The 288,358-nt window shown below is 42.6% G+C and overlaps 1 protein-coding gene and 2 pseudogenes across 4 annotated transcripts; 1 reads left to right on the top strand and 2 right to left on the bottom strand.

Moving 5' to 3' along the window:
- Nucleotides 1–49,881: 49,881 nt before the first annotated feature.
- PIP4K2A (phosphatidylinositol-5-phosphate 4-kinase type 2 alpha) lies at nucleotides 49,882–223,015 on the top strand. 4 transcript variants are annotated; one of them, XM_028114126.2, is made up of 11 exons: nucleotides 49,882–50,266; nucleotides 71,051–71,110; nucleotides 156,360–156,457; nucleotides 157,776–157,872; nucleotides 173,061–173,213; nucleotides 185,489–185,635; nucleotides 191,907–191,945; nucleotides 206,567–206,680; nucleotides 215,763–216,006; nucleotides 218,085–218,188; nucleotides 220,735–223,015. In XM_028114126.2, exons 1-11 carry the CDS (start codon nucleotides 50,123–50,125, stop codon nucleotides 220,813–220,815), a joined length of 1,281 nt encoding a protein of 426 aa, XP_027969927.1. In that variant the 5' UTR covers nucleotides 49,882–50,122; the 3' UTR covers nucleotides 220,816–223,015. The 4 variants fall into 4 exon arrangements, with proteins under 4 accessions (XP_027969927.1, XP_027969928.1, XP_027969929.1 ...); XM_028114128.2 differs by lacking the exons at nucleotides 49,882–50,266; nucleotides 71,051–71,110 and adding exons at nucleotides 71,506–71,699; nucleotides 73,003–73,064; XM_028114127.2 differs by lacking the exon at nucleotides 71,051–71,110 and having other exon boundaries at nucleotides 49,883–50,266.
- Nucleotides 112,532–112,600, bottom strand: LOC148163663 (U6 spliceosomal RNA; annotated as a pseudogene).
- A 37,674-nt stretch (nucleotides 223,016–260,689) lies between the features above and the next one.
- Nucleotides 260,690–262,466, bottom strand: LOC148163664 (uncharacterized; annotated as a pseudogene).
- Nucleotides 262,467–288,358: the final 25,892 nt, after the last annotated feature.

Below are 288,358 nucleotides of genomic sequence, written 5' to 3' on the forward strand. Positions count from 1 at the left end.
GAGATACACTTTCTTCTAACAGATCAAAATATACCCTAAATCACTAGTGTATGGCTTTGTTCTAGTCTCCTGCCTGATCACATTCTCTCCCTTTCTTTTTCTTTCCTTTATTTTTTAAATCTTCTTTCTTTTTTCAAACAACTTCTTATCTTATCAATTCCTTTTATAAAATCTTTTATAATTTTCATCTTTAGAGTCATATTCCATCCCTTCATTGTATCAACCCTTATTTTTGTACATATATAAGTTTTTCTTTCTTTAAAATTTTGGGAGGCACTTTCTTCTAACACACCAAAATACACCCAAACTCTAGTGTGTGGCACTGATCTATGCGCCAGCCTGCTCATATTTGATCATATTCTAGTTTTTTGTTTTGTTCTGTTTTTGTTTGTTTTTATCTTTTTCTTCTTTTTTTTTCTTTTTCTTTTTTCTTTCTTTCCCTTTCTTTTCCCCCAGTCTCAGGGCTTTTCTGATTTGTTTAGAGTATATTTTCTGGGGACGTTGTTACCCTGTTAGCATTTTGTTCTCTCATTCATCTATTCTCCTCTGGATAAAATGAAAAGATGGAAAAAGTCACCTCAACAAAAAGAACAAGGGGTAGTACCACTGCCAGGGTCCTAGTCAATATGGACATTAGTACGATGTTGGACGTAGAATTCAGAATCATGATTTTAAAGATACTAGCTGGGCTTGAAAAAAGAATGGAAGTTATTAGAGAAACCCTTTCTGGAGAAATAAAAGAACTAAAATCTAACCAAGTCGAAATCAAAAAGGCTATTAATGAGGTGCAGTCAAAAATGGGAGCACTAACTGCTAGGATAAATGAGGCAGAAGAGAGAATCAGTGATATAGAAGACCAAATGATGGAAAATAAAGAAGCTGAGAAAAAGAGAGAGAAACAACTACTAGATCACGAGGGAAGAATTCGAGGGATAAGCGATACGATAAGACGAAACAACATTAGAATAATTGGGATCCCAGAAGAAGAAGAAAGAGAGAGAGGGGCAGAAGGTATATTGGAGCAAATTATAGCAGAGAACTTCCCTAATTTGGGGAAGGAAACAGGCATCAAAATCCAGGAGGCGCAGAGAACCCCTCTGAAAATCAATAAAAATAGGTCAACACCACAACATCTAAGAGTGAAACTTATGAGTCTCAGAGACAAAGAGAAAATCCTGAAAGCAGCTCAGGGCAAGAGATATGTAACCTACAATGGTAGAAATATTAGATTGGCAACAGACCTATCCACAGAGACCTGGAAGGCCAGAAAAGACTGGCATGAGATCTTCAGAGCACTAAATGAGAAAAATATGCAGCCAAGAATACTATATCCAGCTAGGCTGTCATTGAAAATAGAAGGAGAGATAAAAAGCTTCCAGGCAAACAAAAACTAAAGGAATTTGCAAACACAAAACCAGCCTTACAAGAAATACTGAAAGAGGTCCTCTAAGCAAAGAGAGAGCCTAAAAGCAACATAGACCAGAAAGGAACACAGACAATATACAGTCACAGTCACCTTACAGGCAATACAATGGCACTAAATTCATATCTTTCAATAGTTACCCTGAATGTAAATGGGCTCAATGCCCCAATCAAAAGACACAGGCTATCAGGTTGGATTAAAAAACAAGACCCATCAATATGCTGTCTGCAAGAGACTCATTTTAGACCCAAAGACACCCCCAGATTCAAAGTGAGGGGGTGGAAAACCATTTACCATACTAATGGACACCAAAAGAAAGCTGGGGTGGCAATCCTTCTATCAGACAAATTAGATTTTAAACCAAAGACTGTAATAAGAGATGAGGAAGGACACTGTATCCTACTTAAAGGGTCTATCCAACAAGAAGATCTAACAATTGTAAATATCTATGCCCCTAATATGGGAGCAGCCCATTATATAAGGCAATTAATAACAAAAGCAAAAAAAAAACATTGACAACAATACAATAATAGTGGAGAACTTTAACACCCCCCTCGCTGAAATGGACAGATCATCAAAGCAAAAGATCAACAAAGAAATAAAGACTTTAATGATGCACTGGACCAAATGGACTTCACAGACATATTCAGAACACTCCATCCCACAGCAACAGAATACACATTCTTCTCTAGTGCCCATGGAACATTCTCCAGAATAGATCACATCCTAGGTCACAAATCAGGTCTCAACCGGTACCAAAAGATTGGGATTATTCTCTGCATATTTTCAGAATGCAATGCTTTGAAACTAAAACTCAATCACAAGAGGAAAGTCGGAAAGAACTCAAATACATGGAGGCTAAAGAGCATCCTACTAAAGAATGAATGGGTCAACCAGGAAATCAAAGAAGAATTAAAAAAAATTCATGGAAACCAATGAAAATGAAAACACAACTGTTCAAAATCTTTGGGATACAGCAAAGGCAGTCCTAAGAGGACAGTATATAGCAATACAAGCCTTTCCCAAGAAACAAGAAAGGTCTCAAATACACAACCTAACCCTATATCTAAAGGAGCTAGAAAAAGAACAGCAAATAAAGCCTAAACCCAGCAGGAGAAGAGAAATAAGAAAGATCAGAGCAGAAATCAATGAACTAGAAACCAAAAGAACAGTAGAACAGATCAACGAAACTAGGAGCTGGTTCTTTGAAAGAATTAACAAGATTGATAAACCCCTGGCCAGACCTATCAAAAAGAAAAGAGAAAGGACCCAAATCAACAAAATCATGAATGAAAGAGGGGAGATCACAACCAACGCCAAAGAAAAACAAACAATTATAAGAACATATAATAAGCAACTATATGCCAGCAAATTAGATAACGTGGAAGAAATGGATGCATCCCTAGAGATGTATCAACTACCAAAACTGAACCAAGAAGAAATAGAAAACCTGAACAGACCTATAACCACTAAGGAAATTGAAGCAGTCAACAAAAATCTCCCAACAAACAAAAGCCCAGGGACAGAGGGCTTCCCAGGGGATTTCTGCCAAACATTTAAAGAAGAATTAATACCTATTCTTCTGAAACTGTTCCAAACAATAGAAATGGAAGGAAAACTTCCAAACTCGTTTTATGAGACCACCATTACCTTGGTCCCCAAACCAGACAAAGACCCCATCAAAAAGGAGAATTACAGGCCAATATCCTTGATGAACATGGATGCAAAAATTCTCACCAAAATACTAGCCAATAGGATCCAACAGTACATTAAAAGGATTATTCACCACAACCAAGTGGGATTTATCCCCGGGCTGCAAGGCTGGTCCAACATCCGCAAATCAATCAACGTGATACAATACATTAACAAAAGAAAGAACAAGAATCATAGGATCCTCTCAATAGATGCAGAAAAAGCATTTGACCAAGTACAGCATCCTTTCTTGATCAAAACTCTTCAGAGTATAGGGATAGAGGGTACATACCTCAATATCATAAAAGCCATCTATGAAAAACCTACAGCAAATATCATTCTCAATGGGGAAAAACTGAGAGCTCTTCCCCTAAGGTCAGGAACGTAGCAGGGATGTCCACTATCACCACTGCTATTCAACATAGTATTAGAAGTCCTAGCCATAGCAATCAGACAACAAAAAGAAATAAAAGGCATCCATATCGGCAAAGAAGAAGTCAAACTCTCACTGTTTGCAGATGATATGATACTTTACGTGGAAAACCCAAAAGACTCCACCCCAAAACTGCTAGAACTCATACAGGAATTCAGTAAAGTGGCAGGATATAAAATCAATGCACAGAAATCAGTGGCATTCCTATACACCAACAACAAGACAGAAGAGAGACAAATCAAGGAGTCGATCCCATTTACAATTGCACCCAAAACCATAAGATACCTAGGAATAAATCTAACCAAAGAGGCAAAGGATCTGTACTCAGAAAACTATAAAATACTCATGAAAGAGATTGAAGAAGACACAAAGAAATGGAAAAACGTTCCATGCTCATGGATTGGAAGAACAAACATTGTGAAGATGTCAATGCTACCTAGAGCGATCTACACATTCAATGCAATCCCCATCAAAATATCATCCACTTTTTTCAAAGAAATAGAACAAATAATCCTAAAATTTGTATGGAACCAGAAAAGACCCTGAATAGCCAGAGGAATGTTGACAAAGAAAAGCAAAGCTGGTGGCATCACAATTCGGGACTTCCAGCTCTCTCACAAAGCTGTCATCATCAAGACAGTATGGTACTGGCACAAAAACAGACACATCGATCAATGGAACAGAATAGAGAGCCCAGAAATGGACCCTCAACTCTATGGTCAACTCATCTTTGACAAAGCAGGAAAGAATGTCCAATGGAAAAAAGACAGTCTGTTCAACAAATGGTGTTGGGAAAATTGGACAGCCACATGCAGAAGAATGAAACTCGACCATTTCCTTACATCACACACAAAAATAGACTCCAAATGGTTGAAAGACCTAAATGTGAGACAGGAGTCCATCAAAATCCTAAAGGAGAACACAGGCAGCAACCTCTTCGACCTCAGCCGCAGCAACTTCTTCCTAGAAACATCGCCAAAGGCAAGGGAAGCAAGGGCAAAAATGAACTACTGGGACTTCATCAAGATAAAAAGCTTTTGCACAGCAAAAGAAACAGTCCACAAAATCAAAAGACAACCGACAGAATGGGAGAAGATATTTTCAAATGACATATCAGATAAAGGGCTAGTATCCAAAATTTATAAAGAACTTATCAAACTCAACACCCAAAGAACAAATAATCCAATCAAGAAATGGGCAGAAGACATGCACAGACATTATTCCAAAGAAGACATCCAAATGGCCTACAGACACATGAAAAAGTGCTCAGCATCAGGGAAATCCAAATCAAAACCTCAATGAAATACTGCCTCACACCAGTCAGAATGGCTAAAATTAACAAGTCAGGAAATGACAGATGTTGGCGGGGATGTGGAGAAAGGGGAACCCTCCTACACTGTTGGTGGCAATGCAAGCTGGTGCAACCACTCTGGAAAACAGTATGGAGGTTCCTCAAACAGTTGAAAATAGAGCTACCATACAATCCAGCCATTGCACTACTGGGTATTTACCCCAAAGGTACAAATGTAGGGATCCAAAGGGGTATGTGCACCCCGATGTTTATAGCAACAGTGTCCACAATAGCCAAACTGTGGAAAGAGCCAAGATGTCCATCGACAGATGAATGGATAAAGAAGCTGTGGTATATATACACAATGGAATATTATGCAGCCATCAAATGGAATGAGATCTTGCCATTTGCAACGACATGGATGGAACTGGAGGGTGTTATGCTGAGCGAAATAAGTCAATCAGAGAAAGACATGTATCATATGACCTCACTGATATGAGGAATTCTTAATCTCAGGAAACAAACTGAGGGTTGATTGATTGGGGGGGTGGGAGGGATGGGGTGGCTGGGTGATAGACATTGGGGAGGGTATGTGCTATGGTGAGTGCTATGAATTGTGCAAGACTGTTGAATCACAGATCTGTACCTCTGAAACAAATAATGCAATCTATATTAAGAAAAAAAAAGAAAAGAAGAAGAAGATAGCAGGAGGGGAAGTATGAAGGGGGGAATCAGAGGGGGAGATGAACCATGAGAGATGATGGACTCTGAAAAACAAACTGAGGGTTCTAGAGGGGAGGGGGGTGGGGGGATGGGTTAGCCTGGTGATGGGTATTAAAGAGGGCACGTTCTGCATGGAGCACTGGGTGTTATGCACAAAGAATCATGGAACACTACATCAAAAACTAATGATGTGATGTATGGTGATTAACATAACAATAAAAAATTAAAAAATAAAAAGAATAAACTTTGGGGTGCTGCCTAGTTCATTTGGAAGAGCATCCCACTCTTGATGTCAGAATTGTGAGTTTGAGCCCCACTTTGCTTGTAGAGGCTACTTAAAAATAAATAAATAATCTTTAAAAATAGACAACAGATAAAAACAAACTTCTCTAGTGCAAATGTAGGATTCGATTTACAATAATAAAATTAGCTTTTCAGGAACATAATTTATGTGAAGTAAGATATAGTTTGAACAAGAAAGGATGGTCATTTGGCACAATGGTTATTGAAATGTTGCTCAGAAATTACATTTTTTTTAGAAATTCTGAGTCCCTTCAAAGTTGCTGTATTAAATTTTATAATAACTGTATTTCATTAATTAATGTTTATGCAACTGAAGTATTGCTTGTTATCTCACACTGGCAAAATCCCTCAGCCTATATCACAATTAAGTTGCTTAAATTTCTTCTTAATATAATACAATTTTTTGGAATCCTTTTGAAATTATAAGCGATGCTGAAAATTCCGTAACTTTTCTATAGCCTAAAAAATTAGGTCTCTCTATTACTATAAATAATTATTAATATTTTCATAGGTATATTCACTTTTTCATTGGTATGTTAAGGCTCATAATGAAATAATGAAAAATTATGTCAAAATTAAAGAAAAAAATTTTTGAAGTGTTTGATGAATCAAAGCTTCAGGGGATACTTTAAGAAGAACACTGATCTAGAAAGCATATTCTTTCCTAGCTTATTTCTCAGATCATCCTATTATTGATTATTGAGTGCAAATGTAGTGCCATAGAAGGTACTCATTTTTGAAACTTTTACAAAAGAGCAAATGTGTTTACTACGCTTTGCCACATGGGTATTTTTTTAAATTTTCAATTAAGAACTAACATTCATCATTTTTACTAGCACACTCATGTGCCCAGAGCCTTTTAAAGGGCATTGGAACAATTTCATAATTTAAATCTTGTCAAAAATAACCTATCAAGCAGATGACAAAATGAACCCTTGCTTTGAAGCTTGGGGAAAAAAAAATTGCCTTTCACTGTGAAAAATCATCTGTCTTTAGGGTCTGTTTCATGTTTCTTCAAACGTTTCTTGTCAATCTTTCCCCAGAGCAAAATCTGAGATGAAGTTGTGTAATTTATTGTCATGCTTTAACCACATTATATTTATTCTTCCCTTTGATATCTTTTTTTGTCTGAGGTCCTTGGAAACATGGTGATCACAATGAATTGACTCTTCCCGTGGATACTGGGAAGGGGCAGGAGTAGCAGAAAAGTGAGGCGACTGGAATGCAAAGGAGGAGATCAAAAATGGTGAAAGAGGAGGTAAAGTTTTGCTAGTTTGACAGCAGAAAGGATTTGCCTTCTGGGCCTAAAAATAGAAGGTCCACCCATAGGTAAATATTACAAATATCAACGGGGGTAAGGTCCTTGCATCTGGTGTAACTTGACAAAATCAAACCAAGTCCAACGGTCTGGTTCATAGCAGAGAAGGAAGGAGAAAGCGTGCTTACTGGGTGTCTCTTAGGCATCATGAACTACAGTGGGTAGGTTCCTTACAGGTTTATGTTATGTCGTTCTCGTGACAACCCCATGAAATAGATGCCCCTTTCCTAATATACAGGTCAGAGACTGAGACTCAAAGAAATTATGAAATCGATCTTGAGTGACCTTTGCGACACACCTGAACTCCAGGCTGTTAATCCTAAAGCTCATGATTCTCCCACAACAGAAATCATCTTGCTATAGCATCCAAGTCCTGTGCTATGGCTTGCCTTTTACTCAAATCAAATCAATCAACGGCACATAAAGGAAATGGATGTAAGAAAATCCTGTGAATTGAAGTCTTTTAAGCCACAAATTAAAGAAAATCAATGAGGAAATGCATCCAAATGGGACAGAGACAAAATCAGTAAATTTAGTGAGACGATTTAAATGACCCATTTGTTATCTGAATTCATGGTTCCTTATCTTTGTATCAGGGGACCTTGGAGATTCTGGTGATAGCTATGAAGCTGCCTATGCACACAACATTTCAGAGGGCTTAAGTTTATTGGGGTTGATAAACCCTACTCTATATTATTCAGAGTATAAAATGTATTTAAATATGAAAATGTTTACGTATACAAATGGAAGACTTTTCAGATACCTTTATGGACTCGGCAACATAAACTGCCTGAAGCTTGACCACTGTTGATTGTATAACTTTGGACCCATCAATGTCAAGGACCATATATCCATCCATTTTAAGGAAACCACATTAGAAGGGGCCGTATAAGAAGACTGTTGCTGGCGTGTAAAGACAGTAACTGTCATATGCCTCAAAGTTCAGGGGGCATATACCCTAGGGTGAATGCAAATTCAGCTGTTAATTTCATTTTCACCTGTTAGATGAAATGACATCCTAATCAATTCATGTAAATCGGTGCATGACAGGGCCGGCCTGGCCCAGGGGTCCAGAGCCTGATAGCTTCTAGGCATCAAATGCACTACTTGATCTCCTCCTAAAGGAGAGGGAAGTTGTAAGAGGAATAGGAGCTTTCCTGCCCACCACCACCTCTCTTCCCTGAAAAGTAAGAAGCAGCCAGGAGACACACAGGATAAAAGTGGGGTGGCAGACTGAAGCAGCGAGACAGTCCCCACAAGAGGAAACAGAAAGGGATGGTGGTGAACAAGGCAGAACCTGTTAACCAGCTCAATGAGCATTGCACACATTTTTAGGGTAGTAAAATTTTGCAAAAAAAAAAAATTGGTTTAAAAACACAACACTTTAGGAAAGTGAAACTGGAGAGTTAAATTGGTTTACTTTTGCCCGTTGTTGTTACTTGGCTTTCCATATTTTCACACAAGGTGTCTGTTCTTGAACATCACCACCAGCCGGGTGGTTTCTGTTCCTGGCTCTGACACAAATTTGCTCCAAAAACTCAAACCCTTCTCTCTGGGATGCGGCTTGCCTAAGAAGGGACCTAACAGGGCTCTTCCAGTCTTTCTAAAGTTCTAAGAGTCTGTAATGCACTGCAGATACATATGGAAAATTTTCCCGCGGTACAACAAAAACAGGAAATAGGAAACTTCTGCACCAATTAAGATGGGGGTTATTCTCCGCCCCTCCCTGCCTGAAGCAAGGGGATAACTAGAAGTTTATCTCCCAGGGGCAGAAGAATTGGATGTTTGAATGGATAATGTTTTCCCTTCGAAACTAAAAATTAAAGCCTTGAGACGTGGCCAGATACAGACAGATTCTGACAGTAGGCAGTTTATTCCTGGCACCATTCTCTCTTTCTGCCTTTCTGTCCCAACCTTGGAACCTCGGGGTTATACCCCTTCTCCAGTCCCCCTCACCTCCCACGGAAGCTTGGGGACCACTGCAGGCTCAGCCTCCCCACCCTCAGAATTCTTCCAGAACCCCAGCAAACTTGGCATCCTTTATTTCTTTTAGGTGTTTTAAGAAAAGCAACGGTTTTGAGCGCATTTACACTAAGATATGAATGACTAAGACTCCTTTAACATCCCAGAGGCATTTGCATTTTTTAACAACATCCTGCTGGAAGAGAGAGCGGCAGGGAGCAACCTTTTTAACTGGTAGGATATTGGAGAAAGTAAAATGAGATTGAAGAAGAAGAAGAAGAAGAAGAAGAAGAAGAAGAAGAAGAAGAAGAAGAAGAAGAAGAAGAAGAAGAAGAAGAAGAGAGCTTTAGTGTGAGAGGTACCTGAGCCCAGGGACACACCAAATCTGCTCAAGTATGATTCCTGTACTTGTTTCCAGCACGGTCCTTTTCAGAACCTGGAGAAGCTCTAACTATTCCTTCTCGACCCCTCCCCGCCAGTATGATAGCTTTTTCGGGAGTAGCTGAGGCTCCAGCAAGGGATGAGGGATAAACATTTGTAATTGTCTGTTATTTATAAACCAGGAAATGTTTATATTCATACAAGTTCTAAAATTCCACTTCTACAATTGTGACTGATAATTCCTTTCTCGAGAAAAATATCAAGTTAATGCTTCAAAAACAAATCAAGAAAAGACAAGCACCCCTCTTGAACCATTTTGCTCTGCCGTTGTATTGCTCTTTTGAAAAAGTCAAAGGTGAGTGGGGAGGAAATACAAACATTAAAAGAGATTCCTAATATCTGATTAGTTAAGAACTGGCACACAATTTGGGAAATCACCTTTAGTTCAATGTTGCTATGTCCCTTGGAGGGTTTTTTAAAAAGTGATTTGGAAGTAATGAAAATAGGATCTTCAATTTTCTAAAAACTGCTCAACACTGAAAAAAAATATATATCCACATGCACATATATAACACACACATACATATTGCATGTAGGAAGTATATGTGTGAATTCATATATGTGCATATATATACATAAATGTGTGGAAATACATAGGTAGTTGGATTTTATTCTAAATCTATACACTTTGACAAAGTGTATTCAAATTACCAGTCTTACATTAATTGATAAGATCAGTCTGTAATCCTTTACATTAGAATACTAATTTTTAAAAAAGAGAGAGAGAAAAAAAACAAGAAACAGACTCTTAACTGTAGAGAACAAACTGATTGTGCCAAAGGGGAAGTAGGTGGGGGATGGATGAAATAGGTGATGGAAATTAAGGAGGGCACTTACTGCGATGAGCACTGAGTAATGTATAGAATTGTTGAATTACTATATTGTACACCTGAAACTACTATAACACTGTATGTTAACTATACTGGAATTAAAATTTAAAAAACTGAAAAAGAATATGTTGTTTAATAAAAAAAATATTTTTTAAGATTTTTTTTTTTTTTATTTTTTAAGTAATTGCTACACCGAACATGGGGCTCGAACTCACAACCCTGAGATCAAGAGTCGTAGGCTCTGCCGACTGAACCAGCCAAAACCAGCAAATATTGTTAACACTACTGAAACTGAAAGTTACAGCTTTCATCCTGTACCACAGAGTTCTTTGACACCAAAACTTTTGAACCATGATATAAATGTCAAGAGAAATAAGACATGCATTTGCTACTTCTCACGACCGGATTTGAGATCGGATTCAATCTGCGGTTGAACAAAGTTTATAAGCTGTGGGAGCAATAACCAGAAAAACAAACACATATATGGTGTTTCCAAATATTGGGAATTGTTCTAATCTGAACTAGTAAAGGATCTTTCTCTATTAGCTCAGCAAAGGTCAAGTTGCTAAACAAGAAACTGTTTAGGTGGTAGACCTCATCAAAAACTTGAGAGAAGACAATATAGTTTTTTCCTGCCCTCCGCCTCCCCCTCCTACCCCTCCTTCTTCTTCTTTGTAGAACCTCCACCTCAATGATGGAAGCTACATTAAGGAGATTTAGGAAATTATTAATAGTAAAGTGAACATGTGTTAAAGGGGAAAGGAAAATCAGAAAGGACTCAAGGCTTCCCTTTGTCTATGAAAAGCTGTTTATCTCCAGTGCTGTGACCTTCCTCTTGGCTTTGGGCCACATCACCACTTTGTGAACATAGTTTTCTCTTCAACAGAACCACGTGCTCCGAAACTCACACCATCAGCACCAGGAAGGTAAGTATTTTCTCTGCACAATCCAAACCCAGATTAAGTCAAGGAAGGTGGAATTAGGTCATAGAATGAGGCCAGAGTCAGATACAGCCGTATTCCAATCCCACTTTTGCCATTCATTAGCTCTGTGACCAAGGGCACTTTTCTGAAGCTCAGTTTTCTCATCTGTATAAGGAGGATCATAGAGCCTGTCTCCTAGTTTGTTGGTGTGTTAGTGTATGTGACGCACCTAGCATAGAGCGACAGGCGTGGCGGTGGGACTTCTTAAGAAAGGCCACCATAGGATGACACAAGAGCTCTAATCTACCCCCCTCTACTCTTTATAATCTGTGGGGATTTCATGGCTTTTGTGCATAAGACTTCTGGGTAAAGTGTCATAGGATGGAATAATCAAGGTGCCCTTCATAGGCTCTTCAGACAAGTAGTGTCCTGAATGGGAATGGAGCAATGTAACATTAGGTTTGAACGTTTACCTAGTAAGTTAACATTTTTGAACGTTAGGAAAACGGTGTGGTGAAAAGACTATGGCATATGCTCCCTCTTGATTGTCTCTTATCACTAGACCTGGGCTTAAGCCCAGTTCCACCAGTGATTAGTTGGGTGACCATGAACAAGTTCCTTTACATTTTGAAATTTCAGTTTTCTCATATGTAAAAAATATCTTATTCAAATTTCAGGGCTGTTAGAAGCATTTAATTAAGATAGGGGATATGAAAGAGCTACGTAAACTATATAGCTCTAGACAAAGACAATTATGTTTGTCCCAAAAATTAAATAGTCATTCAGCAATGATATTCAAACCTTGCTATAAAACTACTCCCTAATCACAGAATTTAATGTAAGTCAGAGCTTCCTCAGAGCTCGTCAAAGATAATTTATGTAAAAAAAAAAAAAAAACACTCATTGACCTCATTTTGAGAGGATGTGGAATATGGATAAGGATCATCCTAGAGGAAGGCTCCCAGCTCTTTTACTTACCACGCTGTGTGATGGAAGCCTTTTTCACATTGTACTTTAAAAATAATTAATGCAAAACCAATAATAAATTCACTGGATCTGACTATTAAGATGGTTGCCTTTTTTAAATGCTTTCTTCTTATTTCAAAGAACACGTTTGTATGCATGAATGTATACATACATACACATACATATGTGCATATATATGTGTATATATGTGTTTATGGGAGAAACTTTAGCAAATACAAATAAGTGATGTATATAATGTATGTGATGTATATAAATGTATATAATGCATATAATGTATTTAATGTATATAAATATATAGGGAGAAAGATAGAAATATAGATCTCAGATATAGATAGAAATAGTTATGTACATATATATATACATACTATGTGTGTATATATATATATCTATATGTTTATGGAAGAAACTTTAGAAAACATAAATAGGTAAAAATGAAATAAAAATCACCTGTAACTGGGGCGCCTGGGTGGCTCATTCGGTTAAGCGTGTGCCTTTGGCTCAGGTCATGAACCCAGGGTCCTGGGATCGAGTCCCACATCGGGCTCCCTGCTGAGCAGGGAGTCTGCTTCTCCCTCTTCCTCTGCCTGCAGCTCCCCTTGCTTGTGCTCACTCTCTCGCTCTCTCTATCTCTCTGTCAAATAAATAAAATCTTCAAAAAAAAAAATCACCTGTAAATGGTAATCAAGTTACCATTTACACAGCTTTTTAATATATATAAATACACAGAGAAAAAGGTAGAAAAAACAAATAATCAGCTGCAGAGTTTATAAAAATGTTATCTGAACTGTGTTCCATAATATTACTTTTTTGTTCAACAATACATCCCAAATATTTTCGTGCCCTTGCAGTAACACTTGAATGGCTCTGTAATATTCCAGTGAGGATACTTCCCACATTTTTCATCCTCGCCTTTACTGTGAGACATTAGTTGGTCTACGTGTCTTTCTGTTTTGAACAGCGATGTCATGAACTTTCTTGCAGCTACATTTTCTTTCCATATTCCCGAGTGTCTCCCTAGAATAAATTGGTAGAAAAAGAATTACTTATTCAAAGGGTATGTGAAATAATATGACTTCTGATAAGTATTGTTAAGTTCTCCTTCACAGGTGATATGCCAAACTGATGCTTACATTAGTAGTTTTAGTATTTTATGACAGAGCTTAGTTCCTCCTATTATCTTTTTTTAGTGGGGGGTGGGGCAGAAGGGAAGGGATAGAGAGAATTTTAAGCAGGAGAGAGAGACTCTTAAGCAGGAGAGAGAGACTCTTAAGCAGGCTCCAGGCCCATTGCAAAGCCCAACTCAGGGCTCAATCTCATGACCCTGAGACCATGCACGCCCTGAATAGAAACTAAGAGTCCAACGTTTAACCAACTGAACCTCCCAGAAGCCCCTATCTTTTCTTTTTTTTTAATTTAAGTAGACTTCATTCCCAACGTGGAGCTTGAACTAACAACTCTAAGATCAAGAGTCACATGCTCTACCAATTCAGTCAGCCAGGCACCCCTACCCCATAAATTTTTAAAAATTATCTTTTCATGATCAGTGGGGAGGTGTTCATTTTCCTTGGACTTTTATGAAGTCTTATTCTGTTTAATTTAACTTTCTGGCTAGTACTGTACTAGTTAAGTTATTTTAGCGTCATCATAAAATTGCATATAGGAACATAGCAAATTTTCCTTGGGAATTTGTCTTGGCTTTGCTAGAATGCTTATATTACCAAAATAATGATTGCCTTTAGAAATATTTTCACAGAATGTGTAGATTTTTGTTATGTCATGCTGAAAGAGAAGATCTTTCTTCTAATTAGAAATAGGTTGTTTAAAAAAAAAAAAAAAGGCCCAAAATGGCATCACTTAGGTTTAGGCCTCAAGTCAGTAAACCAAGACTTAGTAACGAAACTAAATGCAGTTTCAACCCTCCAGGAATGTATTCATAACCGTTCAGTCAGGAATTTTCTGGTCCATACCAATAAGGTAATCTGTCACATGGGCCCTCTCCATCTCCCAAAGGAAGGTGAGGTAATCCACCTATTGAGGCCCTTTTGTCCCCAAATGAAGGTGACCTCACCGGAAATAATCCTTTTTTCAGTTTATGACTTCCCAGTCCCGCCTTTAAAAATTTTCCCTTTCTGTAGTCCTTTGGAGCTCTCCTCTCCCCGCCGGATGGGATGCTGCCTGATTCACGAATCAATTAATAAAGCCAATTAGGTCTTTAAAATTTACTCTGTTGAATTTTTGTTATTTAACAGTATACAATTGCTCCCTCCTCTGTCCTCTTGCTATATGCGGTGTACCCCCCTTTGGGTGGGGCACCGAGGTCTTGGTTTTACAGCAGTTTCCTGACACCTGTGTTTCTCCAAGTAGGACCCTCTTGGGGGAAGAGGTTTTATTTTGTTTCTTCTCATGATTTCCCCACCACCTGGCATTTTTCCCTTTGTAGGCAATCAAAACATTGTTTAAAGCTTATTGAATAAGTTCATAACTAATTAAAATACATTGCTTTAAATATCCAATTGCTGAGGCGCCTGGGTGGCTCAGTCTGTTAAGCATCTGCTTTCAGCTCAGGCCATGATCTCAGGGTCCGGGGATTGAGCCCTGTGTCAGGCTTTCTGCTCAGCGGGGAGTCTGCTTCTCTCTCTCTCTCTCTCTCTCTCTCAAATACGTAAATAAAATCTTTTAAAATTAAACAAATAAATAAATATTCAATTACTCTCTAACATTTTATTGTGAACTCTGCTTCTACGTCCCTCCTTTCAAAGAAAAGATGTAGGGACCCCTGGGTGGCTCAATCAGTAAGCATCCGACTCTTTATCTCAGCTCAGGTTCTGATCTCAGGGTGGTGAGTTCAAACCCCATGTTGGGCTTCATGCTGGGTGTGGAGTCTACTTAAAAATAAATAAATAACACAAACAAACACACACAAATAAAATAAATAATAGATGTAAACACACACAGAAACACACACGCTCCACAGGATTACACACACGGCACTGGGAGCTTCAGTGAGTGCAGCTTGAGTCACTCCAACTTCCCAAGTGGAGAAAAAGCAGCAGACGGAAGAAAGAACTTTCAAAAGTATATGGGAAATCAGTTATATGTGAAAAATGAGGCAGGCTTCTATATTTTCTGTGATCATTTACATCACCCATATTCATCAAGAGAAAAAAAAAAGCAAGGAAAAACCGTGATGGCTTCGTTGGACCTCAAGCGCTGACGACATTTCGGTTGCATGGGCTCTGTCCTGCTGGTGTTCAGCCAGCCCAAGACACTTGTTGATTCACATTGGCACATGCAGACCTGGCACTAACAGGCTCACAGATTTCCAATCTTCTTCAGGTATGCTCATGGTTTCTTTATTGGTAACTGATTTTTGAAAATGATTTTAAAACAAATCATTCTACCCGTTTTCCACAAAAAGATTCTAAACATGTTTTCTCTATCCCACCCCGCCGTCCATCAGGTGGAATTCCAAATAGTAGTAGTATAGAATAATCTAGCATTTCATTTTCTTCAATAGCTAAGCATCATATATCTACTATCAATACACATGAGAGGGGGCACCTGGCTGGCTCAGTCGGTGGTGCACGCGACTCTTGATCTCAGGGCTGTGAGTTCAAGCCCCACATTGGGAGGAGAGCTTACTTAAAAAACAAAGTTTTTAAAAGCTAAAGCTAGATTTTTATGTCTGAAATACAACATTATAAATAAAGCCAGCTATAAATAGTATTTTCCAAGTGCCAGGAACTGTTCTAAGTGCTTTTCTTATTTTAGCTTCAAGATGAATGCAAAGAATGAATCCTAACATGCATGTACAATTATCATCTCCCTTTTACAGTTGAGGAAACTGAGGCACAGAGCGGTTAAATGACCTGCCCAATGGCATAGAGCTGGGTTCCAACCTAGACAGCCTGGGCACAGCATCCACGCACTTAACCGTTACACTCTTTACCAATTCTGGCTTTAATATACAGAAATATTCAGAGATCACGATAGTAGTGAACTTCACTGCAAACTATTGCGATGTAGGCCTGAAGATGGTGATGAAACATGCCTGATAAATTTGTAAAGTACAGTACCTGAAACTCGGAAATTTTGTGCGTGTTTGTTTGTTTGTTTGTTTGTTTAAAGTGATCTCTACACCCAACGTGGGCCTCGAACTCCCAACCCCGAGATCAAGAGTCACATGATCTCCCGACTGAGCCAGCCAGGCGCCTCTGAAATGTTTTATATTTTCAAACAGTGTTTTACTGTGAATAAAAGTCATAGACTGCAGATTTGAAAATCATCAAGAAAGTTAAATATATATATGTACAAATATATATAAAGAGAGAAATGCATGCATTTTGAAATAAAATCTTTGGAATACCAAAGACAGAAATGTTGTAGGGCGTTGTCAGTGCACTCAGCGTTCTTGAGCTTATGCAAAGAAATGTGATGAGCTGGTGAATGGTAGAATGTCAGAACAACTGTGCTATGTGTAATACACATGCAGGAAATAGACCAGGCCACATTCAGTAAAGCTCAGCCCTCTTAGGTGCATCTCAGTGTGGTTGCCTTACAGGGCTTTAACTCATCGACAGCAACTCACACTTGATCTGAATTACAACAGATGGCCAGCCTAATGACGGCAATGCCAACAGGAGGGAACATTTTAAGAATTAAGTGTGAGGAAGAAGAGCCAAGAATTTCAAATGAGCTTTGTCAAGCACAGACTTTGGATCCAATGATGACGAGGATTTGTGAGAATATTTTAAAACTTAAAAATACTTTCAGTATTACTAATTCTGTTTACAACAAGATTGGTCCATCTGCAAAGAAATTACCAAGTTTTTAGGATCATTATATGTGGAACATAGATATAAAATGTCATATACTTTAGCAAAAACGTATTGGACACCACACCATTATGTTTTATTGGCTGTGATTGAGAAGTTTCTGGAGATTATTAAGACACAAGGAGTTGTGTTATGCAGTTCTTCACACAGGTATGCTGTGAATCCAGTGGTTTGCTGATAATTGCCTTCCAGATTTGGTTTATCCTTTGTTTCCAAATTTTTATTATGTGCTAATATTACAGAAATTCTCTTAAAGAACTTCAAAATGAAACCAAAGATATTTTTCTTCGTCTTCTAAACCTTAAGCAGTAATTTGGTGTTTATTATCTGAAAGAAATGATGAGTATTTTTAAACCATTTGGAATAGAAGAGATGAATAATGCCAGAATAATCTTGAAAAGTTGCAAAGTAAAAAAAAAAAAAGTCCTTCCTTTCAAAGGAAAAGTCCAAGAAAGTAGATAAAGTCTATCTGTATAAAATATTTTTTCCTCTTCAGGAGAAGAAAGGAATAAATTAATAGTCATAACTAAGAACTTAAGTACTATAGCATGGAATTTAAATGCTTTAGGAGAGCAATTATAACAATGTGAAATAAATGCTAGTTTCACTATTTAAATGTAATGAACCATCAAGTACAGCAATAACCAAATATGTATAACAGTTTTATAAGCATGAGACAAATGTGATCCTAGAAACTCAATTTGAATGTAGCCACCAAAAGCTCAATTTCAGCTACCATTATAACAACCTAAGCAACCCTGGCTGTTTATTGAAATGATCTTTCTAGGGAAGCCTGGGTGGCTCAATCGGTTAAGCATCAAACTCATGGTTTCAGCTCAGGTCATGATCTCATATTCTCTCCCTCTGCCCCTCCCCCCCCCACTCGCACTCTTTCTCTCTCAAATAAGTAAATACATCTTGAAAAAATAATAATATGATCTTTCCAGCAATGCTTTTGTCTGGCTCAAAGCTATTACTTACTGCTTTTTGATTTGACCCACCACTAAAGCAAGTACTGGTTGTTTTACTAGTTTTTCTTCCTAAAAACCTATTTTAAAGGACCCCAGTACAGTCCGGAAAAGGAAAGCAGTTCTATAAGGGCTGGAAGTAGATTGGGCAAGGATGGGGAAGTCAGTGGCAAGACATGAGGTTGGAAAAGTCCAATGCTGTAGGCCAGAAAGCTTTTGAAAGCTGTCCCCAGGAATTTGCGCTTCATCCTGAGAGTACTTTAAGATAGTGATACGGTCATACTGGCATTTTAGAAAAAGCAGTAACAGCTATAGCGGGGGAAAATAAAATGTACTGGGTGGAAATTAAACTAGAGGCAAAGAGGCCAGTGAAGACACAAGAAATAAACCAACAAAAAAAAAAAAAAAAAGGAAAGAAAAGAAAAGAAATAGACCAACAAAGGGAACGAGAGGGAACAAGATCTATTCAAGAGAAGTGCAATTGTGAGAATCTGTTATGCACTGCATTGGAGATATAAACTGAAGAAGAAATAATTCCTGGGTTTTTAAGTGTATTACTGTAAGGAAAAGCACAAAAGCGAGACTTTTAGTGTATCTCAGAATTCCACTTAGACAAATGGCATTCAGTCCAGTGGTTTCAAAAAACAGCAACCATTTTAATTGTTTCTTGGGGGTTAAATAATACATAAAGGAGACAGTTGCCCACCATTGGTCAGAAAGAAGAGATGATGTGTGAGCCTCACACTCAGAAATAATTTCTGGAGACAGAAGTCCCATGAGCTCAGTGACCATTTCTGAAAGCATTAGGAATTTTGAAACAGTAACCTAAACCCTGGTGAGATTGTCTCTTGAAGATAGGTCTTTCAAGCCTTTGGAGGCCATATACATAAATGACTCAAAACTATCTTTCCAGCTCTTACTTGAGCTCCAGCCCCATGTACCCAACTGCCTACTTGGATATCTTCTCAGGAATCTCAAAGGCATTTCAAATCAACATGTCTAAATCCAAACTTATGATCATTCTCTCCAAATTTGATCTTTCATTGTTCTCTAGCTCAATGATTGGCATCACCCACCAAGAACCTAGCAGTCACCCTTAGAAACCCCACGTTTGCTATAGCCTATCAGTCACTGACACCTGTCATCTTCCTCCTAACTATCTCTTGAATCCATCCAATTGTCTCCCAGGTTCCAAGGGATGCTCTGCACAAATCCTGGACACTCATTCTTGTAAACCACAGAGTAAGTAGTGGAGTCTCCTGGACGGAGCTCGGCAAGGTTGTGGCCCTGTCACCATCACCATCCTGTTCTACACTGTTTGGTCTCTTTCCTGACTACTGCAACACTCCCTTGTTTCTATTCTGTCCCCCCACCCCGAAACTGTTCTTCAAACTTCACCCAAATTCCAAAACCCAATTCTAGTTGTGCATCCTTCCTGCGTAAAACCTGTGTATGCAATCCCATTGCTCTTAGAAGCAAGACTCAAGTCTTTAACATGGTCTCCCAGTTTCTGCATGGCTCTGCCCCTCCACACTCAGACCCAACTCACAAGGTGCCCCCCCCCCCCAGCTGGTTACGATCCACCCACACGGGTCTCCTTGCAGTCCTGGGAAACTGCCATGCTCTGTCCTCACACAGAGTTTGTACACACTGTCCTCTCTATCTATAAAATTCTTTCCCTACTTCATCCCTACTCATCTGTATCAGTGAGCTGTGACAGCTAATAAATATGTCAAAACTCAGTCTTTTAAAACAACAAACACCAATTATGGCTCGGAGAGCTGAGTCAGTAGGATGGTTCAGCTGCTCTGGGCCAGGCTTGGCTGATCTCAGCTGGCTTGTTCATGGCTCTGTGCTTGCTTAACAGGTCAGCTGGGGCCTGGCTGGTCTTGGATGGCCTCACTCACAGGTCTGGCAGTTAGCTGGTTGTTAGTTATGGGGTCAGGGAGGACTGGGCCATGTGTCTTTTATCATGCAGCAGCTTCGCCCAGCTTATTCGTACAGCCCTGTCGGGGTTTTCAGAGTGTGAATGGTCATGCACAAAGCCTCTTAAGGCCTAAGTTCAGAAGTCACCCCTCATTATTTCTTCCACATTGTATTGGCCAAGGTAAGTCACAGTCAGCCCAGATGAAAAGAGTCATGAATAGATTCTCCTGAGGGGAGGAGTTGCCAAGTCGCCTTAAAGGGATAGAAATAATTTGGACAATGTTATAATCAATCTACCACATTATCTTTTAGATATTGGCTCCAGATAAGCTTCCTCCCAGGAAGCCTTTCACGGGCTCCCCGCCTGGATTCAATCACACTATTATGACCGCATTAGGAGCCACTGGCCACAGTCGGGATTTCCCATGTATTTGTGTGACTGTTTGCTTACCCTCTATTCCGCCCCCTCCACCCATCCCTTATTCCCAGACCCAGGGGTCAATAAAAAGCCAGAATCCATCTGTGCACACCATGGTATTCCCAGCACCCAGCACAGAGTAGGGACTCAAAAAATATTTGTTTAATGAATTATTTCACTTTCCATTATGTTATTTGTAGAATATACTTTCTGTCTCCTAATAAAATGCTTTCAAAAAAGCAACCTTTTGCTTATTTGGGGGAGGCAGCCAGAGGATACTGAGTCCTGTCCACAGCAAAACACCCAAGTGACAGAGCATTATCGGTTCTTTGGGATGTTATGGCAAAGAAAGAAAGAACTGCAGGGGAAGCTGGGGGCTGGAAAATAGATTTACACTTGACATATAAAGACTCACATTGGGGGTGCCTGGCTGGCTCAAGAACATGCAACTCTTAACCTCAGGGTCATGAGTTCAGGCCCCATGTTGGGTATAGAGATTACTTTCTAAAAAATTAATTAATTAAAAAAAGAAGACTCGCATGGTGTCTTCTTGTTACCTGAGCAACACACACACAAGAAAAACAAAAGGTTATTGGGGAAAAATAATGGGTTCCATTGTAGACTTGTTGAGTTCAAGGTGCCCAAAGAACATCCGTGAATCTAACTCTTGGGACAGAGCTCAGGATTAGAGAAGGAAATTGGGAGTTAACAATATAGATGTGGTAGTGACTTGTGCCATAGAAGTAGGTGAGAGTGGGCAGTTCATGAAGGGAAGGCTGAGGACGGAATCCAAAGGACAATAATTATTTAATAGGCAGGAGGAGCAAGCAAGGTGAGGAGTGCTCAGAGACATGAAAGCAGAAGTAAGAAGCAGCCAGTCTCTGAAGTTAAAGGAGGAAAGAGCTTCAAGAAGGAGGAAGTGGCCAAATAGCAACGAACACAGCTGAGAGGTCAAGAAGTTAAGGCAGAAGAAAGACTCATCTCAAAAAGACCTGTGCAGTTAATGTCACAAGTGCTTCTTTTCCTCAAAAGATTGTTTCCACTGATGTATATATTCGAAAAGTCTTAAACTGAAGATTGTGTAAGTTGCAAGAAGACAACTTACAAGCACTGCAATCCGCCTGTTGTCCATTTTGTGAATGCACTTCTACTTTGAACACAAGCCCTGTTCAAATTCCTGTCACTGTCCCCCTGTGCTGTTTGGCCTCTCATCAATATGCACATGTGAAATTCGTTATTTTGATAATTTTCATTGCCACTCATCGCAGCAGAAAATACTAAGATAGCTTAAGTATGATTTATTCTCAGATTCCACTTAACTTCAATTAAATATCATTGTGTCAAAATACCCCTAAGAACAATTTTTTTAATAAAAAAAGCAAGACTATTTGGGGCACCCAGGTGGCTCAATCAGTTGGACATCTGACTCTTGATTTTGGCTCAGGTCAGGATCTCAGGGTTGTGAGATCAAGCCCCACGTCAGGCTCCACGCTCAGTGCAGAATCTGCTTGAGATTCCCCCTCTCCCTCTCTGCCCCTTCCCCCACTCTCATGCTCTCTTTCTCTCCAAAATAACTAAATCTTTAAAAATCAATAAATTAATTAATTAATTAATTAATTAAATTTTTAAAAGCAAGACTAATAACGCAAATAAGGCACATTAGAGCTCTACCTCCAAGTGAAAAGTGTACCGCCAAACCCGGTACAAATCCATCTGTTTGTTAAATAAATGTTCACTACTGAGCTATTAACTGAAATATGTATAGAATTTTCTCTGAGTTCTATCTTCTCAGAGAATTACAGTACAATCAAATTATAAAAATGATGAAAACAGATGGAATATTAAATAAGAATTACTAAATGTACCAGGTGTTAATGATGCTCATGTCTTCCTCCAGTTTTCTAATGTTGAGCTAATCATAAGTGTAATTGTTCAGCAATTTTATTTTAGAGAAAGAGAGAGAGAGTATAGGGGAGGGCGAGAGAGAGGGAGAATCTTAAGCAGGCTCCACGCCCAGCACAAAGCCTGATGCAGTGGCTCCATCTCATAATCCTGAGATCATGACCTGAGCGAAAATCAAGAGTCAGATGCTGAACCAACTGAGCCACCCAGGCACCTCTGTTCAGCAATATTTAAAGGCTTTTTAAAATTGTTTTATTAAAAGGCTTTCAGATCCATTATTTCATTTTATTATATTTTAAATATAGAATTGAAATATAACTACACAGTGTATGTAGTAAAAGAAAAATAGCCTACTATCTATAACCAGGCAACTACATTAAGGTAATTTTTTCAAAAATTTACAATGATTGAGACTCTAGCTAAAGACTGGTATTTCTATTCTTATATATACTTGGGTTTGATTTTTGTTTTTACTATAGCTGTGTTCCTGAAAAGAGAATCCATAATTTTATTGCTGAAATGAAGCAGGGATTTCGTTTTCCAGACCATCTATTCTATAAATGAAGAAACTGAGCCTTCGAGAGATTAAGTGATTTGCCTAAAATTGCAAAGGATTAGAGGCAAAACTGAGATTAGCTCCCAAGTCTTCTACCCCCTGCTTTTCCCACCATACCACATAAATATTTACAGTAACATATAAATGAATAAATAAACTGAATGTTGTTTTAATCTAATAGGATAACATTATCCAAGAATACCTTTTTAAATAAAGAACCTTTTATAATGTTAATATTTGTATGTCATTTTGAGGTTGTTGTGTTGTTTATTTGTTTTAACAAGGCACATCAGTAAAAGATTACATTGTTATTTGTATGTCAAAGGAGTTCATTAGAAAACATTTCAATATTTACACTCAACCAGATTCTGATAACATAACACGATTTCATTTCACAATGAAAACATTCATGAGGACATGGTGTTTCATTATGGTAAATAGTACTCACATGAATGTCATGTTAGTCTTTTAAGGAATGGATAGATTGTGAAAATAGCCACAAATTTTTTCCCTTCCTGTATCCACATTCTTGCAAAATGACTTTGCGGAATCTCTCATTGGGAGGTGGAGTCTATTTCTCCACTCCTTGAGTCTGGGCTTGGCCTTGTGACTTGCTTTGGCTATTGCAACCTTAGCAAACCTGACTTAAGGAGAGACTTGAAAAGCACTTATACATTAGGGTCTGTTCTCTGGCAGCTCATGGGGACTCTTCCACCACCATGTGGAAAGACCTGGATATTTTACTGGATAATGAGGCCGAGTGATGTTGTCCCAGCAAGAGATGAGCCATCCCAGCTGAGCCTCAAAGAATAACTAGCTACTAGTGTACCTAGAAGTTGACCACAGATCCACGAAGGAGCCCAGTTCAAGACCAGCAGAACTACATGAGCTGAGCTCAATCCAAAATGTTTATCCATAGATTTGTGGGCTAAAGAAGTTATTGCTTTTTGAAGCCACTAAGTTCTGGGTTGGTTTGTTACACAGCAAAAGCTAACTGATACAGGGAGAGAGAACAAAAAAATCAGAGATATATGAATGTTTGCTAAACAAGACTAAATGTGAAAGAAAAGAATATATTTTTTCTTATCTGAAATAAGGAACTAAAGCACCCGAAGGAGTCTCACAATTTTCTCAAAGGTCATATTTTTAATATAAGTATTTTAGACAAAAAAAATCTAAATAGCTTGCATACTAGCTGTGTTCTAATTACTACCCTATAACTGTTCCAGATCACCCAAAAGACAATAGTTCTAACAGATTATTAAAAGCTGATTTGGAGGGGTGCCTGGGTGGCTCAGATGGTTAAGCATCTGCCTTCGGCTCAGGTCATGATCCCAGGGTCCTGGGATCGAGTCCCACATCGGGCTCCCTGCTAGGCGGGGAGTCTGCTTCTCCCTCTGCCTCTCTCTCTCTCTCTCTCTCTAACTCTCATGAATAAAATTTTTAAAAAAAAGCTGATTTGGATTTTGGTATACTAATTGTTATCATAACTAAACATTTTAGACCATGTAGGCTACAGCCAGTTGGGTTGTGAAGAAGTCAAAGGGGATGTTTCCTTAGGTGTGGGAGGATATGTTACTACATTGGGTATGACTAAACTTTACTTTTCATTGCCTTAAAATTATAATAGAATATGGAGTTTTTCCTTACTGTTACTTTGAGTTTTCTAAAATCTCTGTGTATTCCACTTATCTTTTTCTTTTAAGATTTTATTTATTTATTTGACAGAGAGGGACACAGCGAGAGAGGGAACACAAGCAGGCGGAGTGGGAGAGGGAGAAGCAGGCTTCCCGCTGAGCAGGGAGCCTGATGCGGGGCTCGATCCTAGGACCCCGGGATCGTGACCTGAGCCGAAGGCAGACCCATTTATCTCTTTATGGGGCTTTGTTCAGGCAAAACTGAGTCTTCCTCCTGTGGTTCTCCTTTACTCTCACACACTACTATTATACTCACAACACCTCTGACCATGTGTGGTCGCACCAAGCAAGTCCATGACACCAGCTGGTTGTTTTACAATTTAACCCAATTCCACATAGATAGTGTCAGATCCCATAGAGCTAGGGCTCAGTTCCATGAGACTGGCCCCATTTTATTTTCCATTCACAAGTGGTAGGTCCCCAGGTTACCCACAACTTCTGTCTGACTTGACTACAGATTGGAGGTTCCCATGGCCTTCTCGTCATTGGATTTGATTATTTGCTAGAACAGCTCACAGAACTCAAGGAAATGCCCTCCTACATTTACCAGTTTATTAAAGGATATGGTGAAGGATACAGAGCTACATAGGGCAAGGTCTGGGAGAGTCCCAAGCATAGGAGCTTCTGTCCCTGAGGAGTTGGGTTGCATCACCCTCCTGGCACAGAGATGTGTTCACCAACCTAGAAGTTCTCTGAGCCCCATACTATTGGGGTTTTTAGAAGGCTTCATCATGTAGCCCTGATCAATTATTAACTCCATTTCCAGCCCTTCTTCCCTCTGTAGAGAATGGGGGGTGGGGCTGGAAATTCCAAGCTTGTGATCATGGTTTGGCTCTCTGGTGACCAGCCCCCATCCAGGAGCCCACCAAGAGTCACCTCATTAGAACAAAAGACACTGCTATCCCCCAGGAAATACCAAGGGATTTAGGAATACTATGAAGACCAGGAACCAGGGTTAAAGACCAAATATTAGAAAAAAAGGTATTCTTAGTCCTCTTATCCTTTTGGAAATTATAAGAATTTTAGGTCCCCTGTTCCAGGAACCAGGGTCAAAGAATAAGCATTGGAACAAAAGATTCCCCTGGAACCCCTATTTATAAGGATCTCAGGAGCCCTGTGTTAGGAACTAAGGGCAGAGACCAATATATATATACATTTCTTGTAATTTCAAAGACTTATTTTTGAGGAACCCATGAAAGTCAGTGATTTTCAGTTGTTTTAAACAATGTAAACATTATCAAGGTAATGCAAAATGTGCATTTGCAAGAATTTAATTGTAGGATATCTATCTGTACCAAATCACACCTTCCATTTGGAATGATTTTCCATATTGAACTCTCATCCTGTATTTACCACCGAGGGCCATACATCTGTTATGTCACAAAAGCAATAGTGCAAAATTCCTGGCTATCTGTGCAATTTAGTTGAATAATTGTCTCTTTTTTTTTAAGTTTTTTTTTTTTTAGTAGTATCTACACCAAACGTGGGGTTCAAACTCACAACCCTGAGATCGAGTCACATGCTCCATCAACTGAGCTAGCCAGGCACCCCAACAATTGTCTAATTCTTTTATTTTTTTTAAGACTTTATTTATTTATTTGACAGAAAGAGAGATAGCAAGAGCAGGAACAAAAGCAGGGGGAGTGGGAGAGGGAGAAGCAGGCGTCCCGCTGAGCAGGGAGCCCAATGCAGGGCTCAATCCCAGGACCCTGGGATCATGACCTGAGCTGAAGGCAGACGCTTAACAACTGAGCCACCCAGGCACTCCAGCAATTGTCTAATTCTTATCCAAAATCATCACTTAACTAAACAAGCAGTTTTCATGGTATTGTACCCTCTGAGTCAAGAAAAATAGCCACATTTATAATAAAACGTTTAAGGGTGGCACTTTCGCACATTTTTCTAAAATAGTCAACTTAGCAACAAAATTTATGGAGATAGACCAACAGCACTGGGTAAACATAAGCTTTGAGCCTGGATTAAATTTTTTCAAAGTGTCCTATATTGACAAACAAGATGCACTATAGTGGTCCCTATAGATGAGAATGCAGACCTTTCAAGGTGAGTAGGCATAATGCCATACATGGGAGTATTCCAGAGGCACATCAAGTTCAGAGGCAATGAACACAAAGACCAAATGGATGGGAGCCCTGAGTTGACCATGAGGTTGATTAATTGAGGCATGGCATTAGGGACAGTCCTTACAATGAAGCTCCTCCCTTGTCTTCTTCTTTTTTGCTTTGCAATGGGCAACGTTGCCTTAAACTCAGGTTCGAGCAGAGAATGTGTGTGTTGGGCTTGAGAGAAAAGTAGCACCCCAAGGTAAATGGTAACACTCACAGGAAACAGGGAAACACCACACCTACATGGCAAGCTGCTGGTACACTTCACACAGAAGCATTTTGTCCCTTCCCACAGTCCCCGGATACAAGCAGAACTAGCATCTCTGGGGAACATGAATGATCACTTACAAAGGGAGGGAGCTGGGGAATCAATACTCCAGCCTCACTGCCTTCCTTTCCTCTGATCTCCTGCTAAGGCTCCCCACTTGCCAAACTCCATCATAAGTCAGAGGGCAAGGAAGCCCCCAGCTGAGGTCCATACAGATCAGCCTCACAGGGAAGAGTACGGTGGATAAGGCTAAGAGAGGATGTGGATGGGGGGCCCCTGGCTGCCTCAGTCGGTAGCACATGCGACTCTTGATCTTGGGGTTGTGAGTTCGATCCCCATGTTGGGCATAAAGCTTACTTTAAAAAAAATAAAGAAAGAAAAGATATGGATAGAGTAAATGGATCGAATGTATAGGTTACAATTTTAATTATGACATTTCAAGAGTAGAGATAATTTCCAAACCGCTAGAACCAAAAAAAACAAACAAAGCACATACTTGATCAGTCTGACATTAGGGTAGATTGCCTGCAGGGATGGTGAAATAATCCCTCACACCCTGTCCACCTGACCCATTGTAATGTATCATTGTAATGATACTTTGCCATTTCCCCCATCAAGTGGTGGCATTTCCTTCTCCACCCTCCAAATCCAGGCTGGCCTCATGACTTGCTTTGACCAGCACAGTGATGAAGAAGGGATGTCATGGGTCTTCTGAGCTCAGGATGCACGATGCTTTGCTGCTTCCACTATCTCACCCTCTTGGTAAAGAGCTATGACTGAAGAGGCTCACGCGACCCTCCTTGAGAACTGGAGACCATGTGTGGAGAGAGGTCCAGCTGAGAGTCAGCACCAACAGCCACACATGTGACTGAGGTCTCAGTTGAGGCACCGAATAATCACACCTGCATCAGATGTCCCAGGCAGAAGCAGTAGAAGAACCCCCCAGCTGAACCCAGCCCAAAGTGCTGACCCACTGAAATAGGAAGCAGACAAAAAGGTAGTTGTTTTGAGTTTGGGAGTGGTTCCTTACGTAGCAGTGTATACCTAAGTACATTTGAACGGCAAGCAGAGAGCAAATCCAGCAATTCTATTAGCAAGAGTTACAAAAATGACATGGTTTAAAAATGAAGGGACATCAACGTTATTCAAATTAAAAAAAAAAGGAAAGGAAGGAAGGGACAAAAAACAGTGTGCTAACCGAAAAGTAATTAAAATTAGAAAAAGTAAAAAGTATTTAAAAAATAAAGGAAGATATTTCATATTGATAAATATGATTTTTACCAGAAATATGCAAAAGTCATTAACCTTTAGCCACCTAATGTTGTAACTTCAAAACATGTAAGAACTGCTTTAATATAAAAGAAAATTTGACAAAACACCTTAGAAGTAAATAGATTAAAAATAAGTAAAAATGTAGAGAATTAAACTTACATAATCAATAAATTTAATTGAAGAGTTATATTTTAAGAAAATCTGTACCCGGGTCACTGGCTGGCTCAGTCAGTGGAGCATGCGACTCTTGATCTTGGGGTTGTGAGTTTGAGCCCCATGGTGGGTATAGAGATTACTTAAAAATAAAATTAAGGGAAAAAAAGAAAGAAAAAATCTATACCAAATATTAGGAAAAATGCATTAAATAGTCGTATTTATCCTCTTGTGTACGTTATATTTCCAAATAAAAAGTACAATTCAACAGCATGTACCTGCCAATGAGACTGTTTAATGGCTAACTTGCCTTAATGTTTGTTTAGATCTTTTTGTTTTTGAGAAATAAAATGTGAGAGATACAGCAACGCTTTCTTATCCCATTTACCTCTGCCCTTCCCTGAAGGTAACAACTATCCTTACTAAAATGTGAATTTCCCACCTTATTTTTTTTTAAGATTTTATCTTTTTTTTGAGAGAGAGAGAGAGCGCGCATGTGCTCAGGAGAGGGAGAAGGAGAAGCGGACTCCCTGCTGAGCAGGGAGCCCATTGGGCTCAGGGCTCCATCCCAGGACCCTGAGATCATGACCCGAGCTGAAGGCAGATACTTAACCCCAACTGAGCCACCCAGGTGCCCTGCCACCTTGTTTTTTATACTTTCATTACATATAGATGTTTCCATAAATAATATATGGGATTGTTTTATGTATTTTTAATATATACATTGTAAGGGAGGAAAAAAACCTTTCCTCTTCCCTCCTAGGTTCTGTGGCTGGGCGTCTGAAAATTAAACTGACAAAAGACAGATTAACAAGAGAAAAACAGAGTTTATTAACATGCTTGGTAGAAACTCAGTGATGAGTAACTCAAACTGAGTTAGAACTGGGGGCTTATACAGCATTTTAACAAAGAACTATACATTTGTAGAGAAGTGACAAGACAGAGGAATAGGGATTTAGGCTCTTAGGGGTGGTAAGCTGTGGGAAGGTAAACATATGAGGAAAATACTGGAAGATAAGGGCTGTTGCATAAGATTTGTCATGCAGAATCCTTTCTCTGGCTGAGTCTGGAGTCTCCTCTGGGAATGAGTCCCAGTGAGTAAGAGTTGTTCTCTATGCAGAACTGGTGATTATATTTAACAATACTCTATTGTGTATTTGAAAGTTGCTATGAGTGAATTTTTAAAAAGTTCTCATCATAAGAAAAAAAGGTTTGCAACTATGTGGTAACTAAACTTGTGGTAATCATTTTGCAGTATATATATCTCAACTCATTATCTTGAATACCCTAAACTAACACAATGTTATATGTCAATTATATTCCAATAAAACTGAAAAAAAAAAAGTTAAATAAAAGAAACCACCACCACCAGCAACAACAGCAATTTTCCTTCTTTGGTACCGGAGAGAACGACACCTTTACAAATGGAAATGTGATGTCCTGCTTTCAGCCAGATACGGGGAGGGCAGAAAGCTTTGTTCTATGTCTGCTGTTCTTAATTTATATAAATGTGTCTCTTCCTGTGATATTTTTTGAATTCAAAATAAAGTAGCCAAGGGGCGCCTGGGTGGCTCAGTGGGTTAAGCATCTGCCTTCGGCTCAGGTCATGATCCCACAGCCCCAAGTTGGGCTCTCTGCTCAGTGGGGAGTCTGCTTCTCCCTCTCCCTCTGCCTGCCACTCCACCTGCTTGTGTTCTCTCTCTCTCTCTGTCAAATAAATAAATAAAATCTTTAAAAATAAATAAAGTAGCCAAGCTATATCCATTTATTTTTTTCTAGCTTTACTGAGATATGTTTGACATACAATGTAAATATTTAAATGTATAACACCAAGTTCATTCATTTTAGCTGCTAGGAAGTCTTAAGTTCAGTATCCATTCTCTTACTCATGAATATTTAGGTTGTTCCTAATTTTTTGCCATTGCAATCATTCTGTGGAGTGCACATTTGTATACACTTTTGTAGATATATGTAGAAGCATTTCCCAGAGAAGATTGCTGAGTCACAAGGAATATACATCTTCAGTGTCACCAGTTATTGCCAAATTGTGCTAAGTTGCACCAATTTACACTCCACTGGCAGGGCTAAGATTTGATTACCTCACATCACAGCCTATACTTTGTATAGTTAAATTTTTAAAAATCTGTGCCAATCTGATGGAAGAGATACGGTGTAGTTTAGTTCAGAACACATTCCTAGATTGATAGTTACTTTCCCTCCATAATCCATTGTCACATGACATCTCATATTGCAAATGAGAGATATGCTATCAGTTTAACTGTCATTCTTTATCATTTTTTAAAGTAATCTCCATACCTAATGTGGGGCTCGAACTCATGACCCTAAGATCAAGAGTCTCATGCTCTAACGACTGAGCCAGTCAGGAGCCCCTAACTGTCATTCTTTTTAGGTGACTTCTTTATCTAGCTTTTATATTTTTCCTTGTCTTTGACATTATACAGTTTACAATAATGGTGATTAGCTGCTGATATTTTAATTCATTCTGCTCTAGACTAGGTATCCTCTTAAATTAGAGCCTTTATAAGCTTCTAAAAAATTCTCAATTATTATCCTTTAAAATATTGTCTCCTGACTTCTGTTTCCAACAATTTGGTAAATATGGTATAACCATCCAGGTACAGAACAATTTTTAAATGATAGAAATGAGAAATCATATATTTCAAACTATTTTTTGAGGAAGGAGGGGCAGAGGGAGAGAGAGAATCTTAAGAGGGCTCCACATCCCGTGGGTAGCGTGACGTGGGACTCCATCTCATGACCCTGAGATTGTGACCTGAGCCGAAACCAAAAGCTGACACTTAACCCACTGAGCTACCCAGGCACCCCACGAAATAATATATTTCAAAAAGATGTTTCTCTGTAGTCGAGAAAGTGAGAGAAAACAATGACAGGCCACAAAATGCTAGACAGCATGATTTCACATTCACTCAAACTAGCGTTTAACCTGAGAGCATCTGCAGGTCCCTGATGGCCCAGGATCTGAAAGCCAACAGAATAAAGGGTCAAACTAGGGGTTGCCCACAAAAACCAGGACCTTCCCTTAAAGATGACATCATAAGTGGGTGAACTAGAAAAGATATACCTTGAAAAAGAACACTTGCCTCTTTTGGCCTTGGCTCTGGGTAGAGCAACAAGAGAGGTTTGATCAAATCAGTGTGTTGTACACCTGAAACTAACATAACATTGGGTGCCAACTATTCTTCAATAAAATCAAACGAATAAATAAATAAATAATTTTTAAAAGAGAGGGTGGAAAAGTCTCCTGAGCATTTGTAGCCCAGCAGGCACTCACCCAGCTCCGGGAGCCCAATTCACACTATTTGTATGGCAAAAAACCCAAGCTAGAATCCTCTCCAGAAGAACGTACCATAAGTGCAGGTCTTAAAGAATGACAAAGTATAAAGTTCCAAACACACAGCTGTGTTAACACCTTGAGTTGAGCCTGATGAAACCCATTCCAGACTTCTGACCTCCAGAACTGTAAAAGAACAAATTCTGTTTTAAGCCATTCATTTGCTGCCTCTTCCAAATTCCCATGCCAAGTTCTCTTGGAGGGACCTCTCACTTGATCTAAGAAGAGAGAGACAGGCCCCTGGCATTCTGCAGTGTTCTATCAAATTTATTGTAATTTGTTACAGCACAAGAGGAAATAAAGTCTGGCTAAAATGCTTACGTTTTCCCATGGTGGTAGCAGATCTGCCCAAAGTCGACTGGCTGACCCCTCACCTAGATGAACGGCAAACTTCTTTGCCCCTTTGCCAGGCAAGTGTGCAGACTTCTTTCTATTATTGTTTTCATGGACAGGGCAGACTTTTGAGGTCAGGCTTTACCCACATAGCTCAGTTCCAGCTTTCAAACCTGTACAAACCCAAGGTCATGATGCCTAGGCTTTAAAAAAAAAAACCTTAGCAGACTACCCCTCAGGCCTTTTTCCTGTCAGCTGTGGGAAACATGGCAAACATGACATCATTCTCACTTAAATCATTTCATTCTTTATTTCTGGCCTCTGGAGATTTCTTTTTCATTTCAGCTGAGCTATTGACTAAAAATATTTTTTGTTGCATTTTGTCCTTCATTTCCAAGTAGCTGTAAGGTTCAAAAGGACATTTACAATAAAATTACAAACTATTTAAGAAAGTAAAAGGGGCGCCTGGCTGGCTCAGTCAGTTGAGCATGCGACTCTTGATCTCAGGGTCATGAGTTGAATCCTCATGTTGGCCGTGGAGACTACTTTATTTTTTTTTAAGATTTTATTTATTTGAGAAAGAGACAGTGCATGAGCAAGGGGGAGGAGCAGAGGGAGAAGGAGGCTCCCCGCTGAGCAGAGAGCCCGACGTGGGGCTTGATCCCAGGACCCTGAGATCATGACCTGAGATGAAGGGAGACGCTTAACCAACTGAGCCTCCCAGACTCCATGTGGAGTCTACTTTAAAAAAAAAAAAAATTGTAAAACAAAACAAAAAAAAAAAGAAAAGAGCAAGAATGAGAAAACATTAAAACTCTGAGACATGAGCAGACTGATAACCAGAGAAAAGTGAATTGACTTATTTAAAGGCATATATTAGAAAAGAAGTAAGATTATAAATAAATAAAACATTGAACCATTCAATTCAAGAATACAGAAAAAGAATAAAATAATCCACAGAAAGGAATTAAGAAATTTAAAAGCTGAAAATGTATTTAAAAAAAAAACCCAGAACAAGTGATATAATCCATAAAACCAGCAAAACTTTTTTTGGAAGGAAGAGTAAAGAGTTAGAATTTTGTCAAAGAGGATCAGGAAAAAAAACAAAACACATCTTGAAATTATATATAACTACAGGTATAAAAGTTATTAATTTCATGAGGATACCATGCAGAAATTTATATTAATAAGATATAAAACCTAAGTGGTTAATTTTCTAGAAACATGTATATTATCAAAATTGAGTCAAGGAGATAGAAAACTGAACAGGTAGGTAACTACCCCCCCCAAAAAAAAACCCTGAAATAGCTGCTGTGCCAAGAGAGGTTTATGAGTGGTTTCTGCTATACCTTTAGAGATCATGTGAATATTTTATTTAAATATGATAGAAAAACATGTAAACTTCTGAAAAAAATCCCAATTTGTTACCAAAACCATGTAACATTTATTTATTTATTTATTTATTTATTTATTTATTTATTTATTTAGAGAGATGGGGGAGGGGAGCAGAGGGAGAGGAAGAAGCCGACTTGGTGCTGAGCAGGGAGCCCAATACGGGGCTCCATCCCAGGACCCTGAGATCATGACTTGAGCCAAAAATCAAGAGTTGGGCACTTAACTGACTGAGCCACCCAGGCGCCCCAGTAAGCATTGTTTTTTAATTCTATATTTGATAGTTCTAATATCAGGAGCCCCTACAGCCACTTAAATGACTAGTAGATGGGCTCGAGTGTAATTGAGGCCTCTCTGCTTCCAGTTCCCCTTTACTTCTGGGTAGGGTCAAGTTGAGTGCCAAACAGAAGATAAGAGGATGTACCAGGGTGACTAGCATTGAGAGCCTGCTACTCTAAATTGTGACCCCTAACCACAAAAGCCTAAAAAGAACTACTCCGTCTTTCAGTCACCTGTCTGGGAATTTGTAAGTGTCCCTCGGGGAAAGCACCCTACTTCCATGGATCTCCATCTTGTTCTCCATCTTAAATTAGAAATACTTTACAACTTTGAGCTCTCTGATTCCCTCAAACAGATGCTTGTAGGAACACGCCCATCTCCCCACCCCACTCCACCCAGTTCTACTTTGCTCTGTGAGAAGCTTGCTCAGTAGTTACCTAGTATGTCACCTGGGGGAGGGTTGGGGTGGGAGACTTTAACACAGAGCATTTTAAGGACATAGTTTGGTGGTTCAAAGTAGCAGAAAATGCAACGAAGGCCAATCAAGGGTTTTATGAACAGAACATAGTCCACAGGAATTTGAACTGATTAGTGAAAAATATTTGGTTTTTAGTGATGGAATATAAAAAGCAAACATTAACAAACAAAAAACACTAAATTTTTTTTTAAGTTGATCCCACAGGCTGCCAAGGACTTAACGATTTGCACCTGGTCTGTGAGGCACTAATATAAACACCATTTCTTCCCGGCAGAGTAATATGCCCTGGTTAGAAATGTGAGCACCTTACTTATAGCATGAAGCTCTCAAGATGCAGACATAATCTGCAATCATTCATTGACCTTTAATGTGACTTGCTCCCTGAGCTCATGAATGACACAAGGTTGACTTTTATAGAAAAGTAGAATCTAGTTGATGATACCTGCTTACAGTTGTAGATAAATACAACTTTTAAGGACACAAACCTTATTTTTTTTTATTAAAACAGATGACCCTGGGGGGAAAAAAAGATCGTCATTATAAACCAATCTCACTTATGAACCTAGACACAATAAAATGGTAGTAACCAAACCAGCAGATTGTTACATGTATAATATCATTGGAAGAAAACAAATTCCATTGACACAGGGGAGGGAAAAAAGTATTTAGAAGCAAACCTAACTACTGATATTTTTAAATGACCTGAGAAGACAGACACTTAACTCTACAGACTGAGCCACCCAGGCACACCCTGAAATTAAAATTTAAACAACAACAAAAAAAACTTAAAAAGAAGTAAACCTAACAAGAAATGTATGAGGCCGGGGCGCCTGGGTGGCTCAGTCAGTTAATTGTCTGCCTTTGGCTCAGGTCATGATCTCGGGGTCCTGGGATCGAGCCCCACATACCGCTCCCTGATCAGTCGGGAATCTGCTTCTCCCTCTGTCCTTCCCCATGCTCATTCTCAGTCTCTCTCTCTCTCTCTCTCTCAAATAAATAAACAGAATCTTAAAAGAAAATGTATAAGCCCTATGTAAAGGAAATTATAAAATTTTACTGAAGGTAATAAAAAGAAAACTTTAAAAAATAGAAATATATGTTCTTAGATGAGAAGTCTCAATGTTGTAAAGTTGTAACATTTCAATTTAGTCTGTAAATTTGGTGCATTCAACAAGACAAGTTCATCAGAAAGACAAAATGCTTGGGGTGCCTGGCTGGCTCAGCCTGTAGAGCATGTGACTCTTAATCTCAGTGTTGTGAGTTCAAGCCCTATGTTGGGCGTGGAGCCTACTTAAAAAAAATGCTTAAGTATAGCCAAGAAATTGTGAAAAAATTCCATCATATTGAAAGATTGACCATCCTGATACCAAAATAGAAAAATACAGTGTTTTAAAAATAAAATATTAAGAGAAAACTAGAAAAAAGATAACTGGAGTTGCAGAGTCAAGACATATTCCCATTTAAGTAAAAACTTAAATTCTAGTATGCATGTCTTTTTACATCAGTTGGTAGAGAATAGTCTATTAAATACATGGTGCTGGGGAGCCTGGGTGTCTTAGTTGGTCCAGTGTCAGACTCTTGGTTTCGGCTCAGGTCACAATCTCACAGTCCTGAGATCGAGCCCCCACGTGGGCTCCATGCTCAGCCTGAGGATGCTTCAGATTCTTTCTCCTTCTCCCTCCCCCTCTGTTCCTCCCTACTTGGGTGCTCTCTCTTTCTCTAATAAATAAATAAAATCTTTGACTACATGGTGCTAGGACATTACTTCTTACCATGAACAAAACATAAACTCCAGAGGAATTTAAGAGCTATAGACATTTTTTTAAAAGCATAGAAGTATTCAAAAAATATAAAATATTTTTATACATTTAGAGAAGGGAAATGACAAATTTGACGATTTAAAAATATAAAGAGGGACACCTGGGTGGCTCAGTCAGTTAAGTGTCTGCCTTCGGCTCAGGTCATGATCCCAGGGTCCTGGGATGGAGCCCCGCGTGGGGCTCCTTGCTCAGCAGGGAGCCTGCTTCTTCCTCTCCCTCTGCTGCTCCCCTTCCTTGTGCTTGTGCTCTCTCTCTCTCTAACAAATAAACTCTTAAAAAAATGTAATATATTTTTAAAATAAATGACCCCTCAACAATGTTGAAGCAGCAATAGACTGAAATAAAATATTTGCAATATGTATAATATATAAAGGATTATACCCAGAATAAAGCACCACTACAAATCACTAAAGAACCAGCAAGACTATGTATGAACAGGCAATTCACAAATTAATAAATATACTTAGTGTAATGCATACTATGCTATGCTCCAGTCCTGATGGATTTATTCCGCCAGCTGCTGGGGAGTTGCTGGCTGCCTGCCCTCAGCTGTCAGCCCTCTCTGGGAATGCTCCTTGCTGGAAGAGTCACCTCACCCAAAGGTTATGTATCTTCCTAGGGCAGCCCTCATCCAATGACTGGGGGAAGCAGGGGTTATAAAGGCTTGGCTACCATGCTCTAACTCAGGACAACTCCCAAGGGCCCTCCTAGCTTCAGAGATAACCAGGAAGTCAGCGGAGACCTTAGCCAAGCATCCCAACTTTCCCTCTGCCTAATCCCACTTCCTTCCTTTCCCCCGTGGGTGTTAATCAAAAGAGCACTCCTTAATAAACACAGGCACCCACATCTCCATCTCAGCATCTGCTTCCCAGGACCTGACCTACAGCAGTCAGTAAACATGAAAAGATGCCTTGCCTGAGTTCTAATTAGGAAATACGAACTAAAAACAAAAAAACAAAAACAAACCTTAAATGTCCTGTTTTGCTCATTAGATTGGCAACATTTTCAAGGACTGATAGTATCCAGTGTTGGTGAGGGTGTGGGAAAAAGAGCATTTCATGAACTGTCAGAAGATAAACTGGTAAATCATTTTTGGAAAGCAATTTGCCATAATCTGTCCATTCCACCTGTAGGTACCAGTCTTAGAGAAATGCTAGTACATATGTAGAAACAGATTTTATATATATATATACATATATATATATATTTATATGTATATAGCAGTTCATTGAAACTTTTTTAAAAAAGGGGGAGGGGCAGAGGAAGAGGGAGAGAGAGAATCTCAAGCAGACTCCCCACTGAACGCAGAGTCCAACATGGGACTCAATCTCAGGATCCTGAGATCATGACCTGAGCCGAAATCAAGAGTCAGATGCTTAACCAACTGAGCCACCCAGGCGCCCCTGAAACTTTTTTTTTAAGATTTTATTTTTTTAAGTAATCTCTACACCTAATTCGAGGCTCAAACTCACAACCCTGAGATCAAGAGCTGCATGCTCCACCAACTGAGGCAGCCAGGCGCCCCTTGAAACATTTTTAATAACGAAAAACTGCAAACAGCAGTACATGTGCTGTTTTGTAATCTGCTCAGCATTCCTTCTTTTGGGAAACCACCTCTTTCCATGTCTTAGTGCCAGTGGTGCTGTCATTCAAAAGAGCTCTATGAAGTTCATTTATGTCAGCCTGACTGGGTTAAGGGATGCCCAGATAGCTGGTAATACAGTATTTCTGAGAGTGACTGTATGGGTGTTTCTGGAAGAGATTAGCATTTGAATCAGTAGACTAAGTAAAGAAAGCCCCCCTCACCAATGTGGGTGGGCATTATCCAATCCTCTGAGGTCCTGAGTAGAACAAAAAGGCAGAGGAAGAGCAGATCAGCTCTCTGCTTGAGCTCGGACAACCATGCTTGGACATCAGTGTTTCTGGTTCTCAGGTCTCTGGCCTGTACTGGGACTTAACACCAGTGGCCCCCTGGTTCTCAAAACTTTTGAGTTTAGACTAGAACAACAGCCTTCCTGGGCCAGTCATGAGGCTTCTCAGCCTCTATACTCTCGTGAGCCAATCCCTCATAATCAACTTCTTTCTCTCTATCTCTATCTCTATATGTATCTCCTATTGGTTCTGTTTCCCTGGAGAACCCTGATTAATACAAGCTCCTTCCTCTATCTGGGCACAATGGTGAGCACAGGGCTGAGGCCTGGCCAACCACGGCATTTGGCCAAGCACTTGGACCCAGTGATAGATCTAGAAGCGGGTACTGAGTCCAACAGGGCCAATCTGAGACTTGCTCTAGAACTGATAGATGGACACTGGTACAAAGAAGCTATCTTGGCAGGGTAGCTGTTAAACTACGGGCTGTCAGGGGCCATCTTCTCTGGCACATGTCAGGATGTCAGGATGAAACCAACACACACACACACACACACACACACACACACACACACACACACACAGGCTCATCGAGAGATGGAAACATTGATGTCTGAAACAATCATTCCATTTCTAGTTCCAGCTATGCCTGAATCTTCCATTTCAGTAAACCAGTAATTTCCCTAACTTTGCTAAAACTAATTTAAAACAAGTTTGTAAATCTTGTGACCAAAAGAGTATTTATATAACTTGTTGAGCAGTAGGGAACATGTTAAGCAAGTGACAGTGCTGGGTAGAGCATGAGACTCTTAATCTCGGGGCTGTGAATTCACACATGGCATTGAGCATAGAGCGTACTAAAATAATAATAATAAAAAAATAGGTGACAGTACCTGCATACCAAGAGTTGGCAAACTTGGGGCTCCTGGGTGGCTCAGTCAGTTAAGTGTCTGACTTCCACCTGGGTCATGATCTCAGGGTCCTGAGATCGAGCCCCCTGTGTCCAGCCCTGTGACCAGCTCCGCTCTCAGTGGGAGTCTGCTTGTCCCTCTCCCTCTCCTTCTGCCCCCTCCCCCAGCCCCCACCTCCCCAGCCCCTGCTCGTGCTCTCTCTGTCTCTCTCTCAAATAAATAAAATCTTGAAAAAGAAGAAACAAGAGTTGGCAAACTTTTGGGCGCCTGGGTGGCTCAGTTGGTTAAGCGACTGCCTTCGGCTCAGGTCATGATCCTGGCGTGCCTGGATCAAGTCCCGCATCGGGCTCCCTGCTCGGCGGGGAGTCTGCTTCTCCCTCTGAGCCTCCTCCTTCTCATGCTCTCTCTCTCATTCTCTCTCTCTCTCAAATAAATAAATAAAAATCTTAAAAAAAAAAAAAGAGTTGGCAAACTTTTTTTCAGCCAGGTAGTAATTATTTCATTTTAGGCTTTGCAGGTCATATGGTCTGCATCACAGCTATTCAACTCTGAATACAACCCCGTTGTGGCCTGAAGCAGCTAGAGATGACACATAAACAAGGGGTATGCCTGTGTTGCCATAAAACTTTATTTACAGAAATAGGTAGCGGCCAGAATTGGCCCTCAGGAAAGAGTTGGCCAACCCCTGCCTCACCATGGAACCACCAAGTAGTTAGAAAGTTCTTCTGTCCTTCTGTAGATACTCATGTAGTAGGATAATATTTTGGAACATAACCCCATGGCTTTTCATTCTCAGTAATTTCTTTTAACTTTCTGTGTGAGAGCCTTAGTACCTGCAGGCATTCTGCAAACTCTTCCTTCAGGTAACTGCCTGGCTTGCTCCCTTCCTCCTCAGGTTGGAGCTTTCCCCCAAGCATGCTCTTTATGCTTTATGCTTCTCCTTGGTTATTTCCCCGTTTAACATACTCTGTATTTCCCTACTCTGCAAGCTCCATGAGGACAGGTATGTTAATTGGTGTTATTCTCTATTCCAGTGCTTCATATAGGCTCTGGCACATAGTAGATGCTCAGTAAATATTTGTTAAATGAAGAATAATAATGGTAATATCTATCTAGTACTTACTACGTGCCGGGCACTGTAAAAAGCGCTTTGTGTTTATTTAATTTATATTAAAGTATTTCATATAGGGGCGCCTGGGTGGCTCAGTCGGTTGAGCGTCTGCCTTCAGCTCAGGTCATGTTTCTGGGGTCCTGGCATCGAGTCCCACATCAGGCTCCCTGCTCAGCGGGGAGCCTGCTTCTCCCTCTCCTCCCCACTCATGCTGTCACTATTTCTGTCTGTCTCTCTCTCTCTCAAATAAATAAATAAACTCTTTAAAAAAAAAGAAAAAAATACAGTATTTCATATAAATACATTTACATTTACTTTATATTAATTATATATTATTATACAATATATTAACATGTGGTTTAACTTATATTAATCCTCACAACAACCATTCTACTATGTCTATCTGATATGTATCTGGGCAGTGACAATGCACATGCCTAATTGCCGCAGAGAAAGGCCAAAAAGCAACACCTGTAAAGTTAAAATCCTTGGCTTTTCCTTCCAAAATAGTTCATCAAAACCCACAGCGAAGGTAATAGTGTTGACAGCCAAGGCATTTGCTTGCAAGAGCTGAACTTTTAAAAATTAAAAAAAAAATGTAGGTAGGTTTTTGTGTAGCTAAAAGGCTTTGAGTATAAAGTTTATCCTTAAATAATAGTTTGTGATGAACACATGCTTTTTAGAAGGAGATGGGAAAAAACACTCTTGGCTTTGGGGTGCCTAGCAGCCTAGTTGGTGGAGCATGCAGCTCTTGATCTCAGAGTCGTAAGTTCGAGGCCCATGTTGGGTGTAGAAATTACTTAAAAGAAAATCTTTAAACAGGGTAAGAAAGCAGCAGAATGGACCCCTGGTGTGGACCTGGAGGTGTTCCTGATCGGAAAGATCTAGGCCTGGATTATCCGGTGTGTGCCAGGAGGCTAGAAGCTGCATCTCCAAGAACCAGGGCAGGACCAGGACATGGAGTAGCGCTGACTGACTGAGGTTCCATGTGGAAGGGCCAGGGCAGCCCAAAGCCCCTGGGATCCTCTTAGTGAGGCAGAGGCAGCTGGGCGGGGAGGGGAAGGACAGACCTGAAGGGAACTGGAATCTGGCTGAGAAGTTTCCAGAGCATGAGGCCGGAGTACAAGAGACCACAGTGTGATGAGGTCATCTGGGTAAAACCCAGGAGATGCGGCTACCCACCATCTTCAATGGTCTTCACCCCTAAGCCATAACACAGAAGCCACCTGCCCCCATCCTACTTACTCCTAAGAAGAGGGAAAATCTGCCTTCACTGAGTGTGCGATTAAGTTCTCTGGTAGTCACCTAAGAACTGAGCTAAGAGCGAAATGAAGTGCAAGATGGATTAAAAAAAATGACAGTTTTGTATGCATGAGATTGGTGATAATGAGACCAGTCCCTGTTGCTCCAATGTGGAAAGATCTCCAAGGCATAGTGTTAAGTGGAAAGGAAGCAAGCCATAAAACACAATGTAAAGTACATTCCCATTTATGCAAATGGGAGTAGAGGGGATGTGGGAGGGCGGGACTTTCCCTTTTTTGTCCATGGCCTTCTTCTGGTTTGAACTTTTGGTATTTAGCTACTTTTTGTACAAATACAATAGTGAAATTTAAAAATGCTGTCACAATGCTGCATAAACCTTTTTTTAAACTCAAGCACCATCATTTCAGGACCACCTTCTTTCCTGTCCCTCCTCCACCCCCACAGGCAATGGAGTGGTCTTGCAGTTACCCAGACACTCTTGCCACGGCATATATACCACGTAGTATTGAAAATGATTGGCTCATGGGTTTAGGGTCTCCACTAAACTATGGGTTCCTCAAGGGCAAGGAATGTGTCTTATTCATCTTTGTGCCCAGAATCTTCTAGGATTTCCACACATACGTGATGAATGAGTGAGGGAAAAAAATGATAATAAAGCTATTTCTGACTTCAGATTAGTCCCTGAGTTCTATTTCATCACATTTTAAAATATCATTATTATGACCTACTTAAAATTTGAGGATGAAACCTAAAACCGAAAAAGCCCAAATTAATAAAAGCAAAGCAGAGTTCCTTATTGAAAGTGAGTTTTCCAACAACTCTCTAGAACCATGCCATATTTAAGGTGAAAGCACCAACACAGGGCATGAGTATTATGAATGATCAACAGTCTCCTATCTTTAAAATTCAGGCCTAGAATTTTATGTAACAATGACATCATCTATAGCTTCCTTTCAGTATAACATTTGGATGTTAGCAGGCACTAAAAATACATAAGGGAAATTCAAAGGAGCTCCTCTGAGTCTAAGCAACCCATGAAGTCCAACTCCCCTCCTTTCAAGATTTTAAGAGACCTGACAAAGTGACTAAGACAGATCTCGATAAGGTGACAAATAGACACCAAATTATTATAACTGAAAGTAACCAGAACTTGACATACTAAGCACCCAAACTCAAAACTGAAAAAACTCAGACATAGGATTCCGGGGTCTCTGTACAGGTGACAGAGAAAGGTCAGTGGATTTGCAGACTTTGAGATCTCTCTCTGGGGTCAAAATGGGGTGTGGAAACGGGGCTCCGCAGGTTTGGGAGGAGGGGTGTGAAGCACACAGCCTTAGATAGGGCGTCTCCTGACTGATCGCTCTGGGTCTGCTTCGGCGGGAGGTGGAAACAGCTCATTTCAGGAACCGAGAGCAGTGAGGGGGGAGGGGAAAGAACCTGCATAGGAAAGGGAATCTCACCAGGACCCCTTGTTCCTCTTTCCAACTTCAGTTCTTCCCCCTGGGTGGATGGACTGGACCTGCACGGGGTTAACCAACTCGGGCACTCGGTGCTACGAGCATAGGAAGGCTTTTGTTTGGTATCTTCCATTTGGCTCTCAAGGGCGGCAGAGACCACGGGAAGCGTCCCATCTCTGACTATGGGATACGGCAGCACGAAGACTGCCGTGATCTTTTTCCTTATGCTGATCTCAAGCTCTATTCCTTTGGATGTATTTCAGATATACACGTTGATTATTTCTCTAGGTTTTTCTTGGTGTAGCGTCAATATGGAACATAGTGTGTTTTAGAATACCACCATTAAAGCAGACTTCGGGTGAGATTGCTCTTTAGGTGCTTTCTCATCAAGAGCAACAGGGGCTTAAGCCAGAGTGCCCCATGATCGCAGGAATGTTAAAAACACAGATGCCGGAGGGACTGAGATGTTCCGCTAGTCACTCCTTTAGGCAGCAAGGCCAAGTTTGTGCTTTCTCTACTCCCATCCACCTTCAGACACTACTGCCCCTCGCAGATGAATTTGTCCATTTTTTTTCTTTATCTTTATTGTCAGGACTTTAGTCCACGCCACCATCATTTCTTACCTGGTTTCCTGTATAGTTTTCTTATTTGTCTCCCTATTTTGGTATTCATGTGTCTTCAGTCTGTTCTCATAGATGCCACTGAGATCTTTTTACAAACAAATTATTAGCTTCCCAAGGGCTCCTACTGCGCTTAGAATAAAATTCAGATTCTTGCCAGGGTCTCAATGACCTGACCCCTGCCTTCCTTGTCAACACAGGCTTCCTCTGGCTTCTAGAACAGAAGTGCTCACACAGATGGCCCCTCTTTCCAAGCCACTTTTCACCCCATTCTTTACATGGCTTACTGCTTCTCATCTTGCAGGCTTATATATCTTTTCCTTGGAGAGATTTTCTCTGACACTCTTGTCTATTTTCTATTCCTGCACCAACCAGGTTTATTAGCTTCAGAACCCTCGTCACAATCTGTAATTACAGGATTATGTAATTTACTTCTACTCTGTATCCTCTCAGACCATAAACTCTCTGAGGGAAGAAATCGTATGTGGTACCTAGCACATCATCTGACACACAGTAGGTGCAATCAATAAAGAGTAGTTGCATAAATGCATTTTTCTGAAGTGTTAATGGAAAAATAAATAACTGAGGAAAATCCCAACCTCCTCAAAGATAGTCAATCTTAACTCATGCCACAGCCATAAGGGATTGGGGCAAATTCACAGACACCTTGCAGGGCTTTCTGTCTCCCCATTTAGGGTCCTCAGCAGCCTCCACACAGCTGGGGTCCCCTTGCTTCCTGCTTCTTGACATTGTGGACTTTTTTTCTTAATCAGGAAAAGGGCTCAGGCTAAAATCTGATCCTCCAGTCTTTTCAGTCAGCCTTGGCTTCTGAAGGTCACACAGATTTGTATCGACATTGTTGGATTAACAAAGAATAGACCCTCCTTCTTCTCAGAGCATTTGAAAAGCTCTCTTAAGTGCTGGGCATTCTTGTTTTTAGTAGGAGTCCACCCCTTCATTGTATCAAACATACTAAGAGGAATGCATAACTCACATTTGATACAATACTCTTGCTGTAAAATATTTTGGAAAAGATTTTTATAATTTTACTCTTAGAATTTTTGACTATGACTCACATTTAATTTTTGATCGGCTATTTATTATCTTTTTAAGTCAATCATTATGTATACTTTAAAATAAAAGCTAATTCACAAATTACTTGTAAATGTAGTGGCATTTTGACTAAACCAAATAAACTTGACTGTACTATGTTATGTTTTGCAGGCAGTTAATAAAATGTTTATCATTAATATTAGTTTTATAGTTTCCTGATTCAGTTTTTTTTTTAAGGTTTTATTTTTAAGTAATCTCTGCACCCAACATGGGGCTCGAACTCATAACCCCAAGATCAAGCATTGCATGCTCTACCGACTGAGCCAGCCAGGTGCCCCTGGATTCAGTTTTTTTTTTTTAATCTGATCTCAAACTTTTTCTAAAAAAAGAAAAGAAAAGAAAAAGCCGTATGCCCTAAGCATTGGGAAGATGATGCCTAATTGATGAAAAAACATTACTTCTATTTTCCTCATAGTTGCAGCCTTCCTTTTTCTTAGGGATTCTGTGGGCTTCTCCTCCCCCTACGTATACAAACTTAGTTCAACACTGCCGAAATTACACTATAACTATAATAAATAGCAAGGAATAACTTAAAAGGCTGTTCTCTTATAGGAATGGGCCGGTATGTTAAATGCTATTACCGTGTTGTTTATTTAACCAGGGAAGATGGTTGCATTTAAAAAAAATTACTTAAACATAACACAAATGAATTTTAGAACATTTAGAAAACACAGAAATATATTTTTAAAATCATCCATCATCCAAACTGCACCCCTGATATATATCACTTGACAGTATGGTGTATTTTCTTTTTTGGTCGTTTACATGTATACACACACACATACACACATTTTATGATATTAAAACCATACTTATATACAATTTTGTATCTCATTTTTTCCCACTTATATTAGCATCCGATTACGTTATATCATTATATTCTCTGAAAATGCCACTTCTATCGGTTGCATTATAGTCTGCTATTTGTATCTACTGTAATTCGCTTAATTGCTCTCGCAATGTTGGAAATTTCTATTTCTACTGTAAAGGTGTGCATACTAAATATACAATGCCATCTGAGATTGACTCCTGTCCTCCACAGAGGTTCCACAGGGGCTGCTAAAATTCTCACCCTCTGGCTTGGGGAGTGGAGGAGAAAATGAGGCAGGCTGGGGACATGGTCACCCTCTATGTTGGCTCCTTTATGTCCAGTCTTCTACCCATCCAATCTCCCTAAGTCAGGCCAACAGAAGAGTTGCCAACTAAGTGGTAGATTCCTGGAATTACTCCACTGTCCTGGAAGTCCCAGCCAGTTACTGAAGCCAGAAGGATCACTATCAATATTTCAGCTGGGTGGACAACCCTACCAGCTCCCACCAAAACACAGCCAGCCCAGGAGGGGTTTGGACAGCACAGCTAGACCCTCAGAACTCCCAGATGGCAAGCTGGCCTGCCTCCTGTCAACCTTCCCACGAAAGAAAAAATAATTCTTATGTCGCATTTGAAGTCTTGGATCCCATTTATTACATTTTGTTTGGGTTCAACTGTATGTACTTTAATAACGGTCTTCCAAAATAATACCATTTTGAATGGGAAGGCTCTGGCTGACACTACATTAGATGAAATGGAATGGTCCCACATCTTGCCTTGATTTCCTTATGGAGCAATGAAAGGCATAAAAGCTTCCAAACAGCGTTACTGAATGACTCAATGAAGAATTCTAATTGGAATTATTCAACTGAGGAAGGTCTTTTTTTTTTTTAATGAAAAGGGTAATAAAATATAAAAAGCAAAGCATCCACTTATTTCAATCTTCATTTTTGGTGTTGTATACCTTAATTAACATCACGCTTTCACCATACTTTTCGAGGCTAGTAAATAGAATTGGTTACGTTAAGAGACAGAAAAACAAGGACAACAGTAACAACAAGCAGAAACAAGTGAGAATCTGCCTTTCCATCTTCCCGACATTTCCTTCCTTCTTTGCAGTAAATTTGGCTGCTAGACCATTTCTTGCAGCTGTGATGGCCTTGGCACTTGGATGAATAGCCCAAGAGGCCAAATGCAAACAAATGGGAGCAGCATCCCCCTTGACCAACACAACCATATGCATCCTGAAATCAAATTTCCTTGCTCTTCTTTCTCTAGCCATGCCTCTGGCCAAGACCATTGTGACATGCTGGTGCTTGGGGTGCTGCAACTCTGCCCCGACAGACACAAGCTGCCTGAATGAGGTGCTGAACCAAGGTCATATGCATTGTTTCATTATTGCACAAACTCCAAGGAAAATAGTGATCAAATTGCTAAGTTGCAAAATCTACATAGTATCTAACCCTCAACCTTATTTTTAAAATTAAAAAGTTATTTATTTATTTTAGAGACAGAGATAGTGTGTGCAAGTGGGGGAAGGGGCAGAGGGAGAGAGTCCTTCAGGCAGATTCCTTGCTGAACACGGAGCCCACGCTGGGGCTCAAACTCACTATCTATGACATCATGACTGGAGCCAAAACCAAGTCTGACACTTAACCAACTGAGCCACCTAGGCGTCCCTAACCCTCAACTTTAAATATTATGCCTCACCTAACCTAATCTCCCAATAAACTATTTTGAATGGAACCTGGCACAAACATATCCTGGGCATGGAAACTTTATGTGTAATTTTATCGTGGGAGATGAAAATTTCCTTTCCATTTGTTCACCAAAACTTTGCTGTAGGTGCTACCAGAAAGGGAGTATGTTAGGTTCATCAGGAGAATACAGAGTGAATACCACATGGACCCTGCCTTCAAGAGTTTATTGTTTACCAACGAATCAGGAAATCTCTTAAGTATAGATCTCAGTTGTCTGATGTATATAATTTGAGAACTGGATTAGGTATTTCCTGTGGTCATTTCTGTGACTCCAGAATTTCCACATCACACACACCCTCTGCAAAGTACAAAGTTAATGCAAAAGGTCATTGGCAAAATCATTTAATGATCTATTCACGAATGGCTTTTAATATAGTGCCATTCAAAGCAAGTTAAATCACCCAAAATTCTATCCCTTAACAATACTGTATCATATACTTGAAAGTTACTAAGAGAGTAGATCTTACATGTTCTCATCACACACGTGAGCACACACACTCAGCAAATTACGTGTGATGGAGATGTTAACCTTATTGTATTAATCATCTCACCACATATACATATCAAATCATCAGGCTGTACACCTTAAACTTACCCAATGTGATATGTCAATTGTAACTCAATGAAGCTGGAAAAAAAAATCTGTCCTTTAAAGGATACAACTCTCCTCATTACTATCTGAAAATAGCACATGGATGTTCATATCCGTGCCTATGCTCCTGATCGCCCCTAACAGGGATGACGCCTTTCGCGCCCATCCATAACATCCTGACTCCTACATCTGACAGTTCCCACAGGTGTCCATCTCCCCTTCCTGTAGGTTCCTTCAGCATGTTGTCATCACTAAATCCAGTGTTTTTAGCATTTACGGTACACCCACTGTCTTGCATTAATGATATACAATTAAGTACAATGAAACTCTTATGGAACAAATCAAGTGTTACGGAAGCACTGAGGTGAAGATTGATTTTGACCAGGAGGACCATGAAAGCACCAGAGAAGAGATAATATTTGAGCACAACTGTTTTCAAGGTCAGGACCTGGTAAAGGGGGTTTATGTGGAGTAATGATGAAAGGCAGTAATCAATGATGAGTCTAAGCTTTCAAGCCTGGATCAATGAAAATTTGTTAAACAAATGAACTTCTAGCTGGGGTAACTGAGTGATAGGAACGCCATTTCCAATAGAATATAAAAATGAAACAACATGTGGGTTGGGGGGAGAAGTTGAACTTGGTTTTAGACACCTTTTTTGTGTGTGTGTGTGCACACATAAGCAGGGGGAAAAGGCAGAGGGAGAGGGAGAAGAAGGCTCCCCACTCAGTGGGGAGCCCACTGCGGGGCTGGATCCCAGGACCTGAGCCAAAGGCAGGCACTCAACCAACTGAGCCACCCAGGTGCCCCCATTTTAGACACTTTTTTCTTAAAGATGCATTGTAAACACTTTCTGAAGGCACTTGTGGACAACTGATGTAGAGATATTCACCTGGGCACTTACTTCTCCGAGGTCAGTGGACAATATATGGGTTATCTGCAAGTACTCTACATTTTATCTAGTATGTATATAATGCTGTATGGTTTACCAAGGGCTTTTCATAGCCATTGTCTGCTGTTGATTTTGATTCTAATAAACATCCTCTAAAGTAGGTAGGGCAGAACCATAACTACCAGGCCCAGAGTAGTCCCTAAAGTGACATGTGTCTGATTATCTTTTGTTAACACAAAGAACGAGAAACAAGAGGGAAAGAACAAGAGGACTTTGGTGCTACCCGTGTTTAAAGAACAAAGAAAAAAAGAGGAGCAAATGAACGTGACCCACATGACCTGTCACTCCCCACCCCCATGAGACTTGAGTTAAGGGATAAGGGTCTGCCATCCTTTGTCTCCTTGACAGAACCAAGCAGATCACCAAGCACAGAGTGGGTATCCACCATGTTTGAGTGGAGTAATAATGACAATAGATAACATGTTTGCCCAGTGGGCTGAGTCAGGGGCAGGTATGGGGACAGCACTGTTTTTAGACACACTTGTAACGACAGCTTCCTGAGGTGCGTCAGTTCTTCCCAGCATTAAGGTGTACATGGATGAAGGCACTGAACAGATTTCCGTGGAAGGTGAGTGGAATGAGTAAAAGAAATGTAAGCAACGTTGCAGAGGATTTGACGTAGAAGGTGCAGGTTGGGGCCTCATTCTCTAGGCGAAACCAAGGGCTGTGAATGAGGAATCCAGGGTCCTGCCGGGTGGCGGGGGTAGGAAAGACAGCGGGTGTGGTAGGTGGGAGTCTCCCTTCTGCACCACTCAGAGAGTGCAGCAAGTCTGAAGTCCAGTGTATGAAAGGCCCGATAGTTAAAGGCACAACAGGATTATAACTTCATTTCAGTGCCACTCTGGGAGGTGGCCAACGATGTGCCCGGGTCCCCTCCCCGGTGCTAGGGAAGCCCTGGTCTCCATGCAGCATTTCAAGTCTCGCAAGCTCTTCTGACTCCTGGCAACGGTAAGTGGCAGTTCCGTGAGCCTCATTCCTTCGCCCGACCGCCGCCTCTGGGGGCTCCTTTTCTCGGATCTCCCCACTCTTCTGTCCTGCCCCCTCCCTTTCTCCTGGGGGAGCAGAAGGGGTTGCCCTGCGGGAGTCCTCCCACTCCCCGCGGCCTCTTCAGCTGGCCGGGAGCGGCCGCCTTGTGTTGGCCCGCACACTGGGGGCGGCCGGACCACCGCGGAACGGGAGCCGGAGCCCAAACGCGAGGCTGCCGCTTAACGGTCCCGCGGCCGCGCCCCGCCTGGCGGCGCCGCAACTGCTACCCGCCCGCCCTCTGCGTCATGACGCCGGCGCCCAACGCGGAAGCCGCTCGCGGCGCGCCTGGTCCAGCCGCGGGCTGAGCGCGGAGCCTCGGCGGGCGCGGGATCCGGGCCGGGGCGCGAGCCGAGCGCAGCCTCCCTCCTCTGCCGGGCCGAGCGGGCAAAGCGGGCGGAGCGGGCACGGCGCGCCGGGGCCGCCGCCGGGGGGATGCGGCTGCCTCCCCGGGCCGGCTTGTAGAGAGGGCGGGTCCCCGGCCTCGGGAGCGCGGCGGTGGAGGGGACAGAGGCGGCGGCCATGGCGACCCCCGGCAACCTGGGGTCCTCCGTCTTGGCGAGCAAGACCAAGACCAAGAAGAAGCACTTCGTAGCGCAGAAGGTGAAGCTCTTTCGGGCCAGCGATCCGCTGCTCAGCGTCCTGATGTGGGGGGTAAACCACTCGGTAAGGGCTCGGGCTGCGGCGCGCAGTCCCTTTCCTCCTCCTCCTCCTCTTCCTCCTCGCTCCCCTCCTCCTTCTGCTGCAGCTGCTGCGGGGCGGGGAGCCCGAGCGGGGACCCGGCCCTTCGGCTGCTCGCTCTCCGGGGTTGTCCGCCCGCGGCGGCGCCTCGGTGTCCCCATCCCCGCGGCGCGCGCCCGCCTCTCCGGGTCCCCCGGGCGCCCCTTGGACCCCCTTTGGACGTAGGGCCGGATGCAGGACGAGGGGTCCCATCTGCACTTGAGCCCTGCGGCGGGGACCAGTGTCGTCCCCCGTCCCTCCATTCGTCCGTCGGCCGGCCGGTCCTCGCAGGCGGGCAACTGGGAAGTTTGTGCGGGGCACGGCTCCGCCTGGGCTGTCATCCCAGGCGGGGGGGACTGCTGGGGTCTGAGCCTTGGAGATGCTCCCTTATGGCAGCGAGGGGGCGGGGGCGGTCGGGTCCTCCGCTGGCTGGCAGGTGTACCCGTGCGAGGCTCGGAGCGTCTGGAGCCTCCCCGCGGGGGAAGAGGGGTGAGAATACTGGAGATCTTGGTCAGCGGCTTTAGTGCTTCGGTCCATTTTTTTTCCTTTAAAGGCGATATTATTGGACACAAGGAATCTTTTTGGCAAAGAAAAAGCTCGTGTAAATATGGCACTGGTGTTTAGCATCTTCCTCTGCTCCTCTCCCGCATCGCCCTGCCGCTGTGCTGGCTGAAGAGCTGCTTGGCGGGGAGTCTTCCTCCCCACACCTCCTCCCCCACCTTGGGGAGCCAGGCCGAAGTCACCGACTGCGGAAAGGCGGCCTGGGGATGACAGCAGGAGGGGGTCTCGGCGGGCGCGGACAGAAAGCCGTCTCGAGTTGGCCGCACCCGTTTTGGGGGTTTGTTTAAAAGGCTGGAGGAGAACGCTCCGAAAGGTTAGCTTAACAACACAGCCAGAGGTGGTGGAAGATGAGCCGCTGCGAGCTATGCGGACTGCGGTTTGAGGGTCTGAAATAGCCTCCTGCTGATCTTCCTGCGAGAAACTCCTGCAGTTTTGATCTCCTTAGGATCAGGAAACATGATAGGAGCTGTTGGCTGAGCCATGAAAGTTTAAATGAGCCTGTGAATTTTGACCATGATCTTACCCACTGCAGTCAGTTAGCATATGAGGGAAAGTGTAAGCTTGCTTTCCCTACTTTTGATTTCTGTGGATGCCTGTGTGCCCTTTTCAGCATAAGAGAAATGACAGAAAACCATTCTCAATTTAAGGAAGTTGTTTAAAATGGCTCAAAAGCATCATATTTGTATTTTCCTTTCCCAGGCTGAGCTGGGGGAAAAGTGAAGCAGCATATCAGGATTGATTGTGTTTGCATGAAGTTTAAGAGAGTTAAGAAAATGAGTTGTGTTTAAAAAAATGAATGCCTGATCCATTGAAGTTCATTTTAACGTCCTGATAACTTCTTTAGCAATTAGGAACGTGAGCTTTTACAACCGCATATGTTAATGCACCAAAAGTCTCCAAAGTTTCATTGTAGTAAGTAAAATGGAATTTTTCCTGTATTATAAATCTACAATTTAGAGTTACGTCTAATCCTATTAAGCTTTTTAAATTATTTATGTTAGTTGCTTTTTAAAAAATATTAATATTGTTCTGTATTTATTGGTGCTTTTATCTCCTTTGGAGTTCTGGTGTTTTGGTCAGGTGAGTTTGTGTATGAGGGTTTAATGTAGTAAAGTATTAGTGCCAACAGTATGCTGCTGAAAAAGAATGTGCTTTCTGGGCATTAGTCTGAATTCCAGTTTACTTTACAAAATCTTGTAATTATGCATATTTTATTGTAACCACTTATGTTGTTACCTTATATTTAGGAATTGCTACATTTGTTTTAGCATTTCTTGCTAATTGGAACTTTCAAAACTACTTAAGGCTTATAAAAATGTTGTATGATTTGTAGATGGTACATTTTATGTTATTTTCTTTTGCTTTCAAGAAAAGTTAGCAATTCTAAGTATAGTCATGCGGAGGAGTCAAGTTATCATAGTATGTAATGTAACCATGTTATTCTTTCAACAAGTATGTAGTAGGCACACAGACAGTACCGGTCACTGTGCAAAAGATCACTAAAAATGCCCATATTTTCGTCCAAATATCTTTATTTTGAGGGCTTAATTGACATAAGAATGGTCTATTTCACAGTGTTCTTTCTCAAAATGTCTGTTTTCTTTATTTGTGGGAAAAAAGTGTATATAACTATGAAATCTAAGCACCAAGATGCTATGTATTTCTGGTTGATTTCATTTAAGTTAACAAAGTCTAATACTAGATAAACATTTTTATATGAACTTGACTAAATATGACCAAAGTCTACAGTATAATGTGAGAATAAACTACATCAGCATTATTAAGAAGGAGCAAGCTTACTGTTTTATGTGATAGGGACATTTGAGAAAGCGTAGCCGAGGAGGAGCACATTATTTAAATCAGTTTGTCTCCTATGTTTTTAATGTGACCAGAATCAATGGGAAAAGATTTATCACGAATGTAGCAATTTCATGCTTTTGTAATTCATTTGAATTTGTCTTACAGATACTTAGCAATAACTATACATTTGTAGTACTAAAGGGTAACTTCATATTTATTTTATCATGGAGGCATTTTATATGGGGATTGGGAACCTACATACTCTGGTAAAATGCTCATTGTACACGTGTTCTAATTTTTTCTCTAATTCTGCTGACCTTGGGCATGATAACTAATGAGTTTTTGCATCGATGTTTGCATCTATGAAAGTAAGGTGACTGGACTGGATGATTTCCAAGTATTTTTCTAACTTCAAGACTCAACTATTTTTACAGTCTCCTGGGTTCATAGCATTATGTTAGGATCTGTAGACTAACAGTAGTTAATAGTATAGAACAAAAGTGGCATTACTATTGTAACTTTGAAAATGCGCAACAGTCAGGGAATTTTCAAGGCTGTGACTAGAGGGAAGAAATCTGTGGTGATTGTAAGAGAGGTGTGAACTGAGAGTTTGTTGGATTGATTGGAATTGGATTGTAGTGCGGTCTGTGAAGTCAAAGTCTATTTGATTGAAATGTAAAAACTTGCAATTAAGGTGGAAATTTCCAAGTCCATTGTGGTGGTAATTCTAAATGACAAGAATAAGCCTGACTTTGTGTGGTGAATTTGATATGTTACTGCTTTCTAACTTAAAATACCCATCAGTGAATGGATCCCTGCCAATTTTTATTTTAAGTATTTTAAGCAGGGAATATAATTGAATACATAAAGGAAAAAAAGACGACTTAAGGAGGTAATTTTGTCTTGTTGCATTTGTAATTAAACTAAAAATGATCAGGCAGTTAGCTCCCTAAAATTATATTTTAATAGTGTGTGGAACATGTGGAGAAGCCAAGACTTGTTTTAAAGAGATATCCTAAAAGATTTTAATGGAGAGTGAAATGTGAGCTTTTTGAAAATTAGTATTTAAAGACCTAATTAAATATCTAAAGGAGTTCCTCTGTATAGAAAAAATTTAAAGGACATAAAACTTGTTGAAAACAAATACAGTATTTAGAAGGAGTCAGTATTAATGTTAAAGTCCTTTTGTGGCAAGCTATAGAAATGTGAATGAGCTGAGCCAAAAACTTTACATGTTAGGAGGGTTTTGGAGGTCTGTCCCAGTGCAAGGGACCGATTAGTAACCAAACCAAGAGAACAGGAATAGGGTTGGGTTCAGCAATAATTGGAACCAGGTGCTTGGGTGCTGTTGGGACTTTTCTGTCCGTTTTGGCTTTTTTCGTGCTCATAGCTGACTGGTTTCCTCCACAGGGCAGGGAACTAATGGTTCCTGAGTTTCACATTTTGTAACTTCTGCCCGCCCCCCCCCCCCCCCCCCCCCCGCCAGCTTCCCCAAAGGGAGTTTCTGTCGCCGGTTCAGTTATAAAAATCCCATGGAGGGATTCTGACTGGGCTGGCATCCCCCTGGGCTAAGCAGTTAGGAAAAGGTGGAAGCTGCTCTTGTCTTTTGGAACAGTTCCCCTAAAAATGGAGTGGGCCTGAACAGACCGAATCAGGCAGGTATCTGTCCTCGTGGTAGAGCTGGGGTGTTTATCTTGGTGTCTGGGTGCCATGTTTGTGTGTTTGGGCAAATATGCCGTTTTCTGGGGAGAGCATCCGTAACTTTTGTTATATTCTCCACAAGGCCTGGGACTTGAAGTAGGTAAATACTATATCAGAGAAATAGTGATGTCTTTTAGGTTTGTGGGTTTATATTTATTTGGGCATTGAAAAAAATGAAAGAAGGAAACTAGGTTTAAAAATGAAATGAGTGACTATGAAATATTGACTGAATAGGTTATAATGAGGCAATTAAATTAAAATAGTAATTAGCTAGACATTAGATGAAACTTATGGAATGGAGCCCAAATAACCATTCATTCAAGAACCAGTCTCGCACTGTTTTTGTTTTTGTTTTTAAGTAGGCTCCAACGCGGGCTTGAGCTCATGACCCTGAGATCAAGACCTGAGCTGAAATCAAGAGTTGGATGTTTAACCGACTCTTAGACACCCAGGCTCCTCAGTCTCACATTTTTTTTATTTCTTCCCTTTAGAGCAAAGAAGAATGCCAGGCAGACACACAACGTCTATTATTGAGGAAACAGTTTTATGCCCCTTCAAACTTGGGATTAGATCCTAAGAAAAGAATACATTTTTTTCTCCATTTTGCAAATACCTTAGACTGAACTTGATTGTTGAGAATGATGCCCGTGGCGAGGCACTGATTTCTCTTTCTAAACCAGGATCGTCTGCTCTGCCTTTAGAAAGATTTTCAGCAAGAATTGTAATAAACAAAATCTACCTTAAGTTGAGTAGAAAATGCACTCAAGCAGAGTAATTAATTCAGCCAACATACCCTTTGAAATACAAATTTTGGAATTTAAGGGAATTAGTGCAATTTGGCAAAAAGGTTTGTGGTCAGACAGATTAGGTTCAAATCCTGCCTCCATCAATTATGGACTCGTTGAACAGATGATTTATTCACTTGAGCCTCAATTTACTCATTCTTAAAATAGAGACGATGATGATTCTGTCATAGGATTATTCTGAGGGTTAAGTATGATAATGTATTTAAAGTCTAGAACTGTAATTAGCACATAATAGGGAGTTAGTAATTGATACCAAAAAATGTTCAAATTCAGATGCAGTTAGGCTGTTAGCATATTCATAAGCACCAGAGAAGTGCTTCTCAAAATTTAATGTGTGTATGAATCACTTGGGAACACTTTAAAAAATGCAGATTCTGACTTAGCAGGTCTGGGGGGGTTGGTGCCCAAGACTGCATTTATTGTGCTCGTAGGTGGTGTCACCGCTGGGCCTTGGGATACATGTTGAGTAGCAAGGCTATAGTGCTAAAAATAAAGAGAAATATTTAGGATTTGTCCCCTGACTGCATGTGATGAATCTCCTTGGGAGAATGGCAACTCCATGGTAGAGTTAGGAGAAAGAATTGTGTATTGACAAAGGTTAAAAAAATTTTTCTGGCTGGCTCAGTTGGTAGAGCACGCGACTCTTAATCTCAGGGTCATGAGTTCAAGCCCCACATTGGGCGTGGCGCTTACTTAAATACATTAAGTGTTGAACTACAGGTGATGGTGAATGGATATTCTAGGGACAGTGCCTCGGGGGAGGGGGGTGTTGGAAGGTGGAATTACAGCTCAGGAGCAAGGTTAGGACTGAGATGGAGAATGGGTTGGCAGTGGAAGCCAAGGGGGTAAGTAAAGTAGGTCTCTGAGGGGAACAATTGGCTTTGAGGGAAGGATGGAAGAAGAAGAAACAGGAAGCAAGACAGAACTCCGCAAGAAGGCCAGCAGATTAATGCTTCAGAGATCATGACGTTCAGGGATGTACTGTTGGAGACAGTGGCTGATTAGTATGTGTGCATGCACACATGTGTGTGCAAGCTTAAAGATTTAACGAACAAATGAATGGAAGTAGAGGCAACATCTCTTTTGAGAAGGTTAGAAGAAGAAGGAAGGTGGAACATGCCATTTTATTTAGGGATACCAAGGTATTTTCCTCACTGCCATCACTTTCCATTCTCACCTCTACCCACCTAACCAGATTTGTTACCTTTCTTGAAATGTTAAAAATACCTACTAGCTTATTTCCCTGTATCTACTTTTATCCACATTTCCTTTTTGTGCCATATACCCCAATGGCGGTCCAGTGAAGGCTGTGGTCCCCTTCTTAGAATAATGCTTTTGAATGAACAAATGAAAATACATAAAGCTGCATCCTACCAAGTTCATGGATCCCCTAAATTCTGTCCATGGACCACTTGGGAGGTGTGGAACCTAATTGAGAACTCTTGAAAGAATAAGGTGGGAGTGATGTGAGGTGAGAAATGGGGGAGAGCATGCAATAGCCAGGACGAATAATACGTAGTAGGGATGTGCATAGATGAATGTAATACTGTTGAGCACACAGTGCTAGTCGGTGGTGGGATTCAAACCTGTACCCTCAACCATTGAATTCGGCTGCCTGGGCCGGCCTCGGAGTTACTCATTTCTGTTCTTTCCTTAGTCTATTCTTCCCTTTCCTTTCCTTAGTCTTAAAAGCTATACTTTGAGAAAGTATAAGCTATTAGTATGGAGTATTAGCTATTTATATGTGTTTAAAGCAGTTTTTCCTTTATAGAAAGAAAATTGTTGCATATATTCAAAGCATGTAGGAAGAGAGCACATATATGTAATTTATTAATGAAGAGTGTTGTAGGGAGTTTGAAGACAGTAACCTACCTAAAGATAAGCCTTTACATTCAAAGTAAGTCTTCATAGTTTTTCACCTCTCGGCCATGGTTAAGAGCTTGGACTCTGGTGCCACACTGTTTGGTTGGCTGTGTGACTCTGACAGTCATTTGAGCTCTCTCTCAGTTCCTTCTTTATAAAAAAAAATAATAATAGCACTAGTACAGAGGTTTGCTATGTGGATTAAATGAGTTGGTACCTGTAAGATACCTAAAGAGTTGATGGCACGTGGTAAGTTCTTAGTCAATGTTAGCAGTCATTAGTACGTTTTAAAAAAATGTTTTAAATGAGAAAACATGAACAATTATTAGAGTGCATGTTCAATTAATTGTTACATTAACATTGTTCATAGATATAAAGTCACCGCTGCAGTTGCATCCTTGTGCATCTTGGAGTTGTGACTTAATCCTTTTAGAATTATCTTTGTGCCCTTGATTTAATTTCTATATCTGTTTCGTTATAATGTCCTTTCTTGTATCTTTAATGCTTCCACTACAGATCAGGTTGTTTGAGGTGTCAAAAATTTGACTCAGATACATTTGTTGTACATTATGTTAGCTATTGATTATTGATTGCTTTTCTTTCTTTCTTTCTTTCTTTCTTTCTTTCTTTCTTTCTTTCTTTCTTTCTTTCAGAGGCACTGTGCAAGACTCTTGGGATGCAAAATGAATATGTTGTGGACCCTGCCCTCAAATTGCTCGTAACTGCAGGGGAGACAGACATAGACGCAGACATTACGTATAAATAATGGTGTCAGGAATGCTGGGGTGGAGGGTATGACACAGAGTGGTCAGTGTATAAACCTGAAGGATGAAAGAGATGAAGGGTTGGAATATCTGCGAGAAGGATGAAAGAGATGAAGGGCATGAGGATATCTGGGGGGAGGGCATTTTAGGTAGAAGGACTAGCTGGTGCAAAGGCCCTGAGCTGGTGGTGGCTCGGCATGTTTAGGAAACTGCGGGGAAGACTATGTGGCTGGAGCAGTGTGGGAAAGGGGAAAGTGATAGGAGATGGGGGCAGGGACTGTATCATGATTACTTGTGCCCAGAACTCTTGGAGAAGAGTTCAAGAGGAGCTGACATTGAGAGGGCCTTGAAGATGGGGTAGAATCTCCCTTCTGGAGAAGGCAGGGAAAAGTATATGTGGCCAAGGGAACAAACTGCTGAAAGAAAGCAGATGGAGTGGAGCCATGGTGAGTGGTCTGGTATTATGACTGTGGCCTAGGGCCTTGCCACTCATCGAGAGCGTAATCTACAGAATGGTGGTCTTAGCCACCAGCCAGGCGCCTGTGAGAAATGCAGAATCGTGGGCCTCTCTCTGCAGACCTTCCAGGACGGAATGTGCACTGTAGTAAGACAGGTGGTTTGTGAGCTCATGCCAGTTTGAGAAGCACTGGCTAGGGTAAATCCTTGGTTTCAAACCCTGGGGTTCCTTGGAGGTGCCTGGGGCTGGTAAAGGGGGGCTGAGCTGGTGGGGGGAATTGAGCCCCAACCTCAGCTTCATCCAGAACAGCTTGTTTTTGTCCTCCTCGTCATCTTTTTAAACTTTTTTGATTGAGGGCACTGAATACATACTGTGTAAATACAAGGGCAAATATGTACAGGGGGCAAAGTTTCTGCAGCCAAGAAGATTGAAAACCACAGAGGCAGATGATGAGACATGTTTAGGAGATGGTAGAAGAGGTGGTTGGAGGTCAGATTTTAAAAGGCCCAGTAGCTGATGTTTGCCAGTGAAAAACTTAACAACAGTTCTGGTGAGGGCCACTTTAAAATTTACCATGAATCATATTATATGCTCTTTAAAACCATTTCTTACCTTTTCTTTCTCCTTAAACCTCCCTCTAGTGTTTTGTCCCTTTGCCCTCTTCCAGCTGGTAACCTTTAATGCTTTAGAAAACACTGGACCAACAGAGGCCACTAACTTCCATTCTTCCCACCACACAGGCTGCTAAATTTTGGATAGCTGAATCCATGAGCCCACAGACGTGCTGGAGGGCCGCACTTTCCAGTTTGGAAGCCACTAGTCACATGTGGCTATTGACACTTCCTTGAATTAAAATTAAATCGTAAGGTTCAGTTTCTCATATCGAGTGCCCAAAAGCCACACGTGGGTAGTAGCTCCTGAGCTGCGCAGCACGGGTGTAGACGTTGCCATCCCTGCAGCACTGTCTACTGGACAGCGCTCCCTGCGCCGGGACCTCCCCACTTAAAAACAAAATAAACAGCCGGAATAACCAAAGTCTTGTTTGACGTTACATCCTCACTTCAGTGTCCACTCTGCTTCTCCGTTCATTTTTATGGCAGAAGCCTTGTCTACTGCACCTGCCTCCTGCTGTCCGTCTGCAGCTGCTGGCTCCCTCCCCTGCCACTCTCCCCGAACCAACTGCAGCCTAGCTTTTATCCTGCCCGCTCCGGGCACACAGCACGAGTGAGCACACAGCACGAGCAACGCTCATGTTTTTGAATCCAGGGGTCCCCTTTTTCATGTCTTCTCTTGTTTTCCTTCTGCCTCACCTGCTACTCCTTCATAGGGACCTTACGAGGTTCCTCCTCCTTTATCCAGTCTCTAAAAGTTAGAATGCCCCAGGACTCTTTCCAGGGTCTTCTTCCATAACTAGGTGTATTTTACCTACACGATCTTTCATTTCATGCTGATGACTGAGAAATTTTTATCTTCAGCTCTGAGTTCCCTGCTGGGCTCCATATTCAGTTTCCGAGATCTCTTCCCTCACAAACCAAACAGGCATCTCAGACGTGACCCAAACAGGGCTCTCCATCTCCTCCTGCCCCACTACCCCACCTGCTGTCAGGCCCTAAGCCAGTTTCTTCCCCTGTCTGTAAATGGACTGCCATCTTCCCGACTGCTCAAGCCAAAAACCTTGGCGCCAGCCTTGCTTCCTCTCTCATTATCACTACTACCTTTTCTGAGTCCTGCATATTTCTGCATATTTCTCTCTTTCCAATATAAATTCCCCTTCTCCAGAACACTATCGTAGTCTGCAGGTCTGCCTGTATTCATCCTTGCCCTGGTTCCATCCAAATTCTCTGCAGTGGTAGCAGAATGATCTTCCTGTCACTTCACGTCTTCAGTGAAAACCTTCCAGAGGCTTCCTTTTGCATTGTGAACAAACCCCATGTTCTTCTCTGTGGCTTGCAAGGTCTTCCTGGCCTGGCCCCTGCTTCCTTCTTTGCCTTCATCCTTTCCCACTGTTTTCATGACTTCTTCATTCCAGCCACACTGGGCTTTCTCTGTTCCTTAAACAAGCCAAGCTCGGGACCGCTACAGAGCTTCTCCATTTACTTTCCTCTTTGGAACGTTCTTCCTTCAGGTCTTTGGATGGCTGTCATTTTAGTCTCTCAGCTAAAGGGTTGTCTTCTCAGATGGTCTCTCTGACTGCCTCTTAAGTCATCCTTCACTCATGTTACTCTTGTTTCCTCTGTGACACTTCACACCATTGGAAACTGAGTTGTCTACACATTTATTATTTATTTCCCCGACTAGGATGTTAAATTCAACAGCAGCTTAGACTGTCTTATTTATAGCTGTGTCCCCACACCTAGAGCAGTGCTGATATGTAATAGGTGCCCAATAAATATTATCGAAGGACTGGCTGAAGCTGGAGTCTGTAAACTGTGGGCCATTAGTGCTCAGCTGGTGTACTGTGAGCCTTTCCACATTAAATTTTCATCCACGTACGTGTAAAATTCATTTTTGCTATGAGTGAGCACGGAATTTAGAGCATTTTGCTGAGCGGGTTGGGCAGTACATTAAAGAGTGGGGAACTTGCTGCATGTCAGTGTTAAGAGGTGTGGGGTAACCACAAGCTAATGCCAGAGAAAGGGCTTTGTTCACAGCAGCATGCAAGAACTTTGCCTTGGGCACAGCGCAGAGGAGGTTCAGCAAGTAAACCCCTTCTTAGGTAGACTGTCACAGTGTTGAAGGGCCACCGAGTGAATTGTGTGAAGACTATGAATGCATTTCTAAACTGTCTGAGACATTATTGAAGAAGAGTGCACTGCAGTGTTATTTCTGGTTTATTCCCTGTACTTTGGTCTTTTAATGACTTCAGGTATGCCTTGAAGAATTCTAGTGGTCAGAAGTTTGCCATAAATTAAATTAAAGAATCTATAACTGACGTAAAAATGGTGCTAATGCCAACATCCTGAATCTCTGTGGGTATTGTTCCACTGTGTTATATTTCTGCCGGTTGGTAGTCATGGTGCCTCCTTCCCATATTTGCTTGGTTATTGTTGGCTATGTGCTGCTTCTTTCCCTTGGACAATTACTTGGGGGAGGATTCTCTGAGTCTTAGGGTGAAAGTGTGTCCCTCTAGAGAGGATTGTTTGTCTTTGCCATCTGGCAAAGGGGTGGCTAGGGTTGATCCAGACCAAGGCCATTTTGAACTAAACTCATAGCCTGGAATTTTTTGAATCTCATAATACATACATAAATTTGGACTCATACATAAATTTGGATTGCAGTGCCCTGGCGGGGGGATGGAATGGGTTTATTTTTAGCTTGTACTTACTCTGAGGGTGTGACTCTTTTGGATTCTAGGCTCACGGAGAAAGGGTTTCCTATTAGACCCCCCACCTTGGGTCAGCTCTAGGCTCTGACTTCTGTTGGTCTCAACCCTTGAGACCATCAGAGCCCTGAGGGCCAAAGTGGCTTCTCAGACTAAGCTTACTACTCCCACATCCAGCTCTCACTTCGCCTTTGGCATGCTAACTATTGCCTCCTCAGTGCTTTGATGGCTTTAAGAAGATGTTTACAAACTATTTTATTCAGGATGTTTAGTTGTTTCCAGCGGCAGAGTTGGGCAGAGTTGGTCTTCGTAACCCAGTTGTACTCTGTTAGTGTAAATGGAGATCAGCATCAGTTTCCCAAGAGATGGGATAGCAGGTGGTAAGCGAGGGAGTGACAGGGCGGAGCCTGTGGTGGTCCTGGGGCTGGATCACTCAGTCAGGGAGTTGGTGCCATCAGAGGAAAGACTTTCCCGGAGACATGGCCGTCCTTGGGGATTGGCAGTAAAGACAAAGGGTGTGCCCAAGGGATGTTCTGGAAGTAAAATCAGCTGAATTTTGTGGCCACTCAAGGGATTGGGTAGTGGAGGACAGCTCCGGGTTTTCTGGCTTGGTTGCCTAAATAGTTCTCTTACCCTTCCTGCTCCGTTACGTTATTATCTTTTGGTCTATTAGCCAAAAGAGTCTGTATCAGCTGCACTTGTGTAACTAATAAATGGAAATGATAGTTCCAATTTGAAGTTTTCTTTTTTCTTTTTTGAAGATTTTATTTATTTATTTGACAGAGAGAGACACAGCGAGAGAGGGAACACAAGCAGGGGGAGTGGGAGAGGGAGAAGCAGGCTTCCCTGCGGAGCAGGGAGCCCGATGCGGGGCTCGATCCCAGGACCTTGGGATCATGACCTGAGCCGAAGGCAGACGCTTAACGACTGAGCCACCCAGGCGCCCCCCAGTTTTGAAGTTTTCAGAAATGTTTCGATTTATAGGCCAATCCAGCATTTGATCGATAACTCAGCATTTGATGTCCTGAATGTGACTAGAATCTTGGGATGTGGCTTAATGGTCCAGCTTTAACTAGTACTTTATTTTGTAAAAAAATGTCATTTTCATATCTAATAAAGTTCTACTACCAAGCCTGTCATTGGTGTGAATATTTTGATATTTTCTCTAATAAGGCCTTAGAGAAAGATGTATGAAAAAGACAGTTTTTGCTTATAGGGAGTTCATAGTCTTACAGGGAAGATAGGCATGTAATTATGTAAACAAGGTGGTAAATTGGTGAATGAACAGAAGTGCCTCATTCAAGGTTTATTTGGTGGTAAATGACAGTCATGAAAGTCTGATCAGCTGAAGGAAAAACAGGGAGGGTTGTTGGGTCACCCCTGGAGCAGAAAGGCAGAACCCTCACCTGAGCCTCACATAGCCTAGGACCCAGAGTGGTTCTTTCCTCACTGTCTTTCTGATCTTTGCATCACTTTTCACGAACCTTTTCTCTGGGCATGTTGGCTTTTCTTGGCTGCTTTGTGCAAGTAGACCCCACACAGCTTCTCAGCTTATTTGCCCCCAGATCCAGGACCATGATGGTGGCAGTTAGCCATTCTGCATCCTCATTTCAGATTTCTTAAGAGTGATAGAAAGGAGGAGAGACAAAAAGAGAGTTGGGGGCCATCAGATCCAGCCAGCTGTGGCCACAGGAGCAGGGCCTCCGGCCGTGTGGGCTTGGTTGCCCATGGCACTTGAGCGGAGGGTCAGTGACAGGTGTCAAGCCTTGGAATCCTCTTGAGTAGCACCCCTCCTCCCAACTTTTATAAGCACAGACATCACACACAATAAAGGAGTGATAAACTGCCCCAGGGGGAGTTCATGTTATTTGGGTTGGATCTTGAAGAATGAATTGTAATTAATCTGGTGAAGAGACTGGAGGAAACAGGTTCTAGGCAGGGTTGAGTAGCATATGCAAAAGCAGAAAGGGCCTGTGTCAGTTTTAGGGAACTGCTGAACCTTTCTTTTTCAGGTGCTATTATACTTCGCATCTTCTGTTTTTCTGGTTTTATTGGTTTCCCATTCTTTTGCACATAATTCTATTGACATTATTTCTGTTCGGATTAATTTCTTTAGGCTTGGTTATTGAGGATTAGAATCGTATTTGCAAGTAGCTCAGCACCTTGAAGTCTAGAGCTTAGTGTTATTTGTAGTTGTAATAAACATGCTTTGTTTATGTTTCCTCAGCCTGCACTTTGAGGAAGGTAATCTGTGTACAACCCGCCAATGACCTCTGGGGCGTGGCGTACCACACAGCCTGCCCGGAAGCACCCGGGTGCCTGGGGCACGTGTGGGCTGAAATCACATCGTGGCCTGCACGTTGTGGCCGGGGGCTGCACTAGCCAGAGACATGCACCCTTTCTGTGATTTGCCTGCACGGAGGAAGCTTATTTTGTGATGGGCACAGAGGGGCCCCCGGTGCTAGCAGCTGCCCTGTTTTGCCCTGCTTTTCTTGGGTCATGCATCCAAAATTTCTTACGTCAAATTCCTACATGTTGGCATCCTTGAGGAAGCGTTCAGGTGGTGTTTAGGCTCGACAAAAGAGAAGAAAATGGGATTTATTAAGTTCCCTTACAGATTTGAATCTGCTTTGGAAGATGCATAATCACGCTGTCTTTTCTGCGACATGGCGTGTTTCTATAATGTGAAGTAGTTGACACAAGATGAATAAATAGGGAATGATGGCATATGACGTGGACATTGGTACATACACAGTTTTCCTTGAGCATTGCTGCAGTCTGGGAACAGCAGCTACATTCAGAGTCCGCTAACAAACAGCCAGAGGTAGCTATCCAGGTAGGATGCAGCAGGACTGGGCACCTTGCTCATTTCATCCTTGGTCTTCCTCGGGACTCAGGGGGCCAGGTGCCTCAGTCTTAGAAGTCATGATTTTGCGGTTCTCTCCAATCTGTGTGCATTTTTTCCTGATCTTTATAACTTGGAAGCCTAGTCGTTCCTTATAGTCTTTCCCTCGGGTGATCTTCACAATTGTATTTTTAAAGATAAAGTCCATTCTGTATTTATTTGGAATGAAACAATTTTGAAGACTCATATGTCTATTTTTAGCATTTTATTTATTTTTTTAAAAAGATTTTATTTATTTGAGAGAGAACAAGTGAGAGAGAGCACGAGTGGGAAAGGTCAGAAGGGGAGGGAGAAACAGACTCCTGGCTGAGCGGGAGCCTGACATGGGGCTCGATCCCAGGGCCCTGGGATCATGACCTGAGCCGAAGGCAGACGCTTAACCAACTGAGCCACCCAGGCGCCCCAGCATTTTATTTTTTAAGCGTTTTGGTGACAGAGTTCTGTAGGTTTTGAGTGGTCTGCCTACAATGTGTTTTTGGTGTGTATACAGAACTTAGTTTTTCAGGAATACCTATCACATTATAAATAGAAACATTTGTATTGACCATAGCTGCATGCCCAGGCTGGAATCCCTCTGTTCCCAAACACACGCACTGTCATTGTCATTGTGTTGTTCTGCTTCCGGGGATAACCAGGCATAAATGTGATGGAAGCCTTGCTGACTGAGTCATCTATAGTCTTCAGAAGTTTGAAGACACCTCTAAATCAGCAGAAACTTAATTTCTTTATGGTCCCCTTAGATTTCCTTAGTGATCCTCCTGCCTGGCCAGGCTGCTGTGTCCCACTCTCTCCCACTCCTAGGCATCTCGTGTGTTTGTATGTCTTTCATGAGTCGGCCCCGATTCCTTGAGCTTCCGTGGTCCAAGACTGCCTGTCTCAGTGTGCTACTGATCGACTTTACCTTTTTGAAAATTTGCTCTAGCTCTCTTCTGTGCCCACAAACCTGAGAAGAAACTTTCTTTTCAATGGACCCCTCCCTCATAGAACCAAGACCTCAGGCTTTTACTATAACATGAGGACTTGGAAAAGTTTCCTCATAGAAACAAACGGCCAACTTACAAATGAATGTTTGGAACACAACCCATTCATAAATTAGATTTTGTCTGCACACAGATGAAAAGTTCAAATGCTTTGGCATAGAAAGAACTGTTCAGAAACAATTATGATAAAACCATAAAGCACTTACTTTTTTTGGCACATGGAGCCAAAGTAGGAGGACAGGAACAAATTTAAGTGAAAAAAAAAATAGGTTAAGAGAAACTAGTGTATCCTTTTGTCTCCCTCACTTTTCTCTTGCAGTTTGCCATCAGATATTTACATATTTAAAACATGCCAATGAAGATTTGTCCAGTAACAGCCAATAGTGAACATTTTTCTTTTGTGTTGTATGAAACTTATTTCTTATGTTTATTTAGGTGAACTACAGACATTCATGATGTCAGTGGAATTTAAGTTCTAATAAGTACAGAGGGGGATCTATCTTTCTCCCCCTATACTTATTTTATATAATAATATATATATGGCATGTACTCTCTATGGAAAACTTCAAAAATAGAGATAAATATAGTAAAGAGTTACTCTAATCATTCTATTCAGAGGCAGTCAGTGTCAATATTTTGATGTGTATTTTTCAATCTTTATTTATTTATTAAAGATTTTATTTATTTATATATGTATTTACTTATTTATTTATTCATTTGACAGAGAGAGACACAGCGAGAGCAGGAACACAAGCAGGGGGAGTGGGAGAGGGAGAAGCAGGCTTCCCGCTGAGCAGGGAGCCCGATGCGGGGCTTAATCCTAGGACCCTGGGATCATGACCTGAGCGGAAGGCAGAGGCTTAACGACTGAGCCACGCAGGCACCCCTTCAATCTTTATTTAAAATCTCATTGAGATTATACTGTCTATATATTTCCTCATATCATTATGTATTCCTCGCAATGATAATTTTTATTTATTTATTTATTTAAAGATTTTATTTATTTTTTATTTGAGAGAATGAGAGAGAGAGAGAGCGCACATGAGAGTGGGGAGGGTCAGAGGGAGAAGCAGACTCCCCGCCGAGCAGGGAGCCCGACGCGGGACTCAGTGCAGGGACTCCAGGATCATGACCTGAGCCGAAGGCAGTCGCTTAACCAACTGAGCCACCCAGGCGCCTTCGCAATGATAATTTTTAATGACTGCCTAATAATCTAATGAAGTTTTAATAGTCTATACATTGGTTCCATTTTTTTTTTTTTTGCTACCATAAATAACGCTGTAGTCAACATCTCCTCATATAAAACGTTTTCCTGTTTTGGTTGGTTTCCTTAGAACAGATTCCCCTTTTGAGGAATTACTTGGTCAGAGGGTATGAATATGTTAAGGCTCTTGGTACATGTTGCCAAATTGCTTTCAAAAAGGGCCGCACTAGTTTGTAATCCCAGCAGTGTGGGTGAGAGCTTCTTTATCACATCTCCTATTTGAGTATTCCTAAATTGTACAGCGAGGATGGGAATAAAAAGATATGCTTTTTTAATATATTTTTTAAAGGATGCTTTTACTCCATTTAAAGCTCTGTTTATAGGCATTTTCGGCAGTTGAACATATGTGCAGTGTGGGGGCGTCCATACTGGGGAAGGGAGGAGCGGCCGTCACGCGTGCTGTCTGTCCTCTATGGAGAGCTCTTTTCACTGAGTCATTCATCACAATCTTGTTCTTCATTCAGGTTTAGAATCCTCAGGTTCTCTGAAACAGAAGCCTTGGTAATTCCCTTTTTTAAAAACGAAAGTCACAAGACCAACTATATGCTTTCCTAGAAGTCCAGGGAAATTGGGGGTCGAGATAATAGTAGGACAGGAGGTGGTCAGTTGGAAGCCGGTGACTTTTCAGTCAGAGTACTTGGATCCCAGAAGCTGTTTTGTGTTCGACTCAACTCAACTGGCCATACTCTACATAGCTTTTATTATTCCCAACCGGATAGCATTTATGGGCAGGTAAAAGTCTTCCAATAGAATACTAGGAATCTGTAGTTGGTTACAACAGGAGACTTGATCAGTGGATGATTCACATAATACTGTTCCGAGGATGTAGTGCAACACACCCACTGGAGTCCATAATTAGCATATATGTGTTTGTTTTATAAAGGCTGAGTGTTCTCACCCCTTGGTAGTCCTGTCCATGGCTTGGAGCTCCACTCTGCGTGCTGTCCCCTCTGCTCAACATTATCTGATGTAAATATGTCAGTCACCGGTGCTGACTTTACAAACATCTTGCAGCCTGGCAAGGCCAGGTAGGGGAGGTTGAAGCTTCTCCAGGTAACTATGAGTGCCCAGCTCCTTTCTTAGATAACTCATATTCCAAAAGGAGAAAGCAATGTAATTTTTCCTTTGAACAGAAGTGAACAAGTATATTGTGTATTTTCAAGAATAAAATTTGTGGGGCACCCGGCTGGCTCAGTTGGAAGAGCATGCCACTCTTGATTTCAGGATTCTGAGTTTGAGCCCCACATTGGGGGTAGAGATAACTTAAAAAAAAAAAAAAGAATAAAATTACCTATTTTAACGTTTAACTCTTTTCCATAATCTAAAAAGTAACATTTTTTTTTTGCTGAAGAGAAAGAATTCTTGAGAACATTGAAGAAAATAGAAGGGACAAATGCAGAGCTCTCTTAGAAAGAAAGGAAAGGTCATGCTTATAAACCATAGTCATCCAGATAAACTGTTATTTCCACTTTATGTGGATGTATTTTATTGTGACAGTGGTAACTACAGTTGCCAATTTCCAGGAGGCCTAAATTACTGACTATTTCAGATGGATGCAGGCTTTAAAATTAGCCCCTGGATAATACATTTCTTTTAAAATTGAACCTTAATTGATTTTTATTTTTTAAAGCTTGAATTAAGTAGAAAATTAAAGGCCTTTTATAAAAAAGATGGTAATATATATTTAAACTTGGATGATTACTTAATAGAGAATTATTCCTATCCTATTATTATTTTAAAATATTAACTGACATGAAAAGCAGAAAATATTGCATCTTGTTAAAGAAGTCTCCTTAATTCTTGTTTAAAAGTCACAGACCATTCTGAATAGGCTTTGGGAGGGGTGTTGAGTGAGAACATAGCCAGTATGACTTTTCAGTATTAATAAACTAAATGCACTTTTTCATTAATTTCAAAATAAGAACTTTTTAGAGTTATGAATATAAATCTTTTATGCTTTCTTTCTTTAAGAAAGTACTTATGTGAGAAATTTCTGCAAGAGTTCAAAAAAGCTTCGGTGCAGAGTAGTATTGGGAATGGAATTAGTTGTTTTCCACTTAACCAGAGTGGCCAAATACTATTTCAGAACAAATGTATTCCCATTTCTGAACCTCCAACACAAGAAACCATTTAAGAATTCATTTCAATTTGGTTATTTTAAGAAGAAAAGACTTCTGATGGCATGTGGAATAGTCCTGGTTGAGCTAGAAACATTTACTTATAACTATTGGGTACACCAACTGAGGAGAGACCCTCTTATCCTGTTTCCTTAAAAAGCAAAACCAAAACATGGATGTTTTCTTATAATAAACAAATGGGAAGTAATAGAAGTATCTAGTAGTGTGATGTTTGGGTTAAATGAAATATGATGTATCTGTATATTGAAATACATTGTAGCTATTAAACAGGTTTATGGAGGTCAGTGTAACTGCTGTGGGCAACTGATGGGTTGAATGAGGACATAGCCAGTATTTTAAAATATGACATGTCTTAATGTAATTAAAGGGGAGGAGGAGGGGAGGGAATGATAGGTGATTTTTTACATTCTACTTACATCTTTTTATAGTTTGATTTTTAAAAAATATTGAGCATACAGTACTTTTACAATTAGGATAACAAGACATGTTTTCAGGTGTGGTGGGTGGGAAAAAAATCTCTTACATATTGAATTTGGATAGGCGGAAAATACTTGTACATTCTTGTGAAGTAGATATATTTGCTTGATATAATGGATTTGGTTTCTTTGGGTAGCTGTCCCAGGAAGTGCTTTGATTATAAAGCATTATCGATTGTATTGGGAGAAACTATTAAGTGTCAAATGATTCTGAAAGTTGTTACTTTTTGTGAGCTTGAGAAAAACAGAGATAAACTGGAGTGATTACCACTAATTTTCCTACAGGTATCTGAGTTTTTATTGTGCATCCCATTAGTGAAAAAATTTGAGCCTATTTCCTCAATATGTAAATCCTTAACACATTTCATGTTGTACTACTACATTATTTTGTTTGTTTTAGAATACAAAGACTTTTTTTTTTTTAAAGACAGAGAGTGCTGTGGGAAGGGGCAGAGGCGGGGAGAGAGAGAGAGAGAGAGAGAGAGAGAGAGAGAGAATCTTAAGCAGGCCCCACTCCTAGCGCAGAGCCCTACGCAGGGCTCCATCCCATGACCCTGAGATCAGGACCTGAGCCAAAATCAAGAGTTGGACACTTAACTGACTGAGCCACCCAGGCGCCCCTAGAATACAAAGAAGTTTTAAAGCTGCATTAAAGATAAAGTAAATATTAACAGCTAAAATCTTGCTCTTGTTAAGAACGTTATTAATATATCATATGTGTGTTTTTAAATGAAGGCTGTGTGGATGATTTGTGTCATTGTTTTTAAAAATCTTTGTGAACACTTGATGATTTGCAAGTCTGGTTCTACATTCAACTGATTTTGTTATTTGGTTTGAAAACTTACAATAGCTTAAAAAAAAAAAGTTACCTCACAAAGATATATTGATCCAAATGGATGAAGTGCATTTTTGGCTAAGTTTATTGACTAGTGAATCTCGTTTTCAAACGAATACAGAACTTTTGGTTAAAATTTGTCTGGTAAATTTCCTTTTTTCCCTGATATCATTAAGTTCTCAAAAAATGTATTTCAGTTTATATTAGTAGGATGGTGGAGGGTTGAAGTAAACTTTTTACATTTGTCGAGAATTTTAAAATAGATTATAAAACTATTTCTAAGTTCTCTGTAAATACAAAAGCACCCCTCTTCTTAAATTTCCGTCTCCATAGTATGAGTTTCTTTCCAAAAAGCAGTTATTTTTTGAACATTTTAGAACCTCATCTTTATCTTGAAGGAACTAAGTAAAGTTCATTTAAAAAAAAACCTGCCAGGTAGCGCATTACTGGCAGCTACTTGTGATCGTGGAATAGGTCAGTAAATTTAGAACAGATTATATTTACATAAAAGAAAAATATGTTAATCATCCTTAAGACAAATTCTTTTTATGTATTTCGCCATGAGATAACTAGAACACCTCTGTATCGGTGCAAAATATTTTTGTGGTCACTCCCTCCTCATCACTTACAGATTTTGTTTTTTATACCACATTGATGGCATCCTACCATAAATAAACGGAATGGATGACAAGGGACCATCTGACATGTGAATCCAGACGAGAATCCAGACGAGGGTGCTGATGTTGATATAGCTGCATTCGTTTCCTTCAAAGATAAAAATAACTATAAATAGACATTCTGAGAGTTTCTTCCTAAACCCAGCAGATTGTCTTGCTCACTCTTCCTCTCTCCCCTTAGGAGATTCTACAAGCAGTATGCATGCGATGGAGTGACTCCAGATTTGCACCTTTTCATCAGGTTCTCTTCATTTTTTAGATTCCATCTCAAAAAATCATAAAATCTGGGTAGAACCAGATGCTACTTTTGATCCCCACCCTCTCACCCCCACTTCCTTCATGTTATTCATGAGAAAACAGACATAGAGAAAGAGATCGTCTTCAGTTAGGACTGGAATCACATTTCCCTACCCAGCACCAGGCTCCTCTGTTCAATTCACTTTATCTCTGGATAGCGTGTGGATGACCCACAGCTACCCAGACAAACTAGTGGAGATCTGTTGATAACTGACTTCCTAAAGACAAATCTCCTTCTCAAATCTCTGTTCTGTTCTTTTGCTTCCCAAGCATATGGCCTTGGAATCATCTTCCTTTTTCTTTTTCCTTCCTTTTTATCATAGACACGTGCTTCATCTAGATGTTACTGAAATGTGAAGAATACTCATAAGTAGAGCCTCATTTCCTGAGAGGTAGCCTTCTAAGTGAATCAAGATGCAATGCAGAATCTCTCTCTTTTTAGTGATGAAGATGAAATCCTCATAACCCATCTACTCTCCAGAAGTCTTTGAGACTTAACCAGGAAAGCATACATAAATAAAACAACACACAAGGTAAAAAATCAAATTGTAAAGAAGAAGTTGGAAATATATATTTACCATAACATTGTACACAGTCCTGGTTAAGGATGTTGACATTTGAACTTGAATTTTTTAGTAGCCGTGACAAAGCTGTGTCAGAACTATCCTTGTCTCGTGGGAGGACAAACACTGGTTTCATTTTCACTCCCTGGTTCTGAGGGAAATTTGCTGTAGAGGGCAATAAACAACAAAATGAATGGCCCCAACGGAGTAAGAGAAGATTAAAGTGATTGGATATGCATAACTATTACTGAATTCCATGAAAGCCACGGGCAAAAATGCGACCCAGGGTTGGGGACTCAGAATGACATAGCCCAGGTGTATGGCCTTCTCCTAATCTGGCGTTTTCTGAGATAAAACTTGAATAAATGATTACTTCAAGAATCAATTTTTCCAGTCTGGCTTGGTGATGAATTGAGGTGATTATTGATTGCCTAAAGGATGTGTTTTTTGCATTGTTGACTGAACAAAGATTCATATGCTGTAGAATTAGTACCTTGGTATGTAGGTAGTGCACACCATGTTTTATTAGGTAAAAGGAGAATCTGACTTCATAAAAAATGGCCACCTCTGTCAAGGGGAAGGTCATAGGCAGGACCCGGGTGTTTCTCGGAAGCATTCTATTGTAATACTCAGTTGAAGACCCCCGATTCTGAGCTATAGAGCAGGGAAGATAGTGTTTAGGGTAAGAGATAACAAGCAGTTACCCTCATGATAGGAGAATCTAAAATCAGCTTCCATAATATGTTTATTTAGAAGCATATTCTACCCTGCACTTTTCCTCAAAGAATCTGATATAGATTTTTTTTTTTAACATTTTTTTAATTTATTTATTTGAGAGACAGAGAGAATGAGAGAGAAAGCACATGAGATGGGGGGAGGGTCAGAGGGAGAAGCAGACTCCCTGCTGAGCAGGGAGCCCGATGCGGGACTCGATCCCGGGACTCCAGGATCATGACCTGAGCCGAAGGCAGTCGCTTAACCAACTGAGCCACCCAGGCGCCCAGAATCTGATATAGATTTTGGACTATTTTCTATTGTCCAACACACTGACAGGGTTCTGATACATGGTCCAGATTGGCAGTGACAAGGAATGTCGTCTTGACTCTAGTCCAAAGATGCTTTCTGCAACCTTCCTGTTCGCTAATTATTAGAAATGTCATTAAGAAAGCTCATATTTGAGAAGTTGCGCTGCCCTGAAGTGTGTTCTTGAGAGTCATTTACTGAAGCCCCATCGGTCCAACATTTGCTGAAAGCAGGTTTCCCTTTCTATCAGGAGCTCCCAATGAAAACATTGGAAATGTGACGGATGAGCCACCTCAGCGTTTGTGGAATCAGGTAGGGCATCCATAAGTAATGACCGATTTTAAGTATTACAGTATTTCTCTTTTACCTAAGTGATATTTAAAGCCTTAGGTTTTATGAGGAAAAAGAAAGGAGTAAAATTTTAAACATTCAGTAACAAGAGGTTTTATAAAAACTGGGGGGAAAACCGCCCCCACTCTTCTTGTACGAGGATCCCTATATAACAAAACACACGATGCCGGAACAGAAATCAGTAATTCTGAGAGGAGGAGAAGGAATGAGGGAATAAGAATAAATCTGGGACTTTTCGTATGTAGAAGAGAAGAAAAAAGCGGTGGTATCTGGAAAGGCACTCCAGGTTTATTACCTGTGAGGTGCGAGGAGACGGTTCGGGTATTCGGGAGGTAAGGCGACAAGGACAAAGGCAGACAAGTGTGGTCCAGCCGGGCTGCAGGGAAGGCAGCTGGGGAAGAGCTCGGCGCTCAGGTTAGCGTCGGACCCAGGCTGTTTCCAATTCTAACCCTTCCTTTGCCTTGGACAAGTTACTCCTCCTTCCAAGCTCGGTTTTGTCATCTATAACATGGGGTTGATGTTTCTTGCCATGTTGTTATGAGGACAGAACGAGGTAAGGTACACAAAAGCATCTGGCAGTCACAGTATTTGTGGTGCCTTCAGCAAATGTTAGGTTTTCTCTTTTTTCTGTGGTCGTGCTCTCTGAAGAAAAGTTCTCTTGAAAGAGGAAATCCTTCAGTCTTGTATCACTCTCTTGCACAAAGGGAGAAATGAAGAGCTTCCAAAATTTTGTTTTAAAATATTTCAATTCGTGGATGCCTGGGTGGCTCATTCGGTTGAGCATCTGCCTTCGGCTCAGGTCATGATCTCAGGGTCCTGGGATGGAGTCCCGCATCGGGCTCCCTGCTCAGCGGGGAGCCTGCTTCTCCCTCTGCCTGCCGCTCCCCCTGCTTGTGCTCTCTCTCTGACACATAAAATAAATAAAATCTTAAAAGAAAATATTTCAATTCATGGAAAGCACATTATGATAGTGAATAATCTTGGGATGCCTGGCTGACTCAATTGGAAGAGCACATGACTCTTGATCTCAGGGTTGTGAGTTCAAGCCCTACATTGGGTATAAAAATTACTTAAATAAATAAAAATTAAAAAAAAAAGGGGGGGAGGTGCCTGGGTGGCTCAGTTGGTTAAGCAACTGCCTTTGGCTCAGGTCATGATCCTGGGGTCCTGGGATCGAGCCCCGCATCAGGCTCCCTGCTCTGTGGGAAGCCTGCTTCTCCCTCTCCCACTCTCCCTGCTTGTGTTTCCTCTCTCACTGTGTCTCCCTTTGTCAAATAAATAAATAAAATCTTAAAAAAAAAAAGGTAGTAAATAATCTTAAAGATTTCCAATTTGGAGAACCCTAGTGATTTAAATGTGACCTGATACCGTATTGAAGACTTGGGGGAGGTGGTCCAGCATGCATTCAGACTTAGGAGCCACTGACTGGGCCCTGCAACTTACTAGCTCTGTGACCTGGACAAATTAATTAACCTCCCTGTGCCTCAATTACCCCTTTTGTACAATGTGGATATCACCAGTACCTACCTCATAGGGTTGCCCCCCACCCCAGTCGAGTAGTTTTGAAGATTAAATGAATTAATGTACATAATGTACATAAATTAATGTACATAAATGAATTAATATACCCTAGAACAGTGCCTTTCACTGTTGCTTCTGTTTATTATTATCATTATGATTCTTTTGCTGCTGTTGATTAAACACTAAGAAGGTCAAGATTAATGCAAATTTCAAGAGATATTTAACTGCAGAAAATATTTTCTTGGGATAAGCGATTATAAGACTTTTTTTCCCTTTCTTCAGGGCTCAAGTATTTGAATATAGTAGTAAGCCAATTCTGGCCTTATGCAGTGATGTACTTAGAGCGATCTGTCTTTTTTGATGTGAAAGTGTTGCTAAAGAAAGGCTGGAGGCAGGTAGCGGAGAGGCAGCAGGGTGTCGTGGCAACATGGTTGGTTTTCAGTGGTTGTGCTGCATTCGGTGGCTCTCCTGTGGTTCCACTTTCTCTGAGTGCATTGTTGCACATGGTACACGGCAGTGCACCTTGATGCATTGTTGACATTTCTAAATCGAAGCTGTACATTCCTTTATTGTTGTTTACAGAGAAATGCACGTCTCATCTAAGGAATTAGGACACTGCCAAGCAGTTTGTCAACATTTTTAGATGTAGGAGCTTTTGTTCACTGAGTGCTCAGGAGTCGGCTCAGTATGTGTTACGTGAGCCTGTGAAGGGGACTTGCTGTGGGCCCAGCGGCCTGGCGAAAGAGGAGGCGGTGGAAAGGGAAGGAAGCCCAGAGAGCTCCAAGGCTGGGCCCCAGCCCCGGCGCCCCGGCCGCCCCTGAAAACCCGGCAAGCCGGGTTTTGTGAAACTTCCTGGAAGAACCATGTGCCAAAAAGAGAATAGAAGGATAGATTGGTGTCTTTAGAGTTACAGACGGACAAATGAATCTAAGTGATTCTTTTTATGGTCTATATGATATGACTATATGATTCTTCATTATAGTCGATTATTTTGAGATACGCGATCAGCCCAGAACTTTTGCTCTTGGTTCTGGGTATGCATATATGTAAGGAAGTTAATGGGAATAGGAAAGCTTCAGCTTTTGTGAGGAAAACGTTTCCTGCTTGTAGAGCCCCGCAGTTTCCCCATTGTGTGCTGTCAGTGCTGCTGAAGAAGAACGTTAAGTGATTTCTGTAAGGTGGTTCTTCACTTTGTGCCTGAGACTGTGTACAGGTTTATCAGATACAGTCCTTCATCTTAAGTCTGTATAGAATCCTGTTCTCTATTGATACCCTATTTTAATGATTTTGTGTGATCAATTTCAAATTTTTCTATTCATACTGCTTTTTTCATGGATTCAGGAACTTTTCTTGTTTTTAATGTTTCTAATGATTTTCATTTTGGTGGCCCCTTTATTCAGTGCTAATAAAATGTGAACTATATTCATTTTCAAATTGAAAATATTGAAATGTTACTAACCTACTTTGTTACCACACTCTCATTTATTCGTAGATTATAACAGAAAGAAGAGCTTCCTTTCTTCAATGACTAATTGGCTCCTTAATGTAGAATAACTGACAGGGAGAAAATAGTTTTTTTGACACCTACTGATACCACTTTTCAGGTCTCTGAAAGGAACCCAGGGGTTCAGAGTCCTCTCCCTCGATTCATTGGTGAGGTTTAAGTCAGCTGTAGTATGTGTAAGCGACTGGGAGATGAGATTTCCTTCAGGAGATAAGAACAACTGTCTAGGAGTTCCAGTTGTTTAAGGATGGTCAGCTGTCTTTGGGAATAATGCGTTTCCTGTTTCTGAAATTATCTGAGTATGTGCTGGGTCAGCATGTTTCAAAGTCTTTTTTCCACAGTGGTAGACAAGATGGATAAACATTCACAATCAGAGCGCACTCCCATGGGCAGAGGTGGGTTTGGGCAGCATTCTTGACATGCCGGCTATAAGCCCACCCCTCCTCCTCCCACTCAATGAAAGGGACACTGTGGTGGCGAATTTATTTACGCTCACATATAAAAAGTACGTTCTTAGGAAAAAATCTTTAATTACTATCGGTATCGAACGACCAAGAACACAGTTGATAACTGAGGAATTCTCAGTTACCAGTGTGTGTGACTGAAGTTGACAACTACTGGCCCCAAGGCCTGCTTTGGCCGGGGGCGCCGTCCCCAGGTGGGTGACAGGGTTAGGCAGCCCCTGACTTGTTTAGTCCTGATGCTTTGATTCTGTGCAGTGATCAAAACTTCTTGAGGAGAATTTTCTTTTTTTTCTTTTTCTTTTCTCTCCTTCTTTCCTTCCTTCCTCCTCCTCTCTTTCTCTCTCTCTGTCTCTTTTTCTTTCTTTTTCTTTTTTATGGATCCTGGGCACAAGAGGAGAATTTCGTTTTTAAAATCTTTTTTTTTTTTTTAATTTATTTGTCAGAGAGAGAGAGAGAGCACAAGTAGGCAGAGTGGCAGGCAGAGGGAGAGAGAGAAGCAGGCTCCCCACAGAGCAGGGAGCCCGATGTGGGGCTCGACCCCAGGACCTTGGGATTATGACCTGAGCCGAAGGCAGCCGCTTAACCGACTGAGCCACCCAGACATCCTGAGAATTTCGTTTTTAATGATCCACTTTTCTTCTGAAATTTATTACTATGGTTCAGAGACATAGAGACTTCGATTCTTATGTGCTAGCCCCTTCTGCCTATTTAGCAGTAAGTGCTTGACCTTATACTAAATATCAAAAACACTGGGTTAAAAGAAAAAAGAAAATCAGTTGAAGAGAATGCACGTGTACCTTGTTAATAAACTGCTCTTAAAAATGATACGCATAGGATCTCTTATGCTTGCAATTATACGTTATAATTTCATTCCCTACTTTTAAACAATCAAATTAAAGCAGAACCTTCTTAAGAATCAAAATCCTTTTGCAAATGTAAACCTTAGAGAATTCTTAAAAATACATACACGGCCTCTCTGCCCTCGTTGACATTAAATGACAAGATTGTCACCAGTAATGAGATTTTTCTCTTTGCATCTGTCCCGCAAGCATGAGAATAATCCTTACGAAACCACTGCTTTACTAGGGCTGGACACTTGCCGGAATAGCTGACAATATAAGAAGCAAAGCAGCTGTGCGTGGTGAGCTGAAGTGGGACAGCTGCAAGCAAGATGGGCATAAGAAGTGCTATAAGGGCACACCAGAGCACAACTTGAAATGATTTGGCAGGACAGTGAAATGCTAGGAAGCAGCCATAATAGACTGGGCATTTTCCCAGAAGTTTTCAAAGAACCCAGCAGTACTTCACAAATGGTCACTTTGCCATATGCGTGAGACGTCGTGACAGTTTCTAGCAGGTGACTCTGCTTACAAGGATGATGCCCGAGGAGGCTCTGGTGGGCTAGAGACCAAGGATCCTTTTGATAACAGGGAGCTGGAGCTGAGACTGTCTATTGGGAGGGAACTTCAGGTTTTCTGATAAACCTAAATCATGTTTCATTAATATAATGTGGTGTTTTTGAGGTAGTCTGAGGACAAGGAGAGCCAGTGGGTATAATTTTTTACTATGACTGTGACATGTAGCCAAAGAGTGTAATGACACAAACAAGTACAGTTCAAAGAATAATGGTGAAATGTGCTGGATGTAAGCTTTTGGGGAGGGCCCAGAGAGCGAGAAGCTTTAAATGGTTTTGACAGTTTCCTTTGGCAAAAGAAGTAGAAGGACTGGCTACAAGAAAAACAAGGAGTGGAGCGAAGGATATTTGTTGTCCGTGGACTGTTAATACCACAGATTTGGGGGCTGGTTTTTAATTTATAATGACCCAGTCAGTAATATCTTTGAGATTGGCTAAGTTTACATTTTGATAGCAAACCAATGGGGAAAATAAACTGAAAGACGGTTCGCCACAGACCTGAAACTGCAGGAGTCCGGGAGTTGGCATACTCAGATCTATACGGAAAAATATAAGGTAATGCATTTGGAACATTGGAAAAACATTAGAAACATTTAGGAAAACAACAACAAAAAGAGTCTATGTTACATGTAAAAAATATTGGGCTCCAAACTTTTTGCTTTGTTTTGAAGATTTATTTATTTATTTGAGAGAGAAAGCAGGAGGGAGGGGCAGAGGGAGAGGGAGTCCGAGGAGACTCCCAGCCAAGTGCAGAGCCCGGGGCTGGACTCGGGGCTCCGTCTCATGACCCTGAGGTCACCACCTGAGCTGCCATCAGCAGTTGGTTGCTTCACCAGCTGAGCCACCCAGGCGCCCCAGGGCTCCAAACTTCTTGTTAGTATTTCAGAATAGGATCCTTCAGACAATTTCTAATGGGTATTGTGCTGACGCCAGTTGTAGCTAACGACAGCAAGGAAATGCTGGGCAGCTTAGGACAGGTATGAAGAAAGTATTTCAAGATCTTACACTTTTGAAAACTTTTTTTTTTTAAGATTTTATTTATTTACTTGACAGAGAGAGAGAGAGAGCGAGAGCACAAGTAGGCAGAGCCGCAGGCAGAGGGCGAGAGAAAGCAGGCTCCCCGCCGAGCAGGGGCCTGCTATGGGGCTCAATCCCAGGACCCTGGGGTCATGACCCCAGCCGAAGGCAGACGCTTAACTGACTGAGCCAGCCAGGCGCCCCAGCAATTTTTAATTTTTCAAAAAAAATTTATTAGAGTGGGCGTGCACGCACATGCGCAAGTGTGTGTGGGGAGGGGCAGAGGGAAAGACTCCTCAAGCCGACTCCCCACTGAGTGTGGAGCCCACTTGGGCCTCAATCTCACGACCCTGACCTGAGCTGAAACCAAGTCAGTTGCTTAACCGACTGAGCCACCCAAGCACCCCTAAATTTTTTTAACTTTGATAATGAAGTATAGGTACATGCAATGTCATGTTACTTTCAGGTGCATAACATAGTGATTTGACAATCCTGTACATTACACTGTGCTCACCACAGTAAGTAGAGTTACCATTGGTCACCATACGACATTATTACAGTATTATTGACTGTATCGTCTATGCTGTACTTTTCATCCTCATGACTTATTTATTTTATAACTAGGAGATTGGACCTCTTAATCCCCTTCACCTATTTTGCCCAACTGCATATCCTCCCTCCCCTCTGGCAACCATCAGATTGTTCTCTGTATTGGAGTCTTTTTCTGGTTTTTGTTTGTTCATATGTTTTGTTTTTTTAGATTCCACATATGAGTGAAATCATATAGTATTTGTCTTTCTCTGTCTGACTTACTTCATTTAGCATAATGCCCTCAAGGTCCATGCATGTTGTCACAAAATGGCAAGACTTCATTCTTTGTTTACGGTTGGCTAATATACCACATGTTCTTTATCGATTCACCTGTCTATGGACATTTAGGTTACTTCCATATCTTGGTTATCGTAAATTATGCTGCAACAAACATAGAGGTGCGTGTATCTTTTTGAATTTGTGTTTTCATTTTCTTCGGGTAAATACCCAGAACTGAAATTGCTACATCGTATGGTATTACTATTCGTAATTTTTGAGGCATGTCCATACTGTTTTCCACAGTGGCTACACCAATTTACATTTCCACCAACAGTACACAAGGGTTCGCTTTTCTCCACATCTTTGCCAACACTTGTTATTTCTTGCATTTTTAAAAATTTTTTTTAAAGATTTTATTTATTTATTTGAGAGAGAGAATGAGAGACAGAGAGAGAGAGAGCACATGAGAGGGGGGAGGGTCAGAGGGGGAAGCAGACTCCCCGCTGAGCAGGGAGCCCGATGCGGGACTCGATCCCGGGACTCCAGGATCATGACCTGAGCTGAAGGCAGTCGCTTAACCAACTGAGCCACCCAGGCTTGCATTTTTGATGATAACCATTCTGACTGGTTTGAGATGGTATTTCACTGTGGTTTTGATTTGCATTTCCCTGATGGTTAGTGATGTTGAGCATCTTTTTATGTGTCTGTCTATTGGCCATTGTCCTCTTTGGAAAAATGTCTATTCGGGTCCTCTGCCCATTTTTTAATCAGATCTTTTTTTGGTGTTGATTTATATGTGTTATTTGTATATTTTGGATATTAACCCCTTATTGGATATATCATTTACAGATTTCTTCTCCCATTCCATAGATTGCCTGTTCATTTCCTACACTGTGCAAAAGCCTTTTATTTTGGCATAATCCCGATAAGTTTGTTTTTGCTTTTGTTGACCTTGTCTGAGGAGACAGATCCAAAAAATATTGTTAAGACTAATGTGTAAGAGAGTACTGCCTGTGTTTTCTTTTAGAAGCTTTATGGTTTCAGGTCTTACATTTAGGTCTTTAATCCATTTTGAGTTTATTTTTGTATATGGTATAAGATAGTGGTCCAGTTTCATTCTTTTGCATGTAACTGTCCAGTTTTCCCATAAAAAAGAGTCATTTCCTTATTCTATATTCTTGCCTCGTTTGTTGTAGATTAATTAACCATATAAGCATGGGTTTATTTTTGGGTTCTCAATCCTGTTCTGTTGATCTATGTATCTTTTTTTGTGCCAGTACCAAACTGTTTTGATTACTGTAGCTTACTGTAGTATAGTTTGAAATTTGGGGTTATGAATCCTCCAGCTTTGTTCTTCTTCCTCAAGACTGTTTTGGCTATTGGGGGTCTTTTGTGGTTCCATACAAATTTTAGGATTGTTTGTTCCAGTTCTATGAGAAAAATGCTTTTGGTATTTTGAGAGGGGTTTCATTGACTCTATAGATTGCTTTGGATAGTATGGACATTATAACAGTATTAATTCTTCCCATCTGTGAGCATGGTACATCTTTCCATTTATTTGTGTCATCTTCAATTTCTTTCGTCAGTGTCTTATGGTTTTCAGGGTATGAGTCTTTCACTTCCTTGGTTAAATTTATTTTTAGGTATTTTATTCTTTTTGACAGAATTGTAAATGGGATTGTTTTCTTGATTTCTCTTTCTGCTAGTTCATTATTAGTGTATAGAAATGCAACAAATGTCTCTATGTTAGTTTTGTATCCTGCATCTTACTGAATTGGCTTATTATTTCTTTCTTTTTTTAATTTTAGAGAGAGAGCATGCAGGGCAGAGGGAAGGGGAGTGGGACAAGAGAGAGAATCTCAAGCAGATTCCATGCTAAGTGTGGAGCTGGATGCAGGGCTCGATCTCATGACCCCAAGGTCATCACCTGAGCTGAATGAAGCCAAGAGTCAGATGCTTTACCAGCTGAACCACCCAAGTGACCCTGAATTCATGTATTATTTCTAATAGTTTTTTGGTGGAGTCTGTAGGTTTTATATATGGTATTATGTCATCCACAAAAAATGACTGTCTTACTTCTTCCTTACCATTTTGGATGTCTTTTATTTCTTTTTCTTGTCTTGAGTGCTGTGGCGAGGACTTCCAGTATTGTGTTAAATAAAGTGGTGAGAGTAGACACTACATCCTTGTCTTGTTCTTGATCTTAGGGGAAAAGTTTTCAGCTTTTTACCATTGGGTATAATGTTAGCTCTGGGTTTGTCATATATGGCCTTTATTATGTTGAGATGTGATTCCTCTATCCTCTATACCCACTTTTTTGAGAGTTTTTATCATGAGTGGATGTTGGATTTTGTCATTTTTTTCTGCATCTATTGAGGTGATCATATGATTTTTATCATTCATTTTGTAAATATGGCATATCACACTGAACTGTGACTATTAATCCATCTTTGCATCCTTGGAATAAATTTTACTTGACCATGGTGAATATCTTTTTAATATAGTGTTGAATTTGGTTTGCTCATATTTTGTTGATGATTTTTACATCTATGTTCATTAAGGATATTGGCCTGTAATTTTCCTTTTTGTAGTGTCTTGCTGGTTTTTGTACCAGGGTGATGCTGATCTCAGAATGAATTTGGAAGCATTCCTTTCTCTTTAATTTTTGGGAATAGTTTGAGAAGGATAGGTATTAACTCTTTAAATGTTTGGTAGAATTCACCAGTGAAGCCATCTGGTCTTTGACTTTTGCTTGTTTGTTGGGAATTCAGATTTTCTCTTCCTGTTTCAGTTTTGGAAGATTGTATGTTTCTAGGAATTTATCCATTTCTTCTAGGTTGTCCAATTTGTTGGTGTGTAATTTTTTGTGGTAGTCTCGTAATCCTTTGTATTTCTGTGGTGTCAGTTGTAACTTCTCTCTTATTTCTGATTTTACGTGAGTTCTCTCTATTTCTTAATCTGGTGAAGTTTATCAGTTTAGTTTATCTTTTCAAAGAATCAGCTCTTAATTTCACTGATCTTTTTTTTTTTTTTTTTAGTCTCTTTGATTTATTTCTTCTCTGATCTTTATTATTTCCTTCCTTCCACTAATTTTGGGGTTTGTTCTTCTTTCTCTGCTTCCTTTGGGTATAAGTTTGGTTGTTGATTTGAGATTAATCTTGTTTCTTGACATAGGCCTGTGTTGCTAGAAACCTTCGTTTAGAGCTGCTTTTGCTGTGTCCCAAAGATTTTGAACTGCTGTGTTTCCACTTTGATTTGTCTCCAGGTATTGTTTGACTTCCGTTTTGATTTCTTGGTTGCCTCACTGGTTGTGTAGTAGTATATCGTTTAGCCTTCTATTATTTTTTCTAGTTTTTCTTCTTGTAATTAATTTCTAGTTTCATACTGTTGTGGTCAGAAAAGACGCTCGATATGATTTCAATCTTCAGTTTATTGAGACTTGTTTTGTGGCCCTAACATGTGATATGTTCTGGAGAATGTCCCGTGGGTACTGGAAAAGAACGTGTATTCTGCTGTTTGGGGATGGAATGTTGTGTATATATCTGTTAAGTCCATCTGGTCTATTGTGAAGATCTCATCCTATGAATCACGTGTTTGTGTGCGTGCGTGCACGTGTGTTCATTTGCTCTTTGGTAGGAGGGCCATAAGAGAGCTGGGAAGGGTAAGAGAGGAATAATTAGATACCGAACCATGAGGAGAAATTAAAATCAAACGAGGCTCTTCAGTCTTGAAAGATGAAGGCTGTGATTAAAAAAACAAGACAAAACATAGGCTAACTGTTTAGACTTCTTTTTTTAATAATTTTATCTTATTAATTTTTAAGTAAGTCCTACACCCAACGCAGGGCTTGAACTCATGACCACGAGATCAAGAGTCGCATGTTCTACTGACTGAGCCAGCCAGTCACCCCTATTTAGACTTCTTTATCAGACCCCGCAGAACTGAGCAAAAGATGCCTATTAATGCTTGAGAGGAACGTTTAGGATAAAAGAAAGTAAATTCAGTTTAATGTTTACAAAGCAGTTGCACCTTTGTTATTCACTTGACCCTAACACAGCTCTTGAGAGGAGAGAGGGTTTGTGTTGATATTCACAGTTTGACCGATGAGAAAACAGCTGTGAGTGCGAAAGTGACTTGGTTAGGCTGACACTCTAAGGGATGGGGTCAGGAGCAAACCCACTTCTGACTGAGGTCCTGGGTTCTTGTGCCTGCTGGGTATTTAGAAAACTCAGGAGCATCAGTAGGTTCTTGTGCATTGAGTCTGTCTCTGTGGTGACTTACCGTGTAATGGCAAAGTATAGGTAATGAAGTAAGAATGAAAATGTGAGTACTGTTAAGATCTTAAAGGAAAGCCTTGACTCTGTGGTATTAGCATAACTTTGAAGAGTTGAGATCATAAGGAGTAATCTGTCATCTCATAGCTCCCTTTGTTAGAGGCTGAGGGTGGAATCGTATGTTTGTTGACTTGACCAGATATAAAGTTTCCTCATTTTCATTTGTACTGTGCTATAATGTAAATAAGCTTTTACCTTTGTGTGTGTGTGTGTGTGTGTGTGTGTGTGTGAGAGAGAGAGAGAGAGAGAGAGAGAGAGAGAGATGGCCTCTATTAGGCAGAAAGCAGAAGGATCCAAAAGATCAGCCTTGTGTGAAAAAAGGACTGCAGGTAACGTGGTAGGTGATTGCACATTGTTCATTTCCTGGGTCAATGCCAGAATTTTCAGACACAGATGATGCATATTTAAAGATTATCGGACCATCTGTGTCTTTTCAGATACCTGGTGAGAATCCCACGTGTTCCAACAAGCGGCAGTGTGGTAGACTAACCCTAGCTAACTCTCGGATTATGGTTCTCTGCCCTGCATAGAGACTCTAGGAGCCATACTCAAGTCTGAAGGAATTCACAAATTAGGCAGGTTTAATGTGAGAACAGATACTCTGAGTATTTTAGAGGCCCTATGGTAATATCTATGTTTATCAGCTTGTTCCTGCCCCACCCACCACCACTGACGCTGTTGTTTGTTCCTTTTGTATGTGTTTAGCTAAACTGACAAGTCTCTACTTGTCAGCACTTTTTTTTTTTTTAGATTTGTGGACATTGTTGATATGATAACCAATAATTTGTTCTATCAGTTAAATAAAATACTACATTAGGAATAAAATGATCAGAACAGGGTCATTCCCTAATTTTTAGGTTGCTGGCATTTTCTAGTAAGTGGAGGCCAAATGTGCATACTTGGGGTTTGAAGGCTATTGTTACCTTCTGGCAAAGGAAGTGAACAGGCCTTTGAGTTATCAGTAACAAAAGAAGTTAAAAGAAGCTAATAGTTGAAGTTATAAGAAAAGTTTAATGAAAGATGAAATGGGCTCCTAAGTAGAGCAAGTGTGAGGGCAGTGAAAATTTAGTAGCTAAAGGTTGAGTATTTTATTTATTTATTTATTTTTTTTGGTAAGTAAGCTCTAGGCCCAGCGTGGGGCTTGAACTCACAACTCTGAGATCAAGAGTTACATGCTCCACCGACTAAGCCAGCCAGGTGTCTCAAGGTTGAGTATTTTACACAGGAAATATATGTGGATGTTTGTATAAGGTACTCAGAGTATTTACTCTTTTGGCATTTTTATTGTATCTTTAGCACAGGGATTAACAAACTATGGCCTATGGGCTCAGTCTGGCCCACTGCCTGTTTTTATACGGCCCTTGAGCTAAGAATGGCTTCTGCATACATGCGTAGGGATGGTTAAAAAATGTTTTAAAAGGAGAATATTTCATGACTTGTGAAAATTACATAAAATTCAACTTTCAGTGTCCAGAAATGTTTTATTGGAACACAGCCATCTTCATTTGTTTGCATATTGCCTATAGGTCCTTTTGTGCTACTACCAAGAAGAATTGACTAGTTGTGACAGAGACCATATGACCCACAAAGCCTAGAAGTTTTACTATATAGCCCTGCTATGGTGGAATATTAATATCTGAAATTAGCGTTCTTCCCCTTTCTTCTGTGCTTTTTTTTGAAAATAGTAATGTTTTAGCAAACAGAATGTTCTTTTTATTAAATGAAAGGGCCAACATTTTTTCAGGAGAGTGAATCTCTTTATTTTATAAGACCGCAGAAAACAGGGCCCATATAGCCGCAGCCTTTTACCAAATACCAAGTGTTCCTATTAAGTATCCATCTCAATAGCCAAGGCTCACTCTTTTGGATAGTGTTTTCCTCTGGGCATGCCTACAGATGGTCTGCAGATAGGTTCACCAACAGTTCTTCCCATTCTTTTTTTTTTTTTTTTTAAAGATTTTTACCTATTTATTTGACAGAGAGAGTGAGAGAACAAAAGCAGGGGGAGCAGCAGCAGGAGAGGGAGAAGCAGGCTCCGATCCCAGGACTCCGTGATCATGACCCGAGCTGAAGGCAGAGGCTTAACCATCTGAGCCGCCCAGGCGCCCCTCCTCCCATTCTTTTATGCCTGAGATTTTCCTCCTCCCCTGGGATCTGGGCTGGCCCTCACTTTGACCAACAGAATATGGTGATTGTGATGCCCTGTGACTTCCAGATACAGGCCTTTAGAAGCCTTGCAGCTTCTGTTTTGCCCTCTTGACAGCCAGCTACCAAGTAAAAGAGGCTTGAGCTGGACTAGGAGAAGCGACGTGGTGGAGAAGGGAGGACCCACTCCAGCTGATAGAGAGAGCCCAGAAGTAGCAGTGGGTCATCTTGTATGGCTGAGAGTGTCCGGGAACACTTCCTGCCTGAGCGCGATTCAAATTCTTGACCCTTGTAATTGTGAGCCGGTAAAATGGGGGTGGTTTGAAGCCACTGAGTTTTGGAGTACTCTGTTACACAGTATTATCTAACTGAAACAGTTTGGGGTTATATGTGACTTTTTACTATGAAAAATGAAAAGAAAAACATTCTCTAATATAAGATATTAATAAACTGGCTGTTACATGCTTGAGTTCCTGGTGCATGTGGTTCCTCTGAAAAATTAAATAGTTATTTTTATGATTAAAGGAATAATACATGCTTGGGGTGCCTGGCTGGCTCAGTCAGTAGCACATGCGACTCTTGATCTCAGGATTGTGAGTTCAAGCCCCGCATTGGGTGTAGAGCTTACTTAAAAAAAAAAAAAAAGTTATATATGGTTATTGGAGAAAATTTAGAAAAAGAGAATTCTAAAGCACAGAATTTAAATTACTCATAATTCTGCCATCTAGACTAGAGGATCATCGTTAGTTCCAGCCTTTTCTTTATAAGCATAGTCTTATTTTGTAAAATTTATAAAAATGTATAGTTTTGTACTCCGCTTTATTTTTGTAATATTATACCATCATTAAATATATTTCAAAAACGTTATTTTTAATGACCACAGCAGCTTATTTAAGTGGACTACAAAAAAATTCACATAATCCAAATTCAAATACATGGTCTTCATTTTCTACTTTTAGGTTTGCTAGTTAGGGAATTTTTTTAAAAGCAAACTTTTTAAAAACAGCTTTATTGAGCTGTAATTCACATGCCATACAAATGTACGATGTAAAAGTACATCTTTTAAAGTATACAATTCGGTGTTTTTTTAGTATTTTCACAGGCTTCTATAACCATTATCACAATCTAATTTTAGAACATTTCATCCCCTCTAAAAGAAGCCAGACCTCTGCTCCCTTCCAACCCCTACTCCCAGCCCAAGGCAGCCACAAATCTACTTCCCGTCTCTGTAGATTTATATGTGGCCTTTTGTGACTGGCTTCTTTCACTTAGCATAATGTTTTCAAGGTTCATCTGTGTTGTAGCATATGGCAGTACCTTGTTCCTTTTTATTGTCAAATAATATTCTTTTTTGTAGATAGACCACACTGTCTTTGTCCATTCATCAACGGGTAGATACTTGGGTTGTTTCCACTTTTTGGTTATTATGAATAATGCTCTGTGTGGACCTATGTTTTCATTTTTCTTGGGTATATACCTAGGAGGGAAATTCTTGGGTCATATGGTAACTCTGTGTCTAACCTTCCAGGGCATTGCCAGACATTTTCCCAAAGCAGTTGTATCGCTTTGTCTTATCACCACAATGTATGAGGTTTCTGATTTCACTCCGTTCTTGCTAATGTCTTGTTGATATACAGTTATCCTAGTCGGATGCAGTGGTGTCTCATTGTGGTTTTTGATTCTCCTTTCTCTCATGGCTACTGATATTGAGCATCTCTTCATGTGCTTATCGGCCACATCTTTTTTGAAGAAATATCCATTCACATATATTTTGCCCATTTTTAATTAGGTTGTTGCTCTTTATTATTGAGTTATAAGAATTCTCCCAGATACAGGACCGTTATGAGAGATGTAATTTGCCAATCTCCTCTCCCATTTTGTGCAGTTTCTTTCCCTTCTTGATAGCATTGTTTGCAGCATTAACATTTTCAGTTTTGATGTAGTCTGCCAGTTTATCTTTGTTGTTGTTGTTGCTTCTTCTTTGGAGTCATATGTAAGAAACAATTGCCTACACCAAGGTCACAAAGCTTTTAGAGAACTTTTAAATGTTATTTTACTCTACAGCTAGTACTGCTAGGTTTTTTGTTTGTTTTATAGAGCAGACCCTTCTGGGACAATACGTATAGAACATGTTCTTTTTAATAGCTGCATAATATTCTGTGGTATAAATATACCTTAATGTATTCAGCCATTATCTATTGATGGGCATAAGGTCTTATTTCGAGTTTTTTGGGATTTGCCACAAACAAGAATGCAAAAGTCCTTGTACATTTCTTATTTTGTTCTGGTGCCTTTGTTCCTGCAGGATACATTATCTAAGATGGAATGGAAAGCTTCCTTCAGAGTCTAAGCGGCTAAGATGTGTTCTGTATTGGAACATGAATACTCTAGTCAGCCAATTGGGAAAAAAGATTATGAATCTATTATAATAGAGAGCTTGTTGTCACAGCAAATTCATTTCAGAGAGCAGGGTTGCCCTCATGATTATTTGCTCTTTTAAAAGCTTGTTTTCTTGGGGGCACCTGGGTGGCTCAGTCGTTAAGCGCCTGCCTTCGGCTCAGGTCATGTTCCCGGGGTCCTGGGATCGAGCCCCGCATTGGGCTCCCTGCTCCGCAGGAAGCCTGCTTCTCCCTCTCCCACTCCCCCTGCTTGTGTTCCCTCTCTCGTTGTGTCTCTGTCAAATAAATAAATAAAATCTTTAAAAAAAAATAAAAGCTTGTTTTCTTTACTTTGTTGAAGGTGGGCGAAGACTGTTTTCCATAGAGCAACAGAGTGACAAATACAGAAAGGTTTGGACATAGCCACTAAAAAAAGCATGCCAGGGCGCCCTGCCTTCCATTTGGATTTATTGTTTGTGGGTTTTTGCCACATACTGCCGAAACGGAATTTAGGGACCACATAAAGACAGCCCCCCCCCCCAGGGTATGTTGGTGTGTAAACTGATGGGATTCCTCTGGGGAGCCTGTGCTGGCTCTTTGCTGAGGTCCCATAACCGATATTTAATTTCTTGTGGATTGTTGAAAAGGGGATTGGCAGGGCTAAAACTCATGCATCTGATATTTTTCAGACAGTTGTGACAGAATAAGGACATTTAAAATGTAAAAGTCCAGCAATTAAAGTGAATATCATTTTTGTATGCTTTATTCCTATTGGTCCAAAAGGAATGAGAAACATATTATAGGAGCTTTAACTGATGTGCCAGCCCCTAATGTAATTAAATGGTCAGTTTTTCACTTAGAAGAACCAGAGTGGCAGGGAGTGGTTTAGTATTTTTAGATTCTTTCTCTTTAGAGCCCCAGTGGCCTGTCATATTGACTCTTCATTGGAACACATTTGGCCTCTTCGAATTGTTGCCGTCATTTCGACTTTGGTTGGGAACTACTTTAGTGTCTTGGTGGCCAATGAAGACGCTAAGTTATATCTAAGTTTTATTTAAAAAAATTATCTGGTGGTTTTAGGCTCTGTTATTGCTTGGTAGGAGTTTAAGTGAAGAACATGTAGGAAACTGACAGCTAGAGGTGCTTTTGAGGGCTTTTGTTTTTCTTTTAACTTGTTATTAATGGAAACTTTAAAATATTTCAAAAGTAGAGAGAAGAGTGTACTGAACCCCCATAAACCTGTGACTCATCTTCCAACATTTATCATCTCAGAGCCAATTCTGTCTCCTTGTTCTGCATGGCCCATATGGCAGCCAGCAGCCACCTGTGGATACTCCTAATTGAGGTGTGAAATGCTCCCTCCCCACCTGTTTTGGGAAGTTCTGCTCTACCTATGCGGAGCTCTTCAAAGAATTCTTCCCTGACCCTCTCATGTAAACAAACCTTCCCCCCAATCCTTTTCTCTGTAAGCTCCTTGTTTGTTTCCTTTATAACACTTTTACAACTTGTAGTTATTGAATTATTTGACCTGCCTGGTAAGTTTCGGTCTGACTCTCCCTCCCTAACCTCCAGGAGGAGCAAGGCCCTGGGTAGAATCGGTGACTCGTCAGTGAGCACACACCATGGCAGGAATGCTCAATCCAGGCCGACCCAACCCTTCTTTCACAAAACATCTTGATGTGACACTCAGAGTATAGAAATTATCTATACATAGAATTTTTAAAAATGAATATAATGCTCTAACATCAAAGAGAATATAAGGAATTTGTAATAAAATAACCTGTTTTTGTTTTCTCCCCCCATTTCTAGTATTAGCAGTGTGGTTTGTATCAAACTAAGCCTCCGCCAGATACAGCCTTAAACTCTGGTTAATGTCTTTATAACACACACAGACAGCAATAACAGTTCTGCACTGCTTGGTCCCTCGGTTACTTTCAGGTCTCTGCTAAAGAATTACCAGAGAGGCCTGTCCCTTACACACAGCAGCCAGTCCCTCACCCAGCACTTCCCATCTCTCTTAACTCAGCCTTTCCCCCCATAGCACTGAGTACCACCTGACATTTTCTGTGTGTGGGTTTTTTTTTTAAATTTTTTATTGTTATGTTAATCACCATACATTGCATCATGTGTGTGGGGTTTTTTGTTTGTTTGTTTTACCTGTTTCCACCCAGTGAGAAGCTCCATGAGGGCAAGGGATTTTTCTCTTGAGTTCACCACTGTATCCTCAGTACCTAGAACAGAGTCTGCAATGTAGTAGGTGTTCAGGAAATTTTTAGTGAAAAAAATGAATCCTTCTTGCTCTCTCTTGCACAATGATTCTTCAGCAAGAAGGGCCTATGAATAGCTGGACTGTGAGCAACCGTCCAAAAGTCTCCCTTATCAGCCCATCATTGAGACCAGACATTCCCTCTAGTTAGTCTCTTACCCTTGTTCTGCCATATTGGGCAGTTGCTTGTAGAGAGACATTGTGTACAAGATGAGGGGACTCACCACCTGTATCTTTCTCATGTCACATTCAGATTTTTAGGGTACCCCTAGTGATCTGCGGCAGCTAGCTGAGAGGTGATCAGGTTGAAGGTTGAACTATAAATTTTGACTCAGGAGGGATGAGGACTTGACATCTTTTGGGTGGTCCCATTACCTGTTGATAGCAAGGCATCAGTAATGGAAAGTTCTGTTGGTGCCAGTTCCTAAAAGAAGGGATGCAGTCTTTATTTGCAATTTAATGCAACCTGATAGAGGTTTATCAAGTAGAAGAAACTTATGTGACATGAAAGCGCATGTTATCTGGGCCATAATCGGTGAGCCTATGCTGTCAATGGAATAGTATGTTTGAAAAGTCCTCTACAGTGAACATTAAGAAGAGACCCAAAGAGGAGAGTCAAGATGAAGAGGAGCGGAATCGCCAGCTGCCATTATAGAGCATTGAGATGGAGTGGTGGCTGTGAGGTGGTGGTAGTTTGTTCATTTTCCTGTGACTGGTACCCGGGAGATACTAACCAGCATCCCAAAGTATTGAAGTCATAAATCATCTACAGCAAATTCCATTATTTTACCAAAGTGGAAATCCGCTTCCTTTTTTTCCGAGTCGGGAAATGTCGAAGAAATAGCACTCAAGGATGATGACCAAGGTTTAATGAGGTGTGAGCACTTCCTGGTCTTGTTTCTCTCCCCCGAACACTCTGTAGAGTAGGCATGACAGCCCATTTGTGGAACTGTAGTTCCCATGTCATAAGAAATGTGCTACAGAGATCATTTAAGGGAACCATCCTGCTTGTTCAGGAGATTCTTTTCCTTATAATGCCTTGTTTATTGGCCTTCCTTATTTACTGTTTTTTTCTCAACAGTGTTCTAAGAGTTACAGCAGAGGTGTCAGGTAATGCTTCTTTGTAATAATGGTGGCTATGATAGAAGAATTCCGCTTGCTTGCTACTTTCTCCACTGTTGCATTAATACAAATGTTTTCCAGTACTCAATCAGTGTACCAATCAACATTATATGAATAATAAGCAATGTAAGTGGTAAGAATGAAGGAACAGAAAGATGTCCCGTACCCATGATGAGCGCCCTGAGCTATGTTCCCTTAAGGCCTTTAAGTTCTCTTTGATTAATGGTTACCCTGGCTACCTTCTAACTGCCCAGGGAAAGTATAGTTGGAAATTTCATAATAAAACAACCCTGGCTAGTAGCCCGGTAGCCCAAATAAATGTTTTTAATGCTATAAGGAATCTATAATTATAAAATTCCATTTCCAGAAAATATTTCCATCTATTTTCAGCTGAGGCTCAGAGTAAAGAACTGCACCTAGCTTGGGGACTGGCCCCAAGTGCACGCACAATAAATATTTATTGAGTGCCTAACTGGGCGGTGGAAGGAACAAACTTTGAGCAGTGAAAGCAAATAGTCTCTCCTTTTTTGCCCCTAAGTCTCTTCCTGCCTTCTTCTTGTGACGTGATTCTGAGAGGTGTCTGATACAGTGCTTTGGGAGGGAGGGTTCACCAAAAGAAAGTGATCTAAAATGAAAGGGATTGTTTGAAAATAGTGTTGAAACAGATGTCAAGGCTAGTTAATGTTTTGTAAATACCTGCCACATGCAAGTTAGCGGCCAGGGTCTGCTAGTTGCTCCAAGTCTAAGAAACTAAAGAAAGTGAAAGTCTGTGTCCCTGTGGTTAAGTGTTTGGCTGTCAGCATGCACGAGCTGGATGTGACACCATATTAGATACAGGAAACAACAGAAAAAAAGCAAACGTTCTGTGTATAACCAAGAGGGTGGAGTAAAGAAACCTTGCTTGCACAGCACATTCCTGCAGAAAATAAGTCGGTCTTTCAGTTGGTGAAATGACTTTTCATTTGGCTGTAATATTCCTCTGGGAGGGCTTTGTGAATTCAATAAAACAAAGCTAAAGAAAAACCTCTTCTGTTTGAGGGAATATATAATTAACCCATAGAAATTAGTGCCATCTAGTATATTACTGAGGAAAAAGGATTAAATACCGGTATGAATAAAAATAGTGTCTGTTATTGTTCTCTCTGGGATAAAATTACAAGGACTGTCAATCATCCTGCTTAAGGGTCTAGTTTGTTATTGGCTGGGTTGGGAACAGTGCTTTCTATCTCCCTATTACATAATGGTCCACAGTTAGATGAATAGTGGGATTTTTTTCACCCCTTTTCTCAGAAGGGTCGGCTGTGAGGTGCTACAGTAACAGAAAAGGCAGTTATGGTTGTTTGGGAATTGTGTTTGATATAGTTAAAATGCTGGTTAGAATAATTTTTATACCTTTTAAAATTCCTTTCTGGATATTGCATATCATTTTGTCACAATACTAGATGCGTGGAGCCGAGCTAGGACACGTGGTTCTGGTCCAAGGTCTACCTTTGACTGCTGTGGTTGTTTTAATTAATTGAAAAACATTGATTGCATTTTCCTGCATTAAGTTCCGAACAAACAAAAAGGAATAAAACCTATTTCCTGCCTTTAAAGGAATCGGTGTAGTTGGAGGATCATCCATGTAAGCATAATGGTAATGTGTATGGACTATTTTGTGGCTTCAGGGAAAGAACCCAAGCCATCCTTGGTGGGGCACGGTGGGGAGTAGCCACCCTGGGGGCTCAGGGGCTCTTTGGGCCTTCAGGCCAGAGGTATAAGTCATAATACCATAAGTCATAGTGCTCAGGTGTGTTCAGAGGAGTCACCGGTCCATGAGGAGGCTCTGAACAGGGAGGCAGGAAATGACCCTGCAAGAATGAGCTCCCTGGATCTCCATGTCTGCCCCTGAAAACAAGGCTGTGCTGACACAAGACTCCTGAAGAACTCGCTCATTTTCTCGAAAACTTTCACATTGCTGCTATAGTGGACGAAAAACTGAACTTTCATTTTCCTTCACCCATCTTGGGTTCATTGGCTGGCGCCCTACAAAATTAGACTGACAAAAGACAGATTAACAGGCGAAGAACAAACACAAGCTGATTAACATGCAGTTACAGTTAAGCTTACAGTCACATTCACCAGACACATGGGAGTACCTAGTGATGAGTAACCAAGGAAAGGTTAGAATTTGGGGGTCTATATGGCTAATTTAGTAGAGGAAGGGGAGGGGGAGAGGGTACTTTTAGAAAAGTACATGACATTTTGGAAAGATCTTTGGGCCCTTAGGAGAATCAATGGGAGATGTGATAGTTTGTGCCAAAGTCTGTCTGAGTGTGGTACCCACTTCTCTCCAAGAGGAGAAGGTGGGTTGGCGTTGCTCGCAGGGACAGGTTTATGGCAGTTGAGTTCTTTTGGGAGGCTTTGCTTTTAGGCAGATGTGGGATTTCAGGAACTCAGATGCCTTCAGCTCAGAAGAATGCTTACACCAAAGTGGTATATTTGGAGGGTGGGACATCCTGATCTCTTTGCTGCTTCTTGGTCAATAACATACTAACCTGCCAGCCCACCTTTGTAGGGTGTTGAGGTCTGAGTATTTAGTGTCTGGAGTTTGACAGCATTTTGAGGCGGATGTTCTAATTCAAGGTTGGTATGACTCATGATTGAGTTATCAGACTCTTCCTTCTGTTTCTCTTTATCAGTTGGGCTTTATCTCTGTGTCTGCCTTGTGCAGGCCTCTCTCTGCCCCTTCTTAATCTGTCCTTCTGAAATTTATCTCTGCATCCATCGCCTCTGGACAAGTGTTCATTTCCGTTTTCTCTGGCCCTTCCCCAGTTCCCACACACTTGGCCAGATTTGTCCGTGACCATCTCAGGTGCACCTGTGACAGGCATGCCTGGTATTTTCAAACATTTGTGTTAGTGTAAAATATACATATATAAGAAGCTGATGTGAACACGGTCTTAAGGTTAAACCACTGTGGATAAAGAATCTCTTCATTTTTCTAATTCCCTGGAAGCAGTGGGGAGGTGTAAACAGATTTACTGTGCGGATAGATTCACTATATTGGGTTCTGTGGTTTCAGCCCGATCCCTCCCTTCAGAGCTCTTGGGACAGCCAGCAGGACCTTTGTCTCCCAGTGCTCTTGTTGATGAATTATTCATGGTGTACTGAAATTCAAGGTGTTAGCTGGATAGGTTCCTTTTTTCTTTTTGAATAATTACTACATACTGTTGATTGATCTTTATCCTTAAGAGAAAAAGCATGACAAAGAGTCTTTTTGGAGGAAGAACCTTTGCTTTTAGTTTATGCAAAATATAGCTGCCTATTTTTTATAGTAAATTTTGACTTTCAGTGAAACCTTGGTTGCCGAAAGAAATTATTTTGTAGATTAACATGTTATTAGTTATTTTTGATAATTTATTCTTCCCAGTGGGTGCTTGTCCAAACATTTTTACGTTTCTTAGAGGTAATGGGCCCGCCTACTTCATGAAAAAACAACAGCTCCTTTACATTTAGCTAGAAACATATTCTTGGAGGGAAGTCTAGGCTGCCAATTTGCGTGCGCCTGTAGATGTGTAGTAGATTCTAAGAAAATCTGAAAATTAAGGCAATTAAAAGTGAGAACTGGCTCTTCTTGGTAACCTTTTTTCAAGCCTCAACTTAAATGACATTTCCTCAAGGAGCCCTGTGCTGGCGCCTTGGTTCCAGGTGCATCCATTTGCCCCCGACCCCCGCACCCTGGGTAACTATGTACATCGCCGTGAACATTCACCCAGCGTCCAAGCTCCGTCTGGCTGGACCTCGGTGGTCTTGTTTACTGCTGTGTCTCAAGCAGCGTCAGCGCTCAGGCTGCTGCCTTCCAGCCACGTGCCCTGATGGTGTGGTGGTGAAATTAAGGAAGATGGCTTAGGTAAAAAGCCTTAGAACAGTGGCTGACCATAGTTAAGTCATCAACCAATAGCAGCTCTTAGCAAAAGTTAATCAATGGGTTGTCTCCATCCGGAGGAAACCAGTAGTTAAGGTTCATTGGATCTTACACCCCCCCCCGCCCCTTCTTTCTTTGCATTTTTTATTTACTCATATTTCTTTCTGTAAATTGTTTATTGCCAAGGACATTAAATAAATAGTATTGAATTTGCTATTTTGACAGTACTTTAGACGAATATATCTCTTTTTAAAGACCTTTTTTTCTTTTAAGTAATCTCTATACTCAGTGTGGGGCTACACCCAACATGGGGCTCCAACTCACAGCCTCGAGATCAAGAGTTGCATGTGCTACTGGCTGAGTCAGCCGGGTGCCCCCAGATGAATATATTTTTATTGTGTGTGTGTGTGTGTGTGTGTGTGTATATACACACACACACACACACACATACATGTATTCTATACACATACATATGTATATATAAAATGTTGTCCCCAACTCTTCTCTAAGAAATTACTAGAAATCCTGGTAGTCATCACTGGGTCTGGTGGATACTCACTAAAGGGAAAGGCAGTCCTGAAACAGTCGCTGCTGGACGGCCTGTATGGTGACCCCGGTCTGATGCTTCCCTCTCTGCTTTCTCTTCCCTGGAGTCCATTGATTTCAGGAACTTTGTGCTCGCTGCAGCTATCACTATACTTACAATCAAGTAGCAGTTAGTTTCCAGTGTCACACTTACATTAGAAGCAAAACAAATCAACTGCTTTGCCTTTTTTTTTCTTTTTTTTTAAATTAGCGGTTAGAATTCTGATACCATCCCTGGTGAGAATTTTTGTTCTCTTTCCACCAGAAGCCTTGCTCTGAACTCGAGCGGAGATAATTCTGTAGCCAGACTTGTCCTTCCTCCTTCCCAGTCTTTCTTTCCTAGCTTTGTTTCCGTTTCAGATGGGTGGGGTTTTATTAATTGATATATACATATCTTTCCTTCCCTCTTTTTTGATCTTCAACCTCTCCTGTTTTCCTCTTTATGCTTTCTCTTTGTATATCAAAAAGATCTCCCCTGGTTGTGGTTGAAAAACATATAGTTAACATTTGTGACACTTAACTGTCAAAGAATTTCGAACTATAAGTTTTGAAGTAAAATGAGGCTTAGATACAGTGTCCTTAGGCTCCAGAGCTCTTGCAAGCTCCATAGAAATGTTAAATGGTCTTTCTCTTTAGTTACTCGCGCTTTCCCTAAACAAATGTAAACTGATAGCTTTCTATGTAGTAACAGTGTATTATTACCTAGCAGCAAAAGAATGGGTATTGAACCCAGGAGTGTTTTATTAAAAAGAAACGTTAAATAGATAATAGAGTTAACAGACGCCGACATGAAGATACATTCCCAAAGTTTGCTATTACATTTCATGTGTTTGTTTTAAAAAAAAATAGCCCAAACTATGTTTTGCGTCAAGCACCAGGCTTCAAGAGAAGTAAAGATTTCTTATATAGTTTCTGTTAGTGTTTTGTTTTTGTCTAATGTCTAGTATTGATGATAGAATAGGTATTGCAAAAGTGATTATTCTCTGCATTGAGACATATGTAACAGCATTTCATTTACATATGGGTCATATAGAATTTTGTGGACTAGTTTAGAAAACCAACTTCTGTTTATAACATTGAATATTGGGGAAAATGTATTCTGAGTTGGAAGCTGCCTCATTTGTACACCAACAAAGGACTTTAACTTGGAACCATATTGAAATGTGATCAGAAGCATCTAGCTCATTTAGCATAATGAAAGGAGAAAAGCATTTTGCCAGTTAGCTAGGAAAGGCCCTAGTTTTGCTTTGAAATCAACCTGTTGTCTTTTAGTTAGTGACAGTCGGTGAATTAAAATTTTAAAAGATGGAGAATCTTAAAATTTTAATGCAGGTGTTTTTAAAATCCAATTAAAAAATATTACTCATAAGTCCAGTGGAAACTTTAGGATTTTCCATGGCTAAGACTCATATCAATCATGAAAGCATGACCTACTACTAAAATATTTTGGGGTTTTTAAAACTGGTATTCAAAGTTGTTGTGTTTTTTTTTCCTAATTCTCTTTTTACAGGTATTAGTCAGTGGGGGAAGCAGTCTGAAAGACACATTTTTTGGTTAGGAAGTACAAGTAAAAGATTCACTTTCCAAGAGAATTTCAATTTTATAACCTCCCACATTAATGTTTCAATGTGTGAAAATGTGTGTCCATGGAATGTAATACAAGAAAGATTTCATTTGTTAAGTGTTAATTGTTTTTATGACCAATAGTTTTATAAATGATCCTTTGTTTGTTGAAGAATGATTAAAACCACATAGATGTGACTTTCCCACTTTAAATTTTTGTATGAAAGCCAATACATTTAAAGCCAAGGAGTTTATAGTGGTATCTTAAGGTATTTGCTACCATAATTGTAATTTGGTATTCTATGAAATAATCATGCAGTATTTCAAGACTAGTATGCTGTATGTGAATACACACATCAAAATTTGCTACTTTTTTCCTATATGAGAAATTAATTTAAGGCTATTATTTAATGGAATGTAGTTGAACACAAGTTACTTTAATTTTCTTGCTACCCGATCAAAATCTTGCTCTTTTAAGCATTATATAAAACCATTAGTAACTCTTAATACAGTAAAAGAAGGTGTTTTACATGATGTGGAAAATATTATTCTTAATCTGCGGAAAGATATCTGTTCTGGTCAATACATTATTATTTTTACAAAGTTACAGCCTATGGGTTAGAAACCTGAGGGCTTTTTTTTTTTCATTTTATTTGCTATAATTATTAATATAGTCAATGTGTTTTGCTTAAAAGTAAGTTTTACTAAAGCAAGTAGTGAGTGGCTTCACCTGCCCTTTTTACTCACGGCCCATAGAATGGCAGCAACTAATGATTTACTTTCTTGCAGAGGTGTGAATGTTGGTTATTCTGATGCTATGCTGGCTTATTACTCTTATCAGTGTAGGACTATTGGGACTATTAAACCTTTTTACAAATGTAATGGAGAAATGTGTTTTGGGGAAGCAGAAGGGTAGGGTTTATCGAATGCAAGTGACTGCTTGAAAAGCTCTGTTTCCGATGGGGTGCCCGGAAACAGTCCAGGCAGTGCTTAAGTAGGAAGCACCGCAGGTGGGGTTTGTGCAGGCTGAAGCAAGCCTTTGTTGATAAGGCAGCAGCAAGATGTTGCAGAATGGCCATGCTCGCCTTTGGCTTTGGGGTTGTCTTCTGAGTAGAACTTTAGAGCTGCTCCTTGGTTCTCCCTAAGTATTTGATTATATCTTTTGCGGTTGATAAATTTTCAAAACAGACTTCCTAAATTAATGCCTTGCTGATGCATGAAAAGCTGTTCTTTGGTAAATTGGGGAAGGAGGCCTTGAAAGGTCCAGGTTTTCTCTTGTGACTTTTGTACATATTGCGCGCCACCCCCCCCACCCCGTTTAGATGGCCAACATAAAAACTGTGGTTGATAATCAGGAAATAATGCAATATACTTTAAAGTCATGGTCTCAACGTTTTGCAGGTGTTTATTTTGAAATTCATGGTGGAAAAGATTTGTATAATATATTTTTCTGTGTTTTCTCATGTAGTATTAATAATTAGATAAAAGTGAAACAAAGGGTAATAAAAGCACGAATCATATCACTGGAATTTTAGGAGAATAATTGAAATGTGTTCAGTGAGTAATTTTCTCCTCAAGATATAGGGGATAAGTCACCCTTTATTGGGTCAAGTTTATTAGAAACCTATCTCAAACACTGTAGAGAGTCTTATATGTTTATAGTCTTTCTGGAGAGCCATCTGGAAATATCTATCGAAGGTAAAAATATATACAGCCTTTAATGCCACAGTCCCACTCCTGATAATCTATCTCATAGAAATAGAAGCACTGGTTAGGAAGGTTATATATACACAAGTGCATTTCTTGCATCCTATTGAATAGTGTCAAAACATTGGAAACCAAATGAATGACCTTCAGTAGTGGCATGGCCAAATAAATTGTGGCACATTCATACTCTGGGATATTAAGTAGCTATTAATACAATAGCTTTGGCTATTACATTGGCTGAGCGGTTTGGGAGTGGCAGAAGTTTAAGGGAATAAAAGTGCAGCGATGAGACGGATATAAGGGCCAGTGTTTATGTAAAAGTATATACATGTATGTATATGTGTCTCCATATGAGTGCCTTGAAATTACACATAAAATATGTATATAAAAATGTTCAAAATATTAAAGGTGGTTATCTTAGTTATTGGTATTATAGTGAAGATTTTTATACTTTTCCTGATTTTTCTCTATTTGAGGTTTTTTTCCCCCCCAAGAACCCCATGTCTATATAATATTAATAAAAATAAAACTTCAGGAAATGGGGAACAGAAGAAAAGTGATTGCTAATATTTGATTTCATGCTTTTAGCATTCTTTTGTAAGCCCCAGACCTTTCGTGCACACATGCTACCTACACACAAATACATATCTTAGTTTACAAATGAAAATCTTGTGGCTCTGGGATAGTAATTTGTATTAATATCATAAAGGTGTTTCTTTTATGTTACATCTTTGACACATTTATTAGTATTAAGTAAAAAGCAAAACATTTCAGAATTGTGGAATTTTTGTTTAAAAACATGTGGACAAACTGAAAGCAAAGGGGAAGATTGACAGATGCAAGCACATGAAAATGAGAACTCTTTATCATCAGTGCTTGCCATGACCAAAATCAAAAGAAAAAGTGGGGGAAAATTGGCAAACACAAAGGCATACTATTTTGTACATACGTGTATGATCAAGAGGAAAACAATAAAACAAAAAAAAAAAACCAGTAGGAGATGATTTTAAAAAATGAACAGGAAACACCACAGATAAAGAAATGTAAACAGCTACAAACATGAAAATGTTCAACTACAGTAGTAATTAGTGTAAATTAAAACAGCAGTTATACATTGCTGATAAGAATGTAATAAGGTCTCTGTGGACAACAAATATGCATACCTCTCACCCAGTAACTCCACTCCTAGGAATTTATCATGACTTCGCTAGAAACATCTTCAAAGAAATGTATATACAGTGGTTTTTATCATGCAGCTTTGTTTATAGTGGCCAGAAATAAGAGGAAAATTAAAAATGCATAACAGTAAGAGGATAGTTAAATTATGGTATGGCTATACAGTTGAGTCATGTTAACAATAATCATTTTGTACCTGTATTTATATGGGAAAAGGGTTAAGAATCAATTTGCAAAATAGTATACATATGTTTGCCATTCTTGCAAAAAATATATTTATAGAGCATTGCATGGGAAAAAGTCTGGAGGAATATATATCAAAACATAGTAATATCTCTGGATGATGGAGTGAGTGATTTTTATTTTCTTCTCTTTGCATTTTTTTTTGTTAGCATTCTGATAAAAACCTCAAACCTTTAATGAAATATGGCGCCTACATACCAACACATTTCTCAGTTTACAAATCTAATATGCAATATGTTCACTTTCTACAATGAACATGTATTATTTTATAATTAGAAAAAAAATGACTTTGCTCATTTGGTATGTTAAAAAAAAAGCGAAACAGAAAACCACATGGAAAATACACACAAAGCATTTCTTCAAAGTGAAAAGGGAAGAGGAACTTCAAAGTAGTGAACATTTATTAAGCACCATTTGTGCCAGCTCTTTGCATGTTTTTTCAGTTAAGTATTCCTTTATTTACTAATTTAGCAAATCGATATTAAACACCTACTATTGTGTTCCAGTCACAAGAAACAGACCTTTTTTGAAAAGGATATAGCTTTAGAAAGGTTTGAGATGACACAGGTTAATTAGAAAGCCAAGGATTTAAATCCAGTGAGAATTGCCAGGATCCTCTCAAGGTACCACTGACACGAAGCTCCAAGAGTTGATCTGCCAGTGGTCACCACATTGTTGGTAGGATGAGGAGAATATACATCCTAATTCCAGGCTGATCCCAGAATTTGGGGGGTTACTGACTGCTTCCCCTTTCTCCTTATTCTGGGCCAACATATTCTGGATGTTGCAGGATTGCACATGGGCTGCACGGCCTGTCCCAGACCCACCTAGATGTACGCCTCTGCTCTAAGCCCAGCCTTACAGATTCCTATTTTGGTCAGGTGGTCAGATTTAATGGGGACAATTTGTATTTAGATGTTCTCACCATTGGCTTTTAGCCATTTCTCCACCTCCCTGTGTCCAGATACACTCTGTTAATGTAATTTCTCCATTTCCTGGCCAGGGCCTGTGCATTTCTAAGCCATTTGAGCGGTCATCAGGCTAAAGGATCCTTTTACATGACTTCACATCTTGTCAAATGAGCTTTTAATCTAACTCAGGAGTGTACTTCCCGCAGATGAACCGCGATGTGCCCTGCATATGAAAGGACAAAGCTGAACACCGAACACAAGAGTCCTTAATTATGTGCAGAATGTTTTCAGTCACATCTCCTGGCATGCTCACCAGTATCAAATCGAGGTTGCCTTCTGGAAACCTCACAGCATAACATTTCAGAAATCCTCTTCAGCGTTCAGCAGAATCTCACTGAAATGGTCGACCCAAACCAGAGGGAAAAACTCTTCTGATCTTACAAAAGGCTGTTGGTTCTTTGAATTATACTTAGGAAAGGGGAGAAGGAAAGGATTTTGGAGTGTGGAAAGACAGAAGAGAGAACTGCTGGACAAATGCAGTCTGATAAGAAAATGCAGATACCTGGATTAAACAATTGTAATCTGTCTTTAAAAATGAAAATGCAGTGGAATAGCAGAGAGGCGAGTATAGGAAAGAAGGAGCGTGCAAAACCCAACATTGAGGGTGGAGACTAGATAGAGAGCTTGTCCTCTCTGCTTCCTGCAGTGTGAGTGGCGGGTCCTTACTTGAGTTGTCCTCTTGTTGTCCTTGCACCCAGCTTTCCAGAGTTGGAATCACAGTAAACTGTCAAAGAGGCCGTTTCTACTGGTGAAGGAGTTTTTATTCTCACAAGCTGGGAGAGCCATTTTGGCCCCTGAATGTCACCGGGTTCTTTCCACATCCCATTCTCTTTACTAATTTCCACCGGTGTTTGCCTATGTTTTTCCTCCTGTGGGTGGTTTTCTCATTTCCAGCCTCTTCTGTCTGGTCCTCGGCCCTAGGATCTGTGTCCGGTATCTGTAACCCCCTGCTCTGAAACACTGAAAATAATATATTCACTTTATTTTTTGTTTTTTAAAAAAGATTTATTTATTTTAGACAGAGCTTGTGTGCATGTGGGGGAAGGGGCAGAGGCTGAGAGAGAGAGAATCCTCATGCAGACTCCCTGCAGAGGACAGAGCTGGATGTGGAGCTGGATCCCAGGATCCTGAGGCCATGACCTGATAGAAATCAAGAGTCGATGGCTTAACCGACTGAGCCACCCAGGCGCCACTGGAAATAATATGTTCACTTATTGATTGATTCACTCAGCATTTATTGGGTACCTACTATGTTTACCAGGTGTCAGGGAAGGGCAAGAACATCAGGCAAGGTTCTTGCCCTGGAAGAGCTTATGGTTTAATTTAAAGGCACACATGCACCTAAACCACACAGTTGGAACAAGGTGGGAAGGTGCTGTAGAACGTGAGTGGCAGTGGGCTGACCGCTTGCAAACCTGAAGGGAGCAGCTGGGAGAGGGAAAGACCCAGAGGCTTGAGGGCTTTCTGTGAGCCTTGAGCTTCTGTCCGATGGTGACGTCATTATCCTGATGGTGGGATTTCCCGTGTCTGGCAGGGAATCCCTTTGCTGTCCAGGCACACTGCTTTGCTCTCGCATTTGTAGGAAATGCTACCCCTGTAGTCTGCTCCCTCTTTCCTTTGGAACTCAGTTTAAAATGGCCCCCTTCTTGAAGCCTTCTTGACTGGCCCCACCTTGGGGACAGGGCCTTGTGGCCTGATTTCAGGACGCGTGATGTTTCCTGTCTTTGTTCTCATTAAAAGCATTCATACATTTCAGTATAGCTTAATAGACACAGGTCTGAACTAAAACTAAGATGAGGGGCACCAGACTGGCTCAATCATTAGAGCATGCAACTCCTGATCTTAGGTCGGGGGTTCAAGCCCCATGTTGGGCATGGAGCCTACTGTATTTTTATTTTATTTTTTAAAGATTTATTTTTTTGAGGGGGGAGAGAGGGAGTGCATGAGAGGGGTGACGGACAGAGGGAGAAGAGAGAGGGGAAGCCGACTTCCCGCTGAGCACAGCGCAGGAAGCAGCTGGATCTCGTGAGACCCTGAGGTCACTACCTGAGCCAAAACCAACTGAGCCACCCAGGTGCTCCTTAAAAAACAAAACGAAACAAAACAAAACAAAACAAAACAGCAAAACAGGTGAATTGGAGGATAAATATGTATCTTTCATAGGAAAGCTCCATCTGATTAATTTCAGTTGCTTGCAGATAAATAATTTTGTAATGTTGTGGTTTGCAACTGTAAGGATAAAAAAAAACGGTCTAAGTTAAAACACTCAAGTCTTTAATGGTGTAGACTGGGGTGGTGTTCAGGTTCCAGGACATATTTTTCTCTTTATTTATATTTTTTACAATTTTTTGCCCCCCCTTTACATTTTTTCCTTTAAAAACATCTTGCAAAATTCTTGGGTTATAGAGGCTCTCTAGTGTATTTAAGTATTGGTTGTTGTCAGGAGATGGCAGATGTACAGATTATTAAAGTGAAATGTAAAGAATTGCCTCATTTGAAATTGAGATTAAGAATCTTAGAAATTATTAGCAAGATGAATCAATTTCTAGTTCTCCTTATCTTTTAGGAACAGGTCCTTTGTGTAAAATGAGATAGGCATGAACTTGGTATGTGTTTAATGGGATCCTGTGAGTCATAAAGTACATAGATCACCTGGATTCTTTTCTCTTGTCTGCCTTCCTACTTGCCTTTTAAAAGAAAGAGAATTCAGTGTTCAGATAAAAATGTGTTAAACTCTGATCATGTGCCCAGCATTGTAGCAAGCAGTAAGTGCTGGGGATATAGGGATAAGTTAGGATGGCGTTCATGCCTCAAGGAACTCATGTCCAGCGAAGCAGAAAGTCATGGAAACAATCATCAAAGCTTGTGTGGTGCGTGAAGGACACAATGTCTGTACTTTGCATCTGGGAGGGACAGAGTTCTGCTGTGGGTGGGGGTGTGTGGGCGGGTAGGGAAAGCTTCCTAAGACTTGTGACATTAAGCCACACTAAAGATAACCAAACTCTACCACAGTCTTATCACCCCGAAGACGGCCTCTAAAAGAGATCCCCAATAGAGCCATCCTTTATGGCTATTAAACGAAGGTCTCTTGTCCAGCTGGTCCTCATGGTAATTGAATCATTTCTAACAGGTATTATGAGTATATTGAACACTGTATGCTTAGGAATAGAAAAAGACAATCCCTGAAGCCCGATTAAAGCTGTATTTTTCAAATCAGCTTCAGCCGTTAGAACCAGAAGGCGCCAGGACCCACACAATCTAACCAGCTCCTGAGCTGAAGCCACAGGACGGTAGTTTGGCCAGCAGGCCGACTGCAGATCTCCTGGCTTCCAGTTGGTGCACAATCCACAGTGCTGAGCGGCCCCAGGCAACTTGTAGGGGCCTGGAAATCTGCTAAGAGGCATTATGGAGCTCTTCCCAGGAGGACAGGAAAAGCTATGGATTTTGTTGTGGGATAAACTATAATCTGGTGGGGGTGATTCAACTTTTCTGAACTCAGTTTTCTCTTCTTTAAAATGGGTATAAAAAATTCATATCAAATGGACTTGTTCTGCAGACTTTATGAGATAATATATGTAAAATGCCTGGGATATTACAGGGTTTAGGGTAGCAGCTTAGAGTTAATTAAAAAGAAGGACATCCTCATTCTCATTCCTGTGGGATCTTTTGCCATATATCAACTGTATAATCCCAGTGGGTTGATGAGATAGAGGAGATTTGGTAAAAATCTAGTCAAAGAAGCTTCTTGTTTAAGTTTTGTTGTTGTTTTTAAACAGGTATGGAATTTCTTCTACTTGTGGTTCTTGAATTTGTGTTATTTTCCACTGTGTCACTATAGTTTGACCTTTCAGTAGTTTAAACCAATTATCCTTCCTACTTTTCTTTTTATCGTATTTGTGTCACTTTAACATGTATTTTTTTTAAAGTTCTCAGATTCCTATATATATATATATATATATATATATATATGTATGTATATGAAACATTAATGTACCGTGGTCCATTTCTCCACCAGTGCATTTGGTTCAAGCGTTAAAGTTAGTATTATGTTGCAAAGTGTTGCAATTCTTTCGAGGAATAAATCTCATCTGTTGCAGTTTATGTCACATTCAACACTCTTGAGTTTTTTTGTTTTGTTTTGTTTTGTTTTTTGTTTTTTAATAACTTACATTTTCTAATTGGCAATATTTCTCTAAAATGATTTATATTGTGGCATGACATTTTGCTTCCCCCTAAAGTAGAGCAAACCCTTGAAAGTCTAATTTTGAAAAGATCAACAAAAGAAGTGTATGGAAAACCATTTCCCTCTGTGGTGAGGAAAGCATTTTTGCATTTTATTCATTGCCGATTCCTTAGAAAAGAATTACACTTTTCTTTTCCTGATTTCTGACACCACATATTTCTGTATGTGGTCCGTAGTGGTGACCTCACTAGGGTTGTAGCCCCAAAAAACTAGGTAGGTCTCATTAGTAAGTCCATACTGGATTTGAAATTTCACATGATTGCACCCATTTTAAAAGTCACATTACTAACAATATTCCCACTTATTCTCTCTCATCCCATGCCTGGGCTTTAAGCTTTTCAGATGGACAGGCCAGTTATGCTAACCTGCCTTTCAAAGAGTCACATGTGATAGAGAACACATTCCCCAAATTCAGGCTGTGTCATCAGGTCTTTTTGTTTTCTTTGGTGGGCACATTCTTTTAGATGACACTTATGTGAAGAACAAGAGCAAGGATGATTCCGTTCTAGAGACCTGCTGTGCAACATTGTACCCGTATTAACAATACCATGTTGTACATTTAAAAATGTGTTGTGGGTAGCTATCATGTTAAGTAGTTCATACCACAATTTTAAAAAGAAAAAGAACAAAGACCCTTTTAACATTTACCACTGTGGAATCTAAATTCGTTTTAGGTTTGCTTTTTGGAGTTTGTTTTTATTTTTTGCTTTTTGGGGGGGACCAAAATAGTCTTTCATTCAACCACACAAGTCCTTTCCTTTGTTTTGGAGTGTGGAGATTAAAGCCATCCTCTTGGAGATCCTTCAGGTGAAGAGAAAAATCTGAAATTGCTCTTGGAGGAGTTGCTACAAACCCACACAAGGAAAAAATAAAACTTACGTTCCTTGAAAAGGCAAATATTAAGTCTCCTTGAAATTTGGAGGTATTGACAGAAGACTGGCTCTTTGTTCATAAGAATCACTCATTTCCCTAAGTGATTTGGGATTATTCCCAGCAATTCTACTTGGCTGTTGAAGGGATATTCAGAGGGCAGGAAGCACTGCTTTGCCAACAGCCTTGTCTCCACCAATAAATAGGCTGTGATGGGGCTGATGCTTATGAGAGTGTCTTATTCCATTTGTGGACCTAACTTCAAGCAACAAACATGTTTGACGTGTCCATCACAAGCTTAGGTGTTGGGACAGATACAAAGCAAAAGAAACCATGGCCCTGGACCCAAGATGTACGTTAATCATTGAACACTGTTCTTGGTACAATTGGGAACCAGAGGATACTTAATCAGGCTCAGGGAGTTTAAAATCTAATTGGCAAATCATTCAGGGCCCTATTTTTTAGATTGATTTTTCAAGTGACAGAAAATAAACTCGGGCTGGGTTAATCAAGAATGGAACTTACTGACCCATGTATCCAAAAATTCAGACATAGTTTGGGCTAGAGACTCACAGATAAGTTTACCACTACCTGGTTCTTTCTATTTATCTTGGCTCTACCATATGGCAGCAAGATGGCCCCACTGCCCCAGCTCTACTTTCATCATTGAGTCCAGCAGGAAAATGTCTCTTCCCCTAATGGTTTGAATAAAAGTCTTGGACCATATTGGGTCATGCGTTTGTTCCTAAAGCAATGGAAAGTGATTATTTCTTAAGAAAGGCACAGTTGGGGCGCCTGGGTGGCTCAGTTGGTTGGGCGACTGCCTTCGGCTCAGGTCATGATCCTGGAGTCCTGGGATCGAGTCCCGCATCGGGCTCCCCGCTCAGCGGGGAGTCTGCTTCTCCCTCTGGCCCTCTTCCCTCTCGTGCTCTCTGTCTCTCATTCTCTCTCTCTCAAATAAAATCTTAAAAAAAAAAAAAAAAAGAAAGGCACAGTTGACATGTTCCATGTCTGGAGCTGGGCTCAGAATCAGAGAGGGGCTGGTTTCCCAGGTAGGAACACAGGACACTGTTACCAGAAGGAGCTGAATAGAAGCCAAGCAGCAAGAGCAACGGGTGTGTCCATTACAGGAAGACAGGACCAATCCAAGAGAAAAAAAAAATCTCCATTAAATGATTGGTGATTATATAATTATTTCATTGAATGAGCCGTTGGAGTCGAGAGGACCTAAGTGAGGGCTGGAGTGGCTGGGGCATTAAAGCTTCATAGAGCGGATGGTTGTGAACTTGGCCCTTCAGGATGAGTACGATTCTTGGTTTGATTCTCCCAAGATGCTAATGAGGCTGATGGCAGTGATGCTAATGTTGTCCGAATTGATGGTGTCCATTCCTTTGTTAGTCTCTCATGGAAGAAGGATCCAACAACACATAAAAGATGTAGCCCTTAACCTGATACGGGAATCAAAAAATTAAACTTTGTACCTGAACCAATCATGGAGGTAATGAAACACTGAGGAGTGGTTCAAAAACATTAAAAAAAAAAAAGACGAATCACAGTAGAGACACGTTAGAGTATTTTCTAGCCATGTAATCATGTTTGCAGTTCAATAGTTATTGAGCGCCTCCTCGTGAAAATATTTTGAAGAATTCTTAAATGAGAAAAACTAGGCTGCAGTATGGTTTACTGTATGAGCTCAGTCATCTGCAAACTACTTGGAACCTAAAAGCCTAGAAAGAAATACATCAAAATGATAACGTGGTTGCCTCTGTTCTCTAGGCTTACCTTTATTTTCAAAACAAATAAAAAAGACCACACAGCTGTGCACCGGCTCAATCAAGAGACAGCGTTTGAAACATGAGGCATCAGACTTCTGCAGAGGCAGAACACAAGTTACCACAGTTCCGAGAGTCAGAAGAGGCGGACAGTGGGGTCAGCCCTTCCAACGACTACAGCCCAGAAGACACCGCCCATGTCTATAGGCACAGGAATAGTGATAACAGAACTTTGTACCGCCTGCACCCTTCCAGTCTAATTCCAGTGCTAAATTTGTTTCAGGTGTGCAATATAGTGATTCACTTCCAAATATTATTCTGTGCTCATCAAGAGAAGTGTACCCTTAATCCCATTCACCTGTTTCACCCATTCCCTCCTACCCCCCACCTCCCTTCTGGCAACCATCCGTTTGTTCTCTATAGTTAAGAGTCTGTTCTTCGGTTTGTCTCTTTTTCTCCTTTGCTTGTTTGTTTTGCTTCTTAAATTCCACATATGAGTAAAATCATATGGTATTTGTCTTTCTCTGACTGGCTTATTTCACTTTGCATATTACTCTCTAGCTCCATCCATGCCATTGCAAAGGGCAAGATTTCATTCTTTTTCATAACCAAATAATATTCCATTGTGTGTGTGTGTGTGTGTGTATACACACACACACACACACACACACATATATACACACATCATGTCTTCTTTATCCATTCATCTATTGGTAGATACTTAGGTAGCTTCCTTAACTTGGCTATTACAAATAATGCTGCAACAAACAGAGGGTGCACATATCCCTTCAAATTAATGTTTTCATATTCTTTGGGTAAATATCCAGTAGTGCTGCCCATTGGTTTAAAAACTTATCTTTCCTTAAACATCTACGGAACCCTCCCTCCTTGGTGTTAGGCCAAATTGTATTTTTCCATTACTCCAGGACCTCCATCAGCCTGTCCTATGAGCACCCCATCTCCCGCCACCTCCTGTGAGGTACTATTTCCTTGGTCCATGAATTTCTTTCTCCTGCATTTCCTTGGGCAGAGCTCCAGGCCTACACTTGCCATTGTCTTCCTCTTTGCCTTTAACTTGAAATTTCACAGGCAAACCTTTCATAGTTTTCAAAGGACTCTACATGTCTCATTTGATACCTTGTGCTGTACCCGAATGGTATTAAAATCCCTGTTTCAAAGTGTGACAAGAGGCTCGGAGGGTTTAACCTGCCTGGAATTACATAACCAGGTCTCGTGGCTCCAGATCAGGACCCTCCTTATGGTGCCTCTTGCTGCAAACTTTTAGGAGTGTTGACCCTCCCCAGCAGTAGGACCAGACCCTCTGTTGGGAATTACATGGTTGACCATCCTTGCATCTCTTTAAAACTTACCTTTCTTTGAAGACTCTGCGTCTCAGAGACAACTAAACTAGTACTGTTCCATCTAGTTAACGACCTACCCTCCCACCACCTTTAGATTCTGAAATCACTAGCCCATGTCTGGAACGCCTTTCTCAGGTCGGGTTGTTAATGGGATCCTCCGGTTTGTAATTTTTCATCCTTCGGTTTGAATCACTTGTCCACTGTTAAATATCTCTGTGTCTACCCACCCCCCTCCCATACACTGTAAGTTTGGGGAAAGTAAGAACTGTGTTTCCATTTTCTTAGTAGTTGATTTTTCTCCTAGGAGAAGTTCAATAAGTGCTGAGTGACCACCCGACCGACTGACCTTGAGGAAATAAAATAATTCATCCTTCAGGACCGTTTTCATAGCATTTCTGGAAATAATCATGATATTAAATTTTCCTGAAAAATTTACTGAAACATCTGTTTTCCAAAATGAAATTGGAAATCTGAATGGCCTTGGGCATCTGTACCCAGCAGAAAGTCATTTACCATCCGGAATCCCTCACTGGGGTTTCCTTTCTTCTGCCTTATTAAACCCATGCCCTGTAGCAAGCAGACACGTTGCTGCGCTCACCCAGAACCCACCCTTTACAAAATCTGTGGTCACTGCAGAGGGTACAGCTGTTTCGTTTTGGCATTACTACTGACCTACAGATTGTCCGTTATTCAGATTGCAGACCTTTACCAGAGCCTCCACTAACTTCCAGGGTGTCGGATTGATAGAGCAAATAAGGAAGTCTCAGCATGATTCTTCAAGCCCACAGAGGAGGTGTCCACTGTGCTGTGCAGATTTACCCCCAGCAGCTCTTTAACCACCAGGTTCTAAGCAGCTTATGGGCAGGAACTGTCTTCCTCTTCTGTTTGTCTCACGGCCAGTACGCCGTGTGTGTCTGCTCAGTCAAGGCGGTAAGAGACAGATGAAAATGGGTGGATGGAACCTGTTAACCTGCCCAAGCTCTACAGTTCACTTCCCCAGTGAAACTGGCCTGTGCAGAGGAGACAAAAAGAATTGGAAGTTTGAGAGTGAATTTTTTCATCAGCATGGCTCAAGAGTCTCAGGGGATCCCTCAATATGCCAGGGTGGGGAGAACAGGGTAGGAAGTAGCTCTGCTTTGCAGAACATAATCTGCCTGCCTGCATTTCCTTTTCTCCCACCCCCCCCTCCCCCATATCTGAGGCAAGAGGGGAGGCCTTTCCTCCTTTTCCATTCATTCTTCCTTATCTGTTCTTTACAATTGTATTTTCCTTCACAGAGCTGTCCTTGGAGTGGCCCTGAACTTAACTGACTGGTTCCTACCCTCAGGGATGGTCCTTTCTCATAAACATTTCAAAGACCCTCAGTATTGATGTAGAACAAGGAGTAGCATTTTTAATCGAGAATTATTTGTATGTTGTTTGTGGAACAAATACCAATTTCCATTCTCTGTGTTGCATATACTAAGTACAACTGAGTTATAAGACTGAATTTATCACACAGTGGAAGACTTCTTTAGTTTTTAGTTTAATGCATGTTTGATGATCTCAAAAGCAAATGTAACCTTCAACTCAAAATAATATGCTTGATGACTTTCACCATAGATATTTAAGCTGATTTGAATTCTTTCTTACATAAAATATAACCACAGTGTTGATAACTCTGAAGACATTGCTTTGCAAAAGGAATCACCCCACAAAATATCCCAGTTCAGTGGTCTGTAAGACTAAAGTGCATGGTTAAAAATGGTCATGTGTGTAGTTTAGAAACTTGTTTATGAATATTAAGTGGTCACTCAACCCGTATGGAGCACTGTCTGAGTCAGGGTTCAATTACAGAACACAGAAGCTCCTGAAGCTGGTACAGATAATAAGGAATTAAATGTATTAGTGGGTGTTCATAGTGACTCAAAGCGTCTTTCCGGAATGCTGAAGAGGCAGCGTTAGGTTGAGCTGGAGGGTAGGACTGATTTTACCTCTTGGTGGCTACTGGCAAGGAAGTTTGAGAAATGTAATTTTTATTTTATTTTATTTTAATTTATTTTAATTCGTTCATTCATGAATACGGAATGCTTCACGAATTTGCGTGTCATCCTTGTGCGGGGGGCCATGCTAATCTCTGTATGAGAAACGTGATCTTTCGCCTCCAACCTCACCAGTACAGGACCCCACAGAAGGGAGGCGCAGACGGGGAATGGGTGCTCGCCAGGGCACGTGCTTTGTTGTGCCTTTACAGGCCCCCCGGGGTGACTGCTCTCGTGGCCTGTTGGCGGGGGAGCGGCACTAAAGCCATGGCACAGGTAGCCATGCCGTCCATCGTGATGAGCCTGGAAAGGACAGGTACACGATGCGTAGAGGCCAACAACAAGGGGACTTAATCCAAACTGGAGATGGGGGTGGGTGCTAGAAAGGCCTGTCAGGAAAAAGCATTTACGCCGAGGGCAGAGGTGAGTTTGCCGGGGCAGCAGGAAGTGGAGTGGGAAAGAGAACCCCAGGTGGAGGAAGTCTGAGTGAGGCCTGAAGCTCATTGGAACAAGGAGAGAAGGCGGGTGTGAGCGAGCGAGAGGTGAGTTGGGTAGGGTCTGGTCCGGCAGGGCTGTGAAGTAAAGGATTTTTTTTCCTAAAAGCGATCAGAAGCAATCCTTTGAGTATGAGAGTGATTAGTGGGTGAGTGTTTTCACACCATCCCAGCAGCCACAGTTGGGAGAGTGGCTTGGAGGAAGGAAGGAGAGAAAGCCAGGAGACCAGTTAAGAGCCAGTGTGGGAGACAGGGTGGGGGGTTGGGGGAACCCGCATGCCCACGCACATGGTACCAGCGGCCCTGGAGAGAAACCAGAGACCTGCACGCAGATCTAGGATGTAGACTGTCCAGGACCTAGGGAGTGATTGGGTGTGGGGAGTGAGAGAAAGAATAAAATTCCCAGGTTTCAGGCATAATTAACTGGGCAGTGAGTGCTTCTGAGCCATCTACGTGGAGATGTCAAGAAAGCCACAGGGAACAGAGGTTTGGAGCTCAGAGGGAAGGCGTGAGTTGGGCTGTGGAACCCTGTGATGTGGGGGAAGACGTGGCGTGAGAGGGCCCGAGCCCTCCACCATGGACATGTAGATGTGTCTAGAGCAGGAGAAGCCAGGAGAGGGTAGAAAAACAAATTCAAGTAAAATCCGTGTATTTCCCCAAAAGAGGAAACTCACCATCAGGTTCAAAGGGGAATATTTTTATTTTCGAAAATAGACCACTTCTAAAAACTGTAGAGATTGGTTCATGTGTCTAGTTCTGCTAATAGCTAGACCATGCCTGGAAAAGTTTATTTAAAATAAAGAATGAATTTATTACTGTTATATTAACTGACATACCATGACATACCATGAGTGATACCTACATGAGAAACTGGACTTTTGGACCAGAAATCCAGATTATTAACAAAATCTAACTAAAATATGACCTCACATTTATCTAGTGATGGACAGGCCACTCCAAAATATGCCACTTTTGCATCTGATTTTGCATCAAAATTACTTAAGAGACAGCCCCTGCAAGAAGGACACTCTGCCCCTCTGAAAGCAGAAAATGAATTCTCCATGGGAAGGGTATCCTTCCCATACCTGGAGGGTAAAAGGAGAAGGCATCCTTATGGCCAGAGATGGGGAATTCAGGGCTGAGAAGGCTGTATAAACAAATCCTGTTACTTCTTCATTAATTCGTTATCCCAAGACCAAGACCCTTTGCCAAATCTTCACAAATAATTCTCTGTCTAAAAGGTGTAAAAGCTGCCTGCTTTGATCCCTCCTTTGAGTCTCATATTTCTGTGAGCTCCCATATGTACAAAATTACATTTTTTCCCCTCCTGTTAATCTGTCTCATGTCAATTTAATTATTAGGCCAGCCAAAGAACCTAGAGGGGAAGAGGGGAAAGCTTTCCTCCCCTACAGTGGTGCATCGATATTGCACGGTGAGGTGCGCAGGGCACAGGTTCCAATGTCTGTTGTAGTCGGGGGAACTGAGGCTAAAAAAGAGTAGGTGACCCGGCAGCAGAACAGTTCCATCCACGAGCAAATCCCTCCGATGGCTCTTCAGATCATTCGTCACCTGAGAAGTCCCCGAGGGAGTGGGGAATAGGGCAGGCCACTTTGGATGGGGGGAAAGTTTGGGGCCAGTGTGATAGCATGCTAGTTGACAAATGTTTATTAAGCCAAATCCCATGGATGGATCCTGGGGTGAAAAATGAGCCTCTGTCCCCACAGAGTTTATAGACAAATGAGGCTGGGGGATGAAAAGGAACAGATAACAAATAACCAGGCTGCGGGCACCCCTGCTGGGCTGTGGCAGATGCAGGGGACCTTGTATGATCAGGTGGGAGAGGAGGGCGTTATGAATGGTGGTAGCATTAAGGAAAGAGAAAAGACCTAAGGCTGGTGGTGATTTGCTGGAGAAATCAGTCTACTTCAGCGTGTTTGTCTAGGGCCAGTCTTCCTTCCTGCACTGTGTTAGTGGCCAAGGGGTCTGCGGTGGTCACGTTTTGTTCCTCCTACCTGGTTAATTTGTTCTGTTGTGTAGCGGTGGACCTGTCCCTGGCGTGACGCTCGGGTACACGTTCATACCCTGGAGGTGAGCAGGTCAGTGTGCTTAGGTTAAGCCTTGGCCCCCACGTACATTCTTTATGTCCCATTCCCACGCTTTCAAGATTGCGTGCTGCATCACCTTCCAGCCATGTTATCAACTCCGGGAGGACAAGGGGCGGGTTTCCTTCTAATGCAGGGGCCAGGCACAGTGCCCCGTACCAGACGCGACACGGTACTCGGGTAGAAAAGAAATGTCAGTTGGGTGAGTGTTTTGGCTCAGGGTGTGCTCTTAACATTCAACAGGGACTCCTGTCACTCTGCCCTTCTTATGTGGATGATAATTTATTTGATAGCCAATTTAATGTTTTAGAAATGGGAACTTCATAACTTCTTTTTTTTTTTAATAAAACAATTATAGCCCAAGGAGGAAGAAACTTAAGAGACATTATTATAGACCCATCTGATAGTGAGATACGGGAAAATGTTAAATTATTCATAAGTTGCTTGATAGCTGGTGAATAAATGCATGATGGGACGTTTAAAATTTGGCAACGCCTTCCAGAGACTCCATTAAACAAATGCATGCCCCATCGTACATCTGCAAGAATTTCTGGAGAAATTCTTTTTCTGAAAAATTGAGTGACATATAGCTAAACTCCAATTAGAACTATAAATGGAAATATATTGCAATGCCTAGAACAAGTGACTTATTTTTATAGGGGCCTTCTGACTTGTAACAATGAGATTCTGAGGGAAGTTAGATGATAATTTTTCACGGCCAGATATTGGTCTCCAGAATGTGCTTACTGCTCCCAAGCAAATGTCTTTGGGCTATGTTCTGAGGATCACAAACATCTCTGTGCTTTTCAGTTTCAGGAATGTGTATAGTCTCCAGTCTTTATTGGGCAGATCGATCCCCCAAAGACATTGTGGTCTGGCAAAGCCACTTCTTGCTCGTTAGGCTTGGGATATGTTTTAAATAGTTACATTCAGTTATATTTGTTGCCTTGAAGCGTGTGAAGAAAACACTCTTGTTTGAGACCACAAGAGCAAGGGGATTTTTTTCTTTTTTTAATATTTGATTGCGGTAAATCAGTTTCCTGTTCTTCCTGGAGATAAGCTACATAAAAAAAAAAGTGTTTCAGGGTCCCCTCTTAGAAGAGTCAGGGATGTTGGAAATTACAGGACAGAGTCAAATATTAATGATTGTTTTTCAGTCTGAGGGAGAATACTTAGAAGAGGCAGAAAGCTCATTGTCTGGAACAAGTGGTTCAAGATTTTCAAAGACATTCATAAAAATTTGAATAAGTGGAATAATGAAAAGAAGCTGTTCCAGGGAAGAAATTTCCTTGACATTACTTTTCCTCTTCTTTGATACAGTAATAACCCGAGGGCCAAGGGAATGCCGGCTAACCGAGCATTAACAGAATGTGTTACGCAGCTTTGTCCCTCATTTTAAAGGAGTGCTAGTTTTTTTTTGTCTGAATATTTTCTATACATAATAACTCATTTAGTACCTTTTTTTTTTAATTTAGTGTATTTTAAGATACAACCTTGCAGAAAGAAAGAGAAAACTAGACATATAAACACACTGAATGATCTGTTAAATGTCGTCCGGGAGAGGCCCAGAGACTAGAAGGAAGATCAGTCAGGCCTGGAATAACCCAAATAACCCAGGCGGGCCTGGAGGAGGGAAGAGACCCCATCTGAACAGCCTTGCGGGATGGGCCGACGTCCGACAGGACTCAGGAGGGTTTTTCGATAAGGGAGGCTCACAGTGAGGAAAGGTAGGGCTTGAGGTGTTCTCCTCGATATTTTATGTTTATCTTCTAAATGCTTTTCTTGAAACATAGTTCTCTCTTTTCACGCATTGTTTTTGTTTTGTTGTTCTCAGCCCTCTGCTTCCAGGCTGAGGCCGAATTCTCCCGCCACTCACTGGAGATTTTACTGCATGGAATCCCAGAGGGTCACTTTGCATCTACTTGTTGTCAGTAGCATATTTTCATTGGGTCGCTTACTGTGGCTTCATTTGCCAGCTTCCTCAGTGGCCCCAATGTGCACAAAGTCTCCAGTCTTGTCCTCTGCAACCTCTCAGGGGCAGTTCCTGTTTCTTGGAGCAAAGATGACACGACTGGTTGTGGGGAGAGGCGTTCCCGGCCAAACATCGCACCGGCCACTTGTTTCCTCCCGTTCAGTTGAAGGCACACGGTTGAAGGGATTATTGTCAGTTTTTGGTATGTTGGTATCTTTCTCATTGTGTGGACAAGTTGGGTCTCAGGTGGGGTTGGAGGTGGGGCACTGCCACCACCGAATCCCAGGAGCGTGTGTTCATCTCCAGCTCATGCATCCTGGTGCTTCTTACATTTTCTTATCTGTGTATCTGCGTCTCCCTCCATCCCAGAATCCTTTCACAAAATAATGACACATCTACTAGAAGACAAAGCAGGAACAACACGCATGCGCACGGGAGCGCGCGCGCACGCGCACACACGCACGCGCACACACACACACACACACACACCACACAGTATTTAGATACCGAATTATCTGGAAAGACTTAGAAGGTGATTTTCCTTCTCTGTGGCATGCTACTGAATGGCATGTGGGCAAACACGCACCCTCTTAATAGGCTTCTTACAGCTCAGGAACAATGACAGGAGTAATGATAATAGGAGTTACGAGGTCTCATTTTTCCTATTCTGCTTTTGCCTGAGAGCATTAAAGCGTCTTTCAGAAAGTGGGTTTCAATCCTTGTGTGAAAAAACTTTGTAGTGTAAGTAAACAATATTGTTTATTTTAGGGAGAGAAAACATCTGTGGGTCAGCTGAGTTGATAGGCTAGTCAGCTTTCATCCTGTTTTTCTTTCCTTCCTTCCTTTTTCTTTCTTTCTTTCTTTCTTTCTTTCTTTCTTTCTTTCTTTCTTTCTTTCTTTCTTTCTTTCTTTTTTCTTTCTTTCTTTCTCTCTCTCTCTTTCTTTTCTTTTCTTTTCTTTCTTTCTTTCTTCCTGCTGATCCTCTTCTGTAAGAAGAGTAGGAGCTCTTCTCATTCTAGGTACATAGAAGGCAGTAATTAGAGAAAAGAATGTATCAGCCGACTTACCTCGAGAATGATCTAACTAGATAATCTTCGACTTTCTTGACTAAGTGTGTTTAACATTTTACTTAAGTGCTAACTCGCATCTGCAGGTGGGAATGAAGAGAACATGCTTCTTCCTCCCTGGAGATTCTAGGAGCCCCACTGTGGCTACTGACCCCGGCTTAGGTTCAAAAAGAGAAGAAACAGTGCCCCTCCTAAATTAGAAATTCAGTGTGTATCGTGTAGCTTTTACTCTCTGATAAACAGATGGCATTCCAAACAATTACTCTCAACAGAAGTAAGGGTGGTCTTGATTTGTTGCCATCCAAATGGATCTGCGTCCTGTCTCTCAGAGCCCAAGACCCTTTGTAAGAAAAGTAGGTGTACTTAAACCCCCCATCTATGAGATGACTACAAGATACCTAGAAGCAAAACTGAAGCAAAATGCGAGTTGTTAACACTCATTTGAGTTGTTTTGTGGGAGGTGGAAGAATAAAAACTCAGTGTCAGGCTATCTGAATTATTTTCAGAGTAAGAATAGTCAAAAATCCAAGAAAATTTTATTCTTCCCTCTCCTTGGCTCTTTCTACAGCTGCATTTGGGGACAAGTACATCACATCTCCAGAAGTGGGTCCTTCTTGACTAAAGAGCCAGCCTGCAGAAAACAGTAGTTTTTTCTTTCTTATACCTACCAGAAAATTGGCCATCAAAGGTAGTTCTATTTGTTGATGTGTTGTGCACTGCCAGGATTATTGGTTTTCCCAGGGAAGCTGATCATGAGGAGTGTTTTACTTGGGTTAATTATGTTATTAAGTATTATACCCCATTCCAGGTGAGCAGAAAGAGGCTCTTTGTCTTCAGGACACTAAGGTGCCTTCTGGGGCCAAACCCTACAGCGTGGTGGGAGCCAGGGCTCCGGACGCTGCCAGGACCTCTCTGTTTCTCATCTGTGCTGCTGTCAGCACCTCTCCCTCCTTGTGGCCAAGTCGGGAGGATCTGACTGCCTCGCTTCTTTATACCTCGCCACTGAGCCATGTGGAGAGGCCAGCGTGAAGGCCCCAAGTCCAGCCCTGGAAAGAAGACTCTGCCCGTGCTTAGGGCTGCGGTCGGCAGTTATGGTGAGGAGTAGGGTCCTCTGATGGCCAGAGAACAGGGTCACAGTTGGTAGAGTCCTTACTCCTGTGCTAAAAGGTATGGGGGGGGTGTGATGTGGGTGGTGAGCTGGGCATTCAAAAGAGAGGGTTGAGTATGTACTAGATGAGTAAATGTGAGGTTTCTTGAAAACCAGAATTCACTTCTTATGTCAAAGTCAGCACCTTAATGTAATCGACTGAGGATCCATTTTTTGAGACAGACTCTGGTCTATAGATTTGTAGTGAAGAGTGTGGCCTTGGGAGGCTCAGGATCATTTCCCATGGGCTGTGGGTAAATGCAGTGACCTCTGCTGGGTAGTCAGAACTCTGGGGTCTTAACCACCTTCTCCATGAATGCCCTGGGGCCTCAGTTTCTTCTTTTTATAAAATGAGGGGGCTAGATAAGGTGGTCTGCAGAGTGCCCTCCAAGTCTAAAACTGCTGTCTGCAGCATCATTTGTCAGAGCATATAATAAATTTACCATAAGACTAATGATGATAAATATTAAAAACACTGCTGCTTTCAGCATATATTGCATTCCTTTATTTGATGAGACTCGATTATATAAGATAGAGTCATTAAGATGTTTTCAAAATAGAATATGAATAAAATTATATATATATATTTTTCCCCCCAAATCTTCTTTCTGGTTTTTAGAACTGTGTGTTGATTTTTTGCTTGATAATTTTCCCTTGGATCTCATTAGGCTGCACATCCTTGCTATATGTTTATATAGAACATTCGATATTGTCCTCTTTCATGTAACTACAACTGCTTCTCTATTTCCACTTTGCACTAGGGCATACAAAACTGAGCCATGTTTAAGCAACTTAGTGTCATTCACTGGAGTCTAGATTCCATTATCCCACAGGATGAGAAGAAGGTGAATAAATTGGATCTACCAAGAAGCCTGAATATTAGGATGTGCCCATAATTGTCTTTTTCAGCAAAACCCCATGAAGGGGGCAGGCAAATCCCCGAGGTGGTTGCCAAGGTCGCTGGGAGCACTGCCTTATTACATACACAGCATCAGCATAATCCGCTCACGGGTCCTTTGTCCTTCGAACAGGTTCTGCAGTTCCTTAACTACCGTCATGTCAGTCCTGAGAAAAAGACTTCAGGTCGGTAAACAAGATGACACTTCTATAGGATGGATCTCCTCTCTCATTTCGCCTTGCCCCACCCCATCACTGGGGGAGCTCCTGTGTGCGTAGAAAGAGCACTTGCTTGTTGACAAGATTTCTTTTGGTTCTAAAATACCTGGTGCTACCAAGGGAGACACTGAGGAGTGAATTTCCCTGATGCAATACTGTCATCATCATTCCATAATTTATGAGTCCCTGTTGTCTTGAGCCAAACACTTTCTTTCAATATTCTAGAACTAATAAGAAATCCAGTGAGCTTCATGTAAAGGATTGTGTTTTAATAAAAGTGGTAATTCAAAACACCTGTTTAACTCATGGCTTTCAATTCTAATCAAAGCTCTGTTAATCCTTTGCTTGGGACAGCCTGCTTTTTCTTTTTCTTTTTCTTAAAAAAAAAAAAAGACAACACACCCATTTGATTGAAATTTGAATCTTCTTGGTGAGACTGCCAGTTTTAATTAAGTTCGAAAATTGAAATACAGCTGGAAATTGGATGAAATTCAGCGTAGTGATTTCCTTCACGTGTTCTGCGTGTTCTGAAGAAGGCACTGTGAATTTGTGCAGATGAAGACATTACATGACTAATCGTTTCTGCTTCGATGAATTAAATACAACTTTTTAGTTTTATTGGTGTTCATGAAAATCCTTTTATGCTTATTGAAGGGAAGAGATCACTGAAAAGACGTTCAATTTTAAGCTATGGCTACTTCTTAGCTGTAGTGAACAGTCTGCCCAGGGGTCTCACTTAGGAAAATTGGGGATGTGAAAAATTGTACTCTAATTTTAAAGAAATTTTAGGGTTGGGTATTGTCCTGTGATGGTGCACACTCTGTGTTCTTGCCCATTTATATTCTTGGGTCTATTATCCACTCTTTTCCTGCTGCTTATTTCCAAGTCAGTTGGACCTGAAAAACAGTTGGGGATATACCTACCTTTTTTTGGCTTGTTTGTTTTAGAAAGCTCTTAAATCTGATTCTGGAATGGAGAAATTAAGAGAAATACATTTATTTTGTGTCTCTCAATTAATTAAAATGTTAATTCTTTTTAAACTTCCTTTGATTTCTCTCAAGTGTAAAGTAAACAAGAGTCACGGAGGGTGTTTTTGGTAAGCTGAGCTGTGGTTTTTCCTTTTGGTTTGCTTGCTTTTTAACAGTCGACAATTACCTAAATGTGACTCAGGTATTCCTTCTTGGCCTCAGTGGATTATCTGTTATCGACTAATTTACATGCTCTACATTTTTTCTCTGATGTCTTTGATTTGGTGAGTGCCCTGTATTGAGTATTTTCCCCCTCTCCTGACCACAGGTTTGACCATGACTAATTGTTTTTCCTATCAGTATAATCAAATCAGTTTGGTTTTGCTGCCATCAGTTGACGGTATGAGCTAGTGGTTTTGGCTTTGGCCTCGAGAATATTCATTCACCTCCCAGCTTAACTATCCTGTTAGCCGCAGCGTTCATTCATTCATTCATTCATTCATGAGCAAGCCTTCACGAGTGGGGATGGGGCAGTGGGGGGAGAGAAAGAGAGAGAGAGAGAATCTCAGGCAGACTCTGTGCTGAGTGCGGAGCCCCATCAGGGCTCAGTCTCACAAACCTGAGGTCATGACCTGAGCCGAAATCAAGAGTCAGGAGCTCAACCGACTGAGCCACCCTGGCACCCCAGCTTTTATTTATTTTTAAACAAATGCTGGAGATCTGTGACTTTAAAATATGGATACTTACAAGAAAGAGTCTTACTTGGGTGTACTACTTAGAATCTTTTAGAAAAACAGTAATAGATACCCCAAGGCACCTTGGGAGAGGTGAAGACCTTCTTCACTGAACTTCAAGGTCCTACAGAATTCCTCTAAAACAAAAGCCAAAAGAGTGTGTCAGAGAATTTCTTGTGATTGGACTTAGAATAACAGTAGAAGAGTCATTTTTTCCCTTTCCCTTTAAAAATTGATCCTTGGCCCCTGGGGGAATGAATAGTAATAGACCGTTTCTACTTATTTTGGAAAATGTTTAGATGGGATCAAGAGACAGCAGAAAAGAAGAAAAGGGAAGGAAGAACATGAGCGGTTGTTGGACACTCCTTGCCCCTTCCTTCTGGTTTTATGCTTAAGTATGGAATACTTTTGGGGCACCTTGCTGGCTCAGTCGGTAGAGCGCGCAAACGATCTCAGGGTTGTGAATTTGAGCCCCACGTCGGGTGTAGAGATTACTTAAAATCTTTGAAAAAAATATGGAATACTTTTAATAAGACATACTTTAAGGATAATTGAAGGCAGGACATCAGAAAAAAACTTTTTCTGTGGAGAGAAGAAGAGAGGAGTTTTTGAGAGGGGCTATAAGTTTTAAGTCAAATTAACGAAAGAACATGGTCTTACATATGTAGAATCTTAATGAGAAGATACAAAGAAGAGATTATTCACAGAAAAAAAGATAGCATGGTAGAGACAAATGGGAGTTCATTTAATATGATGTGCTTCTGAAGTCCCAGCCCTAATTTTAGATCATATAGGGGTGTTTTAAATCAAAACCTAATGCTTTTTATTTGAATTATATTAGTTTATTCTTAGCAAGTTGAGTCAACCAGGAAGATGAAAGCTGCTTCAAGATGCAGATTATTATCCAGAATGGGCCCTCCTGGAGCCCCACTGGGGATCATTAGTATAAATTCCACTACAGGCCTTGGTCAAAGGAGCTGTTCAGGAAGAGGTCATGAGAGAATAAGCCAGCCAAATTGCAAGGCACAAGGTCTCCAAAGGTCAAATTTTCCAGAGGTGGTGTTCATTTATAGATCCAATACAGAACTGTCTTCATACCTATTTTCAAATTATCCATTTGCATCATTCTGTGAATCAGAAATGTCAGTTTCCAAGTATATTTGTAAGACTATCTTAGTCAGCGAGCACTGTCCATCCTGAGACTTGCTGTATATCAAGGCCAAACGTGGAATAAACATGATTGGGGGGGCTTTATGGTGACGCGTGCTTGGTTCCTGCAGGTGCCCTGGTGGTGACGGCCTGAGTTCTGGCCTTGTCTCAGAGCCTGGCTCTCATGTGACCTCTCAGCCCAAGTGCACTTCATGCTTCTTGCATTTTGTTTCCATGTTGCTTCTTTGAGCACCACCTGGATGATTCCGTCCAACCATTGAGCCTGACTGCACAAGGAAGAAAAGACTACGGTGCCCCATGTGCCCTGGGGCCTGAGAAAGGCTGTATCTCTTGAGGCCATAAAGCCTAAATTATGAGAGTGTGAGGCCGTGTGACTGGGCAGGTTTGCACAGCCCAGAGCACATCGGGCTGAGTGGTAGCAGCTCAGGATTCTGGTTTTGACACTAAAAACAGTTTATGGTGCTTTAGAAATAAGTCACTTATTTGGTTTTAATCTTCTCATCCTTTGGTCATCTTTGGGACCTTTCTGCTCTTCAATTCTGAAACCAACCCAGGTTTCATATCATGGAACCATTTTCAGTCTTCTTTGGGTGGGTAGATAGATTGATAGAGAGAGAGAGACAGATATCCCTTCCGTTCTGAACCGACAACTTCTTCCACATTTGCTCTTCCTTGTCTCCCCACATAACTGTGCCTTGCCTCCAAATTTACAATGTACAACCCAAGCAGTTATGCCTTGGTGTATAATAAAATACTCCAAAATTTAGTGGCTTAACAACAGTAACTATTTGCTCATGATTCTGCAATTTGAGCTAGGCTCTGCTGGGCAGCTCTGGTCTCATTCACGTGGCTGCAGCCACCTCGGGACTCCACCGGGGCTCACTGGCCCATCTCGCATGTCCGGTGGTCAGCTGAGGCTGTCACAGCTCTTAGAGGGACAAGCCCAGGGCACAGCACTTCTCAACCTTGTGCTTATGTCTCATCTGCTGATGTCCCACTGACCACAACAAGCCTGGTGGCCAAGACCAGAGTCAGTGTAGGAGGGGGCTTCATTAGGGTGTGATAAAGGGAGATGTGATTCACTGAGGACCATTAATATGCAATCTCCCATATATTTATACCCTGAATTTGTGTTTTAGAAGTCTGCATTTCAAATTTAGAGTACATATACCTGTACTCCCTACCCTAGATTGTCAGCTTCCACAAAGTAACAGGTGTAGCTTTCACTTAACGCACCTATGTCCTGCAGTGAAAATGGGAGGGGGTGTGATGATTATTTGTGATGGTAGAGGTAGGTGTCTGTACTCCCTGAGTGTCCAGGAGGGAGCACTGCCTATTCCCTTCTGCTTCTTGTGTCTTGAAATATTGCTATTCATGGGGTGCCTGGTTGGCTCAGTCGGTGGAGCAGGTGACTCTTTGTCTCGGGGTTGCGGGTTCAAGCCTCAGATTGGGTGTAGAGATTACTGAAAAATAAAATCTTTAAAAAAACGAATAAATAAAAATAAATATTCCTGTTCGGACTCCTTTGCTGAGTCGTCTCCCTAAGATTCTGGCCATTTTGTTTTTTCACCCTGAACAAATCTCTTTGCAACAGTGACAATTCCTATATCCACAGCTTTTCTGAAAGCTTTAATTAACATCTCTTTACAGATTGCTTCTAAACATTTTTGACCTCAGAATCACATTTGTAAGTGCATATTAGACCTCTCCACATGAATAGTCTGCACACCCAAAATAATTCATCTTCTACATACCCTAAATCTACTTCTCCTTCTGTATTTCCTATTTCCAGTAATGGCTTCACTGTTCTCAGTTTCAGAGGCTCAAAACCTCTTAACCATCTTTGGTCCTCCCTTTCCTTTCCCTCCTGTGTCCCAACCCCCACATCCTGTGCCCCAGCTCCTGCCTCAGGCCCACACCGCAATGCCTGGCCTCTGGGCTCCATCCTTGCTCCAAATTCTATTCCCCACAGTAGGAGCTAATTCCTTACTTGGTCCTCATCTTATAACCGCCTGGCTCAAAACCTTCCGTGACTCCCTTCTGCCCACAGAACAGAAACCAGACTTCTCAGCCTGCCCTGTCAGTTTGATCCTCCGGAGTCCTTCTTTGCCCATGCTAGTGACACGTTCTCTGAGGCAAACACAAGTCCTTTCCCTCCTCTGAGTTCTGGCTCCAGGATCTTCTCAGACAAACTCAGTGGATAGCAGTGTCTCCCTTCTCAATGCTGTCACAATGCATTTCATGTTATTTGTGCCTTTTTTTTTTTTATTAATGGACTATATTTTAGAGGAGTTTTAGGTTCAGAACAAAATTGAGGGAAAAGTACAGAGTCCCCACATGCCCTCCCCGCCCCAGCCTCCCCAACCATCAACATCCTGTACTGGGTGGTACATTTGTTACAGTATGAACCAGCATTGACGCTACATTACCAGCCAAAGGCTAGAGATACATCAGGGTTCACTCCATGTCATACCTTTCATGGGCTTTGACAAATGCAGATGACCTGTATCCACCATTATAGTATCTGATGGAGTATTCTCACTGCCCTGAAAATCCTTTCTGCTACACTTACTCATCCTGCCCTCCTCCCAAACTGCTAGGACTTTGAACTTACTTATGTCTGTTGGTCACTTGGCTTTGAACCTACATGGTCTTTGTCTCCGTTCACTGCCTAAGTCTCTAGAAAATATGGATACATAGATTACATCTTTAAAATCTCAGTGAAAGAGCAGTAATTATCTCCTTATGAAAAGCCCAGATTTTATACAAAGTGGGAATGGGGGTGGGGAGACACATGCCACTGAGATTAGAGGTTGCGCTTTTTTTTTTTAAGATTTATTTGTTTATTTATTTATTTGAGAGAGAGTGAGAGAGCACGAGCAGAGAGGCAGAGGGAGAGGCAGATTCCCCACTGAGCGGGGAGCCCCATGCAGGGCTGGATCCCAGGACCCTGAGATCATGACCTGAGCTGAAGGCAGACAGACCCTCAACTGACTGAGCCACCCAGGTGCCCTAGAGGTTGCTTTTGGAAAAGAACAATGAAACTTGACAGCTAAGGGAGACATTCTTCGGCTTAGTACAGGCTGATAAGCATTTGGGGAAATTAGAGATGATTTTTATTTCTGTTATAGTTATGTGTGCTCCTTCCTAAATGTTTTTTCTGTTGATTAAAAAATCCCTGCTTCCTGAAACACTTTGCACTCTGCTACATTGAGAGAGACAGAACTGGGCCTTGAAAAAGAACACTTCAGTGAATCCTTCTTCAAAGCAATCTCACTTTATAATGTGAATAACCACCTCTTAATTTGTTTTCTAAATTCAGACTTTTAAAAGGTGCTGTTTAGGGGCACCTGGGTGGCTCAGTCGTTAAGCGTCTGCCTTCGGCTCAGGTCATGATCCCAGGGTCCTGGGATCGAGCCACACATCGGGCTCCCTGCTCAGCGGGAAGCCTGCTTCTCCCTCTCCCACTCCCCCTGCTTGTGTTCCCGCTCTCGCTGTGTCTCTCTCTGTCAAATGAATGAATGAATTAATTAATTTAATTAAATAAAAGATGCTATTTAAGTATAATAAACAAGGAAGTCAGTAATGTATACAGAATGTGATACTACTTCAAAGAGCTAAACAAAAAGGTATAGAATTCTAATAGCATTAAACAGCATTGCCAGCAAGTGTCTCGGTGTTCCCCAGATCTGCAACCATTAAGGAGATGAACGTGAACACTAACTAAGTACTATGGGAAAGGAAGGGGTTGGATCAGAGAAAGACATTACAGTTTCTCCTAACAAGAGGTGTGATGTATAGTTGTCTTAGATTTGCTAAGGACAACAAAAGGAAACAGGCCATGCCTCTCCTGGAACAAAATCCTGTTTGGTCCCGCCTGCTTCTCCCCACACTCTGACTGTTCTTTGGTCTATGCTCGGCTCTGTGAACAGACATGCTATACAGGTGCTTGGGTTGCTTGCCCCTCAGTGGCAGTGCACCTGCTCTGTGCAAGGTCAGCAGCATCGCGGGCTCATCATGACTAAGCCAAATGATCAGGTTTTGTATTCACCACATTTTGTTTGAAAGGAAAGCCAGCAAAGATTTACTAAGGGGCTGCTCTGGAGCGGCACTCCGGGGGCTCCTGACGACAGTGACGATCAGGTGAGCTCACCACGTACCAGGTGCCGCTCTCAGCAACCCCAGGCCCCCGCGCTCAAAATCTGCACTCCTAACACTGTATCAGAGATGCCTTTGCCTACATGTAGACTCATTTCCTTTCCCTCGTGGCCCCCATTTTGGGGCGAGGATGTGGAAACAAAACTATGCTCGTGTGTTTAGTATTTGTTGTCTTGTTTCTTTGGTTACCGGCTTTATAAAGTGCTTTTAGAGCGTGAAATTTTGAACAGCTTTGGGGTGTGGCATCAAGGAACGACAGCCTTGTTGAGGAGTCGGCGCCCATCGTGTCTCTGACACCTTCCCGCTTCGGGTTCTCAGCCCGTGTTCCCCTCCCCTGACCCACCTACTGGCACCTTCTCCCGGCATCCTTTCCTGCAGGCTCCTAGGAGCTCCCAGAAGCCCCAGCCTGTGCTGAATGTGAGGATCACCTTATTTTTCCCCTTGATTTACTAGCGGATGACACAAGCTGGGATTTTTTGCATGAGGAATTTTTACTCTGGGTGACTGGGTAAAATAAAAAGGGCAGAAAGTTGCACACACTAAAGGAAGTGGATAAGGTAGTCTACATAGAGGCTTTGTGTTTCTTCTGCCTAGCTGCCACCTGCCCCTTAAGCACTTTTCCTTCGGTTACTTTAAGTAATTGAACAGGTGTTTTGTTTTTGTTTTTTTTCTCTTTTTAAAATGTATATCCTTCTTATTTATTTATGTGTATAGAAGACAAGAGGCAGTTGAGTGCCGTGGCTGAGAGCCCAGGTTCTGCTGTAGCACTGGCCAGGTGAACGGAACCAGACTGCCCTGCGTAGAGGTCTTCATGACCTTGAGCCAGTCAGTCACTTAGGCGTTTTTAGCCTCTGTTTCCTTCTCTGGAAAGGGGAGGGCAGTCCTATCCATTTCATAGGGTCATTAACATGATTACATAAGAAAGACTGTAAAGCAATTAGCAGATACCTCACACATAGTAAGCCCTAAATAAATGTTAGCGTTGAGGATGTGTTGTTGTTGTTAATTTTTAGAAATGATGAGTGCTGGGGATGTACAGATGCTGTACGAATAGAAAACCAAAGAGTACAAAGCAAAAAGTAAAATTCACGTATTTTCTCAAAATAAGGCTTTTTTTTTTTCCTCTTGACTGGGAATTGTTCATAACATTTGATAACGTAACAGAGTCAAGACTATTTCATGTCCTAATCCCTTTGCTTTTTCCCCCCATAATTTTTATTTTAAAATAAAATTTAGGGATTCATTCATTCAGCACTGAGCCAGGCACTGAGCTAGGCGCTAGGGATGTAAGTGCATATCTTACCCATGACCTACATTCTTCTTGCTCACAGATTAGAACAGATACGAAGATACTGCTTATCCCAATGGGACACAAGAGAAATATTTCAGTTAATACATGTAAGATACATATATGTGGCTTAAGAAGTGCAAATTGAAGAAGAACCAAGTTGTTAACTTCAGTAGCAGGGTGCAGGTTATTAGGAGAGATGTGCCATCCTAAATACACAATTTTGATTTTTTTAACTCTTCACTTTGAAATAATTTCAGACATATAAAAATGTCACTAAAGAGAATTGTCATAGACCCTGCATCCAGATGTTAACATCCTACATAACCAACAGTACGGTTGTCAAGTTCAGAAAATTAATAGTGATAACAATATTATTAGGTAATCTGTAGACCCCATTCACATCTCTTTAGTTGTCCCAGTTTTGTTTCCTTTCTGGTCCAGGATCCCATGTTGTATTTGATTTTCATATCTCCTTAGTCTCCTTTAATCTGGAACAGTTTCTCCCGTCTTTTTATGTCTCTCTGGATCTTCACCCTTTTTTTTTTTTTTTAAAGATTTTATTTATTTATCTCACAGAGAGAGAGCGAGAGCAGGAACACAAGCAGGGGGAGTAGGAGAGGGAGAAGCAGGCTTCCCGCGGAGCAGGGAGCCCGATGTGGGTGGGACTCGATCCCAGGACCCTGGGACCATGACCTGAGCCGAAGGCAGATGCTTAGCGACTGAGCCACCCAGGCGCCCCGACACACTTTTTTTTTTAAATTTTATTTATTTACGTGAGAGAGAGCATGAGAGCGAGATGAGGGGCAGAGGGGGAGGCAGACTCCCCGCTGAGCAGGGAGCCCGACACGGGGCTCGATCCCAGGACCCTGGGATCATGACCTGAGCCGAAGGCAGATGCTTAGCGACTGAGCCACCCAGGCGCCCCGACACACTTTTTTTTTTAAATTTTATTTATTTACGTGAGAGAGAGCATGAGAGCGACATGAGGGGCAGAGGGGGAGGCAGACTCCCCGCTGAGCAGGGAGCCCGATGTGGGACTCAATCCCAGGACCCTGGGATCATGACCTGAGCCGAAGGCAGATGCTTAACCGACAGAGCCACCCAAGAACCCTGGGTCTTCACACTTTTGATGAAGAATACTGTCTAGTTATTTTGTAGAATGGCTCTCCATTAGGGTTTGCTTCCTAATGATCAGATTCAGATTATGCATTTTTCATTGGAACCAGATTGTTGATGCTGTGTCCATCTTGGTGCGTTGTATCAGAAGACACGTCATGTCCATTTATCCCATTACCAATGAGGGTTAGAGTGTATCAGCTTTCTCTCCTGTAAAGGTACTATTTTTCCTTTTGTTTTGATCCGTGAGAAGTCATCTTAGTTCTTGCCTATACCCCTCACCCCTGTTTCCATCTTACTGTCCATTTGTATTTACCCTTACATAAAAAAAAATAATAATAATAAGAGCATTGGTGTGTCAAACTTGACCGGGGTTTGCTGGCTGAATCTGGAGGGACGATGAAGGAAGGTGCCTGAGGACATTGCAGTAACTGTAGATGGTGAGTCAGACCTCAAATTTGCACATCCTGTCTGAGCTTTAGGTGGTGTTGTGGTTCCTAAAACCAAGAGTTGAAGAACAGGAGTTTTTTGCTATCCTCTGTGGCTCGTTCTTATGTTTTGCTGATATTCATACAGTTGCTAACGTCTAAAAACAGACACTAAAGTCATTGCTCTAAAGTGAATAAATGTGGTAGTTTTAGCAGCTGTGGACTTGGCGGATTCACAGTTATGAGGGAAAGCAGTTTTCCCTGCCACATCTCCATTTTGTGTGTTCTAGAGATCATTTTTACCCACTTACATTTTAATAGTCATTTAGGAATTCTGTATTTTAATATCTAAGTGGTTACAAGTAATATATTCTGAATATCTACAGAGTAGCTTTGATTTGAAACAATTGCTAACCTCACAGTGTATAATAAACAAGGACATAGGGTGCCTGGGTGGCTCAGTCGGTTAAGCAGCTGCCTTTGGCTCGGTCATGATCTCAGGGTCCTGGGATCGAGGCCCATGTGGGCCTCCCTGCTCGGCGGGGAGCCTGCTTCTCCCTCTGCCCTTCCTCCCCCAGCCCGTGCACGCATGCACACGCTTGCTCTCCCTCTCTTTCACACAGACACAGACACATAAATAAATAAAATCTTTAAAAAATTGGGCAGGACCCTCAATTTTAGTGCTCTATATCACAGGGTTAGAGAAAAAGAGTATAAATCACATAATTAAACTGTTAATAATAATCAGGGCAGTGTAACTCATCATTAAAATTAGAAGTTGGGTACAGGAAATGGCATGATATCATTAACAGCTTTGTATCAAACAAGAAAGCTGTCTGTCCAATTCATGCTGTGGTCTGTGGTTGGAAACCTACCGTAGGGGGCAAGGTGTTTTAGTCAGGTGGAACCTGCCTACCAAGTGCAGAGCATCATGTATAGATAGGGTCCAGTCAACCGAAGAGTCAGACTCGGGGGGAGAATACAGGCCGCTATGTCAAAATACCACTGACTGGGCAGCTTATAAACAACAGAAATTTATCTCTCACTGTTCTGGGAGCTGGCAAGTTCAGGGTCGAGGCACCACCATGGTTACATTTTGGCGAGGGACCTCTTTCTGGTTCATAGCTCGTGCCTTCTTTCTCTGTCCTCAGTTGGGCCTAGGGATCTCTCTGGGTCCCTAATAAAGTCTCTAATACAGCAATGGTCCTGTTCATGATGCTCCACCTTCATGATTTAAGTGCCTCCCAAAGCCTTAGGCACCTCCCCCCATTTAATACCATCATCTTTGGGTGTTAAGATTTCAACATATGAATTTTGGAGAGACACAAACATTCAGACCATAGCAACATCTAATACCCCTTCCTCTCTCCGTCATTTAGTGAAAGTAAACCATCTTTTTTCTTTTTTTTTTAATAAAGAAAAATTTTTTTAGTTAATCTCTGTAGCCAGTGTAGGGCTTGAACTCATGACCTTGAGATCAAGAGTTGCATGCTCTATCTACTAGGCCAGCCAGCTGCCACAACCATCTTTTTTTCTCAATTCCATTTTGAAAGAAATCTTTTAGGAAGGAAGAATTGAAGGCATTTATTGCCATCAGTAAATACAGGCTCTGTTGTCTTTGTTGTGAAGTAATCCTTTATATAGGAAGTATATTCCCTCTAGAGTGTTTAAAAAAAAACAGGAGAAATTTTGTGAGATTGGGTTAACAAATCAGCACATTGGGAAAATGACAATTCCTAAAGCTCTGGTGAGGTTAGGCCCCTATCATCAGTGAAAATGGTAAAGCACCTGAATTTTCCCATTTCGGTACGTTATTATTTGTATCTTAAATTTATCTTCAGTGTTGTTTATATATTATCAAAGAGTCACTCTTGCTTTTTGAAATATAGATTCTTTTTTAAAGGACAGCTTGTTTTATATTTAACTCGGTAGGTTGCTGTCTTTGAAATAAAAATTGTCATCTCCCTCTAGCAGACTATGCCAGTTGAGATGTTACTGCCCTGGTCTTAGAGTAGTCATGGATCTAAGGAGCTCTTTGTGCACTCACATTTTTTAAGATTGCAGGTAGGTAAACATTTAACCACATGAAGGTAAAGTATTAAGTAAAGCAGGGCTCCTGGGTGGCTCAGTCCATTAAGCATCCCACTCCTGATTTTGGCTCAGATCATGATCTCAGGGTATGAGATTGACCCCTGCGTTGGGCTCGACATTCAGTGGGGAGTCTGCTGGAGATTCTCTCTCTCCCTCTGCCCCTCCCCCTGCTCACGCCCTCTCTCTCTCTCCCCCTCAAATAAGTAAATAATTTTTAAAAAAGTATTAAATAAAGCATGCTTGTAGTAGCTGGTTTCTTTTTTCTTTCATTTTTTAGGCTTTCAATGGTGTGTATTTAGACTGTGAATTTAAGGATGCTTGTGTATTAAAGTTGAATACATCCTTAAGCACTGTTGACCTGAGTCTCTGATAAATGTTCTCTTCTGTTTGTTTGGCTGTCACCAAGTTGAATGGGAGTGAACGTTGTTTATTGTGTAATTTTTTTTTTTTTTAGTGTGAAGAATTGCTGTTTCCTTAATAGATAGTAAGTGATACTTTAAAGCATTTAGGGTACCGTTTTTCTGTGTTTTGGGCCTTTGGATGATGACAGAGGTTCATATATTATCAAGATGACTTAAATAATGGATATGAACATTTTTCATGAATTTAAAATGCTATGGGGCGCTTGCGTGGCTCAGTTGGTTAAGCGACTGCCTTCGGCTCAGGTCATGATCCTGGAGTCCCAGGATCGAGTCTCGCATTGGGCTCCCTCCCTGCTCAGCAGGGAGTCTGCTTCTCCCTCTGACCCTTCCCCCTCTCATGTGCTCTCTCTCTCCCTCTCTCATTCTCTCTCTCAAATAAAATCTTTAAAAATAAAAAAAAATAAAATAAAATGCTATGTAAATGTACAAAAACAAACATTATCTTCCTCAAGAATTGCTCAGCTGGTAGAATTAGTGTTTGGAGAGTATTTTATTTCATTTATTTTATGCCAGTAAAATAATCTTTCAGTAAGTCATCTTGCATATTATCAGTCCCAACTTTGGCAACTTGGTAAATAGGAATTTATAATCAGCATCTAGCTTTTGGTTTTCTGAGAGATCAATATGAATATCAGGATTTGTCTTTGCTAGATATAATAGTAAAGTCACTTTCAAGGTTTATAAGCGAGGGAAGGATTTAGTTTAAAAATTTGCTTAACAACTGTTTCTTGTAATTGGTCCCTGGGGTGGACAGGAATGTACAATGATGAATAAAATCTAGTTCCCACCCTTGAAGTGCTTATAATCTAGTAGGGAAAAAAGATGACTGTAGGCCAACTTTTTTCTCATTATAAGACATTTTGTCTTACCCTGCTGTTACAGCAAATGCTTAGATTGTCTTTAGCTAAGGAATCAGTAAGGCCCTCAAATAATTGCTATCACTGAGTATATCGTGTGGAGATTCTTAAATTCAACAATAAAAGGCCTTGCGCAAGGGCAAAGCTCTTGTAGCCACAGGACAGGGCATCTATGGAAAGCATAATTTGTCGTGTATCACAGCAAGATTTTCAGTGGCTTTCCTTGTTTGTCTTACCATTAGATGGTGGCTTAGCAAATGCAGGTTTATTTCCCATATTTCTTAAATTTCACATCCTTGATGAGCAGGAACCAGCCATGCAGTAGCTTTGGGTTGCCTTCCTATTCATGTTCTACTACACAAAGTTGTGTTTTTGTTTTTATCCTAAATTGGTACCAGTGAGCATCTGTAAAAGCTCGCATTCTTCACTTTCAAAGATGTAAGTGCTTCTTGATGTCATTCATTACTGAATATTTCAGGGTCTGAACTACAAAGTAAGGTAGGAGTCCTTCAGGGTCCCTGTGTAGTAGGAAAGGCTTTTGGTCATAGTCAAAGCATCACTCCCTGAGTGAAATGTTCAGTGGTGACATCAAGAAGCACGTCTTTGAAATTCAAGTCCTTTGGCCTTTCCTGAGATACATGTGATAACCTGTGACAAAAGGGGGGAAAGAGCATGAGAAAAAAAACATAATTAACAGAGAAATAAGCAAAATTTTGATTTTCCTCTGCTAAGACTGAAAAAAAAAAAAGGATGATTCCCATGGAATTTCATACAGCATTCCCTTGATTTTTACCTTGACTATTCAGGTTTAGAGGAAGAAAATAAATGACCACGAATGAACTTATTCAGAGTTGACAAAACATGAATTTGGAGTTCTCTAAATCACATTTCTCTCTCTTAAGTATGTCTTCTCACTGCAAGTTGATCGATAAACTTTAAATCATATTTAAATCATGTATGCATTTTTTTTTTTTTAAATCATGTATTCGAAAGGCAATGATGCTCCAGTCTCTGAAACTTTAGCTTTTGATCTCGAAGAGGAAAATACATCTGAATGCAAAGGTTGACTTCTGGAGTTAATGTAAAAAAAAAAAGACATTCATGAGAAAATACTAAAGAAACAAATGCACTGTATAAGATCTGCATCCTTATACTAAGATCTGCATTCTAATTCCTCTTACCTTACCTTGGAGAGACCATTTAGAGCAGTCCTATGTCGTTCCTGGGAACGTATTCGTAATGTTGGGCAGTGAATATAGGTTAAATGCCCACCTGCAGTTGCTCTTTCTTGGTGAAAACTATTAATATTAACCTCAAATAATTCAGAAAAAAAAGGTTATTGAAATATAATGGCAAAAGAAAAAAAATGGAATCTTTTGTAATAGGTAAGGGTACTGTCAGTCCCCTGTCCAACCTTTTTAGAAGTTGACAGGTTTAAAATCCAGTAAGAACTGCCTGGATTCAGTCTGGTGTGTTGTATCCTTAATTCATGTTCATAGCACATGAAGAATGAGAAATTAATGTCAGTTGATCTAATTAGGAATAAAGATTCTCTGTCATCTAATTTCTCTGGGGTATTTTTTTGCTTATCTATTTTTATAGTGAGTAGAATACATAGAATGTAGTGGGAGGAGGTGGGGAAAGGAGAGAATAGAATTATTTATGCAAAACTCATGATGGCAAGTGCTCTTTTTCCTAAAACAATGAAAACAAACAGCAGCTTTTTTGTTCTGACAGTTTGTGAATTAGGAGTATTTGTGGGTAAGAGATACATATTAATTGGTATGGCATGTTTTAGAAAATTAATGAATTATGAAAAGGTGACAGTTTTTTAACCAGGCAAAAAAAAAGTATTTGTTATTTTTCTTATTTGTAAAACACTTCAGTACATTGATTTGTGAGTACATATGGATCTAAGTAAAGGGTTAAAAATATTCTGTTTTCAGCTATGAAAAAGAAATTGGCTGAGCTAATGATGCTTTTTTTTTTTTAAACCACACCCCCGGGGCTTTGCATCAAAATATAAAGTAAATTTGTATCTGTAGGAAGCAAGTGACCTTCTGCAGTTCAGGGTGCTGGAAGCCTAAGGACGCCCTATAAACCCTAAACTGAAGCCTAGGTTAAGCTTATCCTCAATTTTCAGAAACATTTTCAGGGACAAAAGAAAATTATGTAAGCAATGTGGTCTGGTATGTCTTTGAAAAAAATATCCTCTTGTTCTGAATAAAATAGCTTTAGACTATTGTTTGCTAAACAATTATTTCTTTTTTAGACAAAACTCGAGTTGCTTGTTGGCTTTCATTTTTTAGAAAAATGCATTTATACATGCTGGAAATAGTCTTTTCGGCTAAAGAATGTAACTCACCAGGAAAACATGACTAATTCAGCATATCGGATACAAAAGCTCTGAGCTTAGAGGCAAGTTATTCTAAAGTTTTGGAACAGGATGTATTTTCGAAGTGGTGAGGAGGAGAAATGAACCACGAAGATTGAGATTTAGATACCGAACGTGGTTAATCTCATACAATCATTTGATACAAATTTATATTCCTAACTTCACTCAAGTTTTATAAACTTCTCACATGCTACCTCCTCCCTGTGATTACCAGAAGCATCCTCCGGAAGGGGACTCTGCTAAACCCCCATTTTCTCATTAAATACTGGACCACATCTCTGCCATCTCTTTCCATGGGGCACTCCCTTTAGAACTCTGGGGTTCAGGGTCCAGTGCATGTGAGGGTGGCACAAAGCATCGAGCTTAGCAGAAAGGAGTCTAATTTTACCTTTTCTACCGATGATCTAAAGGAAGCCATTTACCCTCTCTGAGTCCTTAAACTTTATTTCTCATTTGTGCAATGACAATAATTCTGCCTCATTGTTAGGAAGGATAAACCAGGTAAATGTGACTCATTGTTAGGAAGGAAAAACCAGGTATACGTGAAAGTGCTTTTTGACAGTTTTTAAAATGTGATGTTGCTATGGTAAAGTGCGAATGCCACGTAGTATGCCTACCGCTGGTCAGCAAGGACGTAACAGGATCGCGTTTCTTTCTCGGTAGTTCCGACTAAGTGCCCTGAGCGTGCTAGGCCCTGGTGGCTCCACGGGGGAGAGCAAAGGAGGAGAGGATTGTGTCAAAAATACCTGGGAACTTTTTATTGTCCAAAACACACAGCTGCATACCCTGTTTCCTACCACAGGGCTTGTAGATGGGTAAAGATATGTGTATCTTGAAAAATCTCCCCTAGAACAATAAACTCTGGATATTTTTGATCACACATCATATGTGTGAAATCTAAGCATGCTGCCATGTGCACTATTTATACATTATATTCAGAGGCAAATAGTAAGCTCACGTATTTTACAGCATCTCTAAAAACCAGAAAAGGTAAGATTAAATATTTTAAAATAATTTTAACACTATAAAAAACCTTTTGCCCTCATTAAAAAGGATTACTTTTTAAGTGAGCAGTGTAATTAATTTGTGTATTTTGAAAATTCGGTTTTAACACTTGATTCCTTTTAAGCCTACCTCTGAGGTTCATTCTGTATATTTGGATTCTTGGTTTTAATGGCTTTTGCTGAAAAATATACACACAAAGATTTGTAAATACCAACAGAAGATGCATATCACTGGCCATTTCCTTTCCACGAAATCCCCACACCCCTTGCCTCAGCCCAACCTACCAGTTTTAATTGACTTGACAAAGGTATTAGTCAACTTTCAGATGTGAAATTTCATTTTCCCTGAACACTTCAAAACTCATTGAGAGGTATTATGGTTTAAAGTTTTAACAAAGGAGCATGAAACTCTCTGGCAAGATTTCTAATAGGCTAGAATATTCTCTTTCCAAGTTTTTGAGTGTGCTGATACAAGAGTTTTCATAGGTGACAGTTACATTGTTTTTGGCAACAAGATCACAAAACAGTGGAAACATTTCCAAACATCTGTTTTTAGAATGGTCCCTTTTCAAAACCTTAGTTTCTCTTGAAAAGCAGTTATTTTCCCCCTGGATGTTGAATCTCACCTTTACTTTGAAAGGATGCTTAAAGTGTGTTTACTTCTTTGCTGCTAGGTAGCACATCACTGACAGGCACCCCTGACTCCTGCAAAGGCCCACGAATTTGGAACACTTGACATTTTGTAAAGAAAAAGCATATGACTCATCTCACTTCTTAAATTACTTGGGCTTTGCTTGCCTCTCGACCGCACAGAGTTGTTGAGTATATGGAGTAATTTAGCAAACACCAGAAGCAGAAACGTGGTAGACTACTCTTCACTTCGATGCAACTATGAAGCAAACTTTTCAGGCTCTGCAGTTTGTTCTAATCCTCATGCATCGCCTAGTATCTTCTATGTATCTGCTAACATTGTTCGCTGAAAAGGAGTGCGATTGAATTTGGTGCCATATTGGTTTTCATGCACGTTGGGCCATTTTTACCTTGGCAGGAATAAAGAGCCATACGTGGTGCCTAGTCTTTTGCCACTCAAGGAACCCAGAAAGGAGCTTCTGTACACTAATCAGTAAATGAGTAAAATTTCGAAGAGTGCTAAATTTGCTACTTTATAATATTACGTGATGTTAAGCATCATTAAAATAACCATAGATGTTTGTGTTCAGGTTGAGTGCTTCATTTTGAAATGACTTGCCGATTTAGATAGCACCATGCTGTCACCAGCTAGTATCTCAAGGTATCTTAGGGATAGTGCATTGGTAACAGTTAACCAGAACGGATGGGAGCCCACATTTTAAAGAGCCCTCTCGATGATGCCAGTTGATTTTGAACTACTCTTGTCATATCCGATTAAATCATCAATGCTTGACTTCATGATTTGGTCAATGGAGAAAATGCACTAGCAGCTCAGATTTCTGCCAGTTCTCATTAACTGGTGCTTGGGTTTTCAGTGTTAGCTTCAGGAGGTTCTTCTCAGGCATCTTTTTCAGCACGTGTCTGTTTTGGGAGGGTTTATTTAGCTTAGTTAAAACCAGACATGTATTCTATAGTGCACTCAGCTGGGCACGTGCAGGCTATGGTTAGTTGTGATGCACCGGATGTGGACAACGGCCCCTCCAAGCTAGGGGCTTCCGACTATTTCTTCCAGCTATCTCCCTTACAGTGTACAGCTCAGGACTGACATGTGAACTGATGAGGTATAATGCATTTACAGAGGTCAGTTTTCTTTGTTACAAAATAAATAGAAATTCTCCCTCCTCTTGCCAGGAGCACACACGCACTCTTTGTTGGGGAACGTTGCCTTGTAGTTATAGGATACGCCTCTGGGTTAGATGCTTCGTGGGTGCTTTGGTTTTCCCTCCATCATTATGATGAGAACAACATGTGAGAAACTTCACCCCCACCCCCCTCCCCAACCCACTCCTCCAGCTTTTATGTGCTTCCTGTAAGTTTCATACACAAATATGTACATGTATAACCTTTCTCAGAAACCGAAATGGGAGCACAGTAAACACATCTTGCTTTTTTCACGTCATACTATTTCTTAGAGAACTCTCCATATCAGCACACGGGTATGCTTAATAATAATTAACCCTGGTATGTACCACTGTATTTCTAGGTAATTTCTATATTTGTCTGTGTGTTTGTCGATGGTAAACCATATCTGTTGACTTTCTGCCATGAGAGATGATGCTGTCACCCTCGTAGGCCTTTTCCGCTCTCGCCCCTCTTTTTGGTTAAAATAATACACAGCTTTTGGTTAAAGTGATAGCATCTACTTTCTATGTCTCAGTTATTTTGAGTAGTTAGTAAAATGCTGAATGTCATAATTTAGTATTGCGTGGGGTAAAATATCACTGAAGAAGTTAGAGATTGGTTTGAGTGCCTCTTTCATGTTAGAGGCTTTCCTCACGTGTCTGGTGGTTCATGGCTATCCATTCAGATTTCGGGACGAGACGAGGAAGCAGACTGCAGACTCTGGCTCTGTGGAGGGGCAGCGCTTCCTAGCTGGTGGGCTCTCGGGTGGGTGGCTGGGGACGGTCTAGCCTTCCCGTTGTTGCCCACTGATGGAGTTTTCTCTGGGGCCTTTCTCCGGAGGGGAAGCCTCCAGTGTCCCCTCGGGGAGTGGCCAGGTGTGATCGCAGCAGAGCAGAGGGTCGGGGCTGAGGTCCCAGGGATGAGAGTGGAGATTTCCACTGGTCCTGTGCCCCAGCCTGCCCCGCTCTGTGCCTGGCGTTCCCGACTCTGAAGCCCCTTGGGTTCAGTTCTCTAAGGAAGCAATCCCCTGTCTCCCACGGGGAGCGACAGTGGTTGGCAACGGGGACACACTTTCTGCCACCCAAACTCCAGGCGCCAGGGCCTCTGCGTCTATGAGAGCAAAGTGGCCAGTGACATTGAGGTGGGACTTTCCTCTGACATCAGTTAACAGGGCTCTATCTGCTGTCTTTTAAAAAGTATTTGAAAGAGCTATCCTCTTCTGTGGTCTGCTCTCCAAGTTTTTCTTTTCTTTCTTTCTTTCTTTCTTTTTTTTTTCTTTTTCTTTTGGCCAGGGTTGTTTTTTCCATCTCTAACTTTCTTTATTGTCATTTTAGCAGGGTTTCTGGAAGGGAAGGAGATAAAAAATGCATGGTCAATTCATCACTTAAAACAGGAATCCAGGAAAGCTATAAAAACTGCATAATGGTAACCTTCCTCATATTGTTCTTTCTTGTGCAATAAAACAAGCTGACCCTCTGTTCTGTTCATGGAAAGAAAAACAAAAGTCCAACCCCGGCAGAATCAGGAATTCAGTGCTTCCTTCTGGAATCTTAATATAGGTTCGTTCCCAACTAGGAAGTTTGCTGAAGGAATCCTTTCTTTAAAAAAAAAAAAAAAAAAAAGGCTGAACTATACATGCCTATCCCCTTCCCCATCATCTGGTGGGTGTTACTGATCCTGTGCATGAGTGAGTGGTTTTCTCAATGCGTGGCTGTCTCTCCTTGCTCACTTTTTCAGCAGATTGGTCCTCCTGGGGCGTGCCAGTGGGACACACCAAACTCCTCCCATCTTCAGCATAGTCAGCAGGCCCCACTCCCAGAGGGGTGTGCGAGGTAGGGCCTTCTGCCAGCATCGCGTCAGCATCGGATCTGCCGGAGTCTTATGGAAGCTGCTTCTTCACGGTCCACCAAGGGCACTGTACGCTTAGGATGTCCTTGTTGCAGGATGACTATACAAAAAGACATCAAGAAACATTAAATTATTTTGGCATATTAGATAGCTGACCATTAAAAGTAAAATTTGTTCATTGGAAACTTTGAAGGTCAGTTTCTTGGAATGCTGCGTCATTGCTAGTATTCATGTCCTCAGACGAGTGCGGTTTGCATTCATTTGACCTTGACTAAGCATATGAGTGTTGTATTTGAATGTCTCTAATCACAAGTGGCAGAAACCTCACTTGCCCTGACTTAAAGAGTTGGTTGGTTTGGGGATCTGGGATGGATGGCAGGGGTAGGCTGGCCTTAAGATCCACCGGGTCCAGGAATTCAAAGGATGTCCTCTCCACATGGTTCTTGTGTCTCTGATCACACCTTGCCTGTGTGTCAACTGTGATACCCTTCTGGAGAGAGACTGAAGGCATGGTTCCAGCCAGCCGCGGGGGGACTTAACCTCAGGTTAGCATCCCTTTCGAGTCTTTATGTCCATTTCAGTGAGGCACCAAGATCATTCAGTGCCGTCGATTATAATACCGGAGCTGTGGGCTTTCTCTTCCTACCTTTGTCCCTGTCCTCCGACACCCACATAAGCAAAACACTTCATGAGATCATCTATTTCTTCTAGGAATTAAGAGAATCTCTGTGGAAAGTTGTTTTACGATTCCCTTTTATTTGTGGGACTGCCTCCCATGCAGCAGTGGAGCCCAGTGGTGGCTGAAACCCTAGAATGAGTGAGGTCATCCAGGCTGATGACTATAGAGAGTGGTGGGCCCTGTGCCCAGCTAGCGGGTGCATCCCCACTGGTACTCAGCACCAGATGATGCCAGGCAAGATGCCAGATCTTCCTGTTTTCCAAAGAAGCCAGAAATCCAAATCTGGATGTAAATTTTCTCAAGTCTGAAAAAAAATTGGTAATTAATTCAAGCATTTTCTAAATCACTGTCTGGGCCAAACAACACATCATTTACAATCTCTTGTCTTCTCGAACTCATTTTTTAAAGCATAACGCAAGATCAGGAGAGCTGGAGCAATTTGCTCAAGGTTAAGCAGTGATGAAGTGGCATGAGGGCTCTGTCCCAGATCTCCTGACTCCCAAGACCACATTCACACGGCAAGATCTTGTTTTCATTGGCAACATTTTTCTTGAAATTTTTAAAGCCAGTATTACTTCTGTAAAAGCCTGTAAATTTTTGGCCTTAATTCAATAGTTTCCTGTCAGATTCTTTGGTTCATGGAGGTAAAATTTTAACATGATTTCATTCTTTTGGATGAAGTTGGCATTGGGCCAGCCAATGAGGAACATCCATCAGAAGTCTGATTGAGATTGCAGATACCAAGCTGACAGATGGTGTATAGTAGAGTGTGTGTCTATGTTATAAATTAAGATTCTAAGCAAGAGTTTAAATATTTCTGATGACATTTTAATTTTAGTCAAGTAGCCATTTATCAAAAGATTGACTTAATGATCCTTGTTCAACAGAAAAATCCCCGTAAGTGTATTAATTTGGGCTTTTGAGTTTATAGATGTTGGAATGATAGACCTTTGTGCTTTGATTTGCATCTCTACTCAGCTTTGCTATCAGAACAGTTTTATTTGGCTCATCAAAATAAAGCATTTATTTTCTAGACATTTGAAGGTAGCTCACATTTCACAAGAAGGCTTTAATTAAAATAACACTTGCATTTTTTTTTTTTGCCTTATCTGCAAATACGAAGATACTAACTTTTAAAACAGTTTTAATGAATAGTGATGGAGCAGCTGTAGAAAATTGACCTCTTGCCTCAAGACAAATAAAAATACACTTCACAAACATTTTCAGCTGCCTGTTTTTTTTCTACCTCTGTAATTGACTGTAATTTGCTCTGCCTGCCCCTCTGAAACCTCAGAACTTCGAAATTGCTTTTCAATTTGCAGTCTAAGTTATAATGAGAACCGCACCATTCCAAGTGCAGGCTACGTGCTTGAGTCATATTGAGACTTCAGTTTTTAAAATTCTTTATTATTTCAACTTATCTTCATTACAAGATTATAAAATTATTTCCAACTGGGAGCTGATGCTCAAATGAATGGGTATTTTTCTAATAGGGAATAAGAAATTACAAGTTAGGTATCAAAAAGACAGTAAAAAGTCAGATTAAAAAAAAAAACTTAGGTAATTCTCCCCCCAAACGTATTAAGAAAATTAGTAAAAGAAAGGGAAAATGGTGCCTTTATGATATTTTTATCTAAGGACATTATGATTGCTATCTCAATCACAAAATATGAGCTTCGGTATATAAGTTGCTGGTGAGAGCCCCATTTTACAAACTATTAAATGTAACAAGTTTTTAGGAGCCACTTCTCAGGCATTTGGAAGGGGTGGTAATAGGTATTGCACCTACCTGGGCAGTTCTCTCTAAACCAGGCAGTCTGCCTAATTTATTAAAATTTATTATTAACAACCCTCAAAGTTAGGTCTCTGCTTCCTGGCTCCTTGTCAAGCCCCTGCTCCACACCCTCCCCACAAACCAGTGAGTGCAGAGGGCTCTGCAGAAGAGCGTGGGGAGAGACACATACAATCTTGATGACCTTTCCTAGGTCACACTCTGGAAAATGCACCCGAGATCATTTTGTGTATCTTTGGGGAGAACCAGGGAAAGTTCTGGGTCACATTTAAATGACCCTGGTGTTTGTGGAATCCAGACAGAAGGCATTAGAACTTCGAGCTGTGATTTGTTCCCATAGCGCTGGGAACACCGTTACCTCATAGAAGTAGTAATTTTAGTTTTCTACCTGTTCACTTCCGAAAGTCAATGAACCCTAGGGCAGAAATGGTCAAAGAAACTTATTTGGTGGATGGGTGGGATCCTTCTTTGCTTATAAACCCTAGAGTCACAAAGGAATTTTGTTTTTTTAGGATGAGTCCAGTAAGTGGAAAGTATCTGTCTTTGGACACTGATATGAAGTGGTATATGGAGGGGTAAGAAGACTTTTTTTTTTTTTTAAAGATTTTATCTATTTGAGGGAGAGTGAGAAAGAGAGCACAAGTAGGGGAGAGGGAGAAAGAAGCAGGCTTCCCGCTGAGCAGGGAGCCCGATGCCGATGCCGGACTCTATCCCAGGACCCTGGGATCATGGCCTGAGCCGAAGGCAGACGCTTAACCAACTGAGCCACCCAGGTGCCCCAGAAGAAGACATTTTTAACATTAGTAGTGAACTTGTACCACTTTTGTAATTGTGAAGTCAGGATCCTTTGTAGACCAGAAGCAAGTGTGAAATTTGTAAAGTCTAGGGAATCTAATTTGACATATTTATTATTTGATTTCCCTAAGAAATTAATTAAAGTTAAAAGAGTATCCAAAACAATAGTCATGTCAAGTTATGCATCGGGTTCTTTTTCCCGTTGGGTCCTTACTGTCCTTGAGTCCTCTGGGTTTAGCTTGCTCAGATGTATCACTCTGCAGTTTACCTACTTTGTTTTTATTATAAAATTATATTTTAAAATATGCACTCATATTTAAATGGTAGGAAGGTTGTGGAGGAGGTAAAGTAACCCCGCCTCAATCTGTGTTTTGAGATTTTTGAAGAGGAATAAATTGCTTTTTTCTTTTTGGAGAGAGCGCATGCGTGAACGGGGAGGAGGCGGGGAGGTGAGGGGCAAAGGGAGAGGGAATCTTAGGCAGTCTCCTCCGAGACTGGGGGCTGGATCTCACCACCGGAGATCGTGACCTTAGCTGAAATCAAGAGTCTCATGCTTATCCAGCTCAGCTCCCAGGTGCCCCTGGATAATTGGCCCTTCAAGAGCATTCTCACTGTCGCCATCTCCTGTCTTGTCCAGTCTTAGATGGACATGCTGCTCTGAAAACAGCTCCCACCCGCCCCCCTTATGCCCAGCAGCGTAGCCTGCGGGTTCATGTGCTGGGTGCCTCCTATTTCATTAGTATGGCATAGTTTGTAGTGAATTGTCTATCATCATCAGAATAAATATCTCAGTGTCTCCATGGAAGAGGTTTTCTTTTTTTCGTTTTCTCTGGCGGTGGGGGGGGAGTCTTTTTTGTTTATTCTTGACTGAATGAAAACAAATTACTGATTATGTATTAGTCTGGGAACATAGTATTTAGGCTGAATATATCTGAATTAATTGTCATTAATAAGCCTCACTATTTATGAGCATAGTCTTTGCTTGATTTACAAATCATATAAAGTAGTGAAGTTTATTTTTTAAATACTGCAGTGTGAAATGGCTTAGTGGGAACACCTCTGTATGTCTTAATTTCAGGATCATTACCAGCTGGGTCTTATTTATTCCTTGTCCAGTAGCTATTTATTATGCCCACTTTTTTGTAGCTTAATTGCAAACTCTATTTTCTTGCCAGTATGAATTCAGTGTTATATCTGCAGGAGGGATAACCACTGCGATCGGCAGATCTGACCCCCAAAAAGCAAACCTATGTTTTAACAGCATAGGAGGTGTCTTGAATGCGATAGTACCTTTGAATGTTTTTCTGAGGAGAGGAATCAAGATACCTTTTCTGAGTTGGTCCATATTTTAGTCCACATAAATTTTACTATACTATATGTTAATCATATTTTTCATAAAGGAAAACTTAGAAAATTTGCTTTAATAAATAATTGCTTTGTAAATCAATTTTGTATCCTTCAAGGATACTGTTTATGATTCATTGTGATTTAACAGAGCTTTGAGGAATAGCTATTTTCCCTTTTTTGAAATGACAAGGAATGTCAGAAGAAGGGTAACTTTTCGGGGCTAACGGGTCTTTCCGAATTTAGATTGCACTTGTTGAAATCGTAGCTGATGTAATTGTAACAGACCATGGTGCGAATTCAATTAAATGTGTTTAATAATTTATTCTAAACATCTATTTAATTATTCCTCCCTTTTAAAAAGATAAGGAATCTTTTAGAAATTTTTGGCACAATGGAAGACTTAAAATTTCAGGTGGATTTTTTTTTTTTTTTTTAAGTAAGCTCTGTGCCCAGTGTGGGGCTTGAACTCATGACCCTCAGGTGGACATCTCATGAAGTTGCTGTTAATCTTACCTTATAGTCTGTCAGATGCTCCAAAGGATCTTAGGGTCGGCCAATCCCACTGTCTCAATTTTATATTTGAAGTAACTCAAGTGAATTGCCTGAGCAAGACAGGCTTGGTTAGTTTACCTAATCTCATTAAGCCTCAATTTCCTTATCTGGAAAATGGGGATAATAGTAGTATCTACTTCCTTCTGTTGTCAAGATCAGATAAGGTACTGTACCTGAAGTGCTTAATGTGATGCTTGGCAGGTGTCCACTAAGTATTAGCAGCAAGGTTAATGCCAAGTATTAAAGTGAGTTAGGCAAAGCTGAGCAGAGACCTCAGAAGCTCTCCCGTCCCCCTCCTTCACCACCCCATGCCCATCAGTATTCTCCCCTCTACACACATTCTCTCTGCTCTCCCCCACTCTTGATTTATATATGGCCACTTTGTACTAAACCTTGGTACTAACCCTCCTTGCACCCCTTTGCCCTGGTTTCTATTGAGACTGACAACAAAGCTTCTTTATTCGATGTCTTAAGCTGGGCCCCAGCATTGTCCACATTGATGCCCAGTGGCTAAGCAGAAAAGCAGAGCTGGTCCACACCTGTCTGTTTTGGGGGTAACTGGAATGGCATAAACGGCAGTGAGGCTCTTCCCAGGGTCCTGGGAGACACATCCTACAGCCTGTGTGCATGGGGGTATTTATAATACTTTTATGCCCTTGAGCTTTATAGGGCCATGAATATACAAAATGAAAAAATATTTGCCAAAATGTTTTGACAACTTTGAAGTACTCGTAAGTATAAAGTGGTATTGCACTTCTGTTATGAGAGTTAATTATTTGCAACCCGAAGAACCGGAAATGTGGCCTTAATGATATAGTGCTTTCAGTGTATTGTTAACCTAATAAAATTTGAATAAACTCTAAAACCACATTTATCTCCATAAATTTAAAACTACTTGTATTTCATAATGTATGCTTACTTTTATGGGAGGTGTGTGTCATTCCTTCCTTCCGAGTAGTAATGGTGGACACAATTGTTTTATTTCCTTTCATGGATATTATGTAGCATGTATCAATATAACTGTGTATGTGTGTTCCCTCTGTAAGTATCTATAAAGAAAGAAGAAAATGCTAATGCTTTGTTAAGTACTAATAATTGCAAATGTATACTAGTGATGATAAAACTGTGAGTTTTGCTACCAGTTTTGGGGTGGGCCATATGGAATGGTTGGGCTAGATGGAATGTCAAACTAATAAAGTTTTCTCACCCTGAAGACTTTGAAACCCAAGAATTTTGTCCTGAAATAGTGTTCACAATCCAAAGCTGTGTGTGGAAAATAGAAATTAACAGATAGAATTAACTTAACCTTATTCAAGATGGTAACTCATTGTCATTACCATGAGCTCAAGAATGTGAACTAGAAACAAGGATATATTTTGATTTGTGTAATGTCAGACTAAAGGAGAGATTATCCAGAAAGTTAAATAGCCTTTCAGTTATTGGGCAGCCCTATAATTCATACATTTTGGTGAAACCGATGAATATTGTGTACAGGTAAGCTTATAGAGGAAGATAATATAGGGGCTCATGGGCACACTATTGAAAAATAGTGTTTACTAATGAAAAGCCTTTAAATGGTAGATCCTCTGGTTTGTGAAGTATTTGTTCACAGATCATGAGATCTAGCTACTCGTAACCTGACCCAGTGGTTTGTGGGGAGAATTTCCAGGGAAAACAGAAACCCAAAGGAAATGTGAAGCCGTCATGAATGAAAGAAAGATAAAATGCCCAAGAAGTAGCCATCTGATATAACTTAGAACGGAGCTGCTACTCGATTATAAAGGGGTAGATACACCAGGACACATTGTAATCTGCAAAATGAGAGACTAGGCTATAGGATCTCTAAGATTCTTTTTTAATTTCATCATCTTATGAGTCTGTGCTCATAAGATGAGCAAGGAGTGAGTATAATCACATTCCATTTCTTTTTTTCTCTAATAATGAGGGCGAAACATTCCCCACGTCCTAGGGTGTTCTGATTTGTGAAGCTGGGATTTGTCGCAGCATCTAAAAGTATGCATTTTCCAGACGTTTAAATGAAACACTAGTCACATCTCTCCGTCCGTCGAGAGCCACATCGGGCTTCACTCCCTTCCAGGAGCCGCCACACCTGCCACAGCACCTCCCTGCTCACGGTTCCTGTGGCACTTACTGTCTAGACACCAGCATTTCTTCTCTCTCGGTTTTGTACCTCAGCCGGTGTGTAGGTGCTGCCCCCGTCAACGACAGGGGAGTGTTTGGGGCTGACTTTCCATTTCCAAGTGATTACCCTGGAACTCCATTGCTCGTTATGTCACACTCAACTCGCAAAAACCTTGGACCTGAAGGCGACCCCAGCCACCCTCCGCCTCTGCACCCACACCCTGAGGCCAAGCCCTGCCTGGGATGTCACTCCACGGGTTTGTTTGGTTCCCTGTAAATGAACCGTCACAGACTACAGATGGACCCCACTCGGCCCCAAAGCCCAGCTGTATTTCCCTCTTCAAACTTGTTCTCCCACATTCTGTGGTCATTCTTTCAAGTTCTCTGTGTTCTCTCCAAGCCTCTGAGCACCCCCCGCCCCCACCCCCAGGCTGCCTCTCACTCCCCATGGATGCCCATAACTCCTCCTCCCCAGGGAGGATAGTTGCCAGTAGACGAAACTGCTGGCCTCCCTCAGTCAGATTCGGCTGCTTCCACACAACCCCGTCACTTCCCCTCTTTTGCTAGAGGAGCTGCTTCCCCACAGCCCATTCATTTACGGGATCCCATCTGCTCCCGCCGTTAGAAGGGCTATGGAAGCAACGTCCCTTCTCTCCGGGGTCTCTTCCATCCCTCATCCCTCTGCCTCTCTCTCTCTCTCTCTCCTTCTCTCCTCGACTTAGAAACCAGCCAGATTTCGCATCTGCGTTCTCTCCCCTCACCTGCTCCCCTCAGCTTCTCCGCTCTGGTTTCCATCGCTACCCGCCATCAGAACCCTTCATGCTCAGGTTGCCAAGGACCCCATGGTGCTCAGTCCCGCTAGACTTCCCACTTCTTCGAAGTGGTCAACACCGTTCTTGTCCTGCTTTGTTCTTGACTCCCTCCCTCCCTCATGTCCTTGAGGGGTCACAGTGCTTCCCTTTCTCCTTTGAAGGCTCCTCCTCCAGCCCATGTTATTAACCATTAATGTTCCTCAAGACTCCTTTTGCCCTGCCCCCCGCCCTGTCCACTCTCCAGCTTACCTCATTTACTCCTGAGGAAGAACTATTGGGTTATATGTGGATAATGCATATTTTTATGTCCTGCTCTGGCCTCCCCTGGGAACTAAAGATCCACATGTCCACCTGCCTACCTGACATGGACATTTAAGATGTCAAAAGAGCACATCAAATTTAGCAAGTTCAAAACTGAGCTCTTCCCTTAAAGTGCTCTGACTCAGTAAATGGAATCATGGTCTGTCCTGTCACTCAAGTCCATGTTTTTACCACCTCAGCATCACTGGAATCTACTTTCTTTGTTTCTGCTGTCTCCACGCTATGCCAGGCTTCTAGCCTCTCCTGGAGTTCCACAGTAGCCTCTTACAGTCCTCAGAGGCATGCTGTTCAGCCCCATCCTGGCACGTGCCCTCTTGATTTTTGCATTCCTAACATGTTAAACTTTTATTTTTCTAGTTAACTGTGCCCCCCCTCCTGCCACAGGGCCTTTGCACCTGTGACCCTACTTCCTGGAATCCTCCCCACCTGCCTTCTGCTCAGGTCTTGCTCCTCCTTTACTCATTCCTGCCCTTGTCTAAGCTCTGTCATGCTTGCTCCTAGCCTGATGTCCTTCTCTCTCCCGGCACTTGTCACTGTTGGAATTTTACATTTGTGCACTTCTTCAATTAATGTGCATGCCCCTCTGGACTATAAGCACCGCGAGGGTGAACATTGTTGTCTGTGCAGTGACCAGCCCAGAGCAGACACTCCTGTGTTGCACTGGTGAAAGAACGGATGGTGAGTGAATATCGGCGAATTCTCAGAGCACATGTTCCATTTTGGCTGAAAGGTTTTCACATTTTTTTTTCCACAAAACTTTTTCCAGAGCAGGAACTCTATAAAGCAGAAAGGATTCAAAATTTTATTTTCTTGCTTTCTTTCTAAAGAGAATACTGTTGCCAATCCAGATCCCAACAGCATGAGCTGTAGGAATTCAGGGATTTGGTTGCGCCTACTTCAGATTGGGTTTTGCTTTCTCGGTAGTCACTCCGAGCTGTGTTGTGCTAGGAATAATTTTTTATGTTCTCTCTGACTTTTTTCTGTATCATCTGGGGAAAGTGATATGAAGTGATCGCTCCTCGGCTTCCCCTTGCCACCCTGTAAACGTCCTCTGTTTTTATTTACACTCTTGTTTGCACAAGATATAGAAAAACTGATCGGTCATCAAGCTTTGTTCTAATTGTGCTCATCACAAAGCTTGATTTTCAGGTCTGATTCTCTTGTCTTTGAACTTGGATATTCCAGTGCTGGTATAAAGATACGTATTTTCTGATTTTTCACAGATATACTGAGAATGATTTAATATTTAAGATACTTGGGTAAAATGATGGGACACCTGGGTGGCTCAGTCGTTAAGCGTCTGCCTTTGGCTCAGGTCATGATCCCGGGGTCCTGGGATTGAGTCCCACATCGGGCTCCTTGCTCAGCAGGGAGCCTACTTCTCCCTCTCTCTCCTCTGCTTGTGCTCTCTCTGTCAAATACATAAAATCCTTAAAAAAAAAGATACTTGGGTAAAATGAATAGAGAATATATGATCTTAAATTAGCCTTGTGTTTTTGTTAAATGGCAGTTTCCTACATTTTTATGGATCATAACATGAAGGAGATTTTAATAATATAGTATAGAGGAGACTAAAAGTGATGCCTGATTAAGTTATTGAAATAATTTGAAAGGAACAGAATTGTAATTTGGCCTTGCACAAACGCAGTTGATATGGAGTTACTGCAATAAAACTGCTTGTAGAGATCATCAGTTTATACAGGTTAAGGATTAACTGCTGGTTGTAACTAAGCTTGTTTGGGATGAATCTAAAGTGCTTATAGGTTATGGATCCATTGCAACGAATTTTAAGGGATTATTCTGATGATTTTATTCTATAATTAGATTATATCATTTGCTGTTTTAAACATCTGCTGTTTATCTCTGTGCTTTCCAAACTCTGCCAAGGTGCTGGAGGGCATTGCAGCACATTTACCAGGAGTGCCAGAGGATATTTTCCAATTTCAAGAGAAATGTGGCGATGCTCAGCATCTGAAGATAGCATGCAAACGACTAACTTGAGGGAGTTCACAATTCAACTTAGATTGTACTGCATTCCCTTCAAGGACATGGTATCTTTGGGAAGCTGGGTGCTGAGCAGTTGTGTAAAAAAAAAAAATCAAGTGCCACATGAAAATCAAAGTGGATCAGGAAACGCGGGTGGCGGTATCTAATCTGATCATAAGGTTCGAGAATCTGCGGCACCCAACATTATATATATATACATGTACATATATATATATATATGTATGTTATAAATAGCCTGATGGTTTGCATATATGTTTTCCATTTTGTCATTTTAAAAAAATTATTGAAGCACTTGGTTTTAACATGATTCAGAAAGGCATAAGAAAGGAATTCTCCCCCACCTTGGTTGATGGCAGCCCTGTCCCCCTAATTAGGCTCAGGCCAAGGCCTCGGACTTGGTCTTGGCTTCTGTCTTTCTCACACTCCACATCCAGAATTTCAGGAAATCTTCTTGGCTCCACTTTCAAAAAATACCCCTTTTCCTACCTACACTGCTGTCACTGCTCCATGCTTCTATAACTGTGCCCACCCCCACCCCTCCAGTAATCTTTTTAAACCCTAAGTTAAGTGATGTCATCACTCCACCACCCAGAACCTTGCAACAGCTCCCATATCATTTGGAATAAAAGCCCGTCTTTCCAGTGATCTCAACTCTTTTAAACTCTTTCTCTTCTCAGGTAATCTGCTCCCGCCACAGGGATCTCCATGTCCCAAGTGTACCAGGCACACCCTGCCCCAGGGCCTTTGCACTGGAGTGCTAAACCTCTCTCCTCTTCCAAACCTTGGCTTACTCCAGCCCTCCCGATTTAAAATACTTCAATGACCCTCACCCATGCAGTGATGGGCATTTCTACCCTTTTATCCTGCTCTTTTTTTTTTTCTCCATAGTCTTCTAACATAGTAGATAATTTATGTCTCACATAGTAATTTACTAAGTGTATCTTTTATTTGTTGACTCTTCCCACTCAAATGTAAGCTTCAGGAGGGCAGGCATCTTAATCTGTTTTCAGTCACATATCCCAAGCATCTGGAAGACTACTTGTTAGTCATAGGTGTACAGCATATATTGACTGAATCATGTTCAATATATTGTTTAAAAATCTTTACCTTTCTTAATTTTTTGGCTGTTTGAACTATCCAGAAGGCATATTCAAATCTTCCTCTATAGTAATGGGTTGCCTTTTTTCCCTGAGGTCCTAACAGTTTTTGTTGTATACTTCCAGGCTCATTTGGTACTTAAAATATGAATCCTATCTTCCTGGCTAATTGAACCTTTTATCATTATGTACAGGCCTTCTTTATCCTTAATAATGCTTTTGTCTTAAAGTTATTAGCTTAGCTGATGTTGGTAAAGGTCAACTAGCTTCCCAATAATTTTTGGTACTATTTAATATGTTTTTTCTGCTCCTTTCCACCTTTTTGAGTTATGTTCTCTTGCATATAGCTCATAGTTTTTCACTCATTTTGACAGTCTATTTTTAACTGCTAGTGTATGTATGCTTATTGGGATTATGTGTATATGCAGATGAATTTCTACCATTTACTTTCTATTTGTCCCATTTTTGCAGAGTCTATGTTTTCTTCTTTGCTCTCTTTTTTAAAATAACAAGTTTTATTTGTTTTCTTACTCTGTTTTTCCCCTTCTACTAGTTTGGAAGTTAGATACTCTGTTTCTGTTCTTTTAATGTTTGCCTCTTAAATGTTATCATGATACTTAAAGTTATACCTTACTCTCTTCCTGAATAATACAAGGGCATGTAACTTTGCTTCCCAACTCACACTCTGTTGTTATTCAGTGTTTATTTCTGTACATTTTCATCCCATGAATTAAGCATTACTTTATATAGGTGATATTTACTTGTATTTATCCTCATATTTACCAATTTATTTGCTTGCTAATTCTTTTTGTATCTCAGGCCTTCCACGCATAACATTTACTTTCTGAATTATGCCCTTACAGTCTAAGTAATATGCTACTAAAGCGTATCCATTTCCTTAGTGAGGTCCTTTGTCGGTAGGTTCTCGGTTTTTGTTTCTATGAAAAAGCCTTTATTTTGCTCTCATTTTTTGGAAGATAGTTTCAGTGGCTCTACCCCACGTGTGTTTTTTCCAGTACCACAAAGCAATGAATTTTGACACTGCCTTCCTGGGGACAGCACCAGACCCCACGGGTTAAGGGCTCTGTCCCACAGACTGCCCTCCCTTCAGACACCAACTACAAGCCCAGGCTGTGCTGCTCCCCTACTGGCTCTAAATCGGAGGTTCCATGACCTCCTCCTCAGGTTTGATTAATTTGCTAGAGTGGCTCACAGAACTCAGAGAAAACCTTTATGCACATTTACCACTTTACTACAGAGGATATTATAAGAGATCCAGATGAACAGCCAGGTGGAGAGGTACATAGTCTGAGGCCCAAAAGGGTCCCGAGCACAGGAGCGCCTGTCTCCATGGAACTGGGGTGTGCCTTCTCCTTGCATGTGGATATGTTCGCCAACCCAGAAGCTCACCATGTCTTGTTCAGGAGTTTTTATGGAACTTAATCTCTGGCAACCTCCTTCCCCTTCCCTGAGATCCGTGAGCAGGGCTGAACGTGCCAAAGTCGTACTTACTTGGTCATTCTGGTGACCAGCCCCACCCTGAGTCACCTCATTAACATAAATTCAGGGGTGTTCAGAAAGGGCCTCTTATGAACAGCAGAAGATATTTCCTGTCACTCTGGAAATTCCAAGGGTTTTAGATTTGTGCCAGGAACCCAGATAATGGACCAAAGATATACCACAGTGTAGAGTTTTATGTAAACAGTCATTTTTCACTTTGAAGATCTACCACTGTCTTTGGGCTGCCAGTTTTGCTGTTGAAAAGTTGGCTGTCCAGCTGGTTGTCATTCCGCCTTTGTGTTCCGTCTTTTTCCTCTGGCCAGTTTTCTCCTCTTTGATTTTGGTATCTTCAGTCTAATTACAGTGTATCTAGGTGTGGATTTCTTCTTAGACTGTTTTGTGTACATTGTGTATTATGTATCCATAGATTTATAACTTCCTTCAGTGGTGGGAAATTCTCAGCCTTTATATTTCAAATATTGTTTTTCCCCATACTCCATCCCCTTCCTCTAAGATTTCATGTAAACTCACCCCAAACCCCGTCATAACCATTCTTCTTCTCCTTTTTTTTTTTTTCCTTCCTTAATCATTCTTTTATATATTACATTTTCATTCTTTGTGGATTCTGGGTAACTTCCTCAGATTTCCCCTCCAGTATACCAGTTATCCAGTCTCCTGCCAAAGCCCTAGATGAGGGGGCTGTTTTAGTTCTAGTTTCTGTTCACCAATTGTAGTTTTCATTTTGTAGAAGTTCTGTTGGATTCTCTTTCAACCTGACTGGTCATTTGGAAAGTCTCATAGTTTACTCATTTTTGCCAGTCCATTTTTTACTTCTTCATACATTTTACACATGGTTTTTGTTTTCTTTTCTGTATCTGATCATTCTTTTTTTTTAAGATTTTATTTATTTATTTGGTGGCGGGGGAGCACAGGTAGGGGGAGTGGGAGAGGGAGAAGCAGACTCCCCACTAAGCAGGGAGCCCAACATGGGGCTTGAACGCAGGACCCCAGAATCATGAGCTGAGCCAAAGGCAGATGCTTAACTGACTGAGCCACTCGGGCGCCCTGTATCTGATCATTCTAATAGCTGAAGTCATGAAAATAATTTTTGTTTCTGCTGAATCCCACTCTCGTTATCTTTGTGCACTCACGTTTGGTTGAACTGAATCTGTGGGACTCCTGGAGGCCTGCACTGGGGATGCTTTTCCCCAGACACCATTTGCATTTACTTCTACCACCTGTTGGGACTCCTTTTACTTCCTTCAAGTGTCCTCATTTAAGGTTTGAAGTGTTTGGTTGAGCTCCCCAGCTTTCTAAATGTCAAAATTGGTATTTATTTTCAGAGAAACTGCTCTGTTCATGCTTGCTTGATAGTCATCGCAGCCCCTGTGGATTAAACTCTTTTTAGGAGAAGGAAGGCATCTTGAAATTTTTCTCTACATTCTAGGAGCCCAGCAATGTGGTTTATCAAAGAACCCATTTTTTTCCTTTGTTTTTGTTTTTGTAGCTGAGAACCCTTCTGGAATTTACTGGAAGTATAAATCTTTAAAAGTGGTTTTTATTAGTAGCAACGAGGGAGGTATAGCTTGGGAGCCAAGACAGAAAAAATAATTAACCAAGAGAAAGTTCAACCTTTCCAAAGTCACGTATCAAAAGCGGTTCCTGCCATTCACTGAAACTCAGACAGAACTTGGTCCAACCTTTTGTTTTCTTTTTTTTTTTAAGATTTTATTTATTTATTTTAGAAAAAGAGAGAGTGAGAACGGGAAAGGGCAGAGGGAGAGAGAGAATCCTTTGCAGGCTCCATGCCCAGCGTGGAACCTGACGTGGGCTCTGTCTCACGACCCTGACGTCATGACTTGAGCCGAAACCAAGAGTCAGACGCTCATCCAACTGAGCCACCCAGGCACCTGGGCCCAACCCTTTGTTTTCTGCAACCACATCTTTACTTCTGGTCTTGACCCCTTTCAAGCCCATCTCCCTCTTACTTAGTCCCAGGGCCATACGTCTCCTTTCCTTCCTTCATGAAGGCTGCTCTTTTGGTAAATTCATGCCCCGCCCCAAAACTTATTTTTAAATGTAGTTCCTGTAAGAAAGGTAAAGATCACATGAATGACAGTGTTGCTTTTTGAGTACCCAAACATTTAAAGAAATGGTCACATTCATTAATTCAACAAATATTTATGTCAGAAGTTGAAAAGCCCTCTTTCTCAGATGGTATTTTCTTTACAGGGGGTAGTTGTCCTGGACATGTGGTCAAAGGAGCTCTGGGCTGAGGCTCTGCAGGGGAAGTGGGAAGATAAATGGGAGAAGCAGGGATAGCTGGCCATGAGGGTTCACCCTCCAGGATGCCTCCCTTGCCACTGCCCCCCAGAGGCCCCCCGCAGGCGCAGCGGCGGACCCAGATGAGCAGTGGGAGTTGGAGCTGGATGTGAGTTGGAGGCAGTGGCAAAGCCTGAAGGGGTAGCGGGGAGGGCGGCAAGAGAGACAGGTTGGGATAGGAGCAGGAGGGAGGTGGGCGGAGGGTCTCGCATCTACCGGGTTTTCTTCCTGAGCCCCGCGTTCAAGTCAGGCACTTTCCATGTCGATAGTAATAACCTGTGCCATCTATTTTGTATTTTTCTAGATCAATGAACTGAGCCACGTTCAAATCCCTGTTATGTTGATGCCGGATGACTTCAAAGCCTATTCAAAGATAAAGGTGGACAATCACCTTTTTAACAAGTAAGTACAAGTATGGCCTTTTTAGGACTGACATGGCTGCCAGGAGCATGATTTTTGTGAATTTCTATAATCACATTATTTTTCAATGGGTGGGAGTAAAGTTTTGCTGATGAAGTTAATCCTGTGATAAACATAACCATCTGTCATTTTCAGAAAAGCAGCAGCAAGCCCTCTTGGGTAATATCCTTTTGCCATATGGCATATTGTTCTCTATGAATATCTTATATGTTAAAAGTGATATTCTCATTACAACTTAAATGTTTGAAGCTGTAAATTGCTTGGAATTTTTAGCAGTGATGGACCTCAGCTATCTTATACAAAACTCTAATAATGCCTACCTCATGAACAGGAATGACTCCTTCATAGAACAATAAAGAGTTAAGGTACATTTTTATAAAACATAATTGGAGGCCATGTTGGGCATTGAGACCATTTCTCCTTCATTTGAATGTCGTTTTAGATATCATTATGGAGCACCTTATATATTAGCTGTCCCCTGAGAGCAGGAGGGACAAGGAAGTGTAAGAAATGGCCCTGCCCTCAGGGGGCTCACAGGCAGGTGATTGGAACCTGACACATAGACACATTACTGTAATTCGGTGTACAAAGTATTACAGTAGAGGTGTGTGTGTGTGTGTGTGTGTGTGTGTGTGTGTGTGTGTACACAAAGGAGGAAGCAATTCCGAATGAGTGGGATGAGCCTCCAAGAAATACCTCCCACATGAGGATCAATTATGAAATTTCTTAGTGTGACCATTGTTCTGATGTGAAGCGGATGCGTTAATTCTCTTACTACTGTTGAGAGGTTGACCTTTTGGAAGGATTTTTCCTATGTGAATTTAGAATGTGGTATTTATATATAGCATAAAATAGGTCATTCAAGGAGTGAGAGATAGTGTTGTTTTGCAAGCTTTAATCAGCAAGTCCCTGGAGGAGTATGGGGAGCACGTCTGTGACTCGCTCTGCTGCCCGTCCCCAGTCCCCCAGGTTCTTTGCTGTCCCTTCACCGTTTCCTTCTGTGTGTGTGGCCCCTTCTCTTTCCACTTCTTCATCCTTGGGGAAGCGGCTGTAAGGAGTAGTCGGGATTAGAATGGTCATCTAGTCCCAGGGCCCCTAGGTGGTGCAAGGAGATAAATGTGACCAGTCTGTGTCCCCTGGATTTACTGTGGGTCGTAGTCGATCCTGTGAAGCATACCCGTGCCTTCTCGGGGTGGGGAACTCCAGGCACTTGGCTACATGTGGAACTAGATGGTGGCAGATTCAGATCTGGTTAACATTTTGTGCAGCTAAACTTTATTCCACAATATGACTATTTCAGAGAAAATATGCCGAGCCACTTCAAATTTAAGGAATACTGCCCGATGGTTTTCCGTAACCTGCGGGAGAGGTTTGGCATCGATGACCAGGATTTCCAGGTGAGTTGCTTTTGTAACCTTTGCTTCAAATGGGTTTTGCTCTGTAAAATAAGACTTACATTTTTTTATTACAAGTAATTATATAATAGTAATTTTCATTTTATATAAGAATGTTTCAATGTTCTTTCTGAAGTAAAGGGTTCTTTCACTTAGGAGCCTCTGTACAGAATGATTTTAGCAGTCGGTAGGAAAAGATTATTCTTTGGGAAGAGAACACACGTGAGAGTTCTAGATGATACTCTCATTTCCCAGTGGAAGTGTCCTGCTAGCAGAGCCTCCTTTTGATTTCTGCCATCAGATGCATCCACAGCCTGTGCCAGTGTGTATGTGTGTCTTGAATTCCCAATAACTGTATTTGCAGAGGCCACTTAGCAATCGTAGAAATTTTATTTTTGTTCTGATTAATCTGCTGCTTTTCAGATTGGCTGAACCTAACTCTTGCTCGCAGCATTTTGTCAGAGGCCACACCTGGTGTGCTGTGATGCATCGTGGTCTAGTGACCGCAGAGCCACTGTCACCGGCAGGAGCCTGCCAGTCCTGGCAACGGCCTGGGGAGCACTCGCGTCTGCTCCTGGTGCCCACCACAGGAAAATGTGCCCTTTTGCTTTCTTCCTATGCATGCCTGGTTCTCAAATTTGACTTTTAAAATTGAGATCATGGTGCTTCTGTAAGTGCTCATCCATGGTCATTTCTCCTAAGAAAGGACCTGATATCAGCCAGTCAGATTTGTAAAAACCAAGGATTTTTTTTTTTAAGATTTTATTTATTTATTTGAGAGAGAGAGAACATGAGTGGGGAGGAGGGGCAGAGGGAGAGGAACAAGCAGACTCCCCGCTGAGCAGGGAGCCCAATGCGGGGCTCTGTCCCAGGACCCTGAGATCATGACCTGAGCCAAAGGCAGATGCTCAACTAACTGAACCACCCAGGTGCCGCCTCCACCAAGGATTTTTTTTTAAGAGTAGAAAATCTGAGTTAAGAGATGCAAGGGCTACTTTCTGGTCTTTTAGGACAGTCTATTCATTTTACTGTGAAAACACTGACTTATTTTAAATCCCTTCAAATCTAGTAAACACTTCCTTTCATTTGCCCCAAATCAGAAATCCTCATTTATCCTGCATTAAGTGCCATATTGCCACCCTGAGTGACCTCACAAGGTGAACATCGACACAGCTTACCCTGTATTTTCCCTTAAAGAATAGGGTCCCTGAAGCAAATTGAGTTTAGTTTGGTATACTTCCCTAAAGATGTGTGGGCCTCCCCACCCTGCCCGGCCCCACCCCATTCTTGAGTTTCCAAGAATTTTTCGCATGCTCACTAAGGCTTACAAGAAGCCTCCAAGCTGCCAGATTTCGAATAAGTGTTGCTAGCCAGGCTGCCAGTGCCATTCCCTCTTCTGTGGACCAGGGCTGTTTCCACAGAGGTGGGTTCTGAGTAGAGGCTTGGGTGCACCCCAGAGAGGGCTGAGGAGAAGTGGGGCAGGGGAGAGTGGGTGCTCGCTTTGCTTTTAAAAAGCGGTGGAGTCAGCGCTCAGATTTGGGCCTCATGTGTAAGAGAAAGAATTTCAGTCAAATCTAGACTTGGAATTTAAAAAAAAAAACAGTCACTTTTATTTATTTTTTTTAAGATTTTATTTACTTATTTGAGAGGGAGAGAGAGAGAGAGAGAGTGCACAAGAGCAGGGGGAGGGAGAAGCAGACTCCCCGCTAAGCAGGGAGCTCAACGTGGGACTCGATCCCAGGACCTGGGGATCACGACCTGAGCTGAAGGCAGACGCTTAACCAACTGAGCCACCCAGGCGCCACAATAAGTCACTTTTTTTTAAAAAAGATTTTATTTATTTATTTGAGAGAGAGCGCATGAGAGGGAAGAGGGTCAGAGGGAGAAGCAGACTCCCCGCCGAGCAGGGAGCCCGATGCGGGACTCGATCCCAGGACTCCAGGATCATGACCTGAGCTGAAGGCAGTCGCCTAACCAACTGAGCCACCCAGGCGCCCCTCGCGATAAGTCATTTTTAAAGAACCAACTTTGGAATAGTAAAAAAGGTTGTATAAAATAAAAAGAAATGATTCTACATTATTTAAGAACTCTTTAATACATTTAAAGAGGCCGTATGAAAATAAACAGTGCTTTAAAGGAACGAATAGCTGACAACTTTGATGTCCTAAGAAAATCTCCTCTGCCTCTGATTCCCATGTTAAACTCACGTGTTCTTCCCTCTGTCCCTCTCCCTTTTTTTTAATCGGCTACACTGGCATTTCACAGTAACTGGCTTTTGAGGGCCTCTGCTACAGGATCTTGTCAGGTTCCTCAATTCATTACCAAAATGAAGTTCTTAAATTTCTTCCCATAATCAGCCCAGTTAAGTGAGATTTGAAATGGATGCTTTACAGCCTGAAATCTGTACTGCAGCCCATGAAAGTCATTTTTAAAATTTCCTAAAATGACCAGTGTAGTTGCAGAGATACCAAGATACGAGCCAGTTTTCCTTCACCTTTTCCCCCGCTAAAAACAAAACCATGTAACCTGATATTTAAGTAAGTGCAAATTGCTGAGTACCAACTTTAAAGGCAAATCAGGCAAGTAGAGGATGATTCACGTAACTAATTGGCAAGTGTCTGAAGCTCTTAGCAGGAGAGATTAGTATAGAGAGCTGGTTGTGAGTATAATTAATCATTTGAACACCACTCCTCTCCTCAGCTATACCCAGTGCTTTTGGCATTTAAATTGCTGCTTTCTCTTTGGCAACTGTATTTCTATTAAAAAAAAAAAAAAAAACAGGTGGGTGTTTAGTAACCTCAGTAAACCAGAGATATATGCTGGTTTCCCTCCCCAGCCCCATGTTCCTTTCCCAAGGTCTCTACCTTTTAGAAAATTTTCAGTAGGGGTAGGCCCCGGAGTTTAAGCTGAAAACAAGATCATAGATGTGATCTTGGGCTCCACTCCCCACTTGGTTGGCCACTTGGTTTGGAAAAATGGAAGAAGTGTGCTGGCTCTTTCTCTGAGTTCATACCTTGAGGGCCGCTGGGCATTGCGGGGCTGAAGGTGGAGGTGCTGTGGTCCTGGGAGGGTCCTGGGAAGCCCTGCCATGGGCATAGGCCAGGGCTAGGGGGGGCTGTTATCCCAGCTGCCGGGCACATCAACTCACCACTGCCCAGACATTGCACTGATCATGGCCAGAACAAGCGACGTGTATCAGGTGACATAAGTAGTACCAAATTAAATACTCTTTCTCCATCTGATTTGAAAAGTGAGATCAGTGACCTGGGGTCTGTTCATCTTTTGATGGCACCGGATTGTTAGAGGGGACCAGATCTCACACTGCTTTGCTTTGCCTTGATGTGTTGATTTGTCTGAAGTGCCTGCTTATTGGATGAGCAGCATTAAATCAATGTGGCGATAAGGAGCTCCGCTGTCTGGTTCATTTAGTATTCAGACCTTCACATTGAATCAAAGGGATAAAGGCTGTCGACCTGCCTTGTGTGTGTGATGTCCTTTTGCCGCATCTGAAAAAGTATTGATGAATCTGATACAAGTGGAACATGGTAATTAGCCCACCTCACTGACCTCTATCAGCAAACTTCAACTTCTTGAAGAGAATTGAAGAGCATTCCTACTGTAAACATTTGTATCTTTCCCCTGGTTTTGGTTTCTTGATTGTCCTTTAAAAATAAAACTTCTTTTTCTCGCTGTTAAAGACAAATGCAAGCAGTGGTTCTAGAATATTCAGCATTAATAAGAGTATCACTTAACATATGTACATATAAACCTCTATGTAGGTATGTCCAGTGCTTTCAGATTCAGAACATTCTCCAGTTTATTAGTGTGTCTTAAAATTACTTCACTGGTTTGTAAGAGGCTCAGTATTGAACTGTGTTCCTCTGATCATTGTCGGGCCAATGGGACTCAGCATTACCGTACTTTTAGGATAAGGCATCTTTTAAGATGAATGCACCCATGGAGGTCCCCACTATTCCTGACACCGTTTCTGCCTCCGCTGCTCCCCCCCCCCCCGAAGTGCTGGTGCCCCTTCGGTGGAGGATTTCCTGCACAATTACCACTTGGCATGTGTTTATTTGTACCTACTGCATGTCAGGCTCTGTACAAGACATTATAGGGGATGCAGAAGGGAAGAAAGGGCAAAGGAATTTGTTTTTGTTTGTTTTAACTATCCTATATCAGATTCTGTATAAGATGCTAATGAGATTTACAGAAACCCAGACATCTTGTTTTTTACCATTCCCCAAGAAAATCTGCATCCCTCTTTCCAGTCTCTCAGAGTATCAGAACCTTTTACAGCAGGCCTGGCCAGTCAAAGGGAGGCTTCACTTAAAGTCTCTGAGCTGCAGGAGAGGATTGCCCACCAGAAACCAAAAAGTTCTGCAAGATGGAGATGATGCAGTTAAGCCTCAACCCACCACATAATTGAAACTGAGCCCTCTTGTTCTTCGTAGAGGATAATACCAGGCTTACTTTTCCCCTACCTCGTCTCCTGAATTAGAATCCCTCATTATTTGCATTCGATGCATCTTCTTCTTTGTATTTGTAATGGAGAATTCTAATTTTAAAATAATTAAATTTAAAAGCTAACGTTTTAAACTTTTGATGTTCTAGTTTCAAGTTTAAAAATAAAATGTTAAAGTATTAAGACCTTGAGAGTATACGGAACTTTGGGGGAAAAAAATCTGCCAGTATCTGTAGAATACAGAGCCTATCACCGTGTTTTCAAATGTAGATTTCCCAAAAACCATTTAAACCGTCTGAGGGCAGGGACTGAGTCTCATGTGTCTAGGGGTGCAGGCCCAGAGTTTAGCATCAACCTGGCTTGGGGCAGGCACTTAGGAAATGTCAGTGGCAGAAAAGGAGGGAGGGCTTGCGGGGGCGGGGGTCAATCCAGGGAAGCGAACCTTCTGGGCCAAAGCATGGTGGCCGTCGAGCTCAGGAAACGCGAAGCAGCTGGATGGTGGTGGGACTGTGGAGATAAAGATGAGAAACCGGCTGCAGACTGCCCTCAGGTTATTCAGCCCCAGAGCAGCCCTGTGGATTTGCACAGGGGAATGATGTGATGACCTGTGGATTTTCTAAAGATAACTGAGGTGGTCATGTACAGAATAAAGAGATAACGTAGCTAGGAGGCTATGAACTATCCCAGGGACACTAAAGCCCTCGGCATGGACAGGGTTAAGCAGAGAGCTCCCCAAGGTGGGGGGAAGAGAAACCTGACAGGAGTGGAGTTGTTGGAGCCCGAGGGGCTGGGAGAGCAGGGGTGCCCGTCACTAGCTCGGGGAAGGGCCAGGAGAGAGCAGAAGATGCAGTTGCGTTTTTAGGCTTTTGAACGTAGAGGTGCTCTTGCTAGTCGTTGTGTAGTGGGGTGGCCTGGGTGGTGCTCAGGGGGAGGGATGGGCTTGTGAGTGCTTGTCTCTCGACAGACCTACTTGTACTGTCACCATCTGGAATTTGCTTGCTCCTTGAACCATGTAAGCTCTTTCTTTCCTCGGTAACTGTTGTGTCTCTTGAGCCCACTCGTTCACAGCTTCTCCTCACACATGTTTTGGCCTCACCGGTGAGCCTCCGTGGGCCTCACAGTGCCTATGGGACAGAAACTCCTCCTGGGCCGAAAACCAAAGGTGCTCTTCTCACATTGGACCAATCTCCTGACAGACTTTTGGGGAAAACTCCCTCACAACCTATCAACATCATCAGATTTTTCCTTGTGCTTTTTCTGCTCCTTCTTATGAGTTGAACCAGTGACTGTCCCCATCACAGACTGCCCCCACCTGAGAACTCAGGCTTCCTGTTGGCCTCTGTTTCCCCCCACTGAACCCACTTCGGGTTATGACCCATGATTTCCAACCAAGAGCTGACAGTCATCCCTGCCACAGGGAGCTCCTGTCCAGGTTAGACGTGGTGTCTGCTTATTATGATCCCCAGGCACAGGTCTCTGGTATTTTAATGTCAGTCAAGTGCCAACCTGAGATTTGTAAAGGAGATCTCATGGTGCTCTGTGAAGTTCCTACACCTCTGCTTCTTTCTCTGCTGGTCATCACCATTCATTTTTGTGTTCTTCTTTTCTCAGTTCTTTCATTATTGATAAGTGTTAAATTGCAGTGTGTCTTGCTCCCCTTTTTAATGAAAGCCACTCTATGCCTGGGATCATGGCTCAGACTTTCTTTGAAATTCCCGAAGAGCTTAACATATGGCTTTGAACACAGTGGGCATTTAATAAATCCTTGATGATGTTGTTCAAGTTAGCATGTTGGTCTTTACCTCTCCAACGAGGTCAGAGGACCATCTGGGCTCTCTCAGATATGTCAGATGCAAACCCAGAAAGCAGCCTCGGCCAGGCCATTGCTCCTGGCTCCCAGCCTTGTGATTTGAGGCATGTAATCATAATCCTGAGCTGTCAGCAGGGAGCGATCGGCTTCCAGGTTTCAAGTCCATGAAACAGGTAGCATGGGTTAGGGAAAAGAACATCTCCTGGGAGCAAGGAGGCTGGTCTGAGTCTTGGATCTTCAGTGACTGATGCTGTGGCTCCCTCCAGTCGCTTATTCCTGGTGGGTGTCAGTTTTCTCATCTGTGAAATGAGGGAGAAGGACGTGATGTTCGCTGAGGCCCTCCCAGCTGTCAACTCTCTGAATCGGTTATTAAGTCATCTCGAGTAGATGACAGTCACTGAGGTTCTTGTATACAATATTGACATGTTCCTTTTGCAAGGTGGCGGCTTTCATACGTTGGAGTATGGTGGAATTGATCTTAAGTGGCTTTCTGTTGATTAAAAACAAAAAGTTTTCATATGTGGTTTTTAACAGGACTACGAACCCATATCAAAATGGAAAAAATCCCCAAACACGTAAGACTCTGAGAATTAAGTGTTCAGAATGCTTGGGTATTTTAAAAAATGTACAGGGGATTGTAATGGTTACTAAATCACAACATTTTCAGGAGATACCTAGAGGATGGGTGAAAGAATGAGCTAATTAAATTGACCTTTACATTTCCTCCACCCTTCTGGAGGCCCCACTAACCCCGGACCTCCCACTGCGGAAATAAGCATCTTCAGTGTAGACTTCAGAGGAGTGGGGAGGAAGGATGGCACCATTAATCCCTTTCTTAAGGGAAATGACGATAAATTTCCAATTAGAAGCGTAAGAAGGCCCCTGAAGAGTGAGCTTCATCTTCTCATGATCTTCCTGTATTTCCTGCAGAGGGCTGACATGGCACCAGAACTGCAAACACTGCTGTTGAGTTTGGGGACAGGGTGTTGTAAGATCAGCCACGTGTTTGGCTGTGCAGAATGGAAATGGTAAAAATAAGGTCCCTCACCAAGAGGCAAGAGAGCCAAACAAAAATGGACTAAACTGTCATACTGTTCTGTCCTCCGTCTTGCCCTAGAGCTTCAGGTTTTGTCAGAGAGTTCATTTTTTTCCCCAACTCCCCAGCAAGCCTAGGAGCATCCTAAGAAGCAACATTTGCCGGCTGTAAGGTGTCCGCTGCACTGGACCGAGCAGAGCATGCCTATAGTGTCCCTTCACTCGCCCAGAGACAGCCCAGGGTCTACAGCTAGCACAGTTGGTCACCTTAGGGACTTGCAAGAGGAAAGTTCAGTCCTGTCACAGATGCCTGTGTACTGTAGGAGTGTGTTTATAAGAAATGTCCAGAATAGGCAAATCTGTAAGACAGTGGATAGCGGTTTCCTGCTTGGAGGGTAGGGGTCGGAATGGGAGAGACTGCTAATGGGTACGGGTGTCTTTTTGAGGTGATGAAGATGTTCTAAAATTCATTGTGGGGATGGTTAACTCTGTGTATATACTAAAAACCATTGAACTGCACACTTTAAAGAGGTGAATTGTATGGTATGTAAGTGATAGCTCAGTAAAGCTATTAAGGAAGAAGAATGCGGTTTAACCGTAGTTTTTATTCAATATGTGATTTTAATTTTCCTCCACTATTGATTTTGGCTGCCTTTTTCTTGAGGGTAGGGTGGTATGATAACAGTATTCCCATTTAGAACAAACGAATTTGAGGAATTACATAGTTTATAATACGAAATAAGTGAATGGCCAATGAATACAGCATGTACTTTGCAGTTAGTTTACATTTGTGATTAGATTTTTTTCCCCCTAAACTAAGAGCAAATCATTGTCCATTTCCTGTGTCTCTACAAACTAACAGCAGTAACTATTACTGAGTATTAATTAGTGGAGCAAGAAGGAAACCTAGAGACGTGAAGTCCAACTTTCTTTGCAGATGATCAGGTAACAGAGTGAGGGGTGTGGGGGCACTTAACTTCTCACTCGCTCTGTTTCTGCCATACATTCTGAGACCTGGAGCCTGGGAGAGACTTCTCTGGGCAGTGGAGGTAGCAAGACACTGTGTCAATATCTGTTCATCCATATTGTAAATGTTGCATTGAGTCTTTTAGAGCACTGGATATCACGGTAACTCCGTGTGTTACACAGATGACTTCCCAGACCGTCCGTTCCAAGGTTGCTTTTCCAAACGTCCATCCCTCTCCTCAGGCCCTCATCTTTAGCCAGCACCCACTCACCCTCCCTTATTCTTGCTTCTGCCTCGAGGTAACAAAGGCCTGCGCGTTGAGCTCCCCTGACTTTCCCTCCCCTGTGCCTTCAAATCCATGGGCGTCTTCATCCAGCCTACTTTCCTCCCCTCCTCCGCCTCCTCCCCCTCAGAAAGGAGTCACCCCTCTCTCCCAGCTGCCTTCCCCTGTGCTTTTTATCTCCTTAGAGACTTGGCCCACCGCCTTTCCCCTTTGACGGAGGTTAAGTGGGAGGCCAAGGACAGAAGGAAGACCGTGTGAGTTAGGAATTTTTGACTTGGAAGTTCTTTACAAAATGTTTTTAATTCTTTTGTAAAAATATAAGTGGTTGTTAAGGAAGGCTATAGGAGATACCCTGCAAAGGTAAATGGACAGTGTGGGGCTCTCGATTTTCAGTGGATACAAACTGGAGGCTTGGCCGGGGTGGAGGACGAGAGGAATCAAGAGCAAACTAGAAGAAGCTTATTCTATAAGGTCCTTCTTCATTTTTAACTTCCCGGCCTGCAGAGTCATCTGTCAGTATTGATCTGCACTTCTAAATCTCTTCCGAGTTGAAATTCACTATTTATAATAACAGCTATCATTTATTGAGTAGTACTCTATTCCGGGCACTATTTTAAAACTTTATATTCTTCTAATTTAACTCCCAAACTTTTGACTAGTATTATTATTATCCTCTTCATTATTTCTATAGATAGGGAAACTGAAGCACAAAGAGCTTAAATTAACTTGCCCAAGTTCACAGTCTTGATTTTTTTAAAGTTCCCGTGTCCGATGCCCTGTTATGCTGTCCCCCAGCTTCACCGTCTTCCCTGTTTGGAACTTGAGAGGTCATTGGGCCTCTGTTTATGGCAATGCGAACCTGAGACGATATGAGTAAACTAAATAAAAGTATGAACAATCTAAACATAGAGAGATGGTTTCAATGTCCAGAACATTCTGACGAGCGGGTACTTAGTGGAGTTGTGAGTGTGTTCTCTTCTGATGGCTTCTAGACTTGGGAAGATGTATGAGGACATTTCAGAAGGCCAGTGGACATTTCACATATTGAGTGCCCTGGATTGCCTTTAAATGGTGTTGTGACTTTGACGCCAAATATCCAGAGAGCACTTCGTTTTGCACGTTCACCCTTTGAACTGAGAGGTTCAGAATCCCAGATTGTGAATTTTTAAAAATGGCAACTTATTTCAGAATATATAGCTTTGCCCATGACAAAGAATCTGTTTTCTTTTCTTTCCTTTCTTCTTTTCTTTTCTTTCTTTCTTTCAGGAATCTGTTTTCTAATGAGGGAATGAGAGTAGAGCTCCACACTGCAGGTAGATTTCATTGGGTAATTTCTCAAACACACAGACAGGTAGGTAATGGTGAACATTCCTGAGAGTAAATATTTTACTTTGGCAATGGGAATTACCTTAAAGATGACTAAACCAGCCCTGTAAGCAGTGCTTTTTAGGCCTTTAGTTAGATCAGATTTTCGTCTCAGACTGGGTCTTTTAAATCAGATGGTTAAGATGAGAAAGAATTTTTTTTTTTTTTTAAATGGTGCCTTCAGCTGGACCTTCTTTCTTCCATGCAAATCTTGTCCTAACTTGCGGATTTTGTCTTAACTTCTTTTTCTCTTTCTTTCCTTTCTTCCTCTCTTGCCAGTTTAGCATTGTGGAGAGTAACCCAGCATTTCACATTCCCAGAGTAAAGGATTACTTGTTTCAGCCTTGGCCTTCTTTGCCAAGAAAACCCTTACGGTTTTAAGCAGGGAAAAACAGAGGAGAGGACAGTCTTTAAAGATAGAAGCCAGTCACCAAAAGAGAATGAAAACCTCCAGCAATTCTCAGGACATGTGAACTAATTAAAACGGACACAACGTACTGTGCCACATGGTCAGAAATGTGAAGAATTCTTAGGATTGACACCATCACCCCTGTGCACAGGACTGTCAGAAGAATGAAGTGCTAGGCAGCTTTCAGCCCTGTCTGTGCCAGACGAATTGTCTGACTCTAAGCCCAGCCCTCAACCACACATACTTTCCCTGTCGGCAAGCCTTGTTCCACAAACATACATCAGTCTCAGCTCTGGCCTTGAGAGAAGACAGCTCCTAATCCTACCTGCCTCAAGTCAAGTAATGAACAGTCCTAGAATGAGTCAGAATGGATTTGTACACCTGTTAATAAAAGTGTAAATTGAGGACTTTGGGCTGCATTAGCATTGAAACTGTTACTGATGATTTATTTTTACTTGGCAAGACTGAAAACATAAAGACAGTTTTGGTTTTGTGCCAGTTTGCTCACGCTCTCAATTGTGATTAGAAGGTGTTTGTCACCACAGAAGACTGTATCAGCAGCCCCATCGCTAATGCACACCAGACTCTTGAGCCCAGGAGGGAGGCAGCAATGGCGGGAGGGATGGAGGCTGACTGCTCTGGGTGACACCCCTGCAAGGCCCTCCACGTACATTGTCCCACCCAGATGTTCAGGCACTGAGGCAAGCAAGTCATTTCCATTCTCTGGGATTCTGTTTTATTTCCTTTAAATTGAATGGTTTGGAATAATCTCCAAGGTTGCTTTCAACTGTCATGCTCTTTGATTATGAGCATTATTTACACATAGAGGGACCCTTTTGGGGCTCCCAAAGGTCCCTCCCAAGCTCTGCTTTTCTCAAGCCTTCCTCTCCTGACCTCCCAAACTCTCCAACTGTCCCGTATGATACTATGGTTCATTTTTCCTTTGTGACAGAGCAGAGCACACTGAAGAATTTCAGTATTCAGTTTTGCTACATAGCAGACTGTATGGAGGCCACTTGGTAACTCCTTTCAATACATGGCCCCAGCGTCCTTCCCTCGGCTCATTTTCTCTGTCTTGCCGAAATTGTCCTGAGAATATCTGGAATCTATAAAGTGTTATTTTCATGCTGCCCTAAGAACTATTGCCATCTTCTTTTTAATCATGGCCCAGATATCCTAAACCATCATGATGCCTCTGCTTGAGGTAATGGTTGTACCTTTCTGACTGAACTTCTGTCGGGAAGCAGACTGAGGTGAATCTGCAGTTCCTGGAGCCGTGCGCTGTGCCTTCAAGTAAACACATTCTTACAGTTATAAAAGGTCTGTGGTAGAGCTCTTATTCAGCTCACCCTCTCCCCTAGTTTATTCTCCATCACTTTACAGACACAGAAACTGAGGCTCAGAGAGGCTAAATCCAAGGGTTGAAGAGTGGCAGACCATGTGCCCTACTGCTACACAGTACTGCCTTCACACACACACACACACACACACACACACACACACACACACACACGCATTTCTACCTTATTTCAAAGACCACAGAAAGTCTATGATTGTGATGTTAAGTAATGGCAAAAGTTTAGTCTTCGAAATTGCCCTTTTTGGTTTCCTCAGAGGAGGCTTTAGGCAGGAGCCTGCATATTACTTGACTCCATTGTACTCCACAGTTTGGTTATCTTCAAGTGGGAAAATGCCCCTGGCCTTTCCTATCTCAGAGGAATGTTGTGAAAATAAAGATGAAATAATGAGTTGGATTTTTCCAGGCCTTAGGGTCATTGCAAGGATTGTGCATTTTGTGTAAAATAGTGTTTACTCTTCTGATTTTCTGCTTGTCTAAGGCTTTCAAAAAATTCAATTCATATCTTTTTATGGTCATAGTGATAAAGGAACTTTCTTAATTTTCACAAAACTTCCCTGATTATTTGAAAACTAAGAGCCTTAAAAAAAATCCTTACCCACACTGGAGGTAGACACTGTGGGTTGGGTCTACTCATGTGATTATTGAAAAACTGAGTTGAGGCAGAACCAAGATTAGAATTTGTAAAGTGTTATAACCAGGATTAAGACATGGACAATATGCTAATACAGAGTCTAGAATAAATGACTATCAATATATTTGAAACTAAAGGGGAAGACAAAGAATTTGAAAGGATGTAGCGTTTGAGCTAAAGAGCCACTGCTTATTTGATGAGTCATTTCTAGCCCTTGGGAAACCCATACATTGCCTTGTACCTATCATTACTAAACATTTCTCTAGTGAATTAATACAGTGAATGCAACAAAGTCTTCTTTTTTCACTATATAGCTTCCCATTTTGGGGTACCTGTGTGGCTCAGTCAGTTGAGCGTCCAACTCTTGGTTTCTCTTTGGGTCATGATCTCAGGGTCTCTGCTTGTCTTTCTCCCTCTGCTCTTTCTCGCACTCCCCGTCTCTGTATCTCTCTCTCAAATAAATAAATAAATAAATAAATAAATAAATAAAATCCTTAAAAAAATAAAATAAAGTTTCCCATTTTAACCAAACCAGAACTGGACAGAATATGGTGGGAAAGGTGTTCATGCAGGTAAGTGTGTAATTATGACACACTTAATGCACAGGACTTGACACACTCTGCACAGACAAAGCACATCATAGCCACAATTCAGCAGACCCTTGATTCTCACCTGGGAGACAGACCTACCGTGACTATATCAGCATCATCTGCTTCTTCAGATGCCCCCACCCACAGCTGCGGGGTCAGAATCTGCATTTCAGCGGGATCCCCCAGGGTGATTTGGTGGCTCATTAAAGTTTGAGAAGCACTTACTGTGCAGCTTTCAATTTTATTCTCTCCCATTGGTCTGTGATCGAATGTTAGACTTTAATATCTGATATTAGTGAATATGTTGCTGTCATTCTATCCTTTGCTGAGCACAGGTATCCTTTATTACCTGCCCCGCCCCCTTCCAAAAAGAAGTTATTTGGAATGATTTTTTGCAGGTTAATGTGTGGGAGGAAAATGTAAGACCATTAGCCCATGGCAATGATTGTTTTGTTTGTTTGTTTGTTTGTTTTTGGCTAGTGTTTAAAACCCCGAGAAGGGAAATTCACTTTGATTTTCTTCCTTTTTCTTCTTAGTAGGAAGTAGTGCAAAGGAGAATTTTTTTGAGGAAAAAAAACAAAACAGTGTCATGGAGAATTAGACTCTCATGAATATGGCCATTTTTGTCCTGAAAATTATTTTCATCCTTCTCAAGTCTGTCTAATGGATTTCAGTTGTCTCAAGAATATTTAACACTGCCAATTCCTGCTCTTTAAGCTCATTGGAAGTTACATCGATTTTTTTTCTTCTCTCCAGTTTCCCAATAACCTAAAGAAAGCAAATCCAGTTCATTGGCAGCTTTGGCTCTGCACTTGACAGGTGTGCCTGGCAGCACTCTGATCAGGATGCGCCGTCGCACTCGCACAATGTGGCAGTGAGTGACCGCGCTCGCCGGCCACTCCCTCAGCACCAGAAGGACCTTCCTGAGTTACTGCCCCTGCGACATAGCTGTACTTCATAGGGCTCAATCCTGTCGGATTTCATCTAGAAAAGAAGGAAAGGATAAAGAGACTTGAATATACCAGGCAGAAAGGAACTCTTTCATTGAAAATCCATGATGCAGGGATAATCACCTGCCTCTCTGAAGACATCTGTGTCCCCTTTAGTGGACATTCAGTGGGGCTTTCGAACCTAATTTGATTCAGAAGAAAATTTAAGCTCTTGTCCAACTCGGTCCCACATTTAGAAAGGAAGTTGGAAAGGGAAGGTCTCTTCGCCTTTGAATCCCTCCCATGCAACCCAGTGGGGCCAGGCAGGGCAGGAGGTCAGTACTGAGGAACAGAGGCATCAGGGGTGAGGCTCAGACTTCTGAGATGCTGGAGGTTAGCCCAGTAGTCTGAGTGACCAGAGTAGGAAGCTGGGAGGAAGGGGGAGAGGTTTCTTGGAGGCTAAGGAAATGACAGATTCAAACAGGAGAGTCACGAGTGAGAAAAGGGCAGACGTTAGGGTGGACTTACCTACCTGGAGTGTTGATAGCGGGAGCCAGATACTGGAAATGAAATGATGCTACCAGAGCCCCTGCTAGAACCCCTCCTCGTCCACCCTCCAGGAGCTAAGCTCCTCTCAAAAATGGCTGAAGGGGGGTGGAGGATGGACCAAAATCGAGTCTTGTGAGGAGCTAGTTTAGAATACAGCTGCTCAGGCCCCTCGCAAGGCATGCGGCAGACAGCGCAGTTTTGGGGGTTTACTAGTTGAGAACTGGGGCTCTGAGCCAACCGCACCGGAGATGTGACTCCGGTGCTTCCCCTTACCGGTCGTGGGACCTGTGCCCAGTGATCGGCCCTCTCTTGTCCCCATCTCCTCATCTGTAAAACTACGATGGTATTAATAGTAACCACTTCATGGGGGTGGTATCAGAATTAGGAGAAATATTTCCTGCTTGCTGTTTGGCAGAATACCTGTCCTACAGGGAAACCACTCGGGGAATGTAAAAACCATTTTTTCATGACTGGAACCTAATTTGATTCAGAAGAAAAATTGAGCTCTTGTCCAGCTCAGAAAAGAACAAGGTGAACAAAATAACTTCGGTTGTAATTCTAGGCATTAGCCTACTCTGAGGACATTAGAAGCATAGTGTATATCCAGGCTGTTTTCACTTCATTTGAAGAACTAGCAATTCGAGTTATGACGAATATATAATGTTGTCATCCTCCTTATACCAGTTTGTTCCAAACATAAATGTGTTTGAAAACTTGTGATGACAACACATGATCTGAAAATCAGAAGGCCGTGCCTCTAACCAGTCTTTTCCCTCCTGCCCCCACCTTATCCCGAAGAATTCCTTGACCAGGAGCGCACCCCTTCCCAACGATTCCCAGGCGCGCAGTGGGGCTCGATTCCACACTTCCTACGACAAGAGATACATCATCAAGACCATCACGAGTGAAGATGTGGCTGAAATGCACAACATCCTGAAGAAATACCACCAGGTAATTTTTTTCTATTTGAAACTCTTGAGAAAGTTAACATTCACTATGAATTATGAATACCAAGGCCAAAGATACAGTTAGAAAATGACGAGAACACATTTGACAGAAAAATCTCCTCTGGCTGGGTTTATTAACATTCCTGTGGCCAGATTACCGAGAGTTAACATTTAGGAATTCTTGTACTATGGAGGTCAGTAGTTATTTATATAACACTTTTCATGTAAATAGTCTTCTGCATAATAATTTTGATGATTGCCATTCTGAATTTTAAGTCACTCAGTTGAAGATTTAGGCATGTTTCAGAAGTGTTTCGACCGTGCGAGAAGTTAGGTGTTGACCTCTTGGGTATTTATTTACACCTCCAAATCCTATCCTGCTTTCTCTGTCTCATCCTGCCCCAGCCCCAGAGAGGTCCACCCCACTCTGAGAAAATTAGTCAATTTTAGAAAGTTGATGTTTGTCTACTTCCTGCCTCCTTTTTGCCCCTCAGGGTTCTCCTTTCATAATCCCCGGGGAATAAAATGAAACTACTGTTGGGAGCAGTGATCTCTCTCTCTCTCCCTCCCTTCTTGTCTCCCTCTCCCATTCCCTCTCTCTCCCTCAATCTCGATAAATTCCAACCCAAGCGTGCCTGGTAGAGCGCATGCACCCAGGTCCCAGCTGGAGCTGTAAAAGGCCTTGCCTACTGTGACGTGAGAGCATGAAGTCCGGTATCAGACATTCCTGGGTTCAAATCCCAGCCCTGTCACCTAACCATGTGACTTCTGGACTTTGGAGCCTCTGTTTCTTCATTTAGACAATGGAGGTAACAACGACACCCGACACTGAGTCCTGAAGGTTAAGCGGGAGAGGGCACAGCAGATGCTCAGCGCAGAGTCTGCCCCGCCCTGGTGCCTCAGTATACACCAACTGCCATCATCGGGTCACCTGGCGTCCTGAGAAATTGTGGTCTTTGCCATGAATATGGCCATTGCTTGCAACATGATGGCAGTCATCTTCAGAACTGGTGTCTGGCCACATGCCACACACACACACACACACACACACACACACACACACACACACACACACACTTGCTTTTAGACTCCTGCTGCATTTTTTGACCTATATAGCTCCAAATCCTCCTCACAGGTAAAGATTGGCTGTCACAGAGGATATTCAGAATAAAGTGCCGAGGGCCCTGCTTGTGCGAACCAAAGGATTCTGAAACATTGTTAAGTCTCAGCCTCTCAAAGTAACTATTTTGCAGGCAGTGCTCGTTTGGATTTGTGAGCTCTGAGATGTCTGTTTAAAAGTCAGCTTCCCTACTTTATGGTCACGCGTGATGCTCTGACATCACGGATTATTTCTTGGCAGTTGCTTTTTCTTCCCGTCTCTGCGAATACGATCGATTGTATTTTGCTTGCAGTGAAATCTATTGAAAATCTTTGAGCTCTATTCTGTTTCTGGAAACTGGGGACTTTTCCTAATTTATTCTCTAAAAACATTAGCCTCTCAATTAATTGAATATCTAAAAAATCTTTTGTAACATCTCTTCCTTTAGAAATTTGTTCTGTAGCACTTACGTTGTTGCCTAATACAAAGGACATTTTAAGATGCCCAGATAGTACCGGTGAGGATGAAAACACCAAGGCACAGGCTTCTGAATGAATTGAATTACAAGATGGGACTTTTAACTATTCATCTTTTGAACTGTCTACTATTTCATTTCTCCCCCTCTGGAACTTAATGTCCTGCTTAGACATTCTTTTTATTCTTTCTTTAAATTACCTCAGAACATTCAAAGCAGAGTGATACCTCAGTGACTGATGAAAACATATTATTCTGATACGTGGCTACAATACCGTTCTAATAAAATGTGACACGCAAATCAAACATCAACTTCCTGATGACAACTTTGAGTTCAGAATTATTTTTGACTTTCCAGAAATCACTGTTTGAAACGTTTCTCTGGGGTAGTCACTGTAACCTCGCATGCAGATTTGACATGTCATCAGTATTCCATGAAATACACTGGGGATCAAAATAAATCTATTGACGTGCTTCCAGGGCTTTCCCAGTGCTAAAGATTGCCTTTCGTTCCACTGCTCGAAAAGTTATTTGCTTGGTATGTTCTTTACCCAGAAAAGTCTGTTAGCCAACATCTAGCTTTTTCTTTCTTCTTAAAAATAGTATTTTAAATCTAATCTAAAGTGTCTTAATGATTGAGAATTGCCACTAGTAATACAATTTATTTCAAGGACATTAAGTTGAAAGTCAGGAGACCTAGATCCTGGCTTTTTAAGAAATGGCTACTTAGGTGATCTCGAAGCTCAGTTTCCCCATCGACGTTTCATTCATTCATTCATTCAGGGATTTACCCTGACCTAATTCCAGAAAGGATATAGGTGGCCTTCAAAGAAGTTTGAAACACAAGACAGAATAAATGGGAAGAGAGGGAAAGAGACGGCGAAGACACAAAATGGAGCCTGGGATGAGCTGAAAACGTCATGCCAGGATGCCAGCATGCCTGCTTGCATGAGGGCTGGGAGTTTGAGTTTCCTAGGAACCAAAGTTGAAAGAGAAACCTGAGCAAGCCCATTACACAGCTGTTGGGCCTGAAGATACCAATGAATCAGTTGATCGGGAGGACTGGAACTGTTCTTAGTCCTAGGATCAGACAGAGTTGGTCTAAGGAGTACCCCACAGAGAGGACATGTGACACAATCAGCGTCATCCTTGCAAACGCCCGTGCAACACAGAATTTCACAGAGCTTGAAAAGAAACCCATCAGTGCAGGCTGCTGAAACCACACTGAACACAATTACACTTAGCCACCACAGTTGTGCCAGGGAGGATGCAGTTTGCCCGGGCTTCCTGACCCTCTGCCAGCCCGGTCTCACCACTCCTTTCACAGGCCACCTTCACACAGGGTGCTGGTGATGTGACACGGTGGCAAGCTCGGCCTTTTCCATCCCCAGGTGTAGCTATTGCACACGATTGGACAGAGGCCTCATCATCTGTGATCCAGGAGAGGTCTCTCCAGGCTTTGTGGTTCTCTGTTCTAGTTAGTGGTGCTCACGGGCATTTGCGATGCATATCAGGCCTTTCTTCCAACTTTACGTAGGCCTGGGCCAATTCGAGGATTTATGTGGAGTCTTACAAATTTCTGTCGTCTGCTTCAGCAGCAAATATCAGTTCTTCTATTTCGTCTTGCTTTTACCTTCTGATGCGCTGTGCTTCTGAACTGCCTGGTCTGGACAAGCAGAGAGACTTGGTCCAACTGCCTGTCAGTGGACGGGACCGACTCTCAGAGAGGGTGTCTCCCGAGGAGCAAATGGCTGGACTTGCCGATAGCTGTGTTATTCCGTGGCCCTTTGGCTTCCCTTTTCTGTTCTCTTTGCTTTCATTGTTTTCTGTTTGATGGACTATACCCAGAACTGCAGCTGTAGTCTGGAAGGTTAAAATCACCATGAGGCCAGTCTCTGGAGAAGTGGAACATTGCTAGATGTTTAAATAAATTCTTCCTGGGACTAAGCTTCTGACGAGCCAACCTCACCAGGGACATGGTGTGGTAGGTGGTTCAGACGTCAGACTCTGGAGCTGTCTGCTGCAGTTTCGCCCCTGACCAGCTATGTGACCTTGGGCAAGTTACCTAACCACTCTGTGCCTGCTTCTCTGTCTATAAAATTTGGATAATAGTACCTCCTTCGTTGGGTATTGTGCTAATTAGGTGAATTGATGTTTACAACCTACCCATCTTGGTGTATGGTAGGTGCTCTATCAATGATTGAATAAGTTAAAGCCCATTCTTCTACTTACTTTCCTACCTCCCAGTGTTGAAATCATTAACCCTGTCAATCCACTAGGGGGCCCGGTTTCTGGTATCATGTGGCACTGTTGCAGAATTATGAAGATTCAAACCGTGAGGAGTTAGGATTTTCCCCAAGCCCCCTGCATCTTGCCTTAGTCTTTACTTGCAGCCCAAATCCTGCCCTAATTTCCACTCAGCATCATCTCTCAGACCAATGGAGAATTTCTGTTAAGCAAAGCAAACATTTATAAGTCTCTTTTACTTTATTTGGTTTTCTCTGTTATATTTGGGAAAATAACCTAAAGTTTTGGTGTCAATACCATTTTCTTTAAATTTCTGGTAGGCTAGAACAAACTTGGGTCTTGTAAATGATGATTATCAACTAGTGTCAGAAGAGCATTTGAAAAGGAAACAATAGTCAAGAGCCTGCTAGAATGTCTTACTTCTCTTAAAATAACCGATTTTTTTTTCCACTGGCCTGAAATCATTGGGAGTTCTGACATCGTGTAGGTTCAGCTTTAACTGAAATTCAGGGTCAGTGTTAGTAAAACTTTATAAGTTTTAGGAGAGGGAACAAGTTACTGTATACATCATTAAGAAAGGCCTAAGAATGTATCATTAAGAATATCTTTTAAGGTTTTGAAATACAGCATTTAAATTTACTTCTTTCTTATTTCAAAATGACTGAAATGATAAATTGATAAGGTTGATAAAGTAACTCCAAAATCCTTTTTTATCCTTTGCATTGGGAAACAACTAGTAACTTGAACCGAATCTGGATGTCATGCCTGAACATCTGAATTCCTTGCTAAATAAGCTACCTCACAGCTCAGTAGAGGATGTTAGAGTGAATGTTTGACTTTTTCGGACCCTCCTTGGAGTACATCTTTTTATCCTCCCATGAGGGACATTGGTGTTGGTGTCATCATTCGAAGAATGAGCCACCGTAGAAGAAAGCTCAAAAAATAGGCACCGTAATAGCTTAAAGCAGTTGGGTGTTGTGCAGAATGAGAAAAAGTTACATACTGCCTCAAGTGCTTCTCATACTTCAATTGTAGCCACAACACCCGAGCCCCAGGCAGAAACACGCGATTCTCACTCAGTAGGTCTGGGGTGGCCCGAGATGCTGCGTCTCTAACCTGCTCCCAGGTGATGCTGATTAAGCTTGTTAGATGGCAGGGCACTCTCTAGAGTTGGAGAAACGCTCTGAGTCTGCTCTTGGGGTTTTGATCCCCCAGCTGGAGGAGAGGTCAATTAAGATTTGCAAAGTAGGTTAAAGTTTCAAGTCCAGGAGTACCCTGGTACTCTGCTCCTACAGCTGAGCTCCCAACAGGGCCTCTGCCCTCAGAAGCTGCAGACACATTTCTTGGCATCTCTTCATCTCTTCGTAGAAGCATCAGGAAGACCTTTGCCATCCTTCGGGTCCCCAGGGAGCGCCCTGCTGAGCTCCACTTTGCAGGCAGGGAGTGGCCACTTGCTAATGGGGTGATCGGAGCCCTCAGTTCCCATCATCCTACCCATTCATCCTCAGGCTTCTAGGGAGCTGCCCAGCCTGTTCACCAACACCCACTGCCCGCAGCAGATTTCCTCCAGTTTCTGGAAATTCTGTCATCCTTCTCTCTTTATACACCGTCTGTCTCCTGTCCTCTCTCCAACAGCTAGAATGTTCTCATTCTGGTCTTCACAGCTCTTCACTCCTCTTTCCCGTTTTCCATCTCCAGACATCCCTGCTTGCGAGATTCCAGGGAAATTCCTCAGCTCTGCCCGGCCCAGTTCTCTCTTCCACTGTCCTATATTGTTGTCTCACCTGTCCAGTGGGTTTTTATTTCAATAATTACATTTTTCCTTGTAGAAGTTCCATTTTTAAAAATCTGCCAGTTCATTCTTGATAGTTTCTTGTGTTAGGTTCATCTCTGAAATTGCATCCTTTATTTTTTAAATGTTTTATGCATGACTGTTTAAACTCTATTTCTGATGGTCCTAACCGCTGCAATTTCTGGGAACCTGAATTTGTTGTCTCATGGGCCTGCTGCCTCTCTATCAGAGTGACCTTCCCAAGCAGAAGCCCCCACAGTCTGGGGTCAAGACATTGACTAGGGATCACACCTATCTATGTAGGGTAGGGGGAAGAAGAAAGATTGGGCAGAAGGGGAAGTCAGATCACCAAGCTGCAGCCAGCTGGTGGGGTGCTCTTGAGTTCTCCCCACCACCCACCGCAGAAGCTCCCACGGTTGTGCAGAGTGACCGGGAGGCCGACCCTGAAGAAGTTGCCAGCAAGGCTGTGGACTGCACACCACAGCTGGGCGGGGAGGTCTTCTCCAAAGGCAGCCATACTTGCCTTCTTGTGTTTGATGGTCTTGTTGAGTCCATCGCCTCATCTCTAGCGGGCCTCCAAGCTGACTTTAGGAAAGGTGTTGTCCCGAGAGTTTTATCTGTGCTGAAGAAAATGAATGAGGAGCACAACATGTTTCTGTCAGAATCTAGCACCTCCCAGCTCCCTGCCTCTCCTACCACCCAGCCCACCTTCTCTGGCCCCAGCTCCTCCCCCTGTCCTGGCTCGCTGGCACATCTGCTTAAACTTTGGCCTCCAGACCCCAGTCACAGGCCACCGGGGGCGCAGCTCCTGACTGGAGGGCAAGGGGCTGGTTCTGGAACCCGCCTTCTTTGACCAGTAAAGCCTCCCATCAGGTGCGGATCTAGTGGAGGCCATGGGCCTCTCAGATCTCCTTAGGATGATGGTGGAGCAGCAATCCTGCGTTTTCCCTGTGGTCAATGAATAAATGCCATCTGCACTTACGATAGAGTAGTTCTTACAAAGTCATTTCATCTTTAATAACCGTGGTGTTTCTGGGTCTTAATTATGTGTAACAAACAAGAGGAGCATCAGTGTTTTCCTTCAGGTATATTCTATATATTCTGCATTATCTCAGTACTAAGAGTGTTTGTAAACACTACGGAGGAATGTTTGTTCCTTTCAAATCTGATTTTATCAATTTTAAGAAAGGCAGTAGTTTTGTGTTTATATTAGCTTAAATGTAGTCATCCTTACATTCTTTTTTCACCTCAAAACTGTTTGAAACCAAAATAAACTCTATTAACTGATACTTAAAGACCATTTTCCCAAAACACTAATTCAAGTTAAGTTTGGATTTCTTTATTTGTTTGGTCATTCTAAAACAAAGCAATCCTTAATTTCAGGCTGTCTTTCTTTCTTTTCTTTTCTTTTCTTTCATGTTGTCAGTGATCTATAAACATAGCCAGAGGCACAATAAGGATTACAGATAATTTAACCTTTCAAAAACATTAAATGAAACAAGACTTTACATTGAAGTATTAATTTGATGCTGTATTAAATTGTCACTTCAAGCCTCTAAAAAAAATGAGTGAAACATGATAATAACAGCAATTTCCAAAAGCCAGAGCCCAGGCTCACACTCTCACGCGGAGATATAAATATTTATCCGTTGCAGTACATCACTTAGAATCCTCTCTGCTGAACCCTTCAGTCAGCTGTGAATCTTTTAATGGCATTTCATTTTGCATGAGAAGAGCAACAAAGCGGGGATTCATAATACTTGTTATTCTTGTTGAGCGCCTAAGAGCGAAGGAAACATCTTATGGCTGTTTCATTGTATATGTTTTAAAAATTCTGATTTCACCGTGTTAATTTATTGTGGTATGACAGTTCTAACAAACCCATGGCTATGTAGGAAAAAGTTCTAAGGAAGACTTACGAAGAGATAAAATTTGGTTTTATTGATTGTACCATGGAATCATTTACAAGTACCTTTTTTAAAAGAAGACAGAAGGAAGTAAAAACTGTTAGTGTTGGAAGCATAGGTTTCAGACAGAAACACTGCAAGCAAATAAAAGTTTCTGAGAGTACTCTTGAAAAAAACAGAAACCACTCCATGATGAGTAACAGGTGACTTGAGGTATCCAGCCAATTAAGTACAAAAGTGAAAAATAATAAAAACAATATTTAAAAATGCATTTAAATGTAGGTAATACAGTGAGTTTAACACTGAGAGTATGGACGCTGACCCCAAGAATAACTGAGTGTTTTAGCTTCCTATAGCAAGCATAATAAGAATTGATGATAATCAAGTTCACTCTTTTAAAATTGGGGAGTAAATATTCAGTACCTATTCAGATGAAAACTCAGTGTCATCGTGGAATTGCAAGCATTTGAAAGCCACCCGTCGAGGCGCCAGACCAAGCTTCTCTTTGATGTGAGAGAAAAGCTTGGCTGCAGGTGACAGAGGAGAGCCAGCATTATGCCACAGGTAGGAATGTGTCGGGAAAAGGCCACATTCGAGAAGCCACTGAAAGGCACACTCTCCAGGACTGTACATATGCAGCCCATGCTCTCATAAAAGAATCCTCTCTCTTCTCTCTTGCCTGATGTGCGCTCTTAATTTCTGAGCCACACATGGATGATCAGCATTGCCAAGTGTTTGGTCCATTTGTGGCCTTATCTCCCTCGGGACCTCAGAGTGGCACAGAACAGAAGTTGCAAACTCATCTGACTTCTAGAAAGGAGTCTACCAGGCTACTGTAGGCACCGTACCTGCTGAGTCTGGAGGCTGAGATACTAATATAGCTGGTGGGGAGCACCCATGTGTCTATGTCCTTTGCCAGTAGGGAAGGCCTGCCTTGTAGCCACATCAAGACAGTGGTTGAAAGTGAAAGAAATACTTAGACCTTTCTTAGGGAGTCATCCTCAGGATGAAATTGTTATTTCTTCATTCTTGTAGTCTGGAAATTAAGCATGTAGAAGGGAGGAAGCAAAGATTCCTTAGGTTATCTTGTGATCGAATCAACAATGTTAATAAAGAAATTAAGAGATGCTGAGGATGTTTTTCGATATTCAAAAAAAAGAGGGTGCTCCTCCCAAATGATTGGTCATTGAAGAATGGCATGACATTGTAGTGCTCGCAGTACACCCCTTTCTTCTTATTTTGGAAGCATTTATGTACAAGTTGTTTTGTAAATTTGTCAATGATGTGTAAATTCTTGAAAGGAAAGTGCTGAGTTCTGATCCTAAAGTAACATGAGAGAGAAATACAATTTTTTTAGTGTCTCTTTCGTATTTACAAGAACATTACCCCTTACTTTATCAGCAGATACATACATTCACAAAACTATTCATTTTTGGAAAGTCTTTGTGGAGGTTCATTGAAATTGAGAATTCCCATCATGCATTTAAAATAAAATTCATTTCTCAGCCTTTTAGGGATACATCAGGTGCTCTAAGAAGTCTCCTTCCCTTCCCTCCCTTCCTCCCTCCCCACTTCCTTTTCCACCCCTCACCCCAGGGTCTTGGTTTCATCTTGTTCCAGCTCGAGTCATGGGCAGTCAGTCCCCTGCAGTCATTTTTTCCCAGGTCTTCACATTCTTCACAGAAACCCTATGCCCTCATTACTGTCATTACCCCTGTCCTTCAAATGCAGAGGCACAGAGAGGTTGAATAATTGGTCGAGGGATACACAGCTCGTGAATGTGGAGCTGGACCAATAGGGCTCCTAGCCGCGTGATGTGCCTGAGCTGTGCAAAGGCCCCAGCTAAAGCTCTGGCCATGAATTTGCAGTCGCCCTGGATGTGGGATTACCCTGGTAGTTCGTGTGTGCTTTGCAGATGTGACCACTGGGGTCAGAGTTTGTGTGCAGCACTTCCGGGGTCAGCTGGTGAAGAACCCAAGAGGATGAACATCTGGGCCTCTGTACCAGCTTCCCCAGGCAGTGACGCACCACGCTAGAACAGCGGCCCCCCAGCTTGGCGTTGCCAGAGCCACTGGAATGTCCCTCTCCTATCATGAAACCGTCTCATCTTTCCCCGGAGCCCCTCCCCAGAAATTCTGTCAATGGGTGGGATTTTCTCTTCTGCAACGTTTTGACCCATAAATGCTTTCTAAGCCTTTGGCAGCAACTGTGTTGCTCACCAGTACTGGAATCTAATAGGATACGCTTGAATATAGGTTGTGGTCTGGTCCATATTTATAAACACAGGAGCTTAAGTCTATTAAATCTGTACTTTTCAAGGTGTTCGTCGAAGAGCCTCATCGATGAGCCAGGCCTTTGAGAAGCAGCACATGTAGAAACTTGGAGATGCAGATTAAATTGATCTCATTTTTATTTGCAGTAATTTATTTAGTCTTAAAGATAGGGGAGTTGTAGAATGTAATCCACGTGGGTGTTTTTCTGTGGGGAGAAAAAAAACCTTGTCGATGATTTCCTGTATAGGGTGCAGAAAGTTTCTTTATCATTTTCATTACCTGAATAATAGTATCTACTCTGTTCCAAGGCGCTCTGTGGCTTGGTACAGAGATTTTGATCAAAAAGACTTACCCTGCTGCCAGGACTTGTAAAAGATAGGCCAAGATGAGAATAATCCGAGCACAAAGGGGGGGTTGAGCAGCGGTGTACCCCCCACCCCCGGAGGAGGGGACAGACATGCATGTCCTATGAGCCTCCAAAATACCTACACAGAGCCTGCCTCGGAGTGGACGCTAGTCCGCGTTTCTGAGTTCGGAGGACCAAGCAGATGCATGTAACACTGAAGTTTCTTTGAGAGTTTTGAATGAAAATAATTGTTAACTATTATCACTGTCCTCTGCAGAGGGAGGAAGGATGATGTAGTACGGTGCGCAGGCATGGTGTGAAGTATTTTGACATACTAATCCTCACAACAACTTTCCTTGCTGGTAGGAATTATGGTGCTCATTTTCCAGAAAATGAAACTAAAATGAAGAGTGATCTAGTAACTTGCCCAAGATCCCACAGCTGGTAAATGGAGGCACTGGGGTGCATATGCATTCTTTCCAGCTCACAAACCTACATTCCTTCTACCGTGCTCACACAGTGTAGACCCCCGTAGTCTCCATGTTTTTAAGGCTCACCCAACCATCTTTCTTCAGAGGTGAGGGACAACAGCCCTTTTTATTTCTTTAGATCAGATGTGTGAAGTTTTGTTTTCAACCAACCGCCCATTTTGTATTTGCAAACCTCATGTTAATTTACTGTTTTTTCGAAAGGAGAGAAATAGAAAATGTTCCACTGATCTGACTTCAAAGGAAGAACAATTGAGGTGAAACTCTACTCAGGAAATATATCAAATTAAATGTGTAGCTCAGTTGTGGTCAGTATGATAGAAAAGAGCAAGAGCATCTTTAAAACCTGCCAACACTCTGGGTGACAAATATCAAACTCATGTACTGATGCTGTTCGTCTTTAATGACAAACACTAAAGGCTTTTTTTGACCTTTAAGATGGTTAAATAGTATCAGAGTTGATTATTGACAGTGCTTGCCACTAAAAAGTTTGAAAGGGCATTTTATTTTTATTTTTCTAAAATGCTCATTGTAAAATGGAAAAATTCAGGCAGCATAATTTACAAAAAGAGGGGGGAGAAAGCAAAGTTACCCCAAATTCTACCATTACCACTTGGTGACCATTCTTCCAGGCTTCTCCCTATAAATATGCACAACGTGTATGATTTAAACAATTTTTACAATTTTGAAATCATGCTACTCATGCTATTCATTATCCTAGACGTTTCACACACCTGTCGAGGACAAAAAAAAGAGCTCTTTTGAAATATCCTTTCCCCTTTCATTTTAAAGAAAGGAAAACCCAACTTTCCTTTGGAGAGTGCCGTGGGACCCATTTTAAAAATATCAGCTTTCAAAGGAGATGTGTCTCCCCCTTGTGGCCCTTTAGAGGATGGTCACCAATACCTTGAGACTCATGTTGTGTTTTTGCAACTGTTATCAGAAATGGTGTCAAAGCTGGAACTTGTACAGCGGCCTTGATGAAATCCAACATGGGGGCCAGAGTACCTCCGTCTGTCCGGAGAGCAGGAGCAAGTACTCTTGGGGTAGCACGGCACCTTCCCTTCATGCTGCTGCTCTGGTGGGCACAGTGGCTCAGCGCATTAGTGTGGTGGGTGAGAAACAAAAGCTAGGACTAGAGATGACTGTCCCAGCGTCTAACACTCAGCTCTCTCCACAGTTTCCTCTTTAATCACAGCTTCAATGCTATACTTTCACAACACTGTTAAAAGAGCTGATCTTGGCGGCCAAGTGACTCTCCCTCAACCTCACAGAGTCATCACCCCAGGCTTCTGGGAAGGAAGGGGGAGGCCCTCGGTAGGGTGTGATTTCCCTTTAGAGGAATTAGCAAATGGACCAATCACTTGCCCCCTCATCTAACACTGTTATATCCAAGTTTTGACTTTACAAATTAGTTTGGGATGTTAGGAAAAAATATCTCTTTGGAGAATAAGTTGAGTTTTCTTATCTATGTATACATGGTGATCTCAGATCCTGGTCAGGCAGTATAAACACGGTCATTTTCTATAAATAGGACCTTAGTAGTTGGAGGGTTTCACTTTGTCTAAACACAAAGGTAGAAGAGTTGTATTTTACATCTGAATGAGCACATTTTGATTACATAATGTGTTCCTTTTCCTCTCTCCTGTGCAGTATATAGTAGAATGTCATGGGATCACCCTTCTTCCCCAGTTCTTGGGCATGTACCGGCTTAATGTCGATGGAGTTGAAATCTACGTGATTGTTACAAGAAATGTGTTCAGCCACCGTTTATCTGTATATAGGAAATACGACTTAAAGGTGAGATTTTTGTTCATGTTTATTAAGTAGACAAATGTTGTAATTGATCATGCTAAACACTTAGGAGGTGCTCAGAGCTTAAAGCCGCCAGGCAACTAAACTAGCAGTGCTCGCCTGCAAGTGAAGCAAGGATCGCTTGCTGGCTTTACCAGAAGACTTTTGCACATGTTAGGAGGAATCACGTCTGATTTTCAAGGAGTTATTTATTGAACACCAGCTCGATGAACAAAATGGACCAGACCTGTGCTCAAGGAGCTGACATTGTGGTGGTTACAGACAGACAATAAGTAAAAGTAGCGAGTAAATCCTATAGCATAGTAAGAAGTGGTAAGTGCTATGGATAGAAGTAAAGATGGGGAAGAATGGGGGAGGGATACAGCTTAAACAGGGTGTCGGGGAAGGTTTCACTGGAAAGATGACATTGCAGCAGACCCAAAGGAAGAGAGCACGAGCTGAGGGAAGGGCATTCCTGGCAGAAGACACAGGCCCTGAGACCGGCTATTACAAAGACCTTGGGTGAGAGGCACGCCACGGGAATTCTGAGGGGAGTGAGGTGAGCTGACTCTTTGGATCACTGACTTTGGGGGAGGATGTCCAAGTTGGGAGCTGGCAATCTGTGACCTGCCTGCATGGCAAATCCAGCTTGGCCATTTTTGTAAATAAAGTTGTTTGTTTTTTTTTTTTTTAAAGATTTTATTTATTTATTTATTTATTTGAGAGAGAGAGAGAGAGCAAGAGAGCACATGAGAGGGGGGAGGGTCAGAGGGAGAAGCAGACTCCCCGCTGAGCAGGGAGCCCGATGCGGGGCTCGATCCCGGGACTCCAGGATCATGACCTGAGCCGAAGGCAGTTGCTTGACCAACTGAGCCACCCAGGCGCCCTGTAAATAAAGTTTTATTGGAACACTGCCGTGGCCAGTGTTTCTGCATCACGTGTGGTTGCTTTTGTACTATAATGGCAGAGTTGAATACTACCACAGAGACTGTTCTTTTTTTAAAGATTTTATTTCTTTATTTGACAGAGAGAGAGAGAGAGCACAAGCAGGGGGAGTGGCAGGTAGAGGGAGAGAGAGAAGCAGGCTCCCCACAGAGCAAGGGAAGCCCGATGTGGGACTCGATCCCAGGACCCCGGGATCATGACCTGAGCCTAAGGCAGCTGCCCAACCAACTGAGCCACAGAGACTGTTCTGAACCACAAAGTCTAAAACATTTACCAGCTGACCCATTCAGAAAAAGATTGCCACCCTTTGGTCTTTGCCAGTAGATCTCAAATTTTTTGATCTCAGACTCCTTCACTCTTAAAAGAGGACCCCCAGTACAGCCACTGTGGAAAACAGTATGGAAGTTCCTCAAAAAATTAAAAATAGAATTGCCATATGATCTAGTAATTCCACTACTGGGTATTTACCCAAAGAATACAAAGACACTAATTTGAAAAGACATACACGCCCCTATGTTTATTGCAGCATTATTTACAATAGCCAAATTATGGAAGCAACCCAAGTGTCCTTTGATAGGTGAATGGATAAAGAAGATGTGGTATACATATACAATGGAATATTATGCAGCCATTAAAAGGAATGAACTCTTGCCATTTATAACACTGTGGATGGATTTAGAGGGTAGCTAGGTGAAGTCAGTCAGTCAGAGAAAGACAAATACCATATCATTTCACTCATGTGGAATTTAAAAAACAAAACAAATGAACAAATTTAAAAAGAGACCAAAAAAACCCCAGACTCTTAAGTATAGAGACAAACTGACGGTTATCAGAGGGGAGGAGGAAGGGGGTGGCTGAAACAGGTGATGAGGATTAGGAGCACACTTACGATGAGCACTAAGTAATCTATAGAATTGTTGAATCACTATATTGTACACCTGAAACTAATATGACATTGTATGCTGATTATAATGAAATTAAAATTTTTTAAAAAGAGGACTGTCAAAAGCTTTCGGGTTGTATATACTGCTATTTACAATGTTAGAGATTAAAATAAGAAATTTTTAAATGCTTACTTTATTTATAATTTAAAAAAACCATTACATGTTAGCATATTTTCATGAAAAATAGCTGTATCTTGCAAATCAAAAAATTGAGACAGGTGACCTTTTCTTTTTCCTTTACATTTTTGCAAATCTCCCTAATATCTGATTTAATATGAAATAGTTGGAATGTCCTATCTGGTTGTGCTGTCTGTTGCAATGTTACTTGATTGACGTGTATGAAGAAAGTCAGACCTTAACACAGATACATAGTTGGAAAATGGGAGGGTGGGTGTTTTAGTAACTTTTTCAGATATTTGTGGATACTGTTCTTTGATATTCTACCAAAACCTGACAAAAGGTAATTTCTCAAAGCATATTTACAATGTGGGATCAGAAATCACATCAGTGAACTTGCTGTATTGGTTTCATTAAAACCCACTGGTCTGTTTGCATGTTTTGATCATTTGAAACAGATGCAGTCACTGAGTTACGGGGTCTTCCAAATATTGACTCATTATGCAATATCGAGAAGTCACATTAACCTCACCACAAGTCTCATAAGAGAAGTCTTTAAGTATTGAGAAGCTGTCATGCTCATGGTGGTGGATACAAGTTTTTTAAAACTCTGATTTCCACTTCAAAGCTCAAATTTTACCATTGGCAACAAGCCCTGTGCGTTGTTTTTGGTGAAACGCCAGCATGCAGCTGAGCCCCACAGCTTTATTCTTTGAGCAAGTATCTACCAAACGCCCGGATCTGAATAAAGAGATTGCCATTGTTCTTTCAGGTAAAAATGTTTTAATGAAAAAAGCAGCTAGTTGAGCTTGTAACTCAAATCATCACAAAAATGACTTCTTAAAACATTCCTTCTTCACAAACAGAAGTGTTTTATACATATTCCCACAAAGAATATTGAAGAAATGTGTACTCCATGGTCAAGATTTGCTAATTTCATTGCTTCATCAAGGACATTTTTAGACATATATATAATGTATATTTTGTATGTATTTTATGACAAACTCTATTAGTACCGTTCGGTGCCACTGGATTTGTGCTAAGCTGCCAACAGTTTTGCCCACGATTGTTTTTGTAACATCCATGCAAATATCAGGACAGTGAAAAAAGCCGATCTTGTCTCAATATTATTAGAAAGATGGTTTTGACTTTGCAGAGCCCTGAAAGGGTCTTGGGACCCCAGGATGCTGAGCACACTTTGAGAAATGCTAGTCTAAGGGAGGGAAAATGGTTTAGGCTTATCTTCTACCCTCTGGAGTTCAGATAAACTGTATAAGCTTCCCAAATACAGCCTTGCTCTGTTCTGCCTCCAAGTTGAGGCAGTTTTGTCGCCCGGAATGGCCCTGGTGGAAATCCCAGCCACTCTCCAGGGCTCTTGGATCATCTCTCTCACTCAGCAACCTTTGCAGTGCTGCCTAGAGGAAGGACACTGTGGAGCATTACGGAACTTTGTTCATGGGTCTGACTCCCCTATAGAATAAGCCAGAGTGACCTCTGAAGCCTCCTGTCCTGGTTTTATCATTTGTTAGCTATGCGTGGGTTGCTGAACTTTTATTGAATCTCCGTTTCTTCATCTGTAAAACAGTTATAATTATACCTACCTTTGCTGGGTTGTTATGAGGGTTTGATTACACATGCGCACGTGCACACACACACACGCACGTCTGTCATGTCCGGCATAATGTGTAGCATATGGGAATTGGCCAGTGAATTTTGGTTGTGACTCATCCATCCTACTAGTAAGTGCCTTAAGGGCAAATTTTTGGTCCATTTTATTTTTCTATTCCCCTAAGATAGTGCCTCGTTCAAGGAAGCATCTAGTAAACATATCTTGATGTAAATTATACTTCTAGACTGGATATTATAGTTTTAATTTGCCTCAGACTTCCTTAATTTCATCTCCCTTTTTTAGCTTGTAGAATAAATTCTCTTCTTGCCAGTACTTTCGGTTGTGATGGAACCTGGACATCTGGCATCATTTCATGGCTCAAACTCTTGGCCTTGACTTACTAACCTTATTTTCTACTTCTGTTTGAGTTTTTATTTTGAATTCATTTAAATTTGGGTGAGTTCCTCCCCTCCCCCAGGCTAATGATCTGCATTTACATAGAGATGAAGCTTCACCAAGAATCAGAAGCAGGGTAAATTTTACTGCAGGAGGGAAGACACACACACACATACACAGACCAGGAACTCGGCTAAAGATACAAAGAGGAATAAGTAGTTTCTTCCTCTGACCAGGAGCATAGACAGTGCTCAAATATTGCAAATATCCCGTGTTTTTTTTTTTTTTTAATTTGGGAACATTCTTTGTTAGAAATCAGTGTGTAAAGGAAGCTCTTTGTGGTCTGTATTCAAGAATCCCTAAAAAAAAAAAAAAAAAAAAAAAACAGGAAAACGGACCATTACAAGTGGTAGCTGCTGGGTTTGTGCAGCGGGACCACACGTTTTCCTTCACAAACAATTCACATTGTCCCTCATCATTTCGTGGGTCAGCTTTGTGCTCCTCCGATGCTCCCCCAGAAACTCGGAGCATTTCCCACGGGCTGATAGCAGCTTCTCCGACGTCCGCCGACCTGGGAATGCTCCCCCAGAAACTCGGAGCATTTCCCATGGGCTGATAGCAGCTTCTCCGACGTCCGCCGACCTGGGAATGCTGACCACCTGGGATGTAGCTTTGATCCGGGGCGGGGGAGGGGGACTCTCCACAATCCTCTAATGCATGGCTTCCAGGGCAATAAACGCCCATATAAGAGGTGGTCGGAGAAGCGCGTCACTGCTGACCTGGCCTTGCCTGGGTGGCCAGTGCCACGGGGGAAGGGAGAGCAGTGAAGTGGTCGTGATCCTTGTCCAACCATTTACTTGGGAAATGCCAGGCATTGCTGTGTGAGATACTGCAGCAGTCCCCTGAGGAGCACGAAGAAATTGTTCTTGTTGTATTGACATCGCTAGGAATTCACTGGCCATCTGCAAGCTAGCTTTTCTTTTGCGTTAACATCTTCCACAAACAAGGGGAAGTTTCTCTTCTTGAGCTCTACCGCACGCCCCCGTTGGCATCTGGGTGGGCTTGGGTCTTCTCGGACAGCCCCAGAGCTCTGAGGCGTGGCTTTGCAAACCAGTGCAGCAGAGTAGAATTGCAGAGATCAAGAACTGTCTTTTCTTTCCCTTGATACCTTTATGCTCAGCCTAGGGCCTGGCACAAAGGGGGTGCAAGTAAATATGTGTGAAGGGATTCCCAGAGTGAAGGGGGACAGGAAGGATCCACAGGGTCTTACTCAGAGTAGTGAGGACAACATGTCCATCAGTAACTCTGAAACAGGGGCGAAGGGCAGGCGGAGGGGCTAGGATGGGCCCACATGTGGAAGACGTAACGTGGGAAAGGAGGCATTTAATGCCCCAGTGGCTACTGCAGCCATGAGTAGCCCACACCACCTTTGAAGATGTAAGACCAACCATTTCTGGCAATCGAGGCAAGAAGCAGAGCATGGTTTTTTGTTTTTTTTTGTTTTGTTTTGTTTTTAAGATTTTATTTATTTATTAGACAGAGAGAGAGAGAGAGAGCACAAGTAGGCAGAGTGGCAGGCAGATGGAGAGGGAGAAACAGGTTCTCTGCTGAGCAGGGAGCCAGATGTGGGGCTTGATCCTAAGACCCCAGGATCACGACCCGAGCTGAAGGCAGCTGCTTAACAGACTGAACCACCCAGGTGCCCCCAGAGCATGGTTTTGATCTGGCGTTAATAAGTTATCATTCAAAGGGCGCCTGGGTGGCTCAGTCGGTTAAGCGTCTGACTCTTGGTTTCGGCTCAGGTCATGATCTCAGGGTCGTGAGATCAAGCCCCTGTTCAGGCTCTGTGCTGGGTGTGGAGCCTGCTTAAGATTCTCTCTCTCCCTCTCCCTCTGCCCTTCCCCCGCCCATTTCATGTTCTCTCTCTTTAAAAAAAAAAAAATCGTTTAAAAAAAATGTTACTGTTCAAGTGATTGTCAGGTTTTCTCATTTCCAGCAGGGGGACAAGAACCAGGGAGAATCCAGCTCAGGTGACAAGCTAGGGAGAGGGTTGGAGACGAGCCGGTAGGAATGTCTACAGAGTGGGGAGTGCCCACGGGGCGGAGTTGTGACCAGGGAGGGGACAGAGCTCACTCAGGGCGCGGCTCCAGAGCGGAGTGGGTGCTCGTTTATTTCTGCGCTCTGGCCGGGCACACTTGCATCTCTTACAGGTGTGAAGCCTGATGCCTCCCATGTGCGTGTTTTCATGACGGTCTTTGTGTTTCAGGGCTCTACAGTGGCTAGAGAAGCCAGCGACAAGGAAAAGGTGAGTACCCTGATATTCCCACCGCCGTCCCCTCCTTACATCCACTCTTTCTCTCCTGCCTTCCACTGCGATTCTTCCGTCTCCCCTCCACCATGCCAGTGAGAAGCACGTCACTGACCTGAGAAGTCTCCTGCCTCCGCTGTCTTCCTCAGATTAGCTGCCCCACACTCTTTGTTGGGCAATGAAGTAGTTCTGTTAGTTCTAAGTGTGGCTGAAAGAAATGGTTCATTTGCAACATAGCCCTGAAAGCACAGCCATCTGTGTGGTTACTTAGGATCCAGATGCAGCTACAGCCCAGTAGCCAGGGTCCTAACCCCCCCTCTCCCCCTGACTGGCGGCTGGGAGCTCCAGTCCTTTCCACGCCTCTCTGAGCCCTGGTTGGTCCCCTGTAAAATGAGCGCGTTGAGCTTCAGTTTCACCTGGAAAAGGTTGGCTCAGATGAGCTTCAGACTCCTTTCCAGCTCTAAGATAGGATTAGAGTGCTTTTGACTTAAAGAATTAGGGATGTGGAGATTATATCTTATATTTTCCTGAGTCACTGGACAGCAGGTAATATTTGAACCACGTTTGGTTTATTATGCAAGACTATAGACAGATTCGACTTGAATCAGTTTAAGAGTTTGGGAAGTAGCTTTCTGTGTGGCAATCGAAACTGACCCAAATCGACATTTGCTTATACGAAAGGTACCTCTATACACTCAGTTACCCCCCCTCGTCACCTGGGGAAGTTTTTTGACCAAACCGTTGAAAGCGGGGCTCAGGATTTTAAATTACGATTTTAGAATGTTCTCATCCTGTCTTGATTTGAATTTTACATTTTGGGAATCTACTTTTCTTTACTCATTCAGAAGCATTTGTGAATTTTTTCATGGCTACTATCCTAGCTTCAGCGGCTAAAATAAGCACCTAGCAGGCAACACAGACATTAAAATAGGAAATGACAGTTATCATGTGATAAGCGGTTTAACAGGGAGCATGTAGCACTGACTCAGTGGGGGCAGGGGGACAGAGCGGGGCACCCGGCGCTTTAGCTGAAGGGTGACATAAGCTGCACCACTTGGAAAGGCTGTTGGAATAGCTCTGATAGAGTGGTAGCCGGAGCTGGGATGGTGGAAGGGAGGAAAGGTTATAGGGAGATTTAGGAAGAAGCCACAGAAGCCAGAGGTTTGATGTGGGAGGCAAACAGTGCCAGGGAGTGTGTGTGTGGAGGGAGGGTGGGGTTCAGGAGGACTCCCGTGGGTCTGGTTCAGACAGCGGGAGTGTGTTGGTTCCACTAAAAGAGAGAGCCGAGCGGAAGGACGCCCTAGAACAGAGGTGGTCAGTAGACACGAGAGGCTCCAGGGAAGTTTCAGCTGGGGAAAAAAGGGCTTGGAAAACCTCACAGGAAGGATGAGCAGCCAAGACAGGGAGGTAGCTGAGGCCACCCAGGATGAGTGTACGGAATAGAAGAGAAGTATGTCCAGAACCAGCCCAGAAGAACTTCATCATTTAAGGAGTGGGTGAAAGGAGACAGTCCTGCAGAGGATCAGCCAAAGAGACAGGAGATGAGCAGACGAGCCAGGAAAGTTTGGGTCATCTGTTCAGACATTTAGGGAGTATCTCTTGTGAGCAAGCATTTCTCCAAGCATTGTGAGAAATACTGCCTTGAAAAATGCCCCTGGTCTTCGGAGACTTGCCCTCTAGTTGTATCCTAGAGACCAGAGGAAGAGAACTGTCCCAGAATCAGATACTTCTGCAAGGCCAGGTAGGATGAGGACTGAGAATTATCCAATGGACTTACCACCAGGGAACTCTCCGGTGACCTTGTCCATGGCAGTGGGTGGAGCAGAAGCCGGGTCACAGTGGGGGACGAAGTGAGGAACGGAAAAGGAAATGGCAGATTCTTCTCTGACCGTTTGTATTCTTACTATGCACTAGTGAATATATTTTTCCACTTCTGATCTCCACATAAATCACCCTGAAGGCACCAGCTTTGGCCAAAAGAAGCAGAAACAATGGACTGCTGGCTTCCATGTTTCTATGACTAAACATTTCGTCCAAGTGCCCAAGACCCTAGCGGGTATTTAGGTTTTAGTCCCTGAGAAACTCAGAGGTTTAGTAGGATTGGGATTTTCTCCTAGGAGAAAATATCTGGATTGTTTGAGGAGCCACACAGACTTTTCGGCATCATAACAAGAAGCCAGCCCCTGAGTAAGAACTATGGTAGTGATGACATTCACTACTCCACGCTGGTGGCTCTGTGTTTACTTTGTTCCCAAGTCCCTCGAGACTATTGCTGGTAGACCCCACCCTTTTCCCCCCACTCTGTTCATTTTCATTATTTCAGGTTTGATCACCCGGGGCATGGTCCACTCTGACAATAAACAGTGCCAAGAAAGACAGAGGCCATGGGGTGGTTGCTACTGAAGCCGAAATCATAAAGTGAGTCCATGTATGAAGGAAAGCCACAAATATTTGACATCCTTGAGGCTGTACTATTTCATCAGAAGCAGACCATCCAGTTGCCTATCCCTCCCCCCACTGCTCTGCCTGTAGGACCACACACTTTCCAGAAACCCATGGCATCCACCCCATTTCCACTGCCCGCCTCACCAAAAATGCTGAGCCCTTTGTGGGTATAGGTTTCTGTGCAAAGAATGAAATTATAGAATTTGTCTAATAGAAACCCACTTTTCTGAGGAGTCTACTGAGGATGCTTTTATCCTGTACTGAATTGTTCCTCAAAACATCTCCCCTGGAGGTGGGCTTAGAGAAGTCAGCAATGGGAAGGACCTTCCCCACCTCACACCGTGACAGATGGGAGACCCATGAGCTTCAGTTCCCATGCTCTTTCACATAGTCAGTGGCAGAGGTGAAACCTTACCTTCATCTGGGTTTGTTTTTTTTTTTTTACTGTTAATTGTGATGTCTTGGGATTTAGAAAGGTCAATAGTAATATCTGACATTTGTTGAGTGTATACTACGTGCCAGTGTTTTACATTTTACGTGAATCAAGTCATGTCATCCTTCCAAACATCTTACGAGGTTGGAGCCATTATTACTTCCTTTGAGTAAATGAGGTTACTTCACAGACAGGTTTGGTAACCTGTCCAGAGCCCCCCACTTAGGACGTGATGGAGTCAGGCTTCCAGCCCAGGGCTCACGTTTCTGACCACGGTGCTGTTACCCTCTGAATGACTGGCACTTCTCAATCTCCTTTTTTTAAAGGGCCTGTTACCAAAAATTCATAGCAATACCGTGAATCATGAAGCATTCCCTGCATTGACAAAAACAATGTTTTGGAGTTAAATATGGTACGAGAGCCGTTCATTCTGAGTCTTGATTTAAAAATTTTCAAAAGTCGTGAAATAAATCGTTTCTTTTCCTACCGTGTTGGCAAAACAGCCAATTCACATTTCCTCCATTTGAGGTTTTCGGCATGTTTGTAACTACAGTCGACGTCACTGTATCTTACACCGGGTAAACATTAAAGTCATCTACGCCATTGCCCTGAGGAAGAATCCAGTGCTCTCTGCTTCCTTTGGAGCTCAAGGCTCGTGATAGCTCTGCTTCCAGAAGGAGCCGCTCCAAAAGGCCACCCACCTGCCCTTCTAGTTTAGAGGTGCTCGTGGGGCAGGGCCAAGAGGAAATACCTCATAGATGAGGAAGTAAAAGTCATTAGAATGTGTAATCGATGGAGACTCCGCCTGCCTGCGTGGGTAGGAGGGCATCATGGCTCTGATAGGCAGTTTGTTTATAATCTGACCGCAACTGAGGTAACAGTCACTAAACTGTAATACGTAAAAATAAATGAAATGTATATAATGGTGCTGAACTCTTAAAAACATTGGGGTTTTTTAAGTTCCAAAAAATATCTTTGCCTTTCTCTTTCTGTCAATTTTCAGGTGTTCTTTCCATGAGCAGTTAACATTTTTCCTCTTCCAAGAAAGCATGCTATTCTTTGTCCTCACCAATAAAACCATAAATGTTATCAAAACAATCACTCTTAAGGCTAAAAATACTTATTTTCTACATTTTCGCCTTTTATGAATGAAATCCCACGATCTGCCAAGAATCTTTTCATTGCTATCCCTGGGCAACTGTGTTCTGTAAGAAATGATTGTCATGGTGCAAAGGATAATTTTCATAAAGAATCTCCACTGACATGGCTTAATTAGTCATCTCAATTGTGAATCTTCCTTTCGTCTGAGTCATTACAACTGTTTTAATTTCCCATACTTTCAACTTGTTCATGACAAGTTTTGAAACCGTCATTTCAAATATTTAGTGCTTATATAGGTGCACACGAGTCCCGTCCCCTTCGATTTCAGCTTGACACATAATTAGTGTGACTTGCATTAGCATAATAAAGAGGTTATGTCGCAACAATAGTGGCATCACTTTTATGGCAACAAGTACCAGAACACACATGTACAGAGGTCTTGAATTAAAAAAAAAAAGTGTTTTTTTTTTTTTCATTTTTAAAACCATTGTCAAATTCTGACAGCTGCTATGACTTGTTTTATTCCTTAATTCTTTCCTTTTTAATGGAAGGGCATCTTCCATTCATGGCTCCAGCAGTTTAGCCGCCTCCAAATGAGACAGAGAAACGCGAATCTCCCTGGTGGTCGATCTTTCCACAGCTGCGCCGCGATTCCACTGTGACATCAAATTAGTAATTATAGCTGAGCAGGCTGCTTTTTACAAAGGAGTCTTAGCATGCCGCCAGCAAGCAAGCGACGCAGCAGGGAGCCCCGGGAAGTAAAAGAAAACATAACCAGACTCACTTGATTTCTGGGGGATTTGACCTGACTCTTTAAAGATTCCAGGTTCTCGAGAGAGACAGTCCTGGGGAGTTACACAAATACGCATTTTGTTCATCGTTCTGCACACTTCTCCTCAAAACTCGTGTCTGATTTTATGAGGTAAAGCAGAGCCTGTGTAATGGACTCACTGGGTCACTAGACGAAGATTCCTTTTAACATCTAAGCTGCTCCTTGGGAGCCACGTGACAGGAAACAGCTGCAGCAGAATCGGCGTTTGTGTGACTGTCGGCGATAATCGTTGACGCGTGGGAGCCACGTGACAGGAAACAGCTGCCGCGGGACCGGCGTTTGTGTGACTGTTGGCGATGATCGTTGTTGACGCGTGGGAGCCACGTGACAGGAAACAGCTGCCGCGGGCTCGGCGTTTGTGTGACTGTCGGCGATGATCGTTGTTGACGCGTGGGAGCCACGTGACAGGAAACAGCTGCCGTGGGCTCGGCGTTTGTGTGACTGTCGGCGATGATCGTTGTTGACGCGTGGCTAGTGAGCCGCAGAAAGCCGCCTTGTCCGTTCTTAGGCATTGTGAATTGCACTAGCAATTAAGTGACTGTCACCGTCTCGGACATTTTACCTATTACGGAGCGAAGGTCGGGAGAATTGATCATTAATACCCTTACATCGAGAAGTGCTTTCCCAAACCAGTTTTCAGCATTTCTTTTGTGATCTTTAAATGGTAACAAATTGCAATTAATGAAGCCCTCTCGCGGGCTCTTTGGGATGCAGTTAAAGGCAAGGTGACAAAGCTGCTGGGACAATAAGGGACACAAGCACAGCGGCGTGTCCTGTCCCCGCCCCCCCCCCCCGGGAATCTTCCCGCCGTCAGCTGATGATCAGTTAAAAACGAGGTGATCGCAGCTTTTACGCCCCAAACTCAACTCATGCTTGAACCTTCTTCTGTAAAATCCCGTTTCTTCCCAGATGGAAGCGAATCACTTCCCTTTGCCAGCCAGCGCTAGAAACGCCGATTCCAGCCCCCACAGTGCAAGGAATAGCCTCCCGTCGGGGCAGAAGCAGGGCCTGTTCCTCAGACCTTAAGTTAAAGGCAACGCGGGTAACATCTGCCTCGTGGCCCAGAGCTGTTTTATAAAGGGGGCTTCTCGGGGAGGGGCCCCAAACAGCAGTCGTGGAGCAGAGTCCCAGCCCCTGCTCTGGCCTCAGTGGAAGGTCGGGGGTTGGGGATAAATCATTTCACCTTGTCATCCTTCATAAGATGAAAAGACGTGATTGTATCACTGGTTCTCCTGCTTGAGCGTCAGTCTCTCTTGTTTCAAACAAAGCTCTTCCCTCCTGCGGAGGTGCAGACCAGCAGGGGACTGGACTTTGAGAAGTCCTGGACTTGACAGTCACTCAAATCCTGTCTGTTCCAGGTGTGGGCAAAGGTGATTGCGAAGACTCCTGGGAAGAATGTTTGGAACTGTCATATCAACGGATGTCGGGGCAAGCCTTAAGAACCCTATAATGTAAACCATAGGGGTTAGTCTGGGAAGTGGAGTTTTTAAGATTCAACTCATTTGGAATTTGCTAAGAGTGGCACATGAAAAAGAGGGGGTAACATGCAGTGGCTCTTGGGAGCACCTCCCAGGCGACAGCATTAAAGCCCTCAAACCCGTCTGGCTTCCAGTGGCGTGGAAACTCTCAGTTGCCTTCAGTTCATTTTTATGTCTCTGGGATGAAGTCAACCCCTGGTATCCACCCCAAGCACACAAGGAGCAGTGCTGTTAGATATGGGGATTTTTTGTTTTTTAAGCCGACAACTCTTATTCAGTTGGTTCCAGAAAGAGTCGGGGTGGAAAGAAAACTTCAAAATTTAGAATGCGGCCTGAATTTAAGCCAAGGGGCTGCAGATGCATGCTTTTTAAAATAATAAAATTGTGGGGGCGCCTGGGTGGCTCAGTCGGTTAAACGTCGGACTCTTGATTTCAGCTCAGGTCATGATCTCACGGTGGGGAGATCGAACCCGGCGTCAGGCTCTGTGCTGGGCAGGAAGTCTGCTAAAGATTCTCTCTCCACCCCCATCCCCTCTCTAAAAAAAGTAAGACTAAAATAAAATAATAAAATTGTGATGTTCACCAGGTTAGTATTAAACCAGAAACCATATAGTACTTGCTAATTTCTTAAGTTTTCAGACTCTGAGGTTTCTTATCAACATCAGCATCCGTACAACAGAATCTTCCAGTCAGATCGTAACAACCTATTTTGTGGGTCCTGCATGCAGGGTAACTGTGACGTCACAGCCCGTGGAGGAAAACCAAACTGTCCCCATTGATACTGACCACTTAGAGTTAAAGGGCCATTACATTTTGGAAAGTATGACAATATTTGAAAAGCAGCATATTTCACATTTTAAATATTAGCTTGAAAATCTTAGGGAAAATAAATAACCAACAGCTGGGCACTGCCCGCCCCAGCAGAGTTCTAAGCGGCAAAATAACACTGGGGCTTCCCCGATTTTGTGCGACTTAATTGCAGCCCGGTTTCACAAGTGTGTTGAAGTATATTCTCTTTCTACATTTACACATAGACAAGTTCAAAGTAAAAATGAACCTTTCACATGCAGATGCTGGTCACAAATGTATCCACTCTCACTGTGGAAATTACAAGGTAGTAATGAGCTGTTGGATCATTTTCCAAGGCATGAACTTGCATAGACATTCCACTTAGTTAAAGAAGGTTGTTACATGCACTTTTTGTGAGAAAGCACCTGTTATCTTTGCTACTTCTGTATGAACTCTACCCATATTCACTAGTTTGCCTTTTTGTGTATCAAATTTGTGGCTTGGATGTTTTGAGAAGCAGAACTGATTTTATTATAAATCTCTAACATCTCTTATTACCCTAAAATTGATACCACATATATGATGTTACTCAATCAAATTATCTTTATCCTAGCTCCAAAGTAAGGATTACCTAAAATTCTCTCCCTCACAGAAATATTTCTGGAGAGTATATTTTCAGCCTCACAGACTGATTTTTATGAAGTGTTTTGGAAAGCCTGCTGAAGGGGGTTTTATTCTTTCTTTTAATTTTCATTTAGGTGAGCTTGGAATAACAAATAAATCAGGAAAATAAGCAGTCCCCAATATGAGACAATAATTAGTACGTTTTTATGTTGTGTATTCAGCTCTAAGTGTGACAATACAGCCCATCAAAGGGACACCAGGCGGCAATCTTTGACATCAAGGCTTACAATTAGACTTTAAAAATGGGTTGCCAAATGAGCACATCGAACAAAAATTCATTTCTTTCTGAAGTATATACAAGTCCTTTAATCACAGAGAACTATGCTATGCATTATCCTTTGCATTGAAACCTTCTGGTGCCAAAATCCTGTTTGCATTAAACAAGTGTGACAGGAGTACGTTCCATTTTCCTGTTAGGGTTTCCGTCCAGACAAAAATAAAACGTGGCTCTGTATTATGTAAATTTTGGCTCTGTGCATTTTGAGTATACATGTATTTTTTAGTTTCCTATTGGTAGTGGCAATATAAAATACAATAGACTCTTTTAGTATAATTTAATTGTAGCACAATGATAAAACCTAGTATCATTTTCATTTGAATTCTGTGTATATGAAGGTACGTTTTTGACTCTGAATACAGATTTCAAGTATTTGTGATTTTTTTAAAAAATTCTTTCTGAATCCTCTAAGAGATAATTTGATTTTTTATTCTCATAAAATAAGACTTCTATGTCATTTCTCTGGCTTTACTAGCCCTTAACATAGGCAGTATTACTAAACTCCACGCACATGACAGCAGTCATATATCACATCACAGAGCCCTTAGTGAAGTAGGTAAATACTTATATATAACCAACAGGTTAACTTCCATCTGAAACAAGATGTAAGTTCTTTTGCTAAACATTTATTTTTGGATTTGTTTTCAGAGAATCTGCAAAATTTTTACTAATTTGGAATCTTAAGGTTTTTATTAAAAGTGCTAACTATTTTTATATTAGAAGGGCAGTTCTAATACCTTGTTTTGTTTTGTTTTGTTAATCTCCTTTCTACCCTTTGCCTTCTTGTCTGAGTCATTACAACTGTTTTAATTTCCCATAGTTTCAACTTGTTCATGACAAGTTTTGAAACCGTCATTTCCAATATTTAGTGCTTATATAGGTGCACACGAGTCCCGTCGCCTTCGATTTCAGCTTGACACATAATTAGTGATTTGCATTAGCATAATAAAGAGGTTATGTCACAACAATAGTGGCATCGCTTTTATGGCAACAAGTACCAGAACACACGTGTACAGTAGGTCTTGAATTTAAAAAAAAAAAAAAAAAATCCCCTCCCGGGATCTGAAATTTCTGGCCACAGAAGCACATGTTCATTTCTAAAACTGAGAGTTCTAAACTTTGTCGTTGTTAGTTCTGCATACTTTTTCCTTTTTTTTAATCTCAAAGCCCTGGCCAAATCTGTCCTTAGAGATCACTTATGTCTTTTATTGAACCCAAGGGCATAATAAGTTATTACTTATATTCAAAAGCATTTATACCTGTAAAATATCCACGTGTTGGTTATCTTCAGGTTATCCTCAGTGGTTATACTACCACATCAGAAAGGTTGCTGACCGTTATCTTCACACACATTATCTTCTGACACAGTGGGGTGTATATCCTGACTCTCAGGGTCATGTTCATTTGTGTTGAGTTACACATAAACCATTTCTGACCATGACCAATATTGTTACATAGTATGTTTCTTATTAATGAAGGGTATAGACTCGTGAGGGACAGATTAAACAGCTGGTTCAGAACATCACAGCTAGTATAAAAATGTTAAATATGCCAAACTTTTTAAAAATCTTGCTCTGGATTTATCAGCAATGAGTTTTTCTCTGGCTACACAAGCCATACTTGAGAATATGACCAACAAATAACACTGACGATGATGTTTGTATATAACCCTCCACGTGGGAAGCACTGCCCTAAGCTTTATAGGCGTATGAACTCAAGTAATGCTCACAGCAGTGCTGTTTGCTATTTAAAGAGGAAACCAAGTCACAGAGAGGTCAAGTAACTGGCTCAAAGCCGCACAGCTAATAATCGGAGGAGTTGAGCTGTAACCCCAGCAGCTTGGATCCAGTTTGTGCTCAGAACCTGACACTTCAGTCTGTGTCCCGTGCTGGGCCCTGCCAAATGGACCTGGGGTCTGGCATCACCCCGCAGGAATGTGAGGGATATGCATCCTGCTAATTTTATCCACACGATGGATAGGTGGCAAGGGGAATGGTGTCTGCTTATGCCTTTGGCTACCGTTGTGCGCTTATATGTTGCATTAGTAGAGGTGAATGTCATTTTGCATCCAGTCCACCCCAATAGAATTACCTCATTCCAAAGGGAAAGTAACTCTGCCTGGACTCTACTCTGAGTTTGGTTGTACACAGCCTCCCTCGGCTGGCTAGGGCCTGGGAGCAGCTCCCAGAGGCCGCCAGGCAGGAGTCCTGGCCCAGGGCAGGGGGGATGGGCAAGGGTGATAGAGCTCGTCTTTCTTGGCATCGCCTCCCAGCAAGCACCTTGTGTGGTACTGCAATTCCCCCATCACACTCGGAGCCTCCCAGTCTCCACGAAACTGGCCAGGAGAACTTAATTCAGAGGGAATAAATAAAGACTTAACCTACTACCACTTCAGAAAGGTTGCTGACCGCTGGCTGGGAGCCAGCCTCGGAGAGTCCGCAGTTAAGAAGCGATTCTGAGCTGATGTCTTTAGCTCTGGTGGTTTCCTCCGCCCTCTGGCTGGTTCTGCATTGAACTAGAAAGGGTATGAAAGACACCCATTAAAGAACCAGACCAGTGGCTTCGAGGCTTTCAAAGCTCTCCCAAGTGCAGATAATCCAGTGTTGCAAAGCAAAGGGTGGACTCCATTGCTACCCGCAGTTATTTCCATGCTGCTCTGCAGACCTCACCTTTGTGGGCCACGTACACCGAGAGTGCATAAGTTCATTAATTCACAGTCTAGTAGTTTTCTCCACTTAAAAAAAAAAATGCGTTTAAATATAAATACTTCTCATTATCAGAGGGATGTATTGAAATTGTTCTAAAAGCTAAGCAATAAAAAAGAAAAAAGACAAACCAAGAAACAGACTCCACTACAGAGAACAAACAGATAGTTAGCGGATGGAGGGGATGGGGAAAACAGGTGATGGGGGGAAAGCGTACACCTACCATGATGAGCACTGAGTGACGTACAGAATTGTTGGATCACTCTATCGTACACCTGAAACTAATATGACACTCTGTTGACTGGAAGTTAAAATTTAAAATTTTTTTAAAAAGCTAAGCAGTAAGGTTTTCTTGAGCGTGAATCACTGTCATGTGACTATCGGTGTCACCTAGCTCTTGGTAGAAAAGAACAAAGTTCTTTTTTTCAAGAAAAGGTTTTGTATGCAGTCTCTCAACCTGCTTTAAATCCATACAGTTCGTTGAAAGTTCACATCGACGGTGGCAATGACAACAAGCGGCCCTCGCCAGCTAAGTGTGTCACACGGGTGTCGGCGGAATTCTCGGAACAACCCACCGCAGCCGAATGACGAAGCATCAGGCAGCCTGGGTTCCCGTCTCCACGTGAGAACTGGCTACCTAGTTGCGCTTGCCAGCCTGTGAGAGTTAAGACCTTAGTTAACCTACATAATCTCTCTGAACTCAGTTTGTTTGCCGGTGTGACTCTAAGGGTAATAGTTAAGATTGTTGTGAAGAATAAACAGGACGAGGCATTTAAATGAATGGATGCAAGTGAAATGCCTATTAGCACAGTACCTACAGCTGCTGGTGCTGCGGGGCGTGTTCCCCGACCGGCGCCTGAGGCCCCTGCCTGGAGAGGTCCAGAAGCCTGGCCTGGGCCCTGGCAAGTAGGGCGCGGAGCCAGGATCCGGAACGTCAGGATTTGCGTCTCCAACACCCTGGTGGTGCTCCCACACACTCTGCCCCTCACAGACACTCAGGGGTGGGTATGCATGGACCAGTGTTGGATTCCTACAGCAGCTGCCCTGCTAAGGATCTGCCTTTGCCTCTTGAGCCTTTTGGTAAGCCCTTACGTCTTTTAACCAATCTGGTTGCCCTTTTTAAAACTTGATCCAATCTAAATGCGTCCCTAGTGCCTGTGAAATTCACAGGCGAGCTTAGTAATAGAGCAGAGGGTGCCCAGAGGTTTATGAGCTAGGATTAAGTTTTCCCTGTCACATGCGGTAATCCTGCCGGGGTGAACCCGAAGTGGCATGCATCTTCGTGAATGTGCCTGGAATTACAAGCGCCTTTCCACTGTGTCGTTTACTGCCTCGGCTCTGCTCTGACAGCCCCGGCTTCAGGTTTCCTTTGCTCCCACAGAACCCCAAATCCCTCTGCCCTTCTTCTCTTACACGTATGAAGCGAGTTGTGGAGTTGAGGCCGATACCTTAATCCCTACCACCGCCACCCACACACGCCGCCGTCACCCCCCACACAAACACACACAGTTAGACACCAACAGCCAGGGTGTCCCCTTGGAGAATCCCCTCCTCCGTGTGTGTGTGTGTGTGTCTGTGTGTGTGTGGAGATCGGGCTTCAACCCTTTCTTCTAAGGCACTTCCAATTTTGTATTTGGGGCGGTGTTTCTCACTGCCCTCTGGGTTTGTGAAAATTCAGATCCTTGCATTTCATTCGCTGTGAAACTGCGTTACGTTTATAATTGTGCTGAAAGTGGACCTGAGAGTTGAGTGTGGTTGACTCAAACATTTCAAGTTAATGTGCTGTCTTCACACGTACGGGTTTTTATGTCACACTTATGACATTTTTAAATTATTAATGACAAAATTGAGGGAGTCAGTCTACCAGGCGCCTCCGTCGTTTTTGTGAAGAGCTGCATTGTTTTTATTTCCTCAAAACTCTGACTCAGCATGGAAGTATTTGAAAGTAGATCAGTCTCCCCCAAGAATGGTATTATTTATCCATCTGTTTTGCATACTCATGCTGCCTGTTTGTTTTTACTTACTTGCTCTCCTGTTTTTCTGTCAAGCTAGATCACAGACTCCTTTAGAATAGAAATATTGACCTATTCATTTTTGCATTTCTGTACATGACTGTCATTCGGTAACTAATTGAATCAAATCTTTGGATTTCTGATCTTTGCTATAACTGCTTTGTAAAGATAATTATTTTGGCAGTTTTATCAAATTAAAAATTGCAAACTTCTGGGGCACCTGGGTGGCTCAGTCAGTTAAGCGTCTGCCTTTGGCTAAGGTCACGATCCCAGGGTCCTGGGATCGAGCCTCTCATGGGGCTCCCTGCTCAGCGGGGAATCTGCTTCTCCCTCTGCCCCTCCCCCATTCGTGTGTGCACTCTCTCTCAAATAAATAAAATCTTTTTAAAAATTATAAGACTTCAAATTTTTGCAAAGTTAAAATGAATGGCAGAGCTACAAATTTGGAATTGCCTAATATATGTGCATATACGTGTGTGTACAGACAGATGTGAATAGTTTACGTAGAAGAAAAAGTGAGCAGTTCAAGCATTTGAAAGGTGGTTCAGTAGATCTCCGCAGTGGGTTTCCTTTTATTGCTCTGAATAACGGGGGCGGGGAGGGGGGTGGGCAGTGTGGAGAGCAGTAAGGAGAATATGTCCTTTCCTTGGATTTTCTTTTTTTTCATTTAGCCCACACTTATGGGAAAGAGAGCTATTCAGACATTCATTGGTGTACTAAGATGGTGTCTTATGTTGAATTCCTTTCAGCTGGAAGAAATAAGCTATGATTAGCTGACAGGAGTGGGGAGGAGTTTTGATTAGTCTTCAACTCTCCCAGAATGCAGGTTGCGCGAAGTTAAATAGAATAATGCATACTTTCGGGCGCCTGGGTGGCTCAGTCGGTTAAGCGACTGCCTTCAGCTCGGGTCATGAACCTGGAGTCTCGGGATCGAGTCCTGCATTGGGCTCCCTGCTCGGCAGGAAGTCCGTTTCTCCCTCTGACTGTCCTCCCTCTCATGCGCTCTCCCTCTTTCTCTCTCTCAAATAAATAAAATCTTTTTTAAAAAAAAGAATGCACACTTTCAAAATTATGTGCCCATATTATCCTATAGCATAATCTCAAGTTTTTTACTGCTTGTGACCCATGTTTCGATCATCACGCATGACTTTGCATTGTGACGGTCACCGTAAGGACAGTGTAGTTGCCAGCTCACCACCTTCTTGTTTATTTGTAAAGGATAGAACTGTTCATCTTAGTATGTTTTATGTTAAAAGAAGACATTTTCCTTTGGCATGGTCCAAATGCCAACCGAATTTTCTTCTTGGTGAGGTGGTGACCAGGAAGGCTTAGAAGGGACAGATGACCAACCTCTGGCTGCCTATTCTCCCTGACTGAGAAATTAGATATGATTATGGATGGTGCTTTTCTGAGACAAGCTAACCTGTTATTTGTGACATGAAGCCAGCAAAGGCTACCCAAAAAGTGTCAGGGGTGTGGAGTTGGGTTGTACCAGTAAGAAAATTGAAGGTTCCTGACAAAGAATTCCAAGAATACAAATTCTATACTTAGAAGACTTCTTGTAAGAGAGTGGATCTCAGAAAGCAGTCAGGTTTACGCCATGAAATCTGTTACAAAACTTCATAATATGGAGTACGGGTGACCCTCCACTCCTAGTGCGAATGCTTCCCAGTGGTCGTAGCTCACTGGTGCCCCCTTGCGGTAGTCAAGCCACCTCACATTTTGTTGCCTGGGGTAAGAAGCCTGCGGTGAGGGAGGCACACTCCATTTCCGGGGGTGGAAACTTAACCTCCAGGGTTGGAAGGCATATATTTCTTAGATTTTATTCAAACTTCTTTCATTCCCTTTGTCGTCTGCTTTAGGCCAAAGAACTGCCGACTTTAAAGGATAATGATTTCATCAATGAGGGCCAAAAGATTTATATTGATGACAACAACAAAAAGGTGTTCCTGGAAAAACTGAAAAAGGATGTTGAGGTAAGAAAAAAATCAGCGTCAAGGACAGCCCCATCGTAGAAATGTCACCACTCTTGATTTTTAGAAGCTTCTTAAACGGCCCATTTTAAATCTGCAACCAAGGCAAAAATACGTATTGTACATTACGAACATCACATCTAAACAGGTGCATCTCCTGTGTGACCTGGTTTAGGAGAGAAGTGTGCTGCTTCAGCAGGCAGCTCCTTCCTCTAGATGACAGACCAAGGAAAGCACCTGATGTCACCTGCGGGGCGTCCCCACCCTCGGCTTGCCACATTCCTGGTCGGTGGGGAGCCTGTGTGGTCGCAGCCTGCTCACATGGACTGCCCGCGGCAACCAGAGGGAGGGTGAGGCCGAGCGATGACATTCTGTCACACAGCAAAGCGTTTCAAAAACAAATGTTTACTAACTATTTGAATTTGGGGTTTTCTTCGTCTAAGCCACATCTCGGTGTTAGTAAACAGAGCCCCGGTCACCTGGTGCTTTAACATTTCCACCAGCCTCTGTGAAAGTGGTGTCATCAGGCCACCAAGGCTTACATGTGGGGAAAGCGCCAAGGCTGGTCGCCACCCCAGCGTCATGGGGGATGGTTGTGACACAAAATACCGTGTGTGAAAGAGGGCTGAGGGAGGCTGTTTTGCTTAACTGTTATTTTAAGAATTAAAAAATATACTCTTCCCGGGGCGCCCGGGTGGCTCTGTTGGTTAAGCATCTGCCTTCGGCTCAGGTCATGATCCTGGAGTCCCGGGATCGAGTCCCGCATCGGGCTCCCTGCTCGGCGGGGAGTCTGCTTCTCCCTCTGACCCTCCCCCCTCTCATGTGCCCTCTCTCTCTCTCTCTCTCTTTCTCGCTCTCTCAAATAGATAAAATCTTTAATATATATATATATATATGTATATATATATATACACACACACTCTTCCCTATCCTTTTGTTGATTTTAAAGGCATCACAGCCTTGTCGCACTTCCTTTTATGAGTCCTTTGGAAATTAATTCAGGGGGGAAAAAAGATTTTCTTGAGATTTGTTAGGTTTACAAGACCCTGCAAAGAGAATTCTAATGTAGACAGTTACTGAGCAAAGTTTTTCTGAGCTGTTCCTTTCCTTCATCTGTATGTGTAAGTGTGGTATACTTTTTTAAAAATATTTTTACTCCGAAATACAGTTCCCCCCACACCAGTACAGCTCTGCTACTCAGAGGCTGTAGTGGAAAGTTTTCTTCCTCATGTCATTAAATAAAAATAATTAGAATGGTTTGAGCCAAAGAATGAGTGTCTTGCATTTGAATGTATCCCCCATGAGGACAGAGCAGTTTCAATTTCCTTTTTCCTGTCCTGACGTCTCTTTCATTGTAAAGACACCCAGACTGACCGAGTGAGTTCATAACTATTTTTAGGTCATGAATTACTTTCATAAAAAAATGTTTACTTTTTTTTTTTAACCTACCTGGTGTATGTACTTCAATTAGAACCTAAGTAGTGTTTATTTGTGAAGGATACAAGTGTCTACTTAAAAAGAAAAGTAGAAGAAAGTGTTTGCTTTTATCATGTAACCTTTTTTCCTCCAGTCTTTCATTAACAAGCGTTTTTTTCCAATGTTGCCAGTGATTATTGTTACAGTACGTATTAGTTAAACATTAAGCATTTCCCATACTTTGGTGTCAACTTGATATAACTGATAACTAAGTACTCTAGGTAGACGTACTCACTTTCGGGTTTTTATTTATCAATCAGCAAATCTTTCATCTTGAGAATAATACCAATTGAGCAATTATGGTAAATATCCTTTAGGGTTATGTGCGATCTGCCAAAAAAAAAAAAAATTGTTTCCCTCCCTTTTTCTGTTGGCTGTGTACCACTAGGATATTTAGACTCCAGATATAATGTAACTGAAGCAGTTCAAATTTACAGATGAATTACATAAGGATCCTCTCAGCCCTCTTGTTGTCTCTAATAATGTCGTTGATTAGAGGATTTGGATAGTTTAATCCCATGCAGGGCTCTTGCACTTAGCTGTTTTGTTGAAATTGAAGCAGGGCATAAAGCATTCTTTCATTAAAAAAAAATTCTCAATGGCTGATACAAGTATCTTTAGTTTTGAAATTCATGCAGAAGCATCATTAAATTTTTAAGCAGGTAATTATGGTGAAGTGGCTTGACATCTGATCTTGATAAATGAGACTAGAATTTAATCTCGTTTTGTTTTTTCATTAACACTGTGCTTTCTAATTTAGCTGACTGGCCTGTTAGAGTACAGTTTTTTGGTGAGGGGTGGGGATAACTCTTTTACTTAATGCAAGGTAAAAGATGAGTTTATTACAGCTCAAGAAGTAACCTATTTTTGTAGCAAAAAGAATTTTCATGAGAATCTGCTTTTGTTTTTTCTTTTTGCAACCGAAATCCTGCTGTTTATATACCCTGAAAATATTTCAGTTCAGAAAGCTTTGCACATAACTACGTATTGGTGAGCCCTTTTCTCCAAAAGACAGTGCTCTATGGAGAGTGAAAATCACTTTGGCCTTCTGGGCTGCATGTTGTCAGCTCCGATCATGACAGTGGATGGTGGAGAGTTGGCACCCATCTCCTCTCATTGGCTCACGCTGGGAGCCCAGGGGTGTCGGGGAGCCCCTACCACAGGGCATCTCAGCTGTCGTGTTTATGGGCCCACAACCTTGGAAATGGGTGGGAGGGTGGAGGTGGGGGCGGGGATGGTGCCGCCGACATTGACAGACCCACTGGTAGAGCCTAAACTCCGTCCCAGGCAGTCATTCTCTCTTTCATTCATAACAACTCTGGAGGATGAGTGCTGACGGATGAGAAAACTGAGCCCAGAGACTCTGTGATTTGCTCAAAGACGCACGGCTACTAAATTCAGACTGGGATTTGAGGGCTGTCAGAGGCCACTGTCCTCAACTGCACTGCTCTAAAACGCAAATTAAAAATGTTTGTGAGGACACAGTTGAGACTTTGTTTCCTGATGAACGCCCCAAAGGAGGATCATTATAACTTTTAACAAGTGATACGGGATAACTGTTAAATAGGGCTGGTTGGAATTTTAATTCTGCATTGCAGATGTGTTAGGAGGTGGTAATTCAGTAGAACAAATGTGTTAATAAAGTTAGCAAATAAAACAAAAGACAAAAAAATAAAATAAAAAAAAGTTAGCAAATAAAGTTAGCAAAAAAAAAAGAAATTTTAAATGTTGTGAAGGAGAGTTTATTAATGGCTCTCTTACCACATAGTCTTCTAGAAGGGTTTGTGACAGGGCTCATTAAAGATCTTAAAGATTCTAGCTCAAAGATTTGGCATGAAGAGGGATTACTTATGAAGGAATCAGATTAGGTGGGATATTCTGAGGAAAAAAGAAGCCGACCAAAGGTCTGGCAGACAATTATTAAGAAGTTGGAAAGGAGGAAAGGCGAGGGACCTAAAGATTATAAAGATTTAAAAATTGTCATGCTTTGAAATCTTACGTACTTAAAAAAAAAATCAGTAAATCTGAGTCAGAAGCTTAAACGGATGAACAGAAAATAGAGCAAGTATGTATTAAGTTCCTTAATGTCAGCTGGAGGCAAACCCCAGCAGTGCAGCCCTTAGCCCCTCCCCTCCTTTCCTTCCCCTCCTCAACGTGGAGTCTTCCAGGCCTCGGTCGTTTTGTGATACCCAGCAGGAATTTTCTCTAACAAGAATCTCGGGTTTATTGCCACATTTCATTCCGCTCTACTTCCGAAGAGATTTAAAATTAAGTTTGTCAAGATAAGAGCTACTGAATCTCTGGGCTTTTCCACGTTTCTCCTCTTGGCCTACCAAACTTGAGCCAGTCTCCATGTTTAAAGTGCGTATTTGATGAAGAAGGCCTTCTACGGTAGCAACAACACGGGCAATTAGGTCACAGCCTCCATTGTTACCTGCAAGGCAGTTTTCATTGCCTAAGCTACATTCTCTCTCTTTCTCCTCTCTACCCTTCCCCATGAGCCGAGTGGTATTATCCCATTTTATAGTTACAATAACTGAGGCTCAGAGAGGTGAACTCATTGTCAAGGCACAGACTCTAGTTAAGTGAGAGAAATAAGATTTAATCTCCCGTCTGACGCCCAAACCTATACTCTTTTTCTTTTAAGGATTATGGTACTTTAATTAAAGAATAAAGGGGTCACCCTTAACCAGCAAAACCTATGCTCTTCCCCACTCTGCTGCCCTTGGTCTTCCATTTCCCTCTCTGTGTCCTCGATCTGAAAACTTACGTAGCACCCACTTGGGACCACAGGCAAGGGTCCTTGATCTTGGGTGGGTCAGAGCAGCTGCTTACCTAGAGATGCATTTTACATGTCACCGATGATGAGGTTTGGGATGCAGAGCTGCCTTACTGGGGAGGAGCCTGGGCAGTGGTCTGACTGCAGAGCTCAGGCCTGGGAAGGGGCTGGCCATTGTGAGCAGCACCGATGCAGGAGGGGACACGCAGGCCTTGAGAGAGAGAGACACACTCTCTCTCTCTCTCTCTCTCTCTCTCTCTCTCTCTCTCTCTCTCTCTCGGAGTGAGGCGGTCCAGCCCCGGATGTCATCCCTGCCCAGCTGACCTTTGCAAGTTCATTACGGGCAGCCCCCTTCCTTTTGTAATAAAACACACTTGAAAGAGTACTTGAAAGCCAGCCACGGGAAGGTAGAACGGTGGACTTACCCGTTACAGACGTACTCCGTGCCGCAGGGCGCGGACGCGTGGTAAATGGTCTCATTGTGCCTGGGGCAGAGGTTTCTTTGTTGCTTTGTTCTATGTTTTCACTTGGCTGGGGTGATTATTTCTTCCAGACAGGGGTTAGGGAAATTAGGGTGAGTTAAGCAGCAGGCGTCTCATTCACTTTTTCAGTAAATACTAAGAGCTACCAGCACTTCCCGGCGGTCAGGAACGCGGTGAGGGCAGAAACGGCCAGAGCTCCTGCCCTCTCGGGGCTGCCACGTTCCGGGAAGATTATGTTCGACTCACATAATCCAACAAGATACACGTGCAGCTGAGCCAAGCGTCATTAGGGCAGAGTGCGCTGGGCCACCCGTGCCTGCGTTTTGGGGATGTGGCCTAGGCAGGAATCAGAAAAGGCTTCCCAAAAGCAAGTGTCTCTGCAGCTGAGATCTGCAGTCAGGTGGCAGGGAACCGGGTGCTGGTAAGAGGGCCAGAGGGTGGGCCGGAACAGGGTTCAAGACGGCCCAAGAGGTACTGGCGCCAAACTGTCCTGGCCCACTGGGCCACGTCAGAGCTTGCTTCTGCCCGGCAGGCTGTGGGATACCACGGGGAGGCCTTAGGCAGGGTCTGGGCAAGATCAAATCTGCATTTGGAAAAGATCTTCCCTTCCCAGAGGACTGCGGGTCAGTTCACACAGCATCGATCTTTACCACTTCTCAGGGAGCTTCCAAGGGCCCAGGAAAAGCAGGGACAGAGAGAGAAGGGGGCCTTCGTCCTGCCCCAGGTCAAGCGGAGCAGGACCTGGCCTGGCCAAGCCCCCACGCACCCTGCACTCAGTGCACTCGGGCGTTCTCTCTCTCTCTCTCTCTCTCTCTCTCTGCGAGCAGGTGCTGGTAATCCATGTCTGCAGCGGTACCCAGACTTCTGGAGGGGGTCCGGGGTGGGCAGAGGGGGCAGGCCAGATAGACTAGACAGAGGGGTTGGGGCCGGCACTGTGCTAGGCGTGGGAGGGGACAAAGGAGGCGCTGACCCTGTTCGCTGGGAGCTCAGAGGCTGAGCTCAGCCCCAGGCACAGCTCTCTGGGACCCATGGCCACCAGTGAGCACCCTGCCTGTCATACCTGCTTGGGCAGGGTGGGGGGTATGACTGGGGATTTCTGATGCAGTGTTTCCCGAATGTCTTCTGTTTCCAAATCACTAGACCCCCGGGGCGTTCTGAAGGTGGTGGGGGAAGCAGGCTTGGTGATGCAATCAGTGTGAGGCCTGCTGCTGGCGGATACCCCTCGCAGAGACTCACAGTCCTCAGTAACTGTGGGAGGCCCTCCTCCTCAGAAACCATTTGATTTGATTGACTCATTCTTTCCCCTACTAGTGTTGCAAAGAACAGGACTTGGGAAAAGCTGCCTTAATGCAGTTTCCAGAAGCAGCCTAATGCAGTATAAAGAACAAGAGCTTTGAGCATAGGATCCTGAATTCACTCCTTCTTAGCTTTGATTCCTTGGGCAAGCTCTTTTAATCTCTGAGCCTGTTTGCTGTCTTGCACGGGGATCCGAATACCTGTCTCAGACGAGACCATCTCTGTACCCCGCAGTGCCCGGCTCTCTTCCACATCCGTGCGCTTGTGGGGAGCACACCAGGTACCCGAGGTCCGGCTACGTGGCCGGGTGGCTGGCTCTGTGTGGGTAAAAGAGTCAAGCACTTCATGGAGTTGTTACTCCCTCAAGACAGGGAAGGCTGCCCAGCCATATGGCCAGATGCACCCTGACACCCAGCAGTTGCCAGGAGGATATGGCAGGATGAGCAGTCTGGCCACTGGCTGAGGGAGGTGGAAAGTTGTTCAGTGAGGACTTGAAAAGGGGAGTTTGGGGAAACCCACGGGAGGAACAACAGCTTCCTCTGTAAACTGATCAAAGGCATGAGAGAACCAGCACTCTGTTTTGTTGTTGGCTTTTTCTTTTTTACTAGAATAAGTAACATCTTTATTTCTTTACCCAGCTTTATTGAGGTATAGTTGACACACAGTATTGTAAGATATTTAATGTATACATGGTGATGACTGAGTATGTATCCATTGTGAAAGGATTTCCCCATCAAGTTATGATCACAACCGTCATCTCACATATTGACCTTTTTTGTTTTTCTTTTGGTGAGAACATTTCAGTTCTACTCTCTTAGCAAATTTCAGTGATAACAACACAGTATTACCAACACCATGTTATACATTAGATCCTGAGACCTTATTCATCTGATAGCTGGAGCTTTGTACCCTTTTACCGACTCTCCCTAATCTCTCACACACACACACACACACACACACACACACACACACACACACACACACACACACACACACACACACACACACACACACGATATCATACAGTATTTGTCTTTCCCGGTCTGGCTTACCTCACTTAGCATAATGCCCTCTAGGTTCATCCACGTTGTCACAAAATCACAGAATTCCTTTCTTTCTTAAGGCTAAACAACATTCCACTGTATATATATATCACATTTTCTTGATCCAGTCATCCACTGACAGACACTTAGCTTGTTTCCCTACCTTGGCTATTATGAATAATGCTGCCGTGAACATGGGAGTGCAGAGATCTCTTCGAGATAATGATTTTGTTTCCTTTGGAGCTCTAACCAGAACTGGGATTGCTGGATCATATGGTAGTTCTATTTTTATTTCCTTGAGGAATTTTCATCCTGTTTTCCACAGCGGCTGCACCAGTCTGCATTCCCACCAAGAGCGCACAAGGTTCTCTTTTCTCTACCTCCTCGCCAACACTTGTCCTCTCATCTTTTTGGTACTAGCCATCCCGACAGGTGTGAGCGGATAGCTCACTGAGGTTTCGATCTGCATTTCCCTGCTGATGAGTGATGTGGAGCATCTCTCTGTGTACCTGTCGGCCATTCAGCACTCTTTTTGCCAACGGGTCTGCATGTATCAACTTTTAAGCATTAGGTTTCTCCTACCTTGCTTACATATCTAAATAAAGATTTGTGTGATTTTCTTTTCCCCTGAGCTTAAATGAGGAAGAGTCGGCGTGGCCTGAGGGGATTCATGGTGGGAAGACAAGGAAATAGGAGCCCAGGAAGAGGAGAGCAGGCAGGAGGCAGCGTGGGCTGGTGAGGAACTGAAGGCATCAGGGAACAGCGGGGGCGGGTCCTCTCCTTGTCTTTAAGGGAGTGTGGCTTTCTTTTCAGCTCGGAGACCGGGCTGCTTCCCAACAGGCTCGGGAGGAAAAAAATGGCCCTGCGGGTCTCCACAAATTGATTTCATTTCATTTTCAGCCAGAACTTCAAGACCTATAATTTCATATGCTTGCCCTTTGCGTAAGGAAGTTCATTTCCTAAATTCTGTCCGAGTCGCCCGAGGCCCGTCAGCGGCTCCGCATCACTGAGTGGGGGTGGCACCAAGTCCTCCAAGAGTCGGGGTCGTGCGTCGTCTTCTTGGGCCACAAGCCCAGGGTCAGAGCAGTTGTGGACCTTGTGCCGAGCCAGCCAGCTGGGGAGTCAGGGAGCTGTTTGGTGTTAGCCGGCAGACGGGCCACCCCATTTTGTCCTCCATAATACTAGCCACGTTTTATTTGATCGATCAGAACCGTGTGCTTCCGATCATGTGTCTGGGTACATCTACTAAGAAGAAAAGAAAAATCATGACCTGCAAAGTCAAAACGAGAACTTGGCAGGCAGGGGTAGACTAAGCCGCAGAGCGAGGTCGCGCCGCATGTTACAGAAGGAGGGAGGACGGGAATCCCGGGCCCGAGCTGCTGCACGGGAAGTGAGCCACCTTCAGCTTCTCTGTGCCCTCGCTTCCATCACAAGGAAACCTGAGCAGGACAGAAGGACTGTGTTATTCACCAGCGCATTGACACAGGCATTTGCTGGTTGATTGGGACATTTGGGCTTTTACTTCTTCGTGATGGACAGCATAATAATCTCCTCTCAGCGCAGTGTGCTGAATTTCAAAGTGCTTTCACAAGAGACTGCTGGAAGCTACTTGGGAGGTCCCTGGTCTTTCCCATCAGCCAGCCTTAATTGTCGGGAGAACAGCTCTCTTCCCTCCTTGCCAGTCATGCTCTCTGCTCTTTGGTGTGACCCAGCCTCCATGTGATAAATGCGTGCCTCTCAGCATCCAGCTTTGCGTTTCAGGGAAAATAATACTAGCGCTGAGGCAGCCCCAAGTGTGGGGCTCCATTTTTGGCCAGAGGAGCCGCCTGGGACTGTGAGAGCATCATAATGGAGGCTCCTGGCTGGCCGCCTCTTAGGGAGACCCTCTCCTCATTTCTGCTGCCCCTTCCCTCACAGCGTTCCCCCACAGGCGTTTTCCTGAGCTCGTTTCCTTCAAATCTGGGGTTTTGTTTAAGGCCATGACTGACCCTGTTGCCTCCCACCCTCAGTTTCTTGCCCAGTTAAAGCTCATGGACTACAGCCTCCTGGTGGGAATCCATGATGTGGAAAGAGCCGAACAGGAAGAGGTGGAGTGTGAAGAGAATGACGGGGAAGAGGAGGGGGAGAGCGATGGCACCCACCCTGTCGGGACCCCTCCGGACAGTCCTGGAAATACACTGAACAGCTCACCGCCCTTGGCTCCAGGGGAGTTTGATCCAAACATTGATGTTTATGGAATTAAATGCCATGAAAGTAAGCTGAGTTATTATCAACCCTTTCTATCTACGAAATGGTTTGATTTTTGCCTTGTTTCCTACCAGTCATTGTAATCCCAGTTAAAAGTATGCTGCCCTCCAAGACTTATTCTCCAGAGTCCCAGTAATTGATTCAGGGACAAGAGTATGTTAAGAGGAACTGTAGTCTCTGGTTTTGAAACATAGTATGATAAGGTCCTTGAATTTTTTGATGTTGAGGGAACAGCGAAGCCACAAACTATTTTATATATACAACACACATGTGCACACACTTATGTAAAGGTAGGTAACATATAGAAGAATTGTTTGTAAATGTTTTTTTCTTAGCTAGCTCTTATGTGGCTCTAAAGGGTCAGGAATCTCTCCAGCGCTAGCTACCTATGTGGTCCCCTCTGAACCCCGCTCGGATACCCTGAAGGGCGGGTGTCTCATCACTACCAGTCCTTTCCTGTCTAGGAGCGCTGAAGCTGGCCCAGGGTGTGGGATGACAATGTCTGATTTGCTGTCATGTCTGCCCTCTGCTGAGTCACCCCCCCCACCCCATCCCCATTAAAGGGTCTGTGGCTCTCCTCTAGAGTGAGCGTAATCTTAATCCTCAAAATCTGTATGACTATTTGAAGGAGTATTATCTTCTACCTTAGCTACTTACGCATGAGAAAACCAAAATAATTTAGAGAGATGATAAATAGTGGCCTCTTATTTTTTGAGTAATAAAAATGATGGTTCATCATTATTTAAAAAAAAAAATCTCATGAGGCATATCAGCCCAGTGAGTTTGTGTTTTTTATTTTGCTCACCAAAATTTTCAACACAGAAAATCAGATGTAGTCAAATGTACTTTTCTTATGGTTTACAATTAAGACAGCATTATATTTGCAGAAATATGCAGAAGACCGATCTTATAGATGATATGTGCCTTTATCCAGTTCTGATGCTAGACTCAATGAGAATTATGAACAGGCACGCCTCTAAGTGGGTTCTAGGCCACCACAATAAGGCAAGTCAAATGAATCTGCTGATTTCCCAGTGCGTATAAAAGTTATGTCTATGTTACACTGTAGTCTATCACGTGTGCAATAGCACTGTGTCTTTAAAAAACATACGTATCTTATTTTTTAAAATCCTTTATTGCTGAAATATACTAACCATCATCTGAGCTTTCAGTGAGTTGTAATCACTGATCACAGATCACCATAAAAATATAATAATGACAAAGTTTAAAATATTGCTAGGATTACCAGAATGTGAGAGAGACACGAAGTGAGCAAGTGCTTTTGGAAAAACGGTGCTGACAGACTCGCCGGACGCAAGGCTGTGGGTAAAGGAGGCAGTATCTGTGAAGCGCAGTAAGACTGTGATGGTAGGAAAGGATTAAGGAGCAAAATTACCTCTACTTGTTCCATTTTAAAAATAGCACTTTTCTTTACACCAAGGCAATACATAATGACTAAGGAAAATGCAGATTAACAAAAAAAATGAAAACAGTGTTGCCCTTGAACCTCTACTGGTAATATTCTGGGGTTATGCTTTTACTTTTTAAATTGAGAGAGAACTGGGGACAGAGTTAAGCTATTTAACAGGAATATGCAGGAGTTACATGGACTTCTTTTTTTTCCAAGTTACGATTTTATTTTTTTAATCACTTTTTTTTTTTGTATTTGAGGAGAGCTGACTCACCACGTTGCGTTAGTTCCAGGTCCACCACAGGGATGGGACAAGGCCATCCGTGACGTGGTGCTCACCGCAGGCGCGGCTGCCGTCTGTCACCACACGACACCATTACCGGCTCACTGCTTGCATTCCTTTCGCTGTGCCTTCGTCCTCACTCCCCCCGACCTCTTCCTTCTGTAACTGGAAGCCCCCCCCTCCCCCATTTTGCCTCTCTCGCCACCCCACGAAACACAGAGGAGGAAGTAAAAACTAGTGGTTGTTTTTAGAACAAATGTGTTTGCACCGCGGTGTTCCCCGCCTCCACTGTCAGAGCCCGCGGTCCCCGTCCCGAATCCCTGACCCTCCAGCGGGGCTCTTCCCGGCCACATCATTGGTCCCACAATCATTGCTCTCGTCCCTTTACAGACTCGCCCAGGAAAGAGGTGTACTTTATGGCAATTATTGACATTTTGACTCATTATGACGCAAAAAAGAAAGCTGCCCACGCCGCAAAAACTGTTAAGCATGGCGTAAGTATCTCCTCTTTGTTTCCTTCTCTGCTCCTGGGCCCTTGCTGCGGTCTGTGGTGCGGGCACTGGCTCCGGCTGTCCCCTTGCCACCAAGCTGGCCGGAGCCCCTCGGTGGTTCTTGTTCTCCGTGGGGGTCATGTTCGGTCATGTTCAGAGTGCAAGATTAGAGGCGGCAAGTGCCAACAGCTCATGCTCTGGGCAAGTCACTTAAACTCAGCGGCTAGTCTTTTTACATGCTGGGGATATTCACAGACACGTGCATCTCTAGAATACTGTACAAATTCGGTTTTGTTGGGCAAATGCTTCAAAGATAAAAGTGAAGACAGCTATTCATGTTTTCACATGAATCCTCAAAACTGACCCGTCAGACCTGAAGCACTATTCTGTGCCTCAGACACTTCCCAAACATGCAGTATTATCTTTTTGTACAGTGAACTGTATTTTTTCTACTACAGAAATCTTTTGGGTGCCAGATCCAAGTTTAATAACATGAATTCTTCACCTTTATTGTGCTTGCTCTAAATTATCACTATTCTACACATATGGTGACTTGTTGAATTCCCCATGACAAGCCTATGGCGGATACTAGTATAGCCCTGCTTCTCAGTTGAAGAAACTGAGGAAGAAAGCCTAAGCTTGCCAGGGCCAGGGCACTAGAAAGTGGTAGAAATGGGACTGCTCCCAGAACCTAGCCCGGCGCCCTGCTCTATGCTAGTCCCATCCCCCTGCCCTACCAGCAAATCCCACCTGCCTGGTTGAACTTCACAAGCAGTAAATACCCAATATGCTCGTATTGCAGACATTCGTTTTGGCTTTCCAGGCGTTGCTAAAAAAGCCAGAGACCCCCATCCCATAGAGGAGCACTTGTGCCTCGGCTTGTTCACACGGGAAGGAGAGACGCCTCCCCAGTAGTGTGTACAGCCAGCCGACGTACACCAGAACATCGGCCTCGATGAAAGGCTCTTTTTCTGTATTGCGAAATCAAACAGGCTGTCCTCCCAGCAAGGGAACCAGCCTAAAGCCATGCTCTATTTGCCAAAGAAACATTTTAGTTACATCATCAGCAACTATTTACGGTTTCCTGCTGTGTGCAAAGCAGGGCCCGAGCCCTCGCGCAGCTCACTGCCAGTGTCCGAAACCCCGGGTCGGTCAGAAAGGAGGGTCCCCGGCAGCTCTGCCCCGGCGACTGGCATCGCCACCTTCAGAGTAGCGTTTGTGAACTACGCGCGTGCCCGAGGCACCATCCCCCTTGCCCAGTTCTGAGTCCCGTCCACAAGGGTGGGGGAGGTCTCGAAAAGGCTCTGTGGTAATTCCGATGCTCACCTCTGATTGAGAACCACGGGTATACTGCAGAGACGGAACTGTAATCCTATTTTAGCTTTCCCAGTTGTATGACCTTGAGAAAACGCTTTGGAGCTTAAGGGCCCCAATAATAAAGGAGTCCTGACCCCTTGCTGACGGGGTTTAGTGGAGGACACCCGAGGTGAGGAGGTGCTGTGTGTCTGTGCCCACCCCTCCTCACACACGCCGCCGTATCACACACCACGTGGAACTGGAAATCGACTGGAGCAAGCATGGCTCCATTTTAGTCTCCACTACATGACCCCAGCTCAGCTCCACGATACGCCACATGGCCTAAGACTGCACAGTTTGCAGGAGCAAGACATTACCCTTGGCAAAGGAATGCTCTGGGCACTCTTCTCTGCCTTCAAGGCCCGGGGTCCTCTGTGGAGATCCCCGTGGCCCAGGCCAGGTTGGGAAATTACAGGTTCCCTGGGGAGTATGGGTGTCCAAAAAGAGCACGTGGTGACTTCATAAAGCTGGTCTTGCCCTCTGCAGCTCAGGAAACTGGCCGGTAACTACAGACGTCGAGTCTGGTCGCCAGCACTGCCTCCCATAAGGGGTGATCCCCCACTGAGCCTGTGCGACGGGCCCCTGCTTGCTTGCCCCATGCAGGTCTCTGCGGAGGGGAACACTGGCACCCGTGCCCCGTGCTGAGGGAAGCCCGCCCCGGCCCCTCGGGGGGAGGCACCGTCAGCAGCCTGATGTCTCGCCCGGCTGTGGGGCCAGCTGACACTGCTGTGGCTGTCACCCCTCTTTTGAGCGCACCGCCACTTACCTGGGTCCTGATAAAGAAACCCGATCCTATGTCCCTGTCATTTCCCTTTAGCCAGATGTTGCTGTTGGTGTCATTCTCAAGGGATCTCCAACCTGCTCTCCTGAAAAACAGCAAGATTGTTACGTAGGCCACACAGACTCCACCGTGTGACAGGAACATCCCCAACATGGCTAGTTCGATTTTTTTTGTAAGCTACCACAGTCACAGTGTGGTAACAGCATCTGTGGTTACTCTGACTCTCTGCCTCACTTTCACACAGATTCCTAAGAACGCTGATTATTCAGACACAATATCCAAGATATTCCATGTTTTAGGAACAGAGGCTGAGATTGGAAAATTATTAGCTTTGTATTTAGCGGCAATTGGAAATTGCTATAGAGACTAAGTAGTAATCATATCGATATTCTTCTCCTTTACAACTGCCTAGGCTGGTGCAGAGATCTCGACCGTGAACCCCGAACAGTATTCAAAGCGCTTTTTGGACTTTATTGGCCACATCTTGACGTAACCTCCCACATGGCCTTGGACGGACATGAGCACGGGAAGGACAGAGGTGGCTTCGGTGTAGAAAAAAATGAAAACCAAACTCAGTGAAGCACACCTCCTCGTTTACATCTTCAGGCCAAGATGACTGCTTTGGAGGCTACTCGCTTTAACAGCTACCTGATATTTCCCAGCATCGTTCTAGCTATTTCTGACACGTGTGCGTGCGTGCGTGTGTGCCTGTGCGTGCGTGTACGCGTGTATCTTAAAAAATAATTAATTAATTAATTAATGCAAACCGGTCAGCTTCAGTCAGAGTGCATTTGGGCAACAACCCTCTGATTCCAGCTGTGGATGGATGGATGGATGGATGAGCACATGCGGGGGGAGGGGGCGAAGATGAAATGCATGTCAGACCAACCATGTTGGCATCACGCGATAAACTGTGGATCAGTTTATTTTTTGGAGTTGAAAGATGTGACAGTATTCATAATAATAATGAAGATAATAATAATGATGATAATAATGATGGTGATTAAAAGAAAAAAACTTACTGCGAATGTTACATTTCTACCACGCACGCGGACACTCCTTAATAGTTGCCCCCCAAGCCCCTGGCGCTGGGCGGGGGGTCGCTGGCATCTCCAGCACGCCCTGGCTCAGGGTTCTGCCTCCACAGTGTCGGGGCTCCCGGCGTCCAGGGACAAAGGCCCCTCCTCCAGCAAGAAGCTGATGCCCCTAGTGACTCTTGTCTGTACATTTTCACCTCAGTAAGTATGTCCAGGAAAACTGCTTACTTCTCTTTTCTTGCCTGGAGCTTCTTCACTGTTACACTCTTATGTTGCAATATAGGAATTAACGCTACAAAATAAAAATAAAGCTTACCTGCAAAGTGCATAGTTTTGGGCAATGGTATCTACATCTCCTACTGTGGGAAGGTGAGCAAAGCATTAGAACTCTGAATTCTCCTGTTAACGAAGGCAAATCTGAATTCTAAGATGTTTATGTTTCACCATTGGTTAAACAGTGGTATTTTGTTATCAATTATCCCTTTAACTGAAACCCTCAATTTTACTGTTTACATTATTAGGAAAACAGGGATATTTTTGAATCTAAAAATTTAATGTACAGCATGTGATTTTTTGAAGTTTACATGTAAAGTCATTTTACAGCGTAGGTGAAATAATGTTTGTCATATTTTGAAATGTATCCTGCAGTCATGTTTTTGGGTGAATGTTTTATTCAAGTACATGGTAGGCAGTCTTACACAATAAAAGGAAAAGGGTGTTTTGTTTCCTCCAGATGTACATTTACCAACCTGATGATTTTTTTTTTAATGTTTAACCCAAATCTGGTTATGTAAGTTCATTGCCCTAAACTGTGCTGTTTTAATCAGTTTATAAATTTCCAACATCGATCACGTATTTACCAACTTTCTGGCATTTTCTGAAAGGCGTCAAGCTAAAATATTAGACTTGCTTAGAGTAGGTTATCAACTTATACACTGTGCTAAAGCTGTGCCTTTGAAATTCTTTGTTTAAAACATGAAGATGATTTTTGTAGGCAGTTTCAGAAAAGAAAAAAAAAAATCCACCTTTCAGTGATTACTTATAACTCCGCAAACCGCCCCTGCCATACTGCCTCTTCCAGGAACTTTACTTCAGGGTTTATCAAGACTGTGACTGTGCCCACTGGGTGTGGGTTTACTTCGGAGAACACAAGGTGATAGCAAATCAGGATCTCTGGAAGCCAGCAGCAACGCCATTCTACGACTAGTTACTGACTTCACCCAGGTTTGTTAGCCACAGTGGATAATGCTATCGCCATTGTGACATGGCTGTCCAAATCTGTATTTCATGCATTCAAATTAGTTGAGACTGTGATCTAACCCCCCGCCCACCATTCATCCTGGCATCGAGTCCCTTTCAGTGTTCTGAAGTTCTACGGTGGTTTCTGTGACCCAAGACTACAAAAGTGAGACCCTGAAGTAAAGATAAGGTACACATACATTATTTGAGTAACTATTTCCTTTGTGGCCAGTCTGTGTATGCTTTTAGAAGTTTACAAAACGCTTTATTTTTTGTCTGTAACAGTCTCTGTCGTTCATTTCTGTCGATAAACTGTTTGGACAGAGTGAGGAAGTTTGCCTTGTATCTCCTAGTGCTAACAATACACTCCAGTCATGAGCCAGGCTTTACAAAATAAAGCACTTTGATGACTCACAAGGTGGAGCCTTTGTTCCTCTCTCTCGATTGTGTTTCTCTCTATTGCAAATAAATTTTAAGTACTGGGTACTAAGACTACCTTTAGCTGATCCTGGAAGAAGTGAAAGTGAAATTGAATCAAATCTCTTTCGAGCTTTGCCTTCAGCCTGTGAATTATTTTATTAGTAAATAATAGAAACTTCCCCACCAAAATGGACTCACTGCAAGATGGACAGGCAGAGAAAAGGAATCTCTTTAGTGAATACCCCTATAAAGCATACTGTTTTATTTGTAATTTTTACCAACCACAGTTCTGTGTCAGCATTTTTCGAAACTTTCTTGGGCTGCCCCTGGTGGAGGAAGGCTGTCTGACAGCATCCCACTGTCGCTGGCGCCAGGTGAGCAAACACAGTCCGTTTGGCTAAAGCACTTGTTTGGAAAACGCCTATTTGTTCTAATGCAATTGATCTATGAGGGAATGATTTGAGCATAACGTGCTTTTCCCATTTACTTGTGTGCACTTCGGTCCACCAGGAACATGAGATGAACACAGGAAATCACACACCCACCCCCTCCAACATCGCCAGCTCCCCCCCCCCCGTGCCTCCCCTTGTGCGTAGTCACGCTGGTCTGACTTGGGATCCCTCCCGCCTCTGCTTTACAGCAGTCCAGAGATGCGGCCCTTCCGAGGCTCTCTCCCACAGGTACCCTGCAGGTCCTTTTCAGGATAACCTGCCACATTTACTGGGGTATTTATATGTTTCCTGACCATTTAGCAATGCTGAAAACTACTACTGTTTTTATTAGGTTCCTCTTTTTTTTTTTTTCTTTTTAACTGTATCAGTGATGAAGTTTTGGGTTGTTGTGCCCCTGCCCTCCAGTATTCCCATGAGCTCTGTGGGTTTTATTGTGCACGGAGCAATGATTTAATCTCCTGGACTGAATTCACATTGGTCCCAGAAAATTGGTTACTGCTAATTCATAGAAGGACAAAAGCTGATAGGAAGCATTAATCCTTGATGCAATGCTTTTGGAAATAAGCGATCAAGGGTTAAATGAAAGGGACTAAGAACTGGGGATGATTAAGTGGTCATGTACATAATGTATACATGTATAGTATGAAGCGGCGTAGGGAAGAGAAGGCAAGGCCAAGAGATGGAAGATGGAATTAAACCCGGGAGTTCTTAACATCAGTGGACTCTGCAAGCCCCCAGCCACCACTGCACCTGGAACGTTTCATTAGCACAAAATCAGCAGTCATGGTCTCTATTGCACATAAAAGCCTTCTTCCAGTTGGCAAAATAACACCCCCCCCATCTCTTCCTCCCTCCCCATCTTCTTCAACAGCACTTTATTCAGCTCCAGCCACATTATCTGGCGTTGCTATGTTAAAAATACAAAGGTCTCTCTCTCTAAAGGGCAGAAACTTGCTGGGCCTTGTGGATCCCCACGCACAGGAGTGACAGGCACGCAGTCCGCCTGCTCACACGCCGACCAAACTGCTTTCTTTAAACAGTTGGCCTATCAGAGAGGCACTCCTGGTAAAGTGGCCCGAAGACCAGGGAAGTGTCTCTGGGAGAGCAGAGTTGATAAGTTACTTAGAGCAATTACCCAAAGTTCTTTCATAAAAGGCAGCCCTAAAGAGTACAGTTGGGTACCTTTTCATCTAAGCCGAATGCCCTTCAGAAGTTTGTTTTAGCCCTGTTTTTGCGATTGGGTGAAAATCCTGCCAAAGGGCAGTTAAATGCCAGAGTCTATAATTTTCTCTCAGTCTTAAACACTTGTGTTTAGTTTAACTTCTTAAGAGAAGGAACAAGAGGTTACGATTTCTCAGAATCCAGCGTGACAGATGTGTGTTACAGAATCCCACACTTCGTGCTGGAAGAGGTGTCAGAGAGAAGGAAAGCCTGGCCCGCAGAAGCTCAGTGACTCGCCGGAGGTCACAGGACAGTTCACAGCAAAGCCGGGGCCGGCGCTCTGCCGCAGCTCGAGACTGAGAGTTGAAAGCTTGAACGATGGACCTCGTGCCCTCTGGCGACTCCAAGACCTCACCACCACCCTTCCTGGGTGAGCACTCCTCTTTCCCTAATCCCTTCCGCTGGGTTTTGAGAGCCCTCCCTGGCCTGCAGCCTCCTGCATTTTATAACAAATGTTCTACACAGTTCATTTTGTGAGAGTTAATCTATATTATTCCACTTCTATCATTTTTTCTTAGTCCAACAGCTTTTTATTACTGTCACTTGACAGTATAAATCAAGGGGTCTCACTTCTGATGAATGGCCAGTTTGGAAAACACAGTCTTAAGTGACTAATCCCTCCCACTAAATGAATCACTGGTTTTAAATACTTTTTGCAATATGTGTCTCTCTGTCTCTCTCTCTCCTTTCTCTCTCTTCCTGCCTCCCTTTTCTATACTTACAATATACAAACAAGGTAGCTTCTTACTGATGAGAGCAGCGAACCACAGCCTGAGGGCCAAATCCAGCCCACCACATGACTTTTGTAGTTTTACTGAAACAGCTATGCCCATTCACGTATTTTCTATTGCTGCTTTCAAGCCCCAGTGGCAGACTAAGTTGTGACTGAGACCTGACACCCATAAAAGCTTAAAACATTTACTATAGCCCTTTGCAGAGAAAGTGTGCCGACCCCTGAAACAGCCTCATTTTAGTACCACAAAGTAGTTTCCGCAAAACCACGGACTTCAGCTACAATTGCTACATCATCCACAGAGATCTTCCTCCTCCGACCTGGGGTTGTTGGGATTTCTTTCATTCTTTTACTAAAGTTGTCGCAACTTCATGGCTGCCCTGTTTTTATTGAAGTTATTACTGCCATTTGAGTTTGTTTGAGTAAATTGCTATGGTCATCTTAAAGTACCATCACAGTCACCAGTGGAATTGACTGTCTGAGAAATCCACTTACAAAAGGGTCATAACTTTAAGTCATTCAATCACTTTGTTAAGTCCTATAAAAACAGATGACTGAGTTCTTCAACATGTGACCTTTTCTTAACAAATTTAAGATAGTCATATACACTTTAAAAAACCTTTTTTTGGTCACAGATAGTATTAGTTAAGGAGTCTATGGCAACAAATACGTGCTACTTTTACCTAGTTTTACCAAAGATGATAGTACTAAAATATAAGAATTTGGTCAGACTGTGTTTACCTAAAAATTTTTTCCCCTTCAAGCTTCCTGGTAGTCTGGGGGTGAGTAGCTTATTAGCCTGTGGATTTGGTGCCTTAGATGGCCTCAGATATTTTCCCCCAAAGTTCCAGAAGGGAGCTTCTTCCTGCTTTGGTTGTACTTACACATCTCCAAACCAAGGTTTGACCAGGCAAAATGAGGGAATTTTCCATTTAAATTCTGAGAATAAAACTCATCCTTCCACCCCACTCCACTCCCACTTTTTGTCCAGATTGTAAAGTTGATTTCTGAAAATTAGCAGGTCTAAGTTTCTAAAAATAAGTAAATAATCACAGAATGAATGGACTGTGTTACTGCAATGAATGCAGATGCACTGCAGGGCATGCAAAGCAGAGAATCTTCACATTGTCAAGCACAAGGCTCCCGAAATCAAACACTGAATGTTTAACTATGAAGCCATACATTTTTTTTCTTTTAATATCTTCCTACATGGGCTTAGGAATTTAGCTTTTAATTAAACAAAGGGCCATAATAGCCCTCTTAGCGCAGAGGGCAACGCGTCAGTCTCATAAACAAAGTGCCATAAATAGAGCATTGCCTCTCTTTACCAAAAATGCCAAAATATACAAATGAACTGTATGTATTGATCACAGCTCTAGGGGACCGGATGGACTAAGGGACATTTGGGATTTGCTGACTGGACACACAACCACTGTTCCCATGTGGGGTGGGGGTAGGATACATGGATGTGTAGATGCTCTTGGCTTTTGGTCCTCTAAATGCTGTTGTATAAAAAGGTTTTTAAGTCATCAGTGTGATGAGATTTAATTTTGACAAATTAAAATTTGTCAAAAAAAACCACAACCCTATTGACTCAGGGGTCTGTGTTGTGCTAAAGCATTTTCCTTCACATTCTCTCACTTAAATGTCATACACATGGTTTTATTTTTAAATAAAAAATTTTATTTATTTTTATCCTCCTTTCACAGTGAGAAGACTGAGGCTCAGACAGGTTGGTAAACCCTCTGAGGCAGTAAGTCACAGGGCCAGCTCTTCAGCCAGGCCGTCTTAGTGTTCCTTGTACTGAATCAAGTGTTCTTTGCACTGTATCACATCACAAAGTTTCCCAAAATATTAGATGCCCTCAATTTCCTTCCATTTAATGCACATGGAGTCAAACTGTCAACTAAAACTTTGTACTGCATCTGATTTGGACAGCCACAGTTGGCTTGGTTTCCCCCAGAGACTCCATGAAAATATTTGATCAAATACTAGTCCAGGTGTCGCTGGGAAGGTATTTGTAGATGCGATTCAAGCCTATGACGAATTTATGTTAACGAAGAAAGATTAGTGTAGATGATCTGGGTGGGCCTGATTCAATAAGGCCTTAAGAGCAGAACTGGGGTTTTCAGAAGAAGAAGAAATTCTACCTGTGAACAGTAGCTCAGCTCATGCCTGAGAATTCTAGCCCACCCTTCCCAACCAACAGCCTGCCCTCTGGTTTTTCAACTTAACCTAATAAGCCCTCACAATCATAGAAACCACTGTCTTGCGATAAATCACTTAATAAACAGCTGTGACTGGTTGTGTTTTTCTGGCAGAACCCTGACTCATACTGATCTTCCAGAGCTTTTTCAGTAAGGGGAAAGGCAATGGTGGAATAAAACCCTCCGAAAATCCACTTCTCCATGAAAGTAATCAGAACACTTGCAAAAACTGTCATCATCAACTTTTTCAGAACTCTGGGTATTAGCCAAAAACCTGCAGCAATCTGAGGAGCTTTTATTCAAGAAAACAACTGGATCTTGGGAAGAAGTGAGCTTTTCATGTTTTATCTTTTACCTTATTCCCAGATACACAAAAACCGAAAACCTGTCACTAGCAGATCCTCCCTATATAAACACTGAATGAAGTCCTTCAAGCTGAAATGAAGATGTCAGCAAGATAGTGGAGTAAAGCCCTGGCCCCTCCTTCCCCCGACAAACACACCAATTCAGCAACAATTCAGAGACAGTCTCTTTCTGAGAAATCCAGAAACCGAAAGGCTCTTGCACCTGAGAGAACACAAAACCAGACTCACTGAAGTCAGTAAGCAGGTCCAGGACAGCCTCTCACGGGAGTCCCTGCACCCGGCAGAGCACCCCATGTTCAGGAAGAGCCCTCCTACCTCCCTGCTTACCCCAGGGGAAGGCAGAGGTTGGTTTATACATCCAGCACCACAACTTTTCCAAGAGGTCTCCCCAGAAGACTAGCTTTTATCTTGCCAGTCTTGGAGCTCCGACAGGCCTGGCACAGTTAGCTGCCTGGGGAAAAACGGACACAGCAGCGTGGGCCAGTCAATGCCATAGACCCTCCCCGTGCCTGGTACAGAGCGAGTGGATGAAAAATCCCTGTCAGTTGTCAGCTGCCTCTAGGGAGGAAAAGAGTTGATTTTTATGCCCACCACCCCAATTTCTCCAGGGCTGCCCAAAGAGCTAGCAACGGTCAATTCTGAATCTCTTGGCTAGTCAGCACAGTCTGGTTGCCTTGCGGAGAACAGAGATGGTGGACTGAACTGACAGATGCCATAGCCCCCCATGCCCCTGCTCAGCACAAAGGAGACAAAAATGACAGCCGCCTGCTTCTCCCTGAGGAGGGAAAGAGTTGGTAGAGGTCCCCACAATCTCTAACTTGACTGAATGACAAGGGTCTTCTGTACAAAGCCAGTCCACGAAGCAGGAGAGGTGCCTGCTTTGCCTAATGCATGGATACCAACAGAGTCAAGGATGATGAACAATCAGGAAAAGATGTGCCAAACAAAGGAACAAGACTTATATCCAGAATTCACAAAGAACTTTTACAACTCGACAATCAAAGAGACAAATTTTAAAATGAGGAAAGAATTTGAATAGATGTCTCTCCAAAGAAGATATACCAATAGTTAATAAGTACATGGAAAGATGCTCAGCATCATTAGTTATTAGGGAAATGCAAATGAAAGCCATAAATCACTTCACGTCCACCAGGATAGAAAGAATCAAAAAGACAGACAGGAGCGAGTATCGGTGAAGATGTGGAAGAACTGGAACCCTCAGAGTGCTGGTGGAAATGTGAAATGGTATGACCGCTTTGGAAAGCAGTCTGGCAGTATCTCAACTGGTTAAACATAGGTTACCATAGGACTCAGGAATAACACTCGTAGGTATATCCCCAAGAGAAGGGCTGCATTACTTCTGGAAGCCTGAGGGGAGAATCCATTCTCTTGCCTTTTCCAGCACCTAGAGTCTGCCTATATTATGGGCTTGTGACCCCTTCTTTCATCACCAAAGCCAGCAGTGTAGAATCTTCAAATTTCTCTCTCCAACTCTGCTTCTCTCATCACATCTCCTTTTTGATTAAATTAGCTAGTGGTCTATTTGTACGTGTTTTCCAAAGCACCAGAATTTTGATTAATGGATTTCATCTATTTTTTTTGTTTTCAATCCCATTAATTTCTGCATTTACCTTCATTATCTTTGTTGCTTTCTTTTGGTTTTATTGTTCTTTTTTTCTAGATTTTTGAATTGGGGATCTAATTCATTTATTTTCAATTTTTAATTTTAATTGATACAGGTGTTTAGGGCTATGAGCTTTTAAATGATCACTGCTTAGAGACATTTTAAATATGTAACTATATAAAAGTTTTATGTATATATTCTTGATTTATAGCCTTTTCATTATCATTTTTCAGATTCTGTAATTTTTGTGTATATTTCCCTCCTAGCCCAAGAGTTTAAAAGAAATTTTTAAAAATTTCCAGGTGGAAGTGCTTTTTTGTTTTTAGTTTTGTTTTTAATTTCTAACTTATATTGTGTTCGGAAACTTTTAGTAATATTTCACTTTGATGAAACCTGTCAATGGTTTCCTTGTGCCCTAATATATGACCCGTTTTCCGGAATGCTCACATGGTCTTTAAAAGAAGGTATATTCTCTACTATCAGGGAGCTGTGTTTGAGCCAAAGGATCCTAAGGCTGAGGGTGCACAATCCACTCCAGCGATGGCGTTGTGTGGGCTCCCCAGTAACTGCATGCCCCAGTTTCTGTTTCCCTGTTCAAGTTCATATACACTTTCCGGCGGCCAAGAGCCCGCTCACCGCGGTCACACGCCGTGACCTGACTCTCGACTTCACTCTAGGCTTGCTCGGCTGTCAAATCAGCATCCAAGTTTTTGCTCACCTCTTTCGGATGACCTACAAATCGAAATTTTCCTGTAGTCTTTAACATCAGACACCCGGCCAGTCTCGTGATCTCACCGCCGATGAACGAATACCACACCGCGAAACACCCGGGAGCCTGGGGTACCCAGCTGGCCCGGCGTCACTCCGACCCAACAACCCGCAGCCGGGCCCTCGCCGCCATCTTGCGTGGCTGACCCCTGACCCTGCGCGCTGCGGCGCCGAGGGCCCACGACGCAGGCGCACTTTCACTATCTTACTAGGCATCCTGACTCCCATTGCGAATACCCAACATACACGGTCTTAGTCTACTTTCCTCTCTTGCTCCTTTCTCTTACTATTTTGAGTTACATTTTTTCTACTTTTTCAGATCATATCATCTTTATATATTATTCTTTTACCCATAACTCCACCCTTATTTTAGCCTTGGCGCTGTAATTATAGGAAATGTTCACCATCAGGCCTTTCGCCAGTTTCTCCCGTCATTTCATACTGGGTAAGGTTCATTCTGTAGCACCAGAGCAGACAAGCTTTCTCGCTGAGGAACCTGACAGTAAATATTTTGGGCTCGGTGGCAATCTGTCAAAATTACTCAGTCTGCTGTTGTAGTGCAAAAGCAGCCGTGGACGACACATAAATGGACGGATGTGGATAGGTTCCAATAAAATTTTATTTACAAAAAAAAGGATGGCCAGTTGGCTGAGCCCTGCTGCGTTAGTTAATTTTACATGTCAATTTGACTGGATCACAGGATGGCCAGATACTTGGCTAAGCATTATTTCTAGGGGTGTCTCTGAGGGCGTTTCTCTATGAAATTACCACTTGAATTTGTAGATTCAGGAAAGCAGTTTGCCTCCCCCCAGTCCCCAGTGTAGGGGAGCATCATCCTATGTTGAGGACCTGATTAAAACAAAACAGGAGAGGAAGGAAGAATTCAGCCCTTCCTGCCTGATCACTCGGGTTGGGACATTAATCTCCTGCCCAAGGCACTCGTGGTTCTCAGGCCTTTAAACTCATACTGGCTTTCCTGGGTCTCCAGCTTGCACATGGCAAATCATGGCACTTCTCAGTCTCCATAATTGTGTGAACCAATTCCTTACATAAATCTCTTCCTGTATATACCATCCTATTGGTTCTGCTTCTCTGGAGAACCCTAATACGCCTGCTTCTAATAAATTCCTTTGGAAAAACACCTGTGTATGGTAGTCCCTGAGTTCTTGCACTCAGGACTGTTTCTCAATAGCTTTGATATTTGAAGGGTAGCTTGGCTGAATAATTTTCTTCTTTACCTGTGAAGTCTGGTCATTTTACCGGGCCTACAAGGCAGCTTCCAGTGATTCTCTCTTCCTGGTATTCATACCTTTGTTTAATCCTGTCCCCTCGAGTGTAGGCTGGAACAGTGACTCACTTCTAACAGAATATGGCAAAAATGATGAGATGTCACTTCCAAGATTAGGTTACAAAAAGACTCTGGCTTCCATCTTCCTCACCCTCTCTTGCTCTCCTGCTTGCACCCTCTGATGGAATCCAGCTGTCATGTTGTGAGCAGAGGCCCACTTGGCAGGGAACTGATATCGCTTCCCAACAGCCAATGAGGACTTTCTTTCAGCCTGCCAGAAACCATGTAGGTCCTCCCTCACCTGAGCCTTCAGGTGAGACCCAGGGCTGAGAACTACACCGTAGCTTCACAAGAGACCTTTAGGCAGAGACACTAAGCTAAGCTTCTCCTGGATTCCTGACCCACAGAAACTGTCAGATAAGAATTGTTTGCCATTTTAAGCAGCTAACAGATAATAGATAACACAATAGATAACAATATACCAGAATAACCCAAAGATCATCCCAGGCTCATTGTGAGGGTGCCCACTTCCTTTTTTAAAAAATTGTGATAAAATACACATAACATAAACTTTCCTATCTTAACCATGTTTAAATGTACAGTTCAGGGGTGTTAAGTACACGTGCATTGTTGTGCAACGGATCTCCAGAACTCTCTTCCTCCTGCAAAACTGAAACACTGTACTACAAAACAACTCCCCCATCCCACCTCTCCCAACACCTGGCAAACACCATTTCACTTTCCCTTCCTATGAACTTGACAACTCTAGGTTCTTCATGTAAGTGGAATCATAAAGTATTTGTCCTTTTGTGACTGGCTTGTTTCACTTAGCATAATGTCCTCAAGGTTCATCCATACTATAGTGTGTGCCAGAATGTCCTTCCTTTTAAGCCTAAATACTACTCCATTATACGGATATCCCACATTTTGCTTATGCATTCTGGACACTTGGATTGCTTCCACCTTCTGGCTATTGTGAATAATTATTACAATAGTTTTATGTGGATGTGGTCCACTCTGTGGTATTTTCATTCAATTCCACAATAGTGTGGGAAGAAGCATGGGCATGTTTTTTGTTTCTGCAGGATCCCTAATTTTTTCCTCTTCTTTCCTTCTCTTCCTTCACTGCCATATCTCCAAGAGGTACCTCCCTTTCCTATAATAGCTGAGTCTCCCCCATCCTCTGAAGCAACGCTTCTCCAAAGTGCTTCCGTTCTGCTCACTTTCAAACTCCTTTCCTTTCGCCAGTGCTATGAGTTATCAAAGCCTGACTTGCATTTCAGTATTTTGTATTGGACTTTCTTTTTCTGGGGGTGACATTTTTTTTTTGTCTTCTGCACCCCTCTACTCTTTTTTATTGAGTATCTTTCGCTTCCTCTCCCCTGCTTTCCACACCCACTGGCATGTGTGATGAGTAGGTGGCAGGAGCTTTTGAATTCTGGTTTGTTTTCTACTTCGCCATAATTTGAGTGCCCTAGTATTCTGTCTCCTAGTACTGCAGAAGGTGTGGGACATGGCTTTATTTGTTCTCCTTGTTGGATTTATGGATATTTGTGGAGGATAAGAGGGAAGATTCAGAATTAGGCAGCTACCAGTGACCTCCAAACCTGAAAGTTCCAACCAAGCTTTAAATGTCAGAGTTCCTTAGGGTTTGGACCTGGGTTCTCTGCTCGCTATATGTAACTGTTTCATGACTCCAGTTGTCAATGATACAACAGTAGCCACTACATACGTATCTCCCACTCATATCGTTCCTTTGCGATCCAAAACTTCAACCAATTCATCCTCTTCACTTGGATGTTTCAAAGGCCCTTAAGCCACAGATCCTGCAAATACCAAACTAAATTCGTGCTATTCTCTCCCCCCAAACCTAGGCCTCCTCCAGTGTTTCTATCTTACTCCCATCCATTTAGGTGTATAAGCCAAAATCTTGGGAGTCATTCCTCTCCACGCTCAATTCCACCACCTCTCCCCCATATCCAACAATATCACATCCTCCTAATTCTCCTCTCAAGTATCCGTCAAATTCATCCGCTTTTCTCCATGTCTACCACCTTGTTTAAGCTTTCAGAGTCCAGGGGCATCTGGGTGGCTCAGTCGGTTAAGCGGCTGCCTTCGGCTCAGGTCATGATCCCAAGGTCCCAGCATCGAGCCCCACATCGAGCCCCACATCGGGCTCCCTGCTCAGTGGGAAGTCTTCTTCTCCCTCTCCCTCTGCCCCTCCCCCCTGCTTGTGCTCCCTCTTTCTCTCTCAAATAAATAAAATCTTAAAAAAAAAAAAAAAGCTTTCAGAGTCCATTCAGTTACTCAAACAAAAAGCCTGGGAACTTCCATTACTCGTTTCTTTCCCTCGCCACCACAGTCAGTCAGTCAGCAGATCCTGCTGGCTCTTCTTTCAAAATATCCCATTCCATCAACTTCCCCCTGTTTCCACTGCTACCACTCTGGTCCAAACCCACCAGCATCTCTCACTGAATGCCCACTTGCTACAAGGCATATTCTCCTCTTCCTAAAAGGTAAATCAAAACATGTCACTCGTCACTCACATATATGAAACCCTTCAATGGCTTCTCATCGTCCTTAGAATACTCACACTCCTCACTCGGCCTGCCAACCTTTAGTTCATCTTGCCCCTGCCTGTTCCTTAGATCTTACCTACTCCTCTCTCGGCGGCTTCCTGTGCTCCTCCAACTATACCTGATTTGTGTCTCTTTCTCAAACAAGTCAAGTTCTTCTCAACTTAAAGGTCTTTGTGCTCGCGCTTCCCATATCCTGCAAGGTCCTTCACTGACTTGTTCCTTCTCACACCGAAAATCCTATGAAATAAAGATTCTTCCGCAATTCCCTCTTAATCATAATACTCTGTTCATTGACGTTATGATCCATCTGACAGCCTGTCATTTTTTCATGTGCGCTGGTCTGCTGTATGTTCTCTGCTACAAGGCAAAAAGCACAGGTGTCGTGGGTGCCCATAGAAAGATAATTAGGCCATTCCTTGAGGAGACAGCAAGCTGCCAAGAGTAAGTGGTGCTTTCTAATTTGAGATCCAAAGGACCATGTGCCAAAAGAGGAGGTGGGATGGTGAGTAAGAGGGGACTGTTTTGACTGAGTGAACTGAGACAACATGGCACTTTCGAATGGTTTCATGTAGCTAGGGATAGAGTTAGAGGCCAAGAGCGGACAGAATGGGTGGCATATACTGTACACATATACATGAAAATGGTGATATTTAGAACTTATTCCTTTGACACACCAATCCCTCTGATAGGAATTTATCCTACAGAAATACTCAAACATGTATGAAATAATAATGTCGGCACATTCACTGAAGCTCTGTTTGTACTGGCAAAAATGGAAAACAACTTAAATATCCCGTAGACATTTATCCAAAAAAGAGAAAACCACTTGAAAAGAATGTGGATGCTCTAAATGTGCTGATTCTGGAATGATCTATCCAAGAGATACTGACAAATGAACAAAACAAAACAAAACATGGCATCCAACAGCGTATAGAGGACAATTCCATTTGTTTTAAATAAATATATATGTATGTAGATACACAGAGTATCTCTGGGAGAAAACACAAGAAACCAGTTTCAGTGGTTGCCCCTGGAAGTAAGGGGAAATATATGACTTCAAGACAGATGGGAGAGATACTTGTTTTACATGATAGACCCTTTTCTACCTTTTGCAAATACAAAATACAAATTAAATTATAACTCTTTAAAAGAGTGCTGGTATTGAAATTGAGGGAAAGGCTTTTGACGCTTAGAATTTTCTTGGTCATCACTTGGCATACTCACTACCTCTCTCTCATTCTGGGAATTCATTCCCATTAAAATAAAGCAGCAGAGGGGGCACCTGGATGGCTCAGTCATTAAGTGTCCGCCTTTGGCTCAGGTCATGATCCCAGGGTCCTGGGATCGAGCCCTGCATCGGGCTCCTTGCTCCGCGGGAAGCCTGCTTCTCCCTCTCCCACTCCCCCTGCTTGTGTTCCCTCTCTCGCTGTCTCTCTCTGTCAAATAAATAAATAAAATCTTTTTAAAAATAAGTAAATAAAATAAAATAAAATAAAATAAAGCAGCAGAGTGAGGCCCCAAGGTAGGGGAGCTGGGAAGTTACCTGGATTGACCACTTATAACTGCATTCACTACAATCTCCTCTGAGGGGGGCATAGAAAACTTGGTCTTAGACTGGTAAAGATTGGTTTCCCTGAGCCTCCTCTGGAGTCGAGGAAGTGGGCAGGTGTCTAGGCTCCAAAGGGCACTCCCAGAAAACAGTGGGAACAGAAATGTCTTTCTCCTTTTCTCCTTATGGTGTCTGTGCCCCTAGATATTGCTACCCAAGTATTAAGCAGCAGGGTAATGCATGGCAGCTTTTTAAAGCCTGCGTGTTTACAGAGAAAGTTGTAAGTTCACCTTGAGCTAAACTCTCACCTCCACATTCTCAGCTTGCTTGTGCAGACTGTATGTTTGGTAACCTCTCTGCGCTGATGGGCCGGGCCTTCCCACGGCTGAACTGAATCACAGGGGTCAGTGATGGGACCAGATGTACACTCACCTCCTCATTATACTTTGAGTGAATGTTGATTCAGCATTTATAACTTTCCTTGTAAAAAATAGGATGTTGAACTCCCCACCCATGCCCGCTTTCTCATTTTTATTTCCTCACTCATTTTCATTTATTTATTATTCCCCAACCAGAATTCTCACAGGGGCAAAAACAATTGAAACGTGTGAGTTGCATGTCACTAGCAGCCCTGATGTTTGCACAGGAAGCAACCACAACAATGAGCAAAGGAAGGGAGAGAGCTGCTCTTAAGAGTAGGTGTCCCAGACACCTGTGAAACCAGCCCTGAGACAGAAAAAATGCTGCCAAGAAACAAGCGCCTTAGATAAATGGAAAAGGCAGACATCTAGGATTCGACTGTATAGAACTTACATCACAATCTCTCATGAAATGGATTGTATTGAACTCCTAGTACGTGTTAAGCTTTGTGTGAGCCGCTGAGGGTGTGAAAGTAAGTGAACTAAAGGAACTTCCAGGCGAGCATGGAAGGTGACTGTGACATTATGGAGCACTGAGGACTAGGGGCCCCTCCCCCACCGGCCATCGCTGCAGGTCTGGGCCCCTGTTCTCTGCTTACTTGCTGCCTGTGGGTATTTATGTCTTCCTAGCACAGTCTGCACTTCTGAGTGGAAAGCCTCGAGGGTTTTCTTTCATGTGCCAGCATGAGAAGAGCAGAGACTCGAAAATCACGCAGATCTGAGGTTGAATCCCAGCTCTGCAGCATGACCTTGGGCAGGTGTCTGAGTTTCTGTTGCCACATTTATAGAAAGGCGATATGATGCAGCTCACATGGTTGTTTTAGTGATCGGCTAAAATAATACATGTCATTGTGTGCTACTTTTAGGACTTAGCACACAGTAGGTGCTTAAGTCCCCCAGATCACTTAGGACTGTATGTATTCATCAGATATTCTAATTTATTAATTAGAAGAAATCATTGGATCCATTTCCATGCAACCATCTAAGATGATAGATAGGTACAATATTACAGATGCTGTGTAGCTGCAAGAGATAGGTCAATGTTCTGGCTTCAACCATATTGCCACTCTTTCCTAATGGTTTCCATTAATGAACCAAGTTGTCCGAAAATTGCCCTTCCCTCTCATTCCTTCTTCCATTCAAGTTCTCTTTCTTATATATTCATAGATGTCTCAGAGCAAGGTCAGCCATGTCTGCTTTAATATGTCATGCAGGGTCAATGTTTTAGGGTTGGGATTTGATGTGTAGGTACGATAAAGTAGATTACAAGGTAGTAGGAACAAATGGGCCACCAGAAGGGACAGACTGTGCACTAGATGAGGTGGTGTCTTTTCAGACTGTTGTAGAATAAAACACAGTGAGGAGAAGCTTATGACTTCACAGAACCAGCGGGCCTCCCTCAGGAGCCCAGGCTCTGCAGGAAAGGGAGAGAAAACATGGGTGGGTAAGGAGTTCTAGCTGACCATTCACTCCACACACCAACCTTCCAATGACAATTTTCTCCCAGACAGAGGATGTGACCGACTCTCACCTCCAGTGACAGAAAATGGCTTTGCAGTAACTGGTAGACACATAGCTCTGATAGGTTTCCTACTGGGACCAGAATGTTTTCTAAAGCTGTCTTAACAACACGTTAGAGATATTTTTCTTCTCCTTTACTCTCCCTCATCACCATCTAGTTCATTGCTCAACATCTTCCCGAAACCTTCCTCTGGCTGGTGGCTTCCATCCTGATTTTTCTCTATAGGTAAAATGTGTGCAGGCCCCTCTGTTGAAGTATTCTTTAGCAGATCTTTGATGCAACCCGGGGGGGGGGGGGGCGGAAAGCTTTCCTGGACAAGAAATTCAGGGAAAACATGTTGATAAGGGTGCTGTCTTGGGGCAGAAAGAGGACTGGAGGTTAAGGGAGAGTAATTCCCAGATTCTTGGATGTTGTGAATAAGTGATCCTTAGCTGTTTTACTAAATTACAAAAATAATAATGAAAACTTCCAAAATATTTCTGTAGAGCAATGAAAACGTTTAAAAAACATAAGGAAAAAAATCCATCGATCCCATTAAGTTGTAAATATAGTCCAGATCACAAAGAGAAACCGTGACACAAATTCCAAAACCTCAGGGTTTTTTGCTTGTGGCTTAAATCAGCCAATTCTTCTCACTTCCAGAGGGTCCCTTTCTCAGAGGCCCCAGCAGCCCACTGAGAATCCCACTTAGCAAAGGTCAAACCCATCAACAAAGGTCAATGCTGGCGGCCCCCCTGCTGTAAAGTTCTCTTGTCAAAATTTCAGGCAAAGATTAGATAATAGCATGTTACATAGTAAAAGCAAGAATAAAAACGTAGGTAAAATACATTCCTATTTATCAAGAATCAAAGTTATCTGAAAACAAGAGTTCACAGAATGCTTTTGCTGAACTGCACAATGATAAATGATGTCCGGGCAGGGCAATATCCTAAAGGGCTTTATGACTCACCGAAGAATCATATAAATCATGGTGGGGTTGGTCTGTGCGGTGTGAATGTTATTAAGGCTTTTGAACACTTTTCTGAAATTAAGTGGTTCATTTAGGGCATATTAATCAACTTAATCAGGAGTTCCCATTTCCCAATCATTTGGGGGCGTGGGTGGGTTCTACAAGAGAAAGCACTGACTGACCTTTTTTTGTGATCACAAAACCTTTCACTCGGCCCATCCAGTCATCCATCCAAACAACAGATCTTTATTGACGCCTGTGTTTCGTGCTGGGAGCTCTGTGGTGCTTGCAATTCTTCTATTCACCCAACACCTCCTCTGACCCAACTGTCCTTTTCTCCCCCTCGCTTCTAATCACTTTCTTGTCTAGTCATTTGTGACAGAAATTGGGAAATAAAGGCATGCCCTGTTTCCGCCAAACTTCTCAGAGGTATGCAAAAATTTACTCTTAAATGCTCGGGGCTGAGATGTTTCCACAAATGCACAACTCCCTAGGAGAAATATTAGGGACTTTAATGAAACAAAGTACTCATTTATGCCCTGTTTCTAAAAGTCATGTTTTTATGGTGATTTCATGCTGGGAACCAAAGGCAGACATCACCTCATTTGATGGTCACGTGGGTTTCACATATTCACCCTCTGGTACTTGCTCCCCAATCTGCTGCTAAGAGCCTCTCCCAGACCGAGGCTGCTCAGATGTTACAACGTCTGTCAAGTGCTTTTTCAAAAATAAACTTCCCAGAGAATCTCACTTTCCCTTCATAGTTCCTCAAATTCGGAAAAAGAATTCATTACGCATGAGATCTGAAATAATAGGATTACCTTCTCAGCAATTAAATACTTAGCCGTTCTAACAGCACGGATGGGAAACCCAGCCAAATGCCTCTTCCACATAGGACAATATTTTAACAAGGCGATGTTGTCAACTTCTTTTGATGAAGACACACTTTCATGGAGTTTTAAAATGGCTCTTTATTCGCAAACGCTAAGTGTAACCTGTATAAAATGTTCCTGTGGTTGCAAAATTTGTCCCAACTTTTTTTTTTAATAATCAACCAAAAGTGTCCGGAGTCCCTCTAACAGCAGTGGGTGCTTTCTTCCTTTAAGTGATATCCCGATTTTTCCTTTGAAACCCTGGCCTCCCTAAAAAATGTATCCACATTCATCTCCGCTGGCTTTGTCAGTGACTGCAAGGTGCTTGTCAGCACACACTGGGTTTGCTCTGTGTCTTTGAGCCGCTCTTTCTCCCCCAGCTCTTAATACATGTTGACTTTGAGATTCTGGTCAAGTTATTTTAAGGCATTTGAAAAATGTTAAGTGTTATCACAGGGCAAATAAATAACAAAGATGAGTATGGAAAGAGCGAGTAACATCATAGCCGAACTCCTGGCCCCTGAGGTGGGGGCTGCTGGAGGGAGCAGTTTGGTGAGGCCGTACCTCTCTTCCAGACACATCACCTTCTGCGTGTTTTCTGTATGTGGCTGCCACGTGACTGTTTTGCCAATAAACAATAACTCTTAACTCCATTTAATAGTGATTTTTATTGACATGCACGTCCCTGAATCTGGCCTGCATCAGCCCATGGCCCTGGGGCTTAGAATAATCTGAAGAGGTCCTGGATGGGGACCTCATAGGTCTTGATACTATTTAAGGCGTCTCTTCTGACTTTTATGTGAACTCTTCATAGAGGCTCATAACACTCCTGGAAAGGTGGTTTCCGCTGATTTCCAAAGACAGCAAAGGAGACACGAAAGGCTGAAAGGTTTCTCTAGCATTACACAAGGCTCCCGTGGTTCCAGCGAAGGTTCCAATTTGATGTGTCTAATGCCTCGTTTTTAAATCTTGCTAGCAGAACATGCTCCCTCCCTTTAGGCCAATAAGTCATATTAACCCAGGGATTGATGTTGCTATTCCAATCTAATCATAAAGGTCCCTTTCAGTAATGGGGAAAGGACACATTTGCATATATCGCTCAAAGTCCATTGTCCTGTGAACACTGCCGCGGGCTAAACAAAGGCTTCCTCACACATTGGAATCACAGGGGACTTCAGAATCTTATCTGTCTCGATGGTCCTGAATATATGGCCCATGTCACAGTATAAAAATATGACTGTCAGCTCAGGACCGTTTTGGATATTATAAATGCCACAGGAAGGGTGTGTGTGCGTGTGTGTGTGTGTGTGTGTGTGTGTGTGTGTGTTTCATCAAAGCTATTACTCTACACAATCATTTTCCCCCCTATGACCCTCTCTGTAATTCCTCATTTTAGAAGCAGGAGGGGAAACAGGATGACTTGTGTTGGCATAAGTGTGTGCATAAAGTGCTGATGTACCTATTGATTATTGTGAACCGTGGGTTTGGTTTGGTTTGGGTTGGGTTTTTAGCAGCTTCTCCTTGTTAACAGAAAACAACTGACAGATGAGAAGATCAACGTCACTGAGAAACACCACCAACTTCTGTCTCCTTCCCGCTTTAGCTGTGATGAACTGAAGCGCAGGGGCCCAGGACACCCAGTGCCTTCGTCCTGCCCTCACGCGAGCCTCGCTCAGCATCTTACCTGACATCTGTACCCTGCCAGTCTCCAGGCCCTGCCTTCTAGCCTAGCCTTCAGATTCGGGAAAGAACTGGATTGGCTGCTGGCATTGGAAACGTTTCTCTATGAATGCTTTTTATATGGTTTTGGCAGGCACATATAATACCAGCGGAGAGAGGAGTCCTACTGGCAAGAGAAGCTAAAACCCGTAACATGACTGTAATGGCCCTGGGTGCCGTTTTACATGTCATGCTTGCTCGAGATTTATGTTAAAATCAACCTTGCAAAGAGATTTTCAAAAAGTCTATCAAGCTGCCAAAATTCAAACAGCTCTTTCTTTACTATCCAATGACAGTCGGTTTAACAACCGAAGCGGCTGGTACGAACTGCCATTTCCCCGCAGTCTGGGACCTTGCAGACCCCGGGTCGCATGTCACCAAGCGATTTTCATTTCCCTTACAAACGGCTGACTCCTTCCTGTTACCCCCTCTCCTCACGTCTCCTTACTTCTCCTTTCTGATTCTCGATGCTTTCTGTCCAGACTTGGGAGCAACCCGAGGGAAAGGATACTAATGAATCCAAGGTCATTGAAAGGAATGTTTTCACTTGGAAACCACACTTGGAAAGGCTCCTGCTTCGCCCTGGAGCCCTCCCCTCACACCTCTGTGCCGGGCCCGAGCGTGTTGGTGTTCACACTCACACACTATCTCCTTCCCGAGCCGGCTAGTTGTCGTTGCTCCACACACACCCGCTCCCCAGATCAGCGCACCTCTCCCGGCCCCGTCTGCCCGGGTGGGGGGGCCTTCGGTGCCACTGCCTGCACCCCCACCTCCACCATCAGGGGCTTTTCCACTCTGGGGAGAGCAAACACCTTTCCGTATGCACACCTAAGCGGGATTTATAGCTCCCTTAGCTGGCTGATCCATGTACCTGGCAACTTACACGTTTTCAGTTGCTGCCTCTGACAAATGCTGAAGACAAAATGACTCCACACGTGAAGCTGCTTCACCTGGCTTTGGCTAAACTAGGATGGGGACGGTGCCTCTCATAAGAAGCTGGTCTAACAACAAACCAGGAAGGTTTTCTTCTTCTTCTTCTTCTTTTTTTCCTTTTTAATGTATTCATAATGGAGCGGCCACCTGCTTCCAAGAAGCAGTTGAGGCTGCAGAACCAGGCAGGCACATAACGAGTTTTCATGAGGACGCAGTGTCTCAGACGCCCAGTGAGGGACGCAGGGCTACCAGCTACCGAGGGACAATGCACAAGGGCAGGACTCAGTAACCACCTTCAAGGAGGAAGGAGGCTGCCCAGCTGTTTTCCATTCTGAGTGAGGACAGAAGAGAAAGAAAGAAACCAAGGTAGTCACGTTGAGATGACCGACTTGCCAGGAACGCGGGTCCAGGACTGAGGTTGCACCACTTGCTTGGGGGCCTCACCCATCCCCACCACAAGAATCAGGTGAGTCCCCTCCAGACGCAGGGTTCTGTGCAGGAACTCCGGATCCCTGCATGGACTAGGCATCCTCGCAAGTTTATTTGAATTTACGGCATTTGATATTCGCTCTAACGGTTTAGATACGAAAGGCGATGGTGCTGACCGTCCAAGTAAGAGAGCACAGCGCGGCCCCCACGCACACCAGCTGCATGCTGGTGCCCACTGTCTGAGCCAGCCGTAATGCCCACATGGCCATAGGGGCGCAGGGTCTTCTACACATGGGACCCTCGAATGGGCGCTTCCGACCGCAATACGGGAGGATGGTTCTCCCCTGAGAACAGGGCAGGTTTGGAGAGGAAGCCTGTGCCCTTTGAGGACAGATTAAAACTTGGATGGTGCAGAGAGCACCATTTCTCTTCTCTGTTGGAATGACCCCCGTTCCCAGGCCAGGTAGCTAGCCCCTGGGGCTCCCACCTCTCAGGGCAATGTGTCTGTGAGCCACTGAGCGGAACTTTGCACAGGTCCTCTCCTCAAGGGCCCCTCAAAGTGTCTCGGGTCACCATACTCATACTTCTACAAGATGCCCACTGGGAGTCACATGTCCAGGTGTCCAGTAAACTCCAAATCACTGTGCCAATGTTAATTCGTCTTGTCTGATGGATGACTAGTATGATCAAATAAAACTAGCCTTGTTACACCATAGCTCGGATCCATTGGTGATGGGGCCAGGACAGAAAGAAAGGCACCCAATCTGCAAGACCATATATCCTCAGAAATAAAGTTAGGGTATCAGGCATGTCTTGAGGAAAAAGACTTGAGGGGTGGACACCAGGTCAGCTGCTAAAGGGGTCAAAGATTTCTGGGAGAACTAGGAGCCCAGAAAATGAGCACTGATTAGCCCAATTGTTGAAGGTGGCTCAAGCTCCCTGCCCTTTCCCTCATATACTTATCAGAATCTTTTTCTAAAACACTGACCTCATCCCTTTATTACCCTGTTACAAAAAAAAAAAAAACAAAGTCTGTTCCCACCTGCCCTCCATCTCCCTGCCTGTAAGATAAAATTCAATCCCTCCCACTTCTCTCCATACATTCTAGAACTTCCCCCAATTGTTCATGGACCCCTCCGATTACATGCGCTGCAGTTCTCAAAGGGACCCTCTGTTCTAACCATGCTCTAGCCAGGGCCTAATTACCTGAACAGGCTCAACTTAGGTCCACATTTCAGTTTTGTGAGCAGGAACTCGTGACCAGAAAGGACTTTCCTTTGTCTCTCCATCTATCCAGTTACACCTATTCTTCACAGCTTTGCCTGATGGTTCCACACACGTTTCCCCCTTCCCTGCCATGGTGCCCTTAGAACCTAACCGAAGTACCTGCACATGGTTAGTACTTTCTAAATACTTTTGAAGAAGTGAGTGGCTCTGATGGGCACAGGGTAGGCAAAGTCAGAGCCCCAGTCCTACTAAGGCCCACTCCGTTTCACATCTCATAGTCTGGGGCTAGATGCATCACTAGCTTTCTCGAAAATGTCTTTATTCCTAGGTGCCCATTGAGAGAAGATGTGCAGAAATCCATTCTTTGAAGAATGTCTGAGTGCATGTTTTGATGGGGGTAAGTCCTATCAATTAGAAAAGGTACTAAAGTCTTAAGATTCATTTGTTCATTCTCTCACTCAACATAGAATTCTTGCCTCTGGGGGAGACACTGGGACGCAAAGCTGTGGAAACCCCTTTCCCCTCCTCACTCCCACCACTGAACACTGAGTTGAGAGGACAAGGCAGGAAAAAAACCCACAAACCCAGTCAGGTTGGACGTGCCCCAGATACTTCAGGTGCCAGAGCAAGAACCCCGCCCGGTTCAGCCTTGAGAAGGGCAGGGGGCTCCCACAGAAAGTTGGGCACTTGAGGCAGCAGCTGCGTGGGGAGCAGCGGCACCCACAACTGAGTGTGAATCTGTGACCGGAGCAGGAGGGGGCCACCTGGAGGCCTGGAGGGCGGGCTGAAAAAGCCTCATCTAACCCACTACAAGGACTAACATGAACAAGATGGCCGACCCCATGGTCCAGGAGTTGGTGAGCATTGGGAATGACCGCAACTCTCAGACACTAGTACGAGGCATGCCAAATGGTCCAGCCATGTGGAAACCAGTTTGCAATATTCTTATAAAGTGACACACACATTTACCACACAATGCAGCAATCCCACTCCTGGGCATTTACCTCCGAGAAATTCAAACACATGCTCACACAAAGACATGTACACAAATGTTCCTAACAGATTTACTCAGAATAGTGAAAAACTGGAAATAACCCAGTTGCCCATCAACTGTAAATAAATACACTAGTTGTGATATGTCCACACAATGCAATACTAGTCAACCATCAAAAAGAACAAACATCTGATACACACAACATCATGGACAAATATAAAAAGCATTATGTGAAAAGAAGCCGGGTACAAAATAATACATTCTCTATGATTTCTTTTATGTGAAATTCCTTTAAAAAGGCAAAACTACAGTGACACAAAGAGAATCAATAGTTTCCAGAGACTAGAGATAAGGGAAGGGTGATATCAAAGGGACATGAGCAAACTGTTCTATGTTCTAAAAGTGGTGGCGGTGGTTCCCTGGATAACACGTTTCATCAAAACTCACTGAACTATACATGTAACATCAATGAATTTTATTGTACATAAATTATACTTCAATAACGCTGATTGCAAAAAGGGAAGGGAAGGGAAGGGAAGGGAAGGGAAGGGAAGGGAAGAAAAGAAAGGAAAGGAAAGGAAAGGAAAGGAAAGGAAAGGAAAGGAAAGGAAAGGAAAGGAAAAGAAGAAAAGAAAAGAAAAAAGCTGTGTGGCATACAAAGTCATACATAGACTTTATCTGGAAGGCACAGGGAGTCCATGGAAAATCGGCCTAAGCAGGGTGGATCTCATAGGATGATTTGTGCTCTAGGAAGATGCTCTGACCACAGCAGGGAGGATCGGGAAACTGGATTTTCATGCCCAGCCCTGGGGCTGTCAGAAGGAGACATGGTGGACTCTGTGGCTCATATGACACATAGACCCTAAGTCATGTCTCCCACCTTATGCCATCTAAACAGGGTCAAAGGGTTAACAGTGATTCTCTCTGGATAGTAAGTTATAGATAATGTGCCTTCTTTATAACATCTTATATTTTCCAAATTATCTATAGTAAGCATGTTTTACTTTCATAATCAAAAAAGTTCTTTTCTTTTAAAACAAAAGTATTACTAAAAAATTAAGTGAGCATCGAATCTCAAAAGAATTTTAAGAAATAAGACTAGCTCCTTCACTCTGCATCTGTCTAGTCAATGTAGCTCCACAAAATCACTCCTGGGACGTCTATGATGGCACAATTCTGCAGCACCCATGATGCTGGTAACTGCCTCGTAGGCGTCATGTAACTTGCCCGTATGTTGTTTCCACCTGCTGGCCCTCACGTGCTGGAGGTTTGACAACTGTAGTCATGTCGGGAGTGGGCCATGGGAGTAAGATCAGAGATAGAGCAAAGAACAAAGAAACAGAAAGCTGAATCTCTGGAAACTGACCGTCCAGGGAAACCAAAGAGGCACATTGGGTCTGGAGGCATACAAGTTAGAGGTGATGACTGAGGGGTGGGTAACACTGGACAACTGCCCCCACTCAAGTATGGAGAACCCAGAGGTCACTACAGAGCTGAGGGTCAAAGGCAAGTTAGCAGTCAGGGCAATGGGAGACCCCACTGGAAGACCCGGGTTTGGGCAAAGCCTAACTCAAGGGTGAAACCTCTCAATCATTTCCTGCTATTGGAAGAAGAACATTTGCTACAGTATAGCAACCGGAAGTAGGAGACAGATTCTGACATCCAAACAGTCATTTGGATGGATTTATTCATTCAACTAATGCTTACTGCTATAGCCTGAATGTTTGTGTTCCCCTAAAATTCATATGTTGAAACCTAACCCCCAATGCGATGGTATTAGGAGGTGAGGCCTTTGGACAGTGATTAGGTCATGAGGATGGAGCCTTACCAAAGAGACCCCCAAGGGATCCCTCATCCTTTCCTCCATGTGAGGACGCAGTGAGGAGACAGCTGTCTAGGAACCAGGAGGCATCTATGTCCTCACCAGACACTTAATCTGCCAGTGCCTTGATCTTGGACTTGCCAGCCTCTAGACTCGTGAGGAATTTCTGTCATTTATGAGCCACCCAGTCTATGTGGCATTACATTATAGCAGGACACTTACTGGATACCTATGTCAGGGATTGTGCCAGGTGCTTCAGAGAGGGCACAAGTAAAATTAGTTGTTATCTTTGTGTAGCAGCATTCTATCATGATTTGAATGCCACCTTGGAAAAAGTTCATCATTTACAAAAAATTGGCACATATTGGAATTGTCCATTTAGCGACTGAGGTGCCGTATCTATACAGTAATTTGCGTTGTACCAGGTCTTACAGTTGAAAAATGATTCAATTAATGGGCTGTCCCACTGGGGCATTGGGTAAGCAATAGGAGTGTTGCTGCTTGAACCTTCCACTCCAGTCCCCCTTGTCTGCAACTCAGCATTTCTAATTCCCTGAATTCAGTTACTAACACAACTACAAAAAATCTCTCCAGTTCTTGATTTAATTTTCACCTCTCCTTACTCTGGTCCACTATGATGGTTGTATATCCATAATGATAGTTGTCTGAGGCTGACCTTAGGAGTCAATGAGCATAAACAGCATCATTGGTGCCGCTAGAGAAATCTGGAGGTTTTAGAGAAGTTGATACTTGAGTTTCAGGTGTTTTTATTAGATTAGGTGAAATCCTCTTTCTCCATACTCTCAACAGGATCACGTACCCCCTCCGTCATGGCTCTAGCCACGGTTGAAGTTTTACATCTCTGTGTGTGGTTATTTAATGTCTCCCACCCATTAGACTGCAGGAGTCAGGAGGGTGGGTGCCATGTCTCACAATTTTTCCCCCGAACCTAATACAGTACTTGGAACATAGTAAGTACTCTACAGAGATTTGGTGAAAGTGTGAAGGGGTGTTGGGAGGGGGGAAGTGCAGAGTGCGGTGGGACAGGAAACTGGAGACCGGCGGAAGAGCCTGTTCTGCAGCAATGGACGGTCCTCCTCTGCGGCAGTTTGTTCTGTGTCAACTTAGCGAAGCTAAAACTGTTCCCCAGAGTTGCCTTCGCAGCACGGTTCCAAGTCAGACCTGGCCAGAAGAAATCTGTACCGGGTTCAGAAGGTAGAAGCAAAGCCGCAGACATGCCACACTGAAGGTCAGTGTGGGACACCAGGGGCCACCACAGCTCCTGCCGGTGATCCGCTGGCTCTCCTAGTCTGAGGGGAGCAGCACCTGGCCCGCAGCTCTGCCAGCCCCCACAGGATCTCCTGCTTTGCTTCTCTGAGGCTGGGACGGGGTGTGCATGCGGCTCCCAGGCAAAGGTCTCCCATGACTTAAGGTTGAGTTCATGAGAGAAATGCAGATTCCAGTTTGTCCCATAGGTTCCAGTTTGTTCCCACTCTCCCATTTGCATCCAGATTTTCTTCCCAAATGCCAGCCTGCCGACCTAAAGTGACTTTAGGATGGCCCCAGGCTCAGAGGCAACAGTCATAAGCCACCATGTCATCCCTACGCCAAATCCTTCATTGCAAATCACTCTAGTGTTGCTGCTTCGCTGAGAGCTCCCAGATGCACTGTCAGAGCAGTTCCAGTCTCTTCCTTTCAGGGGCACGTGCTCTTATGAATTAAGGGATTCCATTGTCGATACCACAGTCATCGACAGTATTAGTTACCAATGACTATGTGCCAAGCTGAGAAATGCATCCTAGGTCACACAGCTGAGGCAAGGGTTGCTGCCTAGATCTGCCTGCCTTGAATACCTCTGTTCCTCTCGATGCCATGCTTTTTTTTGTCTTAGCAAGGTTTCATTTCATTTCATTTCGTTTTGTCTCACTTAATTTTCACCCATGAGTCATGGTAGCCCCGTGTTTCATTTGAGTAAGAAAAACAAAACGGAGGGCTCTATTTAGTAAATAGGGCTGCTCGGGGACACCAGCAGCCAGTTCTTCAGCAATAAAAGGATCGATATTCTATTAGCATGTGACTTTTTAAGTGGGAGAGGTCATGAATCGGTAAAGATGAGTTTCCAGAAGTGAATTCCCAGAACTCTTCAAGGACTGTGGGACACCGGAGTCTATCATGGCTCCTCACCACACGGGACGTGGTCTCCTCCACCACAATCTCCTTGGGAACAGCAGCTACGTCAACCTCACAGTACTTCTTCAACACCTAACACGGCACCTGGCAAACAGTAGGGGCCCAATAAATGCTTGCTGAACAGGTGGGTTGTGCGTGAGCTCCTTTACTCCACTCAGCACTTCCATCCACGAGCATTCTGCTTTCCTTCCCTCGTCATTGTTCCATCAGCCTCTGGGATTATGTGGGCATGGCAATTCTTACTTCCCCATTACACTGATCAAACAGTAATACACTATGGCCAAGGCCAGATTTGAGAAGTCTTTATGACAAAGAAATGAGTTGGGTCTGCCTCATCTGACTCATAACGTGTTCGCTATGAGCAAAACCCCAAACTACATGACATGATGTAATTGAAGTAGATTTTCAAAAGTATTTTACTTCCCATAAAAGACTCCCATGACAAGCACTCCTTTCATGGGTGGGAATCTACACAGCTTCAAAATACCCTCAGAATTGAAGGGAAACTTCTGTCCAGTCAAATGACAAATGCTTTTTACGAGATTTCACTCTTCTTCCAGTCCATGGGGATAGGCCCAGGAATGAACGCTGTTTGTCAGATAGCAATCTGTCTCCCAAGTGTTCCTTTGACAGACTCTGTCATCTGGCTGTCAGTGACAGGTTTGTTAAGGAAGTTAAACTGTGACTTTCCATGCTTCCATGCCATTAGGAATTTGACAGTGAATTTGCTAATATATTTTCCATATAAAACATTTATCTGCTCTTTATGAACCGTGGACTTCATTTTCTTTCAGGCTGGCCTCTTTGGGGGATTAACAAACTGACAGTGATTTTCTGTAGAGTTTTCTCACCTGCCAAGGTGTTGCGATTCTCAGAGAACTTAACACATCATGAAACTATCCAGGCCTTTTCACCTCCGTGATTGCTCAAAAGCAGTAAGTGGTGTTCCTACATTTAGTGAATATTTATTAGGAACATACCACAAGCAAGGCACCAGAGAGGATTCAAAAGAAGTGTACGAGAGAGGCCCTGTCCTGGTCATGAAGAGGAACGTAGTTCAGGAGCAGCACGCAGTGAAAAGTATAGGTGGTTGTGCTTGGAAGTCCCAAGATGAGAAAGAGTAGCGTGGCTTTAGTGATCCGGGAGGGCTCCTTGGAGGAGGTGCATCAGATTTACTTAAGTCCTGGGCAGTTGTGAGGGATGAGAGACCAGTAGGGACTGACGACTAAAGGCCTAAGACAATAGATTCAATACAATTTTAAATTAAGGAGTGATGGCTTTGTAAATAGACAACAGGGTACCATATGATCTAAAAATAAACTAGCAGCCCCAATCAAACCGACAGTAAAGGTCATAAAGTGACTTAAGTTCACACTTCTCTGAATTCCTCAGTTTCAACCCTCTTATCTTTATTCCATTCTCAATATTCTCTTGAAGGAGAACTGAGATCGGCAATCTCAAGTGATTCTAGGCCCAAACTTGGAGTTAGGCCAAAGGGGGCCAATCCCAGCTCCACTGTTACTAGCTTGAGAGTGATAAACCATGTAAGGCTCGGTGCCCTGATATTTAAAATGTGGGTAATGGGCAGAGTGCTCAAAGGACTAAGTAAAATTATGTGTGTAGAGTCCCTAGTGCAGAGCTCCACATCTGCTCAAAAAATGGCAGCCATGATGGCACCGTGTAAGTCTGCTGGTTTAGCAGTAACATCAGTGACAGACAGAGGTTTTCTCCAGCGGGGGCATGCGACGGGCATGCAATAAATGTTTACTGAATGAATGACTGAATTAATTAAACAAGGATACTTCCACTTCATTTAAAAGCTACTATTAAATCAATATGGCAGTCATTTTATATTCCAGTGACACTAGAGCTTGATTGTTTTGAAGAAACCCGGTGACAGGAAATGCTCTTTTCTACTTGACCTCAGAGAGAATGAGTGAGTAGTTCTGGTCTTCTACAAAAAATGCCAAGAACTGCTGGTGAGGTTCTTCCATAAATGTGGAAAGCTAAAATGTAATCAAGAGAGTACAACTATTAAAAAAAAGAGAGAGTGCAACTATTTTGATAGAACAAACAGTGGCTGCTGAATTCAAACATGAAGAATTATGAGTTATCTCCCTTTTTTCCTCCAGTAGGGTTTTTCTGGGTCTTTACAATAAGTGAGTCTCTCTCCCTTCGTGTAGGAAGAACATCAGGTGAATTTTTTAAAATGTAAACAATAAATATGTTTAAAATAAATTTGCTTTCTCGAAAAGGATGATGCATCACCCGGCAGAAGACATAGTTTCTGACTCTTCTCAAAAAAAAAAAAAAAAAAAAAAGAGCTGTGTAAGTTGCTTTTATATGTGAATGTTGAGAGTTTTACAGAGACATTTCAAGCCCTCGGCATGCAGTCCCCTCATTGGCACAGTTTGGGAAGAAAAGTATCTGAAAAGATGTCAAAAGAAGGAAGCCATAAGGCCAAAGGATAAATAGATTATATAGTGCAACATATCAGAATATGAGAGAGAGAGAGACCACACACACAGAGAGGGAACGCAAACATTGGCAGCAAACCTGTCTTAGGACTGACTCCTTGGAATTCTGGACATCACTTGGGTCAAAATCACTTCATGGTTTAAGGATATACTGTTTTCTGAAGCTACTGTGCTTCGAACAGTTTTGGAGCATCGGTTGGAAGTAAACTATAACCTGTTCCAACTCACTTGTATTTTTTATAACTTTGCCTCAGCCAGCCCTTCAGACAGATGCTACCTAACCCGCTGTTGGTGGCAGAGCTTTGATAAAAGTTGATGATCTCCAAGAGAAACAAGAGGCCTCTTCTTCCGGCCACTTTTCTGGAAAGGAAGAGTAGTCAGGCAAACATTCACAGAGGCCATTGGGACCACAAGGCCGTGAGCGCCCAGCACCTCACAAGAGCAGAGAGGAGCTGCTCCGGAAACGGTTTCTTATCCTGACTTCTTTTTCTACTTAGATTTGTTCTCTGCATATTTGCAGCAAAGAAACTTTCAAGATGGACAAAGACACATATTCTCCTACAACCAAAAGGATAAAGTGAGGGGTTGTCTGACCCCACACAAAGCACTGATTTGCCGTGGGGACAGCCCAGCCTCCCGTGTTGCTCTTGGGGACACGGGAGAAATCAGAACAATCTAGGGGTGGGCCCTTCCCACAACAAGGACACTGCACGTGGGAGGAGGGAGCGGAAATTTAATAGGGGAGAGTACTACCTTCTAATCATGCCACTTCTGTCCCCCTAATGGGTGTGTTTTCTGGGCTTTGGTAACTAGCTGTGGACAGATTTAAAAAAACAAAAACAAAAACTGTGAGTTTTGAAGGATTTAACACGTGTGTGTGTGTGTGTGTGTGTGTGTGTGTGTGTGTGTAGTGTACATGCTAAAATGCATAACTTTAAGATATAGAGTCAGAGATTACACCTTAAGTTAGGAAAAAACAATTCAGATGTACATGGTATTTCCACCTCAGAAAACCTTTATAATTAGGGGAGAATAGTCATGCACAGTCCCCAGAGGCTATCTGGCAGACTACCTAGGAAGATTACAAAAAATTTTTCTTTTCCCTTTTGGGAAAGTACAGGTAGAGAAAAGTGAAGAGCAAATCTGAGTTAACAACATAATTTACCTTTCTGGGTTACTCATGTTGACCTGAATGAAATACTGTTTCTATTCTTTGCTTTAAAATGTTTTTACAGCTAAAAAACTAAAAAAATCAGGGCTGCCTATGCCGGTTTCTGTTAAAATGTATGTAAGTTACTATTTTTCAAGAAAAACATAAAGGCTACATAAGCTTACTTTAGTTACATGATTCTATTTGTGTCTAACTTCAATGATAGAAAATGGCAGAAATATGTTCCTTATTCCACCCAAGCTTGAGCTTGCCTTGTTAGAGCTGAGGAAATTCACCCCTAATTAATGTCAAATGATCAACTTCAATTAGTTTTGATAAATAATACTGTATAATCAAATTACCACCGAGTCATCTGGCAAGTCATCTGGCAGTGGGGCAAAATCATCTAAAATGTGAAACTATTTGTTTTTAATGTAGCCTATAAAACATTTCAAGGTCCACCACAGACCAGGATGATATTTGAATCAGCCATGAAAGACAAGAATTTCTATGTCTAAAATATAGAGATCATTCAAATTCATAAGAAAAACCTTGACACCAATAGACACATGGGCAAAGGATATTAACCACAATTCACATATAAGAGGAAAGACAAATTCGCAAACATCTGAGAAATATATCTGTCCTTACTTGTAATCAAAGAAATAGACATTAGAGCACTCCCTCCACGGCTGTCACTTTCATACCCACTCAAGAGTCAGTTCTTTAGAGTAACAACATCCAATGTTACTAAGGTGAAAGCAAGACTGGTTCTCTTCTTCACTGCTAGAAAGACTATACACCATTGCAACCCCTCCAGAAAGCAATGTGGCTGGGCATAGGAAGAATCCTAAAGATTTTTTCTTCCCTGGAAATTGAATAATAAGGGACTAAAGGCAGTTGTGTGGTAGCCTTCACTGTTCCAGTGACTGAAAGCACATAGGGGGAGGGGAGCCAGCACCTTCCTCTCTCTGCCACCCTGAGACATGCCTCAGTTTCCAGGTCTGTAAAATGAGATTATTAAAATCTACCTTCTAGGGCTTCTGGATAAGCCTTAAGCAAAATCATATACACTTTATTTTTAAAGATTGTATTTATTTATTTGAGAGAGAGCGCGAAAGAGCACAGAGGGGAGAGGGAGAAGGAGACTCCCTGCTGAGTAAAGAGCCCAAGAGACGGGGCTCAATGGGGCTCAATCCCAGGACCCTGGGATCATGACCTGAGCCGAAGGTAAACGTTTAACCAACTTAGCCACCCAGGTGCCCCATGAAATCATATATACTTTTAAAGTGTCTAGTGTAGTTCCTGGCACAGAGTAAGTGCTTAATAAGCAGACTTAATAGGCAGACTTCATTATTATTCTCAATTACGGTACAAAACATAAAATTGAAACAACTTAATTTTTCATTTTCAGATACATGGTTTATAATATATTGCAGTAAATCAGTAAAACAATTTGCACAGCCATCTTCTTAGTACGAAGTCTATTGAAATCATGAGATGTTTATACAATAATATGTTAAGTAAAGTATAAAATAATACGCTTTCTCTTATTGAAACTATTATTCAAAATGAAAATAAAAATTACTCAAAAATAAAAACAGTTGTACAAGGGTGGGGGGGATTGTGGTCCATTAAGCATTATTTTAATGTTTTTATACTTTTTCTATAAAATTAACGTACTAAAATTAGGCCACACGAGAATGATTCCACACTTTAACATGCAGTCAGCATACTTAAAAAAACCAAATAAATGCACTGTGTAGTGAACAAAAAAGACTAAGTTACTTTCCTCATTTACATCTACTTAATTCAAAATATTTCTACATTAAAAGACACTCCACTTCTATCAAACTAGCCCTTTCAAAGTTGATGCCTTCTGGCATAGGTATAGACTATTCAGAAAAGACAAAGAGAAAATCTTGGAGTTGCTTTGACCAGATATGGAGGCATAAAACATATTTTGGAGCTAGAATATAACTTCTTAGTTTAATTGGCCTTTTCCTTCTTAGTTTTACTAACAACCCAAAGCGTGAGAATAATGATACAATTCTTTTAAGGAAATATTCTGAGATTTTTCCTATCTAATTAATCATTCCTCCTGGATTTCAGTTTCCTGACCTGTAAAAAGGAGCTGATCATGTCCATAACTCAGAATTATTTGGGGAACAAATGAAACATGCAAAGCACTTAGTTCAGTGCTTGGCACTCAGAAAATAACTTTTCCTTTTCTTCCACAATCCCACCAATTCATTTTCTGAGAAAGGCTAACATACCCTATCTAACTCCTTCGATGTGAGAAGAATAAATGAAATAAATATGCAACACCAAAATGCTTTGAAAAACAAAGCAGCACTCTAAAAACACAAGAGTACTGTTACAAAAGCAAAAACAAAAACAGAGTGTTAGGGGAAACAAACACGTGTCTAAAAACACTTTGAACTACAGCAAAGTTTTTAATAATGAAAATAAAATAACTTAAGAGTCAAACAGTTCTCTATGATAAGCTCTAATTGCCATTGATAAAAAATAAAAAGCTATTTAGATATTAATTTAGCCACTCCTCTCATTCTTTCATATTTTCGATGCATGATTTTACTTTTGGTTTCATTTTGTTCATGTCTACTTTCTCTGGTTCATTACATCGACTTCAGTTAGAATAAAGATTCCTGCTGCCTCTCTCATTTCCTCCGATTTAAGAGAAAGATAAAGAAGCAAGCAGTGACAAGCCATACTGCAGCTTGAGGCAAATGTCAGTAATACTGTTTTTTATTTAAAATTTTGATTATGTGGTCATTAATTTTTTGGTGTTAACTTTGATTTGTAAAAATATTACACTAAAATATTTCTCTTGATTACTGAGTTTTTTGGCACCCTCTTTAAGATTATGTACAAGGCAAATACCTCATTCACCTCACCCTAGTCCCAGCCCTGTACATAAGAGGAGGAGATCACAAAGCTGGGATTCCTTCTTTTTTTTTAATTTAAATTTTAGGTAGTTCACATATAGTGCAATATTGGTTTCTGGAGTAGAATTCAGTGATTCATCAGTTACATACAACACCCAAGTGCCCTCCTTCATACCCATCCCCCATCTAGCCCATCCCCCACCCACCTCCCTCCTTCACCCCTCAGTTTGTTCTCTATCGTGAAGAGTCTCTTATGGCTTGTTTCCCCTCTCTCCTTTTTCTTTTCCCCCTTCCCTTATGTTCATCTGTTTTCTGCCTTAAATTTCACATATGAGTGAGATCATGTGGTATTTGTTTTTCCTGACTTTTCACTTAGCATAACACACTCTAGCTCCTTCCATGTTGTTGCAAATGGCAAGATTTCTTTTTTTGATGGCTGAGTAATATTCCGTTATATATATATAATCATATATATATATAATCTCACATCTCTATATTCCTAGTAGAGGTGATGGGACGGAAGCAACCACAAAGGGTGTATGCACACGTGACTCTAACTTGATATTCTACTTACATGAAGAAACTTACGCGTGACCATCCCACTTTCTATCTCGCGAAAGGGGAAGAAAGGAGGAAGAAAATAAAGATGGCCGGAACGCCTGTAACACACATCCCCTTTCTGGAGAAATTACTCTGACGTCCTGGATTGGGTGTCACGTCTGAATGTCACAGTGAATTGTCAGGACAGAGAAGGCTGGAAAACAGCTCTGCGCCAGTGGATAGTTGGGTTTCCAAACTCTGATTTGGGGGACGGGATAGAAACAATGGAGGCAGACCAAGCTGAAAGGTGAGCCAACGGGGCAGGCTGAACTGTCTGGGTAAACCCGCCTCCTTCTGATCCTGAGGGCTGCACGCTGACATTTTCCTCCTTCTGAGGGCACAGTGAGTCACGTGGTTCTATGCGGGCCTGGAATCTTTTTAACAAGGGACCCAGCCTTTCATTCCACAGTTAGAGATAAGGCCCCAGGCGCAAAGAGGGAATGTTGAAAACGAGATGCCAGGAGTGAAGATGCTTCGTAGACTGTAAATAAGTGTGATCCGTGTAAAAAGCACTACTATCACTGACGTAAGCCACATGGAATGTCCGGTGACTAATAACAGCCATTTTCTTTGTACACTTCAACCCAGCCAGATTCGGAGCACTGTGGGACACAGTCAGGCTACAAGGGGAACTCAAGGCAACGAATCTTTCCATTTCTAACCACTTGCCGCCTTCCTCCAGGCTCAGCCGCAGAAATCTCAGCTCTAACATGGGGTGGCGGGGCGAGGGGGGGGGGCGGTGGAGAAGGAAAGCGGAGAGGAGAAAACAACTTGAAACGTGCGTTCTTGCTAAGACAGTGCAGACTGACTTTCCGAGAGAAGCCGCTTGGCATTAGTGCGCACAACCTTGGTGAAACCAGCTTCACCTGTTGGATTGATGATGGCTGGTGCTAGGTAACAGGTGAACACAGCTTAGTGAAATCCCGACTCTGCTACTTGCCAGCACTGTTACAGGACATCTGTAGGTCTCAGCACCTTTACCTGTAAAGTGGGGATAGTCACAGTCACTGCCCCACAGTGTTGCCTCGAAGATAGAATGAGTCCCTACTTATCAAGTACACTTGGCACAGTGCTAGGTACACAGTAAGTGCTCATAACGCTCAGCTATCATTACCATTCAGACTCGCCGCTTTGGTGAATAGCAGTTGAGTACTCGTTTTCATACGAGCTTACAAAAATCTTTAAATCCTCAAACGCTCGTTAGCCCCAGCCCTACTCATCAAAGATGTCGTCCTTTCTCCTCTGATCCTCCTTCCCACCACACTCCAGCATTTTCCAGGCCACCAGGCTGAGGACACGAACAGCTCGAAGTAGCAAATATGAAAATCCAAGCGAAAGAGAGAAAGACTACCTTCAATTCTTGCTCGTTTTCTCAAGACCTTACCAGGTGAGGGGTGTAGCTTAGATTGGTCATCATGGCCATGAGCGACGGGTGTGTCTGGGTGTCTATGCTACATCAAATTCAGGAGGCATGACAGGTCTGAGGTTGTTGAGTGGCCAGGGCTAATAAAAGCCACACCCTGCAGCTTCTGAGGGGGCAAAAAACCTGTCCTAGACCATGGCTGGCTGCTTGGGCCAGTGAGTCAAGCAAGAGTGGAGAGGGAAGAGGGGAAACATGGGGATGGATCACCCTGGGGGGACATCCCTTGTCCTGCCTTCATCTTTATAAAGAGAGGCTTCACTTACTTTCATAACCTCCACCAGCGGGAAGGCTTTGTCCTGTGGAAAGGCCTGGCTGCCACTTGTGTCTTTGGCTCTGTTGCCTGGACTGTCCCCGGTTTCTTGTTAGGCACCCACTCGTCTGTCTGCCGCTGAGAGATGTGTTGCACCCACCTCCTGCCTAACGGAGCGGAGAAGCAATGTGAATTCCAGGGTGAATACCAGTTAGAGCTCATGGTGTCTACTGCTGACCTTGAAGTGACAGGTGTGGTAGCAAGAGCCCGAGGACAAGACTCACAAGGTGCCCCATTCTCTCCTTGTGGCCTTCACTTAACCTCTCCAGACATGAGTTTCTTCATCTATAAATGCAGATAAGTTGTTGGAAGAAACGAGCCATAATTTTGTCAGCTCTAAAGTCCGCCAAAAGTAGAAGGCGTTATGTTATGATTCCTGTCACAGCTCCGGGAGTTGAGGGAAGCTCACTCAACAAAGCTCTTGTCTGGTCCGGTCTGGCACCTTGAGGCCAGCGTCAGCCGGCCGGTGACAGACCCAGCCGCCTTCCGGGTCCTGCCGTAGCATTGCATCATTTGGGGCGGAGCAGGGTGAGGCTGAGCGAGCAGAATCCAAAAACAGCTTCCAGACTTTTACTGCCAGGAGGACAGAGAGCCGTGTGTGGGGTTTCAGAGAGACAAGTTGGTACGTGGCTTTGATCTTTATCAGGCTAAAAAGTTTCACACAAAATACAAAAAGGGCAGATTTGCGAGTGTGTGTGTGAAGGGGGTGGGTGAGAGAGGGAGCGAGATCCCAACACTGTCACTAGCAAAGAACCATTTCCAAATGCCTGTCCCAGCCTTGTGAAACCCTTCTTGGTCGAGATGAAAGAGTTCCTGAGACAATCGGAGAAATACTCCCACTAACAGATTTCCAGATGCCTTCCTGTGCTCCAAGGGACAGGAGGCCTTTGTGTCTGCCCACATTCCCACCACTGCCTGCCTCCACCCACCACAGCAGAACGGAAAGTGGAATAGAGCACACAGTACTCCGTGTAGGCTCTAGGCCTGGTTACAAACCAGGCGGCTCAAGCTGAATCTCCCTTTAGAGAAGGCCAATCCCACTCATCTTCGGGTAGTTCTGGGCCTTTTAACATTTACACAACACCTGCTGGGTGCAGGAATTGCAACAAATAAAACCCATACCTGTCCAAATGCCCACCGCCGCCACCCCCACCGGTCTTGCTGCCTGCCCATGCCTTCACCATCCCCTCCTCCCGGGCCAATGACTATAGCTTGCTTTCCCACACAGGTGACCTGGGCGCTGGATGGTGGGAGCACTGACCTCTTGCCCTGAACACCAAATTGGGTTGCCCCAGCTCTGAGACCCACTTAACCATTTGCTGCCAGAGTGTGGAACCAATGCTAATCTTAACAGGAAACTTTCATTTGGTCAGCAAAAGAGTTGATCTTGCCTCTGGAGTGACTTGCGGGAACTGCCCACAATTCTCATAGCTACAGTCCAGGTATCCGACTCAGAGGTGGATTTCTTTTTGTCTTTTCAATGGACAGTTAACATTCACCAGACTCAGTCACCACCATAGTCCGATAACTGACACTTCAGCTTCCAGAGCACAGAGTTTCTTTTAATTAAAAGAAATTGGGCCTTCCTGGTGGATCTGTATTTTTAACTGAAATATAATGGGTACTAATTTAACTGCTGTGGGTGTTTTAAATAAATCCTTATTTTGCATTTTGAATTTTCCTCCTGATGCACTTTAAATGGAAATGTATCAAGCAAATGGACATTAATATTTTTTTTTAAAAGATTTTATTTATTTATTTGACAGAGAGAGAGACAGCGAGAGCAGGAACACAAGCAGGGGGAGTGGGAGAGGGAGAAGCAGGCTTCCCGCAGAGCAGGGAGCCCGATGTGGGACTCGATCCCAGGACCCTGGGATCATGACCTGAGCCGAAGGCAGACGCTTAACGACTGAGCCACCCAGGCGCCCGGACATTAATATTTTTAAATGATCGTCATAATCCCTGGAGAGTGGACAGCCAGGACCTCTCTGCCTGGAACAAGCTGCCTGTTGGCACAAAACTCCAAGAGAAGTAAGTGGGCAAGAAATAATTCGACAGCTCCTCTTGGCCCACGATGTGGCCTTAGTAAGAGCGACCAGATTCGCGGGCAGAAAGCAGGGCCTTCTCAAGGAGCCCACGGGCAGTGTGTCCTCCTCTCTAAAGGGCTCAGCCTCCGCTGCTTTCCCAGGATGAGCTCAGCCGAGCCTCCTCCTGCGTCCCGGGTGCCTGGGCTCCGCAAAGCCTCCTCCAGGGAGCGACGGGGGACTTACTCTCCGAAAAAGCCCTGGGACAGCCGGTAGAAGTGGCGGGCGTGAGGGGTGGGTAGTCTGGGCCTGTACTACTGCAGCCTGCGGATCAGGAGGCCGGAGCCCGCGCCCGGGCCCTTTCCAGGTGACTCTCAGCGCCCGCCCGCCCGCGAGCCTCGGGCGAGGAAGGCCTAGTCACTGGGCGCGGCCTGCGCGGTGCTGGGCGCCCAGGCGTCCCGCCGCCCCTCGGCTCTCAGCTTTTGGGGTGCGTGGCGAGAAAGCGCAGGGAATGGCACCAGCCCACGACCCCCCCCCCCCGCCTCAGCCTCTAACCCCGGGAGAGCGCACCGAGGCCCTGAGCAGCTGTCCCCTCGGAACTGGCGTCCTTCTCTGCTGGGGGGGGGGGGACACATAGGGAGCAAACCTCGGGGAAGTAGCAGGCTGGCGGAGTGGTGGGGCAGAGGGACCCCAACATGGAGGGGCACCGGCTAGACCAGACCTGCGGACCGGAGAGCCCCGGCCGCAGTGGAGCCTCTAGGGCTGCTTTCCCGGGCGCGGCGGGGAAGAAGCCTTCTGCGACCCGCAGGCCTCACCCCCCGCCGGGCTGCCACAGGTGCCTTCGGATCAAAGACGGGGTGAATCCCACCCCCCTCCAGGGGCCACCCCTCTATGCCGAGCTCCTCAGATGATTGCTTTAGTAACAGGGGGTCTGGAAGGAATAGAGGCGGGGTCCCCCGGGGGCGGGGAAAGACCTAGGGGACACGAGACGGCCAGGGGCTAAAGGCTACCGATGAAAAGCCAAAGGGCGTCAGCTCGAATCTCTCGGAGTGTGACTTTAACTCACGGAGAGGCGCAGCATATGGTTTCCATGTTGGGCGGCAGATACAAAGAACTGCTTGGAGCCAAGGGAATCTCTTGACATCGAAACCCGGCAATCCCGATTTGGGTGGTGGGGGGGTGCTGAGTGGCAGCGGGCTGGACTTTTGGTTGAGTTGCAATTAAAAGGAGATAATTATGCCGAGCCTCTCATCTTATTAATATTTATAGCTGGGAGCAACAGGACTCCGCTCCCTGGGGGAGGACTTTTCGGGCCCAGGAGCGGAGCCCCGGTGTCTCCGAGCCTGGGGCTTCACCAGTGACCCGGGAGGCGAAAGTTTAGTGGGTAAAATGGGAATCGTCCGCCTTTTGCGTTTCTGCTAATTACATGAGCGGTGAAAGGCCCGGATGCCGGTGAGCCCTGCGGCCCCCGCCGCGGTGCGTGCGCCCCGAAGGCGGCTGAGCGGGGCCGAGCACCTCGCAGGGCCGCCTGCCCGGCCCAGGGCGGCTAGCGTTTCGGAAGCCCTGTTATTTTCTCTTTATTAATTACCCAAATATTGCCTTCCTGCAATATGTTTCGAGCTCCCGGGACAGACGGCGTGTTAGGAAATGTTCCAATAATTAGGACTCGGGGTAGATGCCGTTTATGCTCCCTACCTCCCCTCTGAGAGCCTGCAGGGCAGGGGCGCGGGGTTAAATGCAGGGCCCTCGCTTCGGGGAGGTTCTGCAAAAGCGCGCACGACGGACCTCCAACTTTCTGTGTGCGAGGGTCCCAGCTGGGTCCGAGGGCGTCGGCGAAGGCGGGGACCGGCGGGAGGCGCTCTCAGCGCCCCGCGTCGCGTCCCCGGCCGGGGCGGGGGGGTGCCGCGCGGGCCGGCCCGGTTCCGGCCTCCACCCGGGGCAGCGCACCCGACCTCGGCGCTCCCAGCGGGCTGCTCCCGGCCCCCCGGCACCGCTCACCGAGGGTTTGCCACGTGTATACGCCGTTGTCTGATTCCTGCTTTCCCGCACCGGTGCTGGGGGCGGGGGGACGCGCGTCCCCCCGCTCCCCCCCCCGCCCGCGTCCCTGGCGTGGGGGCGGCTGCGGAGCGGGTCGGTTCTCGCGTCATAAACGCGGGGTTGGGCGGGGATGCCGCCGCGGTTCCCATGGCAACGCGGCGCCTCGAGGCAGCCGGCGAGTCCCGGCGGCGGGATGCTGCGCTGCGAATGGAGCTCTTCGCTGTGGCCGCCGCGGCAGCCATCCTCTTCTTACTCCTGGTCTTCCTCATCTTCATCTCGGTCTACGTGGGCTCGGGGCCTCTCCACCAGCCTCTGCCCCAGAACTGTTAACTGAAGGAAGAGGAATTTGTCGTCGCACGGCGTGTTCCCGATGAAGCTGCGCGCCCCCAAGGATCCTGCTCCATCCTGTGGGTACCCTGCCTCTGGCACCCAGGCCCAGAGGTGGCGGCACCAGACATTGCTCCACGGTTGTGCAAGGCCCCTCCGAGCCTCTCCGAGGGCTGGTGAGCACTGACACCAATAAACGACGAGGAAGCCTCCCTGTTTATGAAAAGGGGGATCGACAGGACTTAATTATGATGATTATGGATTATAGCATAAAGGCATATTTAACAAAGAGATCGAGTAGGCATTGGAAGCGAGTTTTCTTTACACATCTCTCTCTATGCACACACTCGCACCTGAGAAGGAAACGTTTTTGTCAGGCACGAAATGATTTTTTCTATTTATCCATATAAAGAACGTGTGTCACTCACGGATGGCGGAGTGAAACAGGGGGGAACAGTGGCACTAGGTAATTCACCATGAGCAATCTGCTGCCTCCGAAATAAAAGCTCTACGGTTCATTCACTCCACTGCCGTGTATGTGTGTGTTTAGCCCTTTTGAACGTGAGCCCAGCTTTAAAAACAATGTGGTGATGATGACAACCTTCAGTTTTATCAGGGGAAAGTCGATCTGATAGAAGGGTAATCTAGTCCATGCTAATTTCCAGTAGATAAAACACTTGCTCTTTGTGGCTTGTTTACACTTATTGCTTGAAATACATAATGTATACCCACGTTTTCTTTTTCCTTTTCTTGACGTCCAGTACTGTCTTGGGTAACTGCCATATTATCCATTCCCCACCCCCTTATCCTGCGTGTTTCTATTTTTTAAAATAAGCTTTTAAAATTTTAGAACAGTTTTAGGCTTAAGGAAAAGTGGCAGAGTTTTCCTATACTCAGCCCCCAGTTTCTCCTATTGTTAACATCTCACGTTAGTGTGGTACATTTGTCACAACTAATGAGCCAATACTGATATATTATTATTAACTAAATGCCGTATTTCATTTGGATTTTATTCATTTTTAAAATTTTCCTCTTTCTGTTCTTAGATCCCATCCAAGATAACACTTTACATTTAGTCCTCATGTCTCCTTAGGCAGTGACGGTTTCTCAGACTTGTTTCTGGTGACCTTGAAAGTTTGAAGATTTGTTCAAATTGAGGTACAATTTACCTATAGTGAAAGCAGAGACCTCACATTATGGTTTTATGCATTTCAACAATTGCATACACCTATTACAATCCACCTTTGCATAGTAAAAACATCAAGTCTTATATTGGAAATATTGTCTCACAAATAATGCAGGTGTATTTGTGTAGCTTCTCCCACATATGTACACAGTTTACTAAAAAGTTTCCCACAGCCTTTCATCTCTAACTTAATATTTTAAAATTTTCAGTTCCGAAGCATGTTAAAGAGCTCTTAGCCTAATGTTATTTTAATATGTTGTTGATCATTTAGCTCACTAATCTTTTTTTGGACACAATTTAAGCTACTGATTGTTCCCTACTCGAGAACATCTTCTTCTCTGTGGAGGGTATAGTCCAGGCATGCTCCTTAAGAAATCACATAAATTGGGGGATGAGTCAGTCTGGGAAGCTTACTGGGGTGGCTTAGCAATTTTAAAGACATTTTCTTCATTTTGAAGCTCTTAATATTAAAGCAATAATTAATGCACTCATTCATGCACAGCTCTTGGGGGAGTTGTTTTTCAGCAATTTTGTCATAGATCGCTGATTCTCCTAATTGTAAAAAAAATTGTTCCACGTTTTCTTAGGTCCTTGAGAATTTGACACATGATATAACCCCCAAAGGCATATTTTTAAGTGATGTTAGCAAATAGGAAAAAAGAAAGGTCTTACAACATTGTGAACGTGGATTCTATAACCTAGAACTTGATACAGACACGTACATTTTAAATCAGTGAGTAAAGTACTCAATTAATAGAATCTAATTTCCCCTCATTTCTGTGGTGTTTCATGCTAGCAGGCTTAGTGGATCACATTTTCACAGTTAGTAATACAGAGTAGCGGACATCAGAGAGAAAATGCAAAATTTAAAGTCCTGTTTCTCCTCTTTGTCATTCATCATTCATGCACAACTATTTTTAAGAAACCCACAAACTTGCCCAGTGGGGTGGAGAAATTCTGACCACATTCAGTTGAAGCTGATCATGTCCGAGGACACTTCTGTCAGTAATTCCAGGCCCTGCCTCTCGGAAGAAATTTTTGGCTAACATAGCTTTTTTTTTTTTTTAAAGATTTTATTTATTTATTTGACAGATAGAGACACAGTGAGAGAGGGAACACAAGCAGGGGGAGCGGGAGAGGGAGAAGCAGGCTTCCCGCCAAGCAGGGAGCCCGACGTGGGACTCGATCCCAGGACCCTGGGATCATGACCTGAGCCGAAGGCAGACGCTTAACGACTGAGCCACCCAGGCGCCCCTAACATAGCTTTTTAAGGTCAGGCCATTTTGTGCCAACACAATTCACATTATCTTTCCCAGTCCACAAGTAAAAACCAAGCCAATGAGGGTAGAAGACTGTTCAAAAAGTGCGGGTAGCAGCAAGCAGATGATTTTCATTCTTTTACCACAACAAAAGAAAATTTAAAAATCTGTGTAATTATTTAAATATATTTTCCACACGTTATTAAGAAAATCTTAATCCCTACTCAAGCCACATAATATGAACAAATATCATCCAGAAAGATAACTCTGAGGGCGAGAATACGAATTTTTTGAGGAGTAATGCCTTTCTAATGAAATCTACCTTTAATTATAGCTGAGAAAAGACAAAATGGTTAAAGAACTTAGCATGTGCATTTTTTAATTATTTTCCTGAATTTAGATACGCCGTGCCTATGGAAAAGGATGTCAGAAACAAAAATCTGTGTTTTTCGACGTGCTTACGCATCATATTTCAGCCGTTGTCACTCACCAGCTGAGGGCTCAGCTGAGTAAACCCTGAGAGTCGTGTGTGCCTTGCTTCAGGGCACACACGTGTGTGGCTCTTGAATGTGGGCCCTGAAATTAGCCAGGACCATATCTGGTGCCACCACAGGCTTGCAGGTGACCTTAAGCATGTCACTTAACTCTGTGCCCTCAACTGCAAAATGGGGATAATACCTAACTTTATAAAATTATTGTGAAGATTAAATGAGACATACATAACACTCAGAATGGGAAGCATGTAAGAAGCATTGCGTAAATGATAAATATCATTGTTTTTATTGTTATTAAGTTTCGACTAGCTACTGTAGCCAGGTGGTAGATTATATGCTGGGTTTTCAGTAATGGAGTAAACAGATGTGTTACCGCATGGAGCCTAAAAACAATCCCTAAATTTGTGCCCCTTTTGTCCCGTCCATTTTAATTTAAGAAGCACTTATTTCTGGCCTATAACACTGTGCTAAATGCTGTTGATGTTGCTGTGTTCTTGTTCATTGTCACAAAAGAGTTACAAACGAAAAGGAAATGTAACTCTTAGCCAGCCTATCCAAGCCCGGGGTGGATAAGCTGTGTAATCACACACAGATCCTGATAAGATTCCCCCAGGAACAGTGAAGACTGGACCAACTCTAAAGTCTCCTCCATTTACCCAACAGATATTAGCAAGTAGCAAGCAAGTGCCAGACGCTGTTTGGAGCTGGCTATTATTCATAAATAAGATACCGTCCCCACCCTCAAGATGCTTACCGTGCACTGGGCAAGATACAAAATTAAATATAGATTAGGGTTCCCAGGATAAGTGTTGTGATAGAGATGCAGGAGATATTGTGTGAACAGATGGGACATCTAGCACACTGAGGGGTGCAGATAAGCAAGAAAAATCTCCCAGAGAAGATGCCCAATGTGGGTGTCGAGGAAAAACTGTGGCGTTGATCCAGGTGAGGAACGTGAGAGCCAAGCTGAGAAAGGACTGTGGATGGAGAGAAGAGATTTGGTTCCAGACGAAGAAGAGGCAAAGACTGGCTACCAACTGGCTATGAGAAATAAGGGAGAGGAGAGAGTGAAGGAAGATCCCAGGTTTCCATTTGGGGGACCGGATGGTTGGTGGTGCCATTGACTGAGAAGGAATCCTGGAGAGGGCAGGTTTGGGGAGGAAGATGTCTAATTTGACCTCAGACACAAGAGCTTGAGGTATTCAGGGGACATGCAAATGGAGATGTCCAGTCTACAGATGGTTATAAGGTTCTGAAGGTGGGAGGGTGGTGGGAGGGGCAGTAACACGTATATGCAGGGTGATGAGAGCGCATCCCTGTGGCCTTAGGAAGGAGGGGCAGTGTACCCAAAGAAGGGATTGGAGCAGAAGACAGGCTAATGGCTGTCACTGTCATCATATGCAATTCCCAGCTCTACAAGGTCCAACTAAAGTTCAATCCAAAGGAAAATAAGAATTTGAGAAGTCAACCAGTCTCCTGGGTGAAATCCCTCTGGTCTAGGAAGAGAGAACATGTCACAGTAGGAGAATGGAGTGGAGAGGTGATACCTGACTTGGAAACACGAAAAGACTGCTACAAGATATTCTAGGGTGTTCTATATGATCCTTCCTATAATCTTAATCCTTTTAGGTGGGGATAATTTCCTGTGAAAAATAGACTTACAGTTTTCAATGGGAAAATAGCATTCACTTTGTAGAAAGTCACTTGAGGACTAAATCGAACACATATTCCATTCCTAAAATAGAGGATGTACAGAATTATAGTTAGTTTCCTTATTTAGCTTAAAATGTTTAACTATTATAAAATTTCTCAAGGAGTTTTAAGAATCGTGAAAATGGATTATAACAAGTACATTTCACTCCTGCCAATTCCTTTGTTTATTCTTCTTGGCACACTATTAACCAAAATATGAACATAATACTATGAACAAAGAAATCATTCTCACTGACTCAAATGGCCTAATTGGAGTGGGTGTTGAGGGAGAGACTAATTCATAGCTTCCAAGAGATAGTGTGGCACGGCCTGGGCATTAGGGTGACGGGGGGAATTTTAATCCTGCCAGGCTTTCCCTCTTGCTAGCTACTTGACCTTGGCAAGGTCATACCTCCAATTGGATACCACACTAGTACTTTTCCTACTTGTTATGAAGATTCAACAGGTAATTTATGTAATGTCCTTAGCATAGTACCTGCAACGTAACCCTCTCAATACATTTAGCTATTTCTGATAACTCACTTAATTCTTTGGGGCCAAGGTTTTTTTAGAGTAAGTTGGTCTCTCTTGGGTTACTTTACTTCTCAACGTCAAGTTCTTCCAACAAGCCATCCCAGAATATGCTATTGTCCAGAGAATTATGCCTGCATTTAAAATAAATGATACCAGAAGGAATGGCCCTTATTTCAAGAACCGTAATTTTGCATCAATAAAAACCAACATAAAGTTTTAGGTAAAATTGAGACTTGCCTCTACGCTTCTCCTCACCTATAATGGCAGGAGTAACAAAAGGCATTTTTCCTCTCTGATGAAGGCAACACTTTCCGACTTGCGGTTTTTCCGCAGCTCTCCAAATGTTTCTGAAAGAGGCCTGCAGGGTGAACACTGCACACTGGAACATGAGACCAGCCCTGTGTCAATGACGTGCTCTAACGTCATGAGCTTAGTTAAACCCAAGTGTAAACGCTACTTCTCTGAGGGCTCGGAAACTAGCACAGTAACACTCCACGGCAAGAGGGAGTGTAAGTTTAAATGTTGTTTCTGACAACCGGTCACTTTGAATTGAGCAGAAAGCTACTTTTGGCCCACATCCCTTCCACCCGAGAAGAGGCCTGGGGCCAAAGGCTGTTAGGAGGTGTGCCTTGTGGGAAAGCTGCTGGTCCACATTGAGAGCTAGAAACTCTCCAGCGTGGGGAGAGCTCAGGAGAGCACTTTGGGGGTGTAGGAGGTCCAGGGAGTGTGTTGTATTTTGTTCTCCTGCTTTTTGGCATCAATACATCCTACAGGCCTATGAGGGGGAAGCAGATGGGCTTCCCTTCCTGTTTGCTCATGAGGCCATCACTTCTGCCATTCCCAAACCTTCTTGTGCACTCAGTATTTTTCAGTTGCCTGGTTTCTCCCCTTGAGTTAAGAAAGGACACCAGAGTGAATCAAGGGGTATGGGGGTAGGAAGTGAAGGGCCCCAAAACCTGGAATCACATCCATGGCTATTTCTTAGGCAAAAGAGTAAATATTTATGAAATATTTGTTGAATGGCAAATCATGGCATAGACACATGTCTGTATTCTTAATCATTTACTTAAGTGATGCTTCATCACCTTTTCCCGTGAGGAACACTCCTATATTATCCCATTTTTGACAGGCTAAAGTGAGCCCCACTAAATTAAATAATTTCTTAATGGCAGCAAAGAAGTCAGCGGAACTAGAATTTCAGATCCCTTCATTTTGAGCTGCACCAACACACACACCTTCCAGTATTAAAAATACCATTTATAGAATCTTCCTTGACAAAAATGCAGAAAATAGGGATGAGTGACATATATGTTAAGTGTTAAATTGTTTCCTGTATTTTTATATTAAGCAAAAAGGGCAGAGCACATTACCAGAATCCTGATTTTTTTGACATAGCGTTTGCTTAGGATTATTTCTGTTTCTCAGGAAACAGCTTGAACTGCATTAACTACATGGTTGTGTTCTTAAAAAATTCATTTTCGGTCTAATTCCAGCACACGTCATAGGAGACACTTCCAGTATTTGTTGTCACCTGGAATAAAATACAGAAAGAAGCACAAGCTTGTGTAAGAAGGACAAGTGTCAAGCCAATGCACAAGCTTAATATTGTTAATAGCTAATTGTGTACAGTAATTATATTTTCTAAACCAAAATCTGGCATCTGATCTGTAAAATACATGTGGGAACAATATGGCAAATATTTAAAACCAGAACAGTCTCAGAAAATTTGGATGATCTTCTTACTGTATTATTAAATGTGAAGAAAATATTTTGGGATAACTTGGAAATACATGAACATTCGACTAATGTTTTTCATTGTACCTTTTCAGTTCTTGTGCTGCATATTTGCTTACCCCTTACAAACCTAGAATAACTATTAGTAATGACAATTCAACCTAAGAATCTTAAATATTAAACTATTAAATGTTAAACTTCAGATAATATACTGTTAATTTTCCCCACAATAAACTCCAAAGACTACATCTATAAAGGCACCGGAAAATGGTACATTGAATAATGTCAGTGTGGGCAGACAGAGTAGAAAATCAAACAAGAACATCTTTCCCCTTGATTTAAAAATCTGTACCTTCTCTGAATGACAGAGCTGCTTTTATTTATTCTGATTTTTAGTCACTGCCAGAGATATCGTTATTTGCTTGATCTGAAAGAAAAATAAAAAGAACTCAGAGAATTATAATAGCTAGAAAAACTCACTTACTGAGTACTTACTATCCACTAGTGTCAAAGCTCAGATACAGAAAATGAACAAACAGCCAAACCAACATATGGCCAATTGGCTTCTGGCCTCAAGGAGCCTCTAAGGAAACAGACCAATACAGGGATAATTGCAATACAATGTGGCAAGGTTTTGATGGGGCAAGAGTTCACACCAGGAACTGAAGGACAGCTACTTGCCCTCCGTCACACAGCCAGTGAGTGGTTGGACAACATCATCCAACATGGTGGATACCTCATGGCACTGTCTCTTGGATAGTTTCCACTGAAACAGAGGGCTCAGGATTTCACAGAATGTATATAAAATACACTCATGGGGATAAAGATAGGTGGATAAGTCTTGAGGGTAAGTCTTAAATCACCTAGCATGCTGCTTATAGTGATCTGTTTCTGCTCAAGAAGGTTTTAAAATCCAGTCTTAGGAGTAGGTACAAAAATGCAAAACTCGGGAAGGCAGGCACTGCTTGATAAACTGCAAATTGTAAGCTTGATACACAATCATTTCAATGGTCAGATTAGCCCTGATTAGGAACTAACAACAACGTATTTGCTCATTTACACGTTCTAAGAGTTTGATATTGGCCAAGTTACTAACTTCACTGTGCTTCAACTTCCTCATCTATAAAATGGGATAATATTAGCATCTACCTCTCGGGGTTGTTGTGAAGATTAAATGAGATAATTCATGTAAAGTACTTGGAACTTTGCCTGCTACATCGTTCTATTATATGTATATATTTTTTAAAGATGTATTTATTCATTTTACATAGAGAGAGAGAGAGAGTGCGAGCACGCACAGGGAGAGACAGCGGGAGAGAGAGAGGCAGAGAAACAGACTCCCCACTGAGTGGGGATCCCCATGCGGGGGCTCAATCCCAGGACCCCGAGATCATGACCTGAGCTGAAATCAGGAGTCCACAGCTTAACTGACTGAGCCACCCAGGCACCCCCATAGTTCTATTATATTTCAAGCCAAAACATAAGTGGTGTCTGAAGTAGAGATATCAATGAAAGGCAATAGATACAGTTTAAATGATTAGGTTTGGGAGAAAGGCAGAATTTATATCCTGAAATGTTCCTTTGTTCTTTTATTTATTATTCATGTGAGAATCATTTGTTAAAAATAGCACCCTTATCTTTTAGAGATTCATACTGAAATATTTGTGGATGAAATTATGTGGTAGCTGGGATTTATGGAAAAACAATACAGTGGGTGGGGGCTGGAGAAGGAAGGAGTATAGAAACAAAGCATGATTAGCCATATGTTGATTATTGTTGAAGCTGGCAACAGGCATGTGAAGCTTAGTTAGACCTGCCTTTATTTGCGTGTATGTTCAAACCCATACCAAAAAAGTTAGAAAATAATAGTAAGGTTAGGATTCATAGCTACTGTCTGTTCCTATGTGTAAATTCTCTGGTGGAGATTGAATGTCCAATTTTTCTTTTCAAACCAGGCAAGCATGAATTTATGTCAACCTGATGCAGAAATCATGTTGCTACGGCAACTCTTCACCACATTAAATTATTGTAGAGTCAAAATGGCAGCAGGTTTCCTTCAGGAGATGATCGGAGTATCAGAGAGAGAGAAACCCACCCCAAAGACCCCTCCCAGCCATCCCACCCCCTCAAAGAGCCTCCATCCCCTGCTTACCATAAGGGACTGAAGGGGGTGGACGCCAACCGAGTTTGGAGCCCAGAAGATTAGGGGATGGGGAGCCCCTGGTACAGACTCCTGGAAGAAGTCACCTACATTCAGAGCTCTCTCTCCATGACCGGACTTCACGTGGAGTCCGCACAGCCTGGGGGAGGGCCCCTGGTTGTCAAGCAGTGAGATCTCCCTAGGAAGACAGGCCATTAGCGAACATCTGTTACTTTTCTTTTCTGCCCTTTCCCAACTTTGGGGCATGACAGTTGCTCAAGGGCAAGAAACGGAGCCCGATCCCAGCTTCCTGCACAGGAGACTGTTTCCAGGGAGGCTCACTATGCGTTTTTAGAATCATAAGTAAACCGTGATGTGGTCAAGGATCTCTGGGCATCATTAAGTCCATGCCTTTGCCTGCAGAAAGATCTCTAAACATCCCCTGTGGGGACGTGAACAGCAACATGAGAAGGCAGGGACCCCAGGCAAGAGGCCCTCTTGGCTTTGATCATTAGAGGGATTGGCTGTGGTCCCCACTGCTTGGCTTGTTTGCCGGATCATCCTGGGCAAGTCATTCGACCTCTGTGTGTTCATTTCCTTGCTTAAAAAAAAAAAAAAAAAAAAATAGATCTGAAGGTTCTGACAAGGATGAAACAAGATAGAATCTGAGGAATGTATGGGTGATTGCTATTCGCGTGAAGGGGGAAGGTAGGGAATACAAAGCCACTTTCGTCCTTGCTCTTCCCCGTTTTCCTCCCTCCTTCCGTCTCTTCCTTCCTCTTCCTCCCCTTCTTTCTCTCTTTTCCTCTCTCTCCCTTCCTCTCTTCCTCCTTCCCTCCCTCCTTCCTTCCTTTCTTTCTTCTTTTTGTAAAAAATTCTACAAACCAGGGGCGCCTGGGTGGCTCAGTCGTTAAGCGTCTGCCTTCGGCTCAGGTCATGGTCCCAGGGTCCTGGGATCGAGCCCCGCGTCGGGCTCCCCGCTGGGCGGGAAGCCCGCCTCTCCCTCTCCCGCTCCCCCTGCTTGTGTTCCCTCCCTCACTGTCTCTCTCTCTCTGTCAAATAAATAAATAAATCTTTAAAAAAAGTAAAAAAAATAAAAAATAAAAAATTCTACAAACCAGCCTAAGATGTATTTTTTTTTTTTAGCATGTCCTCTGGACACAGTACTCTCACATTTTCAGCAATTAGTTTAGTTTTAAGCGTCTGGGCATCGTCAGTAAGCACCTAGTCCATTGCACCCTAGTCCTTGGGTTTCGTTGTCCATCACATTCCCTGAGAGCACCTGTTACACTAACCCCCAGTGCTATCTTTCCCCTTCAACCTCCCTCCAGCCAATTGAATTCAATTCTTTATTATGCACATGACTGTGAGGTGTCTCTGAAAATTGCCTACACAGTACAACCTGGGAAGCTAGCTACCTGGGATTTCATCTACTCAAACAAGAAGTTGCCTTTACTATGGGAAGAACGAAATGTTTATTTTGGCTGAGTCAACACGGGGAGGTTTTTTTGTTTTTTGTTTTTTGATGTTTTCCCAACACTTGGTGCTGGCTGCAAGAAGCCCCCAGCATCCTGCTTGGCATCAGGGATTCAAAACATTTTTAAAGTGACAGAACGTCTGTGCTGGTGTGTATTTTAATATATCTCAGTGGTTTTGAACAGGCTGTTTTTCACGAGGCTGCTTCTGTTCTGTTTTTTATTTCAGGTAGAAACGCTGACAAATGTAAACAGTCCTTATTTAAAGCTTTTTTTTTTTTTCTTTTCACCCTTGAAAACGGGTCATTCCAAATCCTGTCTTTGGTTTTTAGAATGCCTGATGCCCGTCAGGCCATTGAATGGTATGTTAATTACAAATTGATTGAACATGTCTCCATTTAGTTGCCACAGCGTGCTGGCTGTGGGAAGTGAAGCACACTTCTCCTCACGGGCTCCCTACGGTGTGGAGGCCCCACAGCAGACAGGGGCTGGAAGCATGAAATGCAGCACACGTAGGGAGGAGGCTGCCTAAGGGAGAGGAATAAAAGTGTAGGCCAAAGTCTCGGTGAACCCAAAGGGCAATGGGGAGCCACAGTAAGTCCTGGAGCAGTGACACAATGAAACCCGTTAAGAACCATCTGGCTTGTGGTCTCCTCTGGTTACTCTGGTAGTCTATAACAGCAGATTAGATCGTAAAGCAATCGACTTGAGGACCAAGCAGTCAAATGACAGGGAATGGTCTAGAGGGGGTCCAAACCCACTAAATCTAAGATGTGTCAGTATTAGACAAAGGCATGAACACACTGTGAGCATACTCAACCCAAAGATTTAGAAATAGCAGTGGAATACCTTCCTCATTTCTAAGAAAAATATGCCAAGGATTTCTTACGAAGAGCTTCCTTTGGAATTACAGAGCTTTGTGAAGAAGATCCCTATCTCACAGCAATATTTGCATGATCATAAAAAACAAACGTTAGGATTCATGCAACACATTGCAAAATCCTACATGAAGAAACAGGTAAAGCGTTCCCATAAAAGAAGCTTAAACTCCAACCCAGAAAATACCTCCATAAAAGATGCAAGACCCATCCATCAAACACACAGACTATTCATATACCATAAATGTCAGTCATAGTCCCAGGCCTACCAGTGTAGGAGTAAAAACAGTGCCCAATCAACAGTCACCATCTCATATCTTTCAGGACACGGTGTTCGGCACTGGGCGGGAGCGCCAGCCCTCCCCTCGGATTCCCAGATTCCTTCCAGGACTTGGGGAGAAAGGGATGGTTGGAGAGAGCGCAAGCTGTCTTTCTTGGTTTCCATGTCTGTTGTGCAATGTTCCTCCCCTCCTGCCCCAGCTTGCGGCAGGCTGTCACGGATGTCCAGGAGTGGGAGAAGCAGGACCCGCCTCAGTCCCCACGGGGCTAACTGAGGCTCCATGTTAAGTATGAGTATGCCTCCACCTCCACGGCCCCCCGGGACTGCTGTTTTCGTTCTCTGTGTTCCGTGGAAATTTTAGTCAAGGCAGCTCTTCGTTTTTCCCCTTCCCATTTACCCAAGTCTGATTATTAGAAGCAAGAGCTCTGAAGTCGGACCCACTCAGGATTTGGGTCTCAGATACTCTTCTCTCTGGCTTTGTGGCCTAGGGCAAGTCACTGAGTCTCTGTTTTCCCAGCTATAAAATGGGAACAATCATAATAGTGCCTCTGTAAATGGGGCATACTCAAGACTGAACTAATTGATTCATGTAAAAAGCTAATCCTGGTGCCTGATCTTGGGCAGGCACTCAGTACACGTGACGTGTTTCCATCCACGTTCCTACCCTTGTCACTGTTGCTGTTCTGCCTACCATCCCCTTCACGCTGGCTTTCGGCCATGAGTCAGTGGGGACAGGGCAAGAGAGCAATCTGCGTGATCCACACAATGCTATTGTAAGAAAATCCGGCCCCATGAAGTACCTAACACAATGTCTGGCACATGGCACCTGCTCAATAATGTGGCCTTCCCCTGTTGAAATAGTCCTTCCCTTCTTTAAGCACATGTTTGTCGCTTGTACGCTGAAGGGCACACTTCTGCCCTTGGGGTTTTCTTTTTATCATTTTTAAGCTTTTTGGAGAGATTGGAAAAATATATATCTTAGTGTTGTTGGTGTTAACCTTTGTGTCCCCTGGAGCACCTAGCTTGTTTCCTGTCCCACCTGTTGGAAAACTCCTCCCAACCCTGGACACAGACCCACTCAGCCCTGGGGAAGTCCCCACCTCTCGGCTCCACCACTGTCATAGGAAGTGTGTCGAGTCTTCAGCCCCCACAGCATGGACATCAGCCGCTCCAGACTCTCCTCCTCCCCAGATTCTCTTCTGCTCAACACAACAAGCCTTGGCTTGTCAAGAGTCTTCCTGACCGTGAAGGAGTCCTGAGACTATTTTAAGGAAACACTATACCCAGCATGGGGCTCGAACTCACAATCCCGAGATCAAGAGTCACACGCTCTACCGACTGAGCCACCCAGGTGCCCCTAGACTATTTTAAATATTTCATAAAGTCTGGGCACCTGGGTGGCTCAGTCGTTAAGCATCTGCCTTCGGCTCAGGTTATGATCCCAGGGCCCTGGGATCAAGCCCCACATCGGGCTCCCTGCTCGGAAGAAAGCCTGCTTCTCCCTCTCCCACTCCCCCTCCCCGTGTTCCTGCTCTCGCACTCTCTCTCTCTCTCTCTCTCTCTGTCAAATAAATAAATAAAACCTTAAAAATAAATAAATAAATAAATATTTCATAAAGTCTAACGATAGTCACATACGGGCCTCCTGCAAATGACCCCATGTCTGATCAAAATGCCGTGAGCCATGGCAGTGGGCAGGAAGTACGTCAGCACTGTGGGGCAGTATGGGTCCCTCCTGCTGATCGGATGCTCTGAACTTAAAAAGCAGAAAACCAATAAATGACAACTTCTTTTTTCCATGATGGCCGGTAACAGAAAAGAGTTCTTGGTGGTAACAGCCTGGAGGCCTCTTCCCTAGTCAATTCCATTTTACCAAAAACAAAATTTTCATGACAATTAAACCAAAGGGGGGCAAAACAAGTTATACAAGAATGTAAGGATATTATGAGCCTTTAAGGGCCTGGTTTCCCTGAAACCCAAAAGTCTGGCTTCTTTTAGGCTGGAGGCACAGAGACAGCCATGCTTGGCTTCAGGAGGGAAATGCACTTCCGCCTTTCCACAGTGCCATACCCGAAAACCCGTTTTAATTTTATGAGCACCTACTAGGTAAAAGGGCAGAGATACCTGGAGGAATATCTGGCCCTTTTCCACTGCCCTTCCCACGTAGGCCCACTCCTGCCTCACTCCTGTCAGCAGGCTTCCCTACGCTTGGCCAGTTTTGGCGAATGAGTGGAAATCCCCTCCTGCCCCTAGAGCCTTGTGGGTACCGGGTGGGGACTAGACCCTTCCGTCCTCCCTAAACCATAGAGTAAGGCATAGAATAAGCTATTCTGACCAAACTCGTAAAGGAACTTTCATTCTATCTTTATATTTTTCCTGTGATGACTCTGACCACATCGTTTAATGAGACTTCGGAATCCATACCACATTAAACCCACAGAAGAGAGGGGCTAGCCTGGAGGGACAATTTCACAGTTTGGGCAAGGTGATGAGGATTTCCAGTTTGTGCTCTTTGGCCTCATTAACACTCATTCTTACAGTTTATTGTTCTCTGAATTGATCATATTAATAAATAAAGCGTGTGTAGGGAGGGATCTCTCCTTAAAAAGGAGCTCACTCATCCTTGAAAGGCTTTTTTTCTTTAAGCGTCTGCTTGGGGAAAATGCTATGGTAGCATTAATAGACAACCGCATATTAATTATGAATCTAGTATATTTGTATCACAAAACCTGGCATTTTCAAGGATAAAGTACTGTGATTACACGAAGCATTTTTAGAAATAATAAAACCTCTGCTGAATATGCTCATGAACCACATTAAGATTCAATTCCAGCTCTCGTTAGTAATATCAACTAATATGGGTGGGTTGATTATTGTAAAATATACTACAGGTAAATTGATTTTGTATTGTCAGAAATAATATTGAGAGACATTCTGTAGTCACTATCATGCCCCCTACCCCAGCTCCTGACCTTTATGTTTCTAATCACGGAAGATTCAGACAGCATTTTTATTTTCATATGTTATCTTGACTGCCTGAAAGACACTTGCCATACTTTGTTTTCCACCAACCTTGGGTTTGTCTGTTTAATGTGAGCCAGGGTCCAGTCTGGGGATAAACGAGGGCAGATAAACCAAGCCCAGGGCAGAAGCTGGGGAGATGGAGGGTGGAGAGGCAGTGTCCCAAGAGATGGAGGGTGGAGGGGCAGTGTCCCAAGAGATGGAGGGTGGAGGGGCAGTGTCCCAAGTGCAGGCTTATGAGGCAGCTGCGTCATTTCCAGACGTGGGGCTCGATCCCGGGATTCCGGGATCATGACCTGAGCTGAAGGCAGTCGCTTAACCAACTGAGCCACCCAGGCACCCCTGAATATGACTTTATTCCACTTTTGGCCAGATCGTGAAACACTGATTGCAAGTTTCCCTGGGACCTGTAGCAAGGAAGCTGGGTACCCATAACTCTTTGGTTTGTTCATGAAATCCATTTCAGAATATGTTTTGTAAAAAATAATCATATGCCTCTTAGATTTCATCTTCTGCCCCATATGAGTATGAAGGAAAATGAAAGACCACGAAAAATTAGGGCAGAATGCAAGACCTTAACTGATTAGTTATATAGTGCAGAAAACACTTGTCAAGGAGGACTTGGGGGTGCACCGAGATGGGGGGAGAGAGAAGCATTTTCTGGGCAAATGAGCAGAAAGTGCCAAGGCCTGGAGGCAGGATGCATTGGAGAGCAGGCTGGTCTGACAATGGTGAACAGTGTGGGGCTGGAGGGGACGGTGGACCTAGCTGGGAATTGCCTTAAATTTCAGGCTTTTGTCTAAGGAGGGGAGTGGAGATTATCTCCAGAAACACATTTTATACTTAGGTTGTCTTGTTTTTAAAAAAAAACAAAAACAAACAAACATAGGTGTGGTCGTCCATATAGCCTGCTTTTTCGCTTAGCTGTATATCATAAACATTTTCAATGTTTTTCATTAGAGCCATTTTAAAATGCAAGATGGCCATTTGACCATTCCCTTGTAATTAGAGAGTTAGATTTTTTCAACATTCTTTTATTATTATAAATTGGAGTAATGCTGAGTAATTTTGTTCATAAAGCATTTCCTCCTATTTAAAAGTAATTCTGTGTTGGGATATGTTCCTAGATGTCACACGAGCAGTATGTGGCAATATTAATTTCCTTGCTAATGTGACTATTTACTTGATGGGTGAAAAATCACGATCTTCTAGTTTCAGCTTACATTCCTTTGATGACTTGGGAAACTTTCCCGTGTTTTTCAACAAGTATTCTCAGAGTGATAGGTAAAAGTCATAAAGTAATTTACTGAGTAGATAAAGAGAACATCAGTTCGGTATCTCACTTCCCAGTAAATCTGTGGAATGCACAGACCAGCAAAACAATTTTAGGCTAGGCTAAAGTTCTTTTTAAAGCTATATTATTGTTTAAAAAGCAATGTGTTTTTTTAAAGGCTAAATTCTTCTTTGGAAGAAAGGTATTAAGACAAGCTAATAAATTATATCTATAGACATGTACAGATAGCGAAAGTGAGTATCCATATGGCTTAGATACGAGAGGAATCTGTTTATGTGTGGTTTAGGCACAAATCTATGCCTAAACCAGTGTCCAGGTATCTAAGAACTTTCCTTTTCTATTAATAGAAACATCTTTTTTTGACGCTGGATGTGTCTGCAAAGATCTCCTTGGAAGGGGACTCTGTGGGAAACTCCGATGGTTTTATTTATTATTACTATTACTATTTTTTACTATTTTAACCATTTTTAAAAATTGAGACATAACTGACATATAAGCCAATGATTTTAAAACAGTGGCTTCATCGAGCCACCCCACACAGGAAAGCTGTGTTTTCCAGCCCATTAGGACAAACTCCCAAATCAATTTACAGCTGTATTCATGACAAGCTCAAGAGCAAGATAGCTGGCAGAATCCACTTCAAAGCTTAAGTTCTAAGAGGGAATTTCTCCCCCTCCAGCTGCCTCCAGGATAGGACCCTGCTCTTAAAAGATTTGTTTGAAATGTATATAAAATTGGACTGGCTCTCCATGAAATAATTACCATCATGGAGCCAAAGCCAGGCAGGCCTCAGATGGTGCAGATGCCTGAGGTCTGGCTATCCCATGGAAAGCCTGTTGGCTGAGAATGGTTCCCGTGGGGAGGAGAACCACCCTCTTCCTGGGGTTGTTTCCCACTATTAAGTGGACACACCCCAGAGGCCAGCCCTAGAGCCCCAGCCCTGAAAGCCCTAACAGACCAGAGCAGAGCTGGCCCATGGTGGCACACCCCGGAAAACCCTAGACATGGCCTCTCAGGGACGGGGGGCCTCTTTGCTGACAGCACTGATTGAGTCGTGGACAGGGAAAGCCTTTGGAGTCCACAATTGGCCACAGCACGAAGTACTCCTCAGCCCTGAGGTTAGCCCAGGACAAGGAGAAATGCAGGTGGAGAAATCTGAGTGGGCTCTTGTCCATTGTTGCCATTCCTTCGGGCGGCGGGGGCAGTGAGACACAGGGACCACAGCCCCCACTATCAATGCGTGTGCCCTGCTGTCCTAAGCCCAGTGTCTATTTAATATCTTGCAGAAGCCACTTGTGTAAAACTGGCTTTAGAAAAGGCTGTCAGGGCTCTATACGGCACTCCAGACTAAAACACTGAAGAGAATGATTCCTTTAGGTCCCGTCAGCGTAAAGCCACAGGGGCTAAGGTTTAGCCTCTTGGCCATGGTAGTTTTTCTCATCTTGGAGCCTCTGAACATGCTCTTTTGGGCCACCAGTGCATCAGATTAAAGGAGTAAGAACGTTTCTGCCAAAACCCTTCTTGTGGAAAACCACTGTGACTAGACAAACCCTCTTTGATTCAGTTATTGTCTTTGGTATAATCAACAAGTGGGGCATGAGCAAAGGACCTGAGGAGGTAGGAAAAGTCACTCTAATGTATTTTCTGCCTCAGGACATGGGGACTGTTCATTTAGGGCACTTGTTCTCTTCCATGCTCCTGAAACTGGACACTAGTCTGGAGAGGGAAGAGTATGGAGAGCCGGGGCCACACAAAGAAAAGGATAATTAATCAGGTCGTTACTTGGCATACAGCCATAGCTGCCTTGGCAACATGGATCCTTCAGCTGTCAGCAATCAGACTACAGGCAACTTTCAATTATCAACGCTATTGGAGGGGGCAGTGATGTGGATAATCCAAAACAGCAGATAATCCCTCCAAATCATTTAATTTATCTTTTGAATGGTTTTCACATGTACACATATGCAAACACACGTGATTCTTCCCTTCCTCATTATGTTCTGCATGGGCCAAAAATAAAATTGATGTGCTTTCCTTAGGCACACACCACTTGATAAGAAGGTTGACTGAAGGAAGCTCATCCTCGGATTAAACATTTTCTGTGGATCATCCACTCATGGATAATCAAGGGTTTAATATATTGATTTCATAGACTCATAGCACTGGAAGGAACCAGGAAATCATCCAATTCAAACCCTTTGCTTTGCAGAGGAAAAAACTAAGTCCTGAAGCATTTGTCTAAAACCCTGTGGCTAGCTAAATGCCCACGGGTTGTCATTATTTCATTCACAAGACTTCTCCTTCCACTGACTGTTCCTTTAACCAGTTTGTTGCCCAGCAGGGAAAGTCATAGGAACTTCTCATGGACTGCATAGCATGAAGCTAAGATGCTATGCCCCAGACCAGAGGCCCCAAACCCTGGCAGCTCTTTAGAATTGCCCAAGGGACATTTAAAAAAAAAATCCCTGACCAACTAAACTGGAATCTGGAATTGGGGCAAGGGGTGGGGTGGGGCGCACTTCAGGTGAAAACCAAGCATCAGAGTTTTAAAAGCTCTCCAGGTGAATCCAAAATATAATCCAGCTTGAGGATCACTGCCCAGAGCCAGGATCCTTACTCCCTCCCTTACTAGCTACATAACCTCAGAAAAATCTTCTCACCAATCTGTGCCTCAGTTTTCTCCCCTCTAAAATGTTGGAACACTGAGGGGGCGCCTGGGTGGCTCTGTTGTTAAGCGTCTGCCTTCGGCCCAGGTCATGATCCCAGGGTCCTGGGATCGAGCCCCGCATCGGGCTCCCTGCTCCGCGGGAAGCCTGCTTTCTCCCTCTCCCACTCGCCCTGCTTGTGTTCCCTCTCTTGCTGTATCTGTCTCTCTCAAATAAATAAAATCTTTAAAAAAAAAAAAAGGAACAATGAGGATGATAATTTAATAGTTGCCTGATTTGTTGGCAGGATTAAATGGTTTACTATATAGAAATTACCTACCACAGTTGTGTTACGGACTGAATGTTGGTGTTCCCCCCAAAGTTCGTATGTTGAAATCCTAACCTCCGATAAGATAGTATTTGGAGGTGGGGCTTTGGGGAGATAATTAGGTTATGAGTGTGGAGCCCGCGTGAATGAGATTAGTGCCCTTATAAAAAACAGACACAGAGAGTTTGTTTTCTTTCGCTCGCTCTGCTCTTTGTCATGTGAGAATACAATGAGAAGCCAGCCATCTACATACCAGGAAGGGACCTCACCAGATACCAGATCTGTCAGCAGGTGGGATCTGGATCTTGACTTGCCAGGCTCCAGAGCTGTGAGAAATAAATGTTAGCCGTGTAAGCTGCCCAGTCTATGGTACTTACTCAGTTAGAGCAGCCCAAGCTGACTAAACCAAGTTCCTAATCAAGTACATAAAAAAAAATCCTGTGAATGTTAGCTGTTATTTTTATTGTGGTGGTTACTATCCCCTACTAGTACTATTTTCTAAGGCCCCAAAGAAGGAACATACTAAAGGTTCTGGAAACGAGCTAAAAGGAAACCCCTTTTAAAAAGTTGACTTGGGGGGCGCTTGGGTGACTCAGTCGTTAAGCGTCTGCCTTCGGCTCAGGTCATGGTCCCAGGGTCCTGGGATCGAGCCCCACGTCGGGCTCCTGGATCAGCAGGGAGCCTGCTTCTCCCTCTCCCTCTGCGTCTCTCCCTGCTCATGTTCTCTCTCTCTCTCTGTATTTCTGCGTCTCAAATTAATAAATAAAAAATCTTTAAAAAAATAAAATAAAAAGCTGACTTGGAATCTTGAGTTTGAAGCTGATTTCTCTAGTCCACAAAATATCCAAGGAGGAGACTAAGTGCAGGGAAGAAAGAAATCAGCTTCCGAAAACAGATTTACCGTTCAGCTGGGTGGGAAAAGAAGAGCATTGAAATGGGCTGGATTTCAGTGCTATCTCTGTGTTCCAGTTACTAGAGCAGTTGGCCATTTTCACTTAACACATAGCATATTGATTTGCACTTAGCATGCAACAGTGTATGGTCAGAGTCAGAATTTAAAGCGTTACTGATCCTATTGTGTTACAGTCACGGATCTCTTTGAGCATCTGGGATGCACCTTATATTGGTATGAATGTCAAAATGTGTGTTTGCTTCCTGAGGCCTACAGGGTCAGGGAACACTTTTGGTATCAGTTTACTTGTGGTTTTAAGAAGCTGTGTGTTATAATTTTACTCTGATGCCAGGAATTTTTCGATTTCCCATGTTTTTTTGGCAAACTGAAAGACTAAAAATGATCAGTTATTTGCTTTTAGAAATCGGCCTATTTACTGTTTCTTTTTTTTTTTTTTAAGATTTTATTTATTTATTTGACACAGAGAGAGACAGTGAAAGAGAGAACACAAGCAGGGGGAGTGGGAGAGGGAGAAGCAAGCTTCCCACGGAGCAGGGATCCCAATGCAGGGCTTGATCCCAGGACCCTGGGATCATGACCTGAGCCGAAGGCAGACGCTTAATGACTGAGCCACCCAGGAGCCCCTATTTATTGTTTCTTAACAAAGTGGCAATCAGTTTTGTTCTAAGGAAGTAAAACTGTAAAAGCAGTTTCAGGCTGATGAAACTCACATGCTTCTCACTGAATGCTGCTTACAAAAATGCTAGCAAATAGGTTTCTCTCTAAACCAAAAACGACTATTCTACAGAAAAGTTTTGAGACTGATCATTTCTAATAGCACAGAAAAGCATCATGATATTTGTATATTATAAGTGCTACAAGATTTCGGAGTTTAGTTCACTTCTCCTGGTAAAGAAACAATGTCAGAGTTAACTCATGATTTCAAAGACTTTCTTTGATAGAGAAGTTTCACTCCCTGCATTTTTTTTTGGTAAATCGTATTCATGTGTAACGTACATACAGAAAAGCAGACCAATCGTAAATGCACAGCCTGATGAATTTTCATAAAAAATACAAACCCATGTAATGAACAGCTTTATCGAGAAGCAGAATGTTACCAGTACCCCAGGGCCCCACCATGACCAGTACTGCCCCCACATAACTCCAGTCCTGATTTTTAGTACCACAGGCTAGTTAACCTTTAGAGAATGTTCTTATATTTTAATATAAACATCTACTTTTATAGAAATGGAATCCTGTGGTGTGGCTTCTCTCCTGCCTGACTCCTTTGCCCACCCCGTGACATTCACGTATCCTGTGGCACACAGCTACGGTTTCCCATTGTTGCTGTGTAATATCCCCTTGCATGAACATGCCACAGGGTTCTTAGCCATTCTCCTGTAGGTAGACATTGTGATCACTTCTAGTTTGAAGCTAAGAGCGCAGTGGTGCTATGAGGATTCTAGTGCACGTCGACACCTTTGTGTTCGCTATACGCCTGGGGGGGGATTGCTGGGCCCCGGGGTATAGGGCTTATATATGTTTAGCTTTGGTAGATGTTCCTAGTTTTCCAAAGTGGTTGTACCACTTTATACTCCTACCAGAGTATAAAGAGGAGGAGTACAAAGTACGGTCATTTCAGTTGCTCCGCATGCTCACGGACTCTTGATATTATATCCCTTTCTCATTTTAGCCATTCTCCCACTGAACATTTTAAGAGAAGAAAAAATCAGGGATCTTATGAATGATGACACTGGGGAGGGCTAAGCCTCTCCTCACGTGGGGCCAGGTCGGTCAGTCTGCGGTAGAAGTGAGAAAGGGACTAGCATGGCATAAGAGCCACCACAGGCCCCACACATTCCTAGCCGAGCTCCCTGGCAATGGGAAGAAGCGAAGATTATGGGAAGGGCCCTAGTTCTCGCTGAGTATGCTCCCTTGGCGTCATGCACTCTAATCCCTGGAATAGTTCACAAATATTTGCTTAGCGGCCCCCATGTTGGAGCCTTGTCAGGAACCCAGGACCTGCCCTCACACGGTTTACAGTAAGTGACCTTGATGCCTTGGAAGGGTGTCTTTGGCAGCCAGCCGTGCTGGGCACAGCCAACTGGATCAGGGAGGAAGTGAAACAGGGAGGCGCTCCGTGTCTAGGTGCAGAGGCACAGGTGCTAGAAACAGTGAGGCAAACTTTCCAATGGTTTCACCTACTCACTTTCCACCTCCTTAAAAGTGAGTTTCCTTTCTTTGAAAATTCAGACTCTCACCTAAAGTGAGTTTACTTTTTGGCTTTGTATTTTGAATGCTAAATACGAAGTTTCTGCTGAAGACTTCCTTGGGGGTCTTGGGCCAGCCCTACATTGCTGGGTCTATCTGTTGTCTTCATGATATGATTGCCTTCTACATTTCTAGGGTACCGCTCCTCAGTAACTCTGAATGCTTACAGACTTTTGCCACAAGAACTCATTAAACACAAATCTACTTTCCTGACACTCCTGGCCATCCTTACCTGGTATAACACCTATGAGAACACGGGTTTTAGAGTTCAACAGACTAAATTTTTGAAACTTCTATCTGCAAAATCACAGCTCCCTGAGCTTTAGTGTCATCAATTGGTTCTCTGAGGATTAAATCAGAAAGCTTGTATAAAATATTTAGTACTGCCCCTGGCAAACATTGGACATACATACAATAAGTGATAGATAAATATCATTAGCTATTATTTAACATCTCACCTGTTGTAGTAATCTGGGTTATCCAAAAAAATAGAACCAATAGGATATATACAAAGAGAGAGACAGAGACAGAGATGGAGAGATGGCAGGGTGGGGGGAGGAGCATGGAGATTCGTCATAACTAATTGGCTCACACAATTATGCAGGTTGAAAAGTCCCAAGATCCACAGTCTGCAAGCAGGGTGCCCAGGAGAGCCAATGATGTAGTTCCAGTCTGATTCCAAATCTGAAGGCAGGAAAAGACCAATGTCCCAGCTCAAGGACAGTTAGTCAATGTCTGTCATACATTCTTTCTTCCCCTGCCTTTTTGTTCTATTCAGGCCTTCAGTGGATTGGATGAGGCCCACTCATACTGGGGAAGGCCATTTGCTTTACTCAGTCTACAGATTCAAATGCTAATCTAGAAACACCCTCATAGACACACGCAACTAATGTTTAACCAAGTACCTGGGCACCCCATGGCCCAGTCAAGTTGATACATAAAATTAACCATCATACTTATCAAATCATAAGGCAGTTTGAATTGGATGCCTCATTTCTGATGAGGTTGCACTGATACCATGGATGAGGCCACATCAGGGAAATACTCCTTTATGGCCAGAGAAAGTCCAGCAGACAGCCATGGGCTGGGGGAAGGGAGTCCAAGGAGTGGTCTGGTTGTATTTTTAGCTCTGAAAATTCTGTCTTCCAGAAACTCAGGTGTTTTGACTTAATCTCAGTGTTGCAGAAATTTTCATCCATGGGTTGTTAATTTCTCCACTTGTCCTGAAGCAAGACTGAATGAATAGTGAAGCCCAAGCTGCATCAACCTTTCTGGTTGGTTTGTCATTTTCCAAATTTAGATCACTTTTTCTCAAGCTTGACCTTGGTCTTTGGCATCATTCCTTTCCCCACTTTTTCTCTGTGTAGTTTTATGCCCCCAGCTGTGTTCTCAAATATTTTTCTTAAGTGGTTATTGGATAATCGTACATAGTCAAGCCCAAAGGTAAGCTTGGGAAATGTGGGCAAAGAACCCTCAGCTCTGGGCCTAAGGAGGTTACAGCTATACAACTCTGACACTTGAATGATTTGCTGAGATTATCTAAGAAATATTTATTAAACATCCACTTGGGTCAAGAAATCATGAAGGCCCCAAAGACTAAGGAAAGACTATTCTTGAGAGGCTCACAATCTTGAGGAGAAAATAAGTAAACAGAGCACAAGGGAAAAGAGTATAAACCAGGGTAACCAATACTCATCTCCCTGCTCCCCTGCTTACAAGTTCTGTGACCTTGGACAAGTTTCTTATCTTCTCTGAGCCCTACTTACCTCGTCTGCAAAGTGGAAATAGTAAAATTGTTCTTGACTGTTGATTGGGAGAAGTAAATGAAACCACATCTGAAAAGTACTTAGCATGTTAGCTGTCATAGTAGACTTTCAATAAAGGTTGGTTCTTATGCTCCATCCCTACTTCCAGTTATACAGCAACACTCAGACACACCTTTAAAAATATCTCAAGATACATTTAAAAGAAATATTTTTAATTAAACAGAAATATTTTAATTAAATTTTTATATATAACATTGCTATTATCAATTAAATGTACACATTCAATGGCAACTATCAGTTCCAAGGACCAACTGATTCAGTGTCCATGTATCACAGGGTGAGAGTTCCGGGTGGGGGGTGGTGCAGGATAATGACCCCTCATCCTCAGATTACATTGGGCAAGTCTGACAAAAGAAAATACAAGTTTTGATACATAATCTTTAGATTTTGGAAGATATCGGGGCGCCTGGGTGGCTCAGTCGTTAAGCGTCTGCCTTCGGTTCAGGTCATGATCCCAGGGTCCTGGGATCGAGCCCCGCATCGGGCTCCCTGCTCGGCGGGAAGCCTGCTTCTCCCTCTCCCACTCCCCCCGCCTGTGTTCCCTCACTCACTGTCTCTCTCTCTCTGTCAAATAGATAAAAAAATCTTTAAAAATAAATAAATAAATTTTAGAAGATATTTATCATAAAAAAAATCTAAGGCAATGTTAAGTTGAAGATACAGATGATAAAATATTCTAAGTAACCAATATTGTACAAACTGATTAAATGAAGTTTATGTTTTTTCAAAAGCACTGCTTATGTGAGTATCACCACACCTTGTTTAACCACAGCGATAAGCACCCTTGGAAACTCAGTTTAACTCATGGAACTTTGGACTTTGTGGAAGTGAACAAACTTCAAAATCTACTTACTGCTAATGTTGTTGGTGACTCTGCTTGGAAAACATTTTCCCAAATTTGCTTGGCAACTAAAAACTGTCTGCAACTGGTAATAATATCAAAATACTTTAGCTTACTAGTTGATAGATTCGGCTAATTACCACTATAGGTAGCCCTTTGAAAAAATGTGTGTTTCTACAAATTGGCTAGAAGAGTGAATTTCTAAATATAAAGACTCTATTTTCTAATTGGTTTTACTTATTTTTTAATTTTTAATTTTTTTAAAGATTTGTTTATTTATTTGAAAGGGGTAGGGAAGGGGAAGAGGAAGAGGGAGTGAGAATCTTAAACAGACTTCTGCTGAGCACAGAGCCCAATGTGGGGCTCAGTCTTACAACCCACGAGACCAGGACCTGAGCCAAAACCAAGGATCAGATGCTTAACCGACTGAGATACCCAGGTGCCCCTTATATTTTGTTAAATAAAGATGTTCCTTTGGAAAATATTCTAGCACAAATAAATAATAAAATCACACATATGCACGCATTAAATTTTAAAACTTTTCACATCGAGGTGAGAAATAATCATTTTAATTCTGTGGCTCAGTCAGTTAAGCATCTGACTCTTGATTTCAGCTCAGGTTAGGGGCTCCTCACTCCATGCTTAGCGCCGAGTCCACTTGAGATTCTCTCTGCCCCTCCCCTGGCTCTCTAAATAAATAAACAAACAAACAAATAAATAAATAAAATCTTTTAAAATAAATAAATTAATTAAATAGTTATTGTACCATAAAACGTGAATGTGAAACATAAGGTTTTAAAAAAACTTTCTATTAGGGGCGCCTGGGTGGCTCAGTCGTTAAGCATCTGCCTTCAGCTCAGGTCATGATCCCAGGGTCCTGGGATCGAGCCCTGCATCGGGCTCCCTGTTACGCAGGAAGCCTGCTTCTCCCTCTTCCATTCCCCCTGCTTGTGTTCCCTCTCTCGCTGACGCTCTCTCCGTGTCAAATAAATAAAATCGTTAAAAATAAATAAATAACTTTCTATTATTTGTAAACAATGCAATAAAAATTTCAAGCATACATAAAAATACGTATACGGTGATTCTTTCTGTGCCCATTGCTCAGCCTCTGCAACCACCGACCCCATGGCCAACCCTGCCCCATTCACACTGTCATCCACTTCCTCCCACCTACAGTATTTTGAAGCAATTCCAGACATTATATAATCTCACCTATAAACATTTCAGTACTTATCTCTAAAGTATAGTCTACTCTCTTTCCAAATAAACACAACACTATTCTCACATCTAAAACAATAGTCAGCCCTTAAAGTCATCAAATATCTAGTCAATGATCAAATTTCCAAAGTCTCATACATGTCATAATTTAATATTTTTAAAAATCAAGATCCAAATAAAGTCCAAGCTTTGCAATTGACTGACATCTTCTAA

This window comes from Eumetopias jubatus, unplaced genomic scaffold, assembly GCF_037043125.1.
Source record: "Eumetopias jubatus isolate StellerSeaLion01/CBP00866 unplaced genomic scaffold, mEumJub1_p1.0 scaffold_8, whole genome shotgun sequence".
Classification (NCBI taxonomy): domain Eukaryota; kingdom Metazoa; phylum Chordata; class Mammalia; order Carnivora; family Otariidae; genus Eumetopias; species Eumetopias jubatus.

Excerpts from the sequence above, each read along its gene's own strand:
- PIP4K2A (XM_028114126.2), top strand. The coding sequence starts at position 50,123 with ATGGCGACCCCCGGCAACCTGGGGTCCTCCGTCTTGGCGAGCAAGACC. Across the intron at positions 191,946-206,566 it reads AAGCCAGCGACAAGGAAAAG|GCCAAAGAACTGCCGACTTT; the intron begins GTGAGTACCCTG and ends CGTCTGCTTTAG. Across the intron at positions 216,007-218,084 it reads TGGAATTAAATGCCATGAAA|ACTCGCCCAGGAAAGAGGTG; the intron begins GTAAGCTGAGTT and ends GTCCCTTTACAG.